This window comes from Ceratotherium simum, chromosome 19 (assembly GCF_057802395.1).
Source record: "Ceratotherium simum simum isolate JZ-2026a chromosome 19, ASM5780239v1, whole genome shotgun sequence".
Taxonomy (NCBI): Eukaryota; Metazoa; Chordata; class Mammalia; order Perissodactyla; family Rhinocerotidae; genus Ceratotherium; species Ceratotherium simum.
The window spans coordinates 54336162-54624519 of record NC_141918.1 but is presented as its reverse complement, the minus strand read 5'-3'; the positions used below and the strand labels follow the sequence as shown (position 1 = coordinate 54624519).

The window sequence follows — 288358 nt, the reverse complement described above, 5'->3', positions numbered from 1 at the left end:
ACATCACATACAGATGACAAAAACACATTGGTAAATATATGAAAAAAATTCACTCTGATATAAAATGGAAAATACACAAATTAATACACTGATAACGATTTATCATCAGTAATGTTAGTAAAATAATGTATGATTCAATATTAGTGAAATTTGGCAGTACAAGGATTATTTTTAATCGGTAAAAATGTAAATTAGTACAATGATTTCATTTATAGTATTCTGCTCTATAGAAATTATCAGAGATACGTACAAAGATACACACACGAAGATGCTCATTGTAGTATTATTTTAAACAATAGCAAAGATCCAGAAACATTTTAAGTGACTTAAATGTCTCATGACAGAGGAATGGTTAAATAAAATCTAGTAGATATAGATAGTGGAATCTAATACAGCCATTATAATTTATTTTATTTTTTATTTCTTAGGACATGATAAGATCCTCACGAAAAAAATTTTGATTCAGGACTCTTTTCTTAAAATGTGTGCTTTTCCAGACCCCCTATTGCCTCAGCTAACAGATCCTTGAGGGCCCATTGCAGGTTTTCGGCCATGTCTCAGTCCCCAGGGAGGACATACACCACGGGGAAGCCTCAGAGACGTGTCTTCCCATCCACCACCCTCACTCCTAAGAGCTGTAATTGAATTAAGCAAATATTTTTAATGAATGTATAGAATCTATAGACATTTAGTTCACCTCAAAACACTACACAAAGCCAATTCAAAATCAAGAATATCATTAAGATTTGTTGTGAAAATAAAGAACCTTTAAGCCTAGAATGCTACAGTGTTCACATTATAGGTCTTTAATATAACTTTTAAAGTGACAAATATACCATTTATTAAAACCTTCTATAGAAGAAAAACACATAAAGCAATTTGCACACACACCCCACACACACACACCAATCTTGTAAAATTACTAAGTAGAACTTTCATACTGTTCTGAGGACTTACCGGTTAGAGTTTGTCATTATTGGACATATTCATACACAGAACTGCTATTTTGAGATCAATCATTCCGAATAATGGCAGTTTCAATGGAAGTCTTTTAAAATACTATGAATTACTTCCCTGGTTTGGAGCATGTACAAACTTCGAGAACCATGATGGAGAGGAGGCAGCCTGGTCGGGTAGAAAGGGCTTTGGAGAAGGAATGGAAGGGGACAAGCAGGACTAGGAGTGGAGAGAGGCACACCATCTCTTGGGTGGGTTGTTGAAGCCCTCTGAGCATCAATTTCCCCATGCAGCCAATGGTGGTACTGACATCTACTCCCCCTAGGTGACATGATTGCTGTGCGGACCAAATGTGACAATGACGTGAAAGCACTTTGTGCAATTACACCTATCAGTGTGATAATCACTGAGCTACAGCAGGAGCCCACTCTGAATCTTCTCTTCATCGATATATTATGGAAATGGGACAATTTCAGACTTTTCAAAATTATTTTTGCAACAGAACTCACTTTCCAAGTCAAACCTCATACAGAACTTTGAAATATAGAACCTGTGGAACACTGGTCTCTAATCTGCAAAGTCTATCATGTAAATTACGGATCTTCCCATAAAAATTGAAGAATTCTTCATTACCTGCCTACCTGCCTCCACCACCAGTAGTCTCTCATTGTTTCGAAAAATAAAATAAAATTACCTGCTGCTGCTTTTCTTTAAAAAAACAAACAAACATATATATATATATATATATATATAATGGCTAGTTAAGCTCTAAATTAATTTTCTTACTCTGTACTCAAAAGCATAAAATATTTAGTAGATCCTCAAAGTATATAATAAACAAAATGATTCTTAGAAAGTTTTATTTTTTTTTATTTATTATTTATTTATTTATTTATTTTTCCCCCCAAAGCCCCAGTAGATAGTTGCATGCCACAGCTGCACATCCTTCCAGTTGCTGCACGTGGGACGCGGCCTCAGCACGGCCAGAGAAGCGGTGTGTCGGTGCGCACCCGGGATCCGAACCCGGGCCTCCAGCAGCGGAGCGCGCGCACTCAACCGCTAAGCCACGGGGCCAGCCCAGAAAGTTTTATTTTTAACTAGTATTCATTAGTTTATTAAATGTCTGCATTAAAAAGGAAATATTCCATATACCTTTGGTCGATTAATGACTCTTGTGCTAAGAGGAAGGTCCCTCATCAAAGTCGTGTGACAAATGAAAGGTATATTGAGAAACAGGAATATTTTCTGACTTTTAACAATGCTCCATTCATCAGATCAGACTCTCTATTTTTTATTAAGCATGAAAGAAAGCATGACAAATGTGAAATCCTTTCCAAACCAGCCTTCTCTACCTCCAAAATGACTTTACCATAAACCCTGAAATATTTCCTCCTTCTGCAGAACCAAGCAAGCACTATTTTTTTTTTTTTCTTTTTGTGAGATCAGCCCGGTGCTAACATCCGCCAATCCTCCTCTTTTTTTGCTGAGGAAGACTGGCCCTGGGCTAACATCCATGCCCATCTTCCTCCACTTTATATGGGACGCCCCACAGCATGGCTTGCCAAGCAGTGCGTGAGGGGGCGCTGGGGATCTGAACCGGGAACCCAGGGCTGCAGCAGCGGAGCATGCGCACTTAACGGCTTGCGCCACTGGGCGGGCCACCAAGCAAGCACTATTTTTATGCAAACCATAGCTGGATGTGTAAGTGTATATAACTGTATAAAAGTACTATACTTTAATATAAAAATATTAATACCCTACTTTCCATACATTGAATTTATCCTATTAATTTTATTGAGTCATGTCCCTTTGCTCAAAAGGGAACAAGCCATCATTTGTGATGTGACTGGGCAAGTCTTTCCTTTAAGAACTGTAGCCATTTTCCATGGAAAGTTTGGAATTAACAGCATAGAGTATCATTGCCCATACATTTTCCCCCAAGCTAATTATAAGGAAATCTTCAATATAACTTTTTAAAAATAGAAATAGATTTTCAGTCTCTTTATAGTTATAAAAAATGCCTGTTAAATGCATGAAACTACAAATAAAATATATAAAAAACCAGTAAGAAAATAAAATCACCCACAGTCCTCTACTTAGAAATACCTTGATAAATACCTTTCCATGTGTTTAATGCACATATAACTATATGTATGATTGAAACAGGCCCCTACTTTTCAATCAGTGTAACATGGATTTCTTTCATGACAATAAATATAAGCATTATTATCTTAATGGCTCTTTAGTAACACATTGTGTGGACATACCAACATATATATTCACCAATTTTATATTAATGGAATTTAGAACATTTCCAAGTATTTACTGTTATAAATAAGTCAGTGATAATATCCTTGTACTCACAGATGATATTCAAAATATATAACAGGCCCAAGTATCCATCAATCAAAAGTGATGTCAACTACAAAAAAAAAGTGCAGACTTACATGTGCAACTAGCCCTACATTAGCCTAGTTTATATTTCCACAACTTTTCATGTTTGACGAACTGTTTTTATGCAGCAAATTCTTAAAAATGTAACTGTTGGGTCAAAAATATATGCCTTTAAAAGGATTTTAAAGTATACTCTCAAAATGTCCCTCCACATAGCTTATTATCCATTTACACTCCCACCAGGGGCAGGATACAGGAGTACCCATTTTCCAACACTTTTGACAACAGTGAACAGTATAAGCTCTGTAAAATATCTCTACTAGCGGATGTGAAAAAGGTGATAGCTGGTCGATTGCATTAATGACCCCAAATCTTTGCTCCTGCCTGTACCCATGTCCTTTACCATGTGGCTTTGCCATCCCTCCTAGTAAAAGATAATGCCCCTTGACTCTGAGCTTGCTCAGGTCACTTGCATTGTTCAAGGATATGTTGGTGGGTACGACACAAGCAGAGGCTTCATAAATGCTTGCCCAACTGCACACTTGAACTTTTGCAGAACTGCCCCAGCTAAACTATCCAGGCAAGCCCTGCAGAGAGACAGGCCCCAGAGACACACAGAAACAGAAGCAAGCCTAGCAGAGATCATCCTACAGCAGGAAAGCCCAGCCAACCAAAGGGCCTGTAAGTTAGGACAACAAATCGTTGTTTTTGCCATTGAGTTTTGGGAATGTTTGTTACACAGAAAAGGCTAACTGATACAATAACTCCTCTAATTTCAACTTATTCAGTTAATATTTATGTTTGCTGTACCTTTACATTTCCTCCTTTATGGTTTCTCTGCTCATGTCACTCATCATTTTGGTTAGGGTAGTTACTTTTTTGTTATTGATTTGTAATAGCTCCTTATATAGTAATGGTATATCTCATTTATTATATATGCTGCCAATTTTTTGTAGTTTATTATTCATCTTCTAAACTCGTGTGCTGATTTTAGCATACAAAGATTACAAATTCATGTAGTGAAATCTATCTATATTTTCCTTTATTAATTTTACCTTTGGTGACCTCCTTAGAGAGATCTTCCTCATATCTCAAGATTTTAAAAATACTCATCTACATTTTCTTTTAACACATATTGTTTCTGCTAAATACTTATTACATCTGGAATATATTTTGATATAAAGGTATGAGGCAGAGAATCTAACATTGTTTTTTTAAACAGACAGTTGTTCCAATACCATTTACTGAATAATTTCTCTTTATTCCATCAATTTGAAATAACATGTGCATCATGTAGTAAATTTTCCCAAAATGCTTGGATTTGTTCCTAGACTTTCTATGTCATTGATTTATTAATATATTTCTATTCAAGTGCCTCAGTGATTTATATTTTACCGGTTTTATGCAATTTTAAATCTTGGTGAGGAAGTTCACATCTACTACTCCTTTCACCACAAAAAAATCGTGTAGGGCATTTTAGAAACTTACTCTTCCAAATTAACCTTAGAAGTATTTGTCAGAGTTTTCAAAAAAATTTCATCTGGATCTGATTAATTTAGAGAAAAGGACTGTTTCATGATATTGAGACTTTTCATTTAGAGACATGGCATATCTTTTAAATAATTCAAGTATTGTTAAATCTCATTATTAATATTTTGGAGTTTTTCGTATCTCTACTTCAATTTGTTCTTAGGCATTATTTAATTTTTGTTGCTACTACAAAAGGATTCTTTTTCATTAGAATCTCTAACTGGCCATTCCTTGTATAAAAGAAATATCGATTTTGTAACTAGTCACTTTATTAAACTGCTTCAGCCAGTAAAATTTCAATTGATTCTCTTGAGTAGACAACTATACAGTCTTTGAGGAACTCCTCTAAAATAAATAACATTATAAATAGATCAGAGAGAAAATATTTTTGTTTTAAAATGTGGAATGCTTTATTTCACATTTTATATATTCTGCAAAACTTTTATTCAGAAACTGAAAGCAGAGACTACATCAAGGATTTTCAGCATCTTGGATTTTCAGCATCTTCTTAGGTGTCAATTTTTAGAATATTCTTCATGATTTTTTTACCTATTCAAATTGGCAGGATTTTCTATTTACAAAGCAGATGAAGCTTTTGGTGAAAAATTTTACGAATCATTAAAATTCTATTTTAGATAGTAAAACTTGCTGGTGAATACTGAATAGCTCTTCTTCTGGAAGTCTTAATAATTCTGCTCTCTCAGTCAAGAGCTTCTAGTTTATATGCCAGTCAGAATCCCCCTCTAGATGCTAGTGGACAACTTTCAAAATTCAGATCTGCTCAATTGTCATCCCTAATACTAAAAAGAGAGCAGAGTCCAGATTGCAGGCAGAATGTAAGTGAATGTGTCAAATATTGTCTAAGCAGTATTTTTTATTTTGTTCTGGTTGTTACTATAGTTTATAAATTAAGAAATACAATTGTATATATATTTCAAATGTTATCTAATAAAATGCTAAGAATTTGTAAAAATTAAACTTTAAACCTCTAACAAACTAAATTTAAATAATGAAATAAAGCAGAATGGAGGAGACTTATTTCTATGACTTTTTTTCCTTGTACAGAATTAAAACTGTTTTCACCTTAACTATACATCGTCCATATTAGTAACATTACAATGAAAAATAGGTGAGTCAGATATATAAAAACCTGAACTCCTTTTAGATAATCTGTGTTTTCCTGGAAAGTTCTATGGACAGAAAATTTCCATAATTGAACAGTATATTTCACTGATTCCAGAGCAGACTTTAAAAAATTTTTTAACTTCTTTGAAATCAGAATGCATCTTATAATAAATGTTACGTCTTTGTTTAATTGGAGGCATTCTTTATTCCTTAGTGATATGTGAAATAACAGTGTATCTTACAATCAGTGGTATTTAAGATGAGATGTACTATCGCATATTAAACACAATAAAGGAGTCAGTAGTTTAAAAGTCATTATACAACATTTTATTAAGGATTCCTTTGAAAAAAATCATCTTTCTCTAAACTGGACTTTTTTAAGTCGTGGATTGTAATGTTTTAGGGGTTATTACCTCTTTTAAAAATTAATTGATAGCTATGAACTATCACCCCTAAGATGGTGCATGCACCCAAAATCTCACACCATTTCACCCATTTTATACGACGGTAGAGTTCTTTCCCGAACCCCTCAAACAGTGGTTCTTTACATCACTGTGGGCTGTAAAGATTTTATACCACAGAGGCACAGAAATTGCACGATTAATGAGATTCTAATACGCAATCAGGACTGACACTGCCTTCCAATTAGACCAAACTCTGATTTGTGGATTATCTGCGTTAAAATCACATGTTGTTTCTGTAACATGCAGATCCCTGGACCCCACATTAGATACCATGAATCCGAAGCTGAGGTGGGTGTGGCCTCTACATTAGTAATCTTTAAAAGCTCTCTCTCCTGGCTCTCAGATTGTGGTCCACAGACCAGCAGCATCCACATCACTTGGGAGCTTGTTATAAACGCAGAATCTCAGGCGCCATCCCAGCACTTCTGAATCAAATCTGCATTTTAGTAAGATCCTGGATGATTCACAGGCACGTTAAGGTTTCAGAAGCAGGATCCAAGAGATTCTAATGTGCAGCAGGGTTGAGGATGACATTTAAGCAATGCATCTTCCAATTCTGCAATTTACTAACAGAAATTATTGTTTCTACATGTTTTTTCTTTAAAAACAAGTATTTTGCAGTTAAAGAGAAAAAGAAAGACTCACCTTGCTCCCTAAGACAGAATTTACCATCAAGAGACAGAAGGAGGAAGAGGAAGTCCCCCCAAAAAGGGGAACAGCTCTCGCTAAAATCTTAATTTCTCTTAAAATATTAAAAGGAGCTTTTGAGGCTGGAAACAGCTAATTTGCTACATCCACTAGGATACTCCCTTAATTAACTTAATCAGAAGATATTTCTCAATATTCTTGAATTACCAATAGATTTACAACCTGGATCACTTATCCTTGCTGAATTATAAGAACAATTATCTTTCTGTTTTTCCACCAATTACTATGAATTAAAGACCTGTAGTGTATTATCTTATCCTTTCTCCCATCAAAAATACCACAAAATGTTCTCAGGCTTTAGGAAAAGCACAGCTAAGAAATACTATAAAAAGAGAGAGATTGGAGCAACAGGCTTCAAGGAGCGACTGTGTGGTGTTCGTTTTCTCCACAGGCTCAAGAGTATTATTCTGAACTAATGAATTCTGACTTTATTTTTAAGTTTTTTTGTTTGTTTGTTTCTTGTTTTCAATCATGGGAAGACAAACTAAACTTACAAGATTATTTTGCTAAGCACCAACATTTCAGAGGAGTTTTACTTTGTTCTGTAAATGGAAAGATAAACTGACCTATGACTGTTTGCACGATCTGTAAATCTCCAGAGCCTGTGAGAAAACCGCAGGAACAACCACATTTACGCACATTAGCACCAGAGTAAACCCACGTGAGCTACAAGGTGGAAATAAACAGGCTTGGGCCAGTGCTGCTGGAACGTGCTTGTGATGGAAACATCCAGAAGAGTGGCCCTTCAGATAAAGCCCCAGGAACAGCAAACAGCATTTAACCTTTGAGCGAGGACACATGTTTTCTCTGTAACGAGTGCTAACAAGAAGCTGGGCTCCGTGTCATCCTTATTGTATTCTTTCTCCTTCAGGGTTTTAATAGAGGATTAACTATGAACTCTGAACTGATCACTAATAGAATTAACATATTAACTATCAAACTGGCCACAGCTGTATTACTAAGCTTCTTCCGGTCACCCACAGACTAGTCTCCTGTCTACTAGGCAAGATTGCCAACTCGCCTGTTTCTGCCATCTGTGTGAGTAGTCAATAAAAACCAGTGTTACCAGACAGTGTGTGGGTGACCCGTGTGTGAGGATGGAACTGGGACCTGTCCAACAGAAGGGAGAGGCTAGGTAATCTCTTGGTTATTTTGTCTAGAGAAAGCAATCCGTGATTTGTACAATCTCTTTCTGGAACAGCCCGCTTCTTGGTCCTTGGCTGGCAGCTCTATCAGCTCTTCTGCCTGGGATACTTTTTCGCAAGAGGTCCCTGCTACCCACTCGGGTCTCCTCTGACTGCTGACTCTAGAGAAGCCCCAGGTGCCTCCCGACCATAGGACTCAGCATTATTTCCCTCACGGCACTCATCGCTATCTGATATATGTATATTTTTTTAAATTTTGAATACTGTCTAGCTTTCCCCATGAGAGTGTTTGCTCTAAAAGGGCAGGGACTTTGTCTGTCTTGTGACCAACTATATTCCCAGAACCAGAAGAGAGCTTGGTCCATTGATGGCTTTCAATATTCGTTGAATGGAAGAATGAGCCATGATAGCCAAAGGAATCAACTGTTAGCCAAAGGATCAACTGATCTAATCATCTGATGTGTCAAATATCAATATTAATTTGCAATGAGAAATCTGTGGTCAGGTAGAATAATTTGTTGAAAATTAAAACATGGGCATTTATAAAATCTGCTGTGTTAGATCTATTTAGATTAGAACAAGTTTATTCATCTTGTATTGTTTCTATTCATCTATCCTCACAGGAAGAAAGAAGTACTTAGGCCCCACCATTAAAACTTGACCTGTGGTCCTTACACCTCAGCCAAGCTAGGGAGGAATACTCCAACTAAAAGTGCTGGATTGAAACAGTAATCAAAAACCTCCCAAAACACAAAAGTCCAGGACCAGATGGCTTCTCTGGAGAATTCTACCAAACATTCAAAGAAGAGTTAATATCTATCCTTCTCAAACTATCCCAAAAAACTGAAGACAGAACACTTCCTAACTCATTCTATGAGGTCAACATCACCCCGACACCAAAACCAGACAAGGACAACACAAAGAAGGAAAATTACAGGCCAATATCGCTGATGAATATAGATGCAAAAATCCTCAACAAAATATTGGCAAATCGAATACAGCAATACATTAAAAGGATCATGCACCATGATCAAGTGGGATTTATTCCAGGGACTCAGGGATGGTTCAACATCTGCAAATCAATCAATGTGATACACCACATCAACAAGATGAGGAATAAAAACCACATGATCATCTCAATAGATGCAGAGAAAGCATTTCACAAGATCCAACATCCATTTATGATAAAAACTCTCAATAAAATGGGTATAGAAGGAAAGTACCTCAACATAATAAAGGCCATATATGACAAACCCACAGCCAACATCATACTCAACAGTGAAAAACTGAATGCCATCCCTCTGAAAACGGGAACAAGACGAGGGTGCCCACTTTCACCACTCCTATTCAACATAGCACTGGAAGTTTTGGCGAGAGCAATTAGGCAAGAAAAAGAAATAAAAGGTATCCAAATTGGAAAGGAAGAAGTGAAACTCTCACTGCTTGCAGACAACATGATCCTATATATAGAAAACCTTAAAGAATCCACCAGAAAACTATTAGAAATAATAAACTACAGCAAAGTTGCAGGGTACAAAACCAACTTACAAAAATCAGCTGCATTTCTATACGCTAATAATGAACTAGCAGAAAGAGAGCTCAAGAATACAATCCCATTTACAATTGCAACAAAAAGAATGAAATGTCTAGGAATAAATTTAACCAAAGAGGTGAAAGACCTATACACTGAAAATTATGACATTATTGAAAGAAATCAAAGATGACATAAATAAATGGAAAGATACTCCATGCACACGGATTGGAAGAATAAACATAGTTAAAATGTCCATATTACCTTAAGCAATCTACAGATTCAATGCAATCCCAATCAGAACCCCAGTGACATTCTTCACAGAAGTAGAACAAAGAATCCTAAAATTTATACGGAACAACAAAAAATCCCAAATACCTAAAGCAATCCTGAGAAAAAAAGAACAGAGCTAGAGGCGTCACAATCCCTGACTTCAAAATATACTACAAAGCTGTAGTAATCAAAACAGTATGGTACTGGTACAAAAACAGACACAGAGATCAGTGGAACAGAATTGAAAGCCCAGTAATAAAAGCACACATCTATGGACAGCTAGTCTTCAACAAAGGAGCCAAGAACATACAATGCAGAAAGGAAAGTCTCTTCAATAAATGGTATTGGGAAAACTGGACAGCCACATGCAAAAGAATGAAAGTAGACCATTATCTCACACCATACACAAAAATTAACTCAAAATTGATTAAAGACTTGAATGTAAGACCTGAAACCATAAAACTCCTAGAAGAAAATATAGGCAGTACACTCTTTGACATCAGTCTTAACAGCATTTTTTCAAATACCATGTCTACTCAGGCATGGGAAACAAAAGAAAAAATACACGTGGGGCTACATCAGACTAAAGAGCTTCTGCACGGCAAAGGAAATCATGAAAAAAACAAAAAGACAACCCACCAACTGGGAGAAAATATTTGCGAATTATATACCCAACAAGAAGTTAATTTCCAAAATATATAAAGAACTCATACAACTCAACAACAAAAAAACAAACAACCCGATCAAAAAATGGGCAGAGGATATGAACAGACATTTTTCCAAAGAAGATATACAGATGGCTAAGAGGCACATGAAAAGATGTTCAACATCACTAATTATTAGGGAAATGCAAATCAAAACTACAACACCCTATACCTGTTAGAATGGCTATAATTACCAAGACAAAAAATAACAAATGTTGGAGAGGATGTGGAGAAAAGGGAACCCTCATACATTACTGGTGGGAATGCAAACTGGTACAGCCACTATGGGAAACAGTATGGAGATTTCTCAAAAAATTAATAATAGAAATACCATACAATCCAGCTATCCCACTACCAGGTATTTACCCAAAGAACTTGAAATCAACAATTCAAAGAGACTTATGCACCCCTATGTTCATTGCAGCATTATTCACAGTAGCCAAGACGTGGAAGCAACCCAAGTGCCCATCAACTGATGAGTGGATAAAGATGTGGTATATATATACAATGGAATACTACTCAGCCATAAAAAAGACAAAATAGTCCCATTTGCAAGAACATGGTTGGATTTTGATGGTATTATGTTAAGTGAAATGTCAGACAAAGACAAACACCACATGATTTCACTCATATGTGGAAGATAAACACATGGATAAAGAGAACAGATTAGTGGTTACCAGGGGAAGGGGATTGCGAGGTGGGCAAAAAGGGTAAAGGGGCATATGTATATGGTGATGGATGAAAATTAGACTATTGGTGGTGAGCACGATGCTATACAGAACTGATAAATAATAAGGTACACTTGAAATTACACAATAATATAAACCATTATGATCTCAACAAAATAATCGAAAAAAAGGTGCTGGAGATGTTCCTATTCCTGTAAGATACTTACTTAATATAAATACTTTCCAAACAAATGGGTTTTTGATTGAAATTAAAAAGCATTCTCATATTTTGGGTGCTTATTTATTGCCTTATAACCCTCTATAAATGTATCTACTTCCAAATTTAAGTGATACTTATTTGATTCCAAAACAGACTGATTCATAGCACAACCTTTCACTCTAGAAGGTCTACATCTGTCAACTGCTCAGAATCTCTGTGGTCGCATGTCATGCTGTGTGAGCGTGACGTGGAGCCTCCTCAGAGATAAATGAACCTTGCTAAGACAGAATCCTGACTCAATTACCTTTCCTGCTCAGTCTAGGCACCACAACCTCTCACGTAATACTTGGCACAGTCTGCATGACCCAGGTATCCACAAATATCAGTACCTGAAAGTGTTCTATACCTTGATCACTTGCAAATAACCAAAAAAAAAAAAAAAAACTCTGGTGCAAAATGTGGAGTCCACACTCTAAAATTTTCTCTACCCATTCATAGTCTCCACACTTGAAGGAATATACAGTAGGTTCTGATGAGTTTCCAGTTGCTCCACAAAAGGTTTGTGATGACCTTCAGTCAGTTTGGAAAGACCGTCTATGCAATGATTAAGAACAGACTCTGGGGGCTGGCCTGGTGGCGTAGCGGTTACGTGCGCGCACTCCGCTTCAGCGGCCTGAGGGTTCGCAGGTTCGGATCCCAGGCACACACTGATGCACCACTTGTCAAGCCATGCTGTGGTGGCGTCCCATATAAAGTGGAGGAAGGTGGGCATGGATGTTAGCTCAGGGCCAATCTTCCTCATCAAAAAGAGGAGGATTGGCAATAGATGTTAGCTCAGAGCTGATCTTCCTCACCAAAAAAAAAAAAAAAAAGAGCAGACTCTGGAGTCAGACTTCTGGGTCTGAATGCAGCCCTGCCAACTGTTTCCTGTGGACCTTGAGGAAGTCGCTTGGTCTATCTGAATATCAGCTCTCCAAGTGAGGGAAATACTAGCACCTACCTCAACATGTTGTCACAAGAATTAAACATACCGAGGCACATAAACTGCTCTGCACAGTACTAGACACATACTCAGAAAGAAAGAAATTTAGCTGTTTTGTAGCCAGTATTTTCCCAATTTGTAGTTTATCTTTGTAACCACATTCATTATATTAGTAATATGCTGAAATTTTCATTTTGTGATCAAATATATACCTCTACTTCACAATCTCAGTCACAGGGACTTCCAGATAACTGAGTACAAGCTGAGGTTTCGGTCCTGATGTCACTGGGTCCTTCCTGTGCCTTCTACTCCTTGTTACTCTTGTCTCACTCCAGGGTGTGGTCTCGGGAGCTCTGTGGTTTTTCTCTCCGTTTTAGTCTCTGTTCACTTTCTGAATCATTAGGTAGTGAGTCTGTCTGCATTAGCCAATTTCCATGGAAGGCCCTGAATCTGCCTCTACGCGCCCCACCCACTTGTCACACTCAGTCTCTCCCGTGATCTCTCTGTCCCCTCACGTGGGCAGGCCCCTCTGCTTCAGCCCCTGCATGAACCTGGCTTTCCACACCGTGGACATGGAGAGGGGGTTTCATAGAAGGAGATCTCTTTTGGCAGAAAGAGACATTTCCTGGCTGAAGTTAGAGCTAAAAACAGATTCTCCCTGCCCTCACTGCCCACAAAAGTGAATGTCAACATGCGCTGTAGGACCCATCCAAGTACCCATCTATCTGCCCCCAAGAACTTAGGACATCGCCATCGAATTACTACTTGCTTAACGTCATGAGATCTATGTGATCACAGATTTGATGATAAATAAACATGAGCTCATTAGTAGCTTCCACAACTACTGATAGTATGCATGGCCAAGAGGCAAGAATTGTGTTTCTTATTTTCAGGAGTTTGTAAAAAGATCAATAATTCTCAGTTTTATAGTATGAGTTGGTATTATTAGCTGAGAAAATATCAAGACTAATTTAAGTGTTTTAATCAATTACAACTTCTATTAGGACAAATTTAATGATAATAACTGTTTAGTACAAGTTAATGCCAGTCATTGGTGCTCAACATTGACCTTTCAGTCCTGTGTTGCCACAAATTTGGGAGCAGGCATTTTCTTTATTTTCTTCATCACAGAAACTATTTTCTGTCTCAAGCCTTTATGGTGGTAGAAACATAATATTAGCCAATACATAATACTCTTGGTTCATTCTAAATTTTTACTCAGTAAAAGCAGAATTTCCCTATCTGCCTTCTTCTTGTTCTGGATTATAGTTTCATTCCAGAGGCTTGTGTAGGAACAAGGCATCTGGAAGGTTGTGGGGTATGGTGGATGTCTGGTCTTCAGCCACCGTGTCCCAGGACAAGTCTGACAGACGCTGCTGCTGGTGTCACCACGGCACCATGCTCTTCACATGGCCACCACAGAAAACTGCTGCCAGGAATTAACCCTAAACTGCCCCCATCCAAAAGGACAGTACTATTTAGAATATTATTTTTTACCTAAAAGAGCATCTTAGCTTGAGTTTCATGCCTCAAGAAGGATGAGGGTGCAGACTGGGATAAAGTGAAGTGAACCAGATTTCCATGCCAAGGAGTACTAGTGAGGGATCAGGAAGAAAGAGACAGGGAAGGATAAAAAGACAATAGAAAGGGGTGTTATTGAGATCACTGCTGTGAACAGTGGCTCTTTTTTTTTTTTCCCCCAAAGCCCCAGTAGATAGTTGTATGTCATAGCTGCACGTCCTTCTAGTTGTTGTATGTGGGACGCGGCCTCAGCATGGCCGGAGAAGCGGTGCGTTGGTGCGCGCCCGGGATCTGAACCCCGGCCGCCAGTAGCAGAGCGCGTGCACTTAACCGCTAAGCCACGGGGCCGGCCCGAACAGTGGCTTTTGAGAGAGAGAGAAGCAGCCCCTAACAGACAGGATTTGCCTGGAACTATCAGCTAGACTTGGGTTTTGCTAAGACCTGGTACTCACAGCCAGGTCTCAGTGTTCTCCTGTTAGACAGGAGTACTTTTACAGAACACTGACATCAGTCAGGGCCACTTTGTGATTGTAATGGATTAGAACAAAAAGATTACTTCATAATTATATCTGAAAACAGATAAAAATGTGAACGTTGTTCAAGCATAAAAATGACCAAGCTTCTCTCTAACCCGGCTAACATGAGTGGCTGCTACTTCTTCACCAGTTGTAGATGTAGTCTCACTTTATTCCTCCCACCTTGTACATAAGATTTCAGATACCCAATCTTAGAATTATCCTCGCTTCTGGACAGCATCCCATCCAGAGCAAAGCCCTGCTGTCTTGAACTGTCTCCAAAATACCTAACAGCTGGAAAATTCTGTAAGTCCTTTCTAATTACCTTTTACAGAGATGTCCCACAGTTCTCCATGTGGTACATTCTCTCTGTCTGCAACAGGCATTAAACCCAAATTGTTCAGCTACAGATGTGTTCCTGGTTGTCTCTGGCTATATGGTATTGATACTCTGCTCTGCTGGGCTTCCTGAGAAGTTTACAGAACACCTCCCAGACTTGTGCATCAGAAGGAGGGAGGCAGAAGGAGCTGTGAATGGACTAAGACCAAGCAAGTTCCTGCCAGCTTCCTTGATGATGGAGGAGCCGTGAGGCAGAAATTGAAGTGAGCCATATTTCCATCCTACCTACCTCTAGAATCCCCTGCAGTTCTCTTGTCAGGGCTTGCCACAGCCATTCAGATCCTCCATAGACACTTTAAGTAATATGGGATTCTCTTGGACACAAGAGCCAAGTGGCTGGGCTGCTTGCACTGCAGCTCAGGCCAGCTGCAGAGACTGCTCTTGCTCTGGGCCTGGCTCAAAGCTGGCAGCTTTTTAGGTCATCCAGTTAATAAGTTCAGCAGTACTCTGATATATGGAATAAATTGCCTCCAAAATTTAAACAGGACTACTAAACGTTGAAGGGTTCAACAACTTGTTCTTTACTTTAGTAAAGATATCTATCTTTTCATGTCCAGGACTCCTGGATTCCAAAAACTTGACTGAGGTGTCAGACCCCTGTATATTCAGGGGTACGTGTACACTGAGGCACCTAGCATACAAGCAAATTTTCTTGGCCCATCATCATATCATCAATACCATGGATGAGTGTGATGCCCTGTGAAGTAGTGAGCTGGTCAATGCCCCAGGAACTAATGGAATCAGTTAGTGAAAAACTAATTCTTTTGGTGTCTTATATTTTGGCATAGAAAAAAGCAAGATCCCAATATGGAGATCATAATTGGAACAGTTGCTATGAATTGTCTGAAAGTCAATTCAAAAAAAGGCAAACACTCCAGAATAATTTATAAAGCAGCATTCAAACTAACCTCCTTGGAATGGGTATGCCTAAGTAAATCTCTTAGAAAAACTACCAATGAAAATATGAGAGCAGCTAAGTTTGGCATAAATAAAGTAAAATAAGTAAAAATGGCAATATTGATTTCAGATAAAGTAAATTTCATGTAAAATACATTAGATTAAAGGATGAATGTCAACATTTATAAAGAGGTATAATTGATAAGAAAAATATAACACTTATGAGCCTTTGGCCTGAAGAATTTTCTTTAACATTTTTTGTTGTACAAGTTTACTGTTGAGAAATTTTCTCAGCTGTGTGTGTGTGTGTGTGTGTGTGTGAAAAGTCATTATTTACCTTTGTTTTAAACATATTGTCAATAGTGTAAAACTTAAGGTGCTTTTGTCTTTCAGAACTTTAAAGTTATCTTGTAGTTTGCACAATTTCTGACAATAAATGTGATAATTCTTCTGTTTGTCACTCTACATAATGAGTCCTTTTTCCTCTGGTATATTTTTAAAATTTCGGTTTATAAGAAAATTTGGAAACGTATTTGGCTGTTTTCTGTAGAATACTTTTCTGCCTCCCCCCTTCATCTAGGACTCCAATTGCACGTATGTTACACTGTGTGATATTGTCCCACAGGTCACTCACTGGTGCTCTGTTCATTTGTCTCAGTCTTTTTTTTTCTTGTCTCTCTGTGCTTCATTTTAGATAGTTTCTATGTCTGAAAGTTCACTGATTTTTTTCTTCTACACTGTCTAATCGGCTATTGACCCCATTCAACTATATTTCCATTTCAGGTATTGTATTTTTCAGCTTTAGAAGTTCCATGTGGGTTATTTCTCTCCTCATCATATTTGTGTTTTCCTCTACCTTCTTGAACATATGGAGCACATTTATAATTACTCTTTTAGTATATTTGTCTGCTAGTTTCATCATCTCTTTAATTTCTGGGTCTATTTTCTGGATCTGTTTCTATTTTCGTCTGATTGTAATCCTATTTTCTGCTTCTTTGCATGCCTGGTTAGTTTTGTTTAATGCCATTCATTGTGAATTTTATGTTGTTCTTTGCTGAGTTTTGTTGTATTCCTTCAAGTAGCACTAGATTTTGTTCTGGCATGCAGTTAAGTTACTTGGAATCAGGTAAATCATTTTGAGGCTTGTTTTCAAGTTTATGGGTGTGTGTTGAGAACTATCTTTAGCCCAGAGCCAATTTATCCCCACAACTAAGATGAAAACCTTCTGAGCATTCCACCCAATGCCCCTTGTATGCCAAATGATTTCCACTTGGATGGTGGAAACGTGAACTATTACCAGCCAATGTGAGTTCTGAGAATTGTTCTGCCTCCTCTCTTCGTGATGTGTTCCCCTCCTCCCCACTTGTCTCAGGTAGTTTCCTCTCATGCATTATGGAGATCGATACTCCACCAAAGTCTCTGCAGACTTCCAGAGCTCTGGAAGTGCCTGTGCTGCTCCTTCCTCACTGGTACGCTGTCCTGCTAATTCTAGCTGAGTTGACCTTTGTGGACTTGAACCTCTTTCTCCTCAACTCAACGTGCTCCCTGGTCTCAGGTTGCCCCTCCCTGAGCTAAGCAGTAAACTGATGCAACTGTAGAGCTCACTTTGCTTCTTTTCTTTAGGGGATCACAATCCTGTATTATCTGTTGTCCAATGTCTAAAAACCATTGTTCTATAAATATAGTGCCTGGTTTTCTATTTGCTTCGGCTGGGAAGTCCCTATTACTCCATCTTGGATGGAAGTGGAAGGAATACACAAAAGGTTTTAAAAATGTATTTAAAACTTCAATTTTCATTAATTTTATTTCAATGATAAAATGCAACATTAGTAACAGGCACAATATTTGAAGGTTAGGGAAGTGAAATATGTTGAGAAACAAAGCGAACATGTTATACTTGGTAAATCATCCCCTCAAACATCTCAGTGTCTAGTGAAAACATACATGGATGTGTTGAATCTAATCTTTTTTAAGGGAATGAAGATATTTCACAATATTGTTTTTCTGTTTAGTCACATGACATTTTTCCAAACTCTGAATGCCTATTTACTAGGAAAAATTATTTTTGAATCAGGAATAACAACCAATTCAAAGAGATTTAAAATGAAAAATCCTGCCTTGATTGTCTCTTCTCCTAGAAGGAGAAAGAGATTTCTAGGAACTCACTTTTGATCCATCTTCGTCATGGAATCAATTAACTGTTCCATTATGGCAAAATGAAAGTCATTAACATAACATCGTTATGCCCTGTCTGGTTTCCAGAGCTCCTTTCAGATTAAAATTGCTTTCTAAAGGCATTGCATAATTTCTGCCTCTTTTAACTAGACTGGCAATTTCACACTTGTGAATTATCCAAATTTAAGACCCCAGAGACTTTCACATACCTACATGTTCCCCAAGAGTCATTAAACTCACCAGCATTTGCTCATAGTAACTCATCCTTCTTGCCAAGCCCTTGATGAGTAATTCACTCTGCTGATCCATCTCTGTATTTGTTCAAAGGTAAAAATTGCTTTGAGAGGTGCTCAGCCCTGTAAGTCTGTTTGCCAAAATAGCGCCACAACTCATGCTTTAGTAGTAACCACTACGGATGGCACTTACCCTCATGGTCTTATTGTTGCTTCTTACATGATTTTAAATGTGCCATAGCACTCATTTCTCCCACAGAAGTCCCATAAGCACAAGGTGGCCAATAATGTTTGTTCCTCTCCAATCACAACCAATACAAAAATAAGGACAAAAGAAATCTTGCCCCTCAAAATTAAAAATTTGATGTGAACATGTGAACACAGGAAAATCTCATGAATTAAAAAAAAAAAAATCCCTGTGTAATGAAAACCTTAATCACAGAATTTTTTTAAAAGAAATAGAGTACTATAACCCTAACAGATTTGTGCAAGTAAATACCATTTGAGTGTACTTCAATAAATGACTGAAGTCATTAACAAAGAAATACGCCATCAATAAACAGCTTGTTTTAAAGAAAGAGTTAATTACAACCACCATCACTTTTCAAATTCACAAGATTTCTCGTAATTTTTTGTAAATTATTACGTTATCACATTACTTCTTCAAAGTGAGTGTCAATGTAAACTTCAATCCAAGTGAGACACCCTAAGTTATGAATTAATGGTAATTTTACCATAAGAGTTTTTAAATCCTTGAAGACATTGCATTTTGAATATACAAGAAGGAAAATCACATAAAAAGACAAGGTATTAATCCACCTTCCTAATTACAGTAGAGAAATTATGTTGGAGTTCAACTTCCAGACTTTTCATTGATAATTTGAATGTACTTGCAATAATTCAAATCGCTGTGAAATAATTTATTTGCCTATGTCACATAAAGCAGTAGCTCTGTGTCTCATCAGAAGAGCTGAAGCCGGTAGAGGGCTCACAGGGCAAATGTGTGCATTCTTGGGCCATTTTTATGGCCCTCCTCTAAGGTGACTGGGTTCTGAAATCAGACAGTCCTGAGTTTGCATTACTGATATACGTTTACTCACTATGCCGAGAATGTGTTTGGCACGTAATTGGAGCTCAGTAAATACATGTTAAATGAGTAAAGGAATGAACTGGGCAAGTAACACACCATCTTTTCCGATAAAATAAAGGCAATATTAACTAATTCTCAGGGTAAATATGATAGGTTATAAAGATTAGAAATAATGCCCTAAAAGAGTTCAGTACCATGTCTAACACTGTTAGTACTCAAAAAATGGTTTTAAAAACCCCACGTATCATTGAACAAATAGCTAGCTAGCCCCTACTGTAATCCCATAATTCCCTCTCTCTTTTCTCAGCACACAATTGCTCCCATGTCCCCCTCACTCTAAGCAGACAGACTTGCCTCAAACTTCAAATAGAAAATAGAGGCCGTTACATAGGCATGCCCCCACCAACTGCAGCCAAAACTGTAAACGTAAGTACAGGCACCCCCATCCTTTGACTCTTCTCTCCAATCACAACAGAAGTGTCTCTCCTTTCTCCTGACCATTCCTCCAGTGGGTCCCACTTCCTCCTATCTTCCCAGGGGCCACATTGGATCAAGCCCTCATGTCTTCCCTCTCTCATATATCTTCAACAAACCTCCCCCACTCTATGTTCTTTTAAATGGGTTCTCTCATGCAAAATAAAATAAACTGTTCCTTGACACCACATTCCTCTCTGGTTGGTCTCTTCTCCCTGGCTGCCAGTACAGCTACAGTTCTTGAAAGATCCACTTCTCCTTGCATGTTCAGAGAACAGTTCCCCAAGGGTTGCCATGGGCCTCTCTTCCTGAAAGGAATCTTAGAAGAGAGAGGTCCATGGGATGAACTACAGTTCCTCAGAGAGGAACTCTGGGCACTCATCCTATCCCTTCTCCATTATCCATTAAAGATTCCACTCATCCTCAGCTGTCACCTTGGAGAGCTTTGAGGCTGACCTGCTGGTTTGACCCAAACCTTCATTCTTGAGGGGGATGAGGTCTTTCTAAATATAGCCTTCTCAAATCAAGGTTGCTGCCTGCGTCCATTCACAACTGGTGGGCAATGGGACGCCCAGGGGATCATCTGGCTCCATACATATCCCTCCCTGCTCCTATTGCGGGAGAGCAGCCCCACATTCACCTGCTGATCGCCCCGCCAAGATGCTGGCTTCTCTTCTTGCTTTCTGATTCCAAGACACAGGGATTATAAAGGGCTCTGGCAGTAGCCATAGCTTATAGCTCAATGGGACCTTTACTGTGTTCCCTAGCAAGAGTATACCTTCTTTGGGGACACAAACTTTGTGATGATTAATTTTATGTGTCAACTTAACTGGGTCACTATGTGTCCCAGACTGACTGACACTGTGTCAACCAGATATTTGGTTAAACATCAATCTGAGTTTGTCTGTGAGGGTGTTTCTGGATGAGATTAACATTTGAATTGGTAGACTGAGTAAAGCAGATTGCCTTCCCCAGTGGGCTCATCCAATCCACTGAGAGCCTGAACACAACACCAAGGCAGAGTACTGGAGAATTTGCTCTCTCTGCCTGATTGTCTTCAAGCTGGGACATCAATCTTCTCCTGCCTTCAGACTCAGACTTGGACTGGAGCTTACACCATCAGCTCTCCTGGTTCTCAGGCCCTCAGACTCAGACTAGAACTAGACCATTGCTCTCCTGGGTCTCCAGCTTGCCAACTACAGATTGTGGGACTTCTCAGTAACCGTGTGAGCCAATTCAGACATACAACCCTGCAGAGTCCAAAGTTGGAGGATGGGAAGCACAAAGGCCCCCAGTGGGTCACTGGGAGTGGGCCCACTCCTGGTTCCACCCTTAGTACCCAGAACCAAGTATTCTTCTTACTGAGTCACAATGCCACATGGAGGTCTCCGATTTAATACATATACTACATCCTAGAGGATGGCACCCCATCCCTGCAGAGTATTACATCCAAAATGGCACTGCCCCTGTACCTTTAGAAGACCATTCCAACACTCTGTGGAGCTGCTGCTTCTAGATGGTGCAGGGAAGGATATAGATTCCATAGTCATAGCCTCACCCCCACACCACCATCACTTGAATTGGGTCCCCTGTCTGATGTTACGCTGTGTAGGATTTGATGCCTGTGGATCAGGTATTCAGGAAGCCCTTGGATAGTAGTGCCGGCTGAGTCTTTGTGAGCGGGGAGGACAAACCCACACCCATAGTAGGTATCTACCCCAGAGTGGACAGACCTCCGGCTCTTCCAGGAGGTAAGAGGCTCAATATCATTGACTTGCTAACAAGTGGCTGTTTGGTCTCCTAGAATAATAAGGCCATTTCAGGGCTCAGCATTGGTCTTGGTTAATGACAAATTGGACATTCAGAGGCAGCAGTAGATACACAAGCCTTGTAAATGGGAGTCCCTGCTGTTGGGTCTATCTCTGCCACCATGGGGCCACTCTCTTCATGTTCCAGGGCATTCCTGTCCCTATCCTGTCAATTCCAGGTGACTGATCATAAAGACTAGATGATGCCAAATGGCCAAATCACTATGTCTACGTGGTTGTTTGGTGCCTCTTCTATGGTGTGTGCTTTCTGGTAGGCATTAACACCTGGTAAAAAATCTTCACTCCTAGTGAAGGCCCACTTCCCTTAGCCTTTTTGCGCCTTCCCCTACCGTCCGCCATTTCCACTTCACTCAGGTGATTGCTTTATCCAGGTTTCTAAGATCTGCCTGAGCAGCAAGTTTGTTCCACTGCCTGGGGTCCTTGCCAGAATGTTAAATCCTATGTCACAAGAAAGTACCCCCAAGTCCATAAGTTTTTTTTATACAGTCTTATTCCTGGGCCCCCTTGATTAAGCCTCATCAAAATCCAATCACAATGTACTCCCTTGGCTCCTGCCAGTACAAGTTAACTAATTCTGGCCACTCCTTTGGTGTGTTATTTCTTTCCTCTCTTGTCAGGCCCAGTACATCCCCCAGCGGGGCTGTATTGGGACTTAACCTTAGTTACCAGCTTGACAACCAGGAGAGAGGGTGAGGCCATTCCTGAAGGGGACACTTGCCGTGTGGGGGAGAGGCTTCTGCAGCATCTTCCAAAAAGGAGAAGCAATAGTCCTTGCTGGGGAGAAAGGGTCAACCTCTACGAGTTCTAAGGGTTCAGGGGCCCTGTAGAGCCAAAAATCCCCAGGAACATTCTCTCAGATGTCTCCATCCCATGTATCAGGGTCCCAAGACCTGCTTTGGCTGAGCATTTGAACATCTCTGAGGCTCTGTGACTTTAACTACAAAATCCTGTGTCTGCTTCTCAGCTGGGTACATTCTTCCATGGTAGAAAATAAGGGCTTATTTGTAAGCTGCCAAAAAGTCCCTCTGGTGCTTACAGTTAGCTCTTAACTACTTGTTAATCACCCCTCAGTTTCCCATTATCTCTTGTAGAACATCAATACAACTTGGCAATGATCAGCCCTCTGGCTGTCTGGTTTCCCAAATCACAAGTGAAATCTTAAGTAATTGGGCCTCCCGCTGCACCAGGCCCCACATTCCTCTCAGGATGAGGTCCTCCTCACCATCTGGGCAAAGAGCAAGCCAGTCCCCAAATCCCATCTCTGTGCCTGTTTTCTCAGACTCCTCCCAGCCAATTCATGTCCCCTGTGCCAATTTGTGTCCTCTACGAAGCAGGTGCCAAGATGAGATTAGACATGTAAGAGATTTATTGTGGGAAATGTCTGTGAAGGATCAAGGAGGATAGATCAGAATTAGGCAGAGAGAGGATTCAGACTGGGATGCTGATCTGACTCCTGTGAAAGGAGAGAGGGAAGGAAAGATAGGATAAGAAATCCCCAGACCACAGAACAGTTGTGAGAAAGTTTGGGCCAGGCCAGTGGAGATGGGAATTCCCAAGCAAAGGCTGCTCATTGGTACTGGGCAGGAATGGGCCCTAACACCCCTGCCATGCTCAGTCATTGGCAGGAGCAACCCAGGAGAAGTGTGGCCTAAGCATTCACAGGAGAAGTAACTGGAGACAATCCCCATGCTCCCTATAGCTGGCCCTCTCAAAGGAGATCTGAGCAGGGCAGGTCTGCAGCCACCACATTGGTGTGCTTGAATACATTGAGAGATGAGAGGAGCCCTGCAGTCCTGTGGGGAGTTTGAGAGTGAATTAATGATGTGTGCTTAGGAAACTAAACTTGACAAAAACGAATTAGTCAGGAAAATGAGAAAGATATACAAGAAAGAAATTTGACTATAATTCACTATGGTTCAGTGGTGAGTTACATTTGAATAATCATAATAAGCATGAAATGTAACCAAGAAAAATGTACCAAAATGATTTAATCAAAAGCTACATTGGAAGGATGGAAAAAGGAGGGTGTGAATAGAGAAGCGGGGGATGGAAGAGACCAAAATTCATATCTTCTATAAGAGGACATCACTAGCTAATTTCTAGGAATGGAGAATTAAGAAATAACAGTATAAGCAGTTTATCTAAAAACATTAAAGCAAATTATAGAAGTAACAACTAAAATGATTGAAAGTGGTGTCTCCAGGGAGCAGGCATCTTTGGTGGGAAGGGTTAGCAGAGAACTGCTGTTTTTCTTTTTAAGCCTATGGTGTTATTTGACTTTTTAAACTCTGTCAATCTTTAACTCTCATTAAAATATTAAAATTAAATTTAAAAGATGAATAAAGACTGTCCAGTACTTAGTTGTAAACTCTAGTGAACGGTTTATGCCCTTCTCAGATGTGCTGCTCTTGAAAGGACATTAACACTTATGTTGTCCATTGAGCTCATTGTCATTAAAGGGACATGTCGTTTCTCTCATGTATATTTCACTGGGCGTGTTCTAGCATGCAAAATTCAAAATATCATCTACCGTGTCGTTAAGAGATTCTAAAAGGAGTGTTTTTAAGTCAGGCAGTGGGGAGTTTTACGGGGTTTTTAGCTCGTTTTCTGATAATGCTCACTTGGCTCGGGATCCACGGGTGTCAGCTGTTATCAGCTGCCTGTGTGCGTCACTGGGCTCGCTCTGCGGTATTATCTGCAGCCAAAGGAAACACACAGGAAGTCATTACAGCAGCTCCACACATTTCAATCAGTTTAAAAAAAAATCTGCTCCCCCACTGGTATTTTCACACATACCTTCAATAGCAAGGGTATTATATTATAGCAATTTTTTAACTGCAACACAAAAAAATTGTATATGGATTCTGATAGCTGCTAATTCAGCCTTAAAAACAGAATTTGTATAAAGTCAAGAATTCTGGGATACTCGCTAGTCCCAAAATTTGCATTGATCTTTCCCACAACAGTATCCACAGGCTTCCCTCTTTCTCGCACAGCTGATTCAGGGAAAGCCTCATCTTCCAGGAGGTAATATCAAAGCCCCACCCCTCCATCCCCAAAAAATCATGTCTTGTGAAAATCAATTTTGAGCGGAAATGATAAGCAATATTCATTATCATATATACCGTGTATAAATTGTTCCATGACACGAGGTGCTGGAATTGTGCCATTTATCTTCTATATCCGATTATTCCTGGGTCTGGGTAGGGAAGCAGCTGATCAATGTCAGTCGCTGCTCCTTACTCCCAGTCCCTCCCAGGGACTGTGCAAGGTTGACCCCCGGGCTGACAAGGCGCAGAGAAAATGGGAGGACCCACGTTCTTATTCCTGTTCGTCTTACTGTTCCTCGTTTGAGCGCAGCGTTCCACCACGGCGCATCGATCCTTCCGCCATCATCGGGGGCGCGCATGGAGCAGCCTGCGGAGATTACGCAGATGCCTCTTCTGGGTCGGTCCCCTCCACGGACATCACCTCAACCGCGAGAACTCTGAGGGCTGCCCACAAGCTGCAGCCTCTAAGATTTCACCTTCACAGGTGCCCTCCTGACAATCCTCGATGGGAGCAGTCAGCTCCGAATTGCTTTTCCTTTCTTTTTTCTGATCAATCTGTTCCACTAGAGCAGAGAAGAGGTAGGGCATGGGGGAAACGGGTCCATCAAATTATTAATGCCTTGTCCTGCCACAGTTATCAAAATGTTTTCATTCACTTGTCCAATTTTCCTTAAGGTAATGAAGAGTGAGGGTATCAGTGCTTGTTTTCATGCCTGCAAGAATTACAGTAATCCTTCGCCAAGCATGCTCTTGAAAAGTTCTGGAGTTGGCAAAACGGTTGGCAATATTTTTTCATAGAAAATAAAAGGTTGAACAGGAGGAAAAAAAAGTTTAGCTAAATATATATAATTTATATTATATATGTGATATACAAATATGTATAATATTTAGAAGCAGAGTAAATAAAAGTTTGGAAGACATTTTATCCAAAACAAATCAGATTTGTTGTTAAAAACCTGTTCTGGTAAGAACTCTCCCATGAACTCCTCTTTCAATTATTCTAGAACCACTGCTGCTGTCCTGTGATCTGTAGAGGCAGACGTGCTCGTAAGCTTGACCGTCCAGTTAAAAAGATTGAGAGCCATCACCTACTAGCCTGAAATTGAATGTCTTCCATTTGCATTCTTCTTATAAATAAACCCAAAGGGCCTGCCCTACACACTCCTCATGAAAGGCAACTGAAGGGAGAAATAGCAAAAAAGAAAAAAGAAAGAAATACGTATATAAATTGCTCCACAACATCGGAGGTGTCACAGCTGTCAAATTTCTTTATTTTTCTGCATCAAATAATACCTGACTGTGAACCCCCTACTCACTGAGGACGGCAATAATGTCTACATCAGTAATAACTAATGTCCCCCATCCCCTTTTACCAAATGCTTATGCCTTTTTATAAGTTATCAAGATGATTAAGAAGTATTATTTTCCCAGATTAGTCTTCCATACATTTGTTGAAAGGATAAAATTTTAAAAATCTTTTCTCTTTGCATGACCCCATAGACCTACACCCAGGTCCGAAAAAGAAAAAAGAAATGTGAGGGTTTAGTATTCTTTTGCTGCATAAGTATATTCCGAAGCACCTGTTAAAATACTAACTTTTGGCTGTCATCCCTGGAGGTTATGATTTAATGGGTCTGGGGCAGGGCCCAGAAATTCGTATTTTGTGTATTTATAAAGTTTAATAAGTGATTTTGATAGCCAGATTTGGAAACACTTGTAAAGGACTGAACTAAACCTTACACATGTAAAAGATCTCAGATTTTAAAAATTTGTTATAAAAATTTAAATCACTATAAATGGACCTTAGAGATCTAAAAAATGTGGTTGGCAAGAGAATACTAAAATTTTATGAGATATAATTTTATATATATATGGCCCACTGCTTTTTGTTATTTTGGTAAATTATTCATAACATAAGATTTACCATTTTAACCATTTTTAGCTATACAGTTGAGTGACATTAAGTACATTCACACTGTTGTGCAGCCATCACCACCATCCATCTCTAGGACTTTTCATCTTCCCCAGCTGAAACTCTGTCTCCATTAAACATTAACTCCTCATCACCCCCTCCCCCAACCCCTGGCACCCACCTTTCAACTTTATGTCTCTATGAATTTGACTCCTCTAGGAACCTCACATAAGTGGAATCATACAGTGTTTGTCTTTTTGTGACTGGCTTATTTCACTCAGCATGATGTCTTCAATCTTCATCCATGTTGTAGCGTGTGTTAGAATTGCCTCCCTTTTTAAGGCTGAATAATATTCCATTGTGTGGCTATACTACATTTTGTTTATCCAGCCATCCACTGATGCACACTTGGGTTGCTCCCATCTCTTGGTTATTGTGAATAATGCTGCTGTGAATGTGCATATACAAATATCCGCTCAGATCCCTGCTTTCAATTCTTTTGGATATATACCCAGAAGTAGAATTGCTATAATTCTTACAATATTCTTAATAAGAAGGAGGAATGCTTGCATGTATTTTTTCCTAAAATTCCTGAGACATAGATTTAATTCTGATTTTCTAAAGTAACAAATGTAAGACTGACCTCCCATTTGTGAGTTTTCTCTCGACTTGCTCCTTCCTTTCAGGTCTCCACATCTAAGTTTGTTTTTGTTTTTCCATCTTCAACATGCTCTGCCATGACAAGTTCACCATTCCCATGACTTCAGTTCTTTTCTCTTGCTCATGGTTTCTGAATTCACCATCAAGCCCTGGACTGTCTCCCCTAGTTTCTACTGCCTGACGAGCCGTATCTTTGTGGATGAAGAAGCTATCTCCCAGGAACATCATTCCATTAGCCATGCCCTCTCTCTCCTGGATCTTCCTCCTCTCTGGGTCTACCAGCTCTTTCCTCATAGGCTATAACTGCTTAAAAAGAGAAACTCCTTCTATCTTTAAAAAGAAAAACACTCAAGCCCATGTCCCTTTTAGTGGCCACACACCTATAGGCATGTGCCCGCACACGGACACAGAGCCTCCACCTTTGCTCTAATTAATGAGCAGGGTGGTGTGTTCACCTTCCACTTTGCCCAAGTTAGTAGAGCCAGTAACCAGGGAAACAGTCCTAGTTTTCAACCGAGACAGAAAATAAGAGGTCTTTCAGCTGAAGGTTAAAAACAAAAAGCAGGTCTGTATCATTTCCCTCACCTCGACATTTCTTAGATAACAAATGTAATGCCAAACCCCATTACTTCCCGTGCTAATGCGCGCGCGCACACACACACACACACACTCACACTCGCCTTTCAAGGAGGCAGCCTGTCACAGACTTCCCCTCCTGCCTCAAGTATAGTAAACCCCTGGCCAGGCCCCTTTGTCCTGCCTGCTGCCAGTTGCAGGGGCATTGAATCACTTGCTCTAATTGACCAGTGGCCAAACGGCCTAAGGCTGTTTGAAGTCTTCGGCCTTCCAAGTACCAGAAAGTACAAAACATACTTCAAAAAAATCTACTGGAGTCTCCAAAGTCAGACTTTCGGTTCAAAAGTTGCCTCCTCACCAGACAGGACTCAGAAATTGTTTGCTGGACGTCCTGTGGCTGTGGAGCTGGGACAGTGGGAGTAACCGGAGGGTCTGGACGGAGCTTCAAATGAGGCCCATCTCCAGCTAACACACACAAACAGTGTTGTGGGGGATGAAAGTAATAACTCTCTTATTAAAGTGGCAGGTGGTAGAGACTGTTTCTTTACTTCCAACAAAATCATAAGAGAAGAGGAGAACAGGACAAATTTTAACACCCGAATCCGAACAGCAGGAGCACAGCCGTGGCGGTTTGAGCAGGATATCCGCCCTAGGCCAATGCAGGCCCAGCCCAGACACCTCCTTCTCCTCTCGCCTCACCTCTCCTGCCAAACTCCACCAGAAGAGCCTGCCACTCTCTTCATTCTCTCCAACCACAACTATACTTCCACAGCAGCGCTGGACCTAGTCTGCCGAGAATTTAAAACATAACACAGAAAAGTACTAACAAATCTATTAAATTAGTTTCTTTAATAAATTATATTTTGGTGGTGGTGCAGTGAGACCGACAGTTTCATACATTGCTAATTGCAGTACACTCAAAAATGTATACCCATTTTCAAAAGCAATTTGGCTGTAGGTGTCAAGAACCATAAAAAATGTTACACACTGTAACAGTAATTATGCCTCCTAATAATATAATCTAAAATGGGTAAAAAGTGGTTATGTATATATACATATATAAAAACATATATTTATGGTAGTGGTATTTTAATAGAAAAATGGAAGACTGTCCCACCAATGAACAATGTTTAAGCAAGTTATAGTACAAATACTTGGACTATTGCTATGTCCATCATTACAAGTAAGGTTGTAAAAATATAGCAAATGTAAAAATGCACTGGATAGACTACTGAACACAAATAAATACAACTGCAGCTATGAAGAAATCTGTCTAGGACAGAAGCCTGTGAGGATGGATAGCAAAACTTACGCGGTGGTGTATTGAGACAGTGGCACTGTGCTCTTCCCTACATTTGAATAGTTTGTAACATTTTTGCATTATTTTTATGATAAAAAAGTATCTAGCATTTTTAAATGGTTAGCATCATATGGTGGTATAAAATAATTATTAAAACAGCTTTACAATGATTATGAATACATATTCTCTAATACATAGTAATTTTAGTTTCTTTTTAATGCATATGGATTATGTTTCTCATTTGGAATTCATCTAAGATGATTCAGTCTAAAAACCTAATGCACTTACTCCATTTAGTCTGGTAACCCAGCTATTTTATAGTCTATTGCCCAAATGGATGTCTCCAATGTGTGCAAATACAATGGGTTTTCAAGCTCATTCAATTCAACCATATGTCCTGACTGAGGCTAGAAGCTTATATTATTTTATCTCAGATACTAATGAAATGGTTCTGACTGTGTAATTTTCAACAAGACCAAATGAAATCATCACAAATTATATGCTGATGCTTTTATCACTGTATTCATGTGAGAATAAGTACCAGCTAGCCGTAGAAAATATGACAAAAGGAGGCTAGAGCAGAAGCGAGAGATTGGTTCCACTGATTATGTTTTGGACAAAGAAATGTGAAAGGTGCAAATTGGCTGAGAAGCACTTTTATCTATTTAAAGGTAATAAAAAAGTTCACATCACATCAGAACAAATGCCTGCAACGTCTCATTCCTGTTTGCAGACAATGTTAATGAAAGATGTGTCCTGATCTCAGGACTACATGGGACCACACAGACTGAGAGGAACAAAAGTTCTGTGGGTGGCAATTTAGGGAGAAGGAGGAGAAGCTGCAAACCGGGGAACTCCCGACCATCAGGCACTCCCTCCCTATCTCCTCCTGAGCTGCAGAGTGAGGAGGGCTCTGGACAGGCTGTCCAGAGCTTCAGAGTTCTCCAGTCGTTTCTATCTTTTGTAAATGAGTTGTCACTCTCAGAACAAAAAACAAGAAGAAAATGTTTGTGTTCAGAGCAGTTTACAGGTGGGGGTCTCAGCAAGTTGCCATCGGTTTCCTCTTTGCCAATGAACAGCCTGGTTGAAACCAGTTTGACATTTCCAGGCGTCTTGATGCACAATCACTGGACAACCAGACCACGGCCAAGCTGAGGATGTCCTTTCCCCGCTCAGTGTCCTCTGAGCAGCAATCAACTGAATTATTATACTATTTCAATCTGTATTGTGTAGGGTTTTATGATACTTAGTCTCACGGTTTTATCTGAAATTTTTGTTGGTGGTGGTTTCTTGCATTTTTCCAAGAGCCAATTCAAATTTGTTGTCTAAAGCCTCCTATTACATCAAGTCAAAATTGATCAACACACAGAGCTGGAAGGAGCTTAGCAAATATCTAGTAAAAGCCTAATCGGTTTGTAGATAACAAATCTGAAATCCACAGAAATCAAGCAACTAGCTTAGTTTCTGTAACTCCAACATGGCAGGAGCTGTAATCCATGTGTTCCGGTGTTGTTTCATCTGTGCCATCCTACACCCCATTCTCACGCCACGTTAGTCTCTTTTCTAACTCAGTAGAATCACGGGATCTGAGAGTCAAAGTTGTCTTTAGATTAATCAATTTGGTCACATAAATACAAAAAGAAAACCTCATAGACAAAATCAAAAGGCAAAAACAACTTAGAGAAATAATTTGCAGCATGACAAAGTGTTCCTCTCTAAGAGAGTTCTTTATGTCAGTAACAAAAAGGCTAACAGCCCAGTAGAAAAACGGGCAAAAGCTTTCATTTAGCAACCTGTCAACCTACTGGGAATCCCTTTTCTGCTCTTCTGTGACAGATCTCCTGTTTCCTGGATCCTCTTTCTTGATTTATTCCCTCATTTTCATGAAGCACACCCTACAACAGGTGTCTGAGAAAGGCTGCATGAAAGGTCAATATTTTAAGACTGTGGAGGTCTGAAAATATCCTTATTCTTTTTTTTTTTTTTGAGAAAGCTTGGCCCTGTTGATAACATCTGTTGCCAATCCTCCTCTTTTCTCTTTTTTCTCCCCAAATCCCCAGTACATAGTTCTGTATCATAGTTGTACAGTTGTAGCTCTTCTATGTGGGACACCACCCCAGCATGGCTTCATGAGCCGTGAGTAGGTCCAGGATCCAAACTGGCAAAGCCCAGGCCGCTGGAGCAGAATGCGCGAACTTAACCGCTATGCCACTGGGCCAGCCCCTGAAAATATCCTTAGTCTATCATACATTGATGCATAGATCTCTGTGCTTAAAAATAACACACACAAATTGACATAAATATTTCTATTTCCTTCTTAATTAGCCACAGTTACTTATTAATGAGATGTGTTTAGTATTGGGCACTGCACACTTCTCAGACTTAGGGATCAGACTAGACACTGTCACTCTCATTTCTTGTCTCATGCTGATTTTCACAGGGTACTTGCTTTTAATTTCCTCAGCCAGCTTTGTAAAGACATCATTGAAAGGAATATGGCCCAATCTAAAGTTGGAACTGTGGACTGTCTCGATCTGGTAGCTCACGAGGTGTTCCAGAGATATCACTATCACTGCGTTTCCCTCCAAATTTAAAAATTCCAGTGACACCTGTGATGTTGCTGCAGCACCCTGGGGCACTTCAGCATACAGTTTGGGAACCTCAGGGCTAACCATTAGGGAAAAAATGAAGTTAGATCCTTTTATTATGTATGTATAATATGAGTACATTTTTTCTGAGTGTGTGTACACTAAATACACATATAACATGTATATATACACACACATACATATACACACATACACAAATGTGTTCCATTTTTTCTGTGTGTTTATATACACTAGATACACCAACATATATGTGTCAATACATTTAAATGCTTTAAAAATTACAAGCTTATATACATCAAAATGATGATGATGTCTCTAAGTGGTGATTTATGGATGATTCCTACCTTCTTCTTTATGCTTCCTACATAGTTTTATACTTCCTGTGAGGTTCTATTTTATAACCAGTGAAGACACTAACACTCCACTGTGAACAAAAAAAATTAAATTAAAAACTAAAAACATAGACCCAAGTTCCACACAGCTCCTTCTTTTAATGAGGAAAGCAAGTTTAGAACTCACTCAACAAAAGGATTTTCCTGCAGAGAATGGCTTTGAACCACTGTAAATAATCACATTCGAGATAGATGGGGGTAAATGTAGTGCCACTCTATAGTCCAGCTAATTGATGAGGAGAAGAACTTCTCTCACTCATAAGAAATCAGTCATAATGAAAAAAAGGAACAAGCACGGGATTGAAGGAAAAACACTCTCAGAAAAAGACAGGAAAGACATATGACCAAGAAAATAGACATCAACCCACAACACACCCCACAAATACGTTGCAGTCAAGCTGGTGAAGATCCTGAACAGTCCTTCTGGAAATCGAGGACTTAATGAAACAACGGCCTCCGTAAAGGCTGGGAGAACTGGGGAGGAAATGGAGGGGAAAATAAGACCATCACAAAAATGGAAGCCACATTTGGAGGCAACAGAAAGGAGAATAGACAAAACAAAGTCAGATTTGTAACCATGGGCCCATTAGAGCCAGTTCAAACAGACCCCATCTCTTATCAATAAAGTGATTAAGGATTGTCTTTCAGAAAAACTGCAAAGTCACATAGCCAGGGCATGCGCAAAAGAAGAAATCGTGACCTGAAACGACCTTGGAACCAAAGAGCCTCCTTCTACGGAACCCAAGGACCGGGACGCAACCAGAACTTGAAAGCCAGAACTTCTTATCAGAAGTGAAGGGTCCCTCATTCAGGAAGAACCGGTGTTAAAATTTCTTCCCAACTTCATCATAAATGTTTAGAACCTCATCATAAATGTTTAAAACCTTACTGTAGATACCTGAAGCCCACCAATCAAAACCTGTCCCACCAGCATTTCCACATGCCAACCTGTTCTCCCTAACCTCTTAAATTTTGTCCCAAATCCTGAATCGGGGAGACAAATCTGAGGGCACACACCCCCTGTCTCCCTGGAGATCGATCTTGCAGAATAAAGCTGATTTCTCCCCTCAAAGGCTTGTGCCATAATTAATTGGCTTGTTTATGCACATCGGGCAGAGAACCCCAATTTTGTGTGGTCACAGGGTCATGAAGGGCAAGCTTGAGAACACTGAGCCAAACCCGAGAGGTTTAAAAGGACTAGAGAGAAAACAGAAGCTGTAGAAGACAAACAAAGGAAATCAAATACACACTTATTTGGTGTCTCTGAAAAAGAAAACAAGAGATTTTTATAGTCAGTATTGTCCAGGCACCAAGACACCAACATCAGACATTTCAAACGTGGATGAATTCAGGAAATACAGTCCCATGAAAACCCCTCAAAGAAACAAACTTCAGCCAATCAATAAAAGGAAGGAGAAGCTATGGCTAAAGTGATGGCAGTGAGCAATGAATCCGTGTGAATGTAGAGCTGAGACTGAACTCCTGCGGCAATGGCAGCCACAGGTCAGCCTGTGGACTTGTCAACTGTGCCAATGTGCAAGGAAGGAAGGGGCTATGACCCATCCAAGTAGGAAGGTCATCATGAGATAGGGTGAGGGGTCAGGGGGACAAATTGATAAATGTTGTTTAAAATAAACGATTCACGCACCGTCTAAATAATACTTTGTGTATATTAACTTACCATATACAAAGACCCTCTAGAAACCTAAGAATATACATCCTTTGGAGAAAATAAATGGAAAGGTAATAACAGAAAAAGAATCACATAACAAAACACGGAGTACTGAAAAGCTTAATTTTAAACAAAGTGACACAGTAAAGCTGAAAATAAAAGAATCAACAGAGACTTACATGCCAAATATAAACCAAAAGAAAGCAGGGTCATGGCAATGGTATAGATGACGCTGAATACAAGTCAAAAAGCACCAAATATGGCAGAGAAGGGGAAGTTAGAACAATGCCTACAATCCACAATAAAGATCTGACAGTCATGAATATTTATGCACCAAATAGTAACAAAATATTCTTAAAACAAAAGCAAGAAATACAAAAAGAAACACACAGAAACGTAAATAGATGCGGGAGACTAATTCATCTCTTTCTGCGATAACGAGTTAAGTGGACAAAAAAATAATGATGAACCAACTGACCTAACCAATAAGAAAGACATGTGGATTTAAATCAGACTCAATGCACTTTTCCGATGCACACAAAACATTTTTGAAATTGACTATATATTAGGCCACAAAAAACTAAGTTCCAGAAAGTAAAAATAATATAGAAGACATTTTCTACTACAACAAACATGGAAATTAATCACAAAATTAGAAAAATTAAATACCCTGCTACATGTAAATTTTAAATTTTTCTCTAATACAATTTTTTCATCAAAGCAAAAACTCTAAATTGAAATTGCCAAGCATCTAAGAAATAGCAATAGTTCAAATACCACATATAAGAGACAATAGGGTACAGCTTAAGCAGAGAGACATTTATATATTTAAATACTTATAAATCTAAATAACTAAGAATTGAAATAAGTTCATAAGGAATTCAAATAAAAAAGTTGGGAAAAAATACAAAATAAACCAAAGGAAACAATAAGAGTGAAAATAGAAAATAACAAAATAGAAAATAGAATTAATAAATAAATAGAAGAGGTCAATCTTTGGAAGAAAAAAATAAAATTCATAAATTATTAGCTAAACTGATAAATCTGAGAGAAGGCACAAACACAAAAAACAAATAAAATGGATGGCAGAGTTGAGCACAAGGTCTTGCACATAAAAGTGCCCAGGAAACATTTGCTGAATGATTAAAGAAATTAATTAATTAAGCTACTTCAGATTAAAAAAAATTTAATTACCATGTTTCATTCAGTTCTAAGATGCACATTTTAACATCTCTGAAGTTGAGACTTATCTTGCTATTGATGGTATCTCACAATGGCTGTGGGTGAACTTGGTTATTTCAGGTGGCATGGCTGGATGACCCCATATTTTCCTCAACAACAACAATTTAGAACCATTTCAGAAGAAATATAAGTTCTTCTCATGGGCTGAGCACCTTCTGTTGTCATCTTCTGATAAGATCGAACAGTGCCATCATCAAACATGCAGAACGGGTATTAGATCAACTTGGAAGAAACTCTCAGAGGCAGTCATAGAGTTTTGTTTTAGGAAATGCTGTATCACCATCTCTCGGTTGGCACAGAAACAGTGTTGTGTAGAAAAACAGGACATCAATGATTTTGCCTCAAAAATAAATCAGAAAAAGTCAGACATTGGATGTGAAGTTTCATGAATGTCTCCAGAGCCTTAATCCTTTGTGGTCTCCAGTCTGTTTGATCCCTGATGTAAAGTTCCCAACGTGGTAACGGTAACACGCCTCCCAGGACAAGAAACCAAACTGGCTCTTCCATCCCTCTCCTCCAGTTCTACAGCCCTGACCACCAGACCTCGGGATTTCCAGGTCTCACCAGTCCCTGTGCCTCCACGGCTGAGTTCCACTCTGCGGGTGGAATAGCCTAATACGACTTTGATGTCCATATATCACACTGTTTTCCAGAATTATGAGTGGGGATGACAGTATCCTTTGAGTACCAGCCCTAGACAGACCTCCTCCACGATCTGGACTCCTCGATATTGCACAAGACTAAATTCACTAGAACACCTTTGGCAAGACAGGATTCTTGGCTCCAGCAAAACAAAACAGTAGGAAGGATCTCATACTTGGCATGAGACCCACACATCAGGGGGCTGAGAAGAAGGCCCATAAGAAAGTATTAAAATAATTTGAGTGTTTTAGGCCTATACACAGACAATTAGGAGTCATGTTTTTGAGCATTTTAAATAGTAATCAAACGTTATAGTTTTAATACAGATTTTTATTCATTTTGAGAAGTTGAAGCCAAAGTAGTAATTTTTGGTAGAAGAGCTGTAATTTTGATAACAAACATTCAAATGAAGAGCTGAATAAAATTGAACACTTTGGTAGCAATGTAACCAGCCTTTAATCACAAATTCTATTCTGGAAGGAGACCCAAATCTTAGCAATAAGCTAGGATTTGTTGATAAGATCTCTGTGAGGGACAATTAAATATGTATTAATAAAGCCATGGTAACTATGATTAATATAGGAAGCATTAAAAACAGTATCAGTATGACCTATTTACTTTTTTCTATGTAGAGATTGCTCATCTGATGCCCATATTTTGAGTGGGAAAATTTTTTTTTTAATTTTTTGTTTATTGTAGTAACATTGGTTTATAACATTGTAAAAATTTCAGGTGTACATCATTATACTTCTATTTCTGCATAGATTACATCATGTTCACCACCAAAATACTAATTACAACCCACCACCACACACATGTACCGAATTATCCCTTTCACCCTCCTCCCTCCCCCCCTTCCCCTCTGGTAACCACCAATCCAATCTCTGTCTCTATGTGTTTGTTTATTGTTGTTATTATCTACTACTTAATGAAGGAAATCATACGGTATTTGACCTTCTCCCTCTGACTTATTTCACTTTGCATTATACCCTCAATGTCCATCCATGTTGTCACAAATGCCTGGATTTCATCGTTTCTTATGGCTGAGTAGTATTCCATTGTGTATATATACCACATCTTCTTTATCCATTCGTCCCTTGATGGGCACTTAGGTTGCTTCCAAGTCTTGGCTATTGTGAATAACGCTGCAATGAACACAGGGGTGCATGTACCTTTACAAATTGGTGTTTCAAGCTCTTTGGATAAATACCCAACAGTGGAATAGGTGGATCATATGGTAGTTCTATCCTTGATTTTTTGAGGAATCTCCATACTGTTTTCGATAGTGGCTGCACCAGTTTGCACTCCCACCAGCAGTGTATGAGAGTTCCCTTCTCTCCTCATCCTCTCCAACACATGTTGTTTCTTGTCTTGTTAATGATAGCCATTCTGACGGGCGTGAGGTGATATCTCATTGTAGTTTTGATTTGCATTTCCCTGTTAATGATTTTGAACATCTTTTCATGTGTCTGTTGGTCACCTGTATATCTTCTTTGGAGAAATGTCTGTTCAGGTCTTTTGCCCATTTTTTAATTGGGTTGGTAGTTTTTTGTTGTTGAGATGCATGAGTTCTTTATATATTTTGGAGATTAAGCCCGTATCAGATATATGGTTTGCAAATATCTTCTCCCAATTGTTAGGTTGTCTTTTCATTTTGTTGATGGTTTCCTTTGCTGTGCAGAAGCTTTTTAGTTTGATGTAGTCCCATTTGTTTATTTTTTCTAATGTTTCTCTTGCCCGGTCAGATATGGTGCTTGAAAAGATGTTGCTAAGACCGATGTCAAAGAGCATACTGCCTATGTTTTCTTCTAGAAGTTTCATAGTTTCAGGTCTTACATTCAAGTCTTTAATCCATTTGGAGTTAATTTTTGTGTATGGTGTAAGGTAAGGGTCTACTTTCATTTTTTTGCACGTGGCTATCCAGTTTTCCCAACACCATTTGTTGAAGAGACTTTCTTTTCCCCATTGTATGTTCTTGGCTCCTTTGTCAAAGATCAGCTGTCCATAGATATGTGGGTTTATTTCTGGGCTTTCGATTCTATTCCATTGATCTGTGTGTCTGTTTTTGTGCCAGTACCATGCTGTTTTGGTTACTATAGCTTTGTAGTATATTTTGAAATCAGGGAGTGTGATACCTCCAGCTTTGTTCTTTTTTCTCAGGATTCCTTTAGCTATTCGGGGTCTTTTGTTGTTCCATATAAATTTTAGGATTCTTTGTTCTATTTCTGTGAAAAATGTTGTTGGAACTTTGATAGGGATTGCATTGAATCTATAGATTGCTTTAGGAAGTATGGACATCTTAACTATGTTAATTCTTCCCATCCAAGAGCATGGAATACCTTTCCATTTCTTTGTGTCTTCTTCAATTTCTTTCAGAAATGTTTTATAGTTTTCAGTGTACAGATCTTTCACCTCTTTGGTTAAGTTTATTCCTAGGTATTTTATTCTTTTTGTTGCAATTGTAAATGGGATTGTATTCTTAATTTCCCTTTCTGCTACTTCGTTGTTAGTGTACAGAAATGCAACTGATTTTTGTATGTTGATTTTGTATCCTGTAACTTTACCATATTCGTTTATTACTTCTAAAAGTTTTCTGGTGGATTCTTTAGGGTTTTCTATATATAAAATCATGTCATCTGCAAATAGTGACAGTTTCACTTCTTCCTTTCCAATTTGGATCCCTTTTATTTCTTTCTCTTGCCTGATTGCTCTGGCTAGGACTTCCAGTACTATGTTAAATAGGAGTGGTGAGAGTGGGCATCCTTGTCTGGTTCCTGTTCTTAGAGGGATAGCTTTCAGTTTTTCACCATTGAGGATGATATTAGCTGTGGGTTTCTCATATATGGTCTTTATTATGTTGAGATACTTTCCTTCTATACCCATTTTATTCAGAGTTTTTCTCATAAATGGATGCTTATCTTGTCAAATGCTTTCTCTGCATCTATTGAGATGATCATGTGATTTTTATTCTTCATTTTATTAATGTGGTGTATCACGTTTATTGATTTGTGAATGTTAAACCATCCCTGCATCCCTGGAATAAATCCCACTTGATCATGGTGTATAATCTTTTTAACATATTGTTGTATGCAATTTGCTAGTATTTTGTTGAGGATTTTTGCATCAATGTTCATCAGTGATATTGGCCTGTAATTTTCTTTTTTTGTGTTGTCCTTGTCTGGTTTTGGTATCAGGGTAATGTCAGCTTCATAGAATGAGTTAGGGAGCTTCCCCCCCTCCTCAATTTTTTGAAAGAGTTTGAGAAGGATAGGTATTAAGTCTTCTTTGAATGTTTGGTAGAATTCACCAGGGAAGCCGTCTGGTCCTGGACTTTTATTTTTGGGGAGGTTTGTGATTACTGTTTCAATCTCCTTACTGGTGATTGGTCTATTCAAATTCTCTACTTGTTCTTGATCCAGTTTTGGAAGGTTGTATGATTCTAAGAATTTATCCATTTCTTCCAGATTGTCAAATTAGTTGGCATATAGCTTTTCATAGTATTCTCTTATAATCTTTTGTATTTCTGAGATGTCTGTTGTAACCTCTCCTCTTTCATTTCTGATTTTACTTATTTGTACCTTCTCTCTTTTTTTCTTGGTGAGTCTAGCTAAAGGTTTCTCAATTTTGTTGATCTTTTCAAAGAACCAGCTCTTGGTTTTATTAATTTTTTCTATTTTTTTTTTTTTTTTTGGTCTCTATTTCATTTATTTCTGCTCTGATTTTTATTATTTCCCTTCTACTGATTTTGGGCTTTGTTTGTTCTTCTTTTTCCAGTTCCTTTAGGTGCATTGTTAGATTGCTTATTTGAAATTTTTCTTGTTTGTTGAGATAGGCCTGTATTGCTATAAACTTCCCTCTTAGAACCGCTTTTGCTGTATCCCATAAGTTCTAGCATGTCGTATTTTCATTTTCATTTGTCTCCAGATATTTTTTGATTTCTTCTTTGATTTCTTCATTAACCAAGTCGTTGTTCAGTAGCATTTTGTTTAATCTCCACGTATTTGTGGCTTTTCTGATTTTCTTCCTATAGTTGATTTCTAGTTTCATACCGTTGTGGTCAGAAAAGATGCTTGGTATTATTTCAATCTTCTTAAATTTATGGAGATTTGTTTTGTGGCCTAATAATGTGATCAATCCTGGAGAATGTTCCATGTGCATTTGAAAAGAATGTGTATTCTTCGGTTTTTGGATAGAATGCTCTGTGTATATCTACTAGGTCCATATGTTCTAGTGTGTCATTTAAGGCCAATGTTTCCTTATTGATCTTCTGTTTGGATGATCTATCCGTTGGTGTAAGTGGAGTGTTAAAGTCCCCTACTATTATAGTGTTACTGTCTATTTCTGTTTTTATGTCTGTTAATAATTGCTTTATATATTTAGGTGCACCTACATTGGGTGCGTAGATATTTCCAAGTGTTATATCCTCTTGTTGGATTGTTCCCTTGATCATTATGTAATGCCCTTCTTTGTCTCTTTTTACAGTTTTTGTTTTAAAGTCTATTTTGTCTGATATGAGTATTGCTACCCCAGCTTTCTTTTCATTGCCATTTGCGTGGAGTATCTTTTTCCATCCCTTCACTTTCAGTTTGTGAGTGTCTTTAGGTCTGAAGTGTGTCTCTTGCATGCAGCATATATATAGGTCTTGTTTTTTTATCCAATCAGCCACCTTATGCCTTTTAATTGGAGCATTTAGTCCATTGATGTTTAAAGTAGCTATTGATAAGTATGTACTTACTGCCATTTTTTAACTCTTTTTTTTTTTCTCAGTGTTTTAGTAGTCCTTCTCTGTTCCTTTCTTCTTCTATACAGAATCGATGGTCACTTTAGTTTGACCTCTGTCTGAAAGCTGTACTCTTTAACTCCCCTCCTCCCTCATGTTTTTGATATCATATCTCACCTCTTTTTTGTGCATTTGTATCCATTACGTTCTTATCATGGAAATAGATAATTTTTCCTATTTGTGGTCTTCTCTTTTCCCCTTAAATCAGTCCCTTTAACATTTCTTGTAGCACTGGTTTCTTGGTGACAAACTCCTTTAATTTTTGCTTGTCTGGGAAATTTTTTATAGCTCCTTCCATTTTGAATGATAACATTGCTGGGTAGAGTATTCTTGGCTGTAAGTTTTTTCCTTTTAGCACTTTAATTATATCGTGCCATTTTCTTCTAGCCTGTAAGGTTTCTGCTGAGAAGTCAGCTGATAGCCTTATGGGGTTTCCTTTGTATGTAACTTGACATTCTCTTGCGGCTTTTAGGATTCTCTCTTTATCTTTAATTCTGGACATTTTGATTATGATGTGTCTTGGTGTGGGCCTCTTTGGGTTTATCTTGTTTGGGGCTCTTTGTGCTTCCTGTACCTGGATGTCTGTTTCCTTCCTTAGGTTACGGAAGTTTTCATCTATTATTTCTTGAAATAGATTCTCTGCCCCCTTGTCTCGCTCTACTCCTTCCGGGACACCTATAACACAAAGGTTAGTGCACTTGATGTTGTCCCAGAGGTCCCTTAGACTGTCCTCACTCTTTTTAATTCTTTTCTCTTTTACCTGTTCACCTTGGGTAATTTCTTCTAGTCTTTCGTCCAGCTCACAGATCCATTCTTCTGTATCCTCTACCCTGCTTTTGAGTCCCTCTAATGAATTTTTCATTTCCAGTATTGTATTCTTCATTTCTGATTGGTTCTTTTTTATATCTTCCATTTCTTTGTTGACATTCTCACTGAGTTCATCTATTCTTCTCCCCAGATCAGTGAGCATCCTTAACACTCTTAGTTTGAACTCTCTGTCAGGTAGTTTGCTCATTTCTGTTTCACTTAGTTCCTTTTCTGGGGTTTTGTCCTGTCCCCTTACTTGGAATGTATTCCTTTGCCTCCTCATTTTGCCTCTTTCCCTGTGCTTGTGTCTATGTATTAGGTAGGTCAGCTATGTCTCCTGCTTTTGGATAGGTGGCCTTATGTAAGTGATGCCTTAGGAGGCTTCCAGTGTGCTTCCCTCAGTTCTCAATGTTCCAGGGGTGACCCCTATGTGGGCTACATATGTCCTGTTGTGGCCTGTTTGCTCTCCCTGTAGGTGCCCAGAGAGGCCGAGTTATGCTCCTGGCCAGCTGTTGTAATGCTCAGCTGCTTGTAGTTGTTGTGGGCCCTTCAGTCTCTTTATCAGGTGTGGGGAGCCCCAGCACAGTTGGCTGCAAGTTCTAATACCACATTTGTGTTGCAGTATTTCTTTTAAGGGAGTAGGCCCCCAGCGTGGCAGGTTGTTAGGCTCAGGGCCTTACAATTGCTGTAAGCCTCTAGCCTATTAGGTCTCTTGTCAGCTCTCTGAGGATTGTAGCTGGGTGGGGCTGGCCTCAGGCACAGGAGCACCCAATTGTTTCAGGCTTTGGAAGGTGGGGTAAACCCCCTATGTGGGTCTTTGAGAAACACAAGTCTTCTGCAACTGACAAGCCCTGCCGCCCACAGGTCCACACACACAGTCAACATAGTCCTTCCCTGTGTGCGAGCCCCAGCCTCCTGAAGCGGACCCAGTCTCTCCACGGCGGGAGCCCCACACACTCCGCCACGCCCCACACTCTTCACCCACTCCTTGTGCACACCCTGCCCCGCTAAAGTCGGCTCAGTTGCCAGGCTGCAGAGAATCCAGTCACCAATCTATGCAGGCCCACAAGTTGCCTGAGGGCTTGTTGTTGCGTGGGGCCAGTCTCTAGGGTGGGCTGCCTGCCCTGGCTGAGCTGGATTAAATCGGTGCTCTAGCGAGTGGGGCAGACCTGGGCTAGCAGGCCTCAGGGAGAACTCCAATGGCATCTGTGTCAGCTCGCCCACACCAGGCCACAACAATGGCCGCCGCCACTGTCCCAGTCCCTGGAGAGGTCTCACCTCTCACCGAGATGCACACAGGGCCTGTTAGATGAGTCTCTTTTCACCACAGCACTGTGCACCTTTCTTTCTGGTGATTTTAGGATGCTTTCTGAAATGGGTGAGTTTGCACACGGGCCCATTAAGAGCCGGTTTTAGTTTCTTTGTGAACCAGCTTTTCTTGGGGTACTCCCCAATGTTTTAGTAGTAGGCAAAGTCAGATATTATGCCGCTGGTCTCGATTGTGCTGGGTCCACAAAATGCCCGCAGCGGGGGCGCTCCCGGCTCAGGGCCCCGCTCCTCCAGGGAGGCTGCAGACCTTTGAGCTGCTCCCGGCGGCCGTGACGCTGGCGGCTTGTGAAGGTGGCGGTTTTCCTCTCCAGAAGGGAGTCTCTGCCTCTTCCACCTCAATTAGGATTGTCCGTTGCTGCAGGAGTTCCTCTTATCCAGTTTTCAGTTCTGTCTCAGGGGTAATTTTTCCACAAGTAGTTGTAAATTGGCTGTGTCCACGGGAGGAGGTGAGTTCCCAGTCTGCTTACGCCGCCATCTTGAGTTCTGAGTGGGAAAATTTTGATGCAACATTTTGCATGACTTTTAGAATTGTCCATTACAATTTAAAATGGTCACATCCTTTGGCTCAATAATTCTACCTCTAGAAATATATCCAGCAGAAAATACTTGCAGAGGCATACAAAGATGTATGTTCAATGACATTCACTGTAGCATTTCTTGCAAAACTAAAAATTTGGAAATAACTCAAATGGTCCTCAATAAGGTTAAACAAATATGACACACTCATTCCAGGGAATACTAGACAGTCAATAAAAAAGAATTAGTAGCTCTTTATGTACTGATATAAAAAGACATCCAAAATGTACTTCAAAGTAAAAAAGAAAAGAGGACAAATTGTCAATGAATATGTACCACGTGACTCCCATTTTTACTAAAAATACATATTCATATCTAGAAATTTAAATATAGATGTACTAAAATTGGTTCTTTCTGTGGAGAAATATAATAACAATTTTGCTGTCTGTGTTTTATAATGTATTTTTTTTACATTTATATTATCCCTACAATAAAAAAAATAAGGATTCATACATATCTTCCTTAATGCTGCCGGTACAAGAGCAATTCAGAAAATGTCACTCATATTCAAACCTCCTGTTCTGCATGAATTGTGTCTTCCAAAAATTCATATGTTGAAGTCCTAACCCCCAGCACCTCAGAATGTGAACTTACTTGGAAATAGGGTCATTGCAGACATAATTAGTTCAGTTAAGATGAAGACATTAGGATGGGCTCTAATCCAACATGACTGGTGTCCTTACAAAAAAGGGAAAATTTGGACATAGAGACACATAGACAGGGAGGATGTCACGTGAAGATGAAGACAGAGATCAGCATGATGCTTCTACAGGCGATGGAACACCCAAGATGGCCAGCAAACCACCAGGAGCTAGGTGAGAAGCACAGACCAGATTCTCTCTCACAGCCCTCAGGAGGAATTTTGCCTCTAGATGTAGAAATTCTGCGTGAGTTTCTGGACTTTGGACTCAAGACGGCAACATCAACTCTTACCCGAATCTCCAGCCTGCCATCTTGTCCTACAGATTGGGGATTTTCCAGCCCCCACCATCGCATGACCCAATTCCTTAAAATAAATCTCTCTCACTTCCTTTCTCTCTCTATATGTATGTATACATGACCTATTGGTTCTGTTCCTCTGGTAAACCCCAGTGAACCCTCTGCCCTCCTCCCCCATTTCTGCTGAGTAGATTCAAACTCCATAATCTGCCATTGAAGACCCTTCTCACCTGGCCCAGGACCATCCTTTCCCTGGCATTCATTGGCCTCTACGATCTAGCTGAGTGGAAATATCCCATGTTTCCCCACTTCCATATTTTTGCTCATACATTATTTCTACTCAGTACATAAAAACATTATAGTATGTGAAATTAGCAAGATAAACCATGAGACGTAATCATGGTCTTGTTTTTATGCTTTTACTAACCATAATATTGATTTCATGGAATTTTATCCTTTTGTTAAAAAGTTGGTAACAACACACTCTGTTAAGACAGTCTCCCTTTACAGTTTGCCTCAAATATAAGAATTATCCACCTCTTTCTCCACAAAGATCCACATGCCTCCTCGCTATCTGTAAAAACCCTGCCCATCCCCCTAAACTGCTAAATCTTACCTCCTTTCTTGATTATCTTAGTACCAGGGATTCTGGACCTTGGCATTATTATTGATGCTTGGGGCCAGATAACTCTTCGTTGTGGGTGAGTTCACTGCTCCACGTTGTAAGATGTTTAGCAGCATCTCTGCCTCTTCCCACTAGATCCCAGCAGCACACCTTCCTCCCTTTCACCACCTCACCAGTTGTGACAGCCAAAAATGTCTGCAGAAATTACCCAAACCCCCTAGTGTGCAAAATCGCCATGGTTGAGAGCCACTGCCCTATACGGCACTCACAGCTCCCCGTGGGCCATACAACACCCAGGGCCACATTCTGCATCGCCCGTGAAAAGCCTTCACCATAGTTCACTTCCTTCATTTTCACACCTCGCTGTTTCCCCAGGTGAAGGATGAGAAAAACAGTGTCAGAAAAGTGGAGGAGAGTCTAGAAGAAGAATACTACGTTAATCATATTGTTCTTCAGTTGAAGGAGAATTATTCAGCACAGCTGTTATGTGAATATTTCCACAAAACCTGCAACATGTTAGAGGAGGGGAACAATTATCAAAGATAAATGTGTTCTCGTTCTATTATTTCTTTGGTTATTTGCTGAAGAAAATGTAAACCTCTCTAACGAGCCTCCTAATGAAACCCAGTGATTCACCCTTTCTCAATTAAGAATAGACTTCATAATCAAAGAAACAGCAGTTCTTCAAAATTGACAAGCCTACATAGCAATGCAGCAAAATCCGGCAACATGAAATATAATAACCTGCTCTGACGCCTGCATGCTGCGTGCTGCTGGCTGCTGGGTGCAGCCAAAATTCAACCCTCGCACTTGGAATGACCGAGGAGTGAGGTCAACTCTTGATTTTCCACACTGACGGAGACAAACATATCTGACCTACAAGGTCATCGGTCTCCATCCGTAACTCAAGTGTGAGAGGTTTTTTTACTTGACATCCTAACTTCTATGTCAAACCTGATGATGCAGCGGAGGGAGAGGTTGTGGAAATTCTTCTCAGTAGATTCAGGACTCCTCTCACAATTCTCCCCGGGGAATTGTGCCGCTTGGCTGGGAAGGAAGGCCGTGGGGCTCGCCTGTAGCTCAGAGGGAGAACGGAAGCAGTACAGTGAGGCCCTGGAGCTGCAGCCTGTCTCCCCTCCCAGCACCTACACACCGGGCGCCCCCGGGCCCACCCAGGCAGTGCATGGCGGGGTGGCCCACACATCACACAGTGGAGGCGGTGATTGGCATTGGAAACTCCTCGGGCCCAGCCAGCGGGGCATCCGGGGTGGGGGGGTGTCTCCCCTTGGCCCCGAAGAATGGCAGGGAGATGCCCTAGTGAGGCCTCCTGGGGCGCGGAGGTCTGAGGCGCGGTGGGGCCCCTCTCTCTGAAGCCCACACATTCGTATTGTGAGCACATCCACTCTGTTTCCTCCCTCTCTTCCTTCCTACTACACTCCGGAGAATCTTCCTCTCCACAGGAGAAAGCACCACTCACCCACCATATTTCTCCCAAGTAATTTGTCTACACCCAGAGACTCTCCATTGCCTTAAATGTAGGATCTTTCTGCCATGAACTTTCCTGGATTCGGGGGATTTTTGGTTTCTTTTCTTTCTGTTGTCTACCACATCACATCCTTTCCCCGGGAGACTGAGCAGAAAGCAACTCTGCAGTTTACATGGCACGGAGTGGAAATGATCAACAAGAGGGAAAAATGGACTTATATTTCTAAAAATATTATAATCGAAATATTACATGTATTTAATTCTTATTTGATAATGAGTCTGTATTGATAATGTCTGATGTTCTGAAAACTCAATCCAAACAGAATAATGAAGCATATTATGAGACTTTTCCCTCCTGAACACCTTCATGCATTTCATTTGAATTAAAAGATGCAGTACTGCTGCTGCTGTGTACATAGAAACTGAGGAGTCTATAAGGGATAAATCATATACAATATGGGTGATCCCAATAAAAGGATATAAATCTTAAGTCCTGAGTTCCCGGTATTTATACCTGGGGAAGACACAGACCTGTGCTGTGAAGTGAAAGTCCTGGACACCAACTGCCTCTCCTGAGCATCTAGATTTCTCCCAGAACAGGACAAGTTCAGCTCGTAGATGGCGCTACTAGACAGACTCCTTGAGCTGCTGTTTCCATCATAAGGCAAGGATCTTGGGAACTAATTAATCCTGTTACCTCCACACCTGGAGTAGGATTTCTTCCAAAAGACTCTATCCATGAGTTTCTTTGGCTGCAAGCAGCAAAATCAATTCTAGCTAATTTAAGATTAAAAAGAATGTATTGATATGCACAGCTGAAAATTCCGGAGCTGGAATGGCTTCAGACAAACCCGATGAGGACACACCCTTAGGGGCTGCCTGCTGGTTCCCAACATCCTCGGGTTCTCACCTGCGGCAGCCGTGGGGAGCTAGCTTCCTCAACAGCTCAGACAAATGTGCCGACGTATAGACCTGGGTCCTGTGCTGAACCACTCGCTGCGATGATGGGAACAGGACCCTGCTCTCAGAGTCTAGGGGAGAGGTCAGCAAACTTTCCTGTAAAGGGCCAGAGAGTAAATATCCTTTGCAGACCACATGGTCTCTGTCTCAACTACTCAGTGTCACTGTAGCACAAAAGCAGCCACACAAAAATGAGTGAACACAGCTGTGTTACCATAAAACTTCAGTTGTGGACTGAAATTGGAATTTTATATAGTTTTCACATATCATGAGATATTCTTCTTCTGATTTTTTTTTTTTTTTTTTTTTGCAACTATTTCATGACGTAAAAACCATTGACTAATAGATTTATAAAACAGCGGCGTGCAGGATTTGGCCACGGGCCATAGCTGGTCAGCTTCTTCTCCAGGGAACCTACTTCACTTGAAGCACTTAGGCTGAGAGTGAGGACGAAGCGAGTCCCTCACGGCGAATTAGGATAGTGAGTGCTGAGAGGAACACAATGATGTTCACCCAGCACCGCGGTGCTCTGCAAGTTCCAGCCCCGAGGGCCTGAGGGGCGCTGCCCAGTGAACTCAGAGAACTCCTGAAGCTAGAGGCACAACGAATGGGCCACCTCAGCTCCTCACTGTGGCTCCCAACCCCCATGGCTCACCACAGGAGGTATCTGGAGGGCAGAGCCCACATAACCAGCATCGAGAAAACAAGCAAGTCACCAGTCAGGAGGGCTCTGCACAGGCTGAACGTGGGCCGCGAGGACAGTGCTTGGCTCCAGTGTTACTGACACCAAGACATCGCGTGGCGTGGGGTGATCCACATATTCTTTCATTTGTTCAGCAAAGAGCTAGTTATTGATCACCACATTGTTCTAGGCTCTGGGGAAAAGAACAAAAAGCAGAGAACAAAAGAGAAAAAGCCTGCTCTCATGAAGCTTATTAATTAATTAAAAGTAAATGGAGGAAACAGAAAAATGAAGCAGGGAAAGGAGTTAGGGGATGTTGCTTGGTACTCAAGGAAAGCCTTACTGCAAAGATGACATCCGAGCAAAGATTGGAAGGAGAAGAGGTAGTGAGCTCCCCAAACACCTGAGGAAGAGTATTTTAAGCAAAGAGCATAGCAAGTGCAAAGGCCCTGGGGCAGGAGTGTGATTAGCATTTAAGGAGGTGAGGATGGCTGGAGTAGAGTGAGGGAGGGGCAAGTAAGAGGAGATGATGTCCCAGAAGCAGTAGGGAAGGGAGCAAATAAATCACTAAGGGCCCTGGGTGCTGTGGTCCTGACTTTGATTTTTCCTCTGAGTAGAGGAGCCAGAGAAGGGTTTTGAGTAGAGAAGACACGATGTGACTCCCTCTCTTAAGTGATCATTTTGACCGTTGTGTTGAGAATGGAGTTTTGAGGGGCAAGGGCTGGAGGCAGGGAGACCAGCAGGGAGGCTGTTGGAATAATCTACGTGTCTCAGCCTCCACTCACAAGCGGAGAACATTCCACTGGTTGAACTAAAAACCTGTCTTCAAAACAGCAAGCCTCCCAGTAGAACCTACAATGGACCAAGACATCACAGCTCTGAAGAACAGAGGCAAGTACAGTTGTGAGGTCACCCACTGCCCGAGCTGGCTCCGTGTGAGCCCCAGCTGACACCCCTGCCCTGCACACGAGGAGTTGAGGGAACAATGCTGTCTGTGACCTGCTGTGACCCTCAGCCTCTGCCAACCCACGGCCCCTTTCATTCAGAATATGTCCACCCTACACTTGGGCTCAAATGTCTACTGCCAGCCCCGTGGACGTTCACTCAGGTCCCCACTCAGCCGCCTTTCTCACTGCTGGAACTGAGCGAGCTTAACCAACAGGAGTTGTCTTTGTGCCAAAAGGGAGCTGAGACATCACCAGCACACTCTCCTTGTGGATGAGTGTCTACTTCCTACCCAGCGTGCACATGCCCTCTTTGAGCTTACAGGCTCTGCATAAGTCCACAGACACCAACTTTGGGGTGTTTACTTTGGCCTTGCAAGAGCCCCACACTCTTTGTGAAATGAAGGAAAAGGACAGCACCAGGGTCTCTACCCGCATTTCCAAGCCACAATACGACCTATGACCGCCAGGTGGGCAGCACCACCTGGGGGCGCCCTGAGAAGCACATACCTGAGGGCCTGAAGGTGAAAACTTACACCAAAACCCCCATAGGATTCCGGAGGAGAGATCCGTTATCCTAGACCGAGAGGGTCCAAGGTGAGCGGAGGTGTTTGGTGCACCCTGGGGATCAAGGTAACGGCAGGAATTTATCCCCCATTTCCCCACAATTTGTGCCCAGAGAGCTGCCTCCACCTGCAAGGGCAGGGGTGAGTGATGCCTGGTGTCGTCTGCGCCCTTCTGGTGCTGAAGTCCATGTTCACTGCTGACCTGCTGCTCATCTGCCCTACCCCACCCTGACCCCAACCCCTGTTTTTAAAATAAGCTGCACGGGGAGGGGTGTGAAAAATACCAACGCCCACCCTTCCTCCCAGGATGTTACCTCAACATTTCTGTGAATGGGGTTCAGGCATCACTTGGGGTGACTGTCATGTGCAGACAGGGTTAAGAACCTCACCCTCAGCTACCAAAACCAGTGCTTACTTGGGGCCGGCCTGGTGGTGCAGTAGTTAAGTTTGCATGCTCCACTTCGGCGGCCCAGGGTTTGCAGGTTCGGATCCTGGGCGTGGACCTACACACTGCTTATCAAGCCACGCTGTGGCAGGTGTCCCACATATAAAGTAGAGGAAGATGGGCACGGATGTTGGCCCAGGGCCAATCTTCCTCACTAAAAAAAAAAACAGTGCTTCCATTTCTCAAGTGGGGGCCAAACTCACTTAGGAAAATCCAAGGACAGAGCAACCTTTGTCCCCAAACCTAATTCAACAGAAAACAGGTCCCAGGCAAGGCCAGTTCTCCCTGGGGGACAGGGAGCTCTTAGCCACCAGAGCCCCCTAGAGGAATGGAGGCTCTTCCCTTTGCCTCTGCTCTGTCACACTGCAGCTGAGGCAAAGCTATAACCCAGCATCCCCCCTGCCCTCCCGCCCCCAGAAAAAACTGGCTCCATTTCTCTGTCTGCTTCCGGACAAGCAGCTTCATTGCCTTTGCATTTGTCATTCCCTCTTCTTAGAATGCTCCCCTCTCTGCATGCACTTCACTCCAGCCCCTTCTTCAACTCAAGGCAACAAACCGTCATGATTACCTATTTGCTCTCCAGCAGTCCCTGCCTCTCGTTGTCACAGCACTCAGCACTCTACACGATTCTGCTTTTCATCGAGTCTAAGACACCACCAATTATGAGACACACTGTTACTGCATGGAACGCTAAGGCATAAAACAAGCTGTCAATAAAATTATAAGAATGGTCTCTTATAACTCAGAATTTTCATTCCATACATATCAAATGAATTCTTTTAGTGCGTTTTGAGATATATCAAAGGTTTTGCTAGCATTTCTTATTTAATCGACTAATAGTCTCAATTTTTCTTCAGTGGAATCACATGTCACAGAAATTTAGGCAGCCACTGTTGAGACTCAGCAGGAAGTTCCCAATATTGGTGTTTGACAGCCAAATGATAGTCCCGCGTGATGAATGAATTGTCACATCAGCTCCTTGTTCTGAAATTTCTTTCATCTCTGCAAAGGGATTAGGCAACTTCTTCTGCCTTTAGTTGAATTGCTTGGCATGTGATATCAGTGTTTCTTAGACTTTAATGTGCATGTGAATCACCCGGGGATCTTCTTAAAATGCAGATTCTGATTTTGTAAGTCTGGGATGGGGCCTGAGGTTCCGTATTTCTAACAAATCCCCTGGTGGTGCCGATGTTCGTGGTCCAGAGACCCCACGTGGTGTAGCAAGGTGATAGCAACCCTTTGCATGTATCTCAGTCACACCTTACACAACTTATTCAACTGGTAAGTATTTTCCTTTCTTAGGACCCATAAAACAGTTTATTAACTTGCAAGAAAATAAGAAATGGGAGTCATCTCTCCAATGATAAATATTTACCTCACTGATACCAAATAGATACCCCACTGCACTTTCTAGACTTTCTGCATACACAATAACTTTTCATCCTATGCTGTTATAGTGTAATTTTTAAAGGCATTTTAAACAGCAATTAGCTCAATTCATGAGGTATCAACAAAGTATCAGTGAAGAGAAGACAATATGAACAGCTGTGACCAAGTCTGCACCCACATAAACCAAGGCTACTTATGACTGCCACCTAGCCAACAGCATTTGTAAGATGCCATCAATTGTAACATGCAGCCCGACTTTGGAGATGGAAAACTGTTACCAAACCAGGCTCATTTTGCCTGCCACACAAGATGCCAATCACCAAGATGACAAGTTTGCAGCAGATCAAGAGTTTATTCACAAGGCAGCCAAGCAAGGAGACAGGAGAACAAATCTCAAATCCACCTCTCTGAAAATGGGGATTAGGGATATTTATGGGATAGAGGGGTGGGGTGGTGTGAAGTGTGGGGATAGATGATTGGAGGTGAGGAGAAGTGAGGTAATTGATGATCTGCACAAGCGTAGTCAAGCTTCATGGCTCTTCATAGGACGCACATTCACAAAATGGTGGCGTTAGCATGATCTGAGGGTGGAGTTTTCAGCCCCCTGATGTCAAAGGGTCTCCTATCAGTCATCCACATAGGCCCAGTTGACCAGTCAGTGGTCTGAACTGGCCTGAACTGGACAAGGAGTCAACTCTCAGTTCCTGAAAAACTCAAGCACCCATTACCATGGTGACCCAAGCATCAGAGATGTTATTTATAGGATGGGCTGTAGTAATGTGTTATCTAATCACTTTTGGAAGCAGACAACTAACTGAATATAGTTAAAGCAAATTGGCCTCTGGTTTCAAAACTGTGGGGAAAAAAATGCGTTCCTTGGTCTCGATGCAGTACTGTAGTGGTCTGTGTTCTGGCCTCCTTCCCCCTCTGAACTGTGAGCCGCTTGAGTGCAAGGACTGGAAAAGCCTTTGTCCTCAGCACAGAACCAGGGTCAGGCACGAGGTAAGTGCGTGAGCGCTGATGCAGTCCTGATGCGCTCCTGACAATGTCGCTTCGGCTGGGCTAGGAGTCGGTGACTCATGCTTATTTGTAACACACACATCTGAAATGTTCTCTGGCTGTGCCTACCCAGGGCTTGCTGTGAGCAAACTGGGACAACAATGTGCCTTTGAGCTGACACTAGCCTGAGGTGGTGGAGTAGATGGTAGTAGTATTAAATAAGGCTTATTGTGTAATTCTTTGAGACACTGGTCCTGTAATTTTCCTTTTCATACACTACGACTGGCTCACTCCTTCACTCCCACTCTTCTGGCTAGCCTGTGCTTCATTTCTCCTTTTTCTCTGGGTGATGGCTCAAGTCAAACAGAAATTCAGTATCCCTGTACTATTCTCTTGGGCCTTTTAGTTCATGAGCATCTCTGATACAAGCATATGAGTCTCCCACCTCCAAAAGGAACTGAGGAAAGAATATGTTTAGCATATTACAAAAGAATTTCATGAAACAGCATGTTCATTATCACAGAAGTTGGAAATATAGATTAAATAAATATTGCTGAAGAAATCATGCAAAAGCTTAGTAACTGTAGAAAATTAGATTTTCATGATCTGATTTTTTATTCTCGAACCAAAATGCATAACAAGAAAGCTATTCAAATAAGAAAAGCCCTCCACCTAAAGCAATCTCACTGGAATAGAAATGGACATTTTAGTCCAAAATGTGAGAACTTAAATGGAGTCGTTATATTTGGGGGCTGGAAAGAACCTCAGAAATCATCTTGTCTAAATCCCTTCATGTTCACAGGATTGGGATCTTGACAGGTCTTTCCATCCTCACAATTCTAATTTTCTTTATAATTTTAGCACCCTTTATTCATTGGAAAACATGAGAGTGCTCAAATACTTGATTCACAACAATAAAACTTTTCTTTTTATATATGTTTAAATCACAAAATTTAAATTAAATATTCTCCATTTAGAGAAGGGAAGTGAAAAGATCATTAGAGAATGTTCTGCCTGTACCCTCTACCCCTATATAATAGAAACCATTAAAAAATGCAACAGTTGACTCTGGCTAGGAAGATAGACAGCCAATAATGTTACCACTCAAGGGTACTAAAAGTAACATTATTTCTCCTAAGATCTGGGGAATGAAGAAATCAAAGAAAGATTCCATTTTATATTAGGGTGAGATGCTTGTAAGGGAGGAGGGGAAATATCCTCAAATTTTAAGCTAAGTTTTTTCTGAAACATAATTTTAAATGTCTTTCTTTTAATATTCATGTTTGCTATAAAGAAAATAGAGGTTGTTCCTAAAAGAGCACTTTGTTTTAAACTAAATTCTTTATAGGAATCTGACTGCTTGAGTCTAAAAATCCTCCCAGGAAGTGGTTAAATCTGGCAGCAATTTTCCATCGCTGAGAGCGCTTTAGTATTTATTCATCTTCCCCCAGCAGGTATTTGCTGAGTGCAGGCCTCTTTTAGATTTCTGTTCTATCATTCTGTATGTGCAAGAAAGTGGCATGTTAACCCAGGGCGTGAACAGTATTAATTCACTTTTAAAAGTGTCTAATTTATGGCTAAAGGAGCTTAGTTATTGAGGTCAGAGTTGCGTGGTTATATTTCCCTTTCTTCTCATGTAAGTCCATACAATGGCTATCCATATAACGGGTGGTCTATATGATGGATAGCTACAAACTTCCATAGGCTGCCTTGGCCCTAACTAAACCCTGCTTCTAAGTTACTTACTTTCATGTCTAGTGGGAGCAGACTGGCAGATCTGTCTACTGAGCAGGCAGAAAACCAGGAAACAAAATTCTTTTCAATTTCTTTGCAGGAAGGACAAAAAGTCAGAAAAATCACACTCCAGAAAAACTGGAGCTTTGGTGACCTCTTGTGGGATGATTTACTAGTAGTCCTTAATAAAACAGTTCCAGAATGGAATCTGAGACAAGTTTTCTTTGTAGGTTCAGTACACTGATGGGCCTGCTGAGACCCAACAGGCCTGTTACAACCTAGAAACGCCTATACACACATAAAGTTATCAATTAAGTGTTAATAATTGCATTAGGTTATATGTTCAACAGAGCTTATATATAAACACACGTCATCAGTGATGTAAATAAAGTATTAAGTATATTAAGGCATCATAGACTCTTCCATGCATAAGATAGCAAGGAATCCTCCAACCACCCATCAAATATTTGGTGCTCCTCTGTAAGGGATCCTATCACAAGGGAGTTTGGGAAGAGACTACAGATAAATCAAAGCTGAACCACTAGGCATCGTGTTGAATAAATGAATTCATGGAAAAAAATATATAAAAAGAATCGTCTTCATACTTATCATTAATATCATTAGGCCTATAATGAGTAATGAAATAAATTGGGACATCTTTCGGCTAGATTCCTAGTATATTTATGGTTGATGAGAAAAAGAACAAATTTACTCAACAAGCTGTCTGTTGGTATCACAAATGACCGCAGGCTCCTAGGCTGAATGACCCAGTGTCCCAGCCTGTAGAGCAATCACTACAGCATTTCTTTTGTCTTTTGTGAATAGCAACACTTCGTCCACATGCAAAATTTGAAGAATAAGTCAAATTTGTTTTTTCTGCCAGTTAACATTTAACCTGTTACCTTTATGAGGTTGCTAAGTTGAAAAACAATTACTGTTAATGAAGAAATTGGTTTTCAGAATTTCAGAATTCTGCTTTTCTTCTGAGTTTATTTTTCAGTTCCATGTTGCTGAGTTCTTTTTCTTGATCTTCATAGGATAGAGATTCTAATCTAGGCAGGCAAGGAAGCATTGTTGTTATTTTATTGGCCTGTTCTAGATATTCTGTATCATCTGTATAGATTTGTATGTTGTAATTTGGTGTCTAGTAAAAAATACACAGAAGTACATGGTGAATATTCACCAGTATGAATGAATGATTTTCTATAAAAACATTTTAACTGGATTTGACTTAAGAGAAATGCATCTAAATTGGTCAGTTTGGGAAAAAGTTTCAGAGATAAAAATGCATCTTGATTGTTTGGTAAGAGTTTTTTAAATAAGAGAATTTGTACCCACATAAAAAGTGGATTGGAGAATAAGTAAGTTTGCTAAAAACGTCAGAAAATAATGAGTAGGAAAAAGAACTCCCTGTTAAAGTGAATGTGCATATTGCATCCATTTTCGTGCCCTTTGGTCCTTTTACCACCTTCATCACTTCCGTGACAAATTACCTCGTTCAGAGAGACCACGACGAGAAGCAAAAACAGGTTTCTGTGGTTCACTGAGATCAGAGATGGATAAAGCAGACTAGGTCGTCTGGTCCAGCCCCTACCAGAGTAAGCCAGTATTCCTTCCACATCAAGGGTGTGACGATGGTGTTTGACAATTCTGCACACCTCCAGAGTGACAGTTGATGGAGGAGATAAGGTCATTGCCCCATATTTACAGAAATATTCGAATATTACCCAAAATATATATTGCCGTAGACCTTGCTATTGAGTGAGAAGTAAAATAATTAAAAGTGAATTGAATTAAAATATCCAGCACCTCGATCTAGGGTTGTGATGGTTTAAGCATAGTCATTTGGGGTTATTTTTTTTTTTTGGAGGAAGATTGGCCCTGAGCTAACATCTGCTGCCAGTCTTCATCTTTTTTCCCCTTTTTCTCCCCAAATCCCCAGTAGATAGCTGTATGTCATAGTTGTGTGTCCTTCTAGTTCTTCCATGTGGGACGCCACCTCAGCATGGCTTGATGAGTGGTGAGTAGGTCCACACCCGGGATCTGAACTGGAGAACCCTGGGCAGCTGAAACAAAATGCTCAAATCCAACCACTACACCACGGGGCCAGCCCCCACGTGGGCTTTTATCACTGGCATTTTATCAGAATATCTCCATTTTCCATATATTCTGGAATATCATTTTTTAGAATTTCCTCTCAAGAGTGTTTCCTTAAGAATCGCATTTGTCTATAAATTCTTCATTGAGAGATCTAAAATATACCTAAAATTCAAATAATTAACTCATTCCTCTTTGGTTTTTTTCTCCTTAACATCCAGTCATGTGCTAGAAATAAAGGCTGTTGAATACACATTGCAAGGCTAAGAACCAGGTTATCTGATACAGCTGTTCAGATGTTAACACGTTTTCCTTTACTGATACTTGATTCTAAAGCAGACCATTTGTTTAAGAGATTGTGCCTTGATTACAAAGCCATTAGAAACTACCCTTAAAATAATATTTTCTATTTTAAGAAAATATTATTTCAACCTCAGAAGTCAGTGTCTATTAATAATTTACGGCTAGGTTTTAGAATTGAGGTGTAAGAAGAATAATTTGAGAATTTAGTAATTGCTTTTCCTTTGCTTGGAGCATTTATCTTGATTTACATAAGTATAATACTTTTAATATTCTAATATTGATACTCATAAAGCATTTAAAATAATTTTAATTTTTAATTATATAAACTTCCCAAATTAAAAAACAATCAGTAGATTCCACTACCCAAACAAAATTATCTTCATATTTGCATATTACCTTTTAGTTCTTATCCAAAGACTGTCTTACTTTAACATAGTTGCAATTCTAGAGTACATACTTCCCACCTCAAACACTTTATTTCTATTTCCATGTTTTCTACAGTCTTCATTAAGTCTCACTGTAGAGAGGAATATTTTATCATATTGATATAGTGTTATTTATTAATCATTTTCTTTATGATTACGTAAGTTGTTTGTAATTTATTTGCTATTGAAAATGATGCTGTGATGACCATCTTCATATAAAAGTTTTTGGAGGACTTTATTATTACTAACAGTTTGTGCTCTCTTTTGAAATAGTTTAGGAGCTGTAGGTCACAGCAAAAAAAGGCAATGGCACACTCCAAAGGGTTTTACTCAAGAGAATTTAGTGAAAGGACTATTTACCAGTGTGCAGGCAGGATTATTATACCAACCAGGGTGGGTGAAGCATACAGAGGATAGGAAAAGTGAGACACCATTACCAACCCACTAAACCGGAGTGCAAAGATACCAGTCCAAAAGCCTGGTGAGAGTGGCCCCTGGTGATGAGCTGTGGATGTCAAGGAACACAGTCGTTACTAGAACTGGGGTGAAGTTGGGAACAGCGGGATAAATACTCCTACCTCATCTCCTGTCTTGCTGCCAAGTGGCTGAACCCAGCTGGAAGCCGGGAAGGGGGTTGGGGTAGAGAGGATGCTTGGTGGTGCAATCTATAGAGGTTAGCCTCTGGGGCACAGGGCATGTACCTGCATGAGGAGGTGGGATGGTAGGCAGAAAATAACTAGCACAGAAGCCCTATATTTTATTCATTCAAAAAATTGAAATAGAACAATAATTAGATTTTCAAACGTTCCTCAGCACTCTCTGCCCCCTTTCCTGCTTTATTTCATTTATTTTCTATCTCCCTCCAAGTAAGCTCTTCGAAGGCAGAATTTTGTGTTTTCTCCACTGCTATGACCTAAATATATATTTGTTGAATGAATGAGTATATTAAAGATACCTAGTGAATCAGAGAAGAAATCTTCATATAGGACTCTTTAAAAATATAAACAACTGTTATATCTTTAAAAATATAAATAACTGTTATAGTTACAGTATAGTTATAATGTGGTTTTTCAAAGCAAAGGCTTGTACTTTAAACCATTTTCAAATATTCTATAATATTCAAAATAAATAAAAGGGGCTCAAATTTAATACAACATATAAAAATATCTCTATTAAAAGTATTTTTTAAATATCTCATAGTAAAATGAATAGAGTGCTTTCTTATTTAAAACTAATGCCATTAATATAATGGAATGCTAAAAAGACTCGATAGTAAAATAAATGCTTTATGTGAGTTAATTGTCATTTAGAATGGCATATCTCTGAACTGAAAGTCAGGACACCTGAAAAGCTTAGATCTTCTGTTTACTCCTGTTCTTCATTTAAGGATAAAGTTTTGAGAGACTAACGGTCCCAGCATGAAGCAGGTGTGTAATGCACGTCCAGTCCCTACTCTGTGCCAGGCACTGTAGTAGAAGCATCACACACATAGTTATGGCAGACTGACACTGACGGATGTGTTTCCCACTTCACCCCCTACCCCCACCCCCAGACACTAGAATTTAAGCTCCATAAGAATGGAGACCTTGTCTTTCGCCACCGTATCTCCAGCTGCTGCAAAAGCACTTGGCGCATAGTGGATGCTCAATAAATATTTGTTGAATGAATGTTTGTACTCCTTGGCAGCAAAACTATATCAAGGAATTTATGGGCCATTTTGTTTACGTCAGAATAGCAAATGACTTTATGTGATCAAATCAGTAATAATAGAGTCAATCTGTTGACTTTAAATATACATTAGGACCTTCAAAATACCTTAGGCAACAGTCGAGGGAATCAATCACGTTGGTGACCCTATTTAACACTTAAAAATTAAAAAGTAATTATTACTATATATCATAGTGTTATTTTTACTAAATTTTTATAGATGTTGCTTCCACCAAACATTTGTAGATCCCTACTGCGCCCAAGGCAAGTGATGAACATAAAGATTTAACGAGAGATGGTCTTTCTCTTCAATTCGCTTACCAGTTAACAAGGAAGATAAGACATCCTTGTGTAAGAGAGAGACAAGCAAAATGCTATTGGAGCAGAGGCAGTTGAGTCAGATTACCTGGCTCAGGATCCACAGTTCCGCACCTGGTAGCCGTCTGTCCTTAGGCACCTGACTTCCTTTCAGCTTCAGCCTCAGCAACGTACTTCATCCAGACATACAGCGAGGACTCACTAAATGCCAATTGTTAGTGTTGACAGTTCCTACGAAAGCATTCTCTGATTTAATTAACTGCTAGGAAGTTTGTTTTACATAAAGTTGAAAAAATATTTGCTGGTATTACCTCTAATTATTACAACCCATCTTTGTTTAACTAATTAGTTTTATTGGACAAAGAGTAACCTGTATCTGAACTTCACGACATATGCCTCAACAAACAAGCAAATTATTGTTCATAAATTAAGATTATTGAATAAAAAGTGATTATATGGGAATGAGCAACTTTCTTAACTAACTTCTCATCTGCCAAATTATGGGGAAAGAAGGGCTTCTATTAAAAATGGAGACTTGTTAATGAAACCGGGAACCTCTGCTAATCTGTAGGAGAGTTTTGCTCACTAATCTGCAGAAATGTCTACTGTGTGATACTGTTTACCTTTCACTTGCTTCTGGCACTATTCAAGACCAAATGTCTTCCTCCACAAGGTAACTATGCTTTTATCTATAAAATATTGTCGTTAACCATCAACATCTGGGTCAGAAAGTCTTGTAGAGCAAATACTGTAGGAAATATGCAGGAATAGTGTCAGAATTATCTAAAACTTGGATCATCTATTTTTATTTATTAGTACTTGAGTGAGATTTTTTCCTGGACTGTTAGAGTCACATAGGTTTTTATGTTCACAGCCGTAATATTTGAAGTATCAAATTGAAAGATTGATATTTCTAATTCAAACATCATCCCATAGATATGTAAACTCCTTAAAGAGACGTATCTAGTGCGTCCCACATTTCAGTCTGTTTTCCACTAATAAGTATTTGAAAAACAAAACCCCAAAAGTCCTAATTGTCCAAGCATGTAATTAAAATTCAACATTAGAAGCCTTCTGAAAGAAGTTTGATAGTGACTGGCCTGGTTTTTATCCTGTACACACACACAAATTTTGTCTCTGCATTTATCTTCCCTACAGCAAGGGAATTGGAAAATCTAAATATGTTACAACTCTAAAACCCTGGAACGACATTTTTAATCTGAAAAGTCAAAGCTCATTTATTCCAGATATCATTTGACAGAATTGATACATCAAAAAGCAGTAAAATATTATGAGATTTTTATTGCAAATATGGTTCACATATACTTTCAAAGGAAAAGAGTGGGAAAAGCGAGCATCTTTAAATGTCTTCAAGATTAATGGTAAGACACTCTGAACTGGCCATGTCACAGAATAGCAGAGGAACGTGTAACTTAATTACAGTCTTCACATACATAAGTTACAGTTTTTAGAGACAGTTTTCACTTTGGCTATTTATCCGGACGGTATTATATCCATATCAATAATAATGTTTTATTTCATCATGTTTGAATCAAGTTTAAGCACACAGCTGTAACATGTTGAATTTTTAAGAAGCAAAGTCAGTCCAGTTTCATGAGTTTGGGCTTTTTATTTCATATTTGAATTTATTTTTCCTGGAAAGGAAAAACAGTTATAGCAGTACCTGGTATGGTGCCATGAACATAGTGGAGGTTTAATAAATATTTATCACTGTGGAAGTTAGCAGAAACACTAATCTGCACTCTGCGCGGTATGTTGGATGAGGACCATATTGCTTGCAAAAATCATCAACATTTGGTGCAGCATCCGAATCTTAGACAATTTTTGAAAATGATTATTTTGCAGGAGGCCTAATCTGCTACAGAAAGGATAACATGTTACTCGTAACTATGATTAAGAAGCATTAAAAAAATCTAAAGGACTGTTTAGAAAAACAGACTCTACAGAATGCTGAAAATTCTTACTCTTTTGTATTGTGATCTGATTGGCCTTGGTAGCAGATCCAGAAGAGAACCCCAGCTATAGACCTGGAGGAGAGAGGGAAGTAAGCCAAGACTAGCAGGGGCAGGGCCAACCTGATGGATATGACTATAAATCTCTTCCCAATTTCAGCTTCTAAGGGGACACACCAACCTTGAGTCCAGTCCAGCTTAATGTTCACAGTCACCATCTCAAATATGCCAGGTGGGAGCATGGCACCAGAACTTGGTTATGTGGGAAATGTTATTATCGGAGGGATGACAGATTTATGTTTAGAGGGAAAGGGGTTGTCTGCATTAAAAGAGGGCTTAGGCAGTGGACCACAGAGGGGAGAACATTGGAATGGGATCCAGAACCACCAGAGAGAAGGGGCTGGCAAGGCTAGTCAGCTTCTCAGGCCAGACAATTTGGCTGGGGTCAGGGCTGGAATCCACAACCAGCAGAGGACGAAGTGCAAACACAGAACAGAGGCAAGAGTTGAGGTACACAGGAGAGTTAGAGCTGGGACCAAGGAGCTCGATGTTGGTGGCCACACGGATGTTTACACAGGCTCACTCAACACCAGGCTTAGGGCAGTAGATAAGTTCCAGACACTATTTATCGATAGGAATGGAGCTCCTGACATCCTGCCAAGCTCAAGCCTCATTTGGGTAACAACTCCGTGGTGTTGTGTCTATAGGTTGGCGTTATGCAGTACCTGCTTCTTGGGCGCGGCTATGCAACAGCTTTCAGTTGGAGGCATTAATTTTTACTTTGGAATAAACTTAAACAAACCCAAAACTATATTAAAATTGACCATTCACTTATATACTAGAATGTCAGCTTCACAAAATGATCTTTGTCTTTTTGTTCATTGAAGTATGCCATGTACCTAGCTGGCACATAGTGGGCATTCAACAGCCATTTGTCAAATTGAAGAATGAATTAACCAAATGTTAAATGCCACACAAATGACCCGAAAGCTTCTATGTGTGTGCTTAAGGAGACCCTTATCTCCTGTAGCCAGGAGGGCTGAAATTGCTGAAAATCAAACTCAGAACCTCAGTCTGCAACTGGCTTAAGTGCAGTGCAAGCTGAATGCCCACCCTCACAGGTGTCTACTGTTAAGGTGAAGACATTGACTGGGAAAGATGGGATCCTGCGTGTCAGAATGGGGATATGTGGGAAGACTCAGATGATGCTGGGGACACGGAGTCCCTAAATTCTGAGGAGTCTTCTTTGACAGTGGAAGCAGCCTCTCCAGCCCTGTCTGGGGGGATTAACCCTGCATGGCCAAGAAAACTGTAATGGCCTCCCCTAAGGCAGTTGCCACGGAAAACATTGTTTAGTCTCCTCAGGATTAGCAACCACCACCCCTCTGCTTCTAGACCTCTAACTAGACTCAAGTCTCAGAAGGCCCCTAAAAGTGAGGTACAAAGTGTGACCCATGAGAGGTGTGCTACACCCTCAAAAAAAGATACTTGAGGTTTCTAATCTATACAAACATAAATCCAGGGAATACATGTGGGAATGGATATAAAAGTTGTGGGATAATGGTGGAAGGAAGATAAAATTGGATCAGGCTGAATTTATTGATATGGGCTCGCTAAGCAGAGATTCTGTATTTAATGCTGCAGCTCAGGGAGTTAGAAAGAGCTCTAACAGTCTGGTTGGTTGGTTGGTTGGCTGACACGTGGACCAAAGGTGGCCCACAGTGAGTGAGTTGGAAATGCTGGACCTGCCTTAGTTTGATGTAGAGGAAGGGTCTCAAAGGCTTAGAGAGACGGGAATATTAGAGTGTATTTGTCATTTAAGACCTGCTCAATCACCCTGAGAAGGTCCAGAATACATACCTTTCACCACGATTGTGAGAAATAAATTTGTGAGGGGAGGCCCAGCATCCTTGCAGAGCCCTGTGATCACTCCTCTCTATAGGCCAGACCTTATAGTGGGGCCTGCAGTCATTGAATCAGGAAACCTAAATGCAATGAGAGTACTTGGATCCTGGGGTGGCCTGGGGGGCAAAACGACAGTGCTCAACCATCAAAGGCAAGGTGGGCGTGGTTACCATAATGGACAGCAGAGTCAAAGCAGCAGTCTGAATGGTCTGGCTCGCACAGACCTATGGCATTGGCTAGTTGATCTTGGTGTTCCTAGAAGTGAAGTAAATAGGAAGTCTACTAAATTCTTATATGATCTGGATAAGCAAAAAAGTTCTAAGTCAATGGAATGAAAGTCTAACCTGAATCATAAAAACAGAGAGTCATGGTCTCTCACTCTTTTCCCGGACTTGAGCCAGTTTATAGACCCAAAAACCCTTGACTGAAGAGGAGGCCAGATCCTCTGGAGGAAGGACCCCAGTACACTGCCAAAAATTTATACTGTTAATCTTTCTCCCAGTCTTTCCCACAGGGACCTATGGCTCCTTATCAGGCTGACTGTGCAATGGGGAAAAGGAAATAATCAGATCTTTTGGGGACAACTAGACACTGGCTCTGAACTGACACTAATTCCAGGAGACTCAAAACATCACTGTGGCGCATCACAGAACAGAGGCTTATGGAAGTCAGGTAGTCAACGGAGCTTTAGCTCAGGTCCATCTCACAGGGGGCCCAGTGGGTCACCCAAAACCATCCTGTAATAGTCCCAGTTTTGGAACACACAATTAGAATAGACATACTCAGCGACTGGCAGAATTCCCACACTGTTGTCCTGACTTGTGGAGTGAAGGTAATTATTGTGGGAAAGGCCAAATGGAAGCCACTAGAACTGCCTTTATCTAGGAAAACAGTAAACCAAAAGCAGTACACATTCCTGGAGGGATTACAGAGATTAGTGCTACCATCAAGGACTTGAAAGTTGCAGAGATGGTGATTCCCACCACATCTCCGCTTAACTTGTCTATCTCGCCTGTACAAAAGACGGATGTATCTTGGAGAATCACAGTGGATTATTCTAAGACTAGGGTGTGGTGACTCCAATTGCAGCTGCTATACTGGATGTGGTTTCATTGCTTGAGCAAATTAACGCATCCTCTAGTACCTGGGACGCAGCTATGGATCTGGCAAAAGCATTTTTCCTCGTCCCTGTCATTAAAGCCCACCAGAAGCAGTGTGCTTTCAGCGGGCAAGGCCAGCAACACACCCTCGCTATCCTACCCCAGTCCTACGTCATAATTTAGTTCACAGGGATCTTGATCACCTTTCCCTTTCACAAGATAAGCCCCTTACACTGATGATGTTATACTGATTGGACCTAGAGAGCAAGAAGTAGCAACTACTCTAAACTGATTGGGAAAACATCTGTGTGCCAGAGGGTGAGAAATAAGTCCAACAAAAATTCAGAGCATTCTACCTTAGTGAAATGTCTACGGGGTCTAGTGGTATGGGGCGTGTCAAGATATCTCTTCTAAGGTGAAGAATAAGTTGTTGAATGTAGCTCCTCCTACAACCAAAAAAAAAAAAAACAAAAAAAGCACAACACCTAGTGGGCCTCTTTGGTTTTGGAGGCAACTTATTCCCCATTTGGGTGTGTTACTCCAGCTCTTCTACTGAGGGAACTGACAAGCTGCTGGTTTTGAGCGGTGCCCCGAGTAAGAGAAGGCTCTGCAACATGTCCAGGCTGCCATGAAAGCTGCTCTGCCACTTGGGCCGATGACCCAGCAGATCCAACGGTGCTTGAAGTGTAGTGGCAGATGGGGATGCCATTTGCTGGCCTTGGCAGGACCCTATAAGTAAATCACAGTGCAGGCTCTTAGGATTTTGGAACAAGCCTTCCCATCCTCCACAGGTAACTACTCTCCTTTTGAGAAACAGCTCTTGGACTTATACCGAGACTTATTAGAGACTGAATGGTTAATCATGGGCCACCAAGTTATCATGCGAGCTGAGCTGCCCATCATGAGCTGGGTGTTGTCTTACCCATCAAGCCATAAAGTTGGGCGGGCACAGCAGCACTCCATCACCAAATGGAAGTGGTGTATAGATGATCGGGCCCAAGCAGGCCCTGAAGGCATAAGTAAGCTACATTAAGAAGTGACCCAAATGCCCATGGTCCTTGCTTCTGCTACTCTGCCTTCTCTCTCCCAGCCTGCACCTATGGCCTCATGGGGAACTCCCTACGATCAACTGACAGAGGAAGAGGAGACTCAGGTCTCACTTACAGAGGGTTCTGCACAATATGCAGGCACCACCCACAGCGAACAATGGCAGCACTACAGCCCCTCCTGGGACACCCCTGAAGGACAGCAGTGAAGGGAAATCCAGTGGGCAGAACTTCAAGCAGTGCACCTGATTATTCACTTTGCTTGGAAGAAGAAATGACCAGATGTGAAATTATATATAGATTCATGGGCTGTGGCCAATGGTTTGGCTGGATGGTCAGGGATATGGAAAGAACATTAGAAAAATGGCCACAAAGAAATTTGGGGAGAAAATATGCGGACAGAGTTTTATGAAAGGGCAAAAACATGAAGGTATTTGTGTCCCATGTGAATGTTCATCAAAGAGTGATCTCAGCAGGGAAATATTTTAATAATAAAGTAGATAGATGATCTGTTCTGTGGATACCAGTCAGCCTCTTTCCCCAGCCAACAACTCCTGTCATCACCCAATGGGCTCATGAACAAAGTGACCATGGTGGCAAGGATGGAGGTTATGCATGGGCTCTGCACCATGGACTTCCACTAACCAAGGCTGACCTAGCTACGGCCATCGCTGAGTGCCCAACCTGCCAGCAGCAGAGACCAACACCCAGTCCCTGACATCACACCATCCCTGGGGTAATCAGCCAGTTACTTGGTTGCAGTTGATCACACTGGACTCCTTCCATCATGGAGGGGGCAGCCTTTTGTTCTTACTGGAATAGACACCTACTCTGAATATGGGTTTGCCTTCCCTTAATGCAATGCTTCTGCCAAAACTACCATCTGTGGACTTGCAGAATGTCTTATCCACCATCACGGTAGTCCACACGGCATTGCTTCTTGTCAAGGAACTCACTTAACAGAAAATGAAGTATGGCAATGGGCCCCATGCTCATGGAATTCCCTGGTCTTACCATGTTCCCCAACATCCTGAAGCAACTGGCTTAATAGAACAGTGAAATGGCCTTTAGAAGACTCAGATGCAGCACTAGCTAGGTGCCAATACCTTGCAGGGCTGAGACAAGGTTCTCCAGAAGTCTGTGTATGCTCTGAATCAGTGTTCAATATATGGTACTGTTTCTCTATAGCTGGAATCCACCGGTCCAGGATTCAAGGGTGGAAATGGGAGTGACACCACTCACTGTTACTCCTAGTGAGCCACTAGCAAAATTTTACTTTCTGTCTCCCCAACTTTATGCTCTGCTGGCCTAGAGGTCTTAATTCCAAAGAGAAGAATGCTTCCACCAGGAGACACAACAACGATTCTGCTGAACTAGAAGTTAAAACTGCTGCCCGGCCACTTTGGACTCCTCATGTCTCTGAATCAACAGGCAAAGAAGGGAGTTACTGTGCTGTTTTGGGTGATTGATTCTGACGATCAAGAGAAAATTGGACTGCTACTCCACAACGGAAGGAAGGAAGAGTATGTTTGGAATAGAGATCCCTTAGTGTTCCCATGCCTTGTGATTAAGATCAATAGAAAACTACAAAACCCAATGCAGGCAGGACTACTAATAGCTCAGACCCTTCAAGAATGAAGGTTTTGGTCACCTCATCAGGTAAACCATGACCAGCTAAGGTGCTTGATAAAGGCAACAGCAATACAGAATGGGTAGTAGAAGAGGGTAGTTATAAATAGCCAGCTACGACCACATGACCGGCTACAGAAATGAGGACCGTAATTGTCATGAGTATTTCCTTCTTATTTTGTTGTGAATATGTTTGTGTGTGTGTGTGTGTGTGTGTATATATATATGTACGTATATAAAATATCTTTATTTTCTTCCCTCTCTTATTTCCTTATCATGTAATGTAAGATGTATTGACTGTATATCATAACATTTAAGTATTGTTAATTTTACATCATAGTATTTAAGTTACAGGATATCAAGGAGAAAAGTAAACATCACTTTACCTCCTCTTCTAGGGAAGGGGTTAGTGCATTTTCAGTTGTATGCAGGCTAGTTGTTCTCTTAAGGTGGACTTATGCCCTTGTTATTGTCTTCGTTTGGAGATTAAGCATGGTTTAATGAGACACATATGAGCGCCAAGTTGACAAGGGGTGAACTTGTGATGGTTAATTTTAAGTGTCAACTTGACTGAGTCATAAGGTACCCAGACATTTGGTCAAACATTATTCTGGGTATCTCTGTGAAGGTGTTTTCGGATGAGTTTAACATTTACATCGATAGACTGAGTAAAGCAGATTGCCCTCTCTAACGTGGGTGGACCTCATCCAATCTGTTGAGGGCCTGAATGGAACAAAAAGACTGACCCTCACCTATATAAGAAGGAATTCCTCCTGCCTGACCGCCATCAAGCTCCTGCCTTCAGACTCAAAACTGAATCATCGGCTCTTCCTGGGTCTCGAGCTTGCTGTCCTTTGGATTAGAAATACACTGTCATCTCGCCCGGTTCTCAGGCCTTTGGACTCGGACTGGAGCTAAACCATTAGCTCTCCTGGATCTCCAGCTTGCCAACTGCAGATTTTGGAACTTAGCTTCCATAATCGCATGAGCCAATTTCTTATAATAAATATAAACATATATACACACACACGTATATATATACATGTATACACATATACGAAATTATATATATAATACTCATATATCCTGTTGATTCTGTTTGTCTGGAGAACCCTGACTAACACATGGAGTTGCAGGGTTGGTTAATTCAGTAGCCCAATAGCATCAAGGACCAGACTCTTGCCATCTTCTCATTCTGCCATCTTTAGCATCCTGGCTTATCATTTTATGCTGGTTCCCCTCACAGCCCAAGCGGCTGCAGCAGCTCTAGACATCACTTCCTCATCCAGCCACATTCAGAGTCAGAACAATCTTGCTGTTTCTTCAGACATGTTTCTTTTTAAAAGCAAGCTTTTCTGAGAAGCAACCCCAGCCAACTTCCCCTAATCTTTCATTGGCCAGAAGGATCACATGCCGTTTCTTAATCCAGTCTCTGGAGAGCAGGATAGATTTATTCCCTTGGGACAGGGGATTTGAGTCACTTTCCCTGAGCCAATGGCTCCATAGAAAGTGAACAACTGAACAAGTTTTAACAGCAAGAAAGAAGGGGAAAATGAACTTGAAAGCAAATACCAGGATCTGCTATACTCATCCTGCTTTTAGCCCTGCATTTCCATGTAGGTGGGAATTTTGAACTTTCCTGATGGTTCTGACCCTCAAAACTGGATTTTCTCACTAAGTGACAAGGAGCTGTAGGCTAACGGAGTCCACAGCACAGATCTCCACCCACCCTTTCAGGACTGAAGCACTCACTCCACCAATTGTGGGGACTGTGGGCACCTTCAGCTCATATCTGAGTCCTCTCTGGCACTGACCTCAGCTGAGGAAAGAGCCATCATCCCCATCAAGCTGCAGTGGAGGGGGGCTGGGAGATTGGTCTGTGCAGAAGCAGAAAGATGCAGCCCCCTTGGCCTCAATGCTGGGTTGTCCCAGCTCCAGACTCCCTGTAGGACTGGCTGAGCTCTTTATTGTGGCAGCATTCTAGTTCAACCTCTCTCGTCACCCAATCCTGCTTTCTTCACCGAACCCCAGCCCAGGTATGGATCTTAAGAGCTCTTCCAAATAAACCTCCTATACACAAATCTTCTCAGTCTGCTTTCTGGGAAATTCAGCCTGTTTAGGAGCAGACCACAGAGGGGACTAGCCCAGAGCTTGTGGGACCTTCAGGTATGCTCCACTAGATGGAGACGATGTTCTGACCTTTTCTCCAGAGCAGGAATTGTAGCCTGTGGTGAAATATATTACTTTTGTTTGCCTTAGTTGGTATATAAAACTTCAAATTTCTAAAAAAAAAGGCTTTAAGCAAAAGATTTTAAAATGTTATTATTCTCCCTTTGTGCTCATATCTTTCATAAAAGGGCATGGCCACCTTTGCATAACTTACTTTAAAAACAATGATCAAAATACATTAGATTCATCTGCTCCCATCAGAAGGAAACATCATTACTAGACAGTGCCTAGGATCTCAGAATCCATTTGAAGATTTTTCAAAGGATCTCCCAAAACCAACACCTCTGATATGGAAGGCACTGTCTTGGAGACACAAAAGATAAGAGATATTGCCCAAGGAGCTTATACCCTGGTGGGGTAGACAGAGAAGTGGAAGGATGCAGTGTGATAAATGCACGAGGGGGAGGGAACTGTGAGATGGTCAGCACATCACCTCACTCAGCCTATAGATAGGGGAGGCTTATAGAAGTAAGGCAGAAGCACACGTAGCAGAAGGTACACTTGTAAGGAGGAAGAGAGTTCCTGGGAGACAGACCCTGCACAAGCCCAGAGACGAGAGGAACAGGGATCATTCTAGACACATTCTGAGTGACATGGAGAGAATGAAATTCAGTCAAGATGTAATTAGTTAGTGCCTATTGTGTGCAGAGCACTATGATAGATGCTGGAACTACAAGGATGGGCAGCCATCATTATAACTCTCAAGGTACTTGCTACAGACTGAACGTCTGTGTCCCCTCAAAATTCATGTGTTAAATCCTAATGCCCAATGTGATGGTATTAGGAGGTGGAGCCGTTGGGAGGTGAAGAGGTTATGAGGGTGGGGTCCTCATGAATGGTATTAGTGCCCTTATAACAGACGCCCCAGAGAGCTTCCTTGCCCCTTTTGTCATGTGTGAACACAGCAAGAAGATGGCTGCCTATAACCAGGAAGTGGGATCTCACCAGATACCAAATCTGCCATTGCCTTGATCTTGGACTTACCAGCCTCCAGAACCATGAAAAATAAATTTATGTTGCTTATAAACCACTCAGTCTCTGGCATTTTTGTTAAAGCAGCCCAAACAGTACTTATCATACAGGAGTGATATAGAAATACCACTGTTCATTATGTCTATAAATGCAATGTGGGATGAGGGCTTCAAAGGCATTAGAGCACAGCATAAGCATTCTAGTCTACCCTGGGGAATCAGGGACCATGTCAAAGGAGAGGTGGCATTTGCAGGGAGACTTGAAAGAGAAATAGGATTTTGACAGGTGGACAAGGTAGGTGATAGCATTCCAGCCAGAGAAAATAATATGCAAAATTACAGATCATATGATATGTCCCTCCGTTAAACATAGGAGATCCTGACGTCTTCCAGGAACTATATAAAGTACAGTGTTTCTGGGAAGATGATGAGAGAGGAATGATGCAGCTGGGAAGGCTCGTTGTAGGCCACATGTATCAGGTAGTGGAGGCAAGCCATTGAAAAATTCTGAGCAGGGGAGTGACATGCTAAAGTGCCTTGGAAAACCGTGAGGAGGTTGGATTGAAGAAGGATAAGACCTTCTGCTCCCAGGGGCTTCTTCATCATCCAGGTGCGACATGATGAGTGGACGTAGAGAGAATGAAATGAATATGTAGTAGGTAAAATGGGCAGCAATTAATATAACAACAGCTAACATTTATAAAACTCTATTTGTCAGGCACTGATATTGTGCAATGAGCAAGAATCCAGGTTCTGGAATCTGACTTCCTGAGTTCAAACACTGTGTTTCTATCCATTGCGAGCCGTCATGGGCAAAGTGCTCAGCTTCCCTGGACCTTAGTCTCCTCACCTGTAAACTAGGACCTGCTTCAAGCGACAGCAAGGATTGCTCAGTTACTATATGAAAGACATCTCAGTGCCAAGAACATAGTAAGTACTCAAAAATGTTAGCAGGGGCCGGCCCGGTGGCGCAAGCGGTTTAAGTGCCTGCGCTCCGCTGCGGCGGCCCGGGCTTCGCTGGTTCCGATCCCGGGCGTGCACCGACGAATCACTTGGCAAGCCATGCTGTGGCGGCGTCCCATATAAAGTAGAGGGAGATGGGCACAGATGTTAGCTCAGGGCCAGTCTCCCTCAGCAAAAAAGAGGAGGATTGGCATTGGATGTCAGCTCAGGGCTGGTCTTCCTCACACACACACACAAAAAAATGTTAGCAATTATTATTATCTCATTTTACAGATGAGTAAATTATAATATACGTAGAATAAGGATAGATAGCTAATATATGAAATGTGTTTCAAACTTATGTTTGTCTAACTTTAGAGCATGGGCATATATATAACTCCTAGTATGACCCCAAGTCCTCTGACCAACAGACTCTGTGCTCAGCGATAGAAGCTTGAAAGGAGGAAGAAAAGATTTCAGATGATCAGATGCTCTGTATATGATTTAAATGTTTTATTTACACTTTGGATTTCCTATAGTTTCAGGTTTTGTCCTTATTAATCTTTAATTTGAAAATTATACCCTCCTACCATACTCTCTTCTCAGAAAAGTTGCCTTCTTCATTAATAGTCTTTGCTGTCCCCCATTACCACTAACTAAACTGGAGCTGGACAACAGACCTAGAAACTGGGCTGGACAAATCAATTTCTCTTTCTTAAATATTTGCACTGAGAAGGTTGGTACTGAGTAATGATAGATAGTGGACGGAACAGACAGACCATTTAGGGGAAACAGTAGTCTGTTTCAGGTTAACAAGATTAAATCATAGATAGGATATAGAAGGCTTTGAATTGCAGACTAAGTTCTGATTTTATCATATTGGCAGGGGAAAATCACCAAGGATTTTGAGTAGGAGAGTCACTTCCTGAAAATAAATAAGGATATCGAATTTATAAGTCTATATAAGGTGAATTGAAGGCCAAAGAGGTCAAGTTTATTGAGGACATAAATTCTTAGGTCAGAGTAGTGACAATTGGTGTGCAAAGTAATGGGGATCTATGCAAAGGCTTTTCTAAGGAAGAATTTACAGGACTTGGTGATAGATAAATATGGAAGGCAAATGAAAGAGAAGAACCAAAAGTAACTAAAAGATTTTGAGTTTAGAGTGCAAATTACTAGAAATACACAATCTAAGAGGCAAAGCTGCTTTTAGGGCATTAAATTAAAAATTTTAACACATTGAGTTTCGGGTAATGATGGACCATTTAAGCGGAAATACCTAGTTGGGTGCTTGATATGAAAAGATTTCAGAGCTGGAAAGGATCTTAGAAATTATCACAATCTAATTGCTTTATTGCTCAAGTGAGAAAACTGAGCTCTAGCAGGATAGATAATTTATCCAATATAACACAAGTAATTAACAGAGAATGAAAACTAGAACTCAACCCATTTGGCTCCTGATCCAGTGTTCTTTTAACCACATTGTACTGCCTTCTGTAACTGCTTGGTTAGAGCAGGAAATACATCAAAATTATAACATTGGGAGAGACCTACAGTGATAAAATGTGTTAGAGTCATGAGATCTGTAAGGCAGACAGTTTAGAGCAGAGATGGCAAACAATTTTCACCTTGCACGCCAGCTCCATCCAGTACATTCGAAGTGACTGTGTGGATAACGTATCGAAAGCAATTCTGAATCTGTGCCCAGGCTTACTGAGAACGAATGACATGACCGTTAGTGATCCTGGCCATCAGCAAGTTTGGAGAAGTGGGCAGCATATATGCCACCTATTGCTATCACTAGTCAGAAAGAAAACTGCAGTCATAATTATGAGAAAAAACTGAAAATATTTGAAAAAATAACAGCCAGCAAAATATCATAATTGTCAGTTTTGCATGAGGTAATAGCATTTCTTTTCTATTATTTGGTTCCTATCTTAAATCAGAGGTATCAGATAAACCGCTGAACTCTTATTGTTATGCTGGAAAAATGAAGGATTTGAATATTTAGGGGGTCATGATGGAAGAGGTTGAAAAAGAATAAGAAAAAAAAAAGACAGAGAGAGAGAGAAACATAAAGTATTAATTGAACTCTTTTACATAACCTGGCTTATTTGTTCTGTACTGTCCCAGACTTTAGCTTAATTTGATTTTATTCGGAGATTAGCTAGTAAAAATTCTTCTGAAAAAAATTATGCCAAAGTCAATATTGTGAACTGACCACACACATTTATATTCTCTTCTCCCTAATAACCCAGAAAATGGTTATAAAGAAAACACATATATACATACATATATACATATATATATAATATATATGAATATATACACAAAATCAATAAGGAAGACAGAAAGTAGACCACCAGCAGACAAGAAATGTCATCAACTTTCTTGAAGAGAATAGCAGTTAGAAGAGTAGTGTAATGAGTTGAATAGTGGTCCACAAAAAGATATGTCCACATCTTAATTCCCAGAACCTGTGATTGTTACCTTGTTTGGGAAAAGGGTCTTTCCAGATGTAATTAAGGTACGGATCTTGTGATGAGGAGCTCACCCTGGATTTTCTGGGTGGGTCCTAAATCTAATGACAAGCATCCTTAGAAGAGTGAGGCAGAGGGAGATTACACAGACAGAAGAGAAGGCCCTGTGAAGACAGAGGCAGAGACTGGAGTGATGTGGCTACAAGCCAAGGAATGCCAACAGCCACCAGAAGCTGGACAAAGTAAGGAACATATTCTCCTCAGAGCCCTTGCAGGGAGTGTGGCCCTGCCACATCTTGATTTTGGATATCTGGTCACCAGAACTGTGAAATAAATTTCTGTTGTTTTAAGCAACCACGTCTGTATTGATTTGTTATGACAGCCACAAGAAATTAATGCAAGTGGTTTATAAAGCTGAAAAAACTGGCCTTGCAGAAATGCAGAGAAGCTCAGAAAACACCAATTAGAAGCAAAGAGTGGAAGGCGGAGTTAAAAATGGAAGGAATCAATTGAAAATGAACGTAAGTTATAACTGTCCCTCCCACCACTCCCTCAGCCCAAGAACCGGAATGCGGAGCAGCCAGGTATTTACTACTCTAGCAAAAAGATTGGAAGGTTCTTCTCTACGGAAACTGCACTGTCTGGATAGAAGCAGGGCAGCCGATGTGGCTGTTCTCCAGCCCAACACCCTAAAGCAAAGTTGACCAGTTGGCAAGCCCAGCCCACAACCATAAAGCTCTCAATCAGCTTCTCATTGCCTTATTTTTAACAAATGAAGGAATTCCAGACATTTTTTTTTAAAGGCTCTAGAATTGAAGAGAGGCCTGATATAAACAGGGAAACAAGCCCACACAGAAATTTGAAATAATTCAAGAAACAGGAGAGAACAAAAAAAAAAAAAAGGAAGGCGGTCTATTTATTGAATAGACCCAGAAATAGTTATGTCACTTATTAATTTATTGCCTCTCAGCTCCAAACTCATCCCTCTTTTCCGAGCTGGTGATACTCAAAGTAGTCTCTGTGATCAGCATTTGGGATTTGCTCAATGGTTAGACGGAGGCCCTGCTGATAGAGGGCACTGAGGGGTCACTGCGAAGTCAGAGGGGAGGAGGGGCTTCTTGTTCTGGAATTCTTTTTCTTTTAGGATCCAGCAGGGATCCGGCCTGTGTTTGCCTCAGCTCCTGTGGCAACCACCCGCTCTTCAGATATCTGAATCTCCGCCTCTGGGCCTCCTCCTCAGAGGTTCCAAGGTCCTTCCTTGTTCATTTTTCTCTCAACCCTAGGAGTGATAGTTGCTCTCTGCAGTCACTACCTCTGCATAATTTACAACTCTCTTTTACTCCTTTAAGAAGTTAGTACGTCTTTTACTTAGTGCACAATTTACTTAGTGCACAATTATTTACCCTATTCAAATTACTGATGTGGTAATTTTTGTCCCCTGACCCGACCCTGACTAATACAATAGTCAATAAGATATTGAACCTATAAAATCCTATAAAAATAAACACTAGAGATCAGGTAACGCTCTCAGCTTGCTAACGTAAAATTTTCGGTCGATAGTTAAAAGATAAAGTTGAGAAAACCTCCCAGAAAATAGAATAACCAGTTAAGACATGGAAAAGATGGGAGGTAAGATTGAGATGTGGAAAGGGAAGAGAGTGGGAGGAAAGCATAAGGTTGCCAATATCTTCATCTTACAAAGTGGAGTGACAAAAGATACCACATATAGTTGACCAAAAATAAAGGAGTAGGTGCATTGTTTACTGTCACAAGGATAACCAAAAGAGAAACAAATATGGTAATAGTAATGCTTGCTTAGTACTCTAAATGGATGGACCTGTTTGTCCTCATAACAACCCTCTGAGGAATGGACTATTATTATCCCTGTCTTACAGATAAGGAAAAAGAGTCAAAGAGATGGAGTAACTTGCCTAAGGTCATACGGCTGGTAGTATGTGGACATGGGGCTCCACAGTAGGGCCCTTATGCATTAACTCCATTACCTCCTTATGTGGCTTTATTGGGAAGAGATGGATAGGAAGGTAGAAGGCAATGCAAGTGAATTAAATCATCTCTCTTAGCAGTAGATGAAGGCAATATTTAAAGCTGATGAATTAAGGACTAGTCATAAGAGACAGAGAGGTTATCACCAGAAGAAACAAGACCATAAACTGTCTGAAGGGGTTTGCTCTTAGGAGCAGCTCTGTGGGAAGGAAGCAGTAAACCAGGGATTTGTCATTTTCCCTTATAAGTCCTTCTGTACTATTAACTCCTTACTTTAATAAAGATTTATTTTAAACATTTTAAAAGATGTAGAATTATAAATTATCTCAGCTGAGGAGAGAAAAAACGGGGTCACGAAGCTAAATTATACACAAAAATTATGTATTTTTTTATTTTACGTACTAATTATATCTTAAAAGCCAATCTTAAACATGAAGACAAGGAAAGTCCCTTCTCACTTGTGGTAGAGATACCTGACTTGATGCCCTCAGAGAAGGAGGCCTGGTCATTACTCACATCGGGGCTTGGGAAGCCCCGGTTTTCACAATTCGTGAGAGAGATGAAGCTAGTTCTCAATAGTAAATAGATGCTATTTGACTAATAGGATGAAAAGTTAAGCATTAGCAGCCACAATGGGCCTTACAACTCAGGAACAGGAATGAGTGTGTGAAATGTGCCTTTTGTCCAACCAGAGGGCCTCTCGTGTAGATGAAAGATGAGCTGTCTAGACAGTGGCCTTTAATGACAGGAAAGGACTCTGGATTCCTGTAAGTGCTGCTAGACAGACTCTGGGGGAACAGGCACCATTCTGTACTATATTAATTAATCTAGAAACTGTATCTTTCAGCCCTGGTATCAAATGCATCTCATCAACTATTATAAATTCAAACTGGTAGATTAAACTTCAGTAAATTAAATAGTTTAGATAACAAATGGGTGCATAATGAAATGTAATAATAAGGCCTTAAACACCTTAACACAGGGACCTTTTAGGCACAGGCAATGATATATATTGATATGCTGCCATCTAGTGCTCATTGCTGTGAGAGCTTGATTGAGCATATGCTGTAAAGGATTTTTTAAAAAATTCTTTTCTTAGTCTCTGCAGCAGTTCCTGTTTTTCACGGGGCCTTCTGAGACCTAAATCGAAACATTCTCCTAAGAAAACGATATTCACATGTAGACAACAAATCTACAAACAGCTTTATACACTGTGGGAAGCTTCATGAATTCTCACCTAACCCGTTATGTATCTATAGGTTCGTTGAATTGTCTTAGCACATCACCCCTCAGAAAGTTGATAAGGGAGACTCAATTATTTCTGTAAGTCATCTGCTAAATTTGAATGACAATCCCTATTACAAGGCAATTACCATTAGCTCATAAAATTCCCTACAACATGTATTAAGAGTTGAGAGAGAAGGGACTCCTTTTTACCCAACATGTCAAAGAAATACTCTGTGAAAAAAAAATCTGAAAATCAGCTAGAAATGCTGACTAAATTGCGTCTTTGAGCTCACTGAAAAGTAAAGGAAATTCTCAGGGGCCCAAGGAGAAGAGAGAACCGAAACAAGAGTGGGAGCAGGGCCTGAAGGTATCTCTACCCCGGGACATTTGCTGGTACTCAGAATGTAGTCCTAGAACCTAATGGCCTCCCAAAACATAGGACATGAGGCTTTGTCCCCTGTGAGAATTAAGATCTTTGCATAAAACTGGAACCCTCAAAAGATTACACTAGTGAAGGGAGACAAGGAGGCGTGAATGTCTGGGCTAAAACTTGGGTAGGAAAAAAAAAAAACGTCCCTCTGAATTATAAACATAGCCTCTCTTACATGGGATTTAGTCAAATTTATACTAACCTGATAGGTTTATATGGGGTATAACAAAAGGAGAAAGGTCAAAGATTACTTTAAGGTGTTTTGGATTTGACTTGAGTAACTGGAAAAAGGGAGTTGCCATTATGTGGGACGGAGAAAACTGCAAGTGGGGTTTGAGGAGGCAGAAGATTAGGAGTTCATCATCAGAAACATAAGTTTGAGATGCCTCTCAGACATCTAAATGGAGGTATCTACAGATCTCCCTCGACTTAAGGTGAGCTTAGGCCCCAATAAACCCATCTTAGGTTGAAAACATCCTAAGCCGAAAAAGCATTTAATCCACCTAAGCTCCCCAACATCCTAGCTTAGCCTAGCCTACCTTCAGTGTGCACAGAACACTTACGTTAGCCCACAGTTGGGTAAAATCATCTATCACAAAGCCTATTTTATAATCAAGTATTGACTATCTCGTGTAATTTGTTGAATACTATACTGAAAGTGAAAACAGAATAGCTGGATGGATACAGAATGGTTTTAAGTGTATCGGTTGTTTACTCGCGTGATCGTGGGGCTGATGGGGAGCAGGGGCTCGCTGTGCTGCCCAGCATCATGAGGGAGGATCAGACTGCGTATCGCTAGCCCGGGAAAGAGCACGATTCACAATTCCAAGCACGGTTTCTACTGAATGCATATGGCTTTCACACCATCATAAAGTCAAGAAACCCTAAGTCGAACCCTCATTAAGTCAGGACCCCCTGTAGTATGTGGTTGGATATACGAGTTTGAAGTTAAGGCAAGAAGAACAGGCTGGGGAGACACCTTTGCGAATAGCCTGTACCACCACGGGACTATAGGGACTGGTAGAGATCACCAAGTGAGGAAGCACACATAGAGAAGAGGTCCAAGAAGTTAGCTCTGGGATACTCCAATTTCAAGAGGTCAAGGAGATAAAGCAAACACTAGCAAAGGAGACCTAGAAGGAGCAAAAGCATAAAATGTGCAATCACCAGTTAGAAAGATGATAAGAGAAGTTACTGGATTCAAAATAGCACCAAAATTATATAAAATACTGAGGAATAAATTTAATAATAATATGAGAGACTTATATGATAGCTCTCAATGTAAAAAAAACCCCATGTCACCTTTTGGCATTTTTATTATAATTGATAGAGAAAATCTGGACTAGAAATGATATAGTATGAAGCCATTAAAATGAATGAGATAGATGTATACAACTGACATAAAAAGCCTTCTAGGATAATAATACATGATAAAGGACAAAAACAAGGTGGCAGGACAAAATCTATAGTGTGAAGTTGTCTTTATTTAGTATATTTAGTACATGCATGAAAGTAAGTCTGGACAAATGTGTAGAAGACTATTACCAGCGATTAACATATGGCAGACGTTCAGCTTCTACTTTATAGACATCTAGATGACTCTTTGAATTTCTGCTATGAGCACATCTGAACGTTATTAACAAAGTTAGAATTTTTAATGATTATATGGTATACATAACAGCATGGAAATGAAATTATAACATAATGTTAACTCAAGAAACTAGAAATAAGCATCTTACATACAGTATGACCAAAATTAGAATATGCGTGGAAAACAGACTGAAAAGAGGCTGATTAAGATTCTCTTTGGGTAGTGGTACTAAGTATTTTTTCCTTTTTTTCATGGTTCTATATCTTTCAAATTCCCTATAATGTGAGTTTTCCTACTTTTATTGTTCCTGTTTATTATGACAATTTCTAAACACACAAAGAAAAAGTATAATAAAATACCAGGTATTTATCAGCCAGCTTCAACAACCATCAAAATTTAGATATACATGCGTCATCTCTCCACAATGTTTTTTTTTTTTTTCTGGAATATTTTAAAGCAAATCTCACACATTTTGTCATTCTATTCTATGCACTTTAAAAAGTCATATTCTTACATAACCACAATACCATTATTTCATCTATTAAGAAATTAATAAAGATTCCTTAATAACATCTAATACTAAGCCCATATTGAAAAATCTGCCCACGACTTGTCTTTATACAGTTGCTTTGTTCCGATGAGAATCCAAACAGGGTCCACTCACTACATTCTGTCATGCTTCCAGAATCCTACTCCAGCAGAGTTAGGGTTTGTGTCCCTCACAAATTTATGTGTGGAAGTCCTAACCCCCAGTACCTCAGAATGCGACTGTATTTAGAGATAAGGCTTTTAAAGAGGTAATTAAGTTAAAATGAGGTCATTAGGGTCAGCCCTAATCCAATATGACTGATATCCTTGTAAGAAAAGGAGATTAGGACACAGAGGGAAGACCATGTGAGGACACAGGGAGAAGACAGCTATCCACAAGCCAAGAAGAGAGGCCTCAGAAGAAACCGACACTGCTGACATGTTGATCTCTGATTTCTAGCCTCCAGAATTGTGAGAAAATAAATTTCTGTTATTTAAGCCACCCAGTCTGTGGTCCTTTGTATGGGAGCCCAAGCACACTAATACAAGCAGTAAGGCCAACATCTGTTCTGATTGGTTAATGCACATCCTGTACTGGGGATTAAATATCTTGTACATCAACCACATTTATGTTTTATTCAATAAATTCACTATTTATTATTTATTAAATGTTTTCAATAACATAAATCTATTTGAATGGTTGGCAAATTTTATTATTACTACCACCACTACTACTCTGACTGCTTGTCTCTCCTGGGACCAGCAGAGTGGCCTCAGTCTTGCACTCTTCATATCTGCTTTCTCCAGTTTGAATGGGGCTCATTAATACATTTACTATATACTCACCTGCTTACTGGATATATGCCAGTGAAACCAAACATTTTTTCCTCCATACCTGCTCTTCCTGCCTTTCCATTGTTAATTAATTAGACATTCTCCACCCAGTTACCTAAGCCAGAAACTTCAGTACCTTTAAAACATTTTTATAATTTTAAAATACATTTAAACTTACAGAAAAATTGAAAGAATATTACAAAGAACTTCTAGATATCTAGACAGATAGATAGGAGACACACGTGCATACAAACACGAACTTATCTATATTTATTTCTGTATGTGTTTACGTGTACACTGAACACTGTGAGTTCAAAGGGACAAAGCCGATTCCAATCCACTACTACCAGGGTCATTCCGGAATTCCTCCTTTCCTTATTTGTAACTCCCTTCTCTGTTAGGAGAAACTTGGCTCCCATTAGCCTCAATATGTTTATTTCCTCTCCTCTTTCATATAAACTTCACGGCCCTGACATGCTTGCCACCTCTTCACTTGGCAAGAAGGGGAAGGAGCCAGTCATCATTTTTTTGTTCCTTCCTATCACTCACTGCTCCATCCAAGCAATCAAATCACCAAGCCCTGACATTCCTACCTCCCAAAAATCTCTTGAATTGGTGCACTTCTCTCCACTCTGACTGCTCCTACTCTTGCCTATACCACCATCATCTCTTACATGGATTACAACAGCATCTTACCTGATATTCTTGGATCTATATTTGCTTTCTTCCTACCCATTTTTTCACGCTGCAGCCAGTTACCCTTCTGAAATTAAAATGTGATCATTTTACTCCATGAAAAACCCTTCAATGGTACCTTGTTGACCTCACAATACTGAGTCTCTTCATAACTTGCTTATCTCTCTTATCCTACTTCCTCTGAAAGCCCCCAGCCTCACTCTTGACCTTTCATTCAGCCATGCTGAGTTTATTTCGGTCCTTGGATTATGCCAAGCTTTCTTTTAATGAGCACTATACTCCACCATTCTCTACCCAGAAGCCCTTCCCAACCTGGACAACTCTACACATTCTTTAGGTCTTTACTTAAATGTCACTCCTGCTATGAAACAGGCCCTAACAATCTCCCCATCCCCCAACTACACCTCTGCAAGCTATTGTAAAGGTCCAGGCAAGAGATGATAATAGGTGTACATCTCATTCAGTCCGATAGACTGGGGAATGTGTAATGAACATAATACCTGCTTGAGAATGAGCAGAGTTATAACCTCTCTTCGAAAAAATGGGTACTTATGTCACAGTTGTGAGGACAGATGAAAAGTAGGTAAAACACCCAAAATGCACAGCTCCTGGGAGGAGCTCAATATATGTCATCTATTACTCATTCCACAAATGTTTATGAAGTACCAACTATTTGATAGATACTATGGTAGATGCTGGGGCTAGAAAAATTAAAATACGATGCAAACAATTAAAATATAATGTGTAGAATGTGTCCAAAGCATAATACCATATATATAGCAGGAGTGTTTGGAGGAGATCCTCAACCTGGTTAAGGTTCAGAGGATGGACAACATTAGGGCTGAGACATGCAGAAGCAGGAGTTCACAAGCAGGGATCTTCAGGGAGAGGGGATAATGTTTGCAAGATCTGGGGCACGAAAGAGTATGGTTTGTTTTGCATGGTACCTAATTCAATACTGTCGAAGCACAAAATTTAAAGGAGGCAATGAGAGACGAAACTAGTCAGGAGGTGGAGTGTGTTGCATCCCAAGCAAAGTAACTGGATTTTCTCCTACAGATCATCTTCCAAGAGTTTTCAGAAGCAGAGTGGCATTATGGGATTTCCATTTTTAGTGAGGTCATTTTAGTGAGGTCGTAGCAGCATGGAGCATAGAATTCCGGAGTCAAAACTGGAGTCAGGGGCCCCCGTGGCACAGAGGTTAACTTCACACCCTCTGCTTCAGGGGGTTCACAGGTTCGGATCCCTGGCGCACATACAAAATGTAGGAAGAGTGGCAAAGCTGTTAGCTCAGCGACAATCTTCCTGGAGCAAAAACACCAAAACTGGAGTCAGGCGACTGGCAGAGGCCGTTCTCAGATGACCGCAGTGAGGAGGAAGAAGGCTGGCGTCGGGCGGTGTGCGTTAGGCTGGATCAGCCATACCCGGGGGTGTTATAAAGGGAGGAGGGACACGGTTGGGTGTGGGAGGCACTGCGGCCGCTCTCCAGCGGTCTAACTGGAACCCCAGGAGGGGGCGGTGGCTGACACCGAGACAGACATCCAGAGAGGGGAGTCGGTCTGGAGGGGAGAGTCGGGCGGGAGGCACTGGGCGGGAGGCACTGGGCGGGCAGCATTCCTCCTGCCTTCCCAGGGCTCTGCAGATGCTGCAAGCTTCGGCAGCTTGGTGACGCCGCCGGGAACGCGCCCCAGGCTGTGCGCGTGCCGGTGGGGGGCAGGTGACAGCGCGCGACAGCGGCGGACCGCCCGGGGGGGAGGCCTGGAAGTTTCCGCGCCCGGTGACTCAGCGCCGCGGGGCAGGACCAGACGGGGCGGGGGCGGGGGACGTGACGTCGTCCGCGTTCTGCTCCACGCCCGGCGCGGTGACGGCGCCGGGGCCGCTTCTCTCCCCACCCCGTCTGTGGCCCAGCTCTCCAGGCCCCGCGCTTAGAGGACAGTTCGCTTCGCGGGCGCGATCGCGATCGCGGGGGTACCGGTCTGTTCCACAACGCCTCCCCGCCCCGCTCGGCCCTCGTGTTTCCCCGCACCCGCTACGGCTCTCAGGCGCCGAGCGCTTTCTTAGGCTCTGCGCCCCTGCCCATTCCCGCGCTCCCCTCCACGGCTGCGGCCTAGCGCTCTCCGCCCGGGCGCGAGCCCGCAGTCTGAGGGCACGCGGTTGGGCGGGCGCGCGCGCCGTCTGCGCAGGCGCTCCAAGGCAGCCGCCCAGGGCCGAGGCGTAGGCGGTGCGGGGGCGGGGCCGCGGCCGGGGCCGGGTTGTCATGGGAACGGCGGCGCAGGCCGGCGCTGACGTCACGGCGGCGCGCTGCCCGCACTGCGGCAGCCGGCCGGCCCTCAGAGCCCGGGCGCTGGCGGCGGGCAAGCTGCGCGCCCCTCGCTCCCGGCCCGCGCGCTGGCGGGGCGCCGTTCGCTCCCCGGCGTCGGCCTCTGCGCGCTCCTCTCCGTGAGTACGCGGGCGCGGGGGGCGCGGGCCCTCGGCCGCCCGGCCCTGGGGGGCGGCGGCGGCGGCGGCGCGGGGGCTGCGGGGTCCGCGTCCGGGCCCGCTGGCCCTGAGGGGACGGCCGTGGCTCCGGAGAGACCCTGCCCGCGCCGTCCGGAAGCGGCGTTGGGGTCTGTGATTCCGGCTGCGCGCTCGGGTCGGACGCGGCCGGAGTGCGGCTGTGTCCTCCGAGGGCGGCCTGGTGCGCGTCTGGGGAGGGGCGCTCGCGGGTCCGCGTATAAGAAGACAGGCCGATGACGGCAGCGGGCCGTTGCCATATGTACGCGTGAAATAGGACAAACGTAGAGCGTTCGGGAGCGCCGCCGGCTTGTGCTGCGCGTGGGCGCCGCTGCCCGCGGCTGCGGCCCCGCCCCACCCCCGGGAGAGGATGCTGACGCCCGTCCCCTGCGGCGGCGGGACCAGTCGGCTGGGGCTTGGGGGGTGGTCACCGTGAGGACGCGGGCGTTTAAGGAAAGGTCTGAGAGAAATCTAAATACCAGGCGGGTTTTTAAACCGTGTCTGCTTGTGGCGACCGTCGTTGACTGTGGGTTGAGTCATGAGCACGGGGATTTCTTTGGCCGCTCTTCCCGGGCCGTGAAGCGCCGTCGAGGAGTGACTGCTCCGGCCGCGCGGCCTTCTCGCCCCCGATCTCTGGGTTCCTGGCTGACTCGCGGCTGGAGAAGAAGGGAACTGGGACGAAGCGCGATGCAGTGGTTTTCCTCTTGGGTGTCTCGGAGTAGCCCCTGTGAAGGTCTGTGAGGGGAAAGCGGGAAAGAAACGGCGCACAGAGGCTCAGGAACGTCATGTTCAGTCTGACCTTAGTTTTTGACAGTAACGTTGGTAATCAGATGTCGGTGGTTAATTCTGTAACGTCGTTGCTGTAGTAGACGTTACCATTTGCAGGTGATCATTTCTGCCATGTACTTGCTATGTTGTTAAGTAATCTTAGTGTTTATCAATTCAAGTGTGCGTTGAACTGCTAAATAATAGTCAATGATGTAAATACGTAATTTACTTAATGGTGTATTTTATGTGTTATGTAATTGATTCTTTTTAATGCTGTAAGAATGGACATAAAGTAATAAAGCACCTACCCTGCGCCAGCCACTGTGCTGATCACTTTGCTTTTCAGTATTTCTTTTTCTTCTTACAATGAAGTAGGTGCCACTTTAATTTCCCAGGCAAAACAAAACAAAAGAAAACGAGCCTTAGTGGCTTGTCCAAGGCCGCACATTCAGTGAGTGGCAAAACAAGAGCTTAAGCCTGAGTCTTTTTTTTTTTTTTTTTTTTTGGTGAGGAAGACCAGCCCTGAGCCAACATCGGATGTCAATCCTCCTCTTTTTGCGAGGAAGACTGGCTCTGGGCTAACATCCGTCCCCATCTTCCTCCACTTTATATGGGACGCCGCCACAGCATGGCTTGACAATAGGACACCCCCAGGATCCAAACCTGAGAATTCCAGGCCACCGAAGCGGAGCCCGTGCACTTGACCCCTACGCCACCAGGCCAGTCCCAAGCCTGAGTCTTTTTGACCCTAGAACCATTATTACTGCCCCTACCGCCTCCCCCTTTTTAAATAAGAATATAGATGAAGAGAGTGCAGGCCTGGCCCTGCAGAACGCTGGCAGTTTGGTGGGAGTCACAGAACATTTTACCAGGGTGAAAACGCAGGGCTGAGGTAGAGGGAGGTATGAAGGAGCACCGAGACTTCTTGAACTGCCCCTCAAGGGTAGAGTGCTCCCCAGAGAAGGTGCTGTTTGCATTTAGTGTCCAAGGATAGTGAGCAGTTTGTTAGAGGGACGGGGAGGAAGGGCATGTCTCAGGAGAGAGACGTGTAGTGGTACAGAGGCAAGAGAGCGTTGGGCGCATCTGAGGGTCTGCAAGAGATGTCACGAGGCTGGAGCGCAGAATGTGTGTGGAAGTGTGGCCAGAGAAGGGGAGGTGACAAGGCAAGGGGTCATTTCAGAAGTAGCCAGGGACCAGCGGTGAGGACTTCATGTTTTTTCCAGTGGGTGATTGGGAGCTGGTGAAGGGTGTTAACCAAAGAAATGATACCATCACGTTTGTATTTTAGAAAATTACTCTGGTTGCAGTGTAGAGGTTAATTTATTTTTTAAAAGGGTAGGGGGATGGAGGCATGGAAACAGTCTTAAAACGAACAACAAAATCCTTCCATAGTCTTTTTGTCTCTCAAAGCTACTATCTCCTGTCACTGCCTTTGGGGGTGGGAAGCACAGTGGAAGCAGAATTGTAGAAGGAATGTTTCTTCTCCAGGTCTCACCTTCCGTGCATTCCTCCACCTGTGGCTGCCAGGTTTCTGCCCCCCATAAACAGCTTTGCACACGTGACTTCCTGATTGCAGATCCAGTGGATACTTCACAATTTGCAGCAACTTTTGATACCACGTAGAGTAGACCACTTCTTTCTTTCTTTCTTTCTTTCTTATTTTTGGTGAGGAAGATCAGCTCTGAGCTAACATCTGATGCCAGTCTTCCTGTTTTTATGGAGGAAGACTGGCCCTGGGCTAACATCCGTGCCCATCTTCCTCTGCTTTATATGGGACCCCGCCACAGCATGGCCTGACAGCTGTGCATTGGTGCGCACCTGGGATCCAAACCTGTAAACCCTCAGGCCACCCACGCAGAGCGCATGCACTTAACTGCTATGCCACCAGGCTGGCCCCCACTTCTTAAAAATCTTTTTCCCTTGGTTTCTATGACACTTCTCTTTCTCAGTTTTTCACCTGTCTCTCCGGTGTCTTTTTACTTTATTTTGTGGGCTCCCAGCATGCTGTCTTTGGTGCTTTTTTTTTTGCAGCCATCACATGTATAAATGATGCCTAATTCTTCACCCTAGATCTCCTTGCTGGATTACTATATTCTGTTGCCTACCAAGCATAATCTGATTATAGTATATATATTGTATAATTATATATTTATATATTATATGATATATATATTTTTTCATGCAGTAGTAATGGCCATCATTTTTGAAGGGCTTGCCATGACCTAGGCATTGTGCTATTTTACTTGCATATTTATTATTTAATCTTTAAAAAAACCTTGTGAGTGATTTACTATTATTATTCTCTTGAAAGACTAGGATAGCTTGAGTGTTTCCATAAGAAGTATCTGTTACAGTTGTAGCTAATGTTTGTTGATTGATGCTTGTTCTCTCTAAGGCACTGTTCTCAGTCATTGAACCCTTACAACAACCCTTTGAGTAGGCGCTGTTAGACTGATTGTACAGGTGAGGAAACAAATTGCCTCAGGTCACACAAGTAACCATAGGAGACTAATTCCAGGACTTGGGTTTTAAAGTACTCCACTTGTCCTATACTGCACTATATTCCAATTAATGATAAACTTCTGATTATTCTAGTTCCAGAAACATGACAGTCATCCTTGACTCTTTGCCCTGCCTCTTCAGTAGTTTTTATTTAATCTAAAATGTCTGAAATGTCATAAATTTTCTGCTCAAGAGAAAAGAAGACAGGTTAAGCTGAATATGAGTAAACCTTTTCTTGCTGATTCATAGTCATGACATAGTTCAACTGTTTTCCTGTATGTTGAATGACCATGGAATACTGTAAATATTAAATCCCTATTTGCTTTATATTTTTTCTCCTTGTGTGCTGTCAGATTTCAGTTACTGGTGCTGTCATTGCACTTGCCTTTGCATCCTCTCTCTTTTCTAATTTGGGGTGGATTGGAAGGTAGATGACCAGGTTTGTTAGATCTACATCTACTAGAAAGAGTAAACACGGGCTCCTATAGTAAAGTATAGGAATTTTTGCTATGTGGATTTAGTGACGTCTATTTTGTCTGTGTACCGGATAGTTGTCACATAAGTTAACTCACATAATTAGGTGTACTTGTATAATCATTCTTTTACGCATTTCTTCTCAGACTACTCTGTCCAGAGTATTCCTAATACCAGAGGAATATGAGTGTGGATCCCTAGGGATCTGGAGCATTAAGTGATAATTACTGAGCCAAATCAAATTATGTTTTTTTTTTTTTTAGTAGTCTTCAGTTTTATTCTTTTTTTTTTTTTAATTTTATTTATTTATTTATTTTCCCCCCAAAGCCGCAGTAGATAGTTGTATGTCATAGTTGCACATCCTTCTAGTTGCTGTATGTGGGACACGGCCTCAGCGTGGCCAGAGAAGCGGTGCGTTGGTGCTCGCCCGGGATCTGAACCCGGGCTGCCAGCAGCGGAGCGCATGCACTTAACCGCTAAGCCACGGGGCCGGCCCTTCAGTTTTATTCTTAAAAACGTATGCATATTGTGTTCTAATGCAGGAATTAATAAGTTTTGGACACACCTCCAATTCTTAAATAAAATTGGCAATTCAGGAATATATATACTGAATTTATCCATGATTTTGATACACAATGATATACACCTAGGAATTTATTTGAGAAAAATGGTATGAATGCTTGTGTTAACTTTCTCTATTGTAGCACCATTTTCAGTGGTGGGTACAGAGGTATTTAAATTCATTATCTGTGAGTATGCTCCCCACAAGCATACTTTACTAATAGCATATTTTACTATATAGTATGCTCTTGGGAAAGTCAGTCTTGAGGTGGAGTTTGGTTTCTTCAAAGTGTATTGAAATGCTCATTGTTTACTTAAAACATTTTGAAAAGTGTATTAACATACCAAGTTAGATGTTTACTGCCTTTCAAAATTTTTTAAAATTGTTTATTTCAAATATATAAATATTTTATTCAAATATGGTCCAGTTTGCTTCACTTTATTTTGGACTCTAAACTGAGTCAAATGTCTTCAAGTCATTTGCATAAGATTTTGATAAGAGAACTTAGGTTTATTGTTATAAACCTGATGAGGTAGTGGACAAACAATGACATAATCTTGCGTGAAGAATATTTTATAGTTTTTACTTGGAAATTCCATATTACAAATAAATCCTCTTTGTTTTACTAGGATACTGATTGAGTCAGTGCTTTACATTACAACTCAATGCTCTCCATAAAGCTGAGATATGCCCATTGGTAAGACTTTTATGAAATTTATGTATGCAATACATATTATTTATTTATTTATTGTAAAGTTTGGATTATTTTACGGGTTTTTTTTAACTGATTAATGAATAAAGTAGATGTCATCAACCAAATATTATATTTAGAGGTATGTAATAGTTTGATATTCAGTTTTCTATTTAATGTTGGTGATTGAGGTTAGTATGCAATGGATGGCAGTTTGAGACTCAGCTGGACAAGGTAAGTAGTAATTACAACATATGATTAGTTTTTATTCTTTGTCATCAAAATGGATATTTTACTTTGGAGCAGGCATTGGCAAACTTTCCTCAAGGACAGGCTAGTAAATATTTTAGACTTGGTCTCTGCTACAACTATTCACCTCTGCCATTGAAGCACAAAAGCAGCCGTAACAATTCTTAACCAAATGGGCATGGCTTGTTTCAGTACAACTTTATTTACAAAAACAGGTGACTGGCAGAGGAGCTTGAAGAAGGGCAGTATGGCTAGAATGTAGGGATCTAAGGGGATATTTGTCTTGATTTGAAACTGTATAGGTAGGCAGGCCAGGAAGTGAAAACTCTGTAGGGTGTGTGAAGGTCTTGTTTTATCTTGTCCTAAGTGAACCGGGAGACTCACAGGGTCTTTTTTTTTTTTTTTTAATAATTTTATTTATCTGTATTTTTCCCCCAAAGCCCCAGTAGATAGTTGCATGTCATAGCTGCACATCCTTCTAGTTGCTGTATGTGGGACGCGGCCTCAGCATGGCCGGAGAAGCGGTGCGTTGGTGCGCGCCTGGGATCCGAACCCAGGCCGCCAGCAGCAGAGTGCGCGCACCCAACCGCTAAGCCGCGGGGCCGGCCCTCACAGGGTCTTAAAGCAAGGGAATAACATGATCTGATTTATGTTTTAAAGGAAAAAACAACAACTTTCAACATTTAGTGTTTGTTGAATGCTGATTATTGACTATGCAAGTGTTAGCCATTTTTTGTATAAATTGATCTGATTTTACAGATAAGGAAGATAGATGTTAAGTAACTTGTTTAGGGCCACATAACTAACAGTGGTAGATGTGCTACTCTGCATCGTAAGCAAAAAGTTAACTTAGTCAGGGGAACTTTTAGAAGGAGTAGCCCAGAAGGTAAGAGGGATACAGGTGAGTGTGGTGTCACCAAATCCAAAAGAAAAGTTTTTCAAGAAGGAAGGATTGGTCAGTTGTTCTAATATAGCTGTAGAACTCATGCAGGTATTTACAAGACTGTGTCCTTTAACATAATTAGAATGCAGATATGTGTTATAATAGAGTTGTGTAGAAAATGACATGAGTCTTTATCATTTGTAGTGGAGAGTGAAGCCAAAGTAAAAACCAAAGTTCGCTTTGAGGAATTGCTTAAGACTCACAGTGATCTAATACGCGAAAGAAAAAAACTGAAGGAAAAAATTGGCAAATCTGGAGAAAAACTCTCAGTGAGTAATTGATCATTTGGTAATGGTGACTTATATATCTGCATAAAATTATGACTTTCGCATTAAAACTCTAAGGAACTTTGGAAAGTAAAAACAGTAAATTTATGTTATGGTCAATAACACATGATAAAATAAAGTTTACATTAGAATCATCATTATTCTTGGAGTATTGAGTTCTGTCTTGAGTGCTGTCCTACAAGAATAGCATAGACAGACTGGTGAGAGTGACTAGGGATAGTGGGGAAACTCAAAACTAGCCATATTACACATTTTTGAAGAAAATCAAGATTTTTAACCCAGAATTGTGAAGAATTTAGGATGTAATATCTTACTTCAGATATCCAGTGGCTTGTCTTTATTTAGACTTAATCGTGTGATTCTACCCAGCAGAACCCACAGAAATTAATGGAACTGTAAGGCAATAATTATCCTTTTTGTACTTGAGGTGTACTTTTAAATGATAGAATTTTTGGCAGCACAGTTCAAGGGATTAAAAATACAGAATTCAAAGTAATACTAAATAGATCAGCAATTAACTACAACCTGATGCCCAGGGTATTTTGAAGAGTCTGTAATAGTATCCATAATTAATGCACTATTCACTCTTCAAACCTGTCTCACGATTTCAGTTGCACCTTTCACTCCTTTGATTGTAATCTCTTGTATCCACACACACAGAAACACACACACACACACACAAATAACTTCATGGTTATTTGGTATGTAATATTTCTTTGGCAGGAGTTTTATGATGAGTTACATACACCCTACATTTTACTTGTAGCAAATTTTACCCCATTCTGTATTTTGTTGTAGGACCTCTTCATTTTAATATTCTATCTGGCAGCCATCAGTGTAAGTATATATTCTCAAGTGAAGCAAAAATAAGTACTGACGTTGGCCGGAATTTAGCTGTACACATGTGAGGGGTTCATAGTACACCAGAGTACTACTGCACACCAATTAGAACTCCTGACAGAATGGGACAGATTAGGTTCGCCATGGCAGATGCTGCCCTAAAATAGAATATGCTTCTTCTGCTGTTACTGGTGCACATTATGGTTGGGAGTAGTGGCATTTGGAGGATGGAACATTGCATATTGTATATGCCCTCCGTTTGGGTAAGGTGGTGTAAATTGGACAAAAGCAGAAGGAACCCTGGAAACAATTGTCTGCAGGATATTTTTATGGACTCATTTAGTCAAAGTAGAACCTTATCTTTTCTCTCACTGTCAGAACTAGGCTTTGTGAGTATGAACAAGATGCAATTTAGGCCAAGACTGCTAAATTAAATGGATAACCAGGAGATGGGCAGAAGACATGTTCACTTACCTAAGGTCCAGTATAGATGTTGAGGACACCGTAGTATGAGGTGACTAAGCATGATCTACCCAGCCTCTCTTGGCCAACATCAGGCCATTCAAGATGTCTTTCATTCAGAAATAAGTACGCTAGGAAAAAATATTTAGAAAGATTTTTCAGCTCAAAAGAAGGGACTATTCCTGGAGGACTTAGAGGAAAACAAGATATTTCTGAAATGATTTACTTTAGGAACTAGAGGAGGAATACCTGCTTTTATTTACTAGATAACTGAGTGCTTTCTGTCTTTCAAGCACTATTCTAAACACTTTTTGTATATTCACTCATTTTTAATACAAACAACAACATTGTGAGGTCATATCTCCATTTATAGATGAGGAAACTGGTTCACAGAGAGATTGAATAACTTACCCAAAGTTACATAGTGATAGAACCAGGATTCAAATTTGACAGTCTGACTGCAGAATCTATTCTCTTATCCACAACCCAGTAGGACCTCTTTTTTAATAAGGTATGAAGACATAGGACCTCTTCAGAACAAGAACAAGGAATCCCCTCTACAGAACAGGCTGAGATTGAAAAGGAAGCAGGCTGAAATAAGAAAATTAAGGAAAAAGCCATAAGAGAATTCATAATAATGGCAGCTTCATCTTATTGTTTTTTTAACTATGTATCAGGCACTAGGATAAGAATTTTACAAATACTGTTTCTAATTCTCATGTTAATCATGAAATGTAGATATTGCAGCTCTTATTTTGCACATGAGAAATTTTATAAACATCTGAACAGAAACCACTTAACAAAGATGTTAAGTGGTTTGCCAGGACCATATAGCCAGAAATAGAGTAAGTGGGGTTTAAAACCACAGTCTCTCCATGTTCTTTCTTCAGTTGCTTCCTTAAAACTATATCTCAGGCCTAAAACAGTAGAATTGATTCCATGGAAAAATCTAATCATTGATGTGGAAGACAAATTTGAGGCATTCTTCCATGAGAAGAAGTGGCTAAACTAAAATGAAAGAAGTAATAATGAGGACATATAGAAATACTTGACCTACAAATAAGTGTTTCCAGACAGTAATATGGAGCAGAAACAATAAGAAGAGCATGATGAAGAAACCTTCCTGAGATTAAAAACAAGATCTAAGAGGAGATGAGTCCATCAGACATTCCGGGTAAAATTTATGAGATGAGAACTATACTAGAAACTTCCTAATTTCAAGAGAAAAATAAATTTTGTGAACATCTAAACGTCTAGTGCATTTCAGAATTCTCTCAAAAAACACTAAATCCAAAAGACAGTGGAGCTGTATCTGTACAATATTGAGGGGAAAATTGTGTCTCAAGGAATCTGGTCACCTAGGTTGTCAGGCACTTATGAGGGCAATAGTGAACATATGAGTTAGCAGAGAATTACTACCAGCGTTCCCTCCCTGAACAAAACCCATAGTACTATTGAAAATGTGTGAGTTCAATATGTAGTACCATTTCCAGAGACATGAATCAAAATTAAGAATTTAAGAATAGAGAATTTATGATCTGAAAATATATCTGGATGAGCCTTGGAACTAGTTAAATATATAGAACTCTCTCAATTATTATTTATGCCAAAAATAATTACTGAAGATTTATATTAGATATGTATATATGGTAATATGAGAAACAGATCGTTCTCAAAGGTTGGGCAAAGCTTCCTAGTTTACAAAGAAAGAAAATGTCCTGTAACTATTACTCTTTACCTATAGTGTAGACAGAAGTTATTTCATCCTGGAGTTTGACATAAGTAAAACAAATAATATGTCATATGTAAAATTATTAAACTTTCAAAGTCAACAAAGGTCAGTAAAAACCAAGTGAAATAGGATTTTTTTTAAAAAAGGAACAAAAGTAATGAAATAAAAAATTTAAATAAGAATAAATTGTTAGTAATGACAATAAATGTAAATGGTTTAAGCTTCCTATTTTAAAAAGCAGATTCTAAAATAGATGTTTAAAATATCAGGTCTTCTGCTTGCAACAGTCACTCATTAGACAAAATGACATAAAGTTTGAAAATAAGTTTGCAAAAATGTAGACAGAGGGTTCTAAAAATAAACTTAGAGTTGTCTCAATTATGAATGTATATTGAAAGAACAAAAAAACCTAAATAAAATAAGAACAAATTGAATGTAATCTTATGTTAAAAGAATACCCTGTCTCAGTCAAATAGCATTTCTCCATAAGAACTCAAGAATAGCTTAATAATTGGGTATCAGTCAATATCAACGTCAATACAAATAAGTTGAATAAAAACCATATGATCATATAAAAATACGGGGGAAAAGCCATCATATTTTACTTAGAAAGAGGACATTAATTATTTAAAAAAAAATTTTGCTATTCATGTAAGTGACAATTATATACCCTCTGAAGTACATACGTGACATTTTGCATATGACTTCAGCGGTTTCCCTGGCCCCCTTTGAGAAGGGAGAGTATTCCATGAATAGACACCTCACCTATAGGTACTTTAAAATCAGGGCCCATAAGGGAAGATGTCTTTTCACCATAACTAATATTCTTGAAGTTTTAGTAAATATAATAAGATATGAATCATAAATAATGATACCAAGCTTTTCTTTGACTAATATTTGTCTATATGTACTACACGCCAGGCAGTATGCTAAGTGCTTTACATGTGTTAAATCACCTAATTCTCACAAGAATCCTATAAAATCAGTATAGGTTGGAGAACGGAGGCGCAGAGGTTAAGAAACTTACCCCAGATTGTACACTAATAAGTAGTGAATCTAGGTCCTTCTGACTCCAGAGCTTGTGTTCACGACAGCTGCGCGGTACTGCCTCCCTGTTATGCCAGTGTGTAGTGTGGCCAGATATATGACTCTTAGTGAGGAGAACAAGTGCTCATTATTGATAGTGGTACAGGATAAAATCCTTGTAAGCGTGAGTTATGAACAGATTTTTCAGGGTACAAAAGCATGAAGCATAAAAGAAAAAAGGGATAAATTGGGCTTTGTGAAAATTAAAAACATTGCCAAGAAAATGCAACTGCCAAGATAAGCTATAGGTTGAGAGAAGATGTTTGCAAAACACTATCTGATAAAGTGTATTTAGAACATTTTAAGAACTCTTAGAACTCAGTGATGTGAAAATAAACAACCCAATGAAAATGGGCAAAAGATTTCAACACAATCAAAGAAGAGGTACAGATATCGAATAAGCACGTGTAAATGTTCTCAATGTCATTAGTAGTTAGGGAAATGCAATTTAAAACAATAATGAGATACCATTACACACCTATTAGAATAGCTAAAGAATGAAAATTGACAATGCTAAGTGCTGACAAGGATGTTAAGTAACTGGAACCCTAATACATTTGGGAGTGCAAAATGGTACAGCCACTTTGGGAAGCAGTTTGGCAGTTATTTAAAAAGTTAAACATTTACTTGCCACATGGCACAGCAATTCCACTTATGAGTATTTACTCATGAGAAATGAAAACATGTAACAGTGCAAAACTGGAAATAATTCAAATGTCCATTAATTGGTGTGTGGAGAAATAAAATGTAGTATTTATCCATGCAGTGGAACACTGCTCAGCAATAAAAAGCAATAAACTACCATAAATGCAACAACATGGATGAATCCTAAAGTTTTATGCTGAGTGAAGGAAACCAGACACAAAAGCCTATAGACTGTATGATTTCATTTATATGAAATTCTAGACAAGATGAAATTATAGTGACAGAAAGCAGATCAGTGGTTGAGTGGAGCCAGGGCATGGAGTGGTAGGGGTTGACTTTGTAAAAGAACATGAGGGGTGATAGAAATGTTTAATGTCATGAGTATGGTGGTGGTCACACGTCTGTAAACATTTCGCAAAATTCATTTAATTATACACTTAAAATTGGTGAATTTTATTGTATATAAGTTATATCTCAATGAAGCTGATTTTAAAAACAGACAAACTAAAGCAAAAACCTGCACTTGATCTTAGCCAAAAGGCCGAGAAGAGATAAAAGCAAAAACCTAAATGATGCACAGAAGATAAAGATAAAAGGATGAGCAGAGATATACTAGAACATGAACATATGTATTCAAGACACTTCGAAATTCAGTCATAACCTAATCATTAGGTTATTACTTAATGATAAACATGAAATATTAAATTCCATAAAATCTTTTCTTTTACTATACTACAACAAAACTAGAAATTAACAACAAAAGTTTAAAATTTATAAACTGCTTGGAAATTTAAAAAGTATCCCATAAAGCATAAAGCAAGAAAAAGAAAATCAAAACCACAAAAACAAGATATTTAAAAAGTAATGCAGGGTCACTACAGTGCTGTGGAATGTATGAGATGCTACCACAGACACTCTGGGAATTATACTTATTGTAGTAGTTTTAAAAGATTAATTGAATAAGACAAACATAAATAACAAATATAGAGTCATATTATAAAATTTAAAATGATGTTATTAGTACAAAGGTTGACAGATAATGGTAGAGAGTAAATAAGAAACTGAGCCTCATCTGATTAGCTTTCCCAGGGTTTCATTTTTAAAATCTTTTCTTCTAAACCATAATTCTTCTAAGTTTTTGTTATCTTTTTCCAACTATTTCTTTCGGGAGTGTCCTCACATTTTATATATATTGCCACTACATTTCTGATGCTCACTGAGAAAATAGAAAAATTTGCATGTGTCAAAATTTGCATTTTAACATAATGGAAATTCAGGGTTATTAGGTATGATATATTCAGAGAGAGAAGTCAAAAATAAGTTTCTGAGGAGATTAGCAATGATTTTCCTTGTGTGGGGCAACTAGAGTTGAGCTTTGGGTCTTCTTTTTCTCTTTAAGTGTTTTCTGTAGTTTTCATACTGTTTTAAGTTAAGCATGTATTGCTTCTAGAAACAGAACATGTGAAAGTAAACTTATTTTTTTTAAAGAGAAATTATTTTTATTAGATTTGTTTTTAGGGAAGATAATTTGAGGATATGGCTTCATAATTTATCCTTGAAGAATAGATAGAATTTAGAAATATCTTTTAGGGAAGCAAAAAAGTCTTCGAGATGGTAAAATGTTGGATATACATTGGGATACTAGGGGTTTTTTTTTTTTTAGCCTTTTTTCATCTTTTTACATATATTAGATATATTCTAACTACTTGTAAACATGCCGATTTTCAAAAATTGAACTTCAGTCTTCATTGGTAAGCTCATCCTTTTCTGGGAGAATTTTTCATTTTGACGTTGGCTTCCGTCTTCTAGCACTTTGCTTTTGTCCATTCTGTTTTTGATACATCACTTAAGCTTTATTTTTCTCACTCAAAATTTTAATTCTAACTTCTGCAGGTGCTTTTTTTAATCCAATATGCTTTTGAATTTTTTTATTAATAAAACTTATTTTAAATTTTATTTTGTTTGTGCTCTCGTTATCCTTCATTGTTATTGGGTTTGGTGGCTTTTCCTTCATTGTGCTACTATCCTTCAGTGTTTGTTAGTTTTTAGTTGTCTAGTTAACTTTCTATTTGAGAATGTCTTCTCCTGCCTGTTGGTTGCTTTCAACCTAGTCTCCTTCTGCTGGTGGTGAGGGTTGAACTTACCTGAAGCATGCTGCCATCTTTCTCTAAACCCAGTGCTTCATCTTTCTCTAAACACAGCTGCTTTATCCTTTGAGTGCTGCCCTTTCGCTAAACACACCTGCTCTGTGCTGAGTGCTGCCCTCTCTCTCTAGACACACCTGCTCTATCCTCTGAGTGCTGCCATCTCTCTCTAAACCCAGCTGCTTTATCATCTGAGTGCTGCCATCTCTCTCTAAACCCAGCTGCTCTATCCTGAGTGCTGCCCTCTCTGTGTATACCCAGCTGCTCTATCCTGAGTGCTGCCCTCTCTGTCTATACCCAGCTGCTCTATCCTCCGAGTGAAAGTTACCACCTAATGCAAAGGGAGGTAGGGGACAGAGCTGTCCTTCACAACTCCTCAATTGGCCATCCTCAAGCTGTTCCCCTCCTTCTTCTTGTATTACTTGACTCTGAGCTTATGGCTTATCCAGAATCACCCTTTTCTCTGCAGATGTCTTTTCCTATGGTCTGTGGTTTTCCCTGTTATTTTCTTAATAGATTTAATCTTGCCTTTTTTTTATCTTTGAGGAATTTCTCAAAATATTTATTTTATTACTTGTAACACTCCTTTTTGATTTCTAGCCTTTTTTTCCTATTAAAAATATCTCTCATTTTAAGTAATTTTGTTTAGAGAAAGAGGTACAGGCATTTGCTTAGTCTGTCTTGAGATTTATCTTGGTAATATCTAATACTTGGCAGCATTTTCAGTGATACATTTGGACTAGTTGTAGGGTAATCCTAGAGCTATAGACTTTTGGTTTTAGAATGTAATGATGAAGCCTGATAAATGACCTGTGCGTGTTTTCCACTGGGTGACCTGAAATGGTTTAACTCAGTGGCTCCTTTAGCAATTTCTCAAATATTTCTTAGAGTCTGGATCATTCTGTCAAAGGGGAAAATAACATTTGAGTTTTGAGCAATTAATTCACTTCTCAAAAGTCATTAAGTACGTTTTCCCATATTAATTAATTCATTAATTAATTAACTCATTTAATCTGAAGTTATTTTCAGAGATTACTAATCTAATGCTGGGAGAGTAAACTAAGAAAGTGCTCATCAGATGCTCTTGAATGGTATCACTGTGTTCAAGTAAAAAATGAAATAACCTTCCCAGTATTACACACTGCTGAACACTAATCATTGTACTTTATCTTTATATAACTAAGCTCTGCTTAGCTGAAACTTTGTTATTGCATCTTCTTTTCCTAGCTTGACACTGTTAGAAGCAATCTTCAGAAAAGTACAGAAACTAAAAGTGGTGATATAAGTGCTACTAACACTAATGATACAGAGAAGAGCATGCGAGTCACTAAAAACAAACTAAGGAATCCACAGTCAACAACTGAAAATCCAGAGGATGATGTTAGTGTAGAGGAAGACAAGCAAGAAAAGGCAAATAAAAAGGTTCTAAAAGCAGTGCTCCAGGTGACTGCACAAGAAATGGAACTGGAAACTCCTGAGAAGAAGGTGGATTCTGCACATCAGAAAGCAGGAGCAAAGTCACAGCCAGCTGTCACTCATCAGAAAAGCGAGAAGGCAGATGAGGAAGAGGAACTGATGCAGGTGTACCAGCTCCAAGTAGCTGAAGAGATGGCAAAGGAGATTAAGAAGAAAATAAGAAAGAAACTCAAAGAACAGTTGACTTACTTTCCCTCAGATACTTCATTGCATGATGACAAATTGAGCAGTGAAAAAAGAAAAAAGAAAAAAAAGAAAGTCCCAATCCTGTCTAAAGCTGAAACAAGGTACTTTACATTGGTAAATGTAAAATGTCCTCTTAAAAAAATCACTCAGCTTTTGGGTGATATCTGTAGTTTCACAACAAAAATTCTTAGTCTTTCTTTTGGACACATTGCCAGCACAATAATAACAGCTAACCTTTACTTAGCACCTTAGTATGTGCTAAATGCTTTATAAGAGTTAACTCATTTTTTCCTTATAACAACTCTATGAGGAATAGTAATATTATCATATGTTTTGCAGATGAGGAAACTGAAGGGTTTAAGTCACAGAACCATGGGGAAGTTGAGCCAGAACCTTGGCAGTCTTGCTCCAGAGAGCAAGACTCTTACCCCCTCACTGGTATCTGCTTATGAAGTAATAGAAACCTGATTACTCGCCCTTTTTTGACTTACACATGCCTGTTTTGATATATGGATATAGCATTTTTCCATTATTATACAAATAACATTTGCTCACTGTAGAACATACAGATACGAAGAAGAGAATAAAAATCAACCATCCAAAGATAATCACTATTAGCAATTTGGTATTCTTCTAAGTCTTTTTCTATACATGTGCTTAGACACATATGCTTACATATACAATGTGAGCTTTTGTGAGTATTTTCATATTTATATGTCTGTTCTTGGGGAAAACAAGATAAAAAATGCCTTTTAACTACCATAATTAATTTTGTTTTCTGCAAGCCACATTTAGAGAAATAGCTTAAGGTAAGAACATTCTGTATTTGACCATACCCTTGCATTCAGGGGCAGTTTCCTCTAATGTCCTCATCTAAAAATAATTCCCCTCTTATCAAAAGATAGACATCCTAGTGGTAACAGAGACAGGGCAAATAGAGTTGCTACAGGCACATGTTAGTATGTGTATTAATCTGTTGCTTCATAAAAAAGTTACCCAGAATTTTGCAGCTTAAAACAACAAACATTTATTGTCTCACAGTTTCTGTGGATCAGGAATCTGGGTGTGGCTTAGCTAAGTGCCTCTGACTCAGGGTCTCTCACACACTGCAATCATGGTGTCAGCGGGGGCTGCAGTCATCTCAGGGCTTGACTGAGGAGGCATCTGCCAAGTGACATAGCTGTGGGAAGGCTTGAAAGATAACCTTCTAAGCTCACTCATGTGGCTATTGGCAAGTCTCGGGTCCTGACTGGCTTCTGGCCAGAGATACCAGTTCCTTGCCACAGGGACCGCTCCATGTGGACTCTCCACAGCGTGGCCACTTACTTCCTCAGAGCGAGGGCTTCTAGAGAGAGGGAGAGATACAGAGAGAGAAACAGAAACAAAGAAAGAGAGACAGAGAGACAGAAGTCACAGTCTTTTTGGAACCTAATCTTAGAAGTGACATCATTACTTTTGTCATATTCGGTCTATTAGAAGTGGGTCACCAGGTCCAGCCCACATAAGGGAAGGGGATTACACAGAGACAGGAATGTCTAGAGGCAGGGGTCACTGAGGGCCATCTGAGAGGCTGCTCAGCACAATACACCATAAAGCTGCTTTTTTCTCACAGCTACCATATCTGGTATGGACTAGTAAGCCATAGTCACTATTAACTAAGGTTAGTTTATGAATTTTCAATAAAACCATGCCTTACATGACAGTGGCATACAAAGGGTAGTTGTCTCATAATAGTATTTGGTGATGTGATAAAGTAGCATGACTTCTGGAATGACTAATTTAAAATATTTCTTTAATTTTTTATTTCTCAACCCTTTTTTTTTGAAATATGGCTAAATATATTGGAAGTCAATTTTTGATTGTTTAGATGCAGTTTTTTTACTTGATAAATTACAAACAAACTTTAATAGGCTGTTTTCTGTCTACCACTCAGTATGCTTCTGGGCTGCTACCCCTTACCATTTATTAGTTCCTGTGATGCAGATTTTAATTTTAATAATGCCCTTCTGAAAATGTAGTGGCACACCAGTCACTGGAAAACACAAGTGCTTAGTTGTGTCTTTTTTTGTTGGTTTGTTTTTGGTTTTTTTTGATGAGGAAGATTGGCCTTGAGCTAACATCTGTTGTCAGTCTTCCTCTTTTTGCTGAGGAAGATTGTCCCTGAGCTAACATCCGTGCCTGCCTTCCTGTATTTTGTATGTGGGATGCTGCCACAGCATGGTTTGATGAGCAGTGCGTAGGTCTGCACCGGGGATCCAAATCCGTGAACCCTGGGCCGCTGAAGGGGAGCGTGCAAACTCAACCACTTTGTCACCCGGCCGGCCCCCACAAGTGCTTAGTCTTTAAACACAAGCAAAGGTTAACTATCAGAAGCCTCTTGAAGACAGAACAAACTTAGAGCGCTTTTTTTGCTTTTAAATAAAGTAATTTAGAAAGTTGTTCATTAATCATTTGCTTGGCAGCAGTGTGAGGATGTTTTGATCAGCCCTATGTAAAAACAGATCCATTGCTCATTAAAACACAATTTCATTTTTCCCTGGAGTTTAGAGGTCAGTTTAATTTGGCTTATGGGGTATATAAGTATACCAAGTATAAAGTAATAGCCATAATATCTAGTTTGACAGCTAACCATTTTAGTGCTTAAGGAAATATAGAATCTCCCAGCAGGAAATAATACTGATTTTCGGATTGTCCTTGCCCCTCTTCACGTTCATTTTGCTGCATCATGAATAATAATAATATATTTGTAATGGCTTGTACTTGGATTACATCTGCAGTACATTGCCTATCTCTGATGACACAGTTGAAGGTGAACAAAAGAAGGAATCTCCAGTTGAAACAGTTACTTCAGATTCTCATCAAGATTATAAAATAAGCTCAATGGAACAAACTATAGAAGACAGCATGCAAGATGACACAAAATGCAAACCAAAAAAAAAGAAAAAGAAGGCTAAAACAGGTTTGTTATCCGAATTAAATGAAAAAATGTCTGTGCCTTGGTAGAAATAACTTGATTCTAAGACTTTTAGTTCTTAAAACTAAAGAAAATCTAGTTCCAAAGGATATAATGGAAAAAAACTTATCTAGTATAGGATATTTGGTACTTGTTCTTTGAGTCATCTAGATTAAAACATTCATTTATTTTTAACTCTGGGTCTTTGTGATGAGTTAGTATTACTTGAGTCATCTCTAATTCAACTCTAGAATGATGTTACCTTTGTAGTTACTATTGTGGCATGGAAGTTTTCTTCTTTATGCTGTTCAGTTTAGAGCCCCTAAATAATTCAGACTTATAGTCATTGAAAGCTATAAATGGTCAACAGCCAGTAAACGTTTCAGACATTAAGGCTTCCTCCCTCTGTGGAACGTGGTATCTTCCCAGTTCTTCAGCCTCCTTCAACTTCTCTCCTCCTCCCCAGTATTCCTTTTCCCTCTGGCCTTCTATCTTCCTCTTTACTCATTTCTTTTCTCTTATTTTTCTTTACTTATTATTCTTGTCTTTTTCCTACCTTCTACATCCTTTTTTTTTCTTTTCAATTTCCATTACGTGGCCAAAACTTGGGACTAAAGTAGGCAATTTTAGAATTTATGGTACTTAACATGCCTGTAAAATCATCATCCAAATCAAGAAACAGAACATTATTAGCCTCCAGAAGCCCCCTCAAGTCCCTTTCCAGTTTGTTGCACTAAGGCAGTAAACACTACCTTGACATATAATACGTGGTTTATTTTTGCCTGTTTTTCTACTTTAAATAAGTAGAATCAAATACTGTGCTCTTTGTGTCTGGCTTTTTTTGCTCAAAATTATTTTTGTGAGATTTATACTATTATTACATGCAGTTGAGTTTATTCATTATCAGTTCTGTTTTTGTGTTGCATGGATATCCATTGTGTGAATATACCACAATTCATTTACCTGTTCTGTTGAGGAACATTTGAGTTGTTTCGAGTTTGAAGCAATTACAAATAAAGCTATAATGAACGTTCTAGTCACATCTTTTGGTGAGCATTGTATACATTTTTGTTGAGTGTATTCTTAGGAGTAGAGTTGCTACGTCATAGATTATGTGTATTTTTCACCTTAATAGGTGCTTCCTGGTTTTCAGACTCTGTTTACCAATTGATGCCAGCAGTGTTTGAGGGCCTCCAGGGCTCTACATCTTCACTATCATTTATGTTTGGTAGTACTTTACAATTTTAGTCATTCTTAGAAGTGTTTAGTGATATTTCATTTTGACTTTGATCTCCATAACTAGTGAAGTTGAGCATCATCTTCATGTTTGTTGGCTGCTTGGATTTCTTCATTTGTAAGTTTATTCGGGTCTTCTCTGTATTTTTTTTTTTTTTTTTTTGGTGAGGAAGATCAGCCCTGAGCTAACATCCGTGCCAATCCTCCTCTTTTTGCTGAGGAAGATTGGCCCTGGGCTAACATCTCCCATCTTCCTCCTCTGTCATTTTTTAAGAAATGGAAAATTGTGTTTTTCTAATTAGTGAAAATATTTTGAATGTCTAGATGGCAGTCTTTTCTCAGATATAAATACATATACACATATATGTTGCAAATATCTTCCCACTCTGGGTTTTATTATTTTTCTCTTATTGGTATCTTTTGAAAAATAGCATGTTTAAATTTTATGTAGCCCAGTTTATCCATTTTTTTCCTTTTATGGTAAGTACTTTCTGTGATTTGTTTAAGAAATCTTTCCCAAGTCTTGAAGTTTTTCTGTATAATATTTTCTAAAAGTTTGTTGTTTCACTTTTCACATTTAGATCTGCAGTTCATCTGGAATTGATTTTTGTATATGGTGAGAGGTAGTGGTCAAGCCCCGTTTTTTCCCCATGTGAATATGTAATTGACCTAGTACCATTTATGAAGAAAGCATCTTTTTCACTGTATTGCAATGTCACTTTTATCATAAATAGCGTGACTCTGTAAATGGATCAGTTTCCATAGTCTCCATTCTGGTACATTAGACAGTTTGCACCAACACCACCATGTTGTAATTACTGTAGCTTTATAATAGGTCTTGCTGTGTAGTGGTGTACCCACTCGAGTGTTCTTCAGCATTTCCTAGACTCTTCTTTAACCTTTGTGTTTCCGTATGAATTCTAGAAGCAGCTTCTCAATTCTTGCACACACACACCCCCCCATGATTTTGATCCAAATTGGGTGAATCTAAAGAGATTCACAATTTAACAACTCTCTAAATAGACTTGACATCTTTGCAAGGTATTGATTCTTGCCACCCATGAAATTGGTATGCACCTCTGTTTATTTACATGTTCAATTTATCTTGGCAATATTGTAAATTTCAGCAGTCTCTCCTTAGATTAATTCCTAAGTATTTAATGTTTCTTAATGCTTTTGTAAGTGGCATTGTTTTTTTAGATTTTGTTTTCTGTTTGTTTGTTGCTGGTATATATGTAGAATTGTAATTGATTTAAAAAATTCTTAACATTGTATCCAGTGTTCTTGCTAAATTCATTCATGGATATTATTACTTCTAAGAGTTCATCCATATATTGTTTTGAGTTTTCTACATACACAATCATATCATTTGTTAATAGTGATAGTTTTATTGCTTCTTTTTCAGTCGTTATGTCTTATTCCTTTTTCTTGCCTTGATACACTGGCTAGGACTTCAATTACAGTGTTAAATAGGAGTGGCAGTAACAGGTATGCTTCTCTTGTACCATCCTTGGGAAAAAGCTTCCATTATTTCACCACTGAGTGTGACGTTTGCTGTAGGTTTTTTGTAAATACCCATTATCAGATTAGTGAGTTACCTTCTGTTCCTAATTGACTAACAGTTTTTTTTAATCATGAATAGGTATTGAATTTTATCAGGTGCTTTTTCTGTATCTAGCAACATGATCATATCCATTTTCACCCTTTTTTCTATTAATGTGGTTAATTGTTGTTTGAATATTAAGCCATGTTTGTGTTCTTGGCAGGAGTGGGGGCACCCACTGGGTTGTGATGTATTAGCGTTCTTTCTCTCTCTCTCTCTTTTTTTTTTTATCTATTACTGGATTTCATTTGCTGATACTTTGTTTAGGATTTTTGTATCTGTGGTCGTGAGAGAGATTGGTTTGTACTTTTCGTTTTTGGAATACCCAGAGTTTTTGATATCAGGGTTTTGGTGATCTCAAAAAGAGTTGGGAAATGTTTTGTCTTTTTCAGTTCCCTAGAAGTATTTGTATAATTTGATGTTATTTCTGCCTTAAATGTTTGGAAGGCTATACTGATAAAGCTTTTTAGGCTGAAGTTTTCTTTGTGGGAAGTATTTTAAATCAAATTTAGTTTCTTTAATAAATATCAGACTTCGTATATTTTCAGTTTCTTCTGTCAGCTTTAATAGATATATTTTTTAAGGAATTTGTCCATTTAATTTAAATTTTAAAATTTTGTATGTCTAGGATCTGAAAGGGTGCCCCTTGATATTGGTAATTAGTTTTCTCTTGATTTCTTCATCAGTCTCAGGATTTTCAATTTATGAATCTTTTCAAGGAACCAACCTTTAGCTTTGATTTTATCTATTGTACATTTGTGTACTATTTTAATGATTTCTCCTATTTATATTATTTGCTTCTTTCTACTTTCTTTGGGTTTGATTTGCTGTCCATTTCTAGCTTTATAAGATGGATTTTATAAGATTTCAGTCTTTCTTCCTTTAAATGCATTTAAGACTTTAAATTTCCATCTAAGCACTACTTTAGCTGTGTTCCACAAATTTTTGGTAGGCTGTGTCTTCATTATCATTCAATAAAAATATTTTCTGATTTACATTTTAATTTCTCCTTTGATCACACATTATTTGGAAGTATATTGTTTAGTTTCAGGCAGCAGGTAATTTTCTAGTTATTTTTTTGTTTTGGTTTTTATCTTCCGTTGTTGTCAGAGACCATATTGTAAAGATTTCAATCTTTTGAATTGATTGAGGCTTTCTTTATGACCAGCCTATAGTCAATTTGGTGAATATTCCCTGTGTCCTTGAAAAGAATGTGAATTCTGTTGTTGTTGCATGTGGTATCCTATGTATGTCAGTTAGATCAAGTTTATGTGTTCAGCTCATCTTACTGATTTTCTTTTTGGTCTGCTTAGTCTATCAGTTATTGAGATGGGTATTAAAATTCCCAGTATGATTTTAGGTTTCTGTGTTTTTATTTCTGTCAATTTTTTTCTTTATATATTTTGAAGTTATGTTGTTGAATGTATACATGTTTAGGATTGTTATATCTTCCTGTCAAATTGACACTTTTATCATTGTCTTAGTGCTTTCAGGCTGTTATAACAAAATACATAGACTGGATGGCTTAAACAGTAAACATTTCTCACAATTCTGGAGGCTGGGAAGTCCAAGATCAAGGCACCTGCAGATTGGTGTCTGGTGAGGGCCCACTTCTTGGTTGCAGACTGGCATCTTCTTGTGTGTCCTCACATGGTGGAAGGGGCAAGGGAGCTCTCTGGGGTCTCTTTTTAAGGGCACTAATCTCATTCATGAGGGCTTCATCCTCATGACCTAAACACCTCCCAAAGGCCCCACCTATTAATACTATCACATTGGAGGTTAGGATTTCAACCTGTGAATTTGGCAGGGGGGTGGGGTGGGCACAAGCATTCAGTCTATAGTAATCATTATGTAATAGCCTACTTTATCTCTAATAATTCATTTTCCCTTAAAGTCTGCTTGTGGTTTGAGTTTGCATAGTACATTTCCCCATCCTCATTTCTGCGTCGTCTTCATCCACAATGCTTCTCTAGGTGGTGCCCGTATGGTGGGGGAGGGGTAGCCTTCAAATCTGTGCTTGGCCCATGGTCCCCACGTGTAGGCAGGGCTTGCCAGTACTCCTTTCCTCCCCCACCCCACCCCCAGGCCCCTGCCTATGTCTGCTTTGCACTTTTTTCTTGGACCACAGTGTCTCTGCACTGCCTTCACCTCTTTTCTTCCCCTACCCCAGGACATATGGGGTCTTGGCTCTCAGGCTGTGAAATCCTTGGGAGAAGGCCATCAATAAATGTGGAGTGCTGCTGCCCCACCAGTCCTCTTGTTTGCAATGTTTCTGTGTCCTTATGTTTATCATCTCACTGTTAGTTTTCTGTATGGTCCACCTATTTTATGTTCCTTTTTCCTCCTCTTTTGAATTATTCAAAATTTTTTTTTTATTTGCTCCCTCTAGTAACTTGTTAGTTATACATTCTTTTACTATTTTTTAGTCATTACCCTGGAGAACATTAAGTTTATTCTTGACTTATTATAGTCTAATATAAATTAACTCTGTAACAAAGTACACTTCCCCAATACTGCTAGAACTTTAGAATAGTTTAACTCCGTTTGAATGGTGTCAGGTGCCTTCTCTGCATTTATCCCTCTCCTGCCTTGTTGGTTCTCATCATATGTTTTAGTTCTACATATATTTTCAACTTCACAGATATTACAGTTACTATTTTGTACAATTGATATTAATCACCCCTAAATTTACTTTTTCCATAATTTCATTTTTTTCATTTTTCATCTACTTGAAGAACTCAGTTTAGTATTTCTCTTAGTGCACGCCTGCTGATTCACTCAGATTTTGTTCTGTTAAAATGCTTTTACTTTGCCTTCATTTTAAAGCGCATTTGCCAGTGTAGAATTTTAGGTTGCAAGTTATTTTCTTTTAATACTTTATAGAAATCGTACTGTTGTCTTCTAGCTTCCATCATTTCTGTTCCCAACTGCAGTCTTATTTCTGTCCATTTGAAGGGATTGTGTCTTTTTTTCCCCTCTGGCTGCTCTTAGATTTTCCTTTTGTCTTTGTTCAGTGTTTTATCATGCTGTGCCTGAATATGGTTTTGTTGGAATTTACCCTGCTTACTGTTTACTGATTGATATTGTTTATCAGTTGTGGAAAATTCTTAGCCATTATTTCTTTGAATATGGCTTCTTCACCATTCTCTCCTGGTTTTCTAGATTATAATTTCACGTATATTAGTTCTTTTGGATGTGTCCATAAGTTTCTTATGTTTTTTCCCCCGTGGGTTTTTTTTTCTTTTTCCATTATGCTTCATTTTGGGTATTTATATTGATCTTTCTTCTGGTTCACTAATCATGTCTTCATTTGCATCCAGTATGCTATTAGCCACATTTGTTGCATTCTTAATTTGAGTTATATTTTTCAGTTCTAGAATGCCTGTTTTTTTTTTATAGATTCCAATTCTCTGTAGGTAATGTCCATTTTTTAAAATTATTTTGTCCATCTTCTCATTTATTTTCTTGAGCATATTAGTCAGAGTTATTTAAAGTCTTTGTGAGCTAACTCCAGTCTGGATCATCTGTGGGTCTGCTTCTGTTTTCTGTTTTTTTGTCTTGGTTATTGGTCATATGGTCTTGCCTCTTTGATGTCTGGTAACTTTTTATTGTATGCTGGATGTTGTGTATAGAATCCTAGAGGCTCCAGATGATTTTGGTCTTCCACTAGAGAGGGTTTCCTCTTTCTTCTCTTAGGCAGATAGGGTGGGCAACTGATTTCAGCCAATCAGAAATTGAGCTGATTGTAGTTTTGGTAAGACTCTATCTCTGATTTGCCCCATTCCTAGGATGTGGCTCTCCAGGTGTTTCAAATTGAGATCCTGGCAGGTACCTGTCTCCTCAGCCCTAAAAGACTGTGGGAGATTCAGTTTTTCCCTTCAGAGGTTTTCACCTTAGTCCTTTAGCCCGCTGCCCCATACAGCAAAATTCGGCAAATGTCTTGAGGGGGAGACTGGCCGTGTGTTTGAGGCCCCTCAAGTCTCCAATTTTGTCACTCCAGCCCCGCGTGAACGCCAAAATCTCTGCTGGTTTCTCTGTCCCCCAGTAGGGGCCTTCAGCCAGGGGCCACGCCTGGATTCTCAACCTCTAGCTGCGCCCAGAATTGGTAAGTGACCCCAGGTGAAAAGTGGCTGTAGGTAAAAATTGACCATGCCGTCTAGGGCTTCATCTTTGCCTGTTTTGTTTCAGGTCCCTCCTCCTGGTGGGTCACTGTTTCCTAGTACCACAAGACTGGGAGATTTCACTGCCTCTTTAGCCTGTCACACAGCCTCGGAATTCAGTGTTATGAGGAAAAATGACCATGTGGTTGAGGCTCCTTAAATCTCCACTTTTATAACTCTAGCCCCATGGCAACCACTGAAAGTTTTGCTGGTTACCCTTTCTCCCAGTAGTGACCTTTTGCCTGGGCCAAACCCTGATCCTCAGCCTACCCCTTGAATCAGCAAATGTCCCCAGAGACTAAAACAGCTGTCAGTCCATCAGCTTACCTCTGAATGATTCTCCCTCTCTAGAATTTTAGTCCATATACTATACGTTGTTTCTGTATTTTTCTAATGCCTTTAAAAATAAGGTTTTTGTAATTCTTGACTTTTCCAAGTTGTTGTTACCAGAAGCATTGATCTGCTACATTCTACTACATCCTACCCAGAAGCAGAAATTAGTTATTAATGAATCGAGTGATGTATATTCCACTTAGAAAATACCTAGATAAAATTACGTTTTTGTTTTGGGCTCTCATTTTTTTCTTTTTATGTTGTTGGTCTTTGTTAGGGAAAAAAAGGAAAGATTCCTCATCCTATTTTAATGCATTAGTAAATGCAATATTTTACTCGCAGAGTGTAGCATGCTATTGTCTGTCTTTTTCTTTCTTTTCCCTTGAAGTTCCTTTGTTAAGAAAGACGAATGATTATGGATTGTAAAGATTAGCTTATGTGTAAATTCAACATATATTGTTGAATATATTGTTATGGGAACGATTAATTATAACATTGATTTTCTCCCATGCGTGTAGTTTCAGATGATAATGAAGATACTGATGGTGATGGTGTTCATGAAATAACAAGCCGAGATAGTCCAGTTTATCCCAAATGTTTGCTTGATGATGACCTTGTCCTGGGAGTTTACATTCACCGAACTGATCGACTTAAGTCAGATTTTATGATTTCTCACCCAATGGTAAAAATTCACGTGGTGGATGAGAATACTGGTCACTATGTCAAGAAAGATGATAGGTAATTTTTTTAATTGCACAGCCAACCCTTGAAATGGAAATTGTCTACAGTAGAAGTCCTCTTTTCTGCCATTGAAAATCAGTGGGAGTAGAGCGATGGATTTGAATTAGAGAATAATTTGCTAGTTGTAGGTGTTCATCAACCATTGATATTGATCAGTATGTTTTACGGAAGAAATGGAGAACATCTGTTAATTCAGCAGTTCATTTTAAGTGGAGGGGAATTGAGAGACCTTCTTCTAAGCTTAATGACTAATTTATGGCATTTAATTTGCATTATAAATCCTCTTATGTTGCACTGTATATGCTTTAGTTGTCTAACTTCATATTTTTCTTTTGAAGTTAATATGTTACATGGGCCTCAGGTGAAGTAAGGGAGTTTTCAATTTCTTTTTTTCCTAATAATACTTCTATAGCTAATACATGCTTGAGGCCCACATAAAAAATACAATAAAATAAATGATTATACTAGAATTCAAAAAAATTATTTTCTTGGAAAGATGGCAGGGATGGAAACAGGAAGAGGTTATCAAAAAGGTCATTCACTTATTCATTTGTCTTGGGGAATACAAATAAAATATGATACACCTTAAAGGGTTTACAATCCTGTTGTGCTCATTTTCTTATTTAAATCTACTTTACTATTTTATCACAAACTCATTTAAGATTCTGAAGGAGTTCCTATGCTGAAGGCATAATTATACTTCTCACTTTAAATTTCTGTAATAAAATAATTCTGTGAAACCCACTGTTAGTATATAAGTGCAAGATGACAGTAAGGTGCTACCACCTGTAAGTCTCATAAAACTTATAATTTTCTAGATTTCTATGAAAATAATTTTTCCTTATGTGTCACAGTTATGCATTATTTCTGGTTGCCTCATCTGGAATGCTATATTTTTATTTTTTTCTCACCTGAAAATTATGAAGAATTGTGTTAATGGAAGTATCTTTTTTGAATAGTGAACGGCCTGTTTCGTCTTACTATGAAAAAGAGAATGTGGATTATATTCTTCCAATTATGACCCAGCCATATGATTTTAAACAGTTAAAATCAAGACTTCCGGAGTGGGAAGAACAAATTATATTTAATGAAAACTTTCCCTATTTGCTCCGAGATTTTGATGAGAGCCCTAAAGTCATCCTGTTCTTTGAGGTATGAATTCAATAGAGCAATTTAAATTTTAGTTAATATTTTAATAGCACAAATGTAAGCTATTGTTTTTAGTAGTTCAGTAATACAACAAAGTGGTGTGAGAATTTGATCCCTAGGATTTAGTGTTTATGATATGCTATGGAGATACAAGTGAGAGATACAAGTAATAGCATATTTGCTGAGTATTTGCCAGTGCAAGTAGTTAGCCATTTGATTTACTCTGTATTATTTCTTACAATGCCATGACTATTAACTGAAGTAATGAATTTAATCTATATGTATATGATCCTCCATTCTTAACCCATTTCACAAGTGTAAACTCTTTAACTATATTAGACTACATAAGAGTGTGTATACTGCTTGGAAAAATAAAGATGAATGTAACACAGATCACTTGACTAATACAATGTAATGTAATATATAACCAAAATGAGATAGAACTTCTGAGTTGTGAAGGGTTAGTGGAGGGTCAGGGCAGTCAAGGAAAGCTTTATGGAGTAGATGGCCTTTGACCTGACCTCTTATTCTAGTTTTTTACTGCAAAGGAAATCAACATTTGGAGTGTAAAGTGACTTCCCCAAAGTTACTCCAATTTTAAATACAGTCATGCACCGCATAACAGCGTTTCAGTCAGTGGTGGACTGCATAAATGATGGTGGTCCCGAACGTAAGATTAGTACTATAGAACCTAGGTGTAGTAGGAGGCCATACCATCTAGGCTTGTGTAAGGGCACTCGAAGATGTTTGCACAGGGGCGAAATAGCCTAAGGATGCATTTCTCAGAACGTATCCCCATCATTAAGCAATGAATGACTGTACAGGTAATTTGTATTTGAAGATAGTGTGAACCTAAAATATCACATTTCTCTTTTCTGCTTCACGTTATCTCTCCATAAGCAAAGTAAAGTGTAGAAAGCCTTTCTTCCAGTTTAAGCAAGGTGGAGAATTTTAGCATGGAATAGCAAGGCATGATCAGAGCCAATGATTGATTTTTGTAGAATTACTTGTTTTTATGATCCTTAACTTTCACATGATCTATGTGTGTTTATATGTGAAATATGAATATTTCACCATTTACATCTGTGATTATGTTGTATGATTTATACAAAGGTGTGATTTTTCAAAAAGTGGTATAATTTGTATCTCAAGGAACTCTGTCATAGAAATTTGTTGTGTTATCATAATTTTCTTTTATATTCATTTTAGTATTATGAGATTTAAGAAGGATTATTGGATTATAACACTTTTAGTTGCTTCTTAAGTTTTAACGTAATGTGTTATTGTCTACAAAACTACTTTCTGATTTCAACTTTTTGAGGGTTTTTGAGGACAACTTGATAATATCTTTCAGAAATCTTTAAAACCATCATTCCACTTCTAGGGAAAAGTAACAAGTACACAAAGATGTATGTGCAAGGATATTCATTTAAGCACTGCTTAAATAGCAAAAGTTTTAGGGGAGCAAATCTCTTGGATCAATAAGAGATTTGGTTAAATAAATTATGGTTTTTATTAAATTTATGATATTTATAATGCAGAAGAATACTAGACAGCCGTTAACATGATGATATACATATATGTATGTATTGACTTGAAGAGATATCATATTATATGAAAATAATTTGCAAAATAACATGGGATTTGTAGTAACGTATATATGTTTAGGAACTCACATAAAAAGGTTTAGATACATGTAAACCAGATGTTAATGTTGATCATCTATGGGTCTGGCTTACAAGTTGTTTTTACTTTGTTAACATATTTTTCTTACATTGTCAGTGTTTTTTCCACTGAGCTTGTATTACATCTGAAGACAGATTTAAGTATATAAAAGAGGGGGATAAATGGAGTCCATGTTATTTTTTTAAGCAGTCCTCTATAAAGTTTTGTTATCTCAGCTGAGCTTTTGATAAGTACCAGTAAGTTCAAAGTGAGAGTCTCTGACAAGTACCTAGAATACAGATAGTCTCTGTGGCAGGTTGGTTGCAAATTCATGAGCTTTAACATCTAGACAGGTTGGAGATATGAAAGAAATCCTCTTGAGAAACCTAATGACAACATATGGCCAAAGAGAAAATCTCCAACTTCAGGAAGGTGACCCAAGGAAGAGATGAGGCCATGAGTTTTTTAAACAAACAGTCCTTTGAAACCTGCTCTCATACATTAAAAAATGATCTAAGCTTAAGAATTCTATGCCTTTTGTATTTGTGTCTAGACTACATTTGAGGTAATTAACACTTTGTCTTGGATTTGAAATAAATCTTAATAAAAGAGTTATTAATAAAAGAGTGGTCAAAAAATGGACCCTCATTAACTGGATGAGTTAAAGGTGAATGAAATGAGAAAAAAATGTTTTTATTCCCTATAAGGAAAACATTTTTAAGTATATAAGTGATTTTTTTAAGTTTTAATAATATATTATTAGAAAATATTAAATTTTAGGTAACCTGGTATTCTGTGAAGTATTTTTTTGTACTTATTTACAGATTCTTGATTTCTTAAGCATGGATGAAATTAGGAATAACTCTGAAGTTCAAAACCAAGAATGCGGCTTTCGGAAAATAGCCTGGGCATTTCTCAAGGTATGTTTTTCATCCATTTTAAACACTTTTAAAATAATCTTCACATCTGATTGGCTGCTTTTTCCCATCAGTTTAGTTTCCTAGAAGGAGCTGCAACCTGAGGGGCAACTGCAGTGGTGAAGTTCTTCATTCAGGCGCAGATGATGCTCATTCAGATTGCTAACTCTTTATTGAGTGCCAAGTGTGCCGGGCACACTGTTTGGCTCTGAGGATGTAGCACTGAAAAAGACACACAGCCTGTCATCATTCACTCAAATCAACAAATATTTACTAAACCCTTTCTGTGAGCCAGCCACTGTTCTGGTCAGTGAAGAAAGGCAAACTCCTTGGCCTCATGGACTTCATATTCTAGCAAGAAAAACAGACATAAAACAATTGATTATATAATTTATCATTAATTACGATTTTTATAAATACTATGAGGAGGTATGAGCTGGATGATGAAAACATCCTGTGGGGTCAAGGGAAGGTTTCCTGAGGAAGAGACACTGAACCTGAGCATTAGCTAGATGTTGGCAGTGGGGAAGAGAGAGTTCTGGGTCCAGGGTACAGTATCTGCAAAGACCCTGATGTTGGGAAGAACAAAGTGTACTCAGATGCCCAAAAGAAGGCCACTGAGCTTGCAAGACAGAGACTGAGGGGAAAATGGTGCCTGAAGACATTGCTGAGGTAGACAGATCTTGATTACACAAGGTCTTCTAAGCCATTACAGCAACAGGAAGCCATTATAGAATTTTCAAGAGCAGTTGGAAGCCATTATAGGATTTTAAACAAAAGGCTAAAATAATCTGATTTATGTTTTAGAAAGATTACTTTGCTGGATGGAGAATGGATTAGAGAGAGTGCGAATATATATACTGGAAGATTAAGGTAGAAAATTCTTGCTATAGTCTAGTTATAAAATGATGGTGTCTTTGACTAGGATGTTTATGCAGACACGAAAGACATGAATAGATTGATGTTTAAAAAAAGATCTTAATTTTATTATTCTTTTATTTCTGTCTTCAGACATAAATTTGAGATTTAAAAAGTCTTAAGTAATTAACCTATTTTGTATTATCTTATAAAGCTTTTCCATTTGTGCATCCATCCATTCAAGAAATATTTATTAAGTGTTTCTGAAATACCAGGGATTCTGCTAAATACAAGGCCTTAGATAAATTAGACATTGTTCTTGCCCTCCAGTTCAGTTTCTGTGTAAACGTACTACCTACATGGTTATGTGCTACAGAGTAGAGCTGTGAAAACCCAGGTGAGGGACTCCATCCACGTCAAGGGTTAGAGAGAGGCTGGAGAAGGTGCAGTCTGACTGCGGGTGGCTGTGGTGAGGAACTAGTTCTAGCATGGCCTTAGGGATCAGCTGGTCCCGTGTGCCTCCTTTATAACTTGTTATACCTTTTTCTATACCTCCTCTCATACTGATGTAGAGCAAAGACAAAAAAACCAAAAAAGGTCACTTTCACATAGGAAACATTGCCATCTTGTGGTCTTGTTAGAAACTGCTGTTATTCCTTTTATGCTAAGGTTTTTGCAGACCTGCCCTATTTACTATAAACTGCTGTTGGGAAACACTAATGTATCTCATGGCATTTTTACCTTTAAGTGTTACATGGATTTGTATTTATTTATCCATCTTATGCCATTGGCAGAAATGGCAATCAGGAATTCTCCTGATACCATCTCCGCCCCTTGTAAAGGGTAAGGTATTCTGTGTGCTTCCTCCATTGTAGCACTTACGTATCTCCTTCATTAGACTGCAAGCTTTTCAAAGTCACCAGTGCCTTCCTTTGGGCAAATTTCTTGAAAATTTTTAGTCCTTATTTTACCAGATTTCTTCACATTTAATACATCAGTCTCTTGAAACTGTCTATTTGATAATATCACTGGCTTCCAGCATATTAATGGCACACAGAAAGTGCTCAGTGAATATCTATTGAGAGAATTAATAAATGTATGGAAACAATGACTAGGAAAAATCCATCTTTGAGACAGTGGCATGGATCAAGTTAAAATTTCAGTTGGTTCCAGTAATAGCCTAAGTAATTGTAAAGTTATCATAGTGGTCCAAATGAACCCCAAAGAACTCCAGGTATAAATGATACTTTGTCTTAATCCTCAACTTCACCTCAGGTCTGAGGCACTTTCAATTCTTTTAGCACATATAGATGACTATTCTTTTAAGCTACAGGATAATAAAGCTTTATTTATTCAAGTTCTGCGTTATATAATTTATAACCATACTGGCAGGATCTTGGCTGGATCTTAGTTGTTTACTCATGCTAAGCAGCATACTAGTGTCAGCTCAATTGCCTGGTGAAGATTAAACCAGCTTATGAAGTATGATTTAGAAGCTGGGGAATAATATCTCCTTAAAATGATACTATTCCCATATGATTAGCTTCAGGCAACAGTAGTAGAATTTATGAAGGGAGTCTTGAGTGCTTAATATTTAATGACTGAACATCTCTATTACTCAATTTGAAACTGTTCTTTACCCCTCTATATCTTAATGTCATCCCTCAGCTTATGACCTGCATTGAGTTTACATCCTTCCCTAGAGGGGTAGGGGAAAGATGGGCTATATTTTTGCCAACTCTGTTTCTTTAGTGCTGCCTCATTCCTGAACACACTGCAATCTGGATTTTGCCTCAGCTATTAAAGCTTCTCCAAGCAAATCACTAATGACTCCTATTTGCCAAATTATTGAACGTTTTTCAGTTCTTCTGTCACAGCTGTGTACATTTAATACATCACTCTCCTGAAATCTGTTACCTGGTTTTCTTGACACCAACCTTTCCTGATTTTCCTTATACCATTCCTTTTGTCTTCTACCTACCTCTTTAATATCAGTCGTACTCAACAGTTTCATCTTTAATCTACTTTTCTTAGACCCACATTTCTTGCCTGTGCTTTGGATTTCAGACGTTTCAACTTGGATGACCCATAGATATCTCAGACTCCCCCAACTGAACATCCTACCTAAATCCCTTACCCCCTCTCTGTCTGCTTCAGTTGGTTGCACTACCATCTGCCCAGTCTCCCAAGTTTACAGTCTCAGAGTTGCTCTGTCCGTTTTGGTAGCTGCAAGTCACATGTGGCTATTTGAATTCAAATTAATTAAAATGTAATATAATCAAGAGTTCAGTTCCACCATTGTACTAGCCACACTTCTAGTGCTTGATAGCCCTGTGTGACTACTGGATACTGTATTGGAGAGCACAAATATAGAGCTTTCCCATCTTCACAGGAAGTTCTGTTGGACGGCATGCCTTAGAGTCTTTCTTTACTCTTCCTCTGATACTTTCCAAGTTGCGTCAGTAACAAACGGTTATTGAGTATGTTCTTGCACTCAGTCCCTGCTGCTGTACTTAGAGTCATAGTGTAGTGAAAGAGCACCTATTTTGACTTGGTGAGATTATTTTTCTTGTAAGAATATCCATTTATTTAGCTTAAACATAAGCTGTTTTGATAGTTTTTTTATTGAATAAACCTTTTTAAGAAGGTAGACTAAAATACTTTAAAAGATATAATGAGTGGCTTGAATGAGTTTATCTTAATTACTCTTTGAAAATGATTTTGACTTTTACTAAAACATCGTAAAAGTTTATCATTTAAAATACTGATTCTATGGTCTGGCCCCGTGGCTTAGCGGTTAAGTGCGCGCACTCCACTACTGGCGGCCCGGGTTCGGATCCTGGGCGTGCATGGACGCACTGCTTGTCCGGCCATGCTGAGGCCACGTCCCACATAAAGCAACTAGCAGGATGTGCAACTATGACATACAACTATCTGCTGGGGCTTTGGGGAAAAAAGGGGAGGAAGATTGGCAATAGATGTTAGCTCAGAGCCAGTCTTCCTCAGCAAAAAGAGGAGGATTAGCATGGATGTTAGCTCAGGGCTGATCTTCCTCACACACACAAAAAAAACTCAAAAAAAAAAAGAAAAAAACTTAAAATATTGATGCTAAACAAAATGGAAAATTTGCTCATGTTTAAATAATATGCATTTTATTCTTTATCGTTATTATTTCAAACAAATGTGTACTGATCACCTCCTTTGTGCGAAATAACATCTGGCACAGTAATGTAAATACTTTATCGATGATCTGAAGTTGTATAGGCGAAAAGACAGCTATCAGGAAAATATTTAAAAAGTCATTTGGGTTACTTTTTGTCACAGTGACAAATTAATAGTGCCTAACGTGTCAAAATGGTCTGGAACTGTGCTTAACCAACTGTGTCAGTGTTCTTTCCTTTGCTTTATAAGTCTAAGGAATTTCAGCATGCCATATTAATCTTCTTAAAATGAATTTTTGACCGTATACTATTGCTTTATTTTCAATGATGATAACATTTTATTTGAATTCTTATTTTAAGCTTCTAGGAGCCAATGGAAATGTAAACATCAATTCAAAACTTCGCTTGCAGCTGTATTACCCACCTACTAAGCCACGATCTCAATTAAATGTCGTTGAGGTTTTTGAATGGTGGTCAAAATGTCCGAGAAATCGTTATCCATCAACATTGTACGTGACTGTAAGAGGGTTGAAAGTTCCAGAATGTGTAAGTTAACAGCACTTATAAATATATATCCTCTGTTGTTGAGATTAAATGGTGACATATTTTCCATTTCTAAAAAGATAAAGTCTCTAGAATTATTATTATTTTTATTATTTTTGTGTGTGTGTGTGAGGAAGATTAGCCCTGAGCTAACATCTGTTGCCAGTCCTCCTCCTTTTGCTGAGGAAGAGTGGCCCTGGGCTAACATCTGTGCCCATCTTCCTCTACTTTATATGTGGGACGCCTGCCACAGCATGGCTTGATAAGTGGTGCATAGGTCCGCGCCCGGGATCTGAACCTGTGAACCCTGGGCTGCCAAAGAGGAGCACGTGAACCTAGCCATTATGCCACCAAGCCAGCCCACTAGAATTATTTTAATAGATTTCTAGAATAGAAAGTTACCTTCAGAGATTATGTAGTAAGCCTGTAAAGCTGATATTTAAAAGATACTTAAATGAGTTTTAAGTACTAAATGTAAGTTTCAGTGTTAAGAAAAATGTTTTTTTAAATAATATTGGTTTTCAGAAATTAAAGATAAAAGAATGATTTAAAGCAGTTGACAAATACTTTCCATAAAAAATAAGATAGTAAATATTTTAGGCTTTGCGGGCCATCCGGTCTCGTTGGAACCACTCGACTTTGCCTTTGTAATGTGAGAGTAGCTACATAGACACATGTAGGTGATAACTAAACAAATGGGTGTGGATGTGTTCCAATAAAACTTTATTTACAAAAACAGCCGACTAGATTTGGCCCAGGCCATGAGGTTTGCAGACCCATGATTTACAGGCTCATTTTTCAGAATATTATTCATATAGTCAGTAAATAATATATCTACTGCTGTTTTCCGTAAATTAAAATGATAAATGACCTTAGTAAAGAATTGGTCCTAAATGAGGTGAGACTTTGCTTTTGTCTTATTTGCTATAAGATGATTCAGGTCAGTTATGTATTCTGTAGTTGATATTTAAACTGTGACCACAGGGTTGATTTGCATTGATCTGAATGGAGTTAAATTAAATCTATTTTTAAGAAATGGAAGATTTAAAAAACTTTAGATCTTTATGGTATCAGTTTTGTGATTTTTAAAGCCAGAGGTTCATAATATAATATCTGGTAGGTATTGGTAAAGAGACAGAAGCAAAGGCACAGGGTTGTTAAAACCATTTCATGTAATCGTTGGAGTTCTATTTTTTTTTCCTTCCAACTTTTGAGGCTTTTTGGTTATAGGATTATAATTTCAAGCAACTTCATTTTATTTTGAATAATGTACAAATAAAAGTAGAGTTTTTTCTACAGTACCTTTTGAAAACATTTTATTGTGTTTCAGTGTTTTTAAAACAATATATGCTAGAAAAGAAAAAAAGATTAACATGATATATAAATTTTCTCATTTTCTGTACATATTTAGATAAAGCCATCTTACCGTTCGATGATGGCTCTTCAGGAGGAAAAAGGTAAACCAGAGTATTGTGAACGACACCATGAGCCCAGCTCAGTAGACACGGAACCTGGATTAGAAGATTCAAAGGAAGAAGTCAACTGGAGACGGCTACCCGGGCAGGTGAGGCGTTTGGTGACACAGGTTCATTTAGATAGTTACACCCTTTAAAACTACAGCTGCTCTTAGGGGGACTAGCTTGCTACTTAGAACTCTCAAATTATCCTTGTTTTTAACCACAATCTGGTCTTTCCATTAATTCATTTGACAAATAATAGTGCCTAACATGTGCATAAAAGTACTATCTTGGGTTCTTTCTTTGGGCACCTGGGCAGTTTTATTAGTCTGCTAGAGCCACCATAAAAAATATTGCAGATTGGGTGGCTTAAACAACAGGAATTTATTTGCTCATAGTTCTGGAGGCTGGAAGTCCCAAGATTAAAGGTTGGCAGTGTTCATTTACTCTGAGGCCTTTCTCCTGCCCTGGTCTTTTCTCTGTGAGTGTACATATCTGGGGTTTCACCCTCTTCTCATAAGGACACCAGTCTTACTAGATTAGGGCCCCATCCTAACAACCTCATTTTAACTTTATCAGCTCTTTCAAGACCGTATCTCCAAATGCTGTTACATCCCGAGGTACTGGGATTAGGGCTTCAACATACAAATTTTAGGGGACACAATTCAGCCCATGACAGCAGTAAAAAAATATAGATTTTTGATATCTGTAAGAGGTATGTCTCCTAGTGGATTTTATTATTTAAAAAATGGTTATGTTTTTTGTGGATTCATGAAACTTTTTATAGTCCCTGGCTTCTTCCTGAATCACATTTTGTTGGAGATGTGTACATATATATTCTTCTACCACAAGTTGAGTGGTATTTAAGCTTTTACTAAAGTTTTCTTGCTTGGTTAGCATATTTTGCAGTGGCAGGGAGCATTGCTGATACAGTTTTGCAAGTCTCTTACTTGTTTCCATAAAGAGTAGAGTGGTTCATTTTATACATCTGACCATTACCAGATGCTCTTTTTCCAAAAATCTTGATTTATCCAAACATTCCGTATATACATAAGAATGATTATTTTCCTAGACCTTTTCACTTTCTGTGTTTTGCATCACATTTGACTTTCTTTTTGAGGCCAATTTTACAGATACATCTTAAAGTCATTTTTAAATACTTTGAACATAGTAATATGGAGAGAATAACACTTAGACTGTGCCCTTGAGGACCTTCCACATCAGTTGGGGAAATAGGAAACAGTTACAGTCAGGGTGCTGCAGAGAAGTCTTGAGGAAAGGTAGGTATACAAACAATTGATCAGCAGTTCTCAAAGCATGATTTGGGGTCTGCTGGGAGTCCTGAGACCCTTTCAGGGGTCCTATGAAGCAGACCTGTTTTCATAATAGGTTCATAGTGATTGTAGTGATTTCATAATGATTTTAGTTTGTCTCTTTTACTTTTATTCTCTCACAAGTATACGCTAGAGTTTTCCAGACGCTAAGTGATAATGTGATATCACAAGAGAGTGAATGCAGAAGCAGTTATGAAAATCTAGCTGTCTTTTATTAAGCCAGATATTAAAGAGATTTTCAAAAATATAGAACAATTCGACTATTTTTCATAAAAACACATTATGTTAACATGTAGTGGATTTGCTACTGTTATTTTTTAAGTGAATTAACAAATATTTTTTAAATTTCTCAATTTTAATTTCTAATATGATAAATAACTATAGATATAGACACATAAACAAAATTCTTTGGAGTTCTCAAAATTTTTTTAAGACTATAAAGCATCCTGAAACTAAAACAGTTTGGGGATTGCAGATATAAAGAGGGTGAACTGGAGTGGTAGAAGAGGTGAGTTTATTCATCAGGTTGGTGGAGCTTGAGATAGACTTTAAAGGGTGGCCAAGTTAGGGGTGGGTAAAGAGGGACAGGGAAGGATATTTCATATGGGGGCAAAGTTGTCAATAAATGGGAAAGGACCTGTTGTATTCATCAGGCACTCAAAAACTTGGCTGGCTGGACACCAGTTTGTATGAGGATAAAGCGGTGTGATAGATCAGGCCCACATTGTGGAGTGTCTCTAGTGGTAGTCTGATACCTGACTGTGCGGGATGTGAGAAGTAATGGAGTGTGTTTGGGTAGGAGAGAAGCGTGGTAACAGCTGTTAACGCTGGCAGTGGCATGTAGGAGATCCCAACGTAGCATACATCAGAGTGACAGAAACCTAGGAGATGGCACTTGTAGTTGTTGATGTGTGAGGCGGAAGGGTCTAACCTTGAGGTAATGGTGGCAGAAGTGAGAATTGAGATGAATACAGAAGCGAGAAAGAAAGAACCAACATGGTTTAATGACTGCAAGGCAGTAAAGAAGGGGAAAGAGTCAGAGATGTTGAGGACCTTTATTGTTACATCATTAAACTTTCACTGAGTCCCTGTTCTGAATACAGCGTCAGACCCTGGGAGTACAAAGAAAATGATGGTGGCTTTGGTGATTTGGGCTGAGATGATGAGGCACAGAGTTTTCCTGATCTACACCTCTTACTCTAGGAGCAGCAGCAAGGGGTTATAAAACCCCGGACTTTTCCTTCATTTTTGTCCTCTCTTTATCCCCTCTTCCTTTTCTAAATCATCTGGATAGAGACTGGAGGAAAAAGATGGGTAGCATGGTATCTGGTTCATTACTCGCACCTAATTAATGTCTGCTGAATTTTTCACCTTCCTAGTAGCCACTCACAGTGCTGGCTCCTGGTAATGCTGCTCAGTCCTCATGCAGCTTGTGAAAACCTGGTGCCTGTCTAGAAAGCAGGCCCTTGGACTAATAGTCTTTGACTAGGCCCTGGTAGGCTGGGCTTGACCCTCTGAATAATCCTTCTTAGCTATATATAGTGATAATGGTTACTCATGGGGTTGCTGCGATGAGTATATGAGAAGACATTTGCAGTAAAGTACCACATTCATGGTGTATAGTAAAAGCCCAATATATGTTTAATTCAACTTTCTGAATAATAAGAAACACAGGAACTAAGGCTCACTGAAGTTTGGAAGAGGTAGAATTAGGGCAAATAAAAGTAAGCAGTATTTCCTATGGTAGATATTAGTACATGGAAAGTTTTAGTTTCGTCTGACATAGGGAATGAAAAAGTAAAAATTATGAAGAAATCTTAATAAAATTAGTGAATGAGAAACCAATATGAGGTGACTGATTACTTTGAAAATACATTTTGGAAGGCAGCCACAAATGTTTGTTATTTTAAGAGAGAAAAAGAGAGAGTGAACATTCTTACATCCTGGACTTAAGCTGAGGCCCTGTAGGGCATTTGTGATCTCAGAACACGTTTATGGCTCAGCAAAAATCACTTATTGGTTGCTGTCATAGAATAAGAGTGTGACACATTTTTTTTTGTGGCTATGTAAAAGCAATGTGGTGGTGACAGCTTTAGAGTATCAGGTATTGAAACTTTCTATTCATATTTTAGGTGAATTAAGTACTAGACATGAGGTATAAGTTCACTTAATTTTATTGAAAACTGATTCTCTGTTTCAAAAGTAAAGTGGTTTACTATGGTTATCCATCATTTTGATTGCTTTCTTTTCTGCATCACAGTAAAGGAACTTTAAAAAAAAATCATCACTACAGTAATTGAAATTAACAACCAGCCTTCATATTTTAATGTTTCTTATTTTATATTTTTAAAATGTATGTTTTTTAGGCTTGCCGTATCCCAAACAAGCACCTCTTCTCACTAAATGCAGGGGAACGAGGATGTTTTTGTCTTGCCTTCTCCCATAATGGAAGAATAATAGCAGCAGCCTGTGCCAGTCGGGATGGGTATCCAATTATTCGTGAGTGAACATCCTATCTGTTTAATCTGATTGTAGTCTATATGGAGGACAGCGTTTGGTTCTTAGAATTCATTGAAATCTTAGTTTGAGTAATCCACCAGTACTACTAAATTAAAATAGATTTCTTCAAGGAAAGTAACAGTCCTTTTATAATTTTGCGCTTTACTAACAATATATATTCAGAAGTAGAATGACAATGATAAAATGAACGATAGTAAGTTTATTTTTAAAGCATGCAGGAGAATTTTTGTAAGCATTTCCTATTTTAAATATTAAAATTTTGCAACATTAAAGATTAATAAATCTTTTGAGAAATTTTAGTCCAGTGTGATCAATTGATAGCTGTGATAACTTGCATTATGAAAGACCTCAAATTTGTTATGCACTAAAACAGTAATAATTGGCTCAGGAGTACCTAGATGAAGAATTCTCATTATAATTGAGAAGTCAGCGGAGAGGCCAAAAAGCCGCTCTCAAATTGCCTTTAAAAAATTTAGGGGGGACTGGCCCAGTGGCGTAGCGGTTAAGTTCACGTGCTCCACCTCGGCGGCCCAGGGTTCACAGGTTCGAATCTCAGGCACGGACCAACACTCAACTCATCAAGCCATGCTGTGGCAGCATCCCACATACAAAGTAGAGGAAGATGGGTGTAGATGTTAGCTCAGAGCCAATCTTCCTCACCAAAAAAATTTAAAAAAATAAATAAATTTAGGAAACCGTGTTAAAAAGAAAAATTATTTCTGGGCCGGCCCCGTGGCTTAGCAGTTAAGTGCACACACGCTCTGCCTCAGCGGCCCAGGTTCGGATCCCAGGCGTGCGCCAATGCACCGCTTCTCCAGCCATGGTGAGGCCGCGTCCCACGTACAGCAACTAGAAGGATGTGCAACTATGACATACAACTATCTACTGGGGCTTTGGGGAAAAAAAAAAAAAAGGAGGAGGATTGGCAATAGATGTTAGCTCAGAGCTGGTCTTCCTCAGCAAAAAGAGGAGGATTAGCATGGATGTTAGCTCAGGGCTGATCGTCCTCACAAAAAAAAAAAAAAATTAAAAAATTAATTAATTAAAAAAAAGAAAAATTATTTCTGTAGCTTTAGAAACTTTTTTTTAAGTGAACATTGCCATATTCTTCTAGACTTAGAGGTATTAAATACTCTCCCTTACTTCTTGCTTAATAATGAAAACTTCACCTCAGTAGGAAGTACCCAGCTCCTCATGGGCATCGGCCCTAAGCACCAGATTGTCTTGAATTTTGCTCAGCTCCACACACTTATTCCTTGGCTGATTAGCTTTTTTTCAGCAGGGACTCGTAATTGGCTAGATTAACATTTATTAAATAAATATTTCTCCTCATGAAATAATGTTAGCTTTAAGAAATACAAAATTGTTTGGGTAGTTTGATTACGACTATGCTTTTTAAAAAATTCACCAAAACCTATGCATAGAGGAAAAGATTCTTAGGAAACATACTCCAGAATATTAGTGATTTCTTTCTTTTGGGCAGTTGAAAGAATTATTTTCATTATGATTTATATGTTTTCAACATTTCTGTGATACATGTGTTACTTTACGCTTAAAAAAACTTGTTCAAAATGCTATATAAATTTAGATATACTTACTTATTGCTTAAATCTCAAAAAACAGAAAAAGAATCTTTGTCTTTTGTTTTTGACTTTTTGGTTATGATGTATCTCCTTGGAATTCATTTAGCTTGTAGGATGTGCAGATAAATATTTTTCACAAATTTGGGAAGTTTTCTGTCTTTATTTCTTCAAGTGCTCTTTCTGCCCCTCTCTGTTTCTCTTCTTCTTTTGGGACTCCTATCGTTTCTCTGTTGGTCCACTTGATGGTGTCCCACAGGTCTCTGCAGCCTTATTCATTGTTCTTCATCCCTGCTCTCCCTGTCCCTCAGACTGCATCGTCTCAGTCGACCTCCTTCAGGTGAACTGATCCTTCTGCCAATTCACATCTGCTCTTGAGCTCCTCTAGTGAATTATTTCAGTTACTGTACTTTTCAACTCTAGAGTTGCTGTTTGGTCTTTTTTTATAATTTCTGTCTCTATTGGTGAGAAATCATTCTCACACCTTAATTCTTTAGACATGGTTTTCTTTAGATCTTTGAACATGTTTCTAAGAGTGGATTTCAGGTCTTTGTCCAGGAAGACCAGCATATAGGCTTCCTCATGGGCAGTTTCTGTTGACTCCTTTTTCTCCTGTGGATGGCCATACTTTTCTGTTTTGTGTATGCCTCCATAATTTTGGTTGAAAACTGGCTATTTTAAATATTACAATGTGGCAACTCTGGAAATCAGATTCCCCCCCCCCACTCAGGGTTTGTTGTGGTTGCTGTTTTTTTAGTAACTTTCCTGGACTAATTCTGTAGTCTTTATCCTTTGTCATGTATTGCCATTGAAGTCTGCCTGGGTAGCTTAGTGGTCAGCTAATGGTTAGAAAGAGATTTTTTTTTTTTATTGATGTTTTAATAGTTTATAACATTGTGAAATTTTTGGTTGTACATTTTTGTTTGTCCATCACCATATACATGTCTTCCTTCACCCCTTGTGCCCACCCCCTACCCCCATTGCCCCTGGTAACTACACTACAGTCTTAGAAAGAGACTTTTAAATGCCTTGAGTGACTAGGTCTCCCAGCCTTTGCCAAGGGGCTGTTTGTGTGTGTATGTGTGTGTGGGGATACACTTTCAAGGCCTCAGCAGGCAGTTTACAGCTCTGCCTTAGCCTTCACTTACTGTTTGCACAGAGCCTCCTGAGGTCAGCCAGAGTGAGAGTCAGGGCCTCTCAGGTCTTTCTTGGGCATGCACACAGCGTTTCACGTGCATGTATCCTCTTAGATTCCCAGGAATAAGTTGGAGCTTTTCAGAGTCCCCTATGGACATCTCATTCCCAGTTTTTTCCTTTTAAGTTTTTTGGTCAGCCTCTTAGCCCCAGCTGGCATCACTGCCTCAGACAGCTATGCCGTGATTATGTAATGCACCGTAGAGTTAGGGCTGTTCACCCAGAGCACACTCAGAGCCAGGTCAGATAAAGCCAGGCCCTGAGAATGGAGCCTCCGGGGAGCTGCCAGACTGGCTAATAGTGATAACCCTTGGGGAGGGGGCTTTTGGGGATCTTCAGGCCCCTTCTGCCCCATCCCATGGCTGCTCAACTGCTGGTTTTTGTTGTAGTTGTGAGGCTGTTGGTTTTTAAGGCCACTTTGGAGCTTGAGAGAGGGGAATGGAAACAGGACAAGTTAAAAGACCGCAGAACTCAGTGTTCTTACTGAGATTCAACTGTTTTTCTTGAATAAATGCTTCTCAGACTATTGCAGCCTTTGTTTAATTTCCAGAGTTCTGAAAAAATTAATTTTTGCCGATGTTCTCATTGCTTTTATGGGGGCGCAGATTTTCTGAGGTCCGTCCTTTGCTCTTCCAGAAGTGCTTCTGTACTGCTCCGTATTTTAAAGGGCAATTGGTTTTACCACTAGGTGGAAGTAGAGACTTGGAAACTTGGTGTTTCTGTCTTAAGTCATTATCTTAGAAGATTTCATTGTGCACGTAACATAGCAATACCACAATGCCTTCTCTGTCAGACTGGGTCTCTGTTAATTCCTTACTATATCATTTTAGTATAAGACTTTTTTTCTGACAATAGCATGGTTTAAATTTCTTGTTACTTCAAATAATTAAAATTTTGTTTGGAATTTAATTGATTTTCAGATAAAATAATTACCTTATTCATGAAAGCCCAAATTACAGAATCTTTGAAGCAAATTGCAATTTAAATGTTATTTATTATTTGATTAATAAATTGATTATCAAAGATTATTAGGAGAACTGCTTTGAAAATATGAGAATTGTTAATTGTAGCATATAAAATTTTATATGTGTAAATTCTTATGTCTAAAGCAAATGAAAAACTTAAGTAGATTTTGAAATTTTTTGTACTGAAAATATCTTTGGTGATAATTTCCTATAGCTAGTGCTTACCTTATCTACAAATTATTATAAATTATGAATTTTTATGTTACTGGATTAAGGATCCTCTACCTGGAAACCTACTAATTTTTGAATATTTTTATTAGTATACGAAATTCCTTCTGGACGTTTCATGAGAGAATTGTGTGGCCACCTCAATATCATTTATGATCTTTGCTGGTCGAAAGATGATCGCTATGTCCTTACTGCATCGTCGGATGGCACTGCCAGGTTAGTATGCTTGAGAAGTACTTATTGTGTGTGCCATTTGCCATCAAGGAAAGCAAAGAGAATATAAAATGATATAACTACTCTTATGCTTCATTTATGCTTTGGTTGTCAAGGGACTGTCATAAATATGTATCCTACAGACTGACTGATTAAATAAATAGTAGTGAAATCTTTTTTCTCTAAGACATTTTTAAGTATATTTTATCTATGTAATATATAATGTTTCTAGTCTTCACTGTCTTTAAATGATCATTATGTACACTGTTCAATTAATACTTTGAGTTGAGGTTATTGAATAACTGAGCTTTTTCCTAGAATATAAGATCTTGATGGTAGAGATTCCATCTTCACTGTTAGCTGGATGCAGAGGCCAGGACACAGTGGTGCTCAGTATGCAGTATAGGGTAAATAAATGAATATGCATTATGTTTTAAGAGCTTTATAGATTGTCAAATATTTGCATTTTTCAGAATGTCAGCCTTAAAATCATTTAACCCCTTCCAATTTAATAAGTATCACAATGAACCATTTTAAAAGTTACTTTTTAGTTTCATTTACACTTTTTTTAGCTGCTTGTTCTACCTTGGATGTATTCTAAAAATATTATTAGACAGTTTTTCAGGATACTTTTGTATATGTCATTTAATTTGATTCCAACAAATGTAGGTGGATAGACATAAATATCTATTATTTCTACGGGCTAGGAAACTGACGTTTAGAGCAGTTCAAGACCCACTCTAACTTCACTCTTATTTACTTCTGCCTCCTGCTCTTTTAACACACTTTTTTTCAGACACTTCTAGTGTCTGGGTCCCTTCTGCTATTAATTTTATCAGCTTCCTTTTCAATATGAAATGTCTAATTGATTAAGATATTATCATTACTGTTTAGTTTCTATTTAAATGAAAAAAATGACAGTTGGTGACAACAGATTTCCCTCTCTATCCAGCTGGAAACCTACTATTAGTGCCACTTAACAATATCTTTGAGAATCTGTCTGGTCTGTTTGTTTTTTTCAGCATAACCTGGCATCAGATAGAATGGCTATGCTGGAGAAAAGTACATAACCTTGCTAAGGCCTGACTCTGGATTGTAAGTCTTAAAATCACTTGAGCTGTCATCTCTGCTGAGCAATCCTTTTACTTATCTTATTTTTTTGTGTGAGGAAGATCAGCCCTGAGCTAACATCCGATGCCAGTCCTCCTCTTTTTGCTGAGGAAGATTGGCCCTGAGCTAACATCTGTGCCCATCTTCCTCTACTTTATATGGGATGCCACCACAGCATGGCTTGGCAAGCAGTGCGTCAGTGCGTGCCTGGGATCTGAACCTATGAACCCTGGGCCACTGAAGCGGAGCTCTCGCACTTAACCGCTATGCCACCGACCGGCCCCTCATTTTACTTATCTTTATTCAGCTATCTTTTCTCATTCCTCTGGTAGCAGATCCAACCAAACCTTACCACACTTCGAGTTCTTGACCTAAATCACAGTCTTCCCCCTTTCATTAGATGACTGGCTTCAGTTTGTGGTGAAATGTACGCAGACACGAACTTCTATATTTCCCTCTGGTTTCCCACCTGATATTTATAAATCTACCCATCTTTATATCTGCCCACTTCTCTTAAGAAAGAGTTATGGGCACAGATACCTTTAAGGCTAATCTTTGACCTGTGCTTTTAATCTTGTCCTTTAATCTACAATTCTGTTACTTCTGTTTCCTACCTCTCTCAGCTCTTTGGTGTCTTTCTCTCTATTGATTTTGTCCTCTCATCTTAGAAATATGCTCAGATCTCCTTATCTAAAGAAATCATTTTCCCGACTGTTCCTGCTTTCTAGACTATCATATTATTTTTCTTTCTACACCGTCAAGAGCATTCTGCACACACTGTGTACTTCAAGCCGGTTAGTCTGGCTTTCACTCCCACCATGCTGTGCAAACTTTCTTCACAGGGTCACTAGTTCCTTGCTCATTTTCAGATCTACTAGCCAGTTTCAGTCCTTACCCTGTTTGCCTTCACTGCAGGAATTAGTTATTGACCAGTCTTGAAATATTTTCAATTTGTGGTTTTCATCGGCACCCTCTTCTGTTTTCTTTTTATGACTCTGACCATTCTCGTTCTCTCTCTCTCTCGTTCTTTTTCCTCTGTCTGTTCTCTGTAGATGTTTCCCCAGGATCCTTTGCTTGATCATCTTCCCTAATTTGGTGTGCTTATCCTGGTCTCTCTCATCTTCCCTGGCTTTGAATTTCACTTTTTTTCTAAGTTTGACTTTCTGTTAACACACTTCTATATAGATTGCCCAGTGACTTCTCAAGTCCAAAACCAAACTTACCAAAATTACCAAACTTTTTTTCCCCTTTTTTAGTCCTCTTATATGTTTTTTTAATGGCCTCCTTATCCACTCTGTCTCCCAAGGTGGAAACTGAGTAGTACTCATCTCTTCTTTCCTTCCCACCATTCCTTTCCACATCTAATTAGTACTAAAGTCTGTCAATTCTCCTTCCTAAAAGGCTCAGCATTCCATCACATCCTTTCTATCCTCACTGCTGTTGCCTTAATTCAAGTCATTGTTATCTCTTGCTTAAACTGCTGCTGCTAAACTTTCCCAGTGTTCAGTCTTTAACTCCTCCATCTTTGCTATGCTAATATTATCTTTCTAAAACTATCTTTCATAAAGCCTTGATTTGAAAAATCTTTGATTACCACTGCCCTTTGGAAAACATCCCAGCCCCTTAGCATAGCATGATAGGCATGTCCCTTGTTGACCTTACATCCTTCTCTTGTGCACTTACCATGTACCCCCTGGCTCACCCACACAGTCTTTTGAAATACACTACCTTCTTTGACATCTCAGTGCCATTACCTTTCCTACTCTTGCTTTGCTCAAATGCCCTTCTCCCACCCTTCCTGCCCAATTCATTCACTCAACAGACATTAAAGTGCCTTTTGTGAGCCATAGTGGGCTCATAGTCATCATTTAAGACCTAACTCAGATTTCACCATTTCTTGAAGCCATCTTGGATTTCCCACACAACATATATTGTAGTAAAGTATACTTTTTTCTTTATGTAGCTTTGAAATTGATACTAATTTGTGACTCTCTACATCATAAAAATATTATTGTGAAGGATTAACTGAGTGAAGAGAGAAATATTATGGCTAGAATCAAAAAGACAGTGAGGTTTTTGAATGAGATAGGGAATACTTAGAATGAATGAGCTAAAGTCAAAAGGAAGAGAATTAAGAGTTGCTGATGCTCAAAAGTGGCAGAAGTATGGGTTTCTGCTCGTGTCTTTTCCTTCTCTCTTCCTGGGGATCACTGTCATATGTTATCATTAATGTCTCCTGAGTAACTGTTTCCCACGGGTTAGCTCTCTGCTGTATGGTTTAACCTAAATTCCTTCTTTAGTTCTCTTCAGCATAATCTGTATTTTTCTCAAATCAGCAGCTCCTAGTATAATCAAACAGACTTTTCCATGTGTAGTGGCTCCCAAATAGGCCCGTGGGTCCCCACGCTACCCCCTCTTCACACATACTGTTTTAACTTTGGTATGTTTTTTCTTTCCCAATTCTAATAATATTTTTATGTGCACATCTAGTCTTCACAAATTTGTGTGTCCTTGTTCTTCTCTGTCTGTGATCAGCCTGATTTTATCCCAAACCCATTAATATATATTTCTTTTGATCTTGGATTCTACCATTGCTTGGGTGACTACAGCCATCACTGATAGCAGTTCAATTTTTACATAAAAAGCTTGATTTTTATATATATTAAAATATTGTGTCTATTTTAGTTATATTGAGCTGTTTTTAAGATACAGTTGCTTCATTTCTGCCGATTATATAGTATTTCAAATAATGCTGCTAAGATTTGTTAGCAAGCAGCTAAAGTTTTTATCTTTGAACAGTCTTGTTTATATTCTCTACAAATTAGTGATTTTGTTCTTTCAATAGGTGCTGCATTTCATGTAACATATGTTAATTGAAAGTTTTACCATGGTAAAAATGTTCACCCCCAGGGACACGTGCTTTATTTTTACTTGAAAAACATGTTCTTTCACTTCCTTCATTATTAGTTTGGATTGTTAGTAATTGAAGATCAGATCCTGTATTTTAAGCAGCTGCTGAGAAAGCTCATAGAATGTTATTCTTGAATAGCAACTGTATTTTTTTCTTTTATAGATAATTTTGAAAAGAACTTAATTTGCTTTAGTTCTTAGTAATTAAAAGGATGAACTATAAATCCTCATATTAAAAAATTAATATATTCTTCTAATTCAAATAACTTAAAAAAATCCAATTTTCTACACACTTATATAGCACCTGTCTGTTGTTAGATTTTGCCTATTTTTACACATGGGCTAGAAATGCAGAATATCTAACGTAATAGTGTAACCCTTAGAGTTTAGTCTTTTGTCAATGCTATAGCAATGACAATAATATTAATTTTTTAAAAATCATTATTTGGAGGAAGAGATAATGAGAATGTTAAACATAAAGTGAGTACTTAATTTAGGGTAGCCTGTTTTTTATCAAAATATCGTAATTATTTTAAGCAAATTTTATTCAAGTATTCATTTAGTAATTTTAGTATGGCTTTTCAGTCTTTGAGATCTTCATCTTCATGATCTAGGCTTTGAAATTACAAATATGAAGTTAATAGAATATTTTATTCTCCAAACCCCTGCTAGTAAGCACTTTGCAAAAGCAATATACGCAACCTAAATGAGAAATCATTAAAGTTTCTTTCTATATTTAATTTTTATGTATATTATACTAAATGCGGTATTTTACGAACTATTTGATGTGTGTTTAATCAATGTCAAAAATAAGTAGGTTTAAAAAAGACAGACATATCCAAATACAAACACAGTTTTTTATTTTACGGTGTAGATTACAGTAGACAAATAACCATTATGCTTGATAATAACTGTAAGAAATAGCTTTGTCAAAATGTAAAAAACCCCGCCATCAAATATATGATCACATTATTCTTTATTGTTGTAAAATTTAGTTTATCATTGGCTACTGTCATGTGCTTACTTAAGTCCTTTGGCTATACTGGTTCTTAGAGAAACTTTTAAAGAAATTTTTGCCTTTCAGAAGTAATATGTAATTTTTTATCCTTTTCCAGGATATGGAAAAATGAAATAAACAATACAAATACTTTCAGAGTTTTACCTCATCCTTCTTTTGTTTACACGGCTAAATTCCATCCAGCTGTAAAAGAGCTAGTGGTTACAGGATGCTATGATTCTGTGATACGGATATGGAAAGTTGATATGAGAGAGGATGCTGCCATATTGATCCGACAATTTGACACTCACAAGAGTTTCATCAACTCTCTCTGTTTTGATTTTGAAGGTAGGTCAGAGAATATATTCCAAATGAAGGCTAGCTGCATGAGGATTTTTTTTTTATTTTTTTATTTCACTAGGATAATAATTATTTAAGCTTGAGAGGGATTTTATGTATTGATGATTGATTGTGCATATTTAGATTTATGTATATTTTTAAGATCATATGATAGACCTGAACATAGATTTGGCACTGAGGGAGTTCTGTTTGTAATTTTAAAGTCATTAAATTCTTAAAAATTTAAAATCAAGTAATCTCTGCTGTAACAACCAGTCATGTTCCAAATTTCATAAATATATTTCATTGGATTGGTGATTGTCCCCTTAGTAGGGGTTTTTTTTTTAAAGGGCCTTTTAAATTAAAGGCTAAAAATGAGGAAGATGGGGGGAAAATCCCAAAAGAATATTGAAAATATATATATTTTAAATGTAGCAACAGGATTTTTTCTAAAAAGTATAGGAACATAGAAGGGAGATTTGCAGTTATTTAAAGGTTTATCTTAGTATATGAATAATGTAGGTAGTGTTTTAAAGACATAAAATATAGATTATCAGCTGAAATAATAAAAAATTCAATAAATCTGTTAAATAGTCACTTCTTACATTATTTCAGACACTAGATACGTAGACGGTAGCTATAATTAATTATTATGGGATCCAGATCAAAATAATACTGCTAGTGCACTCAGTTCAACCCTAAGGATGTTAATAAATTGGAACGCATTCAGGGAAGGTCAACCAAGGGTAGAGAAGTACCTGAAAACTCTGTCATATTAGAAGTAGCTCAGATTATAAAAGAAAGATGGAGAATTTCTTCGAATATTTGGCTAAGATATCCATATTTGAAAACAGAAATCAGTTTGTGTCACTCCAGTAGATAGAGATGGGGCCAAAACTGCAGAAGACAGATTTTCTTTGCTCAGAATTAGCAAGAACATTCTAATACATAGAGCATTGCATCAGTTGAATAAGCTGCTTTGTAAAATATTAAATTCACAATTGCTGAACAACCATCTGTTCATAATGATGTGTAAGATATTCCTTTTAGTGGCTGTGAAGCTGAACCTGATGGTCTCTGAGGTCCCATTCAGCTATAAGATGGTTTGACTCTAAGAATGGATGTTAAACTGGAAGACTTGTTATTCATTATTTCATTCATTCTCTGATCATTTATTGAGTTCCTACTGGGCCTCAGACATTATGCTAACAATATATTATTAGAATATAGGTGTTTTTCCAGGAATATAAAACAGATTATATAAGTTAATAAAGGTAAGCAATACAGATACATATTGGATAATTCATATAATTTGTTTGGCTTTGAATTTGAGCCATGTACAGTACACATGGACTGAGATGCTCATTTTTTTTTTGTATTCAAATTCAGAAAAGTGACAAAGGGAAATAATAAGTCATCAAAAATAATTCAGAAGAGTGAAGAATTTATTTAAAGATAATTGGGATTAGATTGTGAGTTGTATTTGGTTTTATGACTTTTTTTAAACTGAAATACCTTTTAATAGCCCTCCAGTTCGTTGACTCTTTTGCTGGAATGTGTTTTCCCAATCTCGTATTATTTGTTTCTATCTCTGGGTAACATTTATAAGTGAGTAGTTTTATTTTTTTAAATAGGTCATCACATGTATTCGGGAGACTGCACGGGGGTGATTGTTGTTTGGAATACCTATGTCAAAGTTAACGATGTGCAGCATTCAGTGCGCCACTGGAGTGTAAATAAGGTATAAAATTATAGTTCATATGTTGGGATTTAATTAAAGAAATTGGAAAAAAATCAAACCACATGACTTTAAAATAAGATGTTACAATATTGTTTTCTCTTTTCAAAAAAATTAAGTTTTTCTCAGTCCTTGAAAAGTCAATTATCATTGATTAATTATCATGTCTTCCTGATGGCTAATTGATGATATGGTGACTTAGTGAAAATTTTCTTCCTTTTGGCCAGGCTTTGCTTGCTTTTTTTTTTTTTTTTTGGTGAGGAAGATTGGCCCTGAGCTAACATCTGCCAATCCTCCTCTTTTTGCTGAGGAAGACTGGCCCTGGGCTAACATCCTTGCCCATATTCCTCCACTTTATATGGGATGCCGCCACAGCATGGCTTGCCAAGTGGTGCATCGGTGCGTGCCTGGGATCTGAACCGGCGAAGCCCCCGGGCCGCCGCAGCGGAGTTCGTGCACTTAACCGCTTGTGCTACCGGGCTGGCCCTGCTTTCATTTTTTTGAGCCCTAATTTGCACTATGGCATTCAGTGACTCATTACTGAAAATTATGCTAAAATGAGATATATGTTATATTCTATTACCATCTATAAGTAATAACATATTTTCTGCTATTTGTATTCTTTTTTTTCTTGGTCTAATAACATCACTCTAAAAACAGTGTGCTCAGTGTTTTATTAAAAGTACTGTCTTTGAGGATTATATAATCAAAACTGTAATTATGAGGGTGGTCTGTTGTTTAATGACCATAATTGTTTCATTTGAAATTCGCTAAATAGGCAGAAACAAAGGAATAATCTCTTTCATTTTTGGAGTAGAGTGTTTTTAAGGTGGCTCGTTGGTGTATATTTAGTATTTTTTAGTTAAAAATTCAAAATGAATCATTAAACCTGAGTTTTATATAAATTGATGTAGTTTCTGTCTTACATGCTATACCTTTGTTCTTCAATTTTTTGTTTTTCATAATAGATTATAACAATCGTCCTCATTTGAAAAAAGTCACTCTAAGTGGAAAAGAATTTCCATGAACTTCAGTTAAATCTATTGAGTCCATCAGATCTGTTTAAAAAACGCTCTATTCTGTTTTTAGTCATTCTCATCTCATCTGTCAGATTAGTGAATGATGGGTTGAGATTCATGTTGTAGCCTAATTTCACACACTTTGAAAAGAACTTTCTGATTGTTGACACACCTGAGGGATTGGCAAAGCTCCAGAGACACCAGTTCCAATCATTTGAGTCTACAATGCAGAGTCTGTTATTTGTGTTAAAAATCATGTGTTTCTTTGCCTCCATGTAGTAACCAAAAGGCAAATTTACCTTGAAAATCTGCAGCCTGGTGGTTACTTGAGACAGTCAAAAATAACAAGTTGGGAAATGAGTGAGAATGTCTGTTTAGTGGCTGATGCCCTAGGACAAACGGGAGCCTGCCCTTCTTGGTGCTCTTCCGCCGGCACGTGCGGAATGCTGAGCATCTCATCTGCCCCCAGATGAAGTGCCCGTGTGCTACTGTACACTCCTTGGTACAGGACGTGGGCTTCAAAACTAGGACTTTTTTAGTTTCAGCATGAATATGATAAAGAAAATATGGAGGACATCATTAACAGATACAGACACTAAATCTGCCAGCCCCTCTCTCAGAGTTATACCCAACACTGAATTGTTACGCAGTTTTGTTTCTGATTTTGCACATTTGCCTCTGTGTAAATGTTGCTCCAGTTGCTCAAACCCCCAACAGTGCATCCCCACCCCCCAAACTGTTGTAGTTCAGCTCAGGAAAATCCCCATCTGTGGTGTCAATGTTTGACTTTTTTCTGTAGCTTTTAAAAAGTAACTGACAGCAGGTCTTCGTGTCAGACAGCAGTAGCAGGGGCTCAGCTGCTGAGTGGGGATTCTAGCAGTTAGTACCCCACCCCTGCTGGTGCCAGCCCGCCTCTGCAGAGGAGATCCTCAAGGAGAAGAGAGTAAAGAGTAAGAAGGGGTCCTGGAGGGAGAAGAAGGATAGCTCAGAATTCTGCCTGCAGGTTAAAGCAGACTTTCCTTTGACTCTGGACTTGAATCTAAGCAGTTTTGCATTTGTGGTTTTTTTCTTTCTCCTAGTAATCCAAACAAGAAGGACCTTTGGTAGTTCTTCTTATGCAAGGCTTGTTCAGGCAGATTCTCCTTCAGGGTTTATGTCTTTCTTGACATCATTAGTCAGGCATCTTCTATAGCTGCCTTAACCATCAAAAAAAAACCTTCACCTAAAATTACAATCTAAACTAATTGATTTCAGCATAAGATGCCGATAACATACCTTTTTCAGGACAAGTGGAAATAAGTGTGTGAAGAAATAATCTGAGACTGAAATAGAATTTGAAAGTTAATTCTACACTTTTGAATTTATAGAAATTGGAGGCTTTCTTATGTGGTGGTAAACATAAAATACAATGTTAGAAGATGTGTTTTTAGGAAGTGCTTCTTGTTTGGGAATATACTACAAAAATACTTGCTAGTTAAATGTGGCGTTACATAACAACCAGAAAGTACATTCTATCAGCTTTATTTTCACCCTTAAACTGAAGTTATTGGGAATCCTTTGCTAACAATTTTAAAGCATCCTGTATAGTACAATTGAAAATGACATTTTAAAATTAAATTTATAGGGGCCGGCCACGTGTCTTAGCTGTCAAGTGCGCGCGCTCCGCTGCTGGCAGCCTGGGTTCGGATCCCGAGCGCACACTGATGCACCACGTGTCTGGCCATGCTGAGGCGGTGTGCCACATACAACAAGTAGAAGGATGTGCAACTATGACATACAACTATCTACTGGGGCTTTGGGGAGAAAAAGGGAAAAAAAAAGGAGAAGGATTGGCAATAGATGTTAGCTCAGGGCTGGTCTTCCTCAGCAAAAAAAAAAAAAAAAAAAGTTAAATTAAATTTGTACTCTAAAAAGCATTTAACATTAGGCAAACGTTACAGTGGTAATATCTTATAATTTTTTTTAATTGTTTTAGGAAATTAAAGAGAGTGAGTTTAAGGGGATTCCAATAAGCTATCTGGAGGTTCATCCCAATGGAAAACGTTTGTTAATCCATACCAAAGACAGTACTTTGAGAATTATGGATCTCAGACTGTAAGTATATTTCCGTATTGACAGGTTAAGTACTCATGGAATAAGTAATGAATTAATTCACATTTATGAAATGCAGCTGTGTTCTCAACTAGACAGTTTTTGTCCCTCAGGGGAGCTCTGACAGTGTCTGGAGACATTTTTGAATGTTGATTGAAGATCCTAGTGGATAGAAACCAGAGATACTGCTAAGCATCCTGTAGTTCATGAGACAACCCCCACAACAAAGAATTATCTTGCCCAAAATGTGAATAGTTCTGAGGCTGAAATGAGAGGGCTTTTGATTAATACATCCTTGTTTTTCTTTTTCTAAATAAGGCAAATGAAGGGAAGTCTCCTTAGTGTAAAAGGCAGAAGCAGAGTTCTAGGAAAACCAGCATGGACTTCTGGTGTGCTTTTGTTTTGGTGTTAAGAGTTCCTGTAAAACAAATGAGAGAAAGCTATTTTATTAAATTTCATTATTGTGTTCAGAAAGACAAATGTGGTAATCTATATTAGTTTATTCTGCAGTTATCTTTTTTAGGGCAAACACTTTAAGCCCTTCAGCATTTCTCTAGAACTGTTCAGAACACTGGCATGGGTGCTGTGGGAGAATGATAAGTGGAATTCGCCCATCAGGAGTTTATAATCTAGTTGTACTGCCTACAAAATAACACACAAAACATTTAATTAGGCTAAATTGTGAGATCTTCTAGGACTGGAATCTGTCTTATTCTTTTTTTCTTTACGTAGAACCTATGTCATGCCTGGCAGATTGCAAGAACTCAATATGTACTTTTTAGTGAATATAAATATATAATAAAAGGATTGTATTTTTCATGGCATCAGTAAAGCTGACAGCTATAATATAGTCTTCTGTTAAAGACTTTATGGAGAGGCTGGCCTTTGAGCTCAACCTTGAAGGATGGATAGAATTTAGACAAGACAGAAGTATTTTCAGTAGAGTGGAAAACGTGAAAAGCCTGGAATAAAGTTCAGAAATGAGATAATATAAGTTGTGTTCGAGACAGAGTGAGTTTGTATGAGCATAGGTTTCTTGATAAGGCGTGCTGAGAGAGAATTTTTAGCAATAAAGATTAGAGCAGATTTTAGAAGGCTATGGCTAAGGAATTTGGTTATTCTCTTTTTAGGCAGTATAGTATTCAACTTAAGATCATGCTTGGGCTCTAGAGGCAAACTGCTTAGAGTCAAATTCTGCCTTTTCCACCTCTTCCTAGCCGAGTGACCTTTCTGACCTCTCTGTACCTCTCTTTCCTCTTCACTCAAATGGGAGGAATAATATACTGTACTCCTAAGGGTGTTGTGCAGAATAAACTAGTTTAAACGTAAAGTACTTGAAACATTACAGCACATACCAAGGATTCCAGAAGTGTTTGACCCAGTAACCTCAGGTCTGGGAATTTATGTTAAGAAAATAATTATAAAATAGTGTACAAAAAATATATTTACAGGGTTGTTCATAGAAAGCATGTGCAATGTACGAGAAAGCTGGAAACATCCTAAGTGTTGTCCAACAATAGAAAATGTCTTAAGATACATTTAGACAATGATATAATATATGCCTATTAAAATGATAATGCATAGTCTGTGTTTTCTGACATGGAAGGCCATTATTCATGATTTATTATTGACTGAAGCAGTAACAGAGCAGTGTGTGTAATAGGCTCTCTGTAAGCCAGGGATGATAATAGTACCTACCTGGCACATAGTGAACACTAAAACAGTGTTAGCTGTTATTCATGAGTGAAAAAGCCTGGAAGGCTGTATGCCATATTTAAGAGATGGTTTGACAATATGTTTTGTGGAATATTTCTGCAAGGATCAAGTAAGATTAAAAATTCACCACATGGGAAAAAATATAAGAATGTAAAACTTCTGTTCATTTTTTAGTATTTTAGTAACCAACTCAAATGCTAGTTCCATAAAGTAGTCTCTCTTTCCATAGCTAGATATAATCTCTCTTATCCATATCTGCACAGTACTCTTTCTCTTCTTCTTTTGTGGCACACTCCATCTCCACTTTCTGTTTTACATTGATGCATTTCTTGTCTTGCCTGCCGAATTATAAACTCCCTGAGTTCTGGGACTGTCTCTTCTTTATTTTGCATCCATCGAGGAATGTATCCCACAGAACACGTTCTCAAAAATTGTTTGTTAAATGCAAATGCAGTAAAGAGAAGTTTTTCTACCACCAGTCTTATGAGTGAGACAGGTTACATTGGTAAAATCTCTTTTGTTTATAGATTGGCGGCAAGGAAATTTGTAGGTGCAGCAAATTACCGAGAGAAGATACATAGTACTTTGACACCGTGTGGGACGTTTCTCTTTGCTGGAAGTGAGGATGCTATAGTATATGTTTGGAACCCAGAAACAGGTAAATATTTCATTGATCTTCAAAAGAAAAATTTTTGGTTGGTTTTTGAAGAAGTGTGAAAACTACCATTTTATGGAATAGTTTTTGAGGAAATTCTGGTTTCGGGTTCTCAGTTACGTTTTTCAAAATTGGAAAGCCAATAATGGAACTCAGCTGCAGTCTAAATTTATATACAATTCTGTTCTTTGTTGTTTTGATGTCTTAATGGATCTAGAATTTCACATTAAACTCAAGGTTTATTCTTTCTTTGCCTATAATGAGATATTGTCAGTCTTAGAGAAGTATTTAATGAGGACTGTAATGCAGAATACAAAATGTTATAAGCTGAATTTGGACTATAACTAGATATAGAAATGGTTAGGCATCTGCAATATATTTTTATTAAAAACAAATGTATTCCTGTCAAAGTTTTTGATGTCTGAAACTTAATAGCTATTTACCTGAATTTTGTAATTCCTTTTTTTTTCCGTAAAATAAACTGTTACATTGGGAAGTTCATTTGTGCCACACCTTTGCTTTGCAAAAGAAAAGCTGAAACTATGTAAACTTTTTTTTAGCAATAAATTGAGAGAGTTTTATAAAATTTACCTTAAAATTTCTTTAATGAACAGTATTTGATTTTACCTTGTTTATTCTCTTGGTCTTTCCTTTAGGCATTTTTGACCAGTCAGTTAACTTAGGTTTTTTTTCCTTACTGTGTTTTGATACTTTAGCATCAATTCAGAACTGTTAAATCTCTTTTCCCCTGCAATAAATGGATCTAGGCTCTTTGCTTTTTGAGTTCTGATTTTCATAGGTTCCTGAGACCTCTTTTAGCCATTAATAATTGTATCTTTAAAGCAGGTGGTACCTCAAACAACCTCTGGAAAAAAATAGAAAAATTAATTCCCCACCAAACCTGCCCCAGCTGGAGAGTCTCTTTAGTGTTAAAATCCTGCAATTCCTCCTTTAATTTTCCCTGGAATTCCTTGTTAGTTGACATTTGCTCGGCTCTGTCATATCTCACAGTCAGGTACCTCTCTGCTTCTAAGTTCTTTGTCTTTATTTTGTGTCTTGAAAACCTTATTGAAGAGGTTGGATTGAGAAGTAGAGGAAGCCCAACAGAAAGAAAAAATAATTATTTAATACACTGGTACTCAAATATTTATAAATATTTAAGGTTTTCATGTAAATAATGTGAGCTTCAACACTATAAATATTTTTTAATAAGTTGCAGAATAATCTTCTCTAATGAGACCTATCTGAAACAGTACAAATTATTGAATGTCTTTTCTTATTTAGGAGAACAAGTAGCAATGTATTCTGACCTGCCATTCAAGTCACCCATTCGAGACATTTCTTATCATCCACTTGAAAATATGGTTGCATTTTGTGCATTTGGGCAGAATGAGCCGATTCTTCTGTATATTTATGATTTTCGTGGTAAGTCTACTGCTTGATAAGTAAAGAATATTTAAAATAACCTTTGCATTTACAGTGGACCAGGAATCATGAGCTCTGGGAAGACTATCATCCTTGGTATTAACAGAGCTCTCTGGAGTATACTGGGAGAGCTGGATTAAACAGATTATGTTACAACGTTTTATTTTTCTGTAAGCACTATCGTTATGGAGTTTCAGTATCAGCAAAAGTACACATAATGGTTGTGTCCTTATGTTGGAATCACAGACAGGTAGTCATCATTTTCTTTGTAAATCAGTTTAAATAAATAAAATTCACCTAAAAATTACTTGGGAATGTGTTAACTAAATTTAAAAGGTAGATAACATTTAGGAAATATGGATCTTTAATGTTTTCTGTTGAATATTTAATTTCTTATTCTGTGTTTTTGTTTTTTACTAAAGCATATAGTTTTAATAAGTTGTGGTTTTCAGAGTTTCTTAACATAAAAAGAAGGCAAAAAATCAAGTGTCTTTTTCTACTCTAAAATTACACTATCATTCTGAGAAATAATAAGGAAATAAAGACTTTAGACACATATTTCGGGAATAGTGTGGCATTTTTAGAATTATTTGAATTTATGCTATTTTTCATGTATTTCTGTAATTTCTATTCTGAAATTAGGATTTCGTTGTTCTGCCTTGTAGTGATACTACTGTCACTCTCAAAATTGCAATTCCATTGTCTTCATATATTAATTCTTGTACAAAAATAAACAGTCTTTATTAGTCTCTTTGATTGGTTTAGGATGTCATGTATCATCATTCACTGCTTTTGCTAAGCTAGAATGGCTTACACACAGTGTCATGAATGGGTAAATACGCAAATATGTATATAGGTATATTATGTGGAACTATTTGGAGAAAGTGTTTTAAATTAATGAAATGTGAGTGGTTAAGTTTATTACGTTAATACAGATTGAATTGGTTAATGGTTGTGATAAGGAGTAAGTTATTAGACAACTGAGTTAAGTTCTAAACCTGAAGTTCTTGATCATAGTATGGATTTTATTATGCTTTTTCAGGTGAATTATATTAGAAAATAATGTGTAAAATTGAAATGTCTTATTTTAAAGAATTTTACGGAGAAGAAATGATAAATTTCTTTAACAGATTTAAATTTACAGAACACTATTACTAATGGTGAAATTGATAAACAACACAATACTTTTTTCTGTTACAAACAAATGTTAGCAAAAATAAACACTGCCTGATTATAGGAAGAGATAAATGGGTTTCTCAAATCATGCAATGTCTAGATCTAGTGTCTGGTTCAAACATGTATCCTGAAACAGGTCTTTTCTTTGTACCCACTCTAAATCTTTACATAAAGGAGGAGAGTTATATGTAAGTACTTTATAATTGGAACTGTTATACAGGAAATAGTCAGCACAGTTATTTCCTCAGACTCTTAAGAGGTTTCACAATGTCTTCATTCAATTTCTAATTTGCTTTTTTAGGCTTTTGAAATTTTCACTACAAATTCAAGTTAAAGCTCCACTCTTATCTTTTTCTTCAGTTATTTTTTGTCATTGATAGAGGGATTTCATCATTTTGTATTAGCTTAGTTAGTTTTGCCCATTTGGTCTTTAGACAATAGGCATTTAGACTAAGAAGTCCATTCTAGAGACGTTAAGTAGAAAGAACAAAGGGTTTTAGGAGTTCAAAAACATGGGTTTTAGGCTCAATTCTGGTTTTTTGGTGACCTTGCACAAACCTCTTACCTTCCTGAAGCTCAACTTCCTTATCTAGTAAATGGTATTAATAATACTTGTACCACGTAAGAGTATTTGTGAGGATCCTGTGAGACGGACTGCGAAAGTACTTTGTAAATTGATAAGCACTGTATTAAACAAAAACATAAAATGGGTTTTAATCATGCTCATCCAACCAGTATATACCTTGCCTTTATGGGAACTTATGTTATACTATGCTGATAAGCATTTCTGTATGGAATGGAATTGAAAAAAGATTTTTTTCCCCTCTTTTACTCTTTCTGTTAGCAGCCTTTTCCTTTTATTTATTAGAGTGTGTACCTTTCTAGGTCAATTGTATTAGAAAATAAATGCATAAAGTCAAGAACATTATGTTATTTCCATGCTGTCTTAACATAGAAGAGGAAGGATTTCTAGGTGTTTTAGAAATTAAAATGTTCAAATAATACACATGAAATTAAAAATATTTTGTGCAATGTTCTTAGAACACAATTTTGATAATACTAACACACCTTTACGAACAAATTAATATTTAAAATGTTTCAACATTTTCCCAACTCTTTGCTGCCTATTTTTAAAAAGAGGAAGTTTAGGAAGAAGTTTCATAATCTCAAGCAATCCAAGATTTAGCACAGTTCTTCTTGTGAGTGGTGTGTATCCATAAGAAAATGAAAAGTAGTTTCAGACTTTAAAATCTTTTACTCATTAAATACAGGCCCGAATTATGAAGTCAAATAGTCTTTAAAATTTTCATTGAAAACTATAGTATTTGTTATGGATCTATTATAGTTTTGCCTTTTATTTTTTTTAATATCGGAATATTTTGCTCAAACTTTCTTGTCTGAAAGTAAAGTTTACCTGTAGCTTTACCTAAATGTCTTAATGGTATAAAATTTGAAAGATATAGAACAGTTATATGATTTTTAAGTAGTATTTATCAGAGCTGCTGATGTGTTTAAGTAATTTTCAAGGAAAATGGAGCAAGCTCCTTTTTTCATAAGTTAAACAAGCTGCGCATGAGACCACAATGGTAGCTAAATGCATCACCCACCTTTCAGTTCTAACAAAATCTGTGAAGAGTCAGCAAGCGTCTTTCCCTGTTAAGCATATGTTCAGATTGTGGTCTTTTGGGTCTTTCATTCTACTGACTTTTTGCTTTTTTTGGTAAGAAATACGATTTTTACTTTCAGAAGGCAGTTTTATTTGCCTGGTGTTGAAAGGGTTAATCATCTAGTAATACAAGATTTAGTCACCGAGTCCCACAGATCATGTCCTTTCAGGATTCCCATCATAACAGAGTGCTAGTCAGAGAAACGGCTTCTGCTGCATTAAATGCATGAAGCTAGACTTTAGCAATTAATGTTCTGTTATTAATCAATCTTTGTCTACCTCAGTCTCTAGGAGCCTCTTCCACATTTAATAATAATCATAGCTAGTACTTACAAAGCACTTGCTATGTTCCTGGTACTGTTTTAATATATAATATATTTATAAATATATAAACATAAAATGTATGTAACTCACGATAATCTTATGAGATAGGTACTATAATTAGCCCCATTTTACAGGAGTCAGGACTTGGATCCATACAGTCTGGGCTTGGAGTCCATGCTCTTATTTGCTACACTAAACTGCCTTTTTAGCAGATTTCCTGAAATATTAGCTTTTGATTATCTAATAAACAAACCTTTAGTTTTTTTCCTGCAATAAATACCATTTACTCTTTGCCTCTCCATGGAGTATATGGTTTCTCTGTATTATCTGTACTTTGCAGGAAGCAGAGCTGGAAGCTTATTCATCTTTTTATTACCAGTACCTAGCCTGAATACTGATACATGATGAAAATACATGTAGTATTTTAAGTAGAGTCAAGTCTTAATTTTGGAAATTCTCAGCCTTACTTGATAATCTCAGGTAGTGAGCCTAATTTTTCACTAGATGGCAGTATCTCCTCTGAATCAGTGTTAACTTTGGAGCGCTCTTCAGTTGTAGTGGCTTAGGCAGGACAAATCTAGAGTCAGCATGTATTGTGTGCAAGTTGAACAGGACTGTGAAACCCAGGAATCAGACTCAGATTACCATGCTCTTTTCCAGTCTTTTGTGCTTCCTAAGTTGATTAAACCTCTGGAAGAATTTTAGTTCAAGTGGAAAGCCATCTCCACCATTGACGCTAAACATGATTTTATTTCTAGAATCCATATGCATTAATGACCACCTACATTGCCATTGTTGATAGCTTTATTTTTCACACCATAATGTGCTCTATCAGAGTTCAGAGCAATGTATACCTTTACGTTCCTCTAAAAATTTTCTTTAACTTGCTCTTTGACCAAAAGCCCGTGGTGTTTATAATGCGCTATGCCCAACATAGTACCTGGTATATTACTGATGTGCAATAAATGTCTGAAATAAAAATTACAAATCCTGTAGAATAGCATTTTTCCCTTAAATTTTATAAAAATATAGAAAGAAAGCAGGCCGGCCCGGTGGCGTAGCGGTTAAGTGCATGCGCTCAGCTTCGGCGGCCCAGGGTTCACAGGTTCGGATCCTGGGCGCACACCGACACACTGCTTGTCAAGCCATGCTGTGATGGTGTCCCATATAAAGTGGAGAAAGATGGGCACAGATGTTAGCTCAGGGCCAGTCTTCCTCCACAAAAAGAGGAGGATTGGCATCAGATGTTAGCTCAGGGCTGATCTCCTTCACAAGAGAAAAAAAATATTTATATAGAAAGAAAGGCATGATCAGTTAGTAAATTTGGGGCCAATAATGATAGTGGTGGTAGTAGCTAACATTTATCAAGCATTTACTATGTGTCCCCTACTCTTATGAGCATTTTGTATACACTATCTCATGCACTCCTCCCAAAACCCCACCAGGTAGATGCCATTATTGTCCTCATTTTGCAGATGTTGAAACTGAGGCACAGGGGAAGGAGGTCATTTGCCTGAGGTCACACAGTTGGTAAGCAGCACAGCTTACCAGGCTGTCTGGCTCCAGAGCCCATGCTCTTAAAACATGAAGCTGTCTGTCACAGCTACTTACTTAGTCTTTGCGTTTCCTATTTCATGCAGTAACCTAAATTCAGAAAGTAGCCAGGTATGCCTGTGGTAAAATGTATCGTTTGTTTTCAATTTTAATATTTAGGAGGACCCCTTAAGATTAAAAGGAACTTTGTTATCTAAGTATATTATTAATAGTTCACTCCTTTACAAATGTTGGGGGTGATTATAATGCATTAAGCCATTGTATTCTCAGTATAGTCCAAAATAGAAGTTTTCTCTATTATGTAGCATTAAATTTTAACGTAACTACTTTTACAATATTTTTGCAGTAAGATAATGTCTAGTTGAAGTAAATTTAATATCCATAGTTGTATATATAATTTAATGGTGTTCTTGAAGTACTGATGATTCAAGAGCAAACTCAGATATTGTAATCCTCATACTTGGATAAGATTATACAGTAACGTGTATAACTAATAGTAGGTCAGAGTTTTAAATATCTATTGTCAGCCTAGTAGGAGAAATTAAGAGATAGCAATGTGTTAAAATTCAGCATTTCTAAAACTATCTATTTCTTGGTCATGTCCTGAAGCATCTTTTTTAATATTCTTCACATAATGGATACTTCAATTTGAAAGCTTACATCATTCAGGGATTCAGGACATATGGAAAACTTAGTCAACTTAATGGCTTTGAGCATAAACCAGAACCCTGAATTCTTTTCCAGGCATTTTTTTATGTTTTCGTTGGTACTTTTTAAAGTGCACCAAGAAGGAAGAATGGTACGGTGCAAAATAGACAACAGTGTCCTGGGAGAGGCTGGAGCAGGAGTTAGAGTATTAGGGTTCTAGACAAAATGCTATCGCTTTGTGTCTGACCCTGGTCAGATAATTTAGCATTTCTGCATCTTTTTTTCACCTGTAAATTAAAATAATACCTGTTTTATTTTATCTCAGTGTTTTGTCAAAGGATAAATTGAAACTCTAAAGCAAGACGTGGAGCATGGATAGATTAGAGTTCACGAACCAGGCTGCAATAGAGAAATCCTGGATATTTTCTGTAGCAATATACACATCACACACTTTCAGTTGAATAGCATGATGTGTGATAACTGATTGATAATGGAATAGGCAGTCAACAACAGGACAATAGCCTGTAGTTCAAGAGATTTGGAGATAGTTTATTATATTTTGATGTTCAACTAACAGATTTGCTGAATGATGGTAGATGCTCTCCCATTTGGTTGGCTATGAGACGAATCCGTTAGACTTTCTTGTACAGCTTTTTGAACAGTTTTATTAGTGACACTTATAAATTCTGCTTGACATATAAAATATGTCAAGGAAATACAAGATTACTAACAGGCATTGAAATACACCCAGGCTACTAGAATTGAACTACTTTGATCCATCCACACAGTCTCTTAAGATTAGCTGAAGCAAGAACAAGTCAGGCCCGGTAAAATACAGTAAAAAACATTATAAGCCCTTGAGCATTCTTGTCTTAGTCCATTCAGACTGCTGTAACAAAATACCAGAGACTGGATGGCTTATAAACAACAGAAATTTATTTCTCACAGTTCTGAAGGCTGGGAAGTCCAAGATCAAGGTACCAGCAGATTCGGTGTCCAGTGAGAGCCTGCTTTCTCATTCATAGACGGCACCTTCCAGCTGTAACCTCACGTGGTGGAAGGGGCACGGGAGCTCTCTGGGGCCTCATTTATAAGGACACTAATCCCATTCATGAGGGCTCTGCTCTCATATCCTAATCACCTCCCAAAGGCCCTACCTCCTAATACCATCACCTTGGGGGTTAGGATTTCAACATATGAATTTTAGGGGGACATAGATATTCAGAGCACAGAAATTTGCTACACATAGCAAATGTTAGAGGAAGAGAAAGAGGATGCCACATAACTGCTGAATGCTGGGAAATTAAAGAAGACCTACCAGCTTACAGTAATCATATTATAATTAGAAAGAATAATTTATAAGTAAAGGAGTTAGGTATCTAGTAAGATGACTATACACAGTAACAGGACTATATATAGTAACAGGTCTTGAATAAAGGAATTAAGTGTTGAAGCAAAAGGAAATCTTACTGTTAATACGATATAAGAGAAAGAATATGTTGATTTTTTAGTTGTACCTTATTATAAAGTCAGTAACATATGTACACATAGGCTTTAATAATAACAAATCTTGTATTCACTTCAAATGCGAAGGGCACTGGATTAAAATATCTTATTTCCTCCGTTCTTCCTCCTATAAAGATAAAAATCTCCTGAGAAAACCACGTTATTTTTTATAATTGTTTCAGGCCAGAACATACACAAAAGCACTAAACTTATATAAATCAAAAGATTGTCAGTTATGAAAACATTTTAAGAATTTTTTTTAATTATATAAAATTTAGAATCCCAAATTATAGCCAATTGTAGATAAATTTAGAAGTATTTTGATATGACAATCCTTTAAGCAAACATAGTTGCCATGTCTGTGTTTCAGCACCTTGTCCATTCCTCTGCTATGCCACCTAGCCCAGAGCAGTAATCTCTTGTGGACCTCCAAAAGGGTCAAACCCAACCAGGGAACCAGGTCCCCAGAGCCTGATCTAGTGCACTCCTCAAAAAGTGATGGAAGGATGGGGATGAAACCATTAACACTGTGAGTTTTAAACGTACCAGGTTAGGTTAAATCTAAGTTTTAAACGTACAAAGTTAAATTAGCACAAAGAAGAGAAAATGACGAAGTGGAGAAATACAGTTATTTAATTACAACATCATACTCCAACCATGGCCTATGTAAAAATGTTTTAGAAACCTTTGAAATGTTGGAAGCATAGAGCTTGAAAGAATTTCAGAAATCATCTATTATAACCTATTTAACGGTGAAATCATGTGTATATTCTTATACAAGTAGATGTGTATATTTGTGGAAGATGGGGGAGGGGAAAGAATGCAAGCACTTGTGAGCGGCTTCTGTTTCTATTATCTGAGAAACTAGGTATTTGTGAATATTTCTGCAACTTTTTTAGTGGCTGTCTTCACAGAACTAGAGGTGCTCAAGATAAAGTAGGGTGTTAATTTGACTCCTTGAAATCTAGTCAGATGGCTTTTGAATACAAAATTCTCTTTAGACAACAGAAACAATTATTCGTAATTGGGGCTTATTTTTGTTATCTGCATCCATTTAGGCCAATTTAATCCTTTCTGAAATGCATCTTAATGCCCGGAAAAATACAGGCAATACTTTTTATTTTTTACTAGTTGAAAAAATTCCTTTTTAAAAAAGGAAAAATAATACATGTTTAGCATAGCATAATACTTAGAAAATACAGTTTGGCAAAAAAGAATAAGATAAATACCAAAATTCTACTATCCTGTGTAACTGTTGCATATATCAGCATATGTACTTCTATGCACATTTACTCACTCAGAGCTTAAAGTGAAATCGGGGTTGGCTAATATATATCAGGCAGCTACAAAAACATGGGGAATCAGAAAATGCCATTAAACAGTTAGATCCAGCTTTACTTTCTATTCGTAGCAGCAAAAACAGTGAAATGTTAAAGGACAATTTAGAAAAGCAAGTAAGGCAGAGATCATGGAACATGATTTTCACGTGCTGATTCATTCATCCTTGACCCATCTACTGAGGTTAAATCTTCCAAATGCCAGTCCAGAGAGCACTTGCCTTTTACAGCTTCAAAGTTTCGCTGCTGCTTTAAACAATCTTGAATGTTTGAGAGTGAATAAATGATCTGAGTGTAATGAAAAGAAGTCCAAAATGTAAACTGAAAAATAGTAGTCAAACCCATAAAAATCAAAGTGTAGAAACAGCTGCACTTTCATCTGAGAACATTAATAGGTATTGAGGAATGTGCATCTCTGAAAGGGTGGATTGTAAGCAGGTCTTCTCCCTGGATAATGTCGCCTGGTATGTACCATGATCCAGGTCTGCAGGGAGAGAGCACCCATTATTACTGATCTCTTCTTCATTTAGAGTGTGTGAACAAAGTAGGGCATGAATATAAAGGGCAAAGAAATAAAATTTTTTATGTGTGCTGTCTCAGATTCATGGTTTTGAAACCAAAGTTGATAACTAAAAACAAAAAGTGATCATCCTTTCATATATTCATTATATTGTTTTATTAATTTTTTTCTTCCAAGTAATAGTATATTATGAGCAATTTTCCATCATGATAATTATACTTCTGTACATAATTTTAGTGGCTGAATTCCCTTTCATTAAATGAATGTACCATAATTTATTTAAGCAACTTTTGTTGCACAGTTTCACTGTTAGATGTTTTTTAATTTTTTAAACAATACTTCGGTACACACCTGGCTACCCTTATTCAATTTGTTCCTTAGGAAAAAATATCTTGTGGTACAAAGGGTCAGTTAAAACAGGCAGGAAGAAAAAAAGCATCACTTTCTTATTTGCCTTTTTTCCCTTACTAATTCTTTCTTTAATTATTAGTGAGGTTGAATATGTTTTTTATTGGCCACGTATTTCTTCTTTTGTGAGTTTTCCATAATGATCTTTTGCCCATTTTTCTGTTGGATTATTCATTTTTAATTGATTTTATGGGGACTTTTTGCATATTAAGAGTATTAACACCTTTTATCACTAGTTCGTCATTGCTTTTCTGTGTGAGCAGCTTTATTGAGGTATAATTGACATACAATAAACTGCATATGTTTAAAATGTACACTTTGATAGTCTAGACACGTTTATGCACTTGTGAGACCATCACCTCAGTCAAGATAGCGAACACATCCATCTTCCCCAGAACTTACTTTGTCCTCCTTTGTATGCTCTCCCTACCTCTCCTCCCCCCAGGCAATTGCTATGAATTAATTTGCATTTTCTAGAATTGTATATAAGTGAAACAGTATGTGTCATATACTCTTTTTTATCCAGCTTGTTTCACTCATAATTACTTTGAGATCCATCTATGTTTTAGAGTTTATCAATAGTTCATCTTTTTTATTTCTGAGTTTTGTTTTGTTGTATGGATCTATCACAGTTTGTTTATCCATTCACCCGTTAATGGGCATTTGGATCATAACCAGTTTTTAGCTATTACAAATAAGGCTGTTATGAATATTCATCTACAAGTCTTTGTATGGACATATGCTTTCATTTGTCTTGAATAAATTTCTAAGAGTAGAAGGGCTGGATGCTACTGCAAGTGTATGTTTAACTTCTTAAGAAGCTGCCAAACTGTTTTCTAAAGTGGTTGTGCCATTTAACATTCCACCAGTAGTGCATGAATGTTTCACTATCTCCATATCCTTGCTAAATTTGAAATGGTCTGTCTTTTTAATTTTAGCCATTCTAATAGGTGTGCAGTGCTATTTCATTTGGTTTTGCTTATCCTCAATGACTAGTGATGTTGAGTACCTTTTTCATGTGCTTATTTGCCATCCATACATCTTCTTCAGTGAAGTGTCTATTCAGATCTTTTGTGCATCTTTTAAATTGGCTTGTTTGTTTTCTAATTATTGTTTCGAGAGTTAAGTTTTCTGTGTACAAGTGGCGCTCTTTTAGATACATGATTTGCAGATATTTCCCCCTGTCTTTGGACTGTCTTTTAATTGTCTTAATGGTTTTGAATAACAGACATTTGAAATTTTGATGAAGTCCAAAATTATCAATTCTTTTCTTTTATGGATTTTGGTATTGTATTGAAGAATCTTGATGTTTTTTTAAATTTCAATTTCTGATTCTTTGTTACTTGTATATCGAAATACAGTTAATTTTTGTATGCTGGTCTTGTATCCTGGAACCTTGCTAAAGTTGATTAGTTCTAGTGGCTTATTTTTTACATTTCATTCAGAATTTTTACACAAATGAGCCAGGACCTGCCAGTGTGTACGCCATTAAATTTTCTTCTCTATGTCCATCACTTGCCCCAGCATGGTCTTATCTCTGCATGGGTGATTATATCTGTAAAGAAAGTTTTATTTCTTCCTTGTATACGTTTTGTCTCCTTTTTTGGTAGTTTCAAGCAGGGGAGCAAACCTGGTCCCTTTTACTCTATTTTGGCCAGAGGTGGAAGAACTCTATTACCTATCATTTGCTTTTTAAGTTTGATTTCAGTAGTTTTTTAATTTTAATGAAGACTCTTTAAATGTTCATGTAGCAAAATCTGTCCATTTTTATATTGACCATTCTTCACGTTTTCTGACTCATACAGTTCTTTGATAGATAATCTGATAAAAGTTATGGACCTGATTTCCAGAAACATTTATATAGACACACTCATATTTCTCTATGTAACTCAGTAGTCCACAGAATCTCTGAAGGCTCATCTGTTGAGTCCATGTTATGAATCTTTGTTGTATCAGTTTCTTTTCATGTCATGTTTAGAGAGGCCTTCCATTTAAAATTATGTAATTAAGGAAATACTTTTTTAAATGATTACTTTATATTTTTTCTCCTTTGTATATACAACCAAGCATTTAAACTTTTTAAATGATAAAAGAGATAATGTATGTGAAAGCATCCTAAAAAACCATAAAGTACAATACAGATGCTGTTGTCCTTGTCATTGTCATCATCATCCTCAAAAACATTCACCCTTTGAGCCATCTTTGCCACTCTGGGGAATTAAATCCAAAGAAAACTTTTTTCTTTCTTTTTTTTTTTTTTTTGTGGGGAAGATTAGCCCTGAGCTAACATCTGTTGCTAATCCTCCTCTTTTTGCTGAGGAAGATTGGCCCTGAGCTAACATCCATGCCCATCTTCCTCTACTTTATATGTGGGACGCATGCCACAGCATGACTTGATGAGCGGTGCATAAGTCTGTGCCCAGGATCCGAACCTGTGAACCCCGGGCCACCAAAGCAGAGCCTGCAAACTTAACCACTATGCCTCTGGGCTGGCCCCCAAAGAAGGAATTATTTTAAGAAACAAATTAAACTTTGAAAGTACTTATTCATATGTGGTCTGTAATGAGGGAAAACAGAAAACATTGTAAATATTTAGTAATAGGAGAATGCATAAATAAATTATGATGCTTCCTTAGATAAGATGTGGTAAAGCATTTAAAGATAGCGATTGCGTAGTTGTAGAAATGTGAAAAACGTTTGCATTTAAGTTGAAAAAATGTTAAATTGTATTTACACTATGATATCTTACATAAAGTGTACATATGTGTAAAGATTAGGAGGCATATAGAAATATGAAAACAGTTTTAGGGAGATGGGTTTGTGAATAATTATTTTTATTGTTTTTGCATTTCTTTTAATTCTAGTATGTCTTTGATTTTTTTATATAATGCTTTCTATATACATGTATTTAAAGTTAGGCTCCTGTCCCAATTTGTTATGTTTACCAGACCAAGGTATTGCTTGGCCTTCAGGGCTCAATTATAGTACTGCCTGACATGAAATTATCTGTGAAATTATTATATTTCCTTCTTTATGGTTTTATAGTATTTAATAATTTCATATTTTGCCAGTCATGTTGTCTTATTATTACCTAGTATTTAAAATGTATTGTACAGTTTCTGATCATTTGTTTAATGCTACAATTTCATGGCTTAATTATTTCACTATGCTTTTGGTATGATGATAAACTAACATGGATTCATTTCTCCAGTTGCCCAGCAGGAGGCTGAAATGTTCAAACGCTACAATGGAACGTTTCCGTTACCTGGAATACACCAAAGTCAAGAAGCTTTGTGCACCTGTCCTAAACTGCCTCCTCAAGGCTCTTTTCAGATTGATGACTATGTCCACACTGAAAATTCTTCAGTGAAGATGCAGCAAGTGAAACAGAGACTTGATTCTGTTACAGTATGTGTAATTATATTGTGCAGTTGAGAAGTTGGAAATTTTAAAACCATTTTGGTGCTGTTCTACATTGCCGTGCCAATAAATATTAATTCAGTGAAGTTAGTTACTTAAAACTAGGCTTTCTTATACTTTTATAGTTCCTTTCTGGTACTTGTTCTAAAAATCACTGCAGTAAACAGACTGAATTTAGGAAAAGCTATCATACTTTCCTGGCTTGATATCTCTGTAAAGACCAGCCCAGGACCTGTTTCTCTGTTTAAACATATAAGTGTATGTACATGTGCATATATACAACACACACGCACACAACAAACACCAACCTGGGAAAATATTTACATAAAATATATAAAAGCAGTAGCCTCCTTAATATGCAAAAACTAAACAATGAGGAAAAATAGTGAGACTTCAACAAAGAAATGGATAAAAGAAATAAACATGTACTTCTAAAAAGAGTAGATACAAATGTTTCGTAAGCTTATTTAAAAGTTCTATCTCAGTACTAAGAAAAGAAGTGCCATAGAAATCAGGTATTGCCCATGAAACTGGAAAATAGATAATGAAAATGAGGAGAAGGATGCTTGGTTAAAAGTAGTGTGCTGTTCAGTTAGTGATAAGTTACTATAAAATCTTTCTCAAAGAGAAATGGTAAAATGTATTGAGAGCTTAAACATCCTTGAAAATATTTATGCTCTTTGACCATAATAGTTCTTCTAGTTAGAATTAGCCTTCAGCTCCTTGAAGACAGAGACTGTGCAGACTTGTTCCTTGCTATGTTTTCACCTTTTGGCACAGTGCCTGGCTCTTAAATATTATCCCTGTCCCTCTTCCTTTGATAGGAATCTTGACCAGCTTTAAACCAAACATGCGGGGAACTACATTGAGACAACTTTGGTTCTGCCTGTACTTTCTCCATCTCTCCTTTTCTTTCTTTACGAAGTTTAGAGTTTAAGGTGTATCAGAGTGCAGATCACACTCAGGCTCTGGATTTAGGTTTAGCTGGAATATGCTGGGAATTTTTTTTTATATTTCTCAGTATAAATTTTAGAGTATAGGACTATAAATTAATAAATTTATTTCAGTGTTGTAATTTATATTTTAGCATTTTAAAATGATCGCATAATGTGTGGTGTTCCAAATTTTAAAAGGAAGTATGAATAGATAAAAGTATTTCTTCACTAGGAAAAAAAGAAGTGTCCCTAGTCTAAAATCTTGCATGACAAAATGACTTCATCTACAGACTTAAGAGCAACTTAGAGACAGATATATAAAAACAGGTTTCCTACGATCTGTCAATCTTTACACTGTGAGTGTAACATCCTGGAAACAGCCTAGTCTTGTAGCTTTTCTCTGACACCGTTTTATATAGCTATCATCCTCAGTTAAATAAAGGATATAAGAACAAAAGAAAGTAAATATAAAGGAAAAATAAAATCAAAAAAATATTTTTTAAGATATGAAATCAGAGGCAAGAGGGAGGTAAATTGATAATTTATTATTAGATAAAAACTTATTTCTCTTAGAATCATTAATTTAGCTTTTATCAAATCTTTCCTTTTAAAAATTATTTAGAGAATACTTTTCTTTCAGATTGAGGTAGATGGAGGCTGCCTTTGGAAATGAAAGCTTGGTCTATTTGCTGTGGTTTTTGAAAAACCTTATTTTCCCTATGTTGAAAGAATTCACTAAACTTTTTTTTCAAATGCTACCTGCAGTATATTTTCTTTCAGAATGTACATACAGTCATGCATTGCTTAATGACAGGGATACGTTCTGAGAAATGTGTTGTTAGGCGATTTCGTTGTGAGAACATCACAGAGTGTGCTTACACAAATCTGGATGGTATAGCCCGCTACACACCTAGGCTGTATGGTATTGATCTTCTGGGACCACCACCGTATATGCGGTCTGCGGTTGACCAAAACACCATTACGTGGTGCATGACTGCCAGTATGTATGGGAATAAAAGCAAAGTGTCATCTTTATTCCCATGGCAGCTCCATTCTTTTTATATTTTGCAAGCATTTAGGTAGACTGGATTCCCACTTTTTGTCACAATGCCTTTTTTCTTGTTTCCTGTAATTGTATATTGGTAGACCCCAATTCCTTTTTTATGTTAAGTTGTTACTTATTCTATTAAAGACTATACCATTAGTCTTACATATAGAAGTCTAATAGAGAAGACTGTATTACTGAGGCTACTTCTTTCTTTGTAACCACAATAGGAATGTTTTTCTAATAAAATATAGTGCAAGTTTAGGGTGTGATGTTTGTGTATGTGTGACTTTCGTAATAAATTCAGTTCAGCAGATGTTTAATAGGTGTTTACTCATTAGTGAGTAAAGGATACAAAAAATTGATGATTCTTTCTTCTTAGGAGCTTTACTATTTAGCCATAATAGAAATCATTTAACTCTTTCATGTTTAACAGACTTGACTGTATGTTGCTGCTACAGCAGTACCTGAAAGGCATACTGTAACCCAGATAAGACGTCACCGGTGGGCCGGCCCGGTGGCGAAAGCAGTTAAGTGCGCGAGCTCCGCTGCAGCGGCCTGGGCTTCGCCGGTTCAGATCCCGGGCGCGCACCGATGCACCGCTTGGCAAGCCATGCTGTGGCGGCGTGCCATATAAAGTGGAGGAAGATGGGCACGGATGTTAGCCCAGGGCCAGTCATCCTCAGCAAAAAAAAGAGGAGGATTGGCAGATGTTAGCTCAGGGCTGATCTCCCCCCCCCCCCAAAAAAAAGACCTCACTGGTGGCTTGAGGGCATTGGCACAACTCATTCTAAGTTTTCAAATCCAGAAATTTGATCTTATCAGTGCCTCCAGAGTTGCTCAGATTCTGGGGTGCCTACTACGAGTAATCAGTTCTACAAAAATTGATGTATAAACTTAAAAAACATCTTATAATGAAAGGTATACCTTTCCAGCTTCCTGAATACTCAAGACCACTCTCTCTTTCTAAAATTAACCTGAAACCCATGTTAATAATCACAAGAGTTGATTGTTAAGCAGAGTCATATGAAGAGGGATTAGATGGGTTTACAGATGTTTTATGCCAGTTTTGAAGAAAGGTTGATTAATTTTCTTTACCCCACAGGAGATTTCACCTTATAGTGATTGGTGATAACTAACATTTATTCAATTATGAGCAATAATTGACATACTGAATTCCTGAAACTATGCTTAAGTGCTGCACATGTTCATTGTATTTAATCCTCAAAACCATCCTATCATGTTGGTGCTAGTATTATCACTATTCTACAGAAGGTGAAGTTGAGGCTTAGAGAGGTCAAGCAGTATCTCCAAGGTCACACAGATGGAAGTATTAAAGCTGAGATTCTTTCCAGGCAGTCAGAATTCCATGCCCACAATCACTTTTACTGTTTCCTCTTATGATGAAATTGCTAATATCCTTTAGACATAGTGTCTGTCCTCTAGAAATTTCTGGATTAACAAGTTGATGTTCCTCTTTTTTAGTTCTCTCTTTTTCTAAACTCCACATTGTTACCGTTTTTTCGCTAGTTCTATGCTGAGCTGATATATGTTGGTTAACCTTAATTGGACGTGGGTATTTTTTGTGTCTCCTTAGCAGCAGATTTTCAAATCATCTATTATATGTTGACTTTTACTAGTTTCTTTTTTAAAAATGATCTCTCCTTGGCCTTGTCCCATGAATTGTGGGAAGTTCCTTTCTGTGGCCTCTTCAGTACTGGTCGTATACTTTACCATTCAGTAGTGTTTATTATTAGATTTGCTCTGAAATAAATTATTAATATGGGAATTATATTTCTGGAGATTATTATTTATAGAGATAATTGTATACTGCAATTAATTCAGTGTGTGTCTTTTAGACACATTAGTGTTCTAGTACAGAATTTTCATATTTGTGCTAAGTTTATTGAGGAGACAGTTTTTCTTGAGGCAGGTACCTGTGGGCCCTCCAGAATCTTGTTTGTCAGTGCCTTTTGTTTTGGCAAGTTAGATTTACCAAGAACAAGTCATTCAGTCTTTTTCTTTAATTTACACTCTTTCCAGCTCATTGGAAACAATGCATAGTGACAACTGCAGGGTGATAGGTAAAGAAACTCTTCCAGATGTTGATTGTGGTTATTAAAAGATTAACACCTGGGGGCCGACCTGGTGGCATAGTGGTTAAGTTCTGGAGCTCCACTTCAGTGGCCCAGGGTTTGCAGGTGCAGATCCCGGGTGCGGACCTACACATTGCTCATCAAGCCACGCTGTGGCAGCATCCCACATACAAAATAGAGGAAGATTGGCACGGATGTTAGCTCAGGGACAATCTTCCTCACCAAACAAAAAACAAGATTAACATCTGAATGTATTTACAAGAGATGATATTTTATTAAAATGAAATTATGAATACTTCTTTACTTATTGTATTGTATTTCTTTTAGGAGGTGATACGAGCCTGTGCTGCAAAGGTAAGTAGTTTTTATTACCAGGAAGATAACTTTAAAACTGTAGTTTTCATTGTGATGCACCAAAGAATTGAAATGTACCATTCATAGTTTTTAATAGAACTTTTACAAAAGTTAATCTGATATGTATTTTCTTTATTTGAGCTTGAATTTATCAAGGAATTATAATACTGGAACCTTAGAATTTAGCGAGTGGCTTCATATTTTTGAAGATTTAGGAATACTAGGTCATTGGGATATACTTTCAGTTAAGGATCAGCAAGGTCATTTCATTCTCTGAGAAAAATATTATATGGTACTTAATAGATAAGAGACACTGATGCAGTTCCAGTGGGTATATGCTGAGTACGTTGTATAAGCCTTGAAATGCATGCCAGCTGCACATAAATAGCAATTATATATTGTGCTGATGATGCAGCTGGTCATTTATGCCAGTCTTTCACACCTCTTTTCCCGTTTAATTACATAACGATCCTGAGAGATAACAATGCCGATTAGACATTATTGTTATTCTGGTTGTACAAGGGAGGAAGCTGAGGATTATCCAGGTTAAGTGATTTGCCCAGGACCCCAAAGTTCGTCTAAAAGTGGTAGTGTACAGAAAGTCTCTTGATTATTAAGCAGTTTCAACTAAATTGTATCTGAGATGCTTTCAACACAGCTTTCTTCCTTTTACAAGCAAGGTTATTTTCGGCACAACCTTTAATTCAGTTGTCAAGGAAATAAATTGTAATTTAAACAAGTTGGAATGGCACCACATGTTCGTGCTTCCCTCTTCTTCTGTCGACTCCCAAAATTAAGTTGAATAGTTAGACATCGATTCATTTATCACATATAATTATATGTGTCACAAAGTAAAAGGGTGAGACTTCCAGAAGGGAAGGAATTAGAATGGTGTTAGTGTGTTCAAAGACTGCTTTATATAATGTCAAATGCAGTGGAAGTATTGTTTTATTCGATAGATAGCTACTACCATGTGGCAGGCACTTGGAATACAGAAGTAAGCAGGCGATTGATTGTCTCTTTCTACATGGGGCATCTTATGGAGTAAGTGTTTCAGAAAACACTGGGCTTACCTCATCACTGAGCTGTCCAGTATCAGTCAGAACCCATCACTTTTTAACCTAATTATCACAAGTCAACAGGATATGGAATGTAGACAAGGCGAAGGAAGACGGGAAAAAGAGAACAGGCTATATTCTGACTTGGGCTGCAGATATTCAGGAAACTTGTTCCTGATAGCAATGGTGTAGTGATTGTAGCTCCAAGATTACTGAATCTTCTGAAGTATACATAGTATAGAAAACTGGAGTCAAAAAAACAGTTTATTCTATGACTAGTAATTCAGAGCTATTTCTCTTTATTTTAACAAATGTACTATATACCCTTCTTTTGTAATGCTATCTGAATGTCCAAAGAGTAGCATGTTCTGCACATATTTGGCAAAGCTTTATGGAGAACATCCTCTGCTAATCTGGAAACTCCCTGAGGGTGGAGGATCATGTTATTCATCTTTGTATCCCTAGTACTTAACAGAAGTCGAACAAATGCTCGTTGAAAATTTGATGACATATTTGGAAATTAATCAAGATCTGGAAAGATTAACCTTATTAGTGTCTTTAGTTATTCTTTTTTTATAACAGTTTTATTGAGATATAATTCACACATCATAATATTCACCCTTGTAAATCATGTAAATATTCACCCTTGTAAACTTGTACACCCTTGTACAAGTCATTGGTTTTTAACCATTTTCACAGAGTTGTGCAACCATCACCACTATCAGTTTTTAGAACTTTTTCATTCCCTTCAAAAAGAAACCCTATATCTCTTAGCAGTCATTCTACATGCACGCATACACACAAACCTCCAAACTCCTGGCAACCACTAGTATACTTTCTGACTCTATAGATTTGCCTGTTCTGGACATTTTATATAAATGGAATCATATAATATGTGGTCATTTGTAACTGGCTTCTTTCACTTAGAATAATGTTTTCACGGTTCCTCCATTTGTGGCATGTATCAGTACTACTTTTTATTGCCAAGTAAAATTCCATTATATGGATATTTGTTTACCCATTCATCAGTTTATGGATATTTGGGTTGTTTCTACTTTTTGGTTATTAAGAATAATGCTACTATGAATATGTGTGCATAAGTTGTGTGTTTTCATTTCTCTAGGGTATATATCTAGGAATGGAATTGTTGGGTCATATGGTAACTCTGTGTTTAATATTTTAGGAAACTACCAAATGATTTTCCAAAGTGGCTGCACCATTTTAGAATCCCACTTGCAGTGTATAAGGGTTCTAGTGTCTCCTCATCCTTGTCAACACATGTTATTTTCTGTCTCTTTTAGGGTAGGAAGTGATATCTCACTGTGATTTTGATTTGCATTTTCCTAATGACTAATGACGTGGAGCATTTATGATGTGCCATTCATATAGCTTCTTTGGAGAAATGTCTGTTCAAATCCTTTGGCCATTCTTTAAAGAAAATTTTTTTTGTCTTTTTGTTCACTTTAAGAGTTCTTTATATATTCTGGATACAAGTCGCTTATCAGATAGATGATTTGCAAAGTTTCATCCCATTTTGTGGATCATCTTTTCAGTTTCTTGATGGTGTCTTTTAAAACAAAAAGGTTTTAATTTTTATGAAGTTCAGTTTATCTGTTTTTTTCTTTTGTCACTTGTGCTTTTGGTTTCACATGTAAGAAACCATTGCCTAATCCTAGGTCCCAAAGATTTACTTCTCTGTTTTCTAAGATTTTTATATTTTTAACTCTTACATTTAGGCCTGTGATTATTTTAATTGTTTTTATTTGTTGTGATGTAGAGGTATAATTTCAACCCGTTACATGTGGCTGTCTCATGGTCCCAGCACCATTTGTTGAAGACTATTCTTTTCCTGTTGAATGGACTTGGCACTATTGTCAGAAGTCTTTAATCCTAAAAGCAGAGTATATTTATGTAGTTTCTTATCTCTTACATCCAGGATAATAAATTTTCACCAGAGACCTAAGTTTTTTCTTCCCTAAATCCCAGTCAGATTTTTATACTGTTGGAAGATTCAGTCCTTTTTTCCATTCTTTAAACAAATATTTATTGAGTATCTACCAAGTATTTTTTTTGTACGTAGGGCACAACAGAGAATAAGAACATTTTATTATAGGGAGACAAACAATAAAAAAGGAAATAGATAATTTCAGACAATAGGTGATATGAAGAAAATAATATAGGCTCATGGGGCAAAAAATGACTGGGAAGAGAGGCTGCTCTCAAAGGATGATCGTGGAAGGCCTCTCTGAGAGAAACACCTGATAAGGAGCTAGTCCTGTCCTGCGGAAGTCCTCAATCAGAAATAAAACTGGAATGCTCAAGAAGCAGAAAGAAGACCACTGTGCTTAAGTAGGATAGTGAGCAAGCAAGGGGGAGCAGGGTTTCATGACAAGGTTGGAGAGGTGATCAGGAAATCATGCAGGCCTTTAAGACCTCGTAAGCATGGGAATGTAGGGGAGGAAAAATTTTCCCTTCTACCTTTCTAGGTTCTGAGGCTGGCTTAAGAATTAAATTGACATAGACAGATTAACAGGAGAAGAAAAATTTTTTAATTATGTGCATATGGGAGCCCCACAAAGATGAGATTCCGGAGGCTGCCAGGCAGTTAATTGAGGTTTCTATGCCACCAGAGGTGAGAAAAGGGATGGGGGTCGGGGGCTTCAAAGAGGGGGAGGCAATTTATGGGAAGGTGAGAAGAGGAAATGTTTGGTAAGCAAAGGTTGCCCTGCCGTGCAGATAAGTCTCCCAGGTTAAAAGTTATCTCATAATAGCTCTCTTCCTGGTATAGACCCTCTTTCTAATGTAAATTTCCCTACCAAAAGGGTAAGTTCTACTCTGTTTTCAGAACTCCTATGTCTGCAGTTTCTTGAAAATAATCCGCATGCCTAAGAGGCATGTTTTGGGGTGGCACGCTCTGCCACCCTTCAGTAAGGGGTTAGGGTGTTGTTTTAATTAGAGAAACAAACAGTTGAGGTGTTAAGCTGGCAAGAATGTGGGAATGGATTTTAAAAGGAGAGTAAGAGTCTTCCAAGCAAAGACCAGTTAATAGACTGTTAGTCTAAGAAAAAGGAGATTATAGCCTAGACTACGATGGTGTTAAAAGATAAACTGAGGCATATTAAACATTTTAAGAGTTTATTTGAGCAAAAATTGATTTGAATTGGGCAACGCCAAACTAGAAATTGTTAGAAGCGTTTCACCGACAAGAGCTGGGGAAAGACTTCCATAGAGAAAAAAGCAAGGACATTATTGATTGGCTATAGCTTGAAGCCTAGTTGGCTGTGATTAATTGTCCTTCGGTTTCAATTTCCTAACTTTGAAGTAGTTACAGGCTTAGATTTTGTTTTGCTCATGTAGGCACCACAGCATTAGAGCCACCTAATGGTCTCTCCTTGTTTAATTAATTTAACAATGGTAATAATGAAGACGGGGCAAGGGACAGATTTGGGATATATTTTGGAAGTAGATTCAACAGAATGTGGTGATGGATTGGATGTGGTGTAAGTGAAGAAAAAAGGAATTAGGAATAACTTCTGTGTTGTTGCTTTCAGCAATTGTACAGATGCTAGTAATGCTTTTTAATGAGATGAGGAATGCTGGAGGGAGCAATTTTTAGGAGTGGAGTTTTGGATATGAGTGTAGCTGTGAGGTAGGCTATTGGATATATGAGTCTTGAGCTCAGGGGAGAAGTCAGGGCTAAAGTCATATTTTTTAAGCTGTCAGATTGGATAAGATCACCTGAGGGGAGCACAGCAAATACCTGAGGTACTGTTCCAGGGGTGGGATGTCAGAGAAGCCAAGAGGGGTTCTTTCCAGAAAGAGGAATGATCAGCTGTTATGCTACTGAGAGGATGAATAAAATGGACAGAACATTGACCATCGTGTTTGGTAACCTTGATGGAAGCTTTCATTAAGTGGCGGGGACAAAAGCACAATTGATGTGAGTTCAAGACAGAATAGGAGCTGACGCAGCAGAGGCTCTGTAGGCCGTTCTTTTAGGAAGTTTTGATGGGGTAACAGAGAGGAGCTAGAGAGGAATAGTAGAGGGACAATATTCAAGCATATTTATTTGCTGATGGGAATAATTCGGTGGTGATGGAGAAGTTGATAATGTACCACGGAAGTGGTAATGGCTAGACTCAAGTCCTTGAAAAGGTGAGAGGGGGTATAATCCTGAATACTAATGAAACTGGTCTTAAGAGAAGGGGTTTTTCATCTTTTCTGATAGGTAAGTAGGTAGAAATTGTGGGTAGATGCTCATATACACATTTGAGGATGGGATGATGAAAGGGTGCTCATCTGATTACTTCCAAAGTAGTGATTGGTATTAGAAGTCTTGCATTGCTCTGAATTGCAGTAGCCCTAAAAGTCTACATAGGAATTTATAGTTTACAATTTCCTTGCTCTTTCCTTTGTTAAGGGCTGAGTTGAAGCAGATCAGCAATGGTCTTGCCTAGAGTCTTATTTCCATTAATCTTTGTGTGATTCCTCACAAATGGAATTAATCTGTTTTTCTCATGGCCCAGACATATTTATTCGTACCTGGCATGTTATATAGTTGGACCTATTCTGCCTTAAATTATAATTAATTTTGCTGTCTTTTCCAGAATTAAATTATGAATTCCCTCAGGAAGGAGCCACTCTCTTTCCTTCCTTCCTTCCCCTCCTAGTCTTCCCTCCCTTCCTTTTTTCCTTCTTTTTAAATTTTACGTAGTATTGCCTCTACCTCTAATCTTTACTTGTCTGAATTTCCACACTCCTCTGTAAGCTTCTTAAAGGCAGGAGACTTTATCTTTTTTTTAATTATTAATATCACTGACCCTAGATGAATATAAATACAGCCAAGCTAAAGTTGATTCAAGAATGCTGTAAAGGAAAAGTAATGATCTATATTATAGTCTAATCTATCTTGGAATATATTGTTCGCTGAAAAGTAAAAGGTTTAAAAAAGATAATTTTTTAAAATCTCCTTTGAAAAAAAGTTTGGATATTTTATCATGAGAGCTCCTCCTACAGGTCTTCCTGACTCCAATTTAGTTAACGTTTCTTTTATAAATTTCCACAATATATATTTTCTCTTATTTCACACTCTCGTTTCTGGATTTAAACTTGAATATTAAACCATGTAAATTAAAGAGTTCCTTACTTTTAAGCCCATTAGTCTATAAATCTTATCAAAAAGTTACATTTGAGAAATCTTGAATACAAATACCACCTTAGCTTTGGGTAAGGTATTAAAACATGCACTGCTTTCACATGTATTAATTCATTTGAATTCTCTACAGTTTTTTTTTTTTTTGCAAACATCTTTTGCCAATCTTCCTCTTTTTCTTTTTTCTCCCCAAAGCCCCAGTACATAGTTGTATATCATAGTTGTAGAGTTGTAGCTCTTCTGTGTGGGACACTGCCTCAGCATGGCCTGATGAGCAGTGAGTAGGTCCACGCCCAGGATCAGAACCGGCGCACCCCGGACCGCTGAAGCAGAACACAAGAACCTAACCATTACACCACTGGGCCAGCCCCTATGCAGTTCTTATTAGTGCTATAGCAGCCATTTGTTAAAGAAAGATAAACAAAACCTGGTCCTTACCCTCAAGAAGATTATGGTCTGGTGGATGGTAATTAACAAAATAAATAAGCATACTCAAGTGTTAACAGTGCTATGATAATCAAAGATATGGGACACAGTGGAAAGACACAGGAGGGAGAGGTGAATTCTGTTGGGAGAGTCTGCAAGACTTTTCACACATGATGTAGTACCTGAGCTAAAGCTTGAAAAAGAAGTTGGCATCCACCAGGAAGGGGAAGCTGGGAAGGAAGCCCACTCCGGGAAGTGGGAACAGCATTAGCGAAGTCACAGAGACTTGAAACAACCTGGCGTATCTGGATAGCTATGTGCAGCTTATTGTAGCTGGAACGTAGGATGGAGCATGCTCCATATGTGCTCCATGGATGGAGCAGTAAGATTGGAGAGCCAGGTAGTTGTTAAAATACAGACAGCTTTGTGTGCCCTACTGAAAAGTATAGACTTTATCTAGTGGGACAATTGGCGATGGGTTTCAAGCAGAAGTGTTACTCAGCAAAATTAGCATTTTAGAAAAATCATCCCGGTAGCAGTATAGAAGAAGAATTAGAGAAGCAGACAAGAGATAGGGAAACAAATCAGGAAACTGTTGCAGTAGTTGACAAGCGGTAAGGAAGCCTGAACCAAAGCACTGACTGTGGAGAAAGGGTGGGATCAGATGCCAGAGCATCTGATTAACTTAATGGCTGACTCTGGGGAGTGTGAGGAAACAGTCTAGGATGATTCCCATATTCCTGGCTGGGGTAAGTAGGTAGATAGTGACAGCTTTCCCTGAGGAAGTAAATAGTGGGGAAAGGATTAGTTCTGAACTTACTCATCAGAAGAGTCTGAGATTTAAGGAACGTCAGCATAGAAGGCAGATGAAGCGATGCAAACAAACATTATTGCCCAGGGTGACGATGTGGTGTGAGGAAAGGAGAGGGTCCAGTTGGTCTAATGGATGACACTGATAAGCAGTAGCTGGATAACCAACAGAAAACGTTTTCCAGAAACAGAGGAAAGTGATGGACAGTGTCAGGTATCTCACAGGCCCGAGTGAATCTGCCACATTTGGTCATTTGAAGTCCAGGGTGACTTCATCTTCAGATTTAGTGTTCGACGGAGAAGAGCTTTGTTGTCGCTGGTTGAAAGTGAACGGTGTGGTCTGTGAATAGCAGTTATGTGCTGCTTTTCAAGAAAGTTTAGCTTTCAGTGAAGCTTAAGAAAATTATGGAATTATAGTGAGAATTTTCGTTTGTTTGCTATTTGTGTTTGTACTAAAGTAGAAAGATCTGTGCTTGTAGCCTGTAGGGAAACAGCCAACAGAGAATTTGAAAGTAGAATTTGGAGGAGCTTTAAGGTTATCCCCAAGGGAACAGATGGAGGAATTAATCTTGAACAAAAGGACACCTCTCCCTCTGACACTAGAAAAAAAAGATAAGGGTAGGTGCAAGAGGTATATTTTTCCATAGTTTTGGAAGCGAGGATTTCAGGGCATTCAAGACCAAGTTTTCTCTGAAGTAAGGAAATATACTGAGAGAAAGTAAAGGTTTGGAGGAAACCAAGATGCGTTGAGGCAAATTGACTTTCACTAAGGCATATTGCTGGATAAGTGGTTTGAACCAGGACTAGATCTTAATTTTGAGGTCCACACTGGGGAGTCATGTCAGTAATCTTTGACCCACCAATCCTTGGTGTGTATATCAAAGGCTCAAAAAATCTTGATTAAATATTACAAAATAAAACTTCATTATGACTGATTCCAGTTAGGATTCTGATTTTAGTTAAATACAGTAGTGATGAACGGATCTGGGGGCAGATTTTTCTGGCACATTACCGCACTGTAAAAATTTCTCTTTAACAGTAAGTGTTTCTTTCTAATCCCTCATTTCACTGTCTTGACTTTTAAGGAAAATTTCTGGGGACCTAGAGATCATGTTTGAATTTCTCTTTATGACACCATGGGCTACTCATTTCCTAGGTTTTACTAACCTAGAAATCATGGAGATGTAAGCTGCTTTTAGAGTTCATATTATGAGAATGGTGAGATCCTGAGTGCAGATACCTGAATCTCACTGTGGCTCAAGTTTTCTGTTGAACTTGTTCTTTAATATTGGGATTTTAATTTTTACAACAGAAATGACTTGCAACAAAACAGTTCCTAGGTATTGGGGTTTTTTGCCACCAGAACAGTCTTTCAAAGTATTATTTTCATTGTTGTTCGGATATAGTGGAAAAAATAGATAGCTGTCCGGAGGGAGGGGGAGAAATTTGTGAACATAAGTGTATAGACAGTGTCTTTTCAGTCGTCATTTCAGACCAGTTTGAAGTGTCTTCATAGCTTGAAACTTTTAAAAATTCTTGAAGTGAATGTAGCATATAATCTAAAGTCAGCTCAAATGATTAGACTTGTAAGTGTTTATGGAAATGTGTGTGTTGTCTCTCCCAATGCTTTTAAAATTTAACTGATCACTATAAGATAAACTAATTGTTAGTTTGTTTAGTTTTGTGCATTCAGTTTTAGGTTAGGACAATGACGTTTTTAACGTGAACATTGACCCCCTCCTAGAGAATTAGTATTTGCATATTTTACACAAAGCTGCTTACACCCTGAAAGAGTAGGCAAAACAGTTTTGTGATTAACTTGGCAGAAGTTCTAGGTGATTTTTTTTTTTCTTTTTCTCTATTATGAATTTCATTAAATTTTTCTGCTTTCAGTTTTCCCCAGCATGGATATATTAAACTGACTTGGGCAGACTGTGGTTTTTGCATGAAGCAAGCAGAAAAATGGGTTGTGAAAAGAGGGTAGATTGTTGTAGGGTAGACTATCTTAGCCAACCTTTCTGTTGTTGTAAAATTATTAAGCAATTCTTTTCCACAGCATATATTTCAAAAATAGGTATTGCTTCACTCTATTTAATGGTTATTATTATTTTTCTTCCTCTAAATGAAATAGTGAATATGTGTAAGCTAGCTTTGAAAATATTGAGTTCAAATTTCAAATCACTAGAACAATTAACAATTATCCCAAACCTTAACAATTGAATTGTGTGTTTTCTTATGTTCCCATTCATCACTTCATGGACGTTTGAATAGTCTTTAAAGAAATGTCAAGAAAGAGCAGAATTATAAAAATGCTTAGGAAGAACATGTAATTGTAGATTATAGTTGGGTTTTTTTTAAGAAGAGCATTTTATTTTTTAAAAAGTGACAAGACTTTCAGTTTGAGCAGAGGCATTTAAGTATCCTATTCTAGCTTTCCTGGTATTCTTTTTTGTTTTAGCACAAGTAAATTTCTCAAGAGGAAGACTGAAAAGTATAGAGTGTGTATGTGTCTCTCTCCAGCATACACCTGTTCTTTTGCACCAGATTTCAAAATGCGTTGTTAAAACATGTAGGATAAAAATTTTCAAGAACACAGAAGTAAAACTGAAAAATGATTCTAAAAAGAGAAGTGGATTAAATAGTTAAGTGATAAATATATCATTCTGTACATAGTACTTCCATTTAAAAGCATAGCACTGAAAAGTTGACTGCATCATCGTACTACATTACATATTCCTAATTACCCTTACTTCTAGTGATGTTAATAACAACTAATATTGATATAGCACTTTCCCATTGAAGCATACATTCTATTTTTATTATCTCCATTTAAAGATGGAAAATGAAGCTCAGTGATGTTAGGTGATTTCATTATTACTTTAGGTATTGTATTAATATAAATAGTCAACATTAATTTTGATCAGTGTTTAATAATAGCTCCTGATAGAATTTTTAAAGCTGGATAATTTTTTTAGCACTGATTTGGTATTTGACCCCATCTAACTACTTTGAAAAATATTTTTGTTTTTTATAAGATGGTGTCATAACAGTTTTGGAACTTTAGAACTGTATTATTATATGGTCTTAATTGACTTTTTCACCAAGTATGTAAAAGCTCTTTGCTTCAAGAGAAAAACTTAATCTAACATATACCATGAGCTGTCAGTGAAAGAAGAGAAGTATTTACAAACATTATATAAATAATGAGTCAGGTAAAAAGCACGTAACCACAACCCGCTACTACTTATACAGAACATCAAAATGGAATCTTTAAATACTGATACAGTGGAAGTCCTCCGTGTGGTTTTGATTATTAAAAAAAAAAAAAGGGAGAAAGGAGCTATTTTCATATACTAATATTTATATACCATAACCTATCATTTAACATTTTATTAATTCACAGATTACTTTTTTGCAGTAAATTAGAAATTCAAACTGTTTCAAATTTTTCAAAGTTAGATCATTTTATCATAATTTTTGAAAGCGATAAAAAGTAATAAGGATATAATGAATGATTTATTAATAATGAAGAAGAGACTAGATTATTGCTGAAATTAAGTCTAAGTTACAAGACGAATTTACTAATTTACTAAACATTTAAAACTTTTTTGTGAACTGTTCATTTTCCTACGATAGCTGTACTTAAAATGTTGCACTTGTTATGCATTTCATTTCTGAGACTCTTGTACTCAAACAATCGTAGTAGGTTTTTTGTGTTATAGAACATTGTATTTACTTACAGAAATTTTACTTTATCATTATTTTAGTGCTGTTTTTGAAAAGTGTCTTAAGAATAAGGTGTTTTGATGCAGTGGAAACTATTTTGCTTGGCAAGTTAGGTTACAGCTGTGTTATCTATGTCACCGTGATGTATATAAACATGAATATTACAGGTGTTTTCTGTGCAGTCTCTGAAAAGGAAGTACCTGCTATTTCACAAAATGCTAGAGAAATGTGAGAAATAACTCTTTCTTAATTGAAAGCAGTCAAGGAGTAACTTTTATTTTTGCATTTTTTTGCATAACTTTTAACACCACTCTAAGTTATTAATAAAGTCAATTCCACGATGAGTAACTTGTTTTAGTAAGGCGGATTCACTTTCCTGTGGTTACGCTTTCATTACCACTGTATTCCTTCCTTCATAAAAACTATGAAGGTTTGTAAACTTTAAAAACGAAGCATATAAATCATTACCACTCCTTTTGACCTACCACGTGTCCTAGTTTGCATTGTAAGCAAATATTTCTCATCCAGTTTTTGCATCAGTAACCCAGGAAATTACGCCTTAGTTTCTGATTTGCCTTTCCTCTTACAGGTCAACAAAAATCTCTCGTTTCCTTCAACATCAGCCTCCTCACAACAGTCTAAGTTAAAACAGTCCAACATGCTGGCCGCTCATCAGATCCTGCGTCAGTTTGGTTTCCCTGAGACTGGTGAGCCCCTTTCTTGCTTTGACTTTTCTTTTAAATGTTTAGTGCTATTTTTTAAATGGATATCATTTATTCCACTTCAGAATATAACTCATAGCATTGTAATGGTCAGTTTGCACACTTGATGAATCATATTGTAGCATCATTTTTTTCTTTCAAAATCACTACCATTATTTCAAAAGCAAATTTGAATTTGGTGACTTTAATAGTAGTTACTCTCAACCTCTATTCTTTTGAGCAAAACATGTATAATATTAAATCTGATTCAGTTTCCTTTGGGTAAAGGAACCATAATTTATGGATAATCTCCTTTTACAATTCATTTCAAGGAACACCAAGGTAGCATGCATTTTGGCAGAAACAGGATGCAACCTGCCACTGATACCATGTTTCTTCAAAGTTGGCAAATTAATAAGATATTCAAAGAAGCTAGTTACAAAATTCTACACAAATCCCAGAGTTGAAACGAACTATACAATTGCAGTTTTTTTGGCTAATGTTTTAAATTAATTTGAATAAGGTTTTCAAAGGATATCAAAGAAAAAGCATCTAGGTGAGAAATGTGTATTTTTGGTATTGAAAGATGACTATTTCTGTTCATTAACTATATGTTTTTGGCAGTATTTTTTCTATTATTGAATTCTTTTAGAAAGATGAGACAGCTGAGAATAACAAAACAATTATCTTTGACAGAGATTATAATAAGAAGAAGTTTGAACTTGAAAAGATCAACATAATTTATTTAGAAATTTGGAGACAATATTTTCTGCTTTAAAAGTATTTGGAGTTCACATATGCAAGTTATTTTTATATTGCTGCATGTTAATATTGCTGTATAAGTTACATATTGCAGTGGGAAGACACATGGATCAAGAACTCTTATGTTCAGTCCTGGCTGTGCCTTTTATTATCTTTATTACCTGTGTACCTTAGAATCTTCATTTGAAAACTAGAAATCATGTTTGCATTATATATTGTTGAAGTTCAAATCACATAGCAGATATGAAACACTTTGTAAGCATAAGGTACTAAATGAATATAATATATTGTAAATATGATGAGTATGAGTATGTGCTAGCTTTGAAAATACTTTGAGTTCTAATTTCAAATCACTGTAATAATTAATTATCCCAAACCTTAGAAATTTTAAATTTCTAGTGTTCCAGATATCTGCCAGAAGTTGGAGCAATAATGTTGTCATTCTTATGTACAATGGAGGGTGCACAACATGCTATGCCTTAGATTCTTATTCTCTGCACCCTAACTAGATACTTAGTTTGCCTTCAGATCCTGTCATTTTAATGACTGAGAGGGAGGGAACCTATCTTCACCACTTGATCCCTATCATCTTTTTGCTGAGGTCTAAAATTCTTCTGGGAACATATCTTTCATTCTACACTTCAGGATTAAAGGCAAAGAACAGAAATGCCTGGTTGAGTTAATCTGTTAGTTAAAATTCATTCACGTAGTGTCTTAAGTTTTATTGACCAACAAGGTGTAGATAATAGATATAAAATTCTTTCCTTTTCTGTAAAGGGAAAGAGCAGAGAGGATAGATACGAAGTCCTTTGAAATGGAAGAGTGATTCCACTGAGACAGATAAAGAATAAAGATAAAGAATTAAGGGAAAGCTGGATATGATGAAGGCAAGCCTTGCAAACCTCACAGTTATGCACAGAATTGGCTCCATTTACCTTCAGTTTTCCATGGCCATGTAGGCCTTGAGTGGGACTCTTATATCGTGCATGTCCCTTCATGTGTGCAGTAACTATCCCAGGAGCATTACCAGTAAGCCATATGATACATGGTAACACTGCTTCACTTGACTTTGTTTTAGTTATTAGTATGCCTGACATCATTTTAAGGCGTATCCTTCCTGTAAAATTTATTGAGATATCAGGATATAGAAAAATTATAAAAGCAGAATATGTAGTCCATTGCAAAATGGCCAAATTAATCCATTTTATTCATCAGAAGTCAATCTTTGTGGAAAATAAATCCTGCACTAGGAAACAGGTGAACTAGTTTCTACCTCTGGCTCCATTTCTAAATGGCTATAGAATCTTGAGCAATTTCTTCAGGCATCAGTTTTCTCATCTCTACAGGTAAATGAGGGCTCTGGATTTGGCGAGTTTCTGTCTAAAAAAAGTCTGTGATTCTGTTCAGTATTGAAACCAGTTTTAAAAGGGGATAAATAGTTAAGTGTTCCTGACTATACAAATAATCTATTAGAAGCTGAAATACAGGACTACGGAAACAAATAATACAGATAGGATGTTTAAAAATAAAAGTCTTACTGAAAACCTATCTTAATATTCAAGTCGTACCTGTAGATGTTTGGCTTGGTGCAGTATAAAAGGCTGTTTACATAGAGCTAGTCAGTATGGGCCCACTAGCCCGCACACTAGAAGCTTAAGAGCAGGGGTTGATGTGATATATTGCATATGAGTTCATATGCTGGAAGGCTAGGCTCCAAAGTGGGTTTATGGTCTGCTGTAACTTCTGTTGACTTTTTTCCGGGTATGTTCTAGGTAATGGAGACTGCTAGAAAAGTAAGTCATTCTTCTTTGGTTTGTATTCTTCAGAGTTTCTAGAACAGTACCTTTATTCATTCTAAAATCACTTTACTTGGCTAGTTTGTTTAAGGCTCTCTTCTAAGGATATAGACTAAATATTATGGTCTGTGCCCTAAAGGAGCTTACAGTCTGGTTGGGGAGACAAATGAGCATTCAACAAATTATATCTGCGTGTGATAGATTCTAAAATCACAGCGTGAACAAAGAGTCACTGGAATAAAGAGGGATAGAGCAGCTAAGAGGTTTCTCAGACTTTACATGTCCCAGCAGAACTCCTGCCCCCAAACCCTTCCTTCCACTTGCACTTCCCCTGCCACACACAGGTCTCCCCAGGCCCAGCACTCCCAGTACCTTAGCCCGGTTGTTTGGGTAAAACTCGCTGTTCTTGATTCCTCCTCTTCCCTCCACTCCCCGCCTTCCACTCTTGTCTTTTAGCTTATTCTCCCCATAACAGCCAACATGAGTCTTAGAAAAATAAAGTAGATCATATTACTTCCCTGCTTAAAACTCTTACATGGCTTTCTGTCACAATTTGAATGAGTTGCAAAGTCCATCCCTGTCTTATAAAGCCTTCCGTGATCTTGCCTCTGTTTTTGTCATTGGCCTCATCAGCAGGTGGAGGTTCAGGAGGGCATGCTGAGCTATGGAGCAGGTGACCAAACACCATTAGAAGAGAGCTTGACTTGGCTAGGGAGTGCTGTGACTCTTAGGTTAGCTGGAGGAAATGGTGAGATGGATATGTTTAGGAAGAACTGAGTCTGCAAAGGTAGATTGGAGTCAAATTGTGCCCCACTGAGGAATTCACATTTTATTCTGTGGATAAAATAGAGCTATCCAAAGGTATGAGTATGAAAGAGATATGATAAAATGTGTTTTTAAAAAATTCAGTGGATGTCTGAGCGAGGGATGGGTTAGAGAGGAAAAAAGCTGGATACAACTCTTTAGATACTTATTTTAGGAACTGTTCATCAGGCTCTTACTCTAGGTTCTTAATTACAAAATAATAAAGCAGCTAATTCTATTAAAATTAAAAGTCTAAATCTTCCCTGAGTAATTTTTGTAAGAAAGAAAACTATGCCATTTTACTTGTCAATTATACCTTAATGAAGCTGGGGAAAAATTTTTTTAATTTTAACATTGTAGGTTAAATTGTAGGTTATAACTCGTAATGTTATGTTGCTTCTCAAAACTGTTTCCATATTTCTTTAGTATATTGAAGAAAATCTATTAAATAATCACAGCAACTTCTGTTTGTATACAAATTTATTTATATAAATCCTCATTTGATCCTCAGTAAGACTCTCTGAGAAGTGGGGTAAACAGGAAAATCATAGGGAATGGAATCTTTTTAGAGCTTCTAAGACTTGAAAACTCTTTCTCTTCATTCCCTTTACGGTGACACTGAGCAGCGGAGGGCTGAATTGTCCAAGTTCACATAGCTGGTGGCAGTTGTGTCACTCCTCGCTCAGGACTTCTCAGCCTTACACACCCGAGTGCCTGTTCCTAGAGCAGGGCACAGTGCAGGAGGTGAAGTAGATGCCTCCTCGAGGTGCTCGGCGAGGCCGTGCCTGGAACCCTTACTAGGCCCTGGCCCGTTGTCCTCCCACTCTGCCCGGTGGTCCTCTGGCTGTACGTGTTGTCTTTTGTTACTAACTTTAGAGATCTGTGATGTGCTGCAGAATAATAATCTGAACAGGACTACTTGGAACAGGTGTAGTTGTTAAAACTGAGGTGTCAAGAGGGTTTTTTCTAAGGATTTATGAATTTACATTTTTCTTTGACCTTTAAATATAATTCTGTGTTTACCAGTTACTAGATTTTTTAAGGTCTGGTTTCAGTGAAACTGTGGTATTTAGTCTCCAGTCAAATGTAGAAATTCCCTACAGAGAAATTTTGTTCTGTGATAGTGTGTCTGAATCCCCGATCCCATTCAGCCATCTCAGGAGTGCTTATTGTAGAAGTAGATTTTAACACGTGGATTACTCAGGAAGAAATAAAATCAACGACTGTTATGGGGGCAGAAATTAGCAGGAAGTACTTATTCTGTAGGCAGTAGAGTAGTTGTGTCATCTTTGCGTATTTGTGTTTGAAGGACGGCATGTTTCATTTTCATGTACTTAATATATCTTTTCACATCACTGCACTAAATTTAATTTAATTCATATTCATAGATAAGTAGAATCATACAAATAAAATGATTCATTTTTCTTATTATGACTTTATTAATGCAATCTTTATATCATCTTTTTTAACTGTAGACTTGAAGTTTGGTTGGGGGGGCAGAGTGTGACATGGTTTTTAAATATAATCAATTTTATAATCAATCCTGTTTTCTCCATATTTTGTTTGCACTCTCCATTAGACCATATAAACATATATTAAACTTGATAGCCAACCATTTAATCTAACTTTTTACCGTATCCTAAACAATCAAGGTATTTGATTTAAACAAAATCATCAAGATGATTCAGATGACTTCAGTGTTGGGTGAGAGACCTGTCAGGGTAACTGTTATGTGCTTCTACGTCTTGAATGATATTTGAAGAACTGTGTTTTTCCATTTATTTTGCATGTCTTTGGCAAGTATGCCCTTATTCCCTTGACCAGTTCTTAAAATTATGAGCTATTTTTCCCAGTTAAATTTTATTTTTATTGTTTTCAAGGTTTCAGTATTAAGGTTTTACTTTTTTATAGAAATGCAAAACTTTTTAAATAATACAACAAATCTAAAATGAATCCTGGGTCGTAATTTCACCAGAGATGCTGTGATATCCTTATATAACTCATTGTAGATGGTAGATTACATCTAAGCTGGAAACATGATGGTTCTTGTATTTCAAAGGAAGGAAAAGAAAGCATTTTGGCAAAAATTAGGAATTAGAATGACTCTCAATAAACACAGCTGATGGTAAAAGGGGGTTTCCATTTTAAGGAAGGTAAAATGAGCTTCGAAGAACTTTCTCATACTATCAAAATTGGCATAGTTTTCTGTTAGTATTGCTTAATGAACTTTAAACTATTAATTGAAAAAATATTTCATTGAATTCTGATTTCAAACCTCCAGAATTCTAAGACTTCAGTTCAGGTGATGGAATGGGTGAAAGGAATTCACTATCATAGATAATCTACAGAATCAACTGATTTTCTGTAGACAGATGTCCTTAAATGTGCTTTGTGGTACTAAGAATAAAAAATGTTTTTATTATGCAATTTTTTAAAACAAGAATTTGTTTTCCAAAACAACCATCTTTCTAAACTCAGCACATGTGCATTGTGGTGGAAAAAGCATGGGACCTGGGGTTAGGAGGCCAGAAGAGCTGGGCCTGAGCCCTAACTCTGCCCCTTCCCAGCTCTTGTCTTGGACAGCTGACTCTCTCTCCCGGTGTAGTGTCTCTGTTTTCTACTTGTGTGTGAATTTTCTACTTCGTAGAGTTGTGAGGAGCAGAAAAATATTTTTAGTACTTTGAAATCCATAAGATACTGTGAGAATAAACAACATGAGATTTTATGGGAGATTCTTTTGATTTTTTTTCTTTTTAAGTTTGAAATGAAATGCAGTTTGCATTGTGGCCAAAGGAATGGAGGAAATCTTATTTTTAAGACATGATTTAATAAAATATGTTAAGTGATGATTATAGAAAAAAGAACATGTCAGAGAGGCAAATAATGGATGTAGAATTTTGAGAAGCATTCAAAAAAGACAGTAAGATGAAGTAATTTTAAGAGGAAAGTTTTCAAACAAGCATCTCAAGCTTAAATAATCCACTGGAACCCACTTAACTTTCCAGACTTTGGCTTTCCACATAAGTACCAGTCAACACAAAAACCCTAGAGGTGGCACCATTTTCATGTTTGGATTTTTCCAGACGCTGAACAAAAGACCTTGATCACGTGAATTTTTTTCCTTTTACACATCACTATTTTATATTTCCCTTCCACAAAGACTGAGATTTCATTTATTAGATTTTTTGTTGTCATTCATAACTGCATTCTCTAAAATTAATATTTTATTGGTACATTAAAGGTATAAGGTACCATTTTAGTAGCCAATATCAGTATTTTACTACATAATTCTCCAGTGATCTGAGTTAATCCATTTGTTAAAGATTAAAACTTATCCTCATTTGTAACGAAAGCCCCTATATTTCCTGAATAATAAATGTCATTTGAAGTAGTATGGTGTTTCTAACAATGTTGATAACTTAAAGTATATTGTACATATTTATTATTTCCTAATTTAAAAATCATTTTTATCAACTCTAGTAAATATTAATATGCTTAACGCATGGTTCTTCATGCACAAGGATATGCATTTAATATTAATGTCCCCATTCAGGTACCACATTTCTCCTAATACCCTCTGAGAGGAGAATATGAATGCAAACTTTTCTCCTCATTTACATCTGCTGATTTGAATGAGCTTCAATTTGTCCACTATTTCCTAGCCATTTATTTTGTAAGAAACAATTTTATATGATATTTATACAGTGTATATGGTTCCAGCCTTAAAATTTTCAACCTTTTCCCCGATCTGTTAAAAATGGAAAACTTACTTTAAGCTTTTCTTCTTTCTCAGTCACATTTCTCTGTGTGTGTGTGTGTGTTGTTTAAGAAACTACTAAATTTAGTTGTCAAAGGATACTGTAGCATTTTCCCAAAAGTGGATTAATTTTAAAAGTGAAATAATTATATGAAAAATAAAAGGAAAACAATTGAAAACTATAAAAATTAAAATGTGGTCTTGTTGATTTAATGAATATGAAAACTACATAATTTAATCCTAACATAACCAAAGTACGTGCCAGATGATTGAATTTGTATTTTACAGATATCCTGATGTTTACCTTTTCCAAAGCTTTCCAATTGATGTATTAACAGTTTCTTAATTGATCTTTTTTATAGTTTGATGATTTATAGAATTTATTTGCATATAGAATCTTTATTTAAAAGATCAAATGTAAAATTTTGGGGAGTTTAGGCAAAGTTAAACAGATCTATTATAGTATGCATGGCTCTGAAATATGAAATCTAATCTCAGAAAAGATATTCAGCCTCAAACTTGTGTGGCATGATATGTAAGCTAACCACTTGTTGTCATGTGTGTGACAGAAATGTAATCATTGTATGAGTGAGCTTGAGTTTCCTGAAAGGAGCATCAATCCTTTACCCTTCTGTCTCATTTCTGACAAAATTACAGCGTTGCCATTTTTCAGGTTGAAACTGTGGAACCATCTTTGATTCCTTTTTCTAACTGGCACAGTCTCAGAGCCCTCTCATTTCTTTATTCTAGATCTTTCCTAATTTACCAATCATCCTTTTGGTCTTTATGCTTTCTTTCTTGTCCTGTTTATTTCTTTTTTCTAGTATCAAAGTTTTGTGGACGTCATTACATCTTCCTAAATCTCTCTAAGTTCTCTTCTCTGAATTGATATTTCCTCTGTGTTCAGTTGATTCATATGTTTATCTATTCTGTGTTTTTCTTTCATGCCAGTGGTTTTTCCTTTATATCTGATGATCCTTGGTATCCGTCTATTTTGATTTATTTATTTATTTTTGTATTCTACTATTCCTGTTTTTGTTTTTTTTTGTTTTTTGTTTTTTTGCAGGGAAAGATTTGCCCTGAGCTAACATCATTGCCAATCTTCCTTTTCTTTTTCCCTCCCCAAAGCCCCAAGTGCATGGTTGCATATTCTAGTCCTTCTATGTGAGCCACAGTCACAGCATGGCAACTGACTGGTTCCGTGACCAGGAAATGAACCCAGGCCGCCAAAGCAGTGAGCGCCAAACTTTAACCACTAGGCCATCAGGGCTGGCTCTATCTATTTTTTAAAATGAAGGACTGGGTACAAATATGGTGTTCTTCTTTTGTGTAAATAGCTCTATAATCTCACTGTTTTGTTCACCTTAGCAGAAAGTCTACTGAGAACTTTGTATATATGGCTAAGACATTAACTGGCAGCTTATATTTCAGGTAAATAGGCAAGATAAATGGGTCTACCTGTCAGGCTGTCAGAATGAGAATAAGTGGGACAACAGTATCCACTTCAGAAGTCTTCACTCTTCCCAAATGGTTTGTTCAATGTTATTTTTTAGAGGCAATTCCACTGATTTTTTTTTTTGTTTTTTTTGCCTTGTGGTTAATGCTCAGCAGCATCCATTTTATGTGGAATCTGCATCCTGTTTGGCCTACGTTTTTTATATATGAACCTTCACTTATTTCTCCCAGGTTTTGTTTTGTTTTGCCCCCTACTGGATATGCTGATTCTGTGTTCACAGGGCCTCTCATTGTTGCATAGATTCTGTATCTGCTGCAGCTCACCATCATGTTTTCAGACAGATGTTTCTAATCACTTTTCATCTTCTATAAATTTGTTGAGCTCTCTAATCTGTTCTTTCCAAGCTCACCAGTGACCTTCACATTGCTAATTCCATTGGTCCGTTCTTTGTCCTTATCTTACTTGACCTATCAACAGCATTTGACAACATTTGATCGCTTCTTAATACATTGGTTTCTGGGACACCACGTTCTTGGTTTTCCTCTTATCTCATTAACCACTAGTCTTCATTCTCCTTTGCTGATTCTTCCTCTTTTCTTCCATTTCTTATTAGATTGTTCCACTGCAATCTGATCCTCTTTTATCCCGTATGTATATTCACTTCCTTGGCAATGGTGATCTCATGACTTTAAATTAAACCCATATGTCAGTGATTCTCAAATGTTTATCTTCAGCCCAGACCTCTTTTCTGAACTCTAGACCTACATGGTCCAATATGGTAGTCTCTAGCTTCATGTGACAATTGAATACTTGAAACGTGGCTAGTGTGACTTAGGAACTAAATTTTTAATTTTATTTCATTTTAATTTATATAGCCACATGTGGCCAGTAGCTATCATATTGGACAGGTCAGACCTACAAAATCTGCTTCTATGTAAATCTTTATTATCTGACACCAGACAAATCAGGTGTTATAATATAAAGAATAGATTACAAGTTTTTTTAATTGAATACAAATAATGCTTTTAATATTAAATCTTCCCTGAATATAATGTTGAAGATTTCATGATATTTCATTATCGTGATTGTGCAGATGTTACTAATAAGCAATATTGATTAACTTGAATAGGGACTCTAGAAGTTTCTTATTTTTCATATTTAAATCAATATATGATGTTCTAGTAGCATTTAGCCAGCAGGTCAGAGACACTTGAGCTTAGATCTAGATTCTGTTACTTATGCTATGACCTGGAGCAAGTTATTTTATCTTAGTGACTTGTCATTTGAAAATAGAGCATAGGAAAGTGTTTACTGCAAGTGAAAGTTTTTAAATACCAACCTATGTTTGACTTACAATGCAATAAGAGTTATAGATAGTATCTTTATGACTATATTCAGAACTCTTTTAATCATTGAACCTTTTTGTTTTAAATTTATCTAACTTCCCACTAAATTTTAGAAAGAGAAAGCACTATGTTCTTAGAATTAAACTTAGTGAATATCTTATGTTAGAATCCATATTTTTCTACTACATATACATTTTTTCAGAATACAACTTCTAGGCATACTGATTAAAACATTTCCATGACAAAAGTGGTTTTTATTATGTAATTTTAAAGTAGGAGACTTTGAAGGTTTCAACTTCTTTATCAGAATGTAATTTATATAAAGGTGAAAGTGGTAAATGTTTTGTAATTTACTGCTGCGCCTCCAGGACAAAATGAAACTGTCAGTAATCAATTCACTCAAAGGTGAGGCTTAAAGGGAGAATTGCAGCTTTATATGACTGCTGCAGGCACCATGAGAGGGCAGGTTATAAAATGGTGCATGAGTTCTGACCAGGCATAGCTTTATTGTTTGTTTTTATAGTTTGGGAATAAGACTACATTTGATGTTGTTTAATATCAACCATAAGACACATTTTACTATTTTTGTAATCTCAAACTTAAATTGATAGTGTTTCCATTTTTAAGACAATTAGGCATACAAAATGATTTTATTGTAGACTATATTTGCAAATATGTAGTTTTTAAAGTAGATTTTTCTGTAATTCTTTTCTGATGATAAACTTAATGCACAGTTTTAAAGAAAATGAGCATTCCATAATTGTAAAGCCTTTCTTCGATCGCTAGATATTATGATTATTTTTAGTTTTTCAGTATTATAGTGAATATATCTATATCTATATCAAAATGTTGACCACCTCTCAGATAATGAAAAATATTTTAATTCATGTTTAAAATAAAAGATTAAATTTTACTCCATATTAATCACAAATACTCATTCCTTCCCTTTATATATACCTGCACATTAACATTTTCACTTATTTCAGGTCATCGTCCATTTCAGTATTTATGTTCTACGATTCTGTGAAAAGTGATGAAGTGATGAATTTAAAAACCTAGTAATCATTTTTTTTTTTTTTTGTGAGGAAGATCAGCCCTGTGCTAACATCTGCCAATCCTCCTCTTTTTTTGCTGAGGAAGACTGGCCCTGAGCTAACATCCATGCCCCTCCTGCTCCACTTTTTGTGGGACACCGCCACAGCATGGCCTGATAAGCAGTGCATCGGTGCGCGTCAGGGATCTCAACCCGGGCCGCCAGCAGCAGAGCATGCGCACTTAACTGCTAAGCCACGGGGCCGGCCCCAAAATCCTAGTAATCATTCTTTATTTATTGATTTTGCTTAGGGTGGCACTGCTTAGAAACAAGGAAGCAGCTCCTCATGTTCCTCCCCTGGTCGGGGAAAAATGAAATACCATTTATATCATAGAAATAATATTTTTTGTTTCCTTTGCAAATTCGTATGTCCCAAAGTTATATTTTTAAAATTAAGTCCATGACAAGAAGTACTTCAGTGTTTAAACATTTTGGTTTGTGTCAGCTGAAGGCCCTGGAAATTCAGAGGAGGAGGCTCTCTACATTAAGTTCTCATTGACTCTTACTCAGTTAGGTTATACTCTTCTGAGACTGTACTCAGAATAGCCTTAAGGTTTCCCTTAGAGTAACTAAAGTGCATACTTTTGCATTTTGTGGTTTAGTCAGTTTGGTCTGGATAGTGAACAGTCTATGATATCATAGAATTTACTGGTAATGTTTTCTGGAAATGAATATCCATCACTTATTGAAAATGTCAACTAACAGTGGAAATTAGGTTTAGGAACCAAACCTTCTGGTAATGAGAGAGATGTCTAGATAATGTTGAGTTGTATTTTCCAGACTTTTAAATGTGTGTTTTTAGGAAGCTTTTTCCTTGAATGAAATTGTAAAGAATCTCTCTCTGTGTTGTTCTTAGTCAGCAACTTGCCTCCCAGTCTGAGAGCAAAGTTGATGACTAATGTGGAAACTAAGAAATGACTAAATGGAGTGACTGGTCATTTTTTAGAAATAATTTAAGAAGTTTTTGCATTGTTAATTTTCAATAAGTAAAAAGTAGAACGTTGTTCTAATGTTCTAATTTCAGGCAATTTACTTTTTTTCTCAACTTTCTCCTCTGAAAAGACATTCAAGTATAATTTCATAAGGAGTAAGAATTGGGAATGATTTTTGACTAGTGTCCATGTTTTTTCTTTTTGAGCAGAACCAGAAATGCTGTATTTTAGTAGACGCACTCTAACAAAAGCTGTTATTCAGAATAAAAAATAAAAACCTTTTCGTACTTTTTCAAAAATGAATTCATATGGTTCATCAACCAATGTTTACAGAGAGCCTACTGTGTGGCAGGGACTTTGCCAAGCCCTGGGAGAAATGGAAGATGAGAGACTGTCCTCAAAGTCCTCCCAGTCTAGTTGGGGAATCCAGCAGGCCGAGAAATAGTTATAGTATAATGGAGGTGAGTTCAACAGGAGATCATCATAAAACACTAAGCGAGCACAGAGAAAGGAGCCAATCTGATTAAATATATTATCCTTATAAAATGTGCTTAGTTTGATGGCCCTGCTTAGATTCCTTGTTATCTTTGCAATATAGAACGATATTGTCCACTTAGGACTCCTCTGATAGCTTAGATAGCTTAGAACTAGGAGTCTGAATTTTGTTGCTGGCTTTTTACAAAGCTAATGTGTCAGAAGTCATATAATAACCTTAATTACTATGCTGCGTCCTTCAGATCTGCCTCCCAAGGGTGTTATAAGTGAGTGAATACTTATAAAACACTCTAGTTCTTTCATATTAATGTGTGTGAGTGACTATGTGTATGTTTGTGTGTGTTTGTTGTGTATACTTGCCCTTCTTTTGAAAGCCGAATCAAGTCTCACATTTCACAACTGTTACATTTGTCTGAGCAGAGTAGGTGGTGAGCAGGATTTTTATTTTGGCCAATTCAGAATCAACAAACTTTGGGGGTTCTAGGGGGAGTGTCTCTTATTTTCTTTTTTTTGCTTCTTTTTTCTTTTATTTTTGTAGTAACATTATAAGGCTTGATACTTAATGTCATTTCAGTCTTTTTAATCTGTATATTTTCAAGTGAAGATTTACGTAAGAGTTGAAAGTAAAACAGTTTAAAAACTAATGTTAAAGGCAATTATAAATGCATGGTATAGGAGTTAGGCATATTAATGTAGTTCTTAATATTCAGTGAAGTTTTACAGGGGAAAAGTTGATATAGCATAAGAAGCATATTATTTTTAGATGACTTCTTTTTGCTTTGAGTTATGGAAAACGTCTTCTAAATCATCATGCTTATGTTCAAAATTTAAATTTATTATCTCTCCCTAGAATTGAAATTATGTCTTTTATGAGTGAACCTGAGAAAATTTCTCACCTTCCTACATTCTCAATACCATACCAGTGTAATAGATGAAAATACATTTTCCATTATTAAATCCTTTCTCATTTTAACTTTGTTCTTTTTTTTGTTTTTAATTCTAAAGGATGTTTAATTCCTGCACATGCAGATACTGGGAATGCAAGATTCATTCATACATTCAGTAAGTACCCAGTGAGTACTTACTCTGCCCCAGGCACTGTTATAGGTGTTATGTGAATGTATCCGTGAACAAAACAGGTAAAACTCCATGTCCTTGTTTAGCTTACCTTCTAGTGGAGAGAGAGAGAGAGAGAGACGATAAGCAAATAAATATAGAATAAATAACAAGTAAAGCAGGGAAGGGGGATAGAGTGAACAGGGGGCTGGAGTTAGGTTGCTGTTTTCAATAGGGTAGACAAGGACGGCTTAGCATCCCAAACCAAGATCCCGTGTGGGGAATGTGCTTGGTGTGCATTTTGAATAGCAGAGAGGCCAGTGTTGCTGGGGTGGAGGGGATGAGAGGGAGAGTAGAAGACAGGCCAGAGGGGTAGCAAGGGATTGGATCATACAGAACCTTGTATAAATGGAGGGCAGAACACCGCCCCATCCTCAGCACTGACAGTATGCACTAGAGATGTATTTTTTAAAAGAGGGATGTGAGTGGGATTATACAGTTTGATACCTGCTATAATAAGAAAAATGAACAAAGTGTACTGGAGAGCATACGTGATGTAGTGACAACCCCTCATTGAGAAGGCAGTATTTAAACTAATTGTCGTAAGATGAGAAGACTGATAATCATAAAGGATATTAGGGCATTCCAGCTAGGAAGGCCAGTTAAAAGAGGATTTAATAAATGAGGTGGGAGAAAAGGACTGAAGTAAGAAACTGGAGATGTTACATCTTTAGGTACTGGAGATTTGGAATGTGAGCAGTAAGGGATAGAGAAGTAGAATTTAAGGATAACTGAGGCTTCTAATTTCTTCTAATTTTGAATGAATGGATGACAATCCACTAACAAAAATAGGGAAATATAGGAAATTGGGGAAAAGATAATGAATTGTGTTTTGGATGTGTTGAGATTGAGATGCCTGGAGCGAGATAGCTAATAGCTTGCTCATCCATTTGACCCTCATTTGTTAAATATCCTACTATGAGTCAATCCCTTTGCTAGGAACTGGACTGCATACTTTGAAATACAGGCTTGAAGCATGAGTATAGATTAAGGAGTCAGTGGCATATATGTGGTCTTTGAATCCACAGGAATTAATGAGATAAGCTGGAAAAGGCTGTTGAATGAAAAGAGGCCAAGAGACTAAGAACCGTTAGGATGACTGCAAGGTTGATAGCTTGGATGGTTGTTACCCAAAAAGACAGTAAATGAAAAAATTGAGGACACAGGCAAATACAGGAAGCTTCTTTTGGTGCTATATGTCTTTTTTTTTTTTTTTTTAATTCTTCACTGCGTTAACAAATCTGAACAAAAAAAGAAATACTTGAATTATAATATTATACCCTTTATCTTTTTTGTACCTGTACTTGAGATTTTCAAGGTACTATACCATTATTGTTAAAATAATGCATGTTAAAGACTGATGGATACTAAATTATATTTTTAGGATTGAACACACAGAATTTAAGTATTTTGGCCTTGTCTATATAATAAATATGTGTCAATTTTATTAGAAACATACCTGACTGTCCTCGGATTGAATATCTAGAGCATGTCACAAAAGATGTAATTTGAGCAGACTTTAGTCTCCTGTTAGCATTTACTGAGGAAATTTATCAAGACTAAAAATTACATGCAGTTCTTGGTAGTTTTTAAATTGAAATAAGTATATAGGATTTTGAATGATTATTGGTTAGCAAAATTAAATGATTTGGGCATCAGTTTAAAAGTCAGTTAATGAAACACTAACTTTATATATTCATTGGATCAGTGAATTTAATTTTTGATTAATATTTGGGAATAAATAGCACAGATCATTAGAGCCTGGCATGGCCAGGAGATCTTCCCAGAACTATGAGGTTTAATGGAAGCACAGAAGGACTAAATTATACTCGCTCTTGGTAGCGGGGCCGAAACCAGGAGCCCTGTTGTGTGACTGATGTGGTCCTCACCAGAGAGCTGCCCACTTCTCCCTGCTTGCTTTGTGCTTTTCACAAGCATGAATTCACCCGTCTCACATTTCAGGGAGCCCTTCCCCACTTCCCAGTGTCTTACCCTCACCCGAGTTCATATACCCCTGGCGAATGGGTCACCACCTGTTTCCGTGACCAACTCGGGAAAGCTCCTGATTTGTGGTCTTGAATACTCACTGTGCTTCACCTCTGTGGTCTGTGTAGACTCAGGGCCCTCAGCCTTTGATGTTTCTGAGTTTGGGGGAATTTTTTCATTCAATATAGGGAAAGAATGTTCAAAGAATATTCTCCTTCTGAAATCTTTGAAATATGTACCCAGTAGATAGAGGGCTTCCCATAGCATCCTGAAAAACTCCAATGTGAAATAAATATTAACATTATACTAGGCTAAATGAGGATAAGCCACTTTAAGATTCACATTTATTAAAAATTCATTTTAGATGAATATTTAGAATATGGAATGACTATCAATGGAGAATCTGAGGCCTGTTTTGCTGCACAATGTTATTATAATTCTCGTTTTCTCTATTCATGTATTCAGTCATTCAACAAACATTTATTGAATGTGAACTACATATGACACAAGCAACTAAAACAAGTTTTAGTAAATGTAGTGAGGAACTGCTTGATAGAGGATTGCACAGGCTTGTGGAGGGGCGAGACGGGGAGGGCTGTCTAAATCAGAAGGCCGCGGGGGAGGAAAATCACCAACTGTTTTCCTGGAGAACGTGATGTTTGACCTGGACTTTAAAGGAGGTCAGGAAACAACTAAGCTAAGTGATGTTAGAAAGGGAGAGAGCCTCAGTGCACTCTGACGGGAGCCACGTGTGGCAGGGGCATGGCGAGGGCGAATGTCCGTGAGCTGGAGTAGCTACGTCCTACGTGGCTTAGCGTGCCATTTTGAATTAAGCAGTTTGAGTTAAACACTGAGGAGGGTGATTTTTATCCTGAAGATTAAGCTGTAGAATGACAAAATAATTTTCCCTTTATAAGAGTCACTCTAGTAGTGTGGGATGTCATTGGAAGGCCCAGGGAGCAAGTCAGAGAGTTTGGTTAGGAAGCTCTTCCAGTCACCCAGATGAGGAAAGAGTGTCCCAACCGCATGGTGGGATAAAGAGGAGGGGAGCAATTTTATATACATGTAAGTATCTGTGTGTACATACATGTATATATAAATGTATGTGTGTGCATATTTTTTAGTAAAAATATTTTTAAGGTGTGATAAAGTCAGTATTTTCATGTCGGGTTATATGAGGCAAGCCATTAAGTTTTCTAAAGCAGAACTCATTCTTAGAATATCTAACCTTTGTCATATAAATATTAATTATGATGGTTAGTATCTATTTCATTCCTTTAAAATTTTAGTTCGACGTGTATTTAAAGAAAAAATATGACAAAGGATATTTTAAACATCAAAGTCAAAATAAACATTCTGACTATATCTAGTATATATACTATATATGTGTCTCGAATGTGTTCGGTATGCCAGGTACTAATTGAAGTATTTTTCCTATATTAACTAACTAATTTAATCTTCCTGTCAACCTATGAGATACATATTGTTTCCGCTGTACTGAATGAGGAAATAGAGGCACAAGTGGAAAAATAACTTGCCCAAGGCCACATATGTAATAATTGCCAGAGCCAGTCTTCCAGTACATACAACTTGACTCCAGAGTCAGGATATACTAATAAGTTGTCCTTTGAAATGTATTTTTTTCTAATTGTAAAGGAACAAAAATGAATAATAGAGATTATAAATAACTTATACCTCTGATTTGGGGCAGTAATTTGCCCAGAGAATTATTATTTTTCAATAAACAGAGGAGATTTATTGAGTGGAACTGTCAACATGTAAAATATAAATACATATTATAATAGCTATTTATTCATTCATGCATTAGTTTTGGAGCTTTCTCTTATTTTTAAGAAGGTGTTGTAATCAATCTAGAATTGGGGAAAGAGTGTTTTGTCTTTTTGTTGGCTGTTTTAAATAATGCTGAGAGATTTTTTTCAGTGAGAACTTTCAGCCTGTTTACTCTGCTTACGTGGAAGATTTTGCAGTATTCAAAACCATTGAAATTTTGCTTGCCTACTATCAGGTCCTTAAAAGTCTATTAAGACCCTCTAATTCTTTCCCCAACTTTATTTTGAAATTTTTTAAAACCACAAAAAAGTTGGACAAGAAAAAAGGTAATATAAAACTTCTAAATTCACAACATTTGCTTCTTCCCTTCGAAAACTTCATTCATGTGTCTGCTAAGAATAAGGATATTCTCCAATATAACCATAGTTCCATTATCTCATCTAGAAAGATTAGTAATGATTCTGTAATATCACCCAGTAAACAGTTCATATTCATATTTTCCTAATTGTATCTAAAATGTCTTAAGCAATTATTTGTTTGCTTAATTTATTTAGCATCCAGTCCACAGTCACACTTACATTGGTAATGTCATTTTAGTCTCATTTAAGCTCAGTTAATCTAGAGTCTTTTCATTGTTTTTTATGGCATTGACTTTTTTTAAAGAGTCTGGCTAAGCCAGTTGTGCTGCAGAATGCCCCATGTTTTGATTTTATCTATTTCATCGTAATTTGATTCAGGCTAAACTGTTTTGGCAAGAATACTATAAGTGACATGTACTATTTTGCATCACATCAGATGGCATGTAATGTCAGGTTGTCCCACTGTTGGTATTGCTAAATTCAGTCCTTTGTTAAGGTGCTGAACACCAGGTCTCTCTGTTGTAAAGATAAATTTTCCCTTTGTAATTGCTGAGTAATATGTGGGATGATACTTTGAGACTATGTGAATAGTCTGTTCCCCAACAGCCCTACTCAGTGGTTTTAGCATCCATTGATGATTCTTGCCTGAATTAACTGTTTCAGTGGTGAGGGGATGCAGAATGGTGGTTTTCTAATGTCATTGCTTCTACATTTATTGGCTGGTGTTTGGTCAAGAAGAGTGTTTCCTTTTTTTCTTGCCTGTCTCTTTGAGTATTATGGACTTTTTTTCATTCAGTTTGTTATACTTCACTATCATTTTCTTCGTGTTGCTCAAGTTGTCCCCTAATTTGGCAAAGGAGAGCCACTTCATGTCTATTCCCATGTCCTTTGATATGAACCAGTTAGAGTACTTCCTTGCTTATAATGCACACGTTCACCTTCTACTTTTGCTGCCCCAAAGCTGGAATCAGTCATTTCTCCAGGGAGCCCTGGTGCTGTGTAGTGGATAATGGAATTTAGAAACTAAAATCTGGGACTAAGTACACTCGTTGCTATTGGAATATCATTGCTTCTAGGACCTTCCAGTGGACATATCTAGGAAATCAGATTTTAAAAAATCAGTACATTTATACTGCTATTTCCAATTCAAACTTTAAGTTACCTTTACTATATATTTATATGTTCTTACTTTATATAATAAGGAGACTTGTCATTTGTCAATAATACAGGTTGCAAATATTTTCTCCCAGTTTGTCGTTTGGCTTTTGACTTTGCAGTATGAAAGTTTTGTTTAGAAAAGCTTTCCTCATACCTAAGCTTATAAAAGAATTCACTATGTTTTCTTCTAGGATTGATATAGCTTCATTTTTAGCATTTAAATCGCTGACTTAAGAGTTTATTTTTCTGGTTTATGGTGTGAGGTATGGATCCAATTTCTTCTTCAAAACGTCCATCCCATTGTCCCAACACCATGTATTTAATATCTCTTCCTCTTCATATACCACCTTTCCATATGTACTTGTATCCTTTTCTGAACATTTTAATATATTCTGTTGGTCTTCATGTCTACTCATGTGTCATTAGCACATTGATTTAATTACAGAGGCTTTTTACAATATATATTCATATCTTTATTTCTACTCGTTGCTTTTTTCCCCCCAGGATTTTTCTAGATATTCTTGAATATTCTTCTATATGAATTTTAGAATCAACTTGTCTAGTGCTGGGGAAAAAACTTTTTTATTGGAATCACATTATATTCATATATTATCTTGGAGAGAATTGGCATTTGTAGGATGTTAAATTGTCTTGTCTCAGAACAAGGGATGTCTTTCCATTTGTTCAAGACTAGTTTTATGTCTTTCAGAAGTATTTTAACATTTTCTTCATACTGTTTTGTACATTTCTTGTGTTTATTCAAGTATTTTATGTTTTATATTGCTCTTATAAATGGGGTATTCTTTTTCATTATATCTTCTAACAGGTTGTTTGAATATGTAAAGGATATTGATTTTTGTGTATTAAATATTGTGCTAAAGGATATTGATTTTTGTATATTAAATATTATGCTAATTTTCTAATTAATTAGTTCTTCTATTGGTTGTGTTAATTTTAGCATTGATTCTTTTGGACTTTCTAGATATAAAATTATCTGAAAAATAGTTTTACTTCTTTTCCAGTTCTTTTTGTGTGTGTGTGTGAGGAAGATCAGCCCTGAGCTAACATCTGATGCCAATCCTCCTCTTTTTTGCTGAGGAAGATTGGCCCTGGGCTAACATCTGTGCCCATCTTCCTCTGCTTTATATGGGACGCCACCACAGCATGGCTTGACAAGCGGTGTGTCGGTGCACTCCTAAGATCCGAATCTGCATACCCCGGGCCGCCAAAGCAGAGCGTGCACACTTAACCACTGCACCACAGGGCGGCCCGCCCTCTTTTCCAGTTCTTAAGGGCTTACAATCACAGTACAGACAACTTGATGTTAAAATTGGCAGAAAGATCCCTGCATTCTAAAACTCTATATTCTACTGGAATATAATAAGTTTTATTTCATTTTTTTCCTGTCCGTAGATAATCAAAGCATAATTCTCTCTCTGCCTTATATAGAGATTCATGGCGATTTCCAAAACTCAAATAGGATGCATAATTGTAAGTGTTGCCTAAAGCAGGTAACTCTAAAAAGGTGTCATGAAAGGGAGGATAGAAGGTGTGCTGTCCCTAGCACAGTGCCTGTACCTAGTGCATAGCCCATAAACGTTCGGTGATGATACATAAGATTGCTGGATATATGTCCTGGCTTCAGAAATGGGCATGTATTCCTGCCCGTTTTTGCTTTTGCAATAAATCTGATCATCTTTGTGCTCTCTTTTCTTTGATCATGGTCCTGTGTGGAAGGTTGATAGAATTTAGGGAAACTAAAAAATATGTAATGTGTAATTCTGCTGTTCAGATCAGTCAAGTACAAATGCGATAAATGTCACATTCTGATTTTCTACAAAATAAAATACCTAAAGTGTCTCCCAAGAAGCATAAAACTTCTTTCGTTATCTTCTCTAGTGTGTGTTAATGTCTGGAAAATTTTTAAGTGATACGCTTCAGTTTTACAGTAAGTTTAGAAACATTACCAAAGGAAGTAGTAAATTAACGTTTTTGAAAACAGTCCCAGAACATTCTCAAACATTGTATTGTATGAATCTGGTGGATATGGCATAGATTCCATTCATTCTGTTAAAATTTGAGTCAGCTCTTCAGGACCTCCTGTGTTTCAGGCGTCTGGACCAGGCACTGTGGATACAGAGGAATAAAATCAGGTCCTGCCCACAGGGGCTAACCAAACACAGAGATGGGTATGGGGAGTTTATGACGTAGTGCATGGGTTTCAGTCGTAGTACTGCTGCTCATTGGTTGTGTGACCTGGGACTGTTACCTGTCTTCTGCTTTATTTTCTGAAAGCCACTGTTTCCCTCCTTTAAAATGTCTTTGTTGTTTGTTAATTAACTGTCTTAAAATTCTTAATAGTTGCTGGGTTTTGTTTTAAGTCAAGAGGTCCTCTAATTCTCCCATTGTCTCAGTGGCACTGCCAGTTCTAGAAGGTTATTTGGTCATCTTCAGGTTACTGAAACTCCTTACGAGAGTTGTTAGTTTTCTTTGCATGCTCGTCGTTTGTGGTCCCAACTATCCTAATAGAGGTCTGAGCTGTAGCAAAAAACCTGTCCGACTGTTAGCCCTCTGTTGAGACACGGGAGTAAGCTTCTCCTGTCAGGTCTCATCAAGTGCAAGTTACAGCCATCTCCCAGGGATGGGGCCTGGAAGCAAACGCCAACAGGTGTGTGGGTCCCTTTGCTTATCAGCCCCTTTTAGGTCCATTGTGGTCTGTAGGATCTGCCAGGCCCTTGATGTACTACAAGCATTGAACTGACAGAGCCAGTTACACAGAGGATTTATAGCTTCTGCTGGAGGACAACCCCCAGTAGGCTCTGAAAAGCCCATTTTCTGCCTACACCTTTGGAAGAGGCCCGTTTTCCCTGCACAGGTCCTTGCTCAGCAGCAAGGAGAACAAAGCTCCCCAACCCCGACCCCTGCCTGACACACTGGCACTAAGATCCCAGAAAAACTTTACCTTCCGTAATACTCTCCAGGGTCTGCCATCCCTCTTACCTTAGCCTCTGTAGGCCTCTAGAAAGGAACTAGAAAATAAACTACATGATTTCACATTGTAAAATTATTAGACAAAGTGAAAAAGAAGATGCTCACCGGGATGATTAAGTGGAAGGATTATCACAAAGATAGAAATCATGAAGGTAAAAATAAAATGAGCTGCAAAATTAAACTATTCTGTTAAATCCATAATAGAATAAAATTTCCCTGAGCAGAAGAATGATAAGACTGCAGATTAAAGGGCTTATCAAGTCCTAAGAAAGATTAATTATAACAAAGACATACTTAGACATACCCTGGTGAAATTCCTGATTTCCTAGATAAAGGGAAAATCTCACAAGCCTGTACATAAGAGGAACAGGTTCTTTATGTTGGAAATAGTCAGATGAGCATTGGACTTATCTAAAACTCTAGAAGCTGGCTGGTAGTGGAATAACATATCCAGACAACCAAGATAAAGGGTTTCTTATCCAAAAATCATTTTTCAGACGAAGTGTCATACATCTGTTGACAAAGAAAGGCATATTTGGATATACAAGGATTTTAGAGAGTACTCTAACCAAATGACAACTGAATTAAAACAGAAATCTCAAGACATAGGGGATTAGATTTTTCTTTTAGGCATAGGGGAAACATTAAATTTTTTTCTTAGAGTATTTTTTGTTTTATAAATTCATACTTAGCACTTCGACAAATTCCTACGCATTTTCTTCCATTTAAACTTCTGTGTTTATATACAAGAATAGAGAAGTAAAAGCCTTAGAAGTTTAATCTTGTGTGGAGCAAGGAGGTATTGGTAAGTATAGTATCTTGGTTGGAGTATAGAAAAGGAGGAGGAAAGGAACAAAAATAGATGCAATAAAATAGCGAGATGGCAGACTTAAACACAGCTGGATCAGTAATGGCATTAAATGTAAATAGACTAAGCATTAAAAAGAAGAGATTTCAGACTGGACAGTCTAGTGGTAAATATTTATTGACGTTGATTTTCTTGATTTTCTATTTTATAGATTGATTTACTCTACAGATGTATATTCTTAAGTTCGTTTTGAGATATTCTAATTTAAAAATATCCCATGAAAAATTGGATATTTTAACTATATTCCTGCACAATTAATATATTTAATGAACAAAATTTTAATTTAGAATAAATACAAACAATTGTATTTTCATTTTATTTAATGTTTCCCAGAAAGTGTCATAGCATTCCCCAGAGAAACAGAACCAGTAGGATGTGTATAGAGAGAGAGAGAGAGAGAGATTTATTTTAAGGAATTGGTCCACAGGATTGTGGAGGCTGGCAAGTCCAGAATCTGCGAGGTGGGCTGCAGGCTGGGCACCCAGGGAAGAATTACAGTTCAAGTCTGAAAGCAGGCTGCTGGCAAAATTCCCTCTCTTTCAAGGGAGGTCAGTCTTTTTCTTAAGGCCCTCAGCTGATTGGATGAAGCACACTCACATTATGGAGAGCAGTCTACTTCACTCGGAGTCTACTGATTTAAATGTTAATCTTGTCTAAAAAATACCTCCACAGAAACATCTGGAATGTGGGACCAGATATCTGGGTACTGTGGCCTGGCCAAGTTGACACATAAAAATGACTACTACAGCAAGCTACTTATTATGAGCTTTCACTTATCATTATACCTTAATAAAAGTGAAATAAGATACAAATATAGATTTTTTTAGGTAAAATTTACTTAAAATAGGGAGGTATTTTGGGACATTTTTCCTCAAGTTTATTCCTTTCTGTATGCTCTTTATTGAAAGCTTGAACAAACATGTATGATTGTATTTCCAAAAGATGTTTTAATAGGCAATCTAAATTTAAAACTAAGATATCTTTTGATCATCCACTTTTAAAAATTCTAGTTTTCAACACATTTTTATCCTGAAATTGAAAGTGTAAAATGTGTAGTTTTTTTTCTTTGTAATTTTATAAGCTGAGATGTAGATTTTGGGGGTTTTTAGTTTTTTATTGTCATCCTTTTGAAGTTACTTTCTAATTGGATAAGAATTTTAAAATCAGTAATCAGCCTAGGTCAGTTCTATAGCAGTCAGATTATTTATAGTGAGAACACACATGGGAGATGTTGCTAATTCCTGAACCCCGTGATGTGACCTCTCATTTAAAGGCCAGTGTGTCGTGCCAGACTGTTCTCAGTGGCTGCAGCTAGAGAGAGTTGTGGGAGTGTGGGAGCTGGGGAGGGAGGTTTCACCATTGGTTCTGTATACTTCAGTGTTATTAAACTCTTACAGCAAGAATCGGCATTATTTGAATGTTTTCCAATACGTTTTACTTGGGGTTTTTAAAAATTTTTTTTATTCAAGGCCAATATTACTCTGAGTAAAATAGTACCTTTCCATCAAAATTACTTTAAAGACTTTGTTATTACACTTCAGACAAAACCGTTAATTTATTCTGTAGTGTTTCTTCAAAAAAGGCCATCTGTGTTTTACCAGACTCTTTAGGTCAGAAATCATAATTTATCCTTTACGATTTATCTTTTATCACTCGAGTGGTAAATAGCCACTCAGTAAATCTTAGTTGATTGAATAAAGGTAGTACATTGCTTTATACTTCACTGGCTAACAGTAGATGTTGAGAGAATTAATTCAGAGAAACGAAAACTATGTTTTTTTAAAATCATGTTTCATGGTACTTTATTTTGAATATGCTCTTGCAAAGTGATATAAAGTGATTGTTTTGTGTTGATCTCACTTAATCCCTTAAGAAAATCTCTTAAGAAAATGAGTTAAAAATGCCTGCGAGAGGAGCTAGAGTTTTGCTTCATCTCGAAATTTTGCTAATTGCCACCGACAGTACGTTGCAGCTCTCACTTCTCACCAGCCCTGCATGCACATTATCTGAACAAACTGTTCTGATATCTAACTCACATGTTGCTTTGCTGACGGATAGAGACTGAAAAGTAAATGAGACTCACACCGGTGTTCATTTTTAACTTGAGCCTAGACTTTGAGCCAGTATCTTTACAGATGAGATGCAATGTGTTACCTCCTTAGAAGCTGTTTATTACAAAGAAATGCAGTAGAGGACAGTGGACACAAAAAGATAAATCCACACATGGTAAAAGGATTTTTCTCAAGTTTAGCAGTTTATATTATCATTTTAAAGGAGAAAATCAGGGGAACTGTGTTTTCTTCAGACGCTCCGTGGTGATTGAATAAGTAGCAGAATATGTCATAGTAGAAAGTCAGATGATCAAAGAGAAATTCAAGTAGATTTAGTTATTCTTTTTGAGAGAATAAGGAAGTGATTCCTTTCATAGCCTTTGTGATATTTCTTTATGAAAACTTGACGACCTCAAGTCAGAAATAAAACTTTTGGAAGAAATGCAGCAGAGCAGAGATAATGGTATAATTTTCGAGCGGAGAGCAGAATATGGACACATCTTGCGCTATTGCTAAACGCCACTTGAATGGGAAAATGGGCTTAGCTCACCTTGTCAGGTCTCTTAGTTAGCTAAACCCTCCAGCTGTTTCTGACCAAAGAATTCGTGATACAACTTTAAAGGATCCTGCCATCCAAGTGAGGCTTTTTTCCTGTAAGCTGTAGGAGGCATGTCTTACTGACATAAATGTTTTCAAAATAAAATGGAGAGATATAATAAGCAAATATTCACAGCCTTTTCTTTTCACAGGGATTATCAGCATAGAAAGAAAGCCTTGTAACCATCATGTTGATACAGCACCAACGGTAAGGCAGTCTATTTCTGCATTGTTAAAACTGATGAGAAGCTACAAAATGATACTGGCTATGGCGACACAAAATACCATTGTAGAAAACTCTTGTAATCTCCCTTTTGCCAAAAGTCATATCCTTTCAAGAAAATTAACCTCATGTTTTCTAATTAATGAATAAAACATTAATTTTTGTCAAGATAGAGGAAAGTAAGGTACTGTGTCATTTTTACAGGTACTTGTTTATGTTAATGCTATAAATACAATGTTTTTAATTTAAAACTACTTAGTATAAAGTATTGATGAGTAATGTAAATCTTTATGCAAATTGATTTACACCCTCTTCAAAATGAGTGTTATTTTGTGCAGCAACATCTTTATTTAGAGTGAGTGTTTTGTAGCAGTAAAAGAAGGCCATCATGCTTCAGTTCCCTTATGGGTTACTAGGCTTTATTGTTACAGAAGCGAAATCTTATCTTTCATTCCTCTTCTGTTACTACCAGACAACAAAAGTCATTTAACAATTACAGTATCTATTTATTATATTGAAAATAATTTTATAGAAAATAATATAAAAGGAAGACAATTAAATTTCCCTTTTAATCTCTGAATACAATATTGTATGAAATATACATGTTACTAGTTCTCACTTGAAAGATTCATAAGGTGATAAGAGACTAGAGTATATCTTACTCTTCACTAAGTATAACCTTCTTTTCTATACAGTAAGTCTTTCAAGTACTCCATACAATTCATCATTTCCTGTGTAATACTTTTTTGAAGAAAATAAAGACAGTAATAAACTATATTTTAATATTATTGATAATTAATATTTCCCTCATGGGAAAATTGACTCCATTTTCTATTTTTAATAAATCCATATGATTAATTCAACATGTTTGACCACTTAATATGTGGGGCTCCAGAAGAGACTAGTGTTTGAAGAATATAATCATCAGCATCATCACAAAAAAGTACTTGGCTAGAATGTGTGTTATCCTTTGTTAAGTGTGCTGAAAGAGTAGCCATAACATTATGTAAATTTTATTCTTTAATATTAAAAAACTGAAGATTAGCAATTGCGGGAAATAAATCATTTTTAATGTAATTGAATAATATACTCATTGGCCTATTTTACATACTTTTGAATTTTATTTTATTCTTATAGGCTTTCCTTCAGCACCTGTGTTTACATTTCTGGTTTTTTTGTACGTTCTGGAACTCAGAAAAGTGCACCCTGGCAGTTTTTTTGTTTTACCCTGTAGGCTGATTGTAGATTCCTGTATTAATTAAATGATGAAATAAGAAAACCAAATCCTCATGAAATGATGAGAAATAATGGTATTAACATTTACAGTAGTGCCCTAATGATCTCCAAATGACTCCAGTGAATTAGGAACAAAATCTGATACATAATAGTTTAGGTATTGTTGGCCTTTTGATTATGTTTTTCCAGTTGGATTATTAAATGGTAGCTCCTAATATATTAATCACATCCCTACTCTGTGAGTCAGTGAGTTTTAATACACTAGGTTTATCCAGGCACTCTCCAAACACTGTTAGTTCCCCAGGTTTGGACTTGAGCTAAGCTTCCTTTTTGATGTGTTTTTCTGCACTCTCCTTCTGTCTCCTTACCACAAACTAAGCAGATTCTCCTACCCCTGTCCCTCACAGTCCCCCAGCTTGCTGGCAGTTAAACCTTGGCCCTTTTTCCATGACCTCTAAAGAGAATCACAAGTCTGTTACCCAATGTCCTCTGATCCTCAGGAAAGACACAGTCTGATTTTCACAGAAATATTAATTTTACCTGATTTCCATCCTTTGTACCTATGTGCCCTTATTTTCCTTAAAGGGTTTAAGAGAAGAAAATATTTAGAGATAAAAGAAATGGGAAAAAGTCTATCTAAAAATTTAACAAAATGGGATATTTATAAGTTCAAACTTTGTATGATACTGGCGCCCAAAAGAGAGATACTCCTGGGGTCTGAGAAAAACGTAGAAAGGGAATGGGCCAGGATTTCAGAATTGCTGAGGCTGGGACCCTGAATGACTTCTTGACCTCTTACCTGACCACCAGTGTCCAGCTTACCTCTCTACACACTTCCCTCTTGCTCCACGCACCACCACGAATGGCTTGGGTCTAGGAGGGTGCTACATGCTACATACAACTCTTCAGCAGGTGAGAGAAATGAGACTTTCTGAAGCCTCTAGAACAGTGAAAGATGTGTTTCTTGACATTCCAGGTTGGAATGAACGCTTCAGGAAATATGTGGTTACAGAGGATAGTTTGATCCTGGAGCACTGTGACGCGACGCAGTGTTCTTTGAGTAAATGTAGGTTAGCCTGAGAACAAAACAGCCTCTGCCCCTTGGTTCTGTGTTCTCTCTCACTCTCTTTTTAATTTACTTGTTCCCTTTTTTTTTTGCATTATTATATGAACTTTAATTTTTTGTTTGGAATTTAATTCTTTCTGGCATAAATAATACCATATCTGTTGGAGAGAAAGTAAAACAGAATATCCCACATGGCATGACACCCTCCATCAAAAAGAATCAAACCTTTCTTCGTAACTGACTATAATTTATAATCACTACTCATTTTTTTTTTTTTGCATTCTGAACTCTTAATTTTGTTCGTTTCTAAAAGTTATTTTTTCAAGAAATATTATTTAAGATGTTTATTATCTGAGTCTACATATTTTAAAATATCTGTCAGTTGTCTTTGCATAAGACAGCTTGCCAGGGTTTTTAATTATTCAGATATAAGCTTTTACCCTCAAAACATTGCGGAAATTGATGATCTTTTTCCTTCTAGCGTTTAGTATTTCGGGAGAGACATTGGACATCAGCCTGATAGTTATTCTTTTGTGTAGGTAGTCTGTTTTGCCTGCTAGTGTATTATAGATTTTATTTTCTTTATACCTAATGTCTTAGTTCAGGTTTTATGTTTAAATGTGTGGCTTTCTTTTCACTATTTTTGTCCTGAATGGTATTCACTCAGACACTTTACTATTGTAGGAAAAGCAAATAAGTCATTAGGCAATCATAATATCAGATTATATGAAAATAATTAGATCATGCCACTTTAAGAACTAGTTGCTGCACCTGCTTATAGCCTACAGCAAGTTAAGGATAATTTAATGTCAGACTCAGATTAATCAGAGGTCACTGTCTGAACCCTGGAAGGCAGCGTATAAAAGTTAGTTAATAGTTAAGTCAGCACAGGCTTGAGTCTGTATTTACTTTAAATGACGGACTTATTTGCAAATCAAAGAGAAATAGCAATTAGCATAAGGAAGTCTTCCCCCTACGTGTTTGGTCTTTTCTTATTTGAGGTTATTACACAAGGAACATAGTTAAAACAAAAATACGTGTTCTTTAATGTACAATCATATGCACAGCAGTTCCCATAGCTTTTCATATTTTCTGGTGGAATTAAAACATGGTAAGCCCCACTGAATATATAAAGAATTTTTAGTGATTCGAGGAGAATTATTTTTGAATCTCTTCCAGTGAAAACTGATAGAAAATTCAAATAACATCGATATGGCCTATTGTAATCAATTGGTGATTTTTGTAATGCTCCTGCATTCCAAACCTGTAACACTAATATTACTTGTTTCTTTTTATTTTATTCACTGATCCCACAGCCCCGGTTAATGTGAACAAATTTTCTTTTTTGTGTGTGTGAGGAAGATCAGCCCTGAGCTAACATCCATGCCAATCTTCCTCTTTTTGCTGAGGAAGCCTGGCCCTGGGCTAACATCTGTGCCCATCTTCCTCCACTTTATATGGGATGCCGCCACAGCGTGGCCTGACAAGCGGTCCATCGGTGCGCGCCCGGGAGCTGAACCTGGGCCGCCAGCAGCAGAGCACACGCACTTAACCGCTGTGCCGCGGGGCTGGTCCCCAAATTTTCTTTTAACAAATGGATTTTTTGGCAGTTTATAAAATTACAACTTGCATTTTTACAGAAGTCTACACTTCTACCACAACAGGTTGAAACAAAATCCAGGCTGTCTCATCTGGATTATACCAGTTATGGAACACTTTTGCCATTCTTATCTAAATGTTGCGTTAATTATTAGGAATGTAAGTATCCTAGCTTGATTGGAAATTTAAATGTGGACTTATTGTTCTTTATCGTTGTAAGACCAGTGAACATGCTATTAGTTCCTTCGTTCTGCAGTCACACTCCTGGGTTTTCTAAGGGTTTGACTGATAAATTTTTGTCACATAATTTTTCATCAGTAGTAAACTTTAATCTGTTGTAGAGTATTTTATTACTCTGAAAATGTATCTGAGATGTTTGCGATGTTGCTTGCCCTCAGTACTAAACTTAGTCATACATGTACTGATCTGAATCACACAAATTAAATTTTATTCTGAGACTCTTGGATCATATGATACCTGTCCTTCCTCTATACATTTGAGTTGTTTTTGTTGTTGGATTGTTGTCATTGTTTTGCCCACTCTGTAGGTTCACAAGATTGCTATATATTGCATTATTACATATTAGTATAGTATACTGTATACATATATTTATGTAAAACATGTCTTTCACAGTTTAACATAATGTTTGGGGCAGCTTTTTTATGGATAAACACATGAGTTCAACTGAAATGTCTTTGATCCAAAGGAAGCACTTTATTTTCTCTAATCTATAGAATTTTCCAAGAATTCATAGTATGTAAACTGGGATGAATGTGCCCCTATAAAACTCATGAAATAGAGCCTATGGCCAATCTCTTCCTGCAGGTAATTGCAGGGTGGAGAGGGAACTGATGAACTATAAGGTTTTATAACTTAAGTCATAAAAGAGTCTGTTTTCACTTATCAATCAAGTAGCAATTCAAAGCAATTCTATTGAAATTCAAATATAAATGCAAATTAGGTTCTCCTTTAAGACGAATTGTCCCTAATATAACATTTTTCTTAAGTATCTGTACATTAGTTTTTTCTCCTCACATGTAAATTAAGGAGCTTATGTTGATTTTTCCAGTTAGCATATTCCACTGACATTTATGTTTTTCTTAGACTTCTTTCCCTTTTGACTTCTTTCCCCAAAGTCAAATTCTCTTTTGACTTTGCTAAATTTTTATACCTGACCAACTTTTAAAATTCTGAAAATTTCATATTACTGGAGAACTATAACAGTGGCATAATCTGAATTTATTTTCTAAATTATCAGCAAGCATTAGGTACACAGTGTGCACAAGATAGTACAGTACCAAGCACTGGGTAGGTATGGGAAAAGTAGAAATACAAAGTACAACACGTGCTTTGTGTCTTTGAGTAGCTCTTGGTCTCATTAGAAAAGTGAGCTGTAGACAGTTAAATGCCAACACGTGACATGGGCAGATGTTCAGAACAATGTGGAGCAGATGTCATGTCATCAGGCTGCTTGTGCTCGAGTACAGGAGACAGGGTAGCCGTGAGCGCTAGAGGAGTTCCCAGGACTGGAGTGGTTTGGGAAGGTGGTTTAGTGTAGGAAGGTGCTAAAGTAGATCATAAAGGAAGGATGGGATTTAAAAGGGGATAGAATGTTCTAGACTAGAGTAGCAGTGTGGCTGGAGATCATAGGAGAAGGAAAGTACACACAGTTTATAGATGGATAGATAGTTTGACTGAAGAGGAGAGTATTTAAGAACATGAGGTCGAAGATTAGAAAGGTAATTTGGGCATGATATATGAAGATTAGTAGATGTTAGGTCAAGAATTAGCCTTTATCAGTATAAACGATAGTAAGGCATTTGAGCATGAGAATAATTTGATCAAGGGGGTAATGTTTTTAAAAGATTAAAATAAAAACAGCTTATGAAATTGCAGGTGGGTGGAGATAGGAAGAAGGTATGTGAGCTGTGTAGCTACTGTAATCCACATTTGAGGTGGTAAGGGTCTGAATCAAGGAAGGGGCAATGGAAATGGAAATAGATGGTATGCTTATGAGAAAGATTTAGAGATTAGAACTGACGATGGGGCCTCAAAAGAAAAGTGGTAAAAAATGATTGCAAGACTGCAGACATAGGTTACTGAGAGAATGTTGACTCCATTAACAGATTATTTTTTAAAAAACAGGACTGAAGGATGATTTTTAGAGCATAATGGATTTCATTTGAGACGTGTTAAATTTCAGGTAACCAGACGTCATGAACAAGTAAAAATGTTCAGCACAGAACTGAGAATATAGTCTTGGATCTCAGAAGAGCATGAGTTTGGAGATATAAATTTATTGTGCTTGATGGAGCCACCTCCAGCTCTGGGGTCCAGGAGGGAGATCCACTAGTCAGATGCTCAGGCCTAGGTTGTGGGAAGTCATACATATCATCACGGGCAGGGAGCAAGCAGATTCTTCACAACAGGTGTCGGAAGGCCGGTCCAAGAAGGAGACAGATATCCAGTGTTTAGAAGAAGCTGAGTCAGCAAGCAGTCTCCTCCTCACCTCCCAGATCCATTCTCCACAGAGCTGTTTATCCAGATCATATGTAGGATCATGCATTAATGATCCAGCGGTGTACCCATCTCCTGCCAGTTGAAAACTGAGCTGAAGCCCTTCTGCTACATTTCTAATCTTGTTTCCAGCTTTTCCCCAATACTCACTCTGGCCTCTGAGCTGCTTGCACTTCCCTAAGCAGCTACTTGCACTCTCTCGCTGAGAAGCAGTGTTGGAAGAGGGGTTAAGAGCACTGAGTCCAGAACCAAATTACCTGATGTCACGTCCAGGTTCAGCCACTTTTGCTCCATAAGACTGTAGGCAAGTTTCTTTACCCCTTTGTACTTCAATTTCCTCATCTGTAGGTGGGGATGATAATTCCTGCCTCAAGGATTGTTGTGAGGAATAAATGAGTGGAGATACATTGCACTCAGTATACATTGCACTGAATATACACTCAGTATATTTCCGTATACCAGATATTGAATATTATTTAATCACAAGAGATGGCCAGACATTAAGGATAAGAACATATACCAAGCCTGAGAAGTAAAACTAGGTCCAGAAGCAAAGAGGGGACCCCAGAGTCCCAGCTAGGTCAGGGACATCAGGGACTCTGATGAAGGTTGCCACATCGGCCTGTCTATGTCTTGACCAACCGTCTTGCTTTTTCTTTTTGCATTTTTTAAACTTTGTTTTATTATGTATGTATTTATTTACTGCATCTTGTGACTCTCGCTTGGAGTTGATGTGGACGTCCAGTTATACCAGGACAACAGGCGTAGCTGGGACTACCTTGGGCACCCCTGAATGTGTGATCGGTCCCCATATTCATCAGTTCTGTATGTCAGGACAGCCAGAGTGATCTTTTTAAGATGTAAGTCAGAATGGGTTATCGTCCTGCTGAACACTCTTCAGTAACTTCTCCTTACGTTTAGAATAAGACCCAAACCCTTTCCCAGGGCCTGTAGAGCCTTGCATTTTCTGGTCTCTGCCTACCTCTTCTCTGTCACCTAATGAAACTCCCCACTCTGAGTTTCTTGAGCACAGCGAAGCTTTCTCCCACTCACCTATAGGCCTTTGAACATTTGGTCTCTCTGCCAGGAATATACACAGCCTTTTGCATAACAGGCTTTTTCTTTAGATCCTAGTAAATGTCAGCTTTTCAAAGGATGTTCCTTCACCACACTATCTGAGGTATAGATACTCTCCACTTAATCTTTATTATTGCACCTTGTTTTTTCCTTTTTAATACTTAGCTCAATTTGTAATTTTTTATTTAGTTGTTTCCTTATCACCTGTCTTCCTCAGTAGGATGTAAGTTCCATGAAAGCAGGGACCATATGTCTGTCTTATTCACCACTGCTTATAAACTGTCAGTAGATAGTGCTTAAATGGATATGTGCTGAAACTATAGAAATAAATAAGAGCAAAGATCCAGCTGGACTTGAGGGATCTTCATATTCAAAAGGTTGGAAGAAGAGCCTTCACAGAAGACAGATAAAGAGAGAAGAGACATAGGAGACCTAGAATAGTGTAGCATCTTGGCAGCCAGGGGAGTGTGGAACTGAAGGGAATTTGTGTGCTATCATAGGTATCCAGAAATGTTCCAGAGAGTGGGAACAGGGCCCTAGAAAGGAAGCTAGAGGGTGACACTGGGAGGCATGATGAACTGGAAGCAACTCCGGAAGCCTGTCGCAAGAGGTGGATGGAAAATAGAACAGCAGTTAACTTAGCCTTTTGGGTATGTTGCTGACTTATTTCACAAAAGAAAGTAGCATTTTGCCAAAAGGGCAACCATGAGATGAACCTATGTAGAATGTGAAGTAAAGGGTCTTTTTCCATGTTCTTCAAAAGTTAAAAATTAAATTTTGGCATTTATGCAACATTATTACATTCAGAATAAACATTTCTCAGGTAAAAGGCAGGATGCAGCAACATAAACGGGACAGGAGAAGGGTACAGGCTGGATTTTACATCTGACAGAGGAGGAATGCAGGGCTGTGTGGGAGGGCCCCTTCAAAGGGAATGACCTTTCTAGTTGGTGAAATGAAGAAGGCTGAAGAAGTTAATCTTTTAAATCCTCCTTTGGGTCTAAAGTTCTGTGAATCTTTTTCAGCTGCCCTTACTGTTCCAGGACAACATATTAAAGCAGAAAAACTAAGCAAATCTCTGGTAATCATTTTTTTGAATGCTCACTCATCTTTTCTCTCATTCTTCCTATTCTCAGGATTCAGTTAGAATTCACTTCCATGTATTACAGACACACGGCAGTTATGTTCACCAAGTCGTGGAACCAAAACCCATCACCACTATTGCTATTGGGAATTCCGTGCAGCTTAATTAGTGGACATAGGTTGATTGTCTTCAGTGGATCAAAAACTAAGTCCCTTCACACTAGGACCAAATCTTTCCCCCTTCGTAAGCCCAGTGCTTGGTGAAATGAGGCCAAGCACTGGGATGTGGCGTCCAGATAGCTGTGCGCGTGTAACACAGTGGGAAAGAGGGAGGGCACCAGTCAGGCTACCCAGTATGCTGCTGAAGAACACCCAGTAACCTTTTTTGTCCATTTCAAACTCTTTGGTTATTTTTCCTAACACAAGAAAAGGCATGTTCCATTATACAACCTGATAGAACTTCAGCAACAGGCTAATCAAAACCATGAATCAAAAACAGTTCAAAAGGGCATAAATATGGTAAAACAGTATATCTAAAGCATTAGAAAACTAAAAAAATTAAAAACATTCCATTTTAGACTCTAGCTGAGAAACTTTCTTAGTTAAGCCAGTGAGCTATCTAGAAATATGAATACGTGGTTCCCGTAAGACCTTACTCCAGAGGAATTGTTTTGGTCATTTTCCCTGAGAGCAGCAAAAAGCAAGTGCTGGAAGGGAGTCTGCTCCCTCAGGAACTTCAACTGGGAAGACAGGAGCCTCTCACATGCCACACAGGGGAGCTGGTGATACGCCCTGCCTAGAACATTTGCTGTCATCGTAAGTACAGTCTGTATTTCCACGATACAGATTAGCCTGTGTGCAGTTAATGAAGACGTGAATGGTGTCAGTGTGAATGCAGAAGAATTTTTCTGCACATTGTAAATGTTAAAGCAATCAGAGGCAGCTTTCTCACAATCCAATGGAAAGACTGAGCAATCTTAGAAAAAGCCAAAGTGCCTTTGTTCGTGGCTAATGTAAACAGCTTCAGTAACTGCAAGTACAAATGAAGAAACTGCCAAGACATTTCCCCTAATTTCAAAAAATTGGTTTGTTTGATTAACAAAGACTAAAACCTGGAATGGATTTTTAGTTTTGATAAACTGGTCTCTGTTGAAAATAAATTCTTTGAAGGACCTGCGTTTCAAAGGAGATCTCTTGGATGCAGAGGATGGAGACTGACTGACAGTCATGCTGGCTACAAATCCCAGGACGGCATTAGTGCTTTGATTAGGATTGTCATTGTTTCTGTGAGCACCCTGATTATAAAGTTCCGTAGATTTTAAGTAGTCTGCAACAACTGCATTTTTTCCATAAGCCCCAATATTGTAGTTCACAGTGTTACAGAATGTGAGGCTTTATAGCAGAAAAGCCTATAAAAAATTATGAAATTTTGTCTCCCCTAGTGAGATGTATACTCCATCAAAAGAGGGATTTTGCATGTTCTTGTTCAGCACTACAATTTGAGCACTCTGCAGTGCATTGCACAAAATGTTACTAGCTATTGTTATTTAACTGATATTCATGCCGATCCTGAATCTCCAAGAATAAGTTAATCATAATTATATCAAATTATTATTTAACTTACTAATGCTTTGTTGTGAACATTAATGATACACGTGTGTTGAATACTTAGTATGTTACCAGTGTATCTTGATATCTACTTTGTTTTCATCTGCATAATTCTTATGTAGGTATCATTGTTCCTGTTTTCTAAATTAAGAAACTGAGGCACTGAAAAGTGAAGAGGCTTGCGTAGGATCACACAGATAGTAAATATAGAGCCAGGAGATGGTTTTCTTTTTTAATTAACATGTTACCTAAGAGCCTCTGGAGTTCTTGATATTTGCATCGAGACTTTTCCAAGACAACATTGTCTGCTAATGATGAGATATTGTGATAAGAGTATTGAGACATTTCTAATCTCTACACATTTCTAGTCGTTTAGCTTCAACATAAGAGAAAGGTGGGTCACCAGTTACTAAAAAAAAAGTCCCCTTACTTGTGGATACATTTTTTCCTGGAAAACAAAAACTAGTTCTACCTTATAAACACTGTGTTTTCATAAATTACTCAAGTTTTGTACTTTGCTACAAATGATTAGTATCTTAGCTCTTCTCTGCTTCTAGACCATCATAGAAGAAATCAGTTTCCTCTTCTATACATGCAGCTTTTAAGATGTTTGAGAGCATCTATTTTATCTTGATCTTCTTTTTTAGGCTCAATATATCCATTTTCTTCTACTTATCTTAATATATTCTCTTCCAGTTTGTTCACATTCTTTGGAAAAGGGGCATCCAGAACTGGACTTAATATTCTAATTGTGATGTGAAAAATGTGGTGGTATTATTGATTTCTGTAATCTGGATACTGTGTTTGATATTGTATTATGACCTACCATAACTCCTTCATGTCCTAAAGATGTGCTGTCAAGACATATTTCCCATTATTTACATGTCTGTGCCTCGATACCCTCACCTCTAGAGTGGAAATGATAATAGCCCCGACTTCATTTGTGTTGCTCAGTTGTTTCATGTACTGAGCACAGTGTCCAGCACACAATAACTTCCCAGCTCTTAGCTATCACTGTTTGACCCTAAGTGCAAAGCTCTCTGTTTATCCTTGGTGAATTTCATCAGTTTATTTTTGACTCACTATCCAGTCTGTCAAAATTCTTTTGAATCCTGATTTTTTCCAGCTTATGGTAATAGCCCTCTCCCAAACTCTCTAACATTGACAAATTTTATGCCCCTTATTAATTGTCTTTATTCAAAACATTAGAAGAACAGTGAACAGTGAGCAAAATCAAAATGGGAACAATTTCTTTACCTGCAAGCAGTTTAAGTTTTTATAGGTCTTTTTGTTTGGGGGATATTATTATTTAGAAGCAATTTCAGTGTTACATTGCATTATGCTTAAGCAAAGCATTTACTTGCATGTCTTTTAAAATAAGATTTGGTAATTACTTGAAATTTTCCTTCCAAACAATATAAAATTTGATCCCTTTAAGGAAGCATTAATATAGTCCATGGCAGAAACCAATATTTGAGTTGATCATGCCATAAAACAAAGGAAACAATTAGAAAAGAAAAAATTGAACTCTCATCTTATGGAATATTTTTTTCCATTTGGGAAGAAATTTAATAAAAAGTTGTCAAACTAGAGATCTGTTTTTCCTGCCTGGATGGACATTTACCATCTGCCACTACTAACGTTCCATAGATTCTTTTTTGCCTTGATAAGCATATACTACTTCGCCACCTTTCTCGTTCCTGTGATGCTCTTTATCCTGCAGTATCTCGGTGTCCCCAGAGATCAGTCTTTGGCAGAGATAGCAGCACAGCAGTCAGTAACGCAGACACCTCTTGGTATAACCACATAATTGGGTCACAGATTAGTTTGATGCATGAAGATTAAGTGAGATAAATCCCTAGAGGAAGTGGAACTTCTTGTTCTGTGTTTTTATTGAAACTTCATAAAGTTTTCTTGTCACCGTATCTCTGCCTGGTAATATCTTATGGCAGAAAAGATTGTCACGTTTATAGTTGTGGGTGTTCTACAGAAATATTTTACTGGAAAACACCATTCCTCTATGATGACTCAGAGAACTTTAGGAGTTGAATAGTAATATAGTCATGCACCACATAACGATGTTTCAGTCAACGATGGACCACGTATAGGACAGTGGTCTCATAAGATTAGTACCATAGAGCCTAGGTGTGCAGTAGGCTATACCATCTAGATTTGTTTAAGGACACTCTATGATGTTCGAACAACGACATCATCTAACGACGCATTTCTCAGAAGGTATTCCCGTCATTAAGCGACGCATGACTGTAACGTTTATTGGGCTCTTACTATGTATAGACACTGTGCAAAATGTTTTATGTAGGTTATCTCACTTGAATGTCATAATAATTCTATAAGATAAAAGTGTTATTATTATCATTTGCCATTAGGGAAACTGAAACACAAAAGGTCTTTAAGAGTCTTCTAGAAACATTTAAATTGAATGTGTTAATGTGTTATAGTAGATGAGCCAAAAATATTAACTCCCTAAAAGCCCAATCATTTTATGTGAATAAACCATTAAACTCCACTCAGTGGCACAAGGCAGATTCTCTGGGAATGGGGAGCAGTTCAAGTAATATAAACAGCAGTTAACACTTATAAAAACAATTCACGATTTTAAAAGCCCTGCTCCATACTGTATGTTATCTCATCTGATCTTTGTATCATCACTGTCACTTGGAATGGGACTAGGCAGGGGATGGTAATGAAGGGTGTAGATAGCTGAGCACTACTGGAAAGGTTGGCCAGAGTGACAGCTAAACAGGATCATGAAGGCCTTGATTTGAGGAGGGGACACAGCCAAATACAGATACATCCCTTTTAATAAATCTGCCATGGAAGTTATCTAAGAAAGCCAGTTACAAAAATTTTTCTTGGGAAACATCCCATCCACCTATCAAGAAGTTTTAATCAGATATGATTTGAGGTTAGTGGATAGAGTCTTAGTGGATTTCCTGGGATAGTAGCACTTCAATTCTAGTAGCTGTTGGGTGGTTTAAAGACACATAAGTGGCAGAGAGTAATCTGGATGTGAGAAGGGGATCTTGGGGTTTGGTGGGAAGAAAGGGGCCCAGAAGCTGTGGTTTTCTAGTGCGCTGGCAGAGTCACCTGTGACCTTGAGAAAGGAAATTACAAACACCTGCTGCACTTCAAACTGTGCTACCCACATGCCACAGACAGCTGTGTGAAGAGTAGGAGTGAAGGAATGAGAAGGTAATTGTGAGTGTCACCCAAAAACGAGGTGGTTGGGCTTCGTCCCTTCCTCCTTCAGACCTACTTGTAAAGCTCATTGTGTACGCTTAAGTTTCAGCTGATACCTAAGTATGAATGATGATGCTTCAGTTGATGTTTCTAATCTTAATTGTTCTTTCTTTTCTCCATTATACTAGAAAAATCTTTATAATAAGTACTTAGGCTGTTACCCGTTTGGTAGCCCAAAAAACCTAAAAATAAGTATAGCTCCATAAAATTCCTCTCTTCCCTGGGACTTTCATTGGGCCTTTCCACTTTAATTTTCTGTCACTGGTATTACCAGCTGCTTAGTTCTTACCAACAAAACCTTGGTCATATATTAAGCTCTCTCTTTATTATGTCTCACATGTAGTGCCTTCTCCTTCCTTTATATTTCCACAGTCTAATCTCTCTTGTCCATTTCCATAGCCAGAATCAAGGCTGTCTTCTCCCACATGGAGAGCTATGGTCTCCATCTCTGTATTTTTGCTTATATCTGTTGCTTTATTCATCATAACCACCTTCAACTCCCAAAACCATAATTTCTATAATTTTTTTAAGTAACAGCTTTATTTGGATATAATTCACCTAGCATAAAACTTATCCTTTTAAAATCTACAATTCAGTGGGTTTTAGTTTATTCACAGAGTTTTGCAACCATCACCACTCTCTAATTTTAAAACATATCCTCCCCCAAAAAAATCCCATACTCATCAGTAATCACCCTGCCTCTATTGCCTTCTCTCCCTAGCCCCTGACAAATAACTAATCTACTTTCTATTTCTGTGGATTTGCCTCTTCTGGACATTTTTTATAAATGCAATCATAGCGTTATGTTGTATGTATCTGGCTTTCGTATCTGGTGTCTTTCACTTCGCATAATATTTTCAAAGTTCATCCATGTTGTAGCATGCAACAGAATTTCATTCTTTTTTATGGCTGAATAATGTTCTATTATATGAATATACCACATTTTATTTATCTGTTAATCCATTGATGAGCATTTGGGTCACTTCCATTTTTAGCTATTATGAACATGCTATATGAACATTTGTGTACAGGTTTTTGTGTGTACATGTTTTCAGTTCTCTTGGATATATATTTGGTAGTAGAATTGCTATGTCATGTAGTAACTCTATGTTCAGCATTTTGAGGAACTGCCAAAATGTTCTGCAGAGTGGCTGAACCTTTTTACAGTCCCACCAGCCATGTCTGAGAGTTTCAATTTCTCCACATCCTCAGCAACACTTTTTATTGTCATTTTTATTATAGCCGTTCATAGTGGGTGGGAAGTGGTGTCTTGTGATTTTGATTTACATGTCCTTAATAACTAATGATGTGAGCATCTTTTGAAGTGCTATTTGTATATCTTCTTTGGAGAATCTATTCAAATCCTTTGCCCATTTTCTAATTGGGCAAATCATAATTATATTTTACTATATAATTATATAAATTAGATATGTTTTTAAATAAATACACATGTTATATATATTGGATTCAGAGCTTATTATACCAAATGTAGAAATAAATTTTTGTTTTTAGAAATGGAGATGAAGTTAGCAGATCTGTATTTAATTTGGAAAATAGGATCACGTTTATAGTTGTGGATGTCCTACAGAAATATTGATCACAAAATGCCATTCCTCTACGATAACTCAAAGAACTTAAGAAGTGAAATAATAATAATTATACCTAAGACTTTCTGAGTACTTACCATGTGCCAGGCATATGGTATATAAATATATATATTATATAAAAATCAAATGTATAAATACGATATAAATATATATTTATATCTAATTGGATTTGTCTTTTTATTATTGACTTGTAAGAGTTTTTTATATACTCTGGATACAAGTCTCTTATCAGATATATGATTTGCAGGTATTTTCTCTCATTCTGCAGGTAGTCTTTTCTCTTTCTTGATCGTGTCATTTGAAGCACAAATTTTTATAAAGTCTAATTTATCTACTTTTTTTCTTTTGTCACTTGTGTTTTTGATATCATATCTAAGAAACCGTTGTCTGATCCAAGGTCACAAAGATTGACTCCTATGTTTTCTTAGGAGAGCTTTATACATTTAGCTCTTACCTTTAGGTCTGTAATCCATTTTGAGTTAATCGTTGTGTATGATGTGAGTTAGAGATGCAACTTTATTTTTGTGCCTGTGGCTATCCAGTTTTCCCAGCACCGTTTGTTGAAAAGACTGTTCTTTCCCCATTTAATGGTCTTGACACCCTTGTGAAAAATGAAATGACCATGAATGTAAAGGTGTGTGTCTGGACTCTCAATTCTATTGCATGGATCCATATGCCTATCTTTAGGTCAGTAATCTACTGGGGTTTTTTTTGTTTTTTTGTTTGTTTTTATTTTTTGTGAGGAAGATCAGCCCTGAGCTAACATCCATGCCAATCCTCCTCTTTTTGCTGCGGAAGACTGGCCCTGAGCTAATATCCATGCTGATCTTCCTCCACTTTATGTGGGACGGTGCCACAGCATGGCCTGACAAACAGTGTGTCAGTGCACGCCCAGGATCTGAACCCAGGCCGCCAGCATCAGAGCGCACGCACTTAACCGCTATACCATGGGGCCAGCCCCAGTAATCTACTGTTTTAATTACTGTAGCTTTGTAGTAAGTTTTAAAATCAGGGTGTGTCCTCCAGCTTCGTTCTTTTTTCAGATTTTTTTGACTATTCTAGGTCCCTTGCATTTCCATATGAATTTTATGATCATGTTCTCAATTTCTGCAAAATTTTTGCTAGCGATTGCATTGAATCTGTAGATCAAAATTGAAAAATATTTTCATCCTAGTAATATTTAAAGTCTTCCAATCTGTTAACATGGGTCTTTCAGTTTATTTAGGTCATCTTTACTTTCTTTCAATGATATTTTGTGGTTTTTAGTATATCAGTCTTAGACTTTTATTTTAAGTATTTTATTCTTTTTTACACTATTACAAATGGAATTGGTTTTATATTCAGATTGTTCATTACTCATGTATAGAAATATACTTGATTTTTTATACTGACCTTGTATTCTGCACCTTTGCTGAATTTATTAATTCTAAAAGGTGTTTTGGGGTTTTTTCATAGATTTCTTGAGATTGTGTGCAAGACCATGTCATCTCCTAATAGAGATAGTTCTACTTTTTCCTTTCCATCTGGATGCCTTTTTTTTTCCTTGCTTAATTTTCCTGGCTAGGCTCTCCAGTACGTGTTGAAGTGGCAGGAGTAGATGTTTTTGTCTTGTTTTATTCCTAATCTTAGGGGGAAAACATTCAGTCTTTGACCATTAAGTATGTTGTTAGCTGTGCATTTTTGTACATAGCCTTTATCAGGTTGAGGAAGTTTCCTTGTATTCTTATTTTGTTAAGAGTTTTTATCAGGAAAGGATGTTGGATTTTGTTAAATACTTTTTCTGTATCTGTTGAGATAATTATGTGGGTTTTGTCCTTACTGGTATTAATGTGGTCTGTTACATTGACTGATTTTCATATGTTAAACCAACCTATCATTCTGGGTTAAATCCCACTTGGTCATGGTGCATAATCCTCTTATATGTTGTAGATTCTGTTTGCTAGTATTTTGTTGATGCTTTTACATCAGTATTCATAAGAGATCTTAGTCTGTAGTTTTCTTTTCTTGTCTAGTTTTGGAAGCACAATAATACTGACTCCATAGAATGAGTTGGAAAGTGTTCGTTTCTCTTTTATTTTTTTGGAGGAGTTTGTAAAAGACTGATGTTATTTCTTATTTAAACACTTGATACAATTCGACAATGATGCATCTATGCCTGGGCTTTTCATTGTGCGAAGTTTTTTGATTGCCGATTTAATCTCTTTACTCTTACAGATCTGTTCAGATTTTCTTTCTAGGAATTTGTCCCTTTCATCTAGGCTATTTGATTTGTTAGCATATGATTGATGATAGCACTCTCTTATAATCCTTTCTATTTCTCTGGGGCCAGTAGTGATATCTTCTTTTTCATTCCTGATTTTATTAATTTGGGTGTTACTTTTTCTTTCCCCCACCCCTTGGTCAGTCTAGCTAAAGTTTTGTTAATTTTCTTGATCTCTCAAAGAACAAATTTTTGGTTTTGTTGATTTTCTCTATTCTTTTTCTATTTCATTTATTTCCATCCTAATGTTTATCGTTTTCTTCCTTCTGCTTGCTTTGGGTTTAGTTTTATTTTTCTGGTTTTAAATATAAAGTTAGGCTATTGACTTGATATCTTTCTTCTCAGTAAAAGCATTTACAACTATAAAATTTCCTTAAATCAACTTCTTTGCTGCACCCCATACATTTTGGTATGTTGTGTTTATCTTTTCGTTTATCCTTTTCTAATTTCCCTGGTGGTTTCTTCTTTGACCCATTGGTTATTTAGGAGTGTGTTGTATAATTTCCACACATTTGTGAACTTCCCAAATGTCTTCCTGTAACTGATTTCTATTTCATTTCATAGTGGTTGGAGAACATACTTTTTATGATTTCAGGTTTTATTTATTTATTTATTTATTATTTATTTTTTTGTGAGGAAGATCAGCCCTGAGCTAACATCCATGCTAATCCTCCTCATTTTGCTGAGGAACGCCGGCTCTGAGCTAACATCTATTGCCAATCTTCCTCCTTTTTTTTTTTCCCCCAAAGCCCCAGTAGATAGTTGTATGTCATAGTTGCACAGCTGTCTAGTTGCTGTATGTGGGACGCAGCCTCAGCATGGCTGGAGAAGCGGTGCGTCAGTGCACGCCCGGGATCTGAACCCAGGCCGCCAGTAGCGGAGCACGAGCACTTAACTGCTAAGCCACGGGGCCGGCCCTCAGTTTTTTTTTAAAGGCTTGTTTTATGGCCTAGCATATTGTCTACCCTAGAGAATGTTCTGTGTGCATTTAAGAAGAATATGTATTCTGCTTTTATTGGGTGGGGTGTTCTATAGACGTCTGCTAGATCTAGTTGGTTTATAGTGTTGATCAAGTCTTCTGTTTCCATGTTGATCTTCTGTCTAGTTCTATTCATAGAAAGTGGGATATTGAAGTCTCCAACTATTGTTGTTGAATTGTCTATTTCATATTTCAGTTCTGTCAGTGTTGCCTTTGTGTTTTGAGGCTGTATTAGGTGCATATATATTTATACTTATTTTTGTCTTCTTGATTGACCGTTTTATCATTTAAAATGTCCTATTTTGTCTCTACTGACAGTTTTAGTCTTAAATTTTATTTTTCCTGATATCAGAATAATCACTCCAGTTCTCTTTTGATTTTTGTTTGTATAGTATACCTTTTTCATCCTTTTCAACTTTTTTTGTCCTTAAATCTAAAATGTTCCTCTTGTAGACAGCATATAGTTATATCCTGTGTTTTTTTCCCATTCTGATAATCTCTGATTTCTGTTTGGAATGTTTAATCCATTTACATTTAGTGTAATTACTGATAAGATAGAATTAAGTCTACAAGCTTTGTTTTCTTTATGTCTCTTGTATTTTGGTTCCTTTATTCCTTCATTACTCTCTTTTTTGGGGTTAAATTTTTTACTGTAGTATTTTAATTCCCTGTTTTATTTTTGTATATTTTCTTGAGTTGTTTTCTTAGTGGTTACCCTGAGAATTACAATTAACGTCTTGACTTAAACAATCCAGTTTGGATTAATACCAACCTAATTTCAGTAGGATGTAAAAACTTTGCTCTAATACAGTTCTTTTCCCTTCTGCCTCCTTTGTGCCATTATTGTCATACAAAGTACATCTTTAGACATTGTAAGCCCATTGACACATTTTTATAATGATTTCTTTAGAAAGTAATCTTAAATCAAATGGAGAGGAGTTACCAAAATACATGCATTTATACCATCTTTTATATTTGCCTATGTTGTTACCTTTACTAGTGCTCTTTATTTTTCTATGTGGATTTTAGTTACTGTCAAGTGCCCTTTTGTTTCAGTCTGAAGGGCTTCCATCAGTTTTTCTCTAAGAGTAGGTGTGCTAGCAACGAACTCTCTGTTATCATTTATCTGGGAAAGTGTTAATTTCTCCTTCCATTTAAAGAATACTTTTGCTGGATATGGAATAGTAGGTTGAGTCTTCTTTCAACACTAAATGTCGAAAGCTTCATCCTACTAACTTCTGACCTCCAAGGTTTCTGGTGAGAAGTATATTGTTAATCTTATTGAGAATCCCTTCTATGTGTTGAATTGTTTTTCTCTTGCTGCTTTCAAGATTCTTTGTCTTTGGTTTTCAACAGTTTGACTATGATATGGCTAGGTGTGGATCATTTTGAGTTTAGCCTACTTAGAATTTGTGTAGCTTCTTTGTTGTGCAGATTAATGTTTTTCATCAAATTTGGGAAGTTTCTGGCCATTATTTCTTCAAATATTTTTTCTCCCCTTTCTCTGTTTCCTCTCCTTCTGGGACTCCCATTATGCATATGTTGGTACACTTAACAGCATCCCATAGATCTCTGAGGCTCTGTCATTTTTCTTCATTCTTTTTTCTTTCTGTTCCTCAGACTAGATAATCTCAATTTACTTATCTTAAAAGTTCACTGATTCTTTCCTCTGCCAATTCATATCTACTGTTGAGCCCCTCTAGTGAACATTGTGCTTTTCAACTCAAGAATTTTTATTTTTTTCCTAAATAAATTCCTAATAAATTATCTTTTATTTTTTTATTTTTTATTTGGTTTCCTTTGGTCTTTGAACATATATATACTGATTTAAAATCTTTGTCTAGTAAATCCAATATCTGGGCTTTCTCAGGGACAGTTTCTGTTGACTTCTTTGGTTCCTGTATAGGGTTACAGTTTACTCTTTCTTGACATGTCTCGTAATTTCTTGTTGATAACTGGACATTTGAGATAATATAATGTGACAAACCTTGAAATCAGATTCTCTACCCCCACCTCCCCATGGCTTGTCATTTTTGTTATTGTTACCGTTTGTTTAGTTAGTGACTTTCCTGGAGTAATTCTGTAAAGTCTGTATTTGTGTTGTGCAACCACTGAAGTGTCAGCTTGGTTAACCTAGTGGTCAGCTAATGATTGGACAGAGATTTCCTTAAATGCCTGGAACCAAGTCCTTCAGCCTTTTCCAAGGGGCTGCTGTGTGTGTTAGGACATGTTTTCAGTGCTTCAATAGGCAGTTTATAACTCTGCCTTGCTTAAACTTCACTTTCTGTTTGCTAGACTGTCAAGGTCAGCCAGAGGTGAAAGATTAGAGCCTTCTCTGGTCTTCCATGGGCGTACACACAGTCCTGCACATGTACATGGTCTTCTAGATTTCCAGGAATGTGTTGCAGCTTTTCAGAGTACCCTGTACACATATCATGCCCCAGTCTTTCATTTTGATTTTTTGGTCAGCCCCTTGTTTGTCCTAACTTGTATCACCATCTAAGTTGCCACTGATTGTTTTTGACAAATGCCCTAGGGATACAGCTGTTCACACAGCTGGCTCTGAGTCATATCAAATGAAGACGAGCCCTGAGAATGGCACTTTTCAGGGGCTGCCACATAGGTCACATAGTGGCACTTTTCTGGAGGAGGGGCTTGGGAGGCATTCTGTTCTGCCCTCTCCAGTGACTGCTAGCCCACTAGTTTTCACAGTTACCATAGTTATGAGTCTGTTGGTTTTTAAGGCTACCGTGGAGCTGGCAAGAGGGTAATGGGAATTCGGTGGGTTAAAACGCCACGAAGCTTGCTGATTTTACCAAGATTCAACTGTTTTTCATGAATACATGCTCCTTGGATTGTTGTAATCCTTTGGCTAATTTTCAGAATTCTTAAAAAGTTGATTTTGACCATTTTTGCTAGTGTTCTTGCTCTCATGGAAGAGCCGGTATTCGTTACTCCCCCGTTCCGGAAGTGCTTCCTCTCTACTCAATTGTTCTTAAGCTCAGAGTTTTCCATTTGCTTCTTAAAAATTCTATTTGGTGATTTCTGTTTTGCCATTTGAAATACTGTTGGGTAAGTTTTAGAGCCTCCTACTCAGCTGCATATATCTCCAATGTATCACAATAAGAATTATATGCTAAAGTGGGGACATTCTCCATTAAGCTTCTTCATTATTCTTCTATTATTATATTTTTATCTTCTTCCCTGCTAAACCAAATGCTCACATGAGTGTACATGAGCTTTTCCTAGAATATTTGGATTGACATTAGAATTAGAAATAGACAAGCCTCAGTGTTTAAATAAGATGAGCAGTTAATTATTGATGTCTGTCTAATTATTGCTGTTAGCAACCTAATAATGTTATTTGCAAATACTTGAATTGATTTTTGTTTAAAAATACTGTCTGCGTCTAGTTCTTTTTTACTAGTAATTTCATATTTACTCATGGCTCATGGTTCATTAAGAAAATTTAGAGAAATTCATTATACTTTTCTGAAGTAATTCATAAGTAAATTATTTTGATATTCATTATCAGCCTGTATCCTGGTAATATTTATTGACAACTTAAAGTAAAGAAACAGGAAAGTAAGTTGTGCAGATATTAAAGGTATCCCTTGAAAAGGGCCGTCAGCCCACAAACAATGAAACATCCAGTAAAGCAGAAGCTTCCTGAGGGAGGGCAGGGATTTCTCTCTTGTTCACTGCTGTCCCCCCAGCCTGTGAGAGTAGCTCAGACACAATAGTACCTAATAATTATTGCTGGCTGAACAGATTTAATCTTTCAATTTTGCTTGTTTTTCTATTTTAAAAATTTCACTAATCCTTAAGAGGTTGTAGGGAAACCTAAGAAGTGTTTGCTATGACTCCTAGTTGCGGTTTGAACATGAGCTTGTTGAAAAAATGACAAAGTAGATGTTAAATTACTCAGATCTGGAGCTAGTCAGCATTTCAGTGAGACAAGAGGGAAACTGAGCAAGACAAATAAAACTAAGAGGAAAGGAGGAACAGGTTAGCTTTTTTAAATTTTGCCAGGAACAGTTTGTTCTCAGATTTGGCTTTATTTTTAAATTATGTTTCTTACCTGTTCAGTTGCATACTTAATATGTGCAGAAAATAAGTGTACATGTTTTATAAAGTAGATCATTGAAATAAAGTATTAACTGAACTGGCAGTGCACCAGAATCACCTGAAAGTCTTGTTAAAATAGATTGCGGGGCCCATACGTGCAATGTATGATTTCAGTTAGTCTGCAGTGGGGCCCAAGAATGTGCATGGCTAACACGTTTTCAGGTAGTGTTGCCACTGCTGGTCTGGAGACCACACTTTGAGAACTAATCTAAACCAATGACTCATAATTCTCCTTTTGCTATCCCTCCCAAGAAAGAAATTTAAAGTACACTGTCGTTTTTCTTTACTAACAAAAAAGGTCTGTAGTCCGGTCTGTAAAGGTCTGCATCATTCTCTTGATATTTTTTAAGGAAATAACCAGTAAAAAGATGGAGCTTTTTCAATGAAGCACTTATGATTCACTGTAACAAAGTATGTGATTTGTGATTTCCAGTAAGAAAAATTCGGTTTAATTGATACCAATCACCATAAAAAGTGAGTAGCTTTATTTGTGAAGTCCAAAGGTCAAATCATTCCTGTTTGTCAAAGAAGAAAGAAGTATTTCCAAATGGTAAATTCAGAAGAAATGCTTTATCATTATTGTTCTTTAATTATTACTAGGAGGCTTTTCCTGTGTGGTATTGCAGCAATCAAATAAGCTTTTCCAATTCATGTATGACCACAAATAATACAGCCACACTATTACCCAACAAGTTAATATTTTGAATTTACTTTCAAATGTGTGAATGCTGTACTTTTGGAATAGTTCTTTGAGTGCCTGGCATGATAGAATGTTAAAGCTGGAAGGTATGCCACATCTCATTTGCTTCAAACCCCGTGGTTGACAGGCATCCAGTCTGAGCGTTTTCTGATATACTTTAGCTTTGGAGTGCAGACAGGACTGGAAACTCACTGTCTTGGTTCCTAGTTTGGTACTCTTTCCATTACTCTTGGTAGTTACTTTACCAGAAGGTATCTAGAATTAAATATTTTCAAATATTTGTTTGATGAGGTATTTAAGGTTCACATATACTAGCATTATATAGCAGGAACAGATAGTTTGTCTGGTACAGAGACAATAAACTTTGTGCAATTATTTACTTTCTTTATCTCTGTTTTCTTAATCTATTATTATCTAGATAAGATCAGTTAAAAATAACAGGACCTTGGTTTCCTTTTTATGAATATCTTTAGGGTTGTCTTACATAGTATTCATGGAAATAATCATAAGAGGCCATGTCTATTTCTACCACATGATGCTAGAAATAGGGCTTTATGTTTCTTTATTCCTCCCTCTCATGAAATAAAATGTAGTCCCGATGTCACCATTAGTAAAGGAATCATTTGAATATTTAGTAATGTACTTCTGTACAGTTCAGGATTTATTGTTAAATTTAGTTTTCTGCTGACGTTTTTCTTCGTGCTCTTTTTTTCTGTTTTAATAATAAAGACCAAATATTCTTTAATTGACATTATTGAGAAATGAGGCTTTCTTAAACCTTATTTTGTTTCACTTGTTAAATAATTACTGGGGGCAGTAAGAAGGTGCACTGGGGTGGGGGCTGGTGGGGGGACCAGGCCTGGAGGCCGGGCAGCCACGGCATGACTCTCAGGCCAGTGCCCTGATGCTCAAGTGCATGGTGGTTGGCAATAGGGTGGTGGGCAAGACATGCCTGTTCATGAGCTCTGCCAGTGATGCCTTCCCAGAGGAGTACATGCCCACCATCTTAACCACTATGCAGTCAGCATCACCATAGGGGGCAAGTGGTACCTCCTGGGACTCTGACATAGCCAGACAGGAAGACTGTGATCTTCCCATGAGGCCTTTTTCTTATCCAGTGACTGATGTCTTCCGTATATGCTTCTCTGTGGTAAATCCAGCCTCATTTCAAAATGAGAAAGAGGAGTGGTTACCAGAACTTAAGGAATATGCACCAAATGTACCCTTGTTATTAATGGGAACTCTGATTTCCAAAGTGACTTGAAAACTTTAGCAAGACTGAATGATATGAAAGAAAAACCTATATGTGTGGAACAAAAGATATAGGAGCATGCTGCTGTGTGGAATGTTCAGCTTTAACACAGAAGGGCTTGAAGACTGTGTTTGATGAGGCTACCATAACAATTTTAAATCCAAAGAAACAGTGGAAAAAAAGAATAGGATCAAGATGTGTAAACTATTGTTTGATTACATGAGAAGCATCTTCAGTGGCCAAGAAAACAGTCCATTTCTCTCAGAAATTATATGAAATGCTGCAGCTGTACCTAGGCCTCTGATAAATAATGAAGCAGTTTAAAACTTGAAAGAAAATAAAAAATCCCTGTCCTCAGAATTCTGTGAAATTCATTAAGAATGTTTCCTAAAGGTCCAAAAAGCAACAAACAATATCTGAAGCCACAATCTATTATAAATACTTTATTTCAACCAGAAGGTGCAATCTCTCAGCTTTCTTAGTTTAAAAAGCTACAGTCGCATCATGTTGTAACTACCTCAAAAACAGTGCTGTAAATGGCTGCCTGGCTTAGACCATACACGGTTCTGCACAGTCCTTATGGAATCTGCAGAGAACTCTCTTCTCCTTTTGCTCCAATGAGTTGTCTGTAAGTTGCTTTCTATTCCAGTATATCCAGAGGAGTGAAATAACAAGGTTAGCCATGTAGCCAAAGGTCACTCCAAGCATACAGGAGATGGGCCAGATCTTAGAAAATGTATGAGATCAAAAAAGAACAAAATTTTTTTTTTTACTTGAGCACAAGTTAAATACAACCTAAATATTTCCATATTAAAGTTTAATATGCTTTCTTAAAGAATGCCAAAAGTATAACAAGATCATAACTGCATTTATCATGAACACTAAAAATGTACACATTTTAGTTAATGTGCGTTAAACTGTAACAAGGTTTCTGGCAAAAACTAAAAGTAATTACTAAGATGTTACTTTTTATTTCACCTTCTATGAATTGGTAATAATTCTGCCAATAATCATAAGAATTTCCCTTAATAAGTCTTCAGCTAAGTATTGATCAGCACACACATAGGATAAAACCCTATGTTTTATCCTTTCCATGAGGAAAGAACCATCAGAAAGAAATAGGCTGCTTAACTGAATGGGAATAACTCACATTCGTGACAGCCAGAATGGAAAACCCTCCTGATATGTGGGGCATCAGGGAGAATTATCAGGAGGATCGCACTCTAGCAGTGGGGTTTATTGAGCCCCAGAGTAAAGTCTTCCTCGATCTGCTCTAACGGAACTTGAAAGCAAACCTGGAAAGGGTCAAACTGATCTCATGAAACTACCTGCTGGGAAGAGGTCCAGCGCTCTTTAAAGGAACACAGCAATCCTGCACTCACCAGGTAGAATTCACATGTATTAGTTTTCTAGGGCTGTTGTAACAAATTAACCACAAACTTAGTGCGGCTTAAAACAACACAAATGTATTCTTTCACTATTCTGGAAGCCAGAAGTCTGAAATCAAGTTAAGGAGAAAGCAGAGGGAAGGTGGTGTGATCCAGATCCACGTTGGCTGCAGGCTGGCACAGGGAAGTCTCCCAACGCCTATGGACCCAGCTGAAGCAGGGCTGGAGGAGAAAGTGCTCAAATATATGAGTTTATTCAACATAACTTAGCTTGTTGAATGACTTGGAGCCATTATGAATATTGATTTTTGGATTGCATTATAGATGAAATTGCAAGGAACATCTGCTGTGAACAGTACTGGTTAATGTTCCTTCAGTACGCTGGTTTCAGGAACCATTGAGAATTCCTCAGAGACAACTATAATAATGAAAAGTCTCTCAGAAGATAATACAAAGGGGAATTCACCTAAATGTCCTATAGCAGCCTGGCAGACTGCTTCAACCAGGAAATAGTATCTGGCAAGCACTGCTATGAAGACTGCAAAATGTATGTCACCAAAATAAAGCTTGCCAGTGGCACTTCCACCGTAATTGTGCCCCAGCAACTCAGCAAGCTTTGAGAAAGAGAAAGAGCTCTGTTTCAAATATGCGAATAGTGGTCAAAATTTGACCAAGTGGATTTTGTGGAACATCTCATTTTTCAGGCCTGTCATTACCAACACGGGCACATAAAATCATGTTTTTAAACATTTTTTGCAGAAGGATTTTATAACTGCTCTGTCAGCTCAAGATTTGGGTCGTATTGCTAAGGATATTCTATCATACCTACGTGCCAGACCACTGTGTACAAGGAATAGTACGTTATAGACAGTACTCAGCAAGAGAATGATCAGACACATTTTCTATGACAAGACTTACCAAAATAAGGAGAGAAGAGAAATAGTATTAATTCAAAACAAACCTCTTGATGGGATTTTGTCTCCTGACTTTTTTATGGAGCTTTACTTTATACTAAAACAGTGAGATAATAAAATCTAATTGGAGGTGGGAAAGACATGATTTTTATGCAGAATCCACTGCTAAATTAAAAAAAGCAAAGAAGTTTACTGTATATACTGTGATGCTCAGAAGAGAGTAAGTAGCCTTCAAGTGAGAAGGTAAGAACATATTGGATAAAAACACACACTGGAATACACACAGGTCCTCCTGAGCTACATGGCTTTTGTTGTGTGCCTTCAGTATGAGGAGAGAATGGTCACAACTCCACTGCCAGAATGTGGACTGTTGGCCTGTGAAACACACTGATTCCTCATTGTATAGCAATTTTGCACTTAAATGTCAGTAATGGTGTGTTGATGACATGCTCCAAAGACTGTTCCTTTGCTTTGGGGGATGTAGCTTCCCCAACTGTCAGCCTCCTAAGGATGTTGGTTGTGGAGTTTGGTGACAAGGACATTATTTCTTCATCAGGAGATAACACTATAATAGTGTGGAGCACAGTATGGTAAGCTAGTAAGAACATAAAATGGGCACAAGGGAGGCATTGCCCTTTTGCAGTACCAAGATAGGCTGGTAGTGATTTGTCTGACACCATCAGGTTGTGGGACTGTGTTAGTATGCCAGGGCTGCTGTAACAAAATACCGTGGACAGGGTGGCTTGAACAACAGAAATGTATTTGCTCACAGTTCTAGAGGCTGGAAGTACAAGATCAAGTTGCTGGCCTGGTTGGTTTCTCCTGAGGCCCCTCTCGTTAGCTTGCAGACAGCCGCCTTCTCTCTGTGTCTTCACATGGCCTTTTCTCTGTGCACATGTGCTCCTGGTATCGCTCCCTTCTTTTTAAAAGGACATCAGTCCCATTGGATTAGGGCCCCATCCATTTAACCTTAATTATCTCCTTAAAGGCCCTGTCTCCAAATACAATCACATTGGTGGTTAGGGCTTCAACCTATGAATTTTGGTGGGGGTCACAATTCAGTCCCTAATAGGGACATAGAGTCTGCAGCATGTTACAAGGACTAAAGAACCATGTAAAGTGGGTATGCTGTGTTTGATTATGTAATAAGGATAATCAGTGGGTACTTTAATGGGAAAATTGAAATGTAGAATCTTATAGGTCTTTTGGACCCCTGTACCTCTGAAGGGACTCTTTTATCAACACACTGTGGTGGAAAATTCAGGAAAAGTTTTCTAACTCCAGTTTGATGAATTCCAGTTTGTTGGTAGTCCACACAAGGACACAAGCGATTGTGGGACTTCCTAAATGATTCTGTTGCCTAAGCTGAATCTCTCCTGCTTTCCTTCCCAGCAGCCACCTCTGGCTCCAGATAAATGAGCATACATTGACCTCAGACTTGCTTAAGACTCATCAAAGCTGTGCTGTCTCAGTGTACCAGAGCTAGGGTGAGGAACAGCAAGAACAAACCCCTACAGTTTTCTGGGACTAGGTTTCATCAGGAAAGGAGCATAGTAGGGGACCCAGGATAGTTGGTCTCCTCAGCACAGCCGCCTCCTTAGGTACCACTATCCAAAATGTGTCTCATCTTTCTTGAGTGATTAGGATCTCCTGTCCCTCCCCCTCTCCTCTCTGTGTCTTCTTCCCCATGTTTGATTCTGGGTACAGATGACCTATAAAGGTATTCAGTTTTGAAAACAAATGAAAGAAAAAAACTGAGTTTGTCCTGATTCTACCACTGACTAGTTTACCTGACTTTAGGCAAGTTATTAAATTACTCTGTACATCGAATTCCTCATTTATAAAGTTGAAATAGGAATTTATGCCCTCACAGGATTGTCGTAAAGATTGAGTAAAATAACTTACATAAGCAACAAGCATGGTACCTAGAACATGGCGGGCACAGAACATTGATTCGCTGTCCTCCTCTGTGACACTGCTCGGTGGGAAGAAAAAGGAGAAGCAGTTTGGAGAAGGACCAATGAAGGGAAAAGTTAAAAGTTCTGCTTTTATATAAGTGATTTGGCATCAACATGCTAAGAGTTATAAACGATTTGTAAACTAGAAACAACATCCTGCATGGCATGTTGTAAATTAGGGACTGCGCCGAGCAGTACAATAGAGATTGCATTTGTACCATTTGAATTAAATTATCATTGCTACCCTTATACCATATAGTGACAGCAGTTAATTCCAAATTTATCCATTAAAATTGCCTGCTTGATGTCTTAAAAAATATTGTATTATAAATTAATTAAAGGGTACCACAAAAGGTTTTGTGAAGTGTTAATGGAATCAATCCCCTGCCTAAAACTCCTCTATCTTCCCATTGCCCATATTATGAGTCTGAACTCCTTTACTATGTATCACCTGGCCCTTGCTTACTCCTGTAGCCTCAGCTTCCCCCGCCCTGCTCTCCAGGTTCTTACCTCTGTTACTGGGGTCCCACCACATCGAACTATTGTGGGTTTCTCTTGCCTGGACTCTCACACATGTGGTGCAGTCTGCCTGAGACACACTTTGCATCTCTTCACCTGGCTAACTCGTGATTATCCTTTATTCTCATGCAAAACCTAAATGAGGTACCCCTTTTAGAAATTATCCTGTTTATCGTTGTATATTTAGCCCCTAGCACAGTACCAGACACATTAAGATTTCAGTAAATACTTAAGTGGATGAATCAGTACTCAGGCTAAATGCAAAGGATTATAATGATAATTTTCCATTACATATGTAGTTGTTTAACCTGTAAATTTTCAAATCCCATTTAAGTAGGAAAAAAAAAGAAGTAGTTTATGCTTTGGTGTCCATATTATGTCCTACTTGATACAGTGCATCACATCTAAAATGGTTGAGGTCAGCCTTCTTCCTGCTCTAAGGGTATGTAAATGCCTGAGCAGCCACTCATTTTGACTTGGGTTTTTCAAAAGGAAAAAAATCAAATATTGTGACTACTGTGACAAAACAAGAGGATTCTCATAGAAAGGCTTTTCCTCTTAAATTTGCATCTATTGAAAATAAGCTATTTATAAGGGTATTTTAAAAGATAGTCAAAAGCTTTCAGTGGTGATGTAAAATATCAAAAAACATATTTGTTTGGAGAGAAATATATCTCAAAAAGAGACATTAACAATAAACCAAGTGATCACAATGAAGTTATGTAATCAGATTGTCTCATTGAGCTTTTCCTTTCGTAAAATTGTTGACGTTCTGAAGAATTTTTTTTCAGATACGTCTGCTTAACACAGAGAATGAGATCTAAAGGTAGTATAAAACAGTTCTAAGAAAGTGAATGGTGTGTGAGCTTTTTTTTATTTGCTTCACAAGTAATTTACTTTAAAAAAAATTAACATCTGTTATTTTGAAGCTAATCTTAGTGTATTGAATGCTCTTAACCATTTCTCAATCCCACAGTCTTTTATCTTGCCTCTCCTGCTGTGTTCCCACCACCCCTGATCCCATTAGCAAACCTTGAGAGGGCCTCAGACTTACCAAAGGGCTGCTTTGGTTTCAGCTGCTCTTCTGCAAGAGGAAGTGAATGTTGGGGGTTTTCTCTGTGGTACAGTGGTGATAAAGCTGTGGTGGTCTTATCTCTCTCTTAGGTAGTGGCTCTTTATGACTACACAGCGAATCGATCAGATGAACTAACCATCCATCGCGGAGACATTATCCGAGTGTTTTTCAAAGATAATGAAGACTGGTGGTATGGCAGCGTAGGGAAGGGACAGGAAGGTTATTTTCCAGCTAATCATGTGGCTAGTGAAAGTAAGTTTTATGCTCCCTTCCTGGTTTACTAATATGGCATAACTGATAGTCCAAGATTTTATCATTCTCTACCCTTCAATTTACTGTCTTTGTAATTTTTGCATATGTTTACCAATGGGAATTGCTTTTTGTTCTCATGATGCAAAAAAAATGAAAAGGGGGAGGCACTAGTACACTAGAAAGTGATCACATTCTGAGATTGAAATATTTGCTGCATGGACTTCTCATCCCAGGGGACCTGCCCATTGGCTGCTAGCCTCCTTCTTCAGCCCCTTTCCCTGCCTCCTGCCTCACACACGGTTATGTCATCAGCTCTTGCCGCAGTGACTCCTCAGCTAACAGGTTCCTTAAGAACCTCTAGTTCCCCAACTCCTGTTCTTTTCCTTCATGTACCTCAGTCCTAGCCATTACCTGCTGAAACTACAAAAGATTGCTTCATTCTCCAGTAAATCAAGCCCTCGTTTGTGAAAGGGAAAAGAAATGAGCTGGAGAAGAAATTCTAAATAAGAGTTGCTGAAAGCTGTAGATTTACTACTAGGCCTTGAGAGGTGAAAATGGAACTAAACACAGAGAGCTTGAAAACAAAATAGTTTAAAGACTATGAAGAAAGGGGAGAAACATAGTTGTGCTTCTTCAGAAGAATGCCTCTTGTCGGCAATTAACTTGACAGTGTGATAGGAAAAACACCACACTCAGGGGTCAGGAAAACTGATTTCTGATCCTGGCTCCACGGCTAATACTGATACGCCTCAGTTTCCTCCTGTAAAATGAGAAAGTTGAGCTTGATCATCTCTAAGCTTTCTTCCAGAAACACTAAAATCGGATAATTCTGATTTAAAATGTAGTAAGGCAGCCTTGAGAACACTCTGTGTTTTGAATGTTTATTGCTAAGTCTTTTGTTTTGCAAAGAAGTAATTATTATAAATAATAGTTGATTTTCAGGCTAGTCTATGAAACTTCCTTTAATCCAAACTATGGCTGAACAAAAGTACTATTGATTCCTAACCTAAGTTCTGAATTTTGAGAGCAAAAGAGATGAAGGAAAGGAAGATGAAGGATTTCTTCCATGAATCCTGGAGGCTGTGCTAAGCCCTGATGGGAGCATTTCCCTTTGGCATCTCCCACTCCCTTGTCTGCCCCCTGGTGCTTCCCAGTGCCCCTCCCCAGTCTCTCAGGGCTCTAGGACTCACTGCAGCTCCCGTCCTCAGCTCATGTGCGTGCTCAGCAAGCTCCTCCCCTCAGAAGTGCTACCTGTCACCTCCCTCTCTCCTAACAAAGTCCTTAATCTCCTCTATGCCACTGTTTTAATTCTTTTTCTCTGAGTAGTAAGTGACTGATAGCTCTGAAACTATCTGAGGTATATTTTTATCCTTTAAAAGAGGATGCATAATGGAGAACACTTAAGGTGGTGTGAAAGCAAGAAATTTTAGGACAGTTTCATTCCCAGTCGTCTTCCAAAAGCTCAGCATTTCTAACTTCCAGACCGTCACAGATATCCAAGTTCCTTCCGTCTCCTTCCTTCCCTCTCCTTCCCAGCTGGAGTTGGGCAGGAGTAGCTTCTGTTTTTAAATTAAGAGCTGTCTGCACAATCATAGTCACTCTGGAGTATATCTGTCATTTTAACTAGATATTACAATCCATTATTTCTTCCAGATACAAATGGAAACATTAAAAAAAAAATTTTTTTTTATAATTTTATTTACTTATTTTTCCCCCAAAGCCCCAGTAGATAGTTGTATGTCATAGCTGCACACCCTTCTAGTTGCTGTATGTGGGACACGGCCTCAGCATGGCTGGACAAGCAGTGCATCGGTGCACGCCCGGGATCCGAACCCGGGCCGCCAGCAGTAGAGTGCACGCACTTAACTGCTAAGCCACGGGGCCGGCCCTAAAATTTTTTTCACTTGACAATATAAAAAGATTGTGTCTTTCCAGGGAGGATGGTATTAGGTGCCTTAACTTTAGAATCTAGTTAGTTTGCAAAAAACAACTTCTTAGGCTTGCAAATCTTGAGAGGCTGTAGATACTTAAGTGGATTAAAAATCCAATAAAATTTGTTTTTTTCCCATAATAACCAAAGTGAGACTTCTGAAGCATCCTGCAACAGTGGTTGGTGGCCACACGCAGAAATCAGTTCCATATCTCCAGTGGTGACCATCCTTCGACTGCCATCATTCCTTATTGTATCCCAGAATTGTTGGATGTTTTCTTTTGGCATTAGTCACTGCTTGTTGAAAAAGCCTTGTAAAGGCCAGAACAAACAGAAAACCTGAGAATATAATGATTGAATTCTCACTTCATCAGGGATTATTTTCCTTTCCCTTTTATCCTACTTTTTACCTGAATTAAACAAAAACTTGCTTGTCCAGTTTTAACATTAGAGAAAAAATGACTTTCAGCAGCATATTCCGCTCTAAAAATAGTAGGAGAGATTGTCTTTTATCTAAAGCCAAATATGCAAAGCAAATGATCTGAAGAAGTGTGTAATATGAACAGATCTCTACCAACTATTCAACTGAGTCGTGTCCTCAAGAGAACACTGCAACAGAAGACGCTGTAAAGGACTTACTCCGTTTCTGTCTTAAACTATTGGAAAGAAAAACAGGATCAACTTCCCTTAATCACATCTAACATCCTTTCCAATAAGAGAGAAGCCCAATAATAAAATCAACTCATACACAAAGCCGGTTAATATATCTCATAATCTTAGAATTTTCATCAGGTGTATTTTAGCAGTTTCTCTCAATTCAGTTGTCCAAGTCATTTAACCTAATTAGATTTTCTTTTCACTCCTTTAAAATTCCCACATGATTTTTTAGATTCAACATCATGTGTAGATTAAACAGATCATATTTTTAGATTCAACACCATGTGTAGATTAAATAGATTATATGGATTATAATCTTAGATTATAAGAATCTTAGATTCAACACTGTGAGTAGATTCAGTATTGTGTAGAGTCCTAGCCCTGTGCTTATTTACTTCATACCATCTTCCCAAATTATCCTTTCCCCACACCTCTGCCTGGCAAAATCTTACCTATTCTTCAGAGTCTGACATGCCTCCCACTTCTTCCATTAGAACATTTGTCATCCCCTCATCAGAATTTGTCTTTGTTTCTACCTCTCTTTCAAATAAGGTCACATTCTATTTTATCTTACAGTTCCTTGTGAACGTATCTGTCTCTGAGCAGACAGATACGTTGAGAGCGTAGACTGTCTTTTGGTCATCTTCATGTCTCCTCCAGCAGTACCTAGCCGATAACCTTGCATGTAGCAGGTTCCTGGTAAATGTGTATTGAGGTGAAATGAAATAAGCATCTGCATGACCACGTAGTAAGAGAAAATGATACCTTCTACATCTCTGAAATCCTGCTGATGAAAACTTACTACTCATAAATTACATTCTTTTGATAACTAATGTGTAAGGCTGCAAATCGTCTTAACAATAAGTGCTAGGTAGCTTGTTACACTAAGAAAGTGAATATCAGTCTCCTTAGTTTTATATCTTCCCCCCTCCATGTTTTTCCCCCATAGAAAAGTGCTCCTCATTTTGATTACATGAATTTCTTTTTAAATTCCAGCACTATATCAAGAACTGCCTCCAGAGATAAAGGAGCGATCCCCTCCTTTAACTCCCACAGAAAAAACCAAAATGGACAAACCTTCTGCGGCTCCTCAAAGGGTAAATGTTTTCAAGAATAGATATTGCATATGTACTTTGATTTTCACTCTCTCTGGATAAAATATTACTTTATTTTTCATGCTTATGTCCTTCATTGTATACATTATAATTTCTTTTAGTACAACATTATGAAATATATAAGGCAAATATTATTGTAGCCATTTTTCAGATAAGGAAACTGAGGAGGCTCAGAGAGATTATAAAGTAGACTCCCAAGTCACAGCTCAAGTGATGGGACGAGGACCCAGAGGGGAACTTGTGGCCTTAAATGTGATGCTGTTTCCACTCTAGACTTGTTTCTGTAACTGTGATACTGACACTGTTGTTGGCCCCTCCTGAGCGGCACACATTTATGCTAAGGTCGCTGGAGCCCCCAGAATAAAGAGGTTCTGTCTTCCTGGAGCATTCCTTTTACTCACTAATCATTTAAAACGTTTTCAGGTTAAAATGAATATGGGTATATTACAGGCCAGAGAAGTGTCGTGTTCTTTAGCCTGGGTCATCACATCCCTCAGGGATGTCAGTCTTCTGATGTTAGTAGTGCTGTGGCAGACAGGTTTAATAAACACTGTACCAGCGTATGTATTACTTATTAAACTTACTGTGTGACGTTAGCCCCTTCCTTAACTGAAGAACTCCACTTCTTCTTGACTCCTTGAACTGGCACATGCGTGTATATAAGACATATTTTTCTATGATAGAGTGTCATGGTAGAGTTTTTGACAGTCGAGCCTGTCGTGCATCATCAGTCGTTCTGCCTCTGCCTGTCGAGTGCTGGCTTCCATGCTGAGCACCCTGCCGGTCCTGCTGAGACAAGGTGGAGTGGACAGGGTGCTTGCCCTGGAGGAGCTGCGGGCTGGTGAGACTCGGCAGCAGGCATCTCCAGTGGATTGTGGTGGAAACTGTAGTGAAGATCTGTGCAGACATGTTGGGAACACACAGGAAGAAATCCTCTAAATCTTCCCTGGGGAGGTCATGCTTAAGCTGAAGCTTATAGGATGAAAAAGGATATGCCAGGTAGATGATCTTAGAGAAAACATTCTAGCAGGGGAATAACTTGAGTAAGGTGTGATATGGTACAGCTGTGTTTGGGGAGCATAGAGTGATGGAGAGAAGAAAAGGAGAGATGCAGGAGCCAGGCCGTGGGGAGCCTTGTGTACTCTCCTCGGATGCTTAGATTGTCTCCTTCAGACAACGAGGATCCCCTGGAGAAGGTAATCCAGGTAATGACGTGGCCAGATTTCCATGTTAAAAATATCGTTCTAGTGGCAGCATTGTGGTTGGCTTAGAGGTAGCTAAGACCCAGGGCAGGGAAATTAGTTAGGAATCCATTGACATAAAATATAAAAGCCTGAATTGATAGGGTTGGAGCAGAGGGGTCATAAGGTGTGACTGACAGGGTTTTATGATTGATTGGATGCGTTCAGTGAAATTGGCCTCTAGGATTGTGCTCAGGGCCCTGGCTTATCATACAGCTGAACAGATAGTGGTACCACAGAAATAATAAAAGAATAAGGAAGACTTGAGGAGATGAAGATAAGGAATGGTGGCGAGTTGGAATTGATGAGTGCAATTTTAGATATCTTGATTTATTAGTCGTGTCTGTAGTGCTTCCAGGTAGAAATATTCATCACTAGGGAGCCAGAAATGCAGGATTGGAATTCTAGAGAAGGTAGGGCTTCAAAATAAAATGGGGAAGGGTTATTCGTGTATTCGTTGTATTGTACCACTAGAGTTGAAGCTTGTAATGAAGGAGGTAACCCAGGAAAAATGTTGTAGAGTTCTGAGAGAAGGCGGCCAAGGACAGAATCTCAGTTGAACAGTGGTGTTTGAGGGACAGTCAAAGGGAGAGGAGAAAACTAAGAAAGAATAATTGAAAAGAATAATAAGGAAAGAGCTAGAAAAAAGAAGTGCCCTGGAAGCCAGGGATAAGAGAGGTTCAAGGAGGGCATAGTCAGTAGTGTCAGAAACAGCCAGTCAGTTAGGTTGTCTAAGCACGTGGTAATCAGGAGGGCTCTGACCTCTTTGCACCAGCACCCAGGGTTGATATAGTAAGACAGGATTGAAAGGTAGAATGGGCCTCAGCAAGTAAACTCATGGAAGTCATTCCCAGAACTTCACTTGAAGAAAAAAAAGTCGAGCAATGGCTGGAGGGAGACCCAGTTCCAGGAATGACTTTTTAAATGTTGGAGTGACACATAAAATTATATACTAAGGAGACAAAGCCAATGGACAGGTCCAGGGTGAAGATAGATAAAGAAAGCACACATGGATCTTGGAGGAAGCAGGACGTTTTTAGGTTGATAGATTAGTCTCAGCTTAGAGCAGTGGATCTTAACTGAGGGTGATTTTTGCCTCCCAGGAGACATTTGACAACGTCTGCAGATATTTTTGGTTGTCTCAACTGCAAGGACTGGGATATTACTGATATCTAGTGTAGTGGGTAGACGTCACAGATGTTGCTAAACATCCTAGAATGTATAGGACAGCCCCCCCTTAATGAAGAATTATCTGGCCAAACATGTCAGCGGTGCTGAGCTTAGAGCAGTACCCCTCTAAGACAGGTACGTGTGGTAAGTGAGGATGCAGATAGGTTGATAGAGTGGAAGTCTAGAAATTAAGGATATCTTTATGTTCTCCAAAACAGAAAGGAAGGTCCACTTCAAATGTGAGGGTCAAAGGAGTGAGATGGAAAAAAGAATAGTGACCGTTAGAATACCTGTAAGGACGGAAGGAGCAGGAGCTCATTTGGGACATAGAAAGAGATTCCTGAGTGGTTCTGGGAGCTGTTGCGTGGATACCATAAAAGTGTAGGGGGCATAGTTCTGTGTAGTCATAATTTTTCATCATTAGTGCTCAGCATCTAGAGCATAGCAGTGGAGAAGGCAGATTTGGTTTGATAGGTATTTGGAGTTGTGGGTGTGACAGAGGACAGGAGGGTGGGAGACTGGATGGCACTGGTGAGAGAGTCACTGGAGGGACACATCGTGGAGGATCAGCCACATTGGAAAAGACGTGGAATCAGAAGACTAGCAGACTTAGAACACAAGGTTCCTTGCAAGGTTGCAGTAAGCCACCCACGCCCAGGTGGAGGCCAAGTGTCATACAGTAAAGGAGTTAACAAGCTGAGCTAGGGTATGTAAAGCCAGAAACTCTTTAGCTTATTTAATATTTCAGATGTGAAGCAGCTCAAGGTTATGATAAAGTCACAGAGTATGTATAGGAGCTGAAGTGAAATTGAAGGATGTGATTAAAACTGAGCTAGCCAAGGAACCAGGACCCAGAGTATTGTACAGGGTGTCCTCTTGGACATGAAAATTCCAGAATGATTGCAAGAGTTGGGATGAAGGAGACGCTGGTGAATCAGAAGCTGAAGTTCTTAATTCTTGGTTAGAGCAGATGTCTCAACCTTGGCTTTGCATCGAAATCACCCAAGAAATTAAAAAAATAAATACTGATGCCTGTCTCCACACCCACAAATAGATTTAATTGATCTGGAATGGGTAGATTTCAACAGATTTCCAGGTGATTTTAATGTGCAGCCAACTTTGAAAACCATTGTGTTAGAGTGACCACAAGGTCTGAGGGTAACAGATGCAAAGATGAGTAGAGGGTATTGTAGCCAGGTGTCAAGGCATCCAAGGAGGAGTGCGTTGAAAGAATAATAGCCTAAAATCAGCAGCAGAGAGCTAAGAGGAGGCCAGTGTTAACTCCAGGCCCCATGGTTCACAGGTGGGTTATGTGGGAATGAACAGCCTATGCTGCAAAGAACTGAAAGAAAAATATTTCTTGGTAAAAAGCCAGTTTCAAATACAGCAAGTGTATATGGTGATGGTTGACTATCACAGTATGGGGACTACAAGGGATATAGTTGAAAGGGCTGGTAAGGAATTTGACTACAGGCAAATATTACATGTGTAATATTATCCATTGTTTGGAATTCACTAGATTTAAGAATTTAGGAAGATGCTAATGTAAATTTACAACCTAAAGATGTTTAACACAATGAAAGCATTTATAATGTTGGCATAGGGAGTCATTGTGACAGCTAACAATATTTGTAGTCTATGTCAAGAACTGTATGAGACGCTGTGAAAGACACAGGCTTTACTTGTAGTGGTTTACTGGTGCCTCTGACTCTGCATCATGCTGACCCCTGAAATCAGAGTCACCTAACCCCCACCTCTGTGTGCTCCTGTCCAGTAGTCTTGAACTAATTCTGCCTCAGCCAGAGGAAATACAGGGAATTCGGTCAGCATCTCACTGGTTGTGTTAAGTTGGCACTGCCCCTTCCTCTTCCCAATGCACCTGTGTCCTGTGGGTAGAGACCTCCTCCCTGCCTCCAGGACTCCCTTCTCACTGCCTCTGCCTCTCTGCTTAGGAGACAGCTGCTGCATTATAGTCTTGGTCTAGACTGTGGTTGATTTTTTAAATTTTGCGTGACTTTTCCTCTCACAGACTGATCTCCATGCTTAAAATATACCTTTAGGGCCGGCCCCATGGCTTAGCGATTAAGTGCGTGCGCTCTGCTACCGGCGGCCCGGGTTCGGATCCCGGGCGTGCACCGACACACCACTTCTCTGGCCATGCTGAGGCCGCGTCCCACATACAGCAACTAGAAGACTGTGCAACTGTGACATACAACTATCTACTGGGGCTTTGGGGAAGAAAAAAAAAGGAGGAGGATTGGCAATAGATGTTAGCTCAGAGCCGGTCTTCCTCAGCAAAAAGAGGAGGATTAGCATGGATGTTAGCTCAGGGCTGATCTTCCTCACAAAAAAAAAAATATATATATATATATATATATATATATATATATATACACCTTTATATTCTGTCCCAGCAGACCAGTCCTTCAAATACTCAACTTGACCCTTGAGGTCTGCTTCAGGCTAATCCCCCTGCTGCCCAAAGCCTAATTCTAGTAGACCTCAAGGAACTTGCAGACGTGCAAAGCAAAACATTTAAAAACATAAACTAAGTAAAGCAAGGGAGTTGCGGAGGATAAGAATCCACTTGTGCAAGAAAGTAGAAAAGTTCTCATGGAGGAGATGGAACTCAAATTGGGCTTTAAAGTTTAGGACGCATGGATTTCTTTTGTTGAAGAACGTAATTTGATCTGCTTTATCTGAATCCATGTGTTAAAATAGAATCCTGCATATATTTTGCCTCTTAGGAATGTACCACGTGTATAGTTAGACGATGTTTTCCTTCCCTGTGGGAGAAAGTATAAAGAATGATGTGTGCTTATGTAAAAAGAGGACCCTGAGAAACATGAATGTTGTCCCAGGTAATCAAAATGCCTTGGGACACTCTTGAGTCATGACACAAACAGCCAGCCCTGAGACATGTGTGACTGGGCTTCCTTAGCGCCTAGCATAGCTCATTTCTTCAGTTTAGTTCCTTTATCAGTATATATATGGTTTAACTTTATCAAGATCCTGCCTTATAAACCTACCACAAATACTCAGATGTTTAACTTCGTGTGCAAGTTTTATTTTTATCTTATATAAGAAACGTTAAAAAAAGAATATGAAAAGTAATCTCTGATAAGTGACTAGAATTGGGGGGGAGTCCTAAGTTCATAGAATTATAGAACTGGTGACCTGGAGGGACCTTAGGGATCATTCCTGGTGATTCTCCTCAACTCCTTCGTTTTATAGATGAGGAAATCGAGATCCAGAATGGTCATAAAAGGTTTGTTCCGAATGACACTCCCGATTAGGAGCTCGGCCCCTCCATTCTCAGGCTCGTGCCCTTTTTCCTCCACCACTTAGTCAGCGACACAGACAGGCAGCTGTTACCTGCACAGCCAGCCACGTTTTGTGTCACACTGGTGTTTTACATCCCTGTTTCATTGTACCCTTCTTCATGTGGCAGTCTTTAGAATTGTATTCTCTATACTTTTTTAGGAAAAAAGGAAAGAAACCTCCATAGTTTTCTTTCTTTTTTAAATTATTTCTATTCAAACAATGGAATAAGAAGTAAAATTGTACCTTTTAATAGCTTGGCAGCTGCTGACTCTTGTAAGTTCCTCCAAGTGGAACACACCTGTCTGTTACTAAATGTGCCAGGTACCTTCCAGCATTTCATCTGGTTCATGGAAATGTTAGTGGGTGATGGCAGCATTTGGCTCTTCCGCTGCAGGAAGGCAGGATGAGCTTGAGTTAGCTATTCTCCACGATAGACCAGAGAGTCCCCAGACAAATCAATAACTGCCTGTACCACCTCGGGGTGGGAGTAAGAGAGTGTTTTCCTTGGCTTATTCCGGAACGTTTCTATCACAGCATGCTGTAAATTTGCATCTAATAGAAGGGAGAAAATGGGTGCTATCAGGGAGGAAAGAAGCTCAAAGTAGTGCTGACAACCTTGGTTTATTTGTGTTTGTATTTTGGACTTTTTTTTTTTTTAGATTTTTTATTTTCGATAGCCTAAGCATTAACCTATATCATTCATTTATTTGGGGAGGAAAGTTGTTAAAATTCCTCTTTTTTAATTATTTTAAGTTGTTCTACTATAAAAGTAGTATATGCTCATTGTTTTAAAAATTCAACTGGTAAAGAACAGTGTAAATGGAAAATAAAACTCCTCTGTCCTAATATTCATGTTCGCTCTAACCATTTCTTACATATCCTGCAAAAAATGTTCTTTGCACATGTAGACATACCTGTCCTTATTCATGTGTATTCTTTGTTTTGATGAAACTAGGATCATACTTAATATTCTGATTTTTTCTTTCACCAATATATCTTGGACATCTTTTCTTATTAGCACAGACAATTCTATTTTTAACAGTTTCAAGGTACTGAAATACCCAATTTTCTTTTTTTAATTCCTAAAATGCCCAGTTTTTTTTAATTTCTGAAAATGCTCAGTTTTCTTTTTTTTTATTTCTAAAAAACAAAACCCAGGTAGAAAAGTACCTTCTACCTCCTATAATGTTTCAACATTGACACAACCAAGTATGTTTTTGTATAAACACCAGACGTATAGTAGTAATTTCTCATAGGAAAGTTAGATTATTTCTGTGAATGTGGAGAAATTACTGTGATGTTTTTGCTTATGTCTTTCTCTAAAAACTCATTAAAATGAATAATAGTTATTAGTTTTGCTGTTCTGAGATAATTATAAAAATATCCATTATATCTAATCTCTTCATGTGAGAAGAGTGTTTTAATTATTTTTAGTATTTTACTTAGCATATAGAGTCAGTAGAGCAAGCTGGGTTAATTCAAAAGAGCTGGCCGCTGAACTAAAGTACACACTCCAGTTATATACAGGAACAGCTGTGTTCTTGTGTAGTCCAAAACAAGAACAGAGAACCCAAAACCATCAGATAACTCCAGGGTAGTTCCTCTTCCAGCCAAACACACACTCACATAAACTTTTACACTGGTAATTCTGTCACTCTCCCAGAAAAACAGTAGGCAATAAATAAGATGCCTTCAATGTATATGTGTCCTGTCTTAGTCTACAAAATATCTAATTTTTGTTTACCCTCTTCATCCCAAAAGTAGACAGTTCGTTAAAGCCTGGATTAATTGTGCTATAAATCACTTTTCAAAAATCACTTCATATAGAAAAAAATTGTTTCCATTTACTAGTCCTTGTACCAGGAGTACATTTGAATTGTTCTTTTAACCATAGGAATAGTATGGTTTTACTACTGTGTTAAGTCCAACAACAAATTTATAATAGACAGTGGTTGTGGTAAAGCAGATTTTCCAAATACCTTAGAAGTTAGTTAATGTACCCTAAATCGTCGAAAATACAATCATAATTGTTATTGCCTCCTTCCTATTACTAAAGAATAATATCAATTTATATCTTTTTTATTTTAGTAATTTTGTTTATCAAAGAAAGTACAGTTGATTTATCTCTAATTTGTTATATTAAATAGATAAAAAATAATTTACACTTGGATTTGCTTTAAAATTTTAGGAATATTTGAAGTTTTCTTTCCTTTATCTAAAGAGAACTAAATCAAAATCTTAACTAATAAGTAAATTAAAACTAAAGTACTTATTTATGTCCCGTGAAGAATCTCAATGCAGACAATACTGATATATGTTTCTTTTTTCCCCATAATTTGTTTCAATAACTTAGAAATATTTTGAGAACAATATTAATTTCAAAAAATGTTATTAAGATTTGAAAAATATCTGTTAGTCTAAAGAAATAACATGTCCCACGAAGAAAGTGAGTGGGACCCCAATGGTGTGACAGCAAAGCCAGGGTGAGTCACCTCACACCCACAGATTCCACTCCCAACGATAGACTCCCGAAGTGTTCTACACAGAGGAACTCTCAAAGCCTCAAGAATCTTGTACCCTGAAGGGCGCCCCTAAGGTCTGGTCTCTCCTAAAGGCCCGTGACCAGTTTTACTACTCAGTCTCCTTTCACACGCCTGCCTCAGCCGTTGTACTTGACACGTGTCCCTCAGCCCCTGCTTTGTCTGTCCCCCCAGCAGCTCTGTTACTTGCTACTTTGGGCAGTTCCCCTCTGTGTTTCTAGGACCTCTTACCCTCAACAGAGTGAGGCACCACAGACTGCTTGTCTTCTCAGTTTATCTAGCCTGGGATCAGGACCTGGATAATTGCCAGTGGTTCTGAAATAAAGGGTCTGTGAGAGAATCCCCTGGTAGTCTCCACCCCAAAACTGAATTTGGGGAATCTCTTGTTTCCTTGATGTCTTCCTAACTCCCATTACTTAAAACTTACACAGAATAAACAGAAGGGCGAAATTGTTTTCCAGTTTAGCAACCCACTGATTATTCAGCTGATCTGAGTCTCTGAGCCCAGCCCCTATCACATCTCATTTTCTTATGCAGATCTTCCATGAAAACTCAGTTTAGAGAATTATATAAATTCTCAATAAAGATTTCGTAATTGTGTCAATAAACCACTGATAAGTATTTGCAGGACATTCCTTCACGACTCTGAGAAGGCAAGCATAGATTTTAATCTTTGAATGTTGAATGTACATAAAAGTATAAAATAAGTGATGTTGTACTTGGTCAGACCAACGTTCCACGTGGCCCAGTACTCTCTGACAGTGACTTTAAGGGTAGTTTGAAAGGATAACGCAGTGTTTGTGTCCATGATGATATTTTCAAAGGTTAACCTAAATATCAGTAACATCCCTCCAGTAATCTATTATAGATCTAAAATGTGAAAGATGTTATTGGGAGAACTTCCCGCCAATCATTCCTAGTCGTAAATTGTCCTTTAGATCGTGGCAGAATTGATTATTATCAGTCACCTCATCTTCTGACTTGACAATCAGCATGAACTTTTTTCAGAAGTTCTCTGATACTCTTACTCTGCTGTCCTCTTGTTTTGTCAAGCACTCCAGGTTTCTCAGTATTGGCACTGTTGCCATTTTGGGCTAGATAATTCTTTGTTTGGGGGGAATATGTTGTACATTGTAGGATGTTTAGCAGCATCCCTGGCCTCTATCTACTAGAGGCCAGAAGCACTAACCCCTTCCAGTTGTGACAATCAAAGATGTCTTCCAGACATTGCCAAATTTCCCCTGGGGGGCCCCCCCACCGTGAGTTGAGAACTACTGTTCTATTTTAATAGAAAAATATATATAATATTATATGTGTTATACTATATATAATGATATAAGTGTGTTTTTCCTTAAATTACAATTCTTCTTATTGTAAGATCCTGTTAATGAAATTTTGCTGTCATTTTCCATTACCTGCAAGTATATAAGCAGTGGTGTTGGAGTTATAGACTACCCTACTTAAAAGCAACAGCTTTACATAAAGATGTATCCGGCTATGTGAGGCTTAACATGATGAGTATATATAATGTCTCTTAATTAAATTTAAATATCTATTGACTACTGTTTGTTTCCTTTGCTTGAGAAATTAACTGTCTGCTCATTTTTATATAAACCGTGGAAAATTAAGTGTCTGCTAATGTTCTTGTTGTTATATTATTGTATTACTTAGCAGTCCTAGTAATGTGGTCATAATGGTCTCTGATTTTAACATGGTTCTCCTTTAGTTGACAGAAAGAGGAAAGAATGTTTTTTTATTTAAATGTCTCTTTATCCACACAAACCGTGCATACAATGAAAGATCTTTTTCAACGTATTGGAACAGATTTGATTGTATCACTCTTTTTACTGAACCTTTTTGTACGTAAGCCTTTTCTTTCTTTTTACCGTATTTCTGCTTCCCTGTTACTGTGGGTGTGTTTAGCAGTAACCTCTTACACACTGCTGTATCTTACACAAAGGAGGTAGAATGTTTGATAGACCTCCAAAGGTCAACATCTCTTTGTGAGAAAATGCTCTCTGCCCATGTCATGCCAGCTTGCAGAGTCACTGACTAGATAGTCATTCCTGAGATCACTGTAGAACAGCATGCCTGGGCCGAGATCAGGAAGGCTACATATTGCCCTGTCCTTAAACTCATTGGCAGGTATAAGACTAAGTTATATTTCCAATTGAATTTTCCATATGAACAATTTTATTCTATGAGTACATTTTTTATCACAACTTTTATAATTACCACAAATGCCATGTATAATTATTTAGTCTGTTATAGCAGATAAATTTGTACATTATAAATATCATAAAACAAAAGTGTGGTTTGTGCTTGTATACATAAGGGATATAAACCTATTAAAAGAAGACAACTAAAGAGCAAGTTTAAAAGCAACAGGACCAAAAAATTTTGTTCAAAACAATATGAATGTATACACATATGTACACATACTGAGATGATGAGGAATAAGGAATCACTGGCTTAGATTGGGCTGCAGACAGACCAGCCAGAACCTCCCCTTGATCAAAGAAATCTCTTTTCTCCCATAATTTCATAGCATATTGTTTATTTCTTACTGTATTTATCACCTGCTCTGTCATTGTCAGGTTATTTATACATATATTTGCCCTCAATAAATTATGAGCCTCTGAGTCACTGTGTCTGTTTAATATTGTTTGTTGAGAGGAGAAATTGAAATCCTTGATGGGTAGGGTTGGTAAGAATCAAGATTCAAACCAGAGGGAGGAAAGAAGGCAAGAAAGGGAGGAGACAGTAGGGGTCACAACAAAATGTGCTTATTGGCTGGTATACTGTACTCACTATATCAGCGTCAGACACAGAAGTCAGGAATTAGTCCTGAGCTCACCTGCCCCAACAAATTGCTGGTTTGATATATGCCAGATTAATAGTTCTCAAACTGCTAGGCATCAGAATCATCTTGGGCATTTGTGTAAAAATACCAGTGCCCAGACTTCACCCCAAACATGCTAGTCTTTGGGAGGTACTCCTTTATATTTCTGAAAACCTCCTTTATAGACACAAAGAGTTATGGAATTTTGCTAGAGAATACTCTTCCAGCCTCATTGGAGGAGTAATGTAGCTACTTCAGGCCCCTTGATATCTGGATGTAAACTTCCAGTCAACCTGACTATATAGCAGTCTGTAAGCCGTTCCTTCCACACAGCTACATGAAACCAATGGGAACCAACTTTCCAATAGTCACGTTCCCCCCAAAGTTCCCACCTTAGTATTTTACATGTAGGATATTCTCAGTAAATGATTATGATTTGGTTGAGACAGAGTTCCCAAAAACTTGATAGATATGTCAGGAATAAGATTGGAGGAGGTAGCAACTAAGAACAATAAAATAGTAATTTGGTTGGTACACAGAAGCCATGCCGAAGAACATAGTCGATTCTTGTTATTCGTAGTAGTTATGTTCCGTGGATTCACCGTGGACACTAAATTAGTAAATAGTGACCCAGTGCTCCTAGGGGAAGTACAAGGTTAGGTTCCTGTGAGCCTCTCATCACCACGTTTTCATCAACCAATCAGTACATAACCTTGTTTTATGTGTGTTTCTGTTTAAAGACACTTTATTTAATATACACTGTTGATTCCTTAAAATTGAGCTTATACCCAGCAGCACTACAACTTGTGCCTGAACTACCTAACACATGCATTTTATCTGTAAGGCTCGTCGGCCTTCTTGCACTTAGTCACACTAGACAGCAGTTCAACACTATGCTTAGGGACCATTTTAAACAGCAAAATCACCAACAAAAAGCACAGAAATGCAAAAAATATGACACTAAATAGACCACAAAAAGGACACTTGTTTATAGCTTAAGAGCTGAAACAGTGAGGCAGAGCATTAGAAACGTGCAGAGGCATTAGAAGTTTCCAATGTTCCGACCTCAGCTGAGAATGTGTGCATTGGGCAACTCGAATTGTTTACCACTCTGCATGTATGCGTGTATTCAAATGACTGTGAAAGCACCACAAGCATTGATTTGGGGGTTACAAATAAATTTTAGTGAGTAGGTTAACTTGCAAATACAGAATCCACAAATAATGAGGATCGGCTGTATTTTGAAACTTTATTAAAAGTACATAGTTGTTTCATAAAACCTGTAAGTCTTTTATAATAAAGATGAAGAAGGGAAGGTCAGGCAAAGGAAGCTGGGTTAAAAGGAAGAGTGTAGCTTACTACTTCTAGCATGGCTCATGCATTTACTTTTTTCTTCTATTCCTTTCTTCCTCTTTGGATGGAAATAAAAGTACCTTGAAGGTAGGGACTATGTCTTGTTCAAAATTGAATTTCCAGCATCTAGCACAAAGCAGGTATGCAGTAAATGTTTATTGAACAGAGGATGGATCAGGTAAACAAATAGGAGCAGCTGTACTGAGGCATTTATTAATCTTCCCAGTCAGGTCTGAGCCCTGTGCTCCACATCAGCAGTGAGGATGTTGCACACAGGCAGATAGACATTCAGCAGGACAAAAGCAGCAGCGGACTTACTAAAACTCTCAGGTCTCCTTCAGTCTCTCTCGTTTCCTTCCCTCCTCTCCCATCACTAGGGAACGGTTTGGTCCCACGAAGGAAGTGTATGACCCAAATGACTCTTCAGTTTGTAGGAATTTAAAAACGGGGACGGGGCATTCTGATGTTTCCTGCCTTCTTGGTTATCTGCAGTCAGTTTTCACTCCCCAAACCAGGTCCCTTAGACCACCAGGAAATAAATGCATGGAAGCAGCAATTACTGAACAATTTGATGCCAGATACACACAGCAGTTGGAGTATGTGACTTGGCATCCTGGTCTTACCAGACCCCGGGTTGTCCATTGTTCTCATTTTTACTCTGGCATTTTATCATTGCTAAAGAAGATCACATAATTTTATTGGTTGTCTCTGAGTTGTATTTGTGATTCCCAGTCTCCATGAGGCCCACGGTCTTGATCATCTTTTTGTTCTTCCTGCCTGGCTCTCTACCTCATTCTTTACAGTGCCTCGTCAGAATCATGTCCACGTCTCTCAGGTTCCTAACCTTACTCCAAGTTGACTTCTTGAAGAGAAGTCGTCCAACAGGAATCCCCTCAACTTCTCATCCCTACTTCCTCTGTATCTCTGTAATTTCACCTTCCTTCTGCAGCTGCTTTCAGATCTCAAAGACAGAAGTGCCCTTGCTTTCTGTGGCTGACCTCTCCACTGTGTCTGTGGTCATTTCCCTCCCACATTCTGCCAGCCCTCACTCATCCTCGTTCCCCCACCCCTTTGGCACCTTCATTATTTGTTCATTTAATGTTTATCTATTGAATGTCCATTGTTTGTCCAGGCACTGTGGAATGTGGTCTGGATGGTATAATGGTGAATTAAACAGAAATAGTCCCTCCACTTATAAAACTTACAGTCTAATGAGTGAAAGTAACAGTAATTAATGCTTCACAAAACTAAACATAAGCAATAAAAGGACAGTGAAGGGAAACTGTGAGTCCTGTGGTGAGAAGTGGATGGGTTAGTTTTTATAAGGGGGCCAGGTAGGCAGGAGGATACATTTGAGGCGTTAGAAACAGCATGTGCACAAGCCCTCAAGTGGCCAGAAATGCTCTTCAGAGAAACTGAAAAACCAACTGGTCACAGGGGGAAGGGACAAGGGCAAGATAGGGGGAGGCACTAAATCCAACAGTTTACAGACCTTGTAAAGAAATACTCTACACCCCGGTGTTCTGGGTCATTAACACCATTGTCTCTGCCTTTTCTCTTTTCCTTAACTTGCCTCTCCTTTCTCCCTCTCTTTCTCTGGCTTTGCCTGTCACTATAATACCGCCTTCACCAAGATATACGCTGCATCTTTTTTTTGTTTTTTATTTTTCTCTAACATTTTTTTTTTGGATTATCCCTTCTACCTCCGTAGTTTCAGATATTGCTTTGGTATTTCAGATGTATCAAATTCTGCATCTGTAACTGGCTCCTGTTCTGAATTCCCCCAGTGTATTTCTAACTGCCTACTAGAAATTTTCACATAGATTTTAATCTGAAATCTCTTGTCCCATATACCCAAAACCAAATCTGTTTTTTAAAACCTGATTTTTCCTTTGTACTCCAGTGTGTTAATGGAATCATCTACCGTCACCTTCAAGGAGTGCTCTTTCAAAAGAGCAGGCAGATAGTCAAACATCAGCGTTTTTTGCAGCATAATAATATAAGTGTTTTGATAGTGTTCTGCAGGAAATTCTAGGAGAGCAAATAGAAATGGCCCCTGACCTAAGCTTAATGAGGTCAGGAAAGGCTTTCCAGAGGAGTTGATTTCTAAATTGAGTTTTATGGGAGGAGGGGCACCCCAGGCCGATTGAACAGATATACACTAAGGCATGGTACGCTTGGGCCACCACAAATACTTCATCATGGCCCGAGCTTAGGATGCCAAGTTAAAAACAGAAAGAGCTGAACCTGAACAAGTGGACAGGATCAAGAAGGTCTTTGTATGACATGTTAAGGAGCTGGATTTTATCCTGAAAGTAGTAGGGAGCCATCGAAGGATTTAAAGCATGGAGGATGGTATAATCAAATTGGTTGTTTCGAAAGCTCATTCTAGGATCTCTGAAAAGCCAGGAAAAAAGCAGTACTGGAAGAAATAAGCCCAGGAGGGTATGTTGCAGTAATCCAAGCCAAACATGAGAAACTAGGATTAGGTGACTAAATTGGGGGGAAAGAATAGTAGAGATCTAGGTTTCTAATTTGAACATCTCAGGGTGTACGAATATAAGAAGAACGTCAATTTGAGCACGTGAACTTGGCAGTGTCTGTGCAGCAGCCAGTTGCAGATATCTTTCAGGCATCTGTGGGACTCAGGAGAGATTTGCTGAAAACTCAGACTTGCAAGGTAGTTTCGATGAAAATTTATGGATCCAAGTGTGTTTCAAAAAAACTGCTGTTTACAAGATTTGCTGAAAACTAATGATTGTCAAATCATTTTGACGAAAACTCAAGATCTGGGTCCAGGGTATTGGTTTGGAAGTCATTAACATAAACATGCTGGTTGAATCTCTGGGAGTAGAGGCAGTGGAGGATAACAGGACAGAGGCTGGAGGCGTTGGGGATGCCAGTGTTTAAAGAGGGAACTGAGGAGGCGGAGCTTGGGAAGTTGATTGCTGTGCAACAGCCCCTGGTCTCTGCCCACAGCCATCTCCGTTCTCCCTTCTCCAGTCTGTAATGCACCTTTTACCTGCCTACTGGAGAGACCTTCCTAAAACAGAAATCTAGTCGTGTGACTTACCAGCTCAGAACTCTCAGTCAGCTCTACGTTTGTCTATCAAGTCTAGATCTCATCAGTTTTTGTCTAGGTCCCACCCCTCAAAGACTGAAGGGAAGTGCTCACCTACTTTTCCTCATCTTCCAAAGCGCCCTCCTCGTTATGCTGCCTTGCAGATACATCCCTCAAACTTCTGCTCACTCTGGTTTCTTGAACTGTATAGTTTTTTGTGCTTCTCCAATTATCAGAATTTCAATTTATCCCTTAAGATCTAGCTAAATGCCCCATCCTCTGTGAGTCCTTCTCAGAAGCTTCCAGTTACAGTTCAAGGCTTCTCTTCCTTTACTTCCACACACTTCCCTTTACCTTGATCATAACGCGCACCTCCTTCTGCCTTGTTGGTTGTATCCCCACTTCTCCCTATTAGATTACGAGCTCTTAGAGCCTCCTCAGCTTTGTATCCCCAGAGCGTCCAGCACAGAGCCTTACTTGCAGAGTGGTGCTCTGTGTTTGCTGGTGCTCCATCAGTATTGGCCAGTGTTGTTTTTAATTGGCACAGTTAGTGTCCAAATCTACAAATCGTGAATCGAGATGAAAGCCTTCACTTTTTGTTTTAATATACTTCTAGAAACTGTATCTTAATGCAGAGGAATATTTTGTCCTTGAAGAAAAGCATTATAATTGGAAGATTTAGCATCAAATACAACTCACATAATTCATAATAAATTCTAAAATCAAAGAATCAACACCAAACTTATATGAATATTTAAAATTGTAAAATTGTGCTCCTGGAAACAGAATTTTCGCAATAGAGGAATCCTGAGCTTGTCTACTCCAGTGGTTTGTAAACTCTCCTCTGTAGAGCCCTATTCCTCAGGTCTCTGGAGAGCAGGCCACCAAACCTAGCTTCACTAGAGTGATTCTCCTTTCAAATGTTTATATGTGAGGCTTTCAAACAAAATGGTATTGAAAAATAGTTTTGCTGTTAAATCAGTTAGAAAAACAGAATTATAACCTGCAGGCTACTTCTGTAACCCCGGTGACTCTGGGCCTCCATTTCCTCATCTGTAAAATACAAGAATGGTGCTGTGATAGTTAATGCTTTTATTCTGAGCCCCTCCTGTTCATTTGCAAGTAAAAAACGAACCCCAAGAGAAGTTAAGTGGCTTAGGCCACATAAAGATTTAATGACAGAACTAAGACTAGAATTTAACCACCAACCCTGGTTGTTGGGGGGCTTTTTCTCTCTTTTTTAACAATTCCTACAAAGTGGGTATAAACAAATTATAGATATTAATTTATATGGAAAAGGTAGATATCAGGAGGTTTATCAACAGCACTTAAAAATAGAGCTACACTATGTCATAAATTTGCCTTATTTAAAGCTGATGTGCTAGCTACAACAAACATTGATTGAACGTTTACCTAATGTTATATTCGTTATTCAAGTTTATAGAAATATTTGAGTGAGTTGTTTGCATGGCCCATTTCTCTCTTACAAAGCTATTTATGAGTTGTTTTCTTCTTGGTAAATCTCCATGTAATCAGTGGAGGCACTTAAAATCATTTCATTAATCGCTCCTTTCATGTTTAAGTCTCACCGCATCTAAATTTAAAAGCATCACTAAGAAGTTGTTAGGGTTTGGGAAGGGAAGTCTCTAGATTCTGGTCCTTTCATTCGTCTCCTCTGCTTTGCTCATCTTCCTCTCTTCATCCCTCCTCTCCAAGTCAAGGGCATCCATGAAGAGGAAACGAGGTCACAAAACAGCTGTCTGAGAGGTGTGTGTGGACAGGAGGGAAAGAAGGGCAGTCATGCTCCTTGGCTTTGTTGATGATGGGGGTGCTTATGGGCTGATGGTATTATAGCCTTGGGGGCTTGTTTGTTTAAAGATAAAATAAAACAAAACAGCTCACAGAGACACCTCCTTCTTCCCCCTCCTTCTGCCTCCATGAGTAACTACCCATATGGCGTGCTGCTGCTGAGACCAAGGAATGAGTGAGTAAAGGTGTTTAGAAGTGAAGTGTTGGTCCTAATTAAATAAGTGTCCTTTTACAAATAAGTGTTAAAACTTTGTAATGTGGATACCCTGCTAATTTGGAATTCATAGGATTTGAACACAGGTTAAGCTACCTTTGCATCGTGAGAAAGGACTTGGATGCCAGTTACAGTAGTGCAATAATACAGAAGATAAGATGGCAGGGTCAGTTTAACCTCCTTAAAGACAAACTTTGTGAGGACATCACAGCATCTGTTTCACACGAACAGAATATTAAAAGTAGGTTTGGTAAGACCTACCTGTGGCAATATGTTGTTACTCATTTGTTAGGATCACTACAAATAATTAAAAGTAACATTGACTTAACGGTGATGTATAATTCAGTCTGACATCTCCCCCCTCAACCTCTGGAGTATGTTCAAATTCTGATTAGAACCATTATGTTGAGTTTTTTTAATAATCCAATAGTTTTACAAAGTTTCATATATGTACAGTCATGCGCCACATAATGACATTTCGGTCAACGACAGACCACATAAACGACGGTACTCCTATAGGATTGGTACCATATAGCCTAGGTGTGTAGTAGGCTATGGCATCTAGGTTTGTGTGAGTACAAACTGATGTGCGCACAACGATGGAATTGCCTGACGACACATTTCTCAGAACGTATCTCATCGCTAAGTGACGCGTGACGCGTGAGTGTACATATATTTGTGGTCAGATGCTGGTCTTGCCATAGGCAAAGAAATAGAACTAATACTTAGACCATGTAAAGAATAAAGCATCTTACCTTTAATTTGGTTGCTGTGTTTGGAATTTATTTCATATGTCTAGAAAAAAGTGAAGAAATTCGGTTATTATTGATGCTTTCTGAGTTAGGTTTTGATGGTTTTCTTTCTTCTTGCTTTGTTGGGTTGAAGGCAGGCAGACTGTTCTGCAATCTGAATTAGTCCTTGAATTTGAATTTTCCATGTGTTTGTACTTTTTCCCCCAAACACATTTTAACTGAGTCAGATCTTCACTGGTAGAGAAAAATCAAGGTGTTATTCGTTCTTTTGTTGTTCTATGAAACTGGCTCACTTACTACTGCATCCACCTTTCACCACCAAGTCTTCTTGTTCTTTAATTCTTATTTTTATTACATGCTTGAGTTAAAGCTATAAAGCCAGCAATAATGTCACATAACTATAGTCCAGAGAAGCACAATATCCTCTTGAAATCTTTATGATAAGAAAAGTAATACTTGTTTAAAGACATTCGGTGCCAAATCTTACTGAAGAATGATCTTGCAGAAGTCTGATTGTGAGGGAGGAAATCTAAAAAGGCAAAACCAGAGATAAGACTGAGAAAGCAGTAGTTACTCAAACGAGTTGAGACTGAAAGAGAAGCTGCATCTTTTTCTTTCACTTCATTTTGGTTTTTTGTTTTCTGGGGGTGTTTTATTTAAATAAATTGGGTAGATATGGTATATTTCTTTCATGTATATTTAATTCAGAACTTTAACATAGTAACGATCTATATTTTCTGTGAGAATTTTAAATGGATCCTTTCCATAACATGTAATTATCTCTAAAAAACATTTGCGGTCTGTTTTATAGCAACAGTGGGTTGATGTCTTACATCAAACACCACCTCCCACAGTATTCTTTCGTTTGGAGTTAATTTTCAAATTCTAGAGCGACCATCTAACACTCAGGGTAAAATCTGGCACCACTGAAAATACTTACTAGTTTTTCTCCTAGAGGTGCCATTAATAAAACATAATACTGAACAAATTTTGTAGATTTGAAGAGCTTTCAGATTCAAAATTTTACATATAGTTTAGTGAGTATCACCATGAAAATAGAGAGTATACTGAAAAGGTGATGAAGGAAAGATGCAGTGTTGAAAGATAAATTCAGAACTCAAGTAATATGCCATATAGTATTACTGGATCAATTTAGGGTGATGCACAGCTGACTCTTTTTGCCACACACCTGAAAGCTGATTTTCTAGAGTGCTGAGCGGTCTGGAGAGCTACTTCCTGGTTTTCCATAGGAGTGAATGCACTGTGCTGGTAGACATTCGTGTTCAGAACAGGCATGCTCCCTCACTCAGCAAGTTGTGGGTTTTCAGCATGTGAATATTGCCTGTGTCGTCTTCTCTAATTTTTGACTTACTGTTTGTTTTTCTTCTTCTTCTTTCCCAGCAGTCAGTCGTTAAGGACAAGTCCCAGGATTTCAGACTGGGCTCAGAGTCTGTGACACAGTAAGCAACTTCTCCTCCTAAATAATTTGCAGTGATAAATAGTTGGGTATTTTTTTTCCTGGACAGTTTCTCCATTTCCCTTTTCATAACATCACACTATAAGTTAAATTTCAGATAATTGATTTTTAAGAGAGTTTAGCTAGTTTAAGGAGAATATTTTAATGCATGAAGTGTGTGTATTACAAAGTTACAAGAAATAATATTAAATAAAATAAAAATTTCACACTAAGTTTTTGCTTTTGTGGACCCATTTTATCATTTATTTTTCTTTGAGTAACAGTTTGAAATAACATTAACAGAAAACAAGTAGATGATGTAAAAAAAAAAAAAATGAAATGCCTATTTTTAGGCATTAAAGAAAAAAAGCTAATAACCAGAACATTATCAGTATATATTTTCTGGAAATGCCCAATGTGTTGGAGCAATTTATTTTGAGATATTTATTTTAAAAGATCTCTAGGAAGATTTTGTGTTTTTATTTGGTACTTGCTCTGTCACTTAATACATAAATCGAAAATTCCTCTTCTTCCTCAAAAAAAATTACATCAAATACCTTCCCAAAGTATTTCTCCATTTTTCTCATTCAGATCATTTTGTATCTAATTTTAAGCCCAAACTTGGTATTCACACATCACTAGCAAACTGTCACTTGAGTGTGAAGGCCTTGAGCAGCCTCGGTGTCTGTCATGCCCGTTATCCCACCACCATCACCCCACACACATGAGTGCATGCTAACACACACGTGCACACAGATAAGCCTGCTGAATTTCCCACAGGAGAATATTTGTTCACGTTAACCCTGCTGTACCCTTTGACATTTTGAAGAATAATATGTCTCTTCCAGTTCAAAAATTCTGAGTTAGATGACAGTCTGATTTACAGGAATTATCAAATAAAATCATGCATTATTTCATTGCACAGATGAAAGGCGAACATAATTTTTTTTTTTTATGCTGAGGAAGATTTGCCCTGAGCTAACATCTGTGCCAGTCTTCCTCTATTTTGTATGTGGGTTGCCACCACGGCATGGCCACCAATGAGTGATGTAGGTCCGCGCCTGGGAACCAAACCCAGGCTGCTGAAGCAGACCGTACTGAACTTAATCACTAGGCCACGGGGCCAGCCCCATGAGACAGTCGTAATTTTTAAATGTATTTAAAAGAGTCACAGAATCATGACCTAGAAGAGACCTTAGAAATTCTTTCTATAGCTCCTCTGTTTTAGAGTCAAGAAAAGTAAGGGCAGAGGCCTTGTGCAGATTTCTCAGGGCACGTTATGTCAGCACTTGGACCAAGACCTAAGTCTCCCGATCCCAGACTACTGGGTGTTTGCTTGTTTGTTTATAAACTGTGTTCAGTGTTATCAGCCTCCTTGGTAAGATACCATTTTGTTGTAAGTTTAAAAATCTTTCTTTTTGAGCGATAAAAATATCCTGAGGATTATATAACTGTATATAGCGTTGTGTCACTTCAGAGCACTGTCACTCACGTTACCACGTTTGAGTCTCGCCATTTCCCTGGGAGAGATGCGAACCTTTAACGTGTAGAGAAACGAGAGCCCAGGGGCTGTGATTTGTCTCGAGTTACTGCTGGTAGTGAGTGAGACCCAGTCCAGGACACCAGTCCTGTCTTCCCTGATCTACCGTCCTGTCCATGCTGTCCCTCGGCCTGTCATAAGGTGCAACCACACATCCCAGGTTTCTGTTTTTTTCTTTTTGTTTTACCTGCCAAGTATGTTTTCAGTTCCTGAACAGTTGAAATTTTACATAATAGTTGATAATGCAATCACTCACCCTAAGGAGTTTGTACTCAGTGACAGATTACACAAGTAAAAAGATAGATTGGAACAGTGAGGACAAACTTTCAACAACCAAAAAATGACCATATTTAATACATTATGGGAACAGTGCTCTCGGTGTCTTTGAACAGGTTTTATAAAAATGTTTGGAACTTTTTACCTGGTATGTGAATGAAAAACTCTGAAGTCACTCTGACTCCACTGGATGCCTGTTTTCAGGTGATCCAGAGATCCACGCCATGCTCTCCAGATTCAAGTTCAAAGAAGCCCGCCAAAGCATCCCAGCTCCTAAAGGCTGTCAGGGTAGCTTGGCTTCTCCTTATGACACAGAACACGTAAGAAGCTTCTGAAAATAAATTTTCATGAGAAGTTCAGATATATCTAAATGCTCAGGCTTATCTAAAGCCTTGGGCTTTCCCTATATGCATAATTTCTTAGAAGTAAGGATGAATTAAGATACATTTCTCATGACTTTAAAGCTGTAGGCAAGTTGAAGGTGGAAATACTATAACCCAGTATGTACAAACAAGTCATGTCTTTATTTCTTTTATTGACCTGAGTGAGTCCATTGTACCCAAGTAAGTGGACAGAGGCTGATTTGTTTTGTTTCTTTGCAGCCTTGCCATTCAGTTGCAACACCTGCCTAATAGCTGGTTGACCAAAATTGTAAATGAGCCACATAGGACTGCCTCCTACCACTTTCCACTTGACTTTCTTGTCTTGTTTGTACTTTTTTTTTAGAAATGTCAGTCACTTCTGTGCAGACAGTGTATACACATTTTAGTGAAGCTACACTCTCTTTTTAAGATTATCAAGAAGAAACTTCTTTGGGTTAATTTAACGAAGGCATTTTCCTGACAGTGTTAAACGTGCACCTTTTGTACCTCATGTCCCTGTGATGTTATTATCTGCTGCCCAAATCAGAGTCTGTAATGAAGCTAGTTCCCTAGTTACTAATATATTCTGTCTTGAGTTTGTTGGATTTTTTAAAAAACATAGAATGCTGTATTTCATTAACAACTTTGGTCAGAGAGAAGTTAATACAGCTGCAATCATATTAAACTCCTTTATCTATAAACACTAAAATGTGAACTGAATGAATGAATGAAATCTCTCCTTAATATAGTGCAGCTATGAAAGTTAATTCCAACTATCCTTTCACTCCTCCACTCTATATATTTTTCCATCTTTATAATAATTATATTGCAGATTCCTTCAATTTCTTCTTCTCTTCATGAGAAGGACATAGTTTACCTTTTTTCCCTAAAATACCCTATTACTTGCAACTATTTTTTTAAGTTTTTACTTTTATTATCCATTTTCCAGTCTTTTTCTCACTGCCCCCGCCCCCACCCTCTCATTTCTGAAATCAAAACTATCCATTATCAGGGGTGTGACATCACAGTGTTCTTTATATATTCTAAATATGTTCTTTATCAGATACATGATTTGCAGGTATTTCCTCCCAGTCTCTGTTTTGCCTTTTCATTCTCTTTCTTAACAGTGGCTTTCGAAGAGCAAACTTTTAAAAATTTTGATAGAGTCCAATTTACCAATTTTTTTCTTTTATAAACTATGCTTTAGTATAGTATCTAAGAAATCTCTGCCCAAAGTCACAAAGGTATTCTCCTATGTTTTCTTGTGAAAGTTTTATAATTTCATGTTCTATATTTATCTAGGATCTGTTCTGTGTTAATTTTTGTATATAGTATGAGGTTTGGATCAGAGGGTTTGGTTTGGTTTGTTTGGTTTGCATTTGGATATCCAGTTGTTCCAGCACCATTTGTTGAAAAAAAAGTCCTGGCTCAACTGAAAGGCCTTTGCCTCTTTATTGAAAATCAATTGTCAGTATGTGTGTGGGTCTGTTTCTGGACTCTCTACTCTGATCCATTGAACTGCTCCTCTGTCATTATACCACTAACACACTGCCTTGATTACTGTAGTTTTATAATATGTCTTGGAATCAGGTATTACTGGTCCTCCAACTTTGTCATTTTTTAAAGTTGGTTTAGCTGTTCCAACTCCTTTTTATATGTCCACATGATTTTTAGAATAAGCTTGTCAATTTCTGCAACAAAGCCTGCTGGAATTCCAAATAGTATTCCCTTGAATCCACAAATCAGTTTGGGGAGAATTGACGTGTTAACAATGTTCAGTCATCTGACTCATTAACCTGATGTATTTCTCCATTTATTTAGGTCTTCTTTAATTTCTCTCAACACAGTTTTTTAGTTTTCAGTGTATAACTCTTGCACATATTTGGCTGATTTATTCTTGCATATTTCCTATGTAAGTAGTATTGTTTTTCAATTTCAAATTACAATTGTTTGTTGCTAATTTATAGACATACTACTGGTTGTTGTATGTTGACCTTGTATCATGCCACCTTACTAGACTCTCTTGTTAGTTTTAATAGCTTTTTGGTAGATTTCACCAGATTTTCTACATAGACAGTCATGCAAATAAAAAGCAGTTTAATTTCTTCCTTCCCAATTTTGGATCCTTTTTATTTCTTTTCTTTTTTTTTTTTTTTTTTGCTTTATTGCACTGGCTGGAACCCCCAGTACAATGTTGAATAGAAATGAGAGTAGATCTTCTTATCTTTTCCTGATCTTATGAGAAATGAGTGAGAAAGCATTCAGTCTTTCACTATTAAGTATGATAGTATAAGTTTTTTTTATAAATGCCCTTTATCAGGTAGTTTCCTTCATTTCCTAGTTTGCTGAGAATTTGTATCAGGAATGGATGTTGGATTTTTGTCAAATGCTTTTTCTGCATCTATTAAGATAATCATATGATTTTTCTTTTTTAATTTGTTAATAGGTAAATTACATTGATTTTCAAATGTTAAACCAACCTTTAATTCTTAGGGTAAACCCCATTTATCCTTTTTATAAATTGGTGCACTGGATTTGCTAAAATTTTATTTAGGAATTTTTTTATTTTGTTCATGCGGCAGATGGGTCTATAGTTTTCTTTTCTTGTAATGTCTTAGTCTGGTTTTGGTACCAGGGTAAGCTGGCCTCATGAAATGAGTTGGGGAGAATTCCCACCTTTTCAGTTTTCTGGAAGAGTTTGTGTAGATTTGGTGTTACTTCTTCCTTTTGTAATTTGTCTTTCTCTGTTGATATTCTGTATTTGGTGAGACATTTTTCTCACAATTTCCATTAGTTCTTTGCACATATTTACAATGGTGAATTTCAAGTCTTTGTCTAGAAAATCCAATGTCTGGGCTTCCAAAGGGACAGTTTCTGTTGCTTGCTTTTTTCCCTGTGTATGGGCCATATTTTCATGTTTCTTTACATGTCTTGTAATCTGTTGAAAACTAGACCTTTTAAATGATATAATGTGACAACTCTGGAAATCAGATTCTTTCCCCTCCCCCCCCCCAGGGTTTGTTGTTGTTGCTACTTATGTAGTTATTTTTCTTTAAGTGACTTCTCTGAACAAATTCTGTAATTGTAATCTTTGGCCATTGAAGTCTCTGCTCAGTTAGATTAGTGATCAGCTAATAATTGGGCCAAGATTTCCTTAAACACCTAGAACCTAGACTTTTTTTGCTAAGGGACTCTATGTGTGTGTTGTGCACACCTTTAACACTCAGCCAGGCAAGTGACAACTCTCTTAGTCTTCTCTTCTGGCTTGCACAGAGCGTTCAGGTCAGCCAGAGGTGAGGGCTTAAGGCCGTCTCAGGTCTTCCTGTGCATGCACACAGCCCTGCCCATATGTGAGACCTTCTAGACTCCCAGGAATATGGCTGAGCGTTTCAGAACCCCTGTGGACATCTTATTCTCCTAGCTTTTCCTTTTCAGCTTTTTAGTTAGTCTATTGTTTGCCTACTGTTATCCACCACTCAGCCAGCCAAGAAGTTAATTATAATTGTTTTCAACAAATGCTTCCCAAGGGAAAGGCAAGCCCTGAGAGAGGTCAAATACAGACAGCATTACAAGTGGTGTCTTCCGGGCAACCTCCAGGCAGGTGAAATAATGGCAGTTCTTTGGGAATGAGGCTTTGAAAGAGCTCCAGCCCTGTTCTGCTCCCTCCGGGTGGCTGCCAGGCTGTTGGCTTTCACCATAAATGCAGGCTGTCCTTTTTCAAGGCCTCCACAGAGTTGGACAGTGGAGGATGGGACTAGATCAAGTTAGGATGCCACAAAGCTCACTGTTCTTACCAAGATTCAACCATTTTTCTTGAATAAACATTCCCCAGGTTGCTACAGGCTTTGGGCTGATTTCCAGGATTCTGAAAAAGTCAATTGTACCCATATTTGCCAGTTTCCTCCTAGCTTATTTGGAGAGGAGAATTTTCAGACGTCCTTACTCCACCATTTTCACTGATGTCGCTCTATTTCTTCTTCAGATGTTGGATAGACTCGCCAGTAAAGCTATCTGGGCCTGGAGTTTTCTTTTTTAGAAGATTTTTGTAGCTACAAATTCAATTTATTTAATGAAAGTAGAGCTATTAAGGTTATCTATTTCTTCTTGTGTAAGTTTTGATAGTTTGTATCTTTCAAGGAATTTGCCCATTTCATCCAAGTGGTTGAATTTATTGACATAAAGTTGTTCATAATATTCTCTCATTATCTTTTTACTATTGGTAGAGTCTGTGGTAATGTTGCCTTTCTGATTCCGGATATTGATAATTTATTTCTTTTTTTTCCCCAGTCAGCCTGACTAATGGTTTATCAATGCTATTGATCTTCTCAAAGAACCAGCTTTTTGTTATTTATTTCTCTTTATTGTTTATTTTCTATTTCATTGATTTCCACTCTGATCTTTATTATTTCTGCTTGTTTTGAGTTTAATTTGTTCTTCTTTTTCTAGCTTTTTAAAGTGGAAACTGTGGTCATTGATTTGACACCTTTCTTCTCTACCAATATAAAACACTTAGTGCCATAAATTCCCACCAAGTGATGCTTTAATGGTGTCCACAAATTCTGATATGTTGTGGTTTCATGTTCATTCCATTCACAACACTTTATAATTTTCCTCTGGATCTCTTCTTTGATGTGTTGGGTTATTACATTTCCAATATTTAGAGATTTTTCCAGAGATCTTTCTGTTGTTGATTTCTAATTGAATTCCATTGTGGTCAAGGAAGATAGTTTGGATGATCTGAATCCTTTGAAGTTTATTGAGAATTGTTTTGTGATCCTTAATATGGTCTCTCTTGGTAAAAGTTTTAAGTGCCCTTGAAGAGTGTGTATTATGCACTTGTCTACTGGAGCATTCTTTCGTAAATAAATGAGGTCACATGGGCTGATAGAATGGTTTACGCATGTGATTTTCTGCCTACCTGCTCTATCAGTTACTGAGAGTTGGGTATGGAAGTCTCCCACTAATATTGTAGGCTTGTTTTTTTCTTCTTACGGTTCTGTTAGTTTGTGTGTCGTGTATTTTGAAGCTCTGTATTAGGTGCCCATATGTTTAGGATCGGATGTCCTCTGGCGGGGTTGACACTCTTATCACCATTAAATGACTTAATTCATTTCTGGTAATATTCTTTGTTCTGCAATCTACTTTAATATTAATAAAGTCACTCCAGCTTTCTTTTAGTAGTGTTAGAATGTTATATGTTTTTTATACTTTAAATATAGAGACACAGTGCTTGCTTCGGCAGCACATATACTAAAATTGGAACAGTACAGAGAAGATTAGCATGGCCCCGGCGCAAGGATAACACGCAAATTCGTGAAGCATTCCATATTTAAATATATATATATATATAAAGACAGAAATAGGTTAAAAGTTAAAGTGTGTTTCTTGTAGACAATATACAGTTCATGCTTTTTTTAATCCAATATGCTCATCTTTGCCTTTTAATTAGGGCAATTAGACAAATATTTACATTTAATATGATTATTAATATGGTTGAGTTTTCATCTCTCATATTGCTTTTTGTTTTCTATTTGTCTCATCAGTTCTTTGTTTCCTTTTTTCATCTTAGTTTAGTATTTTTTATCCATTTTGTCTTGTTTCTGAGCTTATTGTCTATAACTTTTTGTTTTGCTATTTCAGTGATTTCTTTAAGATTTATAATACAAATCCTATCGCACAAATATATCTTCAGGTGCTTTAAAATAGTACATTTCCGTTTCACCCCTCCTGACCTTCATGCATCTGTAGTCATACATTTTACCTTTATATATGTTATAAACACCTCACTACATTATTATTTATGCTTAAACTGTCATCTTTTGAAGAGATTGAATAATAAGAAAAAAATCTTTCATATTCTTCCATTTTGTTACCATTTCCAGTGTTTTTCATTCCTTTGTGTGTGTTCCTTTCCTTGTGTAGATCGTTCCTTTGTAGCAGATGTGTTATTTCCATCTGCTATCATTTTCCTTCTGCCTAAAGGACTCCCTTCAACATTTCTTGTAGTGTTGGCTGGCTTGATATGAATACTTTCACTTTTTGCGTGCATGAAAAGGTCTATTTCACCTTCGTGTTTGAAAGTTGTTTTCATTTGGTATAGAATTCTGTGTTGAAAGATTTGCTTTTTATTCCTGGTACTTGAAAGATGTTGCTCCATTGTCTTCTCACTTGCATTTTTTTTTCCAATGAGAAATAGGCTGTTAGTTTATCTGACATCTTTTCCCCTAATTTGGGTACTTTTAAGATTTCTCTTTGGGGCCAGCCCAGTAGTGTAGCGGTTAAGTTCCTGCTTTCCACTTTGGTGGCCCAGGGTTCACCGATTCGGATCCTGGGCGCGGACCTCCTCACCACTCATCAAGCCACACTGAGGCGGCGTCCCATATAGAAGAGCTACAGCTCTACGACTATGATACACAACTACGTATTGGGGCTTTGGGGAGAAAAAAAGAAGATCGGCAAAAGATGTTAGCACAGGGTCAATCTTCCTCAAAAAAAAAAAAAATTTCTCTTTATCACTGGTTTTGAGCAATTTGATTATGGTTTGCCTTGTTATAATTTTCTTCCTGTTTCTTATGCTGGGGATTGGTTGAGCTTGAATCTGTAGGTTTATAGTTTTAATCAAATTTGGAACATTTTGGGCCATTTTTTCTTCTGCCTTTTTTTCTGTATCTCACTGTTTCTCTCCTCTTCTTTGAGGATTCCAGTTACACATATATTAGGCCATGTGAAGGGGTCCCACAGCTCACTATGCTTTGTCTATTTTTTTTTAATTCTTTTTTCTCCGTGTAGTTCATCTTGGATAGTTTCCATTGCTGTGTTTTCAAGTTATTTCATCTTTTCTCTGCAGTGTCTAATCTGCCTTTAATCCTATCCAGTATATTTTTCATCTAGGACATTTTAATTTTTATCTCTAGAAATTCAGTTTGGGTCTTCTATATATCTTCCATGTGTCTATTTAACCTTTTGAGCAGGTGGAATATAGTTACAATAACTGTTGTAATGTCTTTGTCTGATAATTCTAACATCTGTGTCAGTTCTTGGTTGATTTCAATTTTTCTGTTCTCATTATGATTTATATTTTCCTATTTATTTGCCTCCCTAGTAAATTTTTATTTGATGCCAAACATTGAAAATTTTATCTTTTGGCTGCTAGATATTTTTGTATTCCTATAAATATTCTTAAGCTGTGTTCTAGAATGTAGTTAAGCTACTCCAAAACAGTGTGATCCTTTTAGGTCTTGCTTTTAAGATTTATTAGGTGAGACTGGAACCGTGTTTTGTCTAAGGCTAATTATTCCTCACTACTGACACAAATCCCTTCTGGCTGCTCTACCCGGTACCCTCTGAGTGTGAGGTTTTTCCCCCTGGCTGATGGGAATAGGCACTGTTCCTGGCCTTGTATAATTTCCGCAGATGCACACAGTCATCAGCACTCTGCTCAAGACTTGGAGGGAACCCTCTGCAGAACTTCAGGTTCTCTCACTGTGAGGCTTTCTCCTCTCTGACACACCATGAACTGTAGCCACCTGCGTCTCCTCAGACTCCCAGCTCTTACTCAGGGAGTCCACCAGCCTCCTTGCAAGTTTAAACTCCCTGTGCTGTGGCCTGGAGACTCTCAAGGCAATAAACCAGGCCATCATAGGGCTCATCTCATTTATTTTCCATCTCTTGGGGACCACCAGCCTTCATTGCCTGTGATTCAGTATCTTGAAAATTGTTGTTTTATATATTTTATCCAGTTTTTTTGGGTTGTTTTAGGCAAGAAGTAAATCTAAATCTGGTCCCGGTTACTCCACATGGGCTGCAAGCACAAGTCCAGATGTTGTCTGTATTGTCAAGGTAGCTTTCTGTTAGAGTGCACATCAGTTATGAGAGAGAAATGGTGGAGAGGATCCCACAGTCTTGATTTCCCTAGAGTGGTCAGGGAAAGCCAAAGATAGAAGACAGCATTTAAGTCTTAAAGATCATGTAGAGACAGGGTGAACAAAAAGAGGAGGACCTAGAAGTCAGGAGGATCGCAGGAGCTAAGGCACAGAAGTGTGGAAGTTCCTGGGCACCCTGAGGCCAGCAGGGTGCTCTGTGGCTGAAATAGAGGTTGAAAACTAGGGGCTGCCCGCCAGAGTCAGTCCTGTGTCTTTGGTTGGGGCCCCTGTGTGTGTGCATGATTTTATTAGTTGCCCAAATATAAAAAGATTTCACATAAATGCAGATTTCTGACTTGTCTTGAAAATAATCCACAGTTCTAGAATGCAACTCCACATTCTTCTCTAGCACCATCAGCTGGAGCTGAGGCGGTCAACTGCCTCCCTTAGAGGGATGGTCCGCTCTCCAGTCTGCCGCTGTCCTGGCACACTGTCACTGGCCTGCTTCCCGCATCCACCGCCTCGCTGTGGCCTCCACAGACATTTGAGTTTTCACTTAATGCTGAAGCACAGGTTCCCTGGAGACAAGGAGAAAGAGTGGACTTCAAACAAATTAAGATTATAAATTATCAGTGCATTTTTCAGAATTCAGCCTTTCCTTTCTCATCATTCTCCTCCTTTCTAAATGTTCTTTTGTTCTTTCATCTTTGTAATTCTCCTTCTCAGGCATCTGACTTCATTTTACTTACTTGTACATCTCCATATTAGCCTTCTCGGGCTGCCATAACAATGCCACAGACTAGATGGCTTAAACAACAGACATTTGCTTTTTCCTGGTCCTGGAGGCTGGAAGTTCAAGATCAAGGTTCCAGCAGGGTTGATTTCTGGTGAGACCCCTCTTCATGGCATGTAGGTGGCTGCCTTCTTGCTGTGTTCTCACACAGCCTTTCCTTGGAGCATATGTGGAGAGAAAGAGCTCTCTGGTGTCTCTTCCTCTTTTTTTTTTTTTTCCTGCTGAGGAAGATTTGCCATGAGCTAACATCCATTGCCAATCTTCCTCTTTTTGTATGTGAGCCGCCACCACAGCATAGCCACTGACAGACGGTGGTGTAGGTCCACACCTGGGAACTGAACCCAGGCCACTGAAGCAGAGCATGTCAAACTTAACCACTGGGCCCCTGGGGCTGGTCCACTCTTCTTCTTCTAAGGACACCAGGCCTATAGATTAGGGCCACACCCTTATGACCTCATTTAACCTTTATTACCTCCTTAAAGGCCCTATCTCCAAATATATTCACTTTGCAGGTAGGGCTTCAACTTGTAGATTTTAAGAGAACACAATTTGGTCCATAGCAGTCTCTATTTGGTCCTACTTATTACCTGATTTTGAAATTCTTGCATCTTTTTCAAGCTCTATTTTGATGTCTCCCACCATTCCTGGTCATCCTAGAAAGGAGATACTGTCTTCCATTGTTTGATTTTCCCTTTTTACATTGTTTTTGTGTTTTCTTTCTCCTAACATAATTTGCACTACTACACCCTCATCCACAAAATGTTTGTTTTATGTTTTACTATTACGATTGAACCATTTGAAAAACTGTATTTTTCATTCCACAGGTCAGTATCTCACAGCTCTCTTACATATAAACTTCCTTCACCGCTTTGTTATTAAGGAATCTTCTATACTTTTACATACACATACACACACACACGTACATTTTTCCTTCTAATTTGATAAAAAAAACTTTCTGGTTTTCCCAGGCATTAATATTTTTCTGAGAGAAGTAAAATTTGCTTTATTCTTGTCCCTTCCTCGTGGTTAAGGAGGAGCCCAACCAGCTAAAGGTTTATGTCTGCATTATTCTTGGCAGCTCCCTGTCTCTCACTCCCACGTGTAATCACTCAGTCTGTCAGGGGTTTTTCTCAGGTCCTTCCATTATCTCCCTTTCTCTTCCCACTGCTGCTTTCCTAGATCAAGCCTCATCTGAGCTATTTTGGCAGCTTTCTTACTGGCTCCTTGTTTCTGATCTCTCCCTCCTGTAGTTCTGAGGTCGGCAAAGAGCAGAGCCGTGAGGACCGAGGACATATAATGGACATGCCGGTGAAGAAGAATGAGCAAACTGGCCGAAAAGTCACCCTAATAGAGGTAAGAGGAAAACCAGGAGAAAGTTGTGTCAGAGTCGGCAGGAAAAGATTTAGGAAAGGCCTGGTCAACGGTGACAATGCCAAAGAGAGGAGAAGTAAAATAAGGACTGAAAAGTGCCCTTTGGGGTTTGCAACCAAGAAGCTGTTTGTGACCTTCAAGAGGATGGTTTTGACAGATAGTCCTGGAAGCATGAATCAGATTGTCTCCAGCTCAGAGGGAAAATACTGTCAGAGCAGACTGCTTCTCCAAGAAGCCGGACCTCAAAGGAAGAGAAAGCTGGGCAGTAACTAGTGGAAAACACAGGATGTAGAGAGAAAGCCTTTACACAGAGGGGGATGACAAGAATATTTACAAACTGAGAGGAGCTATTCAAGGTATGGGGTAAGGGGAAATCCCTGGGGACTGGTGGAAATACACGGGTTAGAATTTGAGACAAGAAAAGGGGAGTTGCAGGGGGCCACTGTTTCCACTGAGACAGACAAGTGGGACAAAATGTGGTTGGATGGTGATGTTGTCTGGTGGGTGATGGGGTCTAAGAAGGCAGGAACGGCCTTTCTAAAGAAGGCCTCTGTTTTCTCTGTGAGGTAGCAGTGAAGTTTGTCTGCTGAAAGTGAAATGTTACAGCCCTGTCACGTCTACTTTTATGAAATTGTCACTTTCTGTCTGGGAAGTAGATTCAAAATTTTCCTAAGTATTTTAAGATTTTACTTGTAAAAAAAATAAAATCTAATTGTACATAAAGCATTATAGATGAATAGTTACATCATCATAGATTAAGGAATGACTTTTCAACCTTGATACCAGAATCAGAAAACATTTTGAAACAGATTTTTAGGTTTAAATAATAGAAACTTTAAAATGAAATAATGTATGTCAAAGAGAAGAAAAACACCATAAGCAAAATCTAAAAGTAAACAATAACCTGAGATGGGGAAGAATTTCATAAAATACATGACAGATAAAGGATTAATACCCTTAACATATGAAAAGCTCTAAAAAATCAACAAGGAAAAGAAGTATACCAATAGAAAAATTGGCAAAGGGCGTGCACAGGACATTCTTAAAGAAATATACATAAATGGCAATGAACATATGAAAAATGTCCACCTTAACAGTGATCAAACTAATAGAAATTAAAACAAGAAATGATATGGTACTTTTCCCTCGCAAAATGGCAACAGGTTTCAAACTTATAATCCCTAGTGTTAATGAGAGTTTGGGGAAATAGGTTCTCTTGTACACTGCTGGTAATAGTGTAAGATTGACACATTCTTTGTGGAGGATAGTTTGGTAAAATTTTTGTAAGTTTTCAAATTGTTCATGTCCTCTGATCTGAGAGTTCTGCTTCCAGGAATCCATTGTAGTAAAATATTCGAGTATACATGCAGAGATTCAGTTAAAAGGCTGCTGCTTGAAGGTGGGCGCTGGCCCGGCGCTTCTTGTCCTGCTTTTCTGCCCCTTTCCTGCCCTGCGTGGGCAGTCTCTGTCATTCTCTCTGACGGTTCCTTCCTCTGCTTAGTCTGATTCATTTCCCTGAAAGATGTTATCTTTACTGCCTACTTGAGCTTCTCGTTGAATTCCCTTCGGGTTCCCTCTCCTGAGGGCGTCCTGGCTTCTCTGTTTACTTACTTCTCTCAGTGCAGTCTGCCCTGGTTCGTTTAACTTGTCCTGCATCTTCTGCACGTGCAGGTCCATCTCCCTCATTCCAGCTGTTGTCTCCCCTCTCTCCCCCTTCCCCTTTCTGTTTTTCTTCTTTGTTTTTGTCCTGCCATGGTCGTAAACTCCTCTCTCACTGTTTGCCTCATAGTTCCTCTAAGATCCTTTACCTTCCTCACTGTCCCTGCATGTGGTTAATAGGGTCTCTGGGTGAGTTGTGCCCAGCATCCATTTGAGCCTTTACTACTTTCTTGCCCATTTTTATTAGACCCTAATTTTGAGCAAGTTTTGCCTGTATGCTTTACCTATATACACGCAGGGACAGAAATGACAGCCTTCTTTGACCCTGGTGGCACTGTACCTCAGCACACCATGTCTGCACCATTTTATTCTCTGCTTCACTTGCTTCGTGAGCTTCACTTGAAACATATTTTTGGGCTTCTATATACAACACCAGCTTATCTGTGGTGGCTCTGTTTAACAAATTTAAAATCAGGAAACATGAACTGACAGAGAATTTTTTTCCCCTCATGTGTAAATGTTTCTCATATGAAAAGATAGGGAGTGCAACCATTTATTTAAGATTGAGCCTGTCCCTGAAAGCATGGATGTGGTCTGACCCTCCTCGGCCACCAGGGAAGGCCCTCAGGAGATATTGACCTGCCCTCTCTGGCCATAATGCTCTAGTCTTTCTCAGGATGACGATGGAACTGACCACCACCTTAACCAGACTGCCAGCATCCTTAGACTGCAGTTCGTTTTCTAAGAACAGCCAAGTGCTAAACCCTTTCGGTCAGAGGGAAGAGCCACGCTTTTGTGTAAGTCCAGGCACTCGTCACTGGGCTGTGACACCTGCAGTGCAGATTTCAGCTCAGCCCCTCCTTCGTCACCTCTGCTTGTAGCAAACCTACTACCTGGTCTCTAAGAAGCAGCTTCCTCTTCTTGGTTTTCATTAATGATGTGATTTGTTTTATTTCAAAGCTGCACCTAGATGCATAGTTAACCATTACTATCTTTGTCAATCAAAAATGACACACCATTTTTTGGATTTATTTGAAAAAATAGAATAATTAACCCACTTGTCAAAGTAGACACAGCCATAGACTAAATGAAAGAATGCTGTTTCATAAAATGGTCTATATCCTTTCTGGTCAGTAACCCTGAAGCATCATCCAATTTTTTTTTTCTAGTGAGTGAAGAATTTTATACACTCTGATTGCCTGCCCTTAATTTCTGGAAGTTGCCCAGGGTTTGAGGTACTTCGTGTCTATAGTTGGGAAGTGTATTTCTTTTTTGCTTGTATTAACTTGTCAGTGTTGGAGCAGGCCTTAAGCAACTGCTGACGACACTAAAAGATGTTAACAGTATGTTCAAGGGCAAACTAGAAGATAGGTAATTAGTACTGTGGTCTTATTTGGTTCTGTGTGTATGTAGGTTGCACAGTGTGTTTTATTACCTGTGCTGTTGCCTGTGCACGCCAAGATTTGGTTGTGGCCAAAGACATTGCTTGAGTTCATATAGTATATTTGGTGTACTTTTCTCCTAGTAAAGAGTTGAAGAAGAATGAAGAGACAGAGAACCAAGTACACAGAAATGAAATGACAAATTAAACCAAATGGAATATCTCTTCAGAGTTCAGAATTTTCATATACTAAAGAAGGAAGGAAGGATCCACTACTTCTTGTTCTTATGAAAGAATCGAGAAAAATCAGAAGCGAGGTATGGGTAGAAAAATAAATGTGGCCTTTTGAGCTTAATTGTTATAAACCATTGTGATTGTTGTTGTTCAAAGTATTGGTTGATACTTGTATTTATGAGTAATTGCATCAACATTACCACTGTTGGAAAACCAGTAAAGAGAAAACTGTAATTGCTACTCAGCAAATATGAAAAAAAGTGTTTGCATTATTCAGATGTCCATTAAGTAATCATTTAATATTATTGTATCTGTAATGTGGTTATACATGTGATGTTATGCTCAGAATATGAAGTATCTGCTTTTGAAATTTAACTTTATTTAAAAGATAAGCAGCTTCAGAATATTGTGTATTCAAAATGGTCCCAGTTTTAAGAAAGATATTAAAAGGAAACAAATTTGTTTGTTTTGAATGATTCATATATGTAACTTGATACGCATAAACTAAAAGCGGCCTGTGGCTAGACTGGCAACTCCAAATTCCTTTCCGTTTTAAAAAAGCATTTCATATTTGAGCATATAAGTGATTTGTATGCTAACATTGTTCAATATTTATTTTAGTTTTAATATTTTTAAATTATTACATTGCATTATTATTTATTTAGTTCTAGAATAACGGTATCATTACTATGTGACTATAGATTTTGAAGTGTAATGTTATAATAGGAAAGTTCATTTCTTTGTGTTTTTCTTGCCCCTTCTTTCTCAACTGTGTGATTATAAGTCTGTCAATAAAATATTTAACCCCAAGAAGGTCAAAACTAATATAAAATTAGAAAACTTATTTACCAAATTAGACAATTGATTCCATTAAAATAAGAAGTGAGAAAAACAGTGTTGGGCATTGGGGTGTAAATTTTGCCCAGATGTATACTCGATGTGAAATATCTTCTAGTGAAAATATATTTGGCTCTTATCCCTGCACATGTTATAGAGGCATGAAAATTGGTAAACATGCCCTGCTGTGTAGAACTCAAAGGCGGGGGGGGGGGGGGGGGGGAAGGGGGGAGGCATTTTTTAAAGTGGTGAATGGCGCTGATGACTGCTGCAGCCCTCGGCCCGGAGCCTGAGCCCCCACTGTTCTGTTCGGATGCATACGTCTGTGCTTCAGGTACAGCTGGGCCCAGCCGGCTTGAGTCACCCTGTGCAAGCTTGTTTTTTCTGTCTTGTGAATGCACTTGATAATTAAAAAATAAAAATATGCATCTCTCTGCAGTTTCAGCTCATAGTTTTGAAATGTTAGTTGATTCTCTGATAATGGTTTTAATCACAAATAATTTCAGCAAGTTACAGAAAAATTTTAAATCAAGACAAGTGAAATAGTACATCGAGGGAGCTAAACATTTGCTGAGATCTCAATGTTCATATGAAAAAATAAATTAAAGGGTTATTTTATATTGTAACTACTGAAGACAAAAATAACAATTGAGGCAAACACCAGGAAAAGTTGGTTCTACTCAAAGCTCAGGCCTTTTCTCTTTTTTCCTGTTAACAAAGCAAGACTTGGGTTATGCACGCGAATAGATTAGTGAAACATCTTTACCACACTCTCTGAGATGAGATGGGGCGGGGGAGATCAAAAAGTGCCCTCCTAGTGGTAAGTCCAACTTGTGATCAAGCAGAGGAATCAGGCACAAGAATCCCCTTGAAGATTTCTGATACTACACGTTTTCTTAGTAACAAATTAGTTTTCTTTGTTTTACCTTCATTCTGAAGTTATTGAATTTTATCCCATTTTATGAAGTCTCTCTAACAATTTGACACTATCTTTTTCTAGATCTAAATATTTTTAAACCATTCTTAGAAATTTATTTCCCAATTATTGATTCAACTCCATCTTGAAGATTAAAGGTTCTTCAGTATCAGAGCTATACAATGAATAAGATTTGCAAAGCTAGAATAAAAATCAAGTTTTTAAAAGATTTAAAACATGAAATATTTTACCCCATGAATGCAAATTTATGTTTAAAATGCACATTTTAAATGAAGTCTATTTTTAAAAGGCTAACACTTGGTACTTCTAAAACCTTGTGTAAGATTTCTTTCCATAAAAGCAAATACTTGACCTTAATTTTATTTTTAAGTTACAGAAAAGTTTTGTTAAAGAAAGACATTTTCTCTTTAGGAAGTTCGGCATGACTATATCTTGGAAATAACTTACCATTTTATAGCTTTATATGACATGTCACTTTAGTTGTATATTTAACTCACAAATATTTTTAAGAGGGTTAGAAAGTTCTAGAAACTATAACAATAATTCATGACCTTACACTTTATACATATTTAAAAGATTTCCATCTGAGGACCATATGTGTTAAGTAAATTATGGGAACATTTTTCAACAATCCCACTTTTTTAAGCTATGTATTTGTTGATTCCTACTTCATTGAACTTAACTACAAAAAATATTCCCCAAACCTTCACTTTATGTACATGACTCTTCATATCAAACCCACGAGGTACATAAAAATCTTCTGTGCCCTACAAATAAGGAAACCAGGGTTAAGAAACTTGTCCAAGTGCACATGGCCAGTAAACATCAGAGCAAGCTGTAAACGGAGGTTTGTCAGCCTCCTCTGGGAGGTCTCCAGGTGCTGGATCTCAGTGGCTGGGTCGAGTCAGCCAGTAAATGCTTCTTGTCAGAGACTGCCCACACGAGGGAGGAAAGAAGCAACTTGGGTGTGCCTACAACCACGCTCAGGGACTAGCGCATCTATGTCTTTAATGCAACAGTGAGCTAAATAAAATGAAATATCATATCTGAGTGAAAATTTTTTTAAAAAACTGATAAATTTGTCTACCCCATAATTGCTTTGGTAAATCTTTACTCCATGCTATGATTCTTACATTTTCTTAGGAAATAGAATTTATGGAATCAAACTAATACATGTACAGTAACACATTATTCAAGAAACAGAAAAGGTGCCATTCCAGTTATATAAGAGATAATAAAAACATCCAGAATCACATCAGTCAAGAGGCTCTGTGGACTGGTGAACTCAATCTATGGATGGACCCAATTATCTGCAGGAAAATTGGATGTCAGCATCATTTAGGGTTAACAATGGACCAACCAGGCAAAAGCAGACAGCTACTCTCCGCAGAGACCCGGAAAGCAAACTTGGTAATGAAGTGCTTCATTCATCATTTCCTTCTGCTCTAATTATTAAAGTGAATAGGAAATACTTTAAGTTAAGGCTGGAACTGGATAACATAAAAACATTTGTTTTGTAAACACAAAGAATGCTTTTTTCTAATGATCGTCTTCTAATCTACATCCAGCATATGTTGGGAGCACTCTGTTTTCTAAAGCTGCCCTTGTGACACCTCACATTCATTCTGATCATGGATGGGTTATTTTACTGTCTCAAAAAATTAGAGGCTAATGTTGCTAAGAATCTACAATTTTAGTTTCTACTCTCAACCTAAAAAAAAGGGCATCATAAGTACATATATAACCATACATAAATTCATGTCCCACCTCGATCACTTCTGTCAAAATTGTCCAACTGTATGTACTTCAGTGTCATTTCTAAAAGTGCTGAACAATCTGATGGTTACTCATTCTAGTTCATTTTTTCTTAAATCATCATTTGATCCCTGTCAGGAATTGTGAAAGAGTATGGTAGAAGAAAATGTAGGAATGAGTTGTTTATACAACATTTATGTAAACTTATATATTACCAGTCATTTAAAGTTGCTTGGAATGGAGGCGATTGGCTTAATGAAGATAAGAAAGAGTCCTAAAGGAGGAAAAGCAAGAAGGTGAGGAAAACAACTTGTTGCCCGAGTGAAAATGAACAACTGAAGCTTACAAAAAGTAGTCGTGAGACCAAACGAAGAAGGCTCCCTGGAGAAAAGCATGGTGGCTTCAGTTCAGGTTTTCAGTGTTTTCATCTGCGAATCAGTAGTTCATTTTTTTCTATTAAATTTATTCACAGGGCCATTTTATATAAACACTCCACACAATTTTTTTCTGAGCTACAGTTCTTCCATTTAAAGTAAGAGGAAGATGGCTAAGCACGGTAGTTGTCAGCCACCCCGGCCTGTTATACAGAAGTGTCAGTGTTCAGAAGTGTCGGCAGATGCTGCTTTTAGCAACTGAATATTTCCATAGTGGTAAGGAAAGTCAGTGAGGTCTGTGCGCTTTAGGAACATCACATTCTTATTATACTTATCATGTGTGCAGGCAGAGTACATAATAAACTAGTCTATAGCAGCTGTAAATTTCTGAGGATTTATCTAACCACAAATGCATTGAAATGGGGAAATGGGGCTATATTAAACTATGCAAGATGCTGCTGGAGCTTTGCCATTTCTGCAACATCCTGTCATTAATTTATCATGACAGGTCTGGCAAACTGAAACATCCAATGCACTTGCGACAGACTGTTCACCCATGGTTGTTGGAGGTTCTGCAGTCACATGGGGTGAAGGTAGAGTTTCCTTTCAAACGTGAACATGGCGCTGTTATATTTAGAGTGCCTTATAGCCAAGGACAGACCTGTTGTCACTTTTGAATTCCAAAATAAGAATATCTAGAATATACAAAAGGTCCTGGGCTGAGATAACGAGCTTAGTCTGTTTTCTGCCCTGTGTTGTCTTTCCTGAAGAGGGCTGGCTCTGGGTGGGGAATGATAAGTCTGGTCCACCCTGCCATGCATGCATGCCTGGGGCCACAGAGGATGGGACTCTCTCCGAGGAGATTTGAGGTCAGGTCTCTCTCGGTAGCCTCTTGAACACATCCCTTCCTGTAAACAAGACTCACAAGACCACCTCCTCCCTGTGTGTCATCCTCTTCTGGAAGCTGCAGTACTGCCATTTGGCAAACTTAGAGCACCAATAAATACAGAAATCCCTGCTCCAACCCGCTCCAATCCAGAGAGGGAAAAAAAAGTAACTTTTTTTGCCAAAATAGATCTTCCCATATAACGATAATTCTTTGTCAGTTCATATCAGTGTGAAAGAATGATCCTCTCTTTACTTGATGTGTGTAATTTGATACGGGTGTTACAGTGGTTTTTGTTAAGGATGGATGTTAGTAAATAAGGCTCCTTTTGTTGTGTGTGAGGAAGATCAGCCCTGAGCTAACATCCAATGCCAATCCTCCTCTTTTTTTGCTGAGCAAGACTGGCCCTGGGCTAATATCCATGCCCATCTTCCTCCACTTTATATGGGACGCCGCCACAGCATGGCTTGGCAAGCAGTGCGTGGGTGCACGCCCAGGATCCAAACCGGGGAACCCTGGCCGCCACACTTAACCGCTTGCGCCAATGGGCTGGCCCCAAATAAGGCTCCTTTTTGCTGGAGGAGTAGAGTTACCACCCCTAAAAAGTGAAATCATGGTCGTGTCCATGTCTACAGCCTTGCCCATTTCCTTTGGAAGGTCAGAGTTCCTCAGACTACAAACAAGGGGACTCAAGGGGGTCTGGGAACCTTGAATCTGGAAGTTTCAGTGAGAGCAGAAAGTCCCAGGTGGGAGAGAATAAGATGGGCCCTGCTCAGTGGAGACGAGTGAGACGCCAGCGAGGGGCAGGGGTTCCCGCCCAGTCCCCAAAGGCTCACTAAACACTTGATGTTCTTGGCATTTTCTCTAGTGATTTTCTTTCTCTTTATCCTTACTATTGAAAATGGATCCTATCTCAGGACCTGTGAAGTTTGTTGCTTGGGCCTAAGTTTTAAAAAACACAACCAGGGGCCAGCCCAGTGGCGCAAGCAGTTAAGTGCGCACGCAACTGCGGTGACCCGGGGTTCGCCGGTTGGGATCCTGGGCGCGCACCCACGCACCACTTGGCAAGCCATGCTGTGGCGGCATCCTATATAAAGTAGAGGAAGATGGGCACGGATGTTAGCCCACGGCCAGTCTTCCTCAGCAAAAAAACAAAAGGAGGATTGGCAGATGTTAGCACAGGGCTGATCTTCCCCACAAGAAAAAAAAAAAACAACCGGCAGAGAACCCCAAACTGAATGTGAACCCAAGGGAAAAGGGAAGAAGAGACAATGTAGGAAAGCTTCGTATCTTTCCATCCTCCCCATCTGAACGCTCCCGTCAGAGCTCTTCTACATAAACCTTTGGAAATGGGGTGGAGAGTGTGTGTGTCCAAAAAATAAAAATGAAAACCCTCTTTAACACACCCCAGTTAAGTAGCTTGTCCAGGACCACAGAAACCAGGGGCCAGACCCTGCCTCATCATGCTGATTCTCCTCTTCCTACCGCTATTTACTGGGTAACATTCTCACTTACAGCAGCATTATTAAATCCTAATTCTGAAAAAGTCCTAAATTTTCTCAACATCATACACAACTACAAGTAAATAGCCCATATAGAGCGTGGTCTACATTCAGATAAAGTCCCCTTTAAAACTAGGTTATTACAAGTGATGAAGTTCGATGAGTGAGGGTTGAAACTAGGTGAAAATGTGATATCAGAGAGTCAGGAGAAGTGGCATTTCTGTGCATATGTGGGGAGAGAGGTTGGTTTCCTTGATTATTTTTTTTTTATATGTTGACAACTGGATAGAGATAGGGACTAATTCTACTTACCTGTCAATAGCTGGAGTTATTGACTACTTGCATACATATATTTTTATAATTCAGGATCATCAATAGCTTTAATACTTCTAATGTTTTTTTAAAGTGTGTGTGTGGCTGCACGTTCACTTACTCCACAGCTGACCGCTGAGCGCCTGTTTGTCAAGACTGGACCGGAGCTGCGTGGACAGTGGGACCAGGAGCCTCAACTCTGCTGCTCTGTGTTTCACATTGGAATTGTCAGGTGTTTATTGCCACTGTCACCCTACGTGACCAGACTTGAGCCTCACAACCACCTTTGTTCGCCAGAAAAGGAGGTCTTCTCGCATTTTTCAAACCAATCACAAAGAAGGTCAGTGACTTGCCCAACAACTATTGGTCAGCGTCCAGCTGTCCTCCTCCCAGGGCTGTTCTTTCCAACTGGGAAAACTCTACTGACATCCTGAAAAATGTGGAAATAAATTACATGGAAAGCCGACATGTGTCCACTGAACAAGAGGCAACTATAAAGTAATAATACTAATTTAGATGCAAATTTTACAATCCATTCATGATCTCCTGTAGTCAGCTATAAGGTGTTTGTGTTTTTGCTGCCATCCTTTATTTAAATATACTGTTAAAAGACAGGAACTTAAAATGTGAAGTTATAATAGAGTCCAAATAAGAGTATGGAAAAAAGATTTTTTAATTGTGTTTTATAGACAGAGGAGGAAGGAGGTGTGCAGAAAATGCCAGAGTCCCTTCTCCAAAACCTTTTCATGAACCAAGTAAAGCAAAATCATTTCATGCATTGTGTGTATAGTCAAGCCAAACAGTTATTGTCCAAGTTACCAAATAAATTACATTTTCTCTTAAAGGGCAATAAATTCCCATTTGACCCAAAACTTCGTTAGATCAACTGACAAACTTGCAAGTACCACAGAACTTTTCGTAAAATGTGGACCACGTCACACCCTGCTTAAAACCTTTCACTGGTGCCCTCGTCCACTACCACTAAATCCATTGAGCTTTTCCTATTTGCTTAAGAATAGTTCCTGTAAATCTCGGCCTGTACTCACTGCTATCACAGGAGACTCTCATGAAATTCGATCAGCTTGGAATTGACAGCAAAAGTAAGAAATGTGGTTGATGTCTAAGTCCAAACGCCTGAGCACAGCAAAGACCTCCCTGATCTGTCCCCTGCTGCCGTCCCCTTTCCCAACTGCATGTGGAGGGCATCTGTTCACACTGCAGCAAGACCCTGCTACTCCCTCGAAGGACCATTGCTACTTCAAGCCCTTGAGTTGTTCTCCTGACTTGAAAACACCTTTTTCCCAAAGTCTTTGCTGAATATTGCCATTCAAGTTTCACCTCAAATGTCAGATGCACTAAGATCCCTTTCCTAATTACTAACGGTGGGTAATTGTGTTCTCATAGTGTCCTTTACCGAATGTCTACAAAGACGCTTAGCACATGACATTATTTAACATTAATACATAATCTATAGATCAATGTATTGTTTAACATTTCTTGTGTGCCTGAGATAATTCTTATAAATCTATCCTTTGCTCAATATCACAGGATGTTCTCAAGTGGAATATAATCTTTTTAAAAACTCTAAATGCCCAGCAAGAATGGGGAATTTATGGAAGGAATCTAAGAAAATGTCACTTGTCCTCTACGACCCTTTTCCATGGTCACAGCTGTCTTTTGTCCTTTTTCATACTCTCCCTTTCTCACATGCCCCCCTTTTCTTCTTGTTTTCTGGCTCCCTTTTTCCTTCTTCGCTGCCTGACTTCAGCCAGTGGCCTTCCCTGAATTCAACATTAGACCACTAAAACCATTTCTGATCCCATCTCAGTCTGCTCCTGAAGCTGGGGAATCCAAGATGGAGGACGCCTCCAGGCCGTGACTGGGTACCTCTGCTCCAGCCCTCAGTGCGTTCGGAGCAACACTTTATGTACATAAAAACACAGTCTTAAAATGTGGGTGCAGTCTTCCTTTTATGTCTTTAACTTTTTTTATTGAGGCAAATTATCCAGAAGATTAAACCGGATTTGCATAATATTTTGCATTCCCCTTCATCTGAGGGTAAAAATCCTTCAAAAGCCTTCTGAAATTTGTATATCTGAACCCGGTTGCCTGTGAATCTGATATCTTGATCACTCTTTATTAAATTGTCGATAGTTTTCTGAGAAAAAGATTCCCAGATTCATAAACAGAAGTCCACAGTATCTTGTTGCTGAGTCTAAGTATCTAATTTTAAGGATTCATGGCTTCATGTTATGTATTTTCACGCCGGTAAATGAATCTAGTCATTTTCTTCACTCATATTTTTATCATCTAAAAATAAAAAACAATCTGAAAGTTTCAAACAACTCTTTGTTCAATATAAGCCCAATATCCAGCCCAGCAGTGTTTAATAAAAAGTTTCTAGAGCCCCCTGGCCCCCAAGGCAGAGGTGTGGGAATCACACACAGACCTGGCTGATGGAGTCAAGTGATGGGGCTGCCGTCTGCCGGCTCAGGTTCAACCCAGCAGGTCTGCTGTGGTCTAACACTTTGTACTCAGGTTTCCATGTGACTGATGTTAGAGATGCTGGTGAATGCCTTTAACTTCTACTCTTGATGTGCTTTCAACTCTTGATCATATAATTCTCCTTAGGATTAGTGTCACTGGTCCTGAATCTAAACGTTAGTCTGGTCAGCTTCCTGAGAATGGAGGCCATTGTGGGCCATTGTGGGTTACCTCGCTGTGACACTCACTCTGTCTACACAGCCAGGGAAATGTGATTTTGACATTTATCTTGTTAAACAAATCACTCTTCAGCACTACTGGATCGTTTCCCTCCAAAACTTATTGAACCATTTTAGTAATCTGTAGCCATTAAATTCACACAAAAAAAATTGTCATTATTCCACTTCCCTTCATCCTGTACAGTCATAATTTAGCAGTGAAAGGAAAAGTATTGTTATCATTATTCATGATTATAGACATTTTAATAATAGGTACCGTTTGCTGAGCACAGGCTGGTACTAAGCTCCTTGTCAGGGGCTTTATATGCATTATCTCATTTAATTTTAAAAATAAGCTTATAAGGTAGGTATCATTATTATTACTCCCACTTGGGAAAAAACAAAATAAGGTAATGCTGTGTGTCTGAGATCACAGCTCATCAGGATTAGATAGATCTCTAGTTTGTCGGCCTCCAAAACTCCCCCCCCTTCATCATTAGGTTCCCACCCTTGAGTTTTCTAAACTACATACTGTTTTTTCTTTTAAATGAAATGGGTTTTTTAAATGCTTTTTCTACTCACAGTTGACAAAAAGTGACTTTCTGTTATTTAAAAAATGAATAAGAAAGTTAAACATTTAATATTTTCCAAATTTCTAATGCCTGTTGCAGAACAATATTCAACAAACTGGTTGATCAAAAATGAATCTCGAATTGCACGTTGCCCTGGAAATATTCACATCAACCTTTAGCGTTTAAGTAAAATTTTGTGTTCCCAAATTTTATGTGCTACAAAGATGTTATCCTAGTCCCAAAGGAATGACTAAAAAGACCATCACCAATGCGTTCCGCACCCTTGTGGGAACTGTGGCTATGGGGTTGCTTTTGGGGTAAAAGAAGAGGTTTGTGTAAGATCTTCCTTCTTGACGTGTCCCCTCTTCAGTCTCACTATCCTAAGGAGACGTAGGTGGCCCTTTATGTTGTCGTGGCCCGCGGTCATCGTCACAGCGGCCATCTCATTACAAGTGTTAACTTGCTGTCTGACTGTAGCGTGACGATATCTTTTCATCATCTGTTCCCAGTGTTTACCGTAGTGCCCGACACAGTAGACACATTCAGTCCTGGGCAAGGCAGAGCACAGGTCCAAAGGCTTATTTTATATATATATATTGAGGAGGAATTGTATTTAGTGATATTAACATATGAAAAATATGCAGCAGTATCAGATCATTAGAAATATCTGTATTTATCTATTTCCTCTCTCTCCCTGCCCTTCTGTCTTTCTCTCTTTCTCTTTCTCTCTCTCTCTGCTCCCCCCGCCCCAGTACTCAGCTCATAGCAATGGCTTTTAGACTCTTACATTCTCTTTAGTTACAGTCAAAATTGTTTGCAATGCCCCACACCTTCTGGCTTCCAGCTGGTACTTTATTCGGGTGCAAACAAAAGCAAGACAAACACATCTTGCATCTGTACCTTGAAACAGCCTCAATTCCAGGTGGTTGAAAGGACTTCTCGGGGCACCTGAAATTTAGGTGGGGCCACAGCCGTGTTTCAATTCCAGCCCGCCTGTAATTCCCCTTCTTTCCTCTCTGCTGCCAGGTAGTCAGCACTGAGGACTCGCATTCTATCAGGCTCTGCCTCTGGCATGGGCAGCGGTGAGGGACTGGCTGATGCTCTGAAATGTCTTCAGTCTTGGCTTCACCGAGGTCACAGCCAGGGGACTTGACATGCCCACATCCGTTTCCCAAAGAGCATGTTCCTCATGGACTGAAGGGGAAAATCCGGCTTCCTATGGTTTTCCTCCTGAACTACCGTGCTACAGATGATGTGTGGAGCCTGCCCTTTGGGAAGCGGTGCACCAGCCAGCCCAGGGCCAGGTGCGGGCGCTGGGCGGGCTCCCCCCGTCACTGCTCTCGGTCACTTCGTAGTTCTCACGTCTCTCAAGGCACGTCAGCACCTCCACAACAAGCTCTTCTCGTCACTGATTCATAACGTTAGCACAAATAGTCATCAGGCCTTAATCCTGGCAGGAAGAAAAAGATAGAGCATGGTTAACAGGAAGGTGATGTGCGCGAGTAGTTAGGTATTAGCAAATTCTTTTCTTTCTTTTTTTTTTTTTTTTTTTTGATGCAGACTTTCTTTTTTTTATTTTATTTTTCCCCCCAAAGCCGCAGTAGATAGCTGTATGTCATAGCTGCACATCCTTCTAGTTGCTGTATGTGGGATGCGGCCTCAGCATGGCCGGAGAAGCGGTGCGTCGGTGCGCGCCCGGGATCCGAACCCGGGCCGCCAGCAGCGGAGTGCGCGCACTTAACCGCTAAGCCATGGGGCCGGCCCCGCGAATTATTTTCTGATGAGGAGAACCAGAGGCACTGTGGCAACGCTTTTTCTAACCCCACAGCTTGAAAACTTTCCTAAGTGGAAAATGGACATGAGTCAGAAAGGAGGGTAAAGGGCAGTACCCAAAAGGTGAAGGGGGCTTTAAAACAAAGATGTCTTTAGTGTTTTACTTGAGCTCCTTTCTGCCAAGAAATGAAGAAAGCTGCATAACACCTTACACAACATTTCCCGTTTTCTTAATTCTTCCAAAATTCTTTTATTTAAAGTTCAGTTTTAAAAATTGGCAAATCAAGTAAGAAGGAAGTCCATTTCCTTATGGCACAACTTAATAAGGGACCCAGGATGAAACCCAGAATCTTCATTCCCAGCACTACGGGGGAAGACTTTACAAGATTTATGCAAAACTTCAAAGAAAGCCCCTCCCTACACACACCTCCCCCTTGCGTGGGCGTTTCCTTCATCCCACTACCACCAGTGTGGGTTTTTATGGGAGCATAATTGTGCTTTTGTCCTGGAGCTGGCTCAGCTCACTACACTCCGCTCTGAGATCCCCTGGCCTGAAGCCCAGGGTGGGGCTTTGCCCTCAGAACTGTAAATAATGGCAATTACCTTTACAAACTTAAAAAAAAAAAAAATTTCCCAAGGCCAAGAATATCCAAAGTCTAGAGCATTCTCTATAACCCCTTGTGCATAAATCTGTTAAAATGTGTGTGGTGATTAGAAAGAGTTTCTCCCTCATGGAATGACCAGTGCTCAGCCCCATGGATCACTCTGGGCCTGTGAGTTCTCTGCTTCCAGACTGTGGTGGTGACATAAGTCCAAATGAAGGAGTAAATATTGAAGTAGAATTTAGGATTTGTTCTCACCACTCGCACAGAAGTCTTTTTGAGTTGGATGGAAGCAGAAGCGTGTTCCGTGTGCCCTCCGTGAACTCAGGTGGAGAGGAGGTAGGCCGCCTAGCTCTAGACCACGTTGTTCCCGAGGCCTTACTTCCTACAGTACCTCGTCTGGTTGCCAGCACCTATTGTTCTGATTAAATTGACATACATCCAAGCTTTTGCCTCATTAGATTATCACCATGGTGCTGAGGCTATAATTTCTGCATAATCTTGGTATCTTATTTCATGTACAATCACTAGCAGCTGTGATCCATGTCTAAGATCAAAACAATGAAAATTCAAAATTTTTAAATTCAATAGCTTTTGGCCACATAGATATAGCAAAACTCATACAAAAGGTTTGATTTATGAATGAGAGAAATTGGTTTCCAGGCCACAGAGTTCCTTTGATTATTTTACTTCCGGATTAACTGGTTTGAGTTGGAGACCTGAACCTCTGAACAGATGCCCTCAACCTAGCATGGACTCATTTCAAAGGCCACGTCAAGGCCAAAGACTCAGAGTGGGAAGCTTCTTGGGCATGTGTGATATTGGAAATTTACTAAGACGCTCAAAGGAAGTGTCAGAGTTGTCTGCATGTCATTTTTTCCATTCAGAAGTCAAACCATTGCTTCATGGCTGTGAGTTTTGGAGGTCATGCTCTGTGCTCATATTATGGTACATTCCAGGCATTTAAATTATCAACAGTGTTCATCCGGGAGGTTTTTTGGGCTAAGAGAAGGTGATTTATAATGCACCTACCAGAACATGAAACTCCACTTCATTAACAATCTCTCTCCGTTGGCTCAGGACCCTGCTGAGGATGCAGAGAACTGGGGAGTCCAGCCCAGGGCCCTGGAGCCTTCCCCTGAAGTCTAACTTGTAATCAGCAGTAACAAACTTCCCTCCACACTAGGAGACTCACTGTTCAGGAGGTAATGCCCTTTTGCACTTGGCCTCTTTCCAGACGGTCAACTCTTGTGGAGGTTCTGAGAGCTGTTCATGCACCCCTCATGAGGCTTGCTTATTTGTTTGTTAAGGATTGCCCTCATCCCTGTGTGGTCCCTCAATTCATGCCCCACGCAAGCTCCAAAGACTGCAGAGAGCCCTACGCAGATAGCCTGTCTGGACTCTACACAAATTCAGCCCCTCCAGGGGGACTCCCCAAAGGCTAATGTCCTTGTGCGCTACTGTGAAAAGGAACCCACGTGAGATACAGGGGGAGTCGTTGGGGCAAACAAACAAGCCAGCTCAGAACCAGTGAGGCCAGGCTGCCCAGTTCACCATCTTTGGAAGTGTTAAACTGGGCTGCATGGCAGCGTCTCCTCTCTGCTGCTTACCCTCTCAAGTAACTTGTTTGATGGTGATGGAAAAAAGCTGAGGGCAAACAGGCATGGGTTTCCCGGGCCAGGTGCCTCAAGACTGACTGAATCCCCAGAGAATCCCAACCTTCATGTCACTCCTGTTGTGGAGGAGCGGCCGCCTTGTGCCGTCTCTGTCCTGGTGCCTGTCGATACAGGAGTGGCTCAGGCTGGCAACAAAGCCCAAGAAGCCTACCGATAATTTCTCAAAACTTCCTCTCTGAAATTGCTGGGTTCCTTCTCTCATTGAAGGTAACGTTGGCTCGAAGCACTGTTGCCGTGCATTTGAGTTGAGTTTCCTTACAACAGACAGAGGGGCAGGGATTGTTTTTGAAACCATGAGACTTGACTCTTCCGTTCATCTAGGAGAAGAAAGGGTTAAGTCCTCTGGGTAAAACATTGTCAATCACTGGTGAGGGCCACCGAGATGAAAAACAACGTGCACCTGTACTTGGGCAATTGAAGAGATTCTGGGCAGCTATTTTCCTCTGCTGCTTTGTTCTGCCAGCTGCCTCTGTGCTCTGGATGCAGGTGGAAGCATGGACTTTGCTATCTATAAAAAAATTTAATGGTGAAGATCAACTTCCGCTTCACCTCCCCAGGGATCAAAGTTTTTGAGCTTTTTTTTCCTTTCTCTGGAAGACTAGTAGAGCAAAGCTCAGAGGGGACAATGGGTGTGTTGTTGAGATGCCCATTCTCCCCCAGAAAAGTAGCAGGAGCTCTTTGGTGGATTATATTTTTTTCTTCCCAATTTGGAGGCAGTAACGGAAGCAGGGCGATGCATGCCTCCGCAGGGTGAGGTCAAGCATCTCTGAGAGGAGGGCTGGAGAGCAACACCTGAGGCGCCTTTTACTGCCTCTGCAGGGACAGTCGGCCGCCATCGCGAGCCTGACGGGGGCAGGTGGAGACGCCATGGAAGTGACAGGGTCTGTGCCTGTGAGTGAAAGGACGTGCTCCCTGCAGCCTCATGTCTATGGAAGCAGGGTGTCATCAATCTTACATCTCGTCAGATTACTTTCCGTTACACAAGCCACAACCAGTAAAAATGTAGGTAGAAAAGAAGCTTAAAGATCAGATGCTCTGGATTAACCAGTACCAGAAACTCTAAGTGACGTGCCTCACTAATGACATGATCAAAGCTCTTGTATTAATTCAACAAATACTTCTCGTCCACCATGTGCCAGGCACTAAATGAGTATTTATTGTATGTATTGTATGTATGTGAGTATGTATTGTATGTATTGTAAATGAGTATTTATTGTATGTATTGGACATACAGTGGTTGTCCTGGGCTGAATTGCATCTCCCCCCAAATTCATGTGTTGGAGTCCTAACCGCCGGTACATCTGAATGTGACTGTATTTGGAGGCAGGGCCTTGAATTCAGGAGGCGATTGAGTTAAAATGAGGCCATTAGGGTGGGTGCTAATCCAGTCTGGCTGGTGTCTGCACCAGAAGAAGAAATGTGGACACTTAGACATCGGAGCTTGTGCACAGAGGAAAGACCAAGGGAGGCCACAGGGAGAAGGTGGCCATCTGTGAGCCAGGGAGAGGGACTTCAGAAGAAATCAAACCTGCCCACACCTTGATCTTAGACTTCCAGCCTCCAGCCCTGTGGGAAAATGAATTTCTGTTGCCTAAACCGCCCAGTCTGTGGTCTTTTGTTATGGCCACCTTAGCAAAGGAATACAGTGGCGAGCAAGGTCCTCGCCCTCACTACACTCATGGTCCACTGTAGAACTCAGCATTGTCAGGCTCAGTTGAGCAAAGGAGAGGGGAGGTGACCAGTGGCACCTGTAAACATCGCCTAGGCCGCCAGAGCTAGGAAAAGATGCAGGACCAGGAATTCCAGCTGATCTCCGGGTGCATTTTGTTACGGCACAAGTGGCTGTTACCCTTTATATTTGAATTAAGGGTTAAACAGTATTATCACTCTGCCCCAACATGAGAAAGCAAGAAATCCTGCACTGATCATGTGGCGGGGAGAGAGGAAATCTAACAGATCTGACCTAAAAGGTTAAATGGAAAAGAACCGTGTGCCTAAGTGCGCATCACGTGCAGACACATCACAAATGTGTGGGCTTCAGCATTACCCATAGAAGCAGAGGAAATCTGTATATTTTTTATAATCACTACACCGGTGCTTATTTTAGATTGTTTTCTTGAAAGTTGATAGTTATTTCTTTTTAACCTCACTGCCCTACACTTGCTGCCTCAAAGGAAGCATAACAGAAGATAAAAATACAGAAGTTGCTCTCCGGAGTTCAACAGGTTAACGCAGAGCTGAAAATAGCTCCTAGGCACGTCGTATGGTTGGCTGACTGTCTAATCCTCAGATATGAAGAGGAATGGAAGTGCTCTCGTCAGAATAGCTACCAACGGTCCGTGAGGCTTTACCGTCCTGAGGCTTTTTGAGCACGGTCCCTGGGGAACAGCTTTTCCCAAAGTAAAGGACAGAGGCCTCGTAGGCTGGTGGGAGGCAACTGTGACAGAAGGTGTGATTCCTGTGCTGTGCGTGCCATACTCATTGTGTCTCAGTTACTATGATCCTGTCCAGACAGGCAGGGACCCCTGTGCCTGTAGAAATGGAAGTGGGTAGGGTCTCAAGGAAGAGAGGAGTCACCGACTGGGACTGTGTGAAAGCTCCACCATGCCTGAGGGAGGTGTGGCGACCAGAATGGGGGTCGGGTGGCAAGGCCAACGCAGGTGGCAAGTTACAGTCTCTTTCTTGGTCTGAAGTAGGGTTGCTGGGTAAAATAGGAGCCTGCAGTCAAGTTTTTTTTTGAGGAAGATAGGCCCTGTGCTAACGTCTGTTGCCAATCTTCCTCTTTTTTCTTTTTCCTCCTCAAAGCCCTAGTACATAGTTGTGTATCATAGTTGTAGAGTTGTAGCTCTTCTATATGGGACACCACCTCAGCATGGCTTGATCAGTGGTGAGTAGGTCCGCGCCCAGGATCCGAACCAGCAAACCCCAGTCCTCCGAAGCGGAATTCACAAACTTAACAGCTATGCCACCGGGCCGGCCCCCAGTCAAATTTGAATTGCAGAGAAACAGCAAGTCATTTTTAGTACAAGTATGTCTCATGCAACATTTGGAACATGCAATATTTGGGATGTACTTATACTAAGAAATCCTTCGTTATTTATCTGAAATCAAAATTTAACTGAGTGCCCTGTATTTTTATTTGCTAGAGCTGGCAATGCTATCTTAATGGCAAACACTAGCTTCCGTGTGGAAGGGAAGACTCATTCCCTGTTTGTGGAGATGGGCCTAGAGCTGAGTCGTGTCATCTGGAAACTGGTCCCATCTTTCAGGATTGGAACTGAGCATCCTTTCTGCGTAGTATGTGGTACCAGAGCCAGCAGGTCTAGAAAGGTCAGAAAACTATACAGCAGAAACCTGACAGCTTATTCTTCTCGTGTTCTCTTGGCTTACTAGTTTTTTCTACTCCGTTAGTGTTTGATGAAGTCTTCTAGATTTCCCAGGCTATCTCAGCTGTGCTAAGGCGACAAACTTAAGGAAAAGATGGGGGGCCATACTGTGGCCGGAGCATTAAAAGCGACTCGCAGGCCCCCAGGGGCCAGCAAGTGCTGAAATCAAGGAGACAAAATTGGAGCCATTTGGCCAGCCCCCTGCCCACTTGGGAGGCTCTGGGGCGTGTTTTATGGAAGGAGGCAAATGCTTCTTCCAAGTGTGAAGAAATCATGCAGAATGCAAAGGCCTCTGGTTCTGCGGTAGCCGCTCCCTCCATCTTCAGCCAAGAGATTCCTTAATTCATCAACCGATATTTATAGAGGACCCACCACGTGCCAAGCACCCCCAGGCACTGCCTCCCCCCCAGGGAGCGTCTGGTCTGGTGGGGGGGTCCCGAAGCTGCTCTTCTTAGACTCAGCCCCCGCCCGGGCCTTGCTGTCCAGCTCACCATCTCCATTGCCTTACCTGGCTCATTCAATTACCATCCACTCCTCTTCAGTATGAGGAACCAAGGAGGGCATTGCAGTCCCTCGGTCTGGGTTCCCTTTAATAACTCATCCCACGAGCCTGAAGTTCTTTACTTTCATTCCAGCTTGGTCACACACCGGACAGCTCAGCTCTGCCCTCCCCCTAAGGCCATCCGGTCTCTGCATTCTGAGAGGTTCCAGGTGTGTTCTAGTTGGAGAACCACGTCCAGGGTAGCCCCCACCCTGTCACTCTCCATCACATTGCCTGTTTCCTGGTCCTCACTGCAAGTGTCACTATCTGGAACTGTTTCCTTTGTTTATTTGTGTGTGTGTTTGTCATATCTTCCTAAATTACAGTGAAAACATCGTGAAAGAAGCGAACTCATCTTTCATTCACCATTGTACCACCAAAACCTGGAGCAGTAACTGACACTGGGAGGCACTGAATGCCTATTTATTTAATGGATGAGAAATTGAATGAATAAGTGAGTGAACAACCAAGTTACCTATCCAGGTAACCTGGGACGCGTGTGGGATGGATCTCATGCACTGGAACACAGCTGCATTTGGAAGATGTTAGCTAGGTCTTCTAAGGATGTGGGGCATGTGCTCTGTTTTCCCATGGGGATATCTGGTGCTGTCTGTCTCCCTTGTCAGTCAGGGGCACCAACTGGCCACCCACACTGGGAACTGGGAATCAACTTAATCTCCTCCTTCTCCCTTTCCCTTCCTCTACATTGAGACTCTAACCGAGTATTGTTCCTTCTACCTCAATAATGGTAGATCTAAGGACGTGCTGTCTATCTCCATCCCCACCTCCTCCAAGTGTATTAGCCAAGGTTCTCCAGGGAAACAGAACTCAGAGGATCAATAGGATGAGTGTGAATGTGTAAGAGTCTGCTTCTATGACCCTTCCAAAAAAGTTTGGAAGAGCCCAATTCCCTATATTATGTCCCTTTCTGATTGAAATACCTAGAGAGGTTGCTGTTTCCTGCACCTGAACCCCGACCAGGGCTATCATCACTCTCATGATCATCCCATCCTTTCCAGACCCACCATCCTGCCCTATTCAGGACCCCTTCTTAATCTCTCCCCTGCTCTCTAATACGGTTTTCAGATGACTGTCAGCTCCCCCTCTTTATGCACTTACTTTTCTACATTCTTTACTCCCCACCCCGGGAGAATTGTCCTCTTCCCTGCTGCCTCACACTTTACCATGTAGTTTCACTCTGTTCCCAAAGATTTAGATAGCACTAGCATGTCTTGTGCTAAGTCCAATGTCAAAAATCCTATATCGAAAGTCTCCAAAATTTCTGTAAATTCTCAAGAAGCTTACATTCATTTTCTACCTCTTTCTCCATTTAATTCTTCATTTCTTGACTTCACACATTCTGCGTATTCTCACAAGGCCTTTTTATGCATAGAAGACCTTACCAAACAGTTGCATGCAAAGCAAATTCTTTAAAAAAAGTTTTCTCTGCGATGCTGCTCAGCAATCCCTGATTTCGTCCTGTCTTGTCTATTTGCTGTCCCTTGCTCTCAGAAAGAACAGAAAATTTCTCTATTTTTCTAACTTTCTAGTGCACTTTTTTTTATTTCTTCCACCCTCTCCTTACAGCCCTATCTTATCTTTCCACATTCACTTGGCTAATCAAGGCTTTCTTCCTGTAAGATGACATTACTCCCCAAAGAAGACTTCTTCTTGAGCTCAGCTTGGGAGATGAGCTGACGTAAATTACTTTGAATAATTGTGTCGAGGCACTGGGAGTTCATGGGCGCAAGCTGGGAGAAGAAGTGAGAAAGACGTGGCTGAGGAGAGCGACCAGCAGCCTCCTGGAATCCAGGACACGCCATGAGGAGGTCCAGCCAGTGAGAATTCCCAGGGAGGCAGGGAAAGGAGTTTCAAGAACAAAAATGTCTGGTTTTTGTTGCCGGGTTGCTGATGTGTTCACAATCTGGCTCTACCCCTAACTCACTCTGCAACCGGCATGTTCCTTAAACTCTTTTAGCTTCAATTTCTTTTCTGTAAAACAGGATAATAATTGTAAAAAAAAAAGTCTATTTTCAATGACTATTGAGGGAATAAACATGATACTACATGAAGGTATCTGACAAAACCAGCCAGTGGTCTGGGAATGTTGAATATGATGATGACAAACGACAATGTTGAGCAGGTGCATTACTGCTGCCGTGTACATCGTCGTCGTGTCCCCAGATCTTCAATTAAAAGTCTGTGGGTTTGTTAAAAATATGTGAAATATTAATAGCTGAATTCCCCATTCTGGTTGAAGTAATAATGAAAACAAGGACAGGTGAATCCATAAACTGACCTGCTGCAGCGGAAGCAATTGCTCGTGGACACAGCGTACGAGCTCTAGGGGAATACCCGAAATCTTGGGGTCTGACTTTCCTGAGGCTGGGGATGGAGGACCGAGTCCATTGCACCCAGACCTGAAAGGGCAGGGAGGACCCAGCTGACATCGGAGCTAACCGCTCTTGGAGCAGTCACCGTGGAGAGGGCCACTGCCTGGCAGGCAGGCACCCTTCCCCGCTTCTCGTGGTTGTCACTGCAGCCCTGCTGTCTGGAGAAGGATTCTGAAGTCATGCCCAAGCTCAGTCTGAGCTTGCAGGGCCCTGACTGATTAAGGGCCCTGTCATGACCCACAAGGCTTCTATGTCTGGGGTCAGCAAACTATCGTTCCTGGGCCAAGGCCAGCCCACCACCCGTATTTATCTGACCATGAGCTAGAATGCTTCTTACACTTTCAAATGGTTGAAAATTTTTTTAAAAGAATACTGTTTTGTGGCACGTGAAAATGATGTGAAATTCAAATTTCATTGTCCGTAAATAAAGTTTTGAATTTGGTCAATGAAAAAAAGTTGTGGGAAATTATTTTTCACTCTTGTTATGAAAGTGCCTACACAACATTCTAGATTCTATCTGTTGGCCCAGAAAGCCTAAAATATTTACTCTCTGGCCCTTCACAGAAGAAGCCACCCCCCGCCTTATGGGACCCGGAGGAGTCACCGTCATTGCCACACCATGCCTTCGTCCTCTCACCCGCAAGCCTGCATGGACTGTCTCTAACTTGATTTCATGGTGTAAAATTTGTGAGGGGGAGCCCAAGAGGCCTGTGCACTGATTTCCTTTCTTTTGATAGAAAATTTATTTTAAAAATCATCGCTTATGGGGCTGGCCCAGTGGCGTAGTGGTTAAGTTCCATGCACTCCACTTCGACGGCCCAGGGTTTGCACGTTCAGATCCTGGGCGTGGACCTATGCACCACTTGTCAAGCCACGCTGTGGTGGCGTCCCACGTATAAAGTAGAGGAAGATGGGCACAGATGTTAGCCCAGGGCCAGTCTTCCTCAGCAAAAAGAGGAGGATTGGCAACAGATGTTAGCTCAGGGCTAATCTTCCTCACACACCAGAAAATTATCCCTTAGTGACAAGGATGTGGTAAGTCGGGAATGCAAACCCGACCAATTTGTGTCTTTTCTCGGACACTAAATGTGAGTTGGTAGCTCTCCTCGTCCTTGCCTTTCTTGACTCAGTACGAGATGGGCCCACCTTGTTCTCACAATGCAACAGCGTTCTCGGTGTTTCTTCTCTTTTCATGGTGACTGCCAGGTCTACTTCACTTAATTTTTTTTCTTTTATTGAAAGAAAAAAAAAAGATTTCTCCTCTGCCCACTACCGCCCACCTCTCCTTCCTGACGAACTGCAGACACCTGAAGAGGATTCGCTCTCTTGGGGAGAAGTGGACTGGGCCACAGTGTCAGCAGGTGGTCCAGCGTTTGCCTGTCCCTGGACCTGCACATCCCCCCAATAAGCGAGGCACCTTCCCCTCCTCCCTGCACCCCCGGTGCCCTTTCTCCAGAACAACTGTGGGAACTTTGAATTGGTTCAGTGGAATGGTTTCCCTGATAATTACATTATAGTATCAATGGAGCTTATCTCCATTTCTGATTGATCTTCACTTGGCACCGACTCCTGAGAGGTTCTCTCTCGGCCCTGTCTCTGTCAAGCGCTGCAGTTCGTGATCTGTTAGCACATGCAGGAGCTTTCATGGAGCTGCCTTTTAAAAAAGAAGCCTGTGGAGAGTCTTTCTGAGGAGAGAAAAGTCCTTTACAAATACCCTAATTATATGTTCTGGGAATTTTGATTTTCTTCAGATTTTCTTAGGATTTGCACAACAGTCACAATATTCCTTCTTTTCTGAAAACTTATTTCCTGAGGCCTATTTACTCAGTCACCAACTATTTATTTTTCTCAATTGACTTTACGAAAGCAGTATAAGCTCTTTGTGACACGTCAGACAATGGAGTTATAAAGAAAATCACCCTTCCCTTCCTTCCTCCAGTCTCAATAGCTGGGTCCACCACGCACTGAGAGTGTCTTCCATCCACTTGGCTACATTCAAATGGGCAAAAACAAATTTAAAGGGTTATTTTTTCAACCTTTTACAGAAAATAGGGGTGTACCCTAGATATCACTCTGAAATTGTAATCAATATGGGTGGCTCTAACTCATTCTTCTCAGCAGTTGCATGTTACGCCGTGGTAGAGCATTGATGTCTCTGCTCACAGACTTCCAATTCAACAGACATTGACTTTGCACAAAGTAAGTGCTAGACACTTAAATAAATGCTGGGGAAAGAAAAATGAATAACACGTCACCTTTGATGAAGTCCTGGTCCCATGGGGGAGATTAAACCAATGATTTTACGTGGACACAAAGTGCTACAATGGAGGAGCATACAGTTATACAGAGAAGGAACCAAGAACTCGGAGGGGGTTCAGATTCATCTGGAGATGAAAACGACAGACACAGCGGGAAGGCACAGGTGCAGGGAACAGCATGTGCAAAGCCAAGGACGCTCGAAGGAGCGTGGCACCCTGGGAAACTGGCTAATGCACAGTGGAGCAGCTGGAAAAGGGCAGAATGGTGGGTTGGCACAGAAGGGAATGGACTTGATACCAAGCTGGAGAGTCTGGACTCACCCAGTGGGCCGACAGGAAAGGGGGACATGCGAGGGTTTTAAGTAGGAGAATAAGATCCTGTTTTTAGAAAGCTATCTGGAGGATGAACTTGTGAGGAAAGACCAGATGTTACAGGAGGTGACAAGAAGCAACTGACATAGTCTAGTCAAGAGAACATGGTGGTCAAGAGAGGATGTGGACTGAGGCAGGGCAGTAGCCGAAGAGCAGAGGGGAGGGGAGCAGAATTAGCCTTCTGAGGTGGACCCAGGAGGACCTGCGGGCTGACTGAAGGAGCGGCAGTGCAGGACAGTGTCCATCTCAGGCCAGCAGATGTCCCCATAGAAGGAAACGCCAGGGAGGCAGGTCTGCCCAGGAGAGGTGAGGACCCGTTTTGCACATGCTGAGTTTGAGAGGCCTGTGGAAACATCTCGGGCTCTTTGCATATTTTCCAAATGTGTGGCTATGATGGCCCTTCTAAAGTAGTTCATTTAACTTTGTGATAGGTTTTCTCCCCTCGCAGAGAAAAAGGAATGAAGTGACTCCGTAGGGTTCCAACCGTGGACCACAGTCTCAGGAGGCGAGAGCAGGGATTCTATTGGCACCCATGGTGCCTCTGAGTGAATTCACAAATGGCCTTCTCCAGCAAACTGCAAAAATGTGACCCTCTGGGTAGATCGGTGAGTAAGTGGCATCCTTCCGCTGGGCTGAGGCACACACGCCAGAGGGCGCAGCCAGGAGAGTGGACTATGGATAA

General features: G+C 38.6%; 1 protein-coding gene, 1 non-coding gene and 1 pseudogene across 24 annotated transcripts; all 3 read left to right on the top strand.

Moving 5' to 3' along the window:
• Positions 1 to 82921: 82921 nt before the first annotated feature.
• On the top strand, positions 82922 to 265836 carry AHI1 (Abelson helper integration site 1). Of its 23 annotated transcripts, none has more exons than XM_087444139.1 (28): positions 82922 to 83023; positions 88013 to 88080; positions 89411 to 89535; positions 97690 to 98225; positions 100902 to 101083; positions 107917 to 108021; positions 108928 to 109147; positions 110110 to 110302; positions 112789 to 112884; positions 117261 to 117446; positions 118855 to 119007; positions 122601 to 122733; positions 126814 to 126937; positions 132070 to 132299; positions 133925 to 134031; positions 137023 to 137141; positions 139382 to 139512; positions 140794 to 140934; positions 153285 to 153481; positions 157897 to 157923; positions 169685 to 169802; positions 183243 to 183299; positions 195307 to 195362; positions 225694 to 225856; positions 229440 to 229540; positions 249266 to 249324; positions 261404 to 261506; positions 264709 to 265836. In XM_087444139.1, the coding sequence occupies exons 2-28, from the start codon at positions 88071 to 88073 to the stop codon at positions 264709 to 264711; spliced, it is 3675 nt and encodes a 1224-aa protein (XP_087300265.1). In that variant the 5' UTR covers positions 82922 to 83023; positions 88013 to 88070; the 3' UTR covers positions 264712 to 265836. The 23 variants fall into 23 exon arrangements, 20 of the variants coding, with proteins under 20 accessions (XP_087300265.1, XP_087300276.1, XP_087300266.1 ...); XM_087444140.1 differs by lacking the exon at positions 82922 to 83023 and adding an exon at positions 83089 to 83810; XM_087444141.1 differs by lacking the exon at positions 82922 to 83023 and adding an exon at positions 83089 to 86308 and having other exon boundaries at positions 249269 to 249324.
• On the top strand, positions 219359 to 225680 carry LOC147914561 (rho-related GTP-binding protein RhoQ pseudogene; annotated as a pseudogene).
• On the top strand, positions 256725 to 256831 carry LOC147914560 (U6 spliceosomal RNA). Its single transcript, XR_015555297.1, has one exon. It is a non-coding gene; the product is annotated as a U6 spliceosomal RNA (small nuclear RNA).
• Positions 265837 to 288358: the final 22522 nt, after the last annotated feature.

Bases quoted from the DNA above. Each gene is read 5' to 3' on its own strand.
- AHI1 (XM_087444139.1), top strand. The intron at 89,536-97,689 runs GTGAGTAATTGA...TTCTTTTCCTAG, and splicing joins AATCTGGAGAAAAACTCTCA to CTTGACACTGTTAGAAGCAA. The intron at 139,513-140,793 runs GTAAATATTTCA...TTTCTTATTTAG, and splicing joins TGTTTGGAACCCAGAAACAG to GAGAACAAGTAGCAATGTAT.